The 288,358-nt window shown below is 46.6% G+C and overlaps 1 protein-coding gene across 5 annotated transcripts; it reads left to right on the plus strand.

The window, feature by feature from the left end:
• Positions 1-19,257: 19,257 nt before the first annotated feature.
• Positions 19,258-230,764, plus strand: LOC137375800 (fibroblast growth factor receptor-like 1). 5 transcript variants are annotated; one of them, XM_068043265.1, is made up of 7 exons: positions 19,258-19,706; positions 27,774-27,876; positions 134,340-134,612; positions 225,164-225,253; positions 226,030-226,299; positions 227,779-228,132; positions 229,091-230,764. In XM_068043265.1, the coding sequence occupies exons 2-7, from the start codon at positions 27,792-27,794 to the stop codon at positions 229,471-229,473; spliced, it is 1,455 nt and encodes a 484-aa protein (XP_067899366.1). In that variant the 5' UTR covers positions 19,258-19,706; positions 27,774-27,791; the 3' UTR covers positions 229,474-230,764. The 5 variants fall into 5 exon arrangements, with proteins under 5 accessions (XP_067899366.1, XP_067899370.1, XP_067899368.1 ...); XM_068043267.1 differs by lacking the exon at positions 19,258-19,706 and adding an exon at positions 19,893-20,012; XM_068043266.1 differs by lacking the exon at positions 19,258-19,706 and adding an exon at positions 20,049-20,149.
• Positions 230,765-288,358: the final 57,594 nt, after the last annotated feature.

A 288,358-nucleotide genomic window follows, 5' to 3' on the forward strand; every position in this document is an offset into this window, starting at 1 on the left:
TTAAATGAGACTGCAGCATATCCCATATTTAAATATTGCCTCTTGGTGTTGCCTTGTGCTTCAAACAAGAAAACCTTGTTTTCTTAAAACATGCTAAATTGATAACATCCTGTAATATATCCTACAGCTTTATGCTGCTTGCAAAATTATATGGTCTTCAAGAAGATTGGGAGGTTGGAAATTGAACAGTCATAGCATTTGAGCCAAGGTGTGTGTTTACTGGGAGTCAAAGAAGTAATTGTGCTTGAGCATTTCAGTGCCAACTATTTTTTTAGGATTGGAAATCAGACATACTAAAATTGCAGTAATTATATTCTTGGTAACATTGATACCCAGGCTAGTGTTTACAGTATTACTGCTGACAAGTGCCTGGTTTGGTGAGTGCTGACAGCACATAGTATCAACTGGAGTTAGATTTTGAGGCACTGGCAGAAAAAACAATTGACATCAGCCAGCATTTGTTTCTCTTACTTTGCCCTTCCATAGCCAGCTTAAACTAGCTTGGTGCAATGTACTTCCAACAATGTGAAAATTGCACTGAGAATGGGTAATGCACATTTCAAATACAATCGTGAGCATTATAATCCAAGCCAGTCAGATTCTACCCTATTTGGGGGATATAGCTTTTAAATACCCATTCAATTTTGTTGCCTTATTTGACAAGTGCAAGCAGGCGAAAGATCTTGCAGCATAAAAAGTACTATGCTGGAACTGGCACCTTGTGCAAGTTAAAGACAGACAATACCTCTTACTTCCTTGCCATCCAGCTGATATGGTGATTTACTTACAATTTAGCACATTTTTCACTTTACAATGTGGTCTTTATATTGTGGAAACCAACCTCCGACTGGGTGGTCACTTTGAACATCTCTCCAGTTGGCAAGTGTGAAGTTTCCAGTTACTTATTTTAATTCTCTGTTCCACTCTGCCTCAAAGCTCAGTGAACTTTTTTTCCATCTCTTGCTTTTAAGATGATTTAGAGTCTCCTTGACCAAACTTCTGGTCATTTGCCCTGTTCTCATTCTAAACACTAGTGAATATAGGCCTAGTCAACCCAATCTCTCCTCATGCATCAATCTTGCCATCCCAGGAAGCAACCGAGTGAATGTTTTTTGCACTCCTTCCTCAGATAAGGAGATGAAAACTGCACGCAATACTCCAGATGTGGTATCACCAAGGCCCTGTATAACTGCAGTAAGATATCCTTGCTCCTGTTTTTGTTTGTTCATTCATGGAATGTGGGTGATGCTGGACAGGCCAGCATTTACTGCCCATCCCTAATTGCCATTGAGAAGGTGGTGGTAAGCTGCCACAGTGCTGCTGGTTTAGAGATACAGCACTGAAACAGGCCCTTTGGCCCACCAAGTCTGTGCTGAGCATGAACCACCCATTTATACTAATCACATATTCCTACCACATCCCCGCCTGTCCCTATATTTCCCTACCACCTACCGATACTAGGGACAATTTATAATGGCCAATTTACCTACCAACCTGCAAGTCTTTTGGCTTGTGGGAGGAAACCCATGCAGACACAGGGAGAACTTGCAAACTCCACACAGGCAGTACCCAGAATTGAACGCGGGTCACTGAAGCTGTGAGGCTGCGTTGCTAACCACTGTGCCACCCCAGGATTTTGAACCGGCAACAGCGATATAGTTCCAAGTCAGGATGGTGTGTGACTTGGAGGGGAACTTGCAAGTGGTGTTCCTGTGTATTTGCTGCCCTTGTTTGAGTTGGTAGAGGTCATGAGTTTGGAAGGTGCTGCCTAAGGAGCCTTGGTGTATTGCTGCAGTGCATCTTATAGATGGTACATGCTGCTGCCACTGTGTTGGTGGTAGAGAGAGTGAATGGCACCCCATCTACAGACAATCAAGCGGGCTGCTTTGTCCTGGATGGTGTCGAGCTTCTTGAGTGTTGGAGTTGCACCCATTCAGGCAAGTGGAGAGTATTCAATCAAACTCCTGACTTGTACCTCATAGATGGTGGATAGGCTTTGGGGAGTCAGGAGGTGAGTTACTCACCTCAGGATTCCTAGCCTCTGACCTGCTCTTGTAGCCACGGTATTTATATGGCTACTCCAGTTCAGTTTCTGGTCAATGGTAACCCCTAGGATATTGATGATGGGGGATTCAGCGATGGTAATGCTGTTGAATGTCAAGGGGAGATGGTTAGATACTCTCTTGTTGGAGATGGTCATTGCCTGGCACTTGTGTGGCGTGAATGTTACTTGCCACTTGTCAGCCCAAGCCTGGATATTGTCCAGGTCTTGCTGCATTTCTACACGGACTGCTTCAGTATCTGAGGAGTCACGAATGGTGCTGAACATTGTGCAAACATCCCCACTTCTGACCTTATGATTGAAGAAAGGTCATTGATAAAGCAGCTGAAAATGGTTGGGCCTAGGACACTACCCTGAGGAACTCCTGCAGTGATGTCCTGGAGCTCAGATTATTGACCTCCAACAACCGCAACCATCTTCCTTTGTGCTAGGTATGATTCCAGCCAGTGGAGGGTTTTCCCCCTGATTCCCATTTACTTACGTTTTGCCAGGGCTCCTTGATGCCATACGGTCAACTGCTGCCTTGATGTCAAGGGCAGTCACTCTCAGCTCACCTCTTGAGTTCAGCCCTTTTGTCTATGTTTGAACCAAGGCAGGTGGGCAGGAGCTGAGTGGCGGAACCCAAACTGAGTGTCACTGAGCAGGTTATTGGTAAGCAAGTGCTGCTTGATGGCACTGTTGATGACACCTTCCATCACTTTACTGATGATTGAGAGTAGGCTGAAAGGGCGGTAATTGGCCGGGTTGGACTTGTCCTGCTTTTTGTGTACAGGACATACCTGGGCAATTTTCCTCATTGCAGGGTAGATGCCAGTGTTGTAGGTGTACTGGAACAGCTTGGCTAGGGGCGCGGCAAGTTCTGGAGCGCAGGTCTTCAGTACTATTGCCGGAATATTGTCAGGGTCCATTGCTTTTGCAGTGTCCAGTGCCTTCAGTCGTTTCTTGATATCACGTGGATTGAATCGAATTGGCTGAAGTCTGGCATCTGTGATGCTGGGGACTTCAGGAGGAGGCCAAGATGGATCATCAACTCAGCACTTCTGGCTGAAGATTGTTGCAAATGCTTCAGCCTTATCATTCGCAGTGATGTTCTGTTGACTTTTTTTTATTAAAATAAAACCACCCAGTTTGTATATTCTGTTCTGATATATTGATGTTCTGGGCTCCCCCATCATTGAGGATCTGGATATTTGTGGAGCCATCTCCTCCAGTTAGTTGTTTAATTGTCCACCACCATTCACGGCTGGATGTGGCAACACTGCAGAGCTTAGATCTGATCCGTTGGTTATGGGCTCGCTTAGCTCTGTCTATCGCATGCTGCTTACGCAGTTTGGCACGCAGATTGTCCTGGGTTGTAGCTTCACCAGGTTGACACCTCATTTTGAGGTATGCCTGGTGCTGCTTCTGGCATGCCATCCTGCACTCTTCATTGAACCAGGGTTGGTCTCCTGGCTTGATGGTAATGGTAGAGTGGGGGATATGCCGGGCCATGAGGTTACAGATTGTGGTTGAGTACAATTCTGCTGCTGTTCATGGACCACAGTGCCTCATGGATGCCCAGTTTTGCATTGCTAGATCTGTTCGAAATCTATCCCATTTAGCACGGTGATAGTGCCACACAACACGATGGACGGTATCCTCAATGTGAAGGCGGGACTTCGTCTCCTCAAGGACTGTGCGGTGGTCACTCCTGCCAATACATGCATCTGCAGTAGGCAGATTGGTGAGGATGAGGTCAAGTATTTTCCCTTGTGTTGGTTCCCCCACCACCTGCCGCAGACCCAGTCTAGCAGCTATGCCCTTTAGGACTTGGCCAGCTCGGTCAATAGTGGTGCTACCAAGCCACTCTTGGTGATGGACATTGAAGTCCCCCACCCAGAGTACATTTTGTGCCCTTGCCACCCTCAGTGCTTCCTCCAAGTGGTGTTCAACAGAATGGAGTACTGAGTCATCAGCTGAGGGAGGGCGGGAAGTGGTAATCAGTAGGAGGTTACCTTGCCCATGTTTGACCTGATGCCATGAGACTTCATAGGATCCGGAGTTGATGTTGAGGGCTCCCAGGGCAACTCCCTCCCTACTGTATACCACTGTGCCACCTCTGCTGGGTGTCTCCTGCAGGTGGGACAGGACATACCCAGGGATCGTGATTGCAGTGTCTGGGACATTGTAAGGTATGATTCCGTGAGTATGACTATGTCAGACTGTTGCTTGACTAGTCTGTGGGACAGCTCTTCCAACTTTGGCACAAGCCCCCAGATGTTAGTAAGGAGAACTTTGTAGGGTCGACAGGGCTGGGTTTGCCATTGTCGTTTCTGGTGCCTAGGTCAATGCCGGGTGGTCCGTCCGGTTTCATTCCTTATTATTAATTTCGTAGTGGTTAGGTACAACTGAGTGGCTTGCTAGCCATTTCAGAGGGCATGTAAGAGTTAACCACATTGCTGTGAGTCTGGAGTCACATGTAGGCTAGACCAGGTAAGGACAGTCGATTTCTTTCCCAAAAGGACATTAGTGAACCAGATGGGTTTTTACAACAATCGACAATGGTTTCATGGCCATCATTAGACTAGCTTTTAATTCCAGATTTATTAATTAAATTCAAATTCCACCTTCTGCTGTGGTGGGATTCGAACCCATGTCCCCAGAGAAATACCCTGGGTCTCTGGGTTACTAGTCTAGTGATAATACCACTAAGCCACCGCCTACCCTGTACTCAAATCCTCTTGCAATGAAGGTCAACATACCATTCACCTTCCTAACTGCTTGCTGCACCTGAATGCTTGCTTTCAGTGGCTGGTGTACAAGGGCACGCAGGTCTCTGCACCTTTCCCAATCTCACCATTTAGATAATCTGCCTTTGTTTTTACAACCAAAATGGATAACTTCACATTTATCTGCGTTATACTGCATTTGCCCACTTCACCCAACTTGTCCAAATCACATTGGAACCTCTTTGCATCCTCCTCACAGCTCACATTTCCCCCCAACTTTGTCATCTGCAAACTTAGAAATGTTACATTTAATTTCCTCACCCAAGTCATTAATGTATATTATGAATAGCTGGGGCCCAAGCACTGATCCTTGTGGTACTCCACTAGTCACTGCCTGCCACCTGGAAAAAGACCTGTTTATTCCTACTCCCTGTTTCCTGTCTGTCAACCAATTCTCAGTCCATGCCAGTATATTACCCCCAATCCCATGTGCTTTAATTTCGCACACTCTTATATGGGACCTTATCAAAAGCCTTTTGAAAATCCAAATACACCACATCCACTGGTTCTCCCTTATCTATTCTACTAGTTACATCCTCAAAAAAACTCCAGTAGATTTAAGTATGATTTCCCCTTTGTAAACCCATGCTGACTGCCCAATCCTGTTAATGCTTTAGAGGTGTTCTGCTATCACATCCTTTATAATAGACTCTAGCATTTTCCCCATTACTGATGTAAGGCTAACTGGTCTGTAATTCCCTGTTTTTTCTCTCCCTCCTTTTTTTTTAAATAGTGGGGTTACATTTGCCACCCTCCAATCTGTAGGAACTGCTCAAGAGTCTGTAGAATTTTGAAAGATGACCACCAATGCATCCACTATTTCCAGGGCCACTTCCTTTAGTACTCTGGGATGTAGACCATCAGGCCCCGGGGATTTGTCAGCCTTTAACCCCATTAATTTCCCTTCAGTTCCTCCCTCTCATTAGAACCTTGGTTCCCGAACATTTCTGGGAGGTTATTTGTGTCCTACTTTGTGAAGACAGAACCAAAGTATGTGTTTAATTGGTCTGCCATTTCTTTGTTCCCCATTATAATTTCCCCCGTTTCTGACTGTATGGGGCCTACATTTGTCTTCACTAATCTGTTTCTCATTTATAGTAGCTTTTACAGTCAGTTTTTATGTTCCTTGCAAGTTTACTCTCATACTCTATTTTCCCCCGCTTAATCAACCTCTTTGTCTTCCTTTGCTGAATTCTAAACTACTCCCAAACCTCAAACTTGCTTTTTCTGGCAATTTTATATGGCTCTTCTTTGGACCTAATACTATCCCTAATTTCTTTTGTAAGCCATGGTTGAGCCACCTTTCCGGTTTTATTTTTGCGCCAGACAGGATTCATGATTTTTGTTGTAATTCATGCACACATTTTTAAATATAATTCATTGCCTATCCACCATCAACCTTTTTAGTAAAGTTCCCCAATCTACCATAGCTAATTCACGCTTCATACCTTTGTAGTTTCCTTTATTTAGATTCCGGACCCTAGTTTCGGATTCAACTACTTCATTATCCATCTTAATGAAGAATTCTATCATGTTATGGTCACTCCTCCCCAAGGGACCCCGCACAACAAGATTGTTAATTAATCCTTTCTTATTGCACAATATCTAGTTCTAGGGTAGTCTGTTCTCTAGTTGGTTCCTTAACTTATTGGTCTAACCCATGCAAGCCAGCAGTGTTATTTTGGGACACTCAACGCTATCTGCAGGTGGACAGTTGATCATGCAATTTAAAATGGGTCACTATGATTAAGGGATGTTATTGGTTCTTCTAAATGTGGTATATCTGTTTTATTCTCTTTCCTCACGGCATTATAAATGTAAGGGACATGTGAACTTTTACTTTTTCTAAAGTAAATCTGTTCGCAATTGTTCCATGTTCTCTACACTTACTTTCATCATTTGTAAGAACAGATGGAAAATATTTCTGAATTGTACCTTCACGCTCAAAGTAGATGCTCTTCATTCATGACCAGTTCTATCCTTTTTACACTCCATTTTCTTTAATCCCTTCTGATTGCTGCTGCACTTTATGTACTTCCAGTTTGAAATGGTTATCTGAATCTTTTACTTTGAAAGAATAGTTATTTTGCACTGTATTGATTTTTAAAACTTCCCACTGAGTTGAATTGTGTGCTAGTTTTTCAATCTAGTGAATTTAGACAGATCCTTCATCTCTGAACTTTGCTTTTTCTATTTTCTAACATTTGTGTCATTGGTTACTATTTCATCAACTCTATCCCTTCATTTATTATCCCTATATATCTTCACCAAATGACCATCCAATTATTTATTGCATTCAGTAGCTTACCAGATTTGTGAAATGCAAGCTATTTTTTGTCAAACTTTGTTGCCCTCAACCTTTATGTTCCTTCAGAGAATGTTTGTACTGTGTAAAATGTTCTTCAGCGATTTCATGACTAAGTCTAGAAACCCATCTAGAATTTGCTCATTCATGTCTCCTTTTTGAATATCACACCAGTACTCTGGCACCTATTTTTGTTAAATCTCATATATTAAATAGTGTCCTCTGTTCTGTGGGGATTTTCGAGTGAGTGTATTTCAGCTTTTCCCAGAACAAACTGCATTGTTACAGTGCCTTTTACAACCTCTGTCCCAATTGTGACTTGTGTGGAGCTGGAAGAGCTTCAACACTTAACAGTAAGCATTGCAGTCAGGACAACAAATATTCATGTACTTGTTTCCAATGTCTGAGGATTGTGGTTCAAGCTTTCTTTATCTCTCAAGTCTGGGAAGATTGTAGTAAGCACCACAGTCCTGTTTGAGACTTGCTGAATTAGCACAGGCTATGGATTGTAATTTGGAAAAATAATGCAACTCCATTGCAATGTGGCGGGAAGTTCTTCGGAAGCCACTCTGCCAATTCCCTGCCGTTATCTCTGGGATTTTCAACTGGTCTTGACTACAGCTGCCCAATATGGACAAAAGTAAAGGCAAACAAATAAATGTCTTTCTTGGGAATCAGTGCTACTATGACAATGATGGGGATTTAACAATTGAATGAGGCCCTTCACCATTGGTCAATTCTGAGTCCTGCTCTTGGACAGGCTTCACAACTGCAGAGTCTTGAATTTATATATAAGAACCTTTCAAAATGTCACAGTGCTTTAGTCACTGATTTAATACAGGAAACAAGGCAGCCAATTTGCGTGCAGCCAGGGCCCACAAACAGCAATGAAATAATGACCAGATAATCTTTCAGTGAAATTGGTTGTGGGAAAATGTTGTTGCCCAAGCTCTTCAAAATAGTGTCAAGGGATCATGAATTCTACTGTTTACTCAATCCACATGTGCGCTACCCTATTGTCCAGGCTTGACTATTCCAATACTCTGCTTGTGGGTCTTCCATTCTGAAGTCAGTGTAAACTTAAGCTCATCCAAAACTGCTGATCTTAACTTGTCTCGCTACCCATCGCCCCTGTGCTCCCTGACATGCATTGGCTCACAGTTACCCCAACATCACAGATTTACAATTCTTGGGCTGAATTTTATTCGTGCTGTCTCACAGTCCTTGGGATATTACGTGTGGGGGCTGATTTAAATAGAGGGGGCAGAGTAGCTACCCCCGACGACATAGAGAGGCGGCCGCCAAGGCAACGGCGTCCAGTGCCATTGGGCAGACGCCGGCACCATTTCTAAAGAACTTCAAGCCCTGAGAGCTGATTTAAAATTTTAAAGGGACCAGTACTTTAAATGTCAATAAAAACAATAAGTGGAACATAAAAGCGCTACTTCCACTGCCCCCTGCCCAATGAACACAATAAATTTATCTCCCCCGCCCCCCACCGAAAAACCATTTTTGACAGTCCCGACCTTTAAACCCCAAACTTTGCACTCTTTGCCCTTCAACCCCTTCCCACCATCCCCACAGCCAATAAAAAATGTTTTCCCTGCTCCTCCACCCCTCCCACCCTGAAAATGTTATTCCTTCCTCCTCTCCACCAGGTTCTCGCCTCAAAACTCCATACAGAGTTCCGAAGGTGCACGAGCTGCAGTCGACAGCAAAATCGGTGTGGGACGGCCACCGCCCTCAGGTAGGTCAATTTATATCTAATTTATGTTAATTTGCATATTTAGATGAAGGCCCCGCGCACTGAGGTCACCCCGCCACTGGTAATGTGCAACGGGCCCTTCTCAACATCCTGGAGTTGAGGCGGGCCTCTCCCCACTGAATTTTATGGGCCCCCAGCCGCAACCCATGGCGTCGAGGGGCGAGAAAAATGCAGCCCCTTATCTTTGTGTTGCAATCCCTCTGTGATCTCATCTCCTCCCTACCTCTAATCTTCTCTTGCCCCTGCACCCCCCTCAAAACTCTTCATTTCTCTGACTGGCTTCTTAGGCCTTTGCCCTCTTCAACCCAACATAGATGGCTTCAACTGTTTCTTCAACCAGCCCTACGCTCTTGAATTCCCTCCCTATGCATCTCAGTCTCGCTACCTCCTCTTTTCAAGTCTTCCTTAAAACCCCTTCTTTGCCCAAGCTTTTGGTCACCCTTCCTAATCCTTGACTTTGTGAGGTGTCTTGGGAAATTTTTCTAATATTGTAATATTCCCTGATCCCTAAAGCTAATCAAGCAAAACCCCAAAATATAAAGTAGAAAATAAAAACTCAGAAATACTCAGGTCTAGCAGCATCTGTGGAGAGAAAAACAGAGTTCATGTTTCAGGTTTGTGACTATACATCCATCTCCAAGTCTCCAATATTCAATTCTGGCCTCCTGATCCCCACAGGCAATTTCCCCTTCCACCACTCACATCCCCCAGAGCTTCAGCAGCACAGGGTGCCTTCTGAAATAATCATCTCTGTCTTTATAGCCACAAACAGATGTTTTATTCAGTTCCTTTTTTGTAGGAGTTGATCAACTTAAACTCAAATGGTGAGAATTTGGCACACATTCCACTGCACTGTAGGGGAAATAGTTTCTTCGAAGTGAGAATCACTTGAAGTTTTTAAAATGCTCACATCTAAGTGAAACAGACTAACCACCTACATCTGTATCATCTATCCTCAGTATTTATAGTATTTGAATTGCATAGAATTTACAGCACACAAATAGGCCATTTGGCTTAACTGGTCAATGCTGGTGTTTATACTCCACTTGAATCTCCTCTTCTCCTTCATCTAACCCTACCAGCATATCCTTCTATTTCTTTCTAATGTGTTTATCTATCTTCTCCTTAAATGACTCTATGCTATTCGCCTCAATTGTGCTAGGCGGTAGCGAGTTCCCTATTGGATTTGTTCGTGGCTCATAGTTTTGGTATCCCCACAAGTGGAAACATCTCTGTCTATCCTATCAAACTCTTTCATAATCTTAAAGACCTTAAACAGGGAACTCCACCTCCAACATCCACCCCTCCTTCCCTCCAACAGCTTCTATTTTCAAGGGAAAAGAACCCCAGACTATGCAATCTTTCCAGATAACCTCTTCAAGCATTCTTGACCCTAATGAAATTTTCCAAGTTTTTTGCATAATTTAGAATCCTAAAACCTCGATTAATCTTGTGGCTCTTCTCTCAAACTTCTGCCAATACATGCATGCACTTTGTTATGAGAATTTCCATAATTTTATTAAAGCTTGGGGTTCTATATTTTTAAAAAACTGAAAAGGATTTCAGTGGACACTAGAACATCTGGAGATAGCTGAATTTTATGGATGTTTTGAAAGGAAGTTCAACAAAACTTGAACTGATAAACAAGGACTGGAAAGCAGGTCATTTCAAGGAAACTAGTAGGGGATTTGACCTCAGAGCTACCCTCTGCTGTGACAAGAGAGAATTTATGACTTGGCATGTGACTTGTTTCTGGAAGGTTTTGGTTTCATTTTTGAACTTTAAAAGCCAATGGGTTTGGACAAAAGCAGGCAACTGGAATTTTATTTTGACCTGCTTGGAGATCAGAAGAATAACCAAAAACGTATTACCTCTCTAGAAAGAATCCTTGCTCTTGAAAAGCAAAAGCTTGTATGAAGAGGTACTGTTGCCTCCTGCATTTTTGAAAAATCCCTGAATTTATAGAAATCTTGCATCTTCAAAAAAGGACTTTTGCATTGAATGTGAGAACTGACACCCGGTGAACTGGTTTTTGGATGTATGTGCGTGTGCATGAGGGCTAGGAAAAAATAAGGAGCTTTAATATCTCAATTCATATATAGATTTACTTCATTATTGGTTAAGACTTGGTTTTATAATAAACAGATAATTTTGTTGTTGATTAAAGAAACCTGGTTGGTGTGCTTTATTCTGGGGACAAATAGAGTATCTAATTGGCTGTTTTAGTAAGTGGGAAACTTTACTGATATCCTGTGACCTGTGGAGAAGTGGGACTGAATTATCAGTGCACTCCTCCTGCCTTGGTCGTAACAACTTCTAGAGGTAGGGTGCTCAAAGTTTTACAGGAAATTCCAAATTTGGATTTACCGCTGATTTGCACAAGGTTATAAGTTAAATATATATTATAAATAAGTTAGGCATGCATTGATGTACTAATCCAAGATATATTTTATTAAAATATTAGGGAAATCATCCTAATGCTGTCCAATGAAACTCCTTGAATAGATTGTATGGAGCTGTGTTTTGTTCATACAGGAGATGGACATAGTCGGTTTAGATTACTGGATGCATCTGTATGGTTACTATTATCCATATGGATTCATGATAAATACCAAATCCTCCAGCATCCAAAGAACCTTCCTGTTCCCCAAGAATTGTCAATTCTCCAAGTTCCAATATCACCATTCACTCTCCCCAATACCCCATTCCTTCTCTACAATAATTATTGTGACAGATAGGAGTTCTGCACATTTCAAATAATAGTCTATGACCTCAAAAATACACAGTTGTAGCCTGGTCAAGTTCCAGCATATGCCCACCTGCATCCAATGCTGCTAAAGAATCCAGCAAAGTCTGTGTTCAGTGGGGATGGGAGGTGGACAGGAGAAGCAAGCATACTTCGTGTGGGGGGGGGGTGGGGGGGGGGGGATGCGGGCGGTGATGGACAGACAGGAGAAATAAATCTTTGATACTGGGGGGGGGGGGGGGGGTGGGCAGGGCAGACAAATGGAAGAAGGAACCCTTGATATTTGGCAGAGGTGGGCGGTGGGGGGTTGGGGTTGGTGGTAGCAGACAGACAGGAGAAGCAAGTCTTTGAAATTTGGGTGGGTGGGAGGAAATCTGGTGCTTCCCCCAAAAAAAGGGCCAAGTACAGTGGCTGACTGGGCTGCTGTACCTACCCCAGTAACAATGTATGTTGCCCCTCCTAGTCGCCTTAGTAAGGGGGGTACTTTTAAATATTAAAATGATTTGATCTTCAGAGTCATGACCTTGACCCCGGTCTTGACTTCTACATTGGCCCATTATCACCAGGGTGAAGTGCCTTGGGATGCTTTTACTATGTTAAAGATGCTACATAAATGCAAGTTATCTTTAGATGGACAATATGGTGACAGGTTGTTCCAGTGGGACCACTTGCTTTGTCCTGAAATTAACCGACATCAGGTAAAGAGCTTAGTCACATATGCAAATACATTTGGTTCTACATTGGATGAAGTTCAGGAATCCATTGTCAACTGTTTTTAATTGGATGCAGGTGGTGGGCATTAACTGGGGATTCTCTTGTGTCCCTATAAAAAAAGAACAGACTGAAACTTTGGTGGTTGGGTTAGGAGGTATATGTTTGTAATGTGTAACTTTGTAAATAAATGCTCATAAAAATGTGTAAAGATTGACTTCAGTTCTATTCCTCACCACCAGACTTTCTGGAATATACCATGGTAGGAGAAGATGGTTGCCTAACAGTGAAGGTTGAAAATGTATTGTGTCCAATTCTGAGCATCACACTTTAGGAAGGATGAGAAGGCTTTAGAGAGGGTGCAGAAATGATTTACAAGAATGATTCCAGGATTACATGACTTCAGTTACAAGAATAAAGTATAGAATCTGGGGCTGTTCTCCTTAGATAAGAGAAGGCTGAGAGGAGATTTGATAGAGGTGTTCAAAATCATGAGGGATCTAGTCAGAGTAGATAGAGAGAAACTGTTCCCATTGGCAGAAGGGTTGGGAACCAGTGGACATTGATATAAGGTGAATGGCAAAAGAACCATGAGTGAAAACCTTGTTATGCAGCAAGTGGTTAGGATCTGGACTGCACTGCCTCGGAGTGTGATGGAAGCAGATTCAATCGTGGCTTTCAAAAAGAAATTGGATAAGCTCCTGAAGAGAAAACCATTTGCCAGGCTATGGGGAAAGGGCTGGGGAGTGGGACTAGTTGATTTGCTCTTGCAGGGAGCCAGCATAGACACGACAGGCTGAATGGCCCCTTTGTGTGTTGCAGCCATTCCATAATTCTATGAAACTTAGTAAAAGATGTTCAGGCAGAAACCTAAAATTCTAGTGGCTAGTGAGGAAAATGGCAGAAAGCAAAGGTAAATTGTTAGGGTATGATTACCTTCCAATGATTACCCTCTGAAGCATATGACCAGTGGAAGAATGAAGTGGATATGTAGACATGGGTTACATCCCTTCCAAAGAAAAAACAAGGTATGGCCTTGACATTATTGCTTTCTACAAGAAGTATAACCAGATGTAAAGTATTTTGTGAGATGAATAGTGATGAAGGATTGGACCTTAGTTCTTGGATGAAGTCTACAAGAAAAATGGTCTATTAACTGCCTATGAGGCATGGTCAGAACTTGATAGATTTCGGAAAATGATGAGCATTCCAGAGAATATATCATGGACTTTAACAGGGGGTTGTAAAAAAGATTGGCAAAATTCACTTTGGAGAGCCGTAGATCAGAACTAGCATTGAAATTACTGCATTGTGCCAATGTGGCTTACACGGACAGGCAACTGATTATAACTGGTGTTCTATTCTCGGAGAAGGAGACCCTATTGGAACAGATGTCCACTGCCTTAAAAAAATTCCTTTGGAAATAGTCATTTCCTTCAGCCTTCATGGAACAAATGAGACATTCCAGGATGACACAAAGAATTGAAGGCTCAGTGATTGCCACTTTTTGAAATAGTCCAGATACTGGACATAGGTGTCAATACAATGGAAGGATTAAAGGCAGGAAGCATGAGGATGAAAGCAGATTTGGCTATTACAGCAGAAGACAAAATTCGGACAGCAATAATAGGTGAATGAATCCCAGGAATGCCCAAGGAAGTATTAACATGTGCTTCAGGTGTGACTCGAAGTATCATTATGCAGTGAATTGCCTAAAGTGATGAGGCAGGGTCCTCGAAATGACACAAGACAGAGAATTCTGAGGTAGAGGGTGAAGATAATGATGAATCCGAACAAATTGTACTGGTCACAAAGAGCTTTAGTCCTCTAATGAATGGACTCTTTTAACTGTGCACTACTCGATTATGCTTGCAATTTGACAGTATGTGGAACAGATTGTTTAAAATGTTATCTTGATTCACTAAGTAGTGAGGATCAACGCAAGGTTAAGGATTATAAAAGTACTACTTGCTTTAGGTTTGGTGATGACAACACATCGAGGTCACGAAAGAGAGTTGTAATTCCATGTAAAATAGCTGGAGTAAGCCATTTTATAAGTACTGATATAGTTTCGAAGTGAGATACCTCTGCTGTTGGGTTAAACCTTCTATGAAAAAGGCAGAAATGAAGCATGACTAGAGCAGGGTAAAGCAATTATTTTAGAAGAGATTAATAAGAATTGTGAAATCTATAAAAAGTATTGGAGAATACCGCCTCATCCTTGTGACTTCGACAAGGAATTAAAGGTATAGGACAAAGACAGAAATATGTTCATCCTATATTTTATACCTGGTGACCAGATTGAGTCTTTCTACAATAATACATAGTAAGGACAAAAAGGTTTTATAAACAAAATTATGGAGAAATTGATAGGAAAACTGAACTTTCTGACTGAAATTAAGGGGAATTTCCCAATGAGGAGTTCAGATTCATGTGTGAAAATTTGAACATCATGGTCATGAATACCGCACCTGAAAGTTCTTTTAGCAATAGACTTTATGAAAGGAATCATGTGGTTATCAATGAAATGCTGCATAAAGTTTTAGCTGATGAACCAAACTACAAGTTGACAACTGTTCTTGCATGGGCGGCTCATTCAAAGAATTCACTCCAGATGGTTGGAGGTCTCGGAGAAAATTCGGACACCACTGAGGTATCATATAAGACCATCTGAGATGAATTTCAATTCAGAAGATTTAATATACTATACAGGAGAGGGTCATGGGTATGGAAAGGCCCTGGTAAGGTAATAGGTCACGTTGGTAAGACAGTATTTGTCAAACATGGTAATCAAACTATTAAAGTTCAATCATCATGATTAATCAAAATTTATTACAGAATCTTTGACTCTGAGCAGCTGATAGAAGTAAATGAGGCACCTTATACCTCAAAAGCTCATGTGTTTTGTGATAAAGGTCCAGAGGAACAGAATATGGTAGATCAAGGGCTGGATAGTGGTAATGTGAGTGATCATGGCTCACTGGACAGAGCTATCACATCCAAAGGCCAGTTGCTCAGAATGCATAATTGGGTGGCATATATTCCAGAGGGGTCTAGAGAATGAAGTGATGCAACAATTGTAGGATGTGCAGGTAAACCTACAGTCAAGTTTAAATTTTGGTTGAATGTTCAGGATGATGGCCAAGAAGTGAGATCCATGGACTGGCAGAATGGGGTGAAAGAGTGGAGCGTAAGAAAGCACATTGAGTCCGGACAGGACGCATGTGTCAAAAAACGATCACGTACCACAGAAAGAGCCTCCAATAGTGTGAGAGGGAGATCTTGCAGTAGTAATCCTGGCAGATATAAAGGTAGAAGTAGAGTTTGTAGCTTGAATAGATTACACATATGAAATAAAGACCACAGAACAGTCTCACAACAAAAGTAGAAGTCCTCATGACAATGAAGTTTTAGTGGCTGCCAATAAACTTGAGGATAAATTAATAAGAGAGGCAAAATAAAGGGAATTAGTTGGAGAGAATTAGGAATTTATTCTGCGGTACCAGATATCAGGCAACCAGCTTTGTAATATAGGCAAATTTGTACTGAAAATGAGACTTGTAAGGCTAACACGAGGTTAGTTGCTAGTGGTTTTCAAGAGTGACTGGATGATACAGATGTTAGAGTGGATTCTCCCACAGCACGAAAAGTAATCTTCAAAATCTTTTAAACTCTTTTGGCCACATATTCACGGGTGTGTAGGTCAATCAACATAAAAGCTACATTTCTGCAGGGTGATTCTTTTCAGAAAGAAGTGTTTCTGAAACCTCCCAAAGATGCAGAAGGAAAACTATGGAAACTAAACAAATGTATCTATGGCCTGAATGATGCCTACAGGATATGATATTTTTCATTGACATCTGTTTTTCTATAGAAAGATTGTATGTTCAAGTAAAAGCAGATCCCACAATGTTTCATTGGTATTATAAAGGGAAACTTTCTGGCATTGTCATGATGCATTTTGTTGATTTCTTATGGGGTGGTATTGTGGAATTTGAGAAAGGTGTTATGAATAAGATTAGAGTAGAATTTAAAATTAAGAGTTCGTCTTATGGGGCTTTTAAATATAATGGTTTAGCTATTAAGCAAAGTAGGTCTTGAATAACTTTAAATCAGCAATCCTATTTAGAGAGTGTTACTGTCATCCCAGTTAATCATACTAGGTCATCACAGAAGGATGATTTTATATCCAAAGAAAAGACAGAGCAATTGCAAAGCATAATCGGTCAATTGAACTGGTTGTGCATTCAGACTAGACCAGATGCTAGTTTTGGTGTGTTGGAGTTAAATACTATGATGAAACACCCTAAAGTAGAAAATGTTTTAAAGGAAACATTAAGAAAGTTAAATCTGGACAAATGTATACTTAAGTTCCCATTCTTATGTGACCCAAAGAACATGAAGCTAATCATTTTTAGTGATGCTTCACGTACTAATCTTCCTGATGGATATTCTAGCGCAGCTGGTTTCACAATATTTCTGATGGGTGAGAATGGGAAATGTTGTCCTTTAGCTTGGGAAGCTATTAATAAAAAGGGTACTTAAAAGTACTTTGGCTGCTGAAACACTGGCTCTCATGAAGATTTTATTTGTCAAATATTTTAAGTGAGATCCTGTACAATGGGCATACTGAAGATTGTATCTTGTGGGGTAATGTACACTCTACGAAAAAGTGTGAGTGAAAAAAGATTATGGATTGCCCTTGCTGGCTTGAAACAAATGCTGGAGAGAAAGGAAATCTCTAAAATTAAATGGTTGGATGCAAGTCATCAACAGTCAGATTGTTTAAAAAAATGCGTGTTTGAAGAAATTGTTAGGTCTTACAATGTAATGTTTTGTACAGAATATGGAGGTCTTTGATTTAATTTGTTCTGAAATTTTGGTTGTACATCTATTTTTTTTTTAGTACTTTTTTATTTAAAGAGGGAGAAGGGAATCTGTTCATTGTATATTCATTGCATGCAGGTGGTTGGCATTAACTGGGGATTCACTTGTGCCCCAATAAAAAGGAAAAGACTGAAGCTGTGGTTGTTGGGTGAGGAGGTGTTTGTTTATAGAGTCATAGAGTTGTTTACGGCACAGATAGAGGCCATTCGGTCCATTGAGTCCATGCTGGCTCTCCATGGAGCTATGCAGTCAGTCCCGCCCTTAACCTGCCGTGCATTTACTTAGTTACAAATGTCACTCGCTTGTATAAAACAGTACTTCGCATGCCCTCCCCCAACCACCCTTTCAAATCAAGGAAGAACAAGATTATGGACCACTGAAAGTATTAGTCACTTATTTTTCGCCTAACATTCCCTTCTCCCTTTCTTCATTGTTGCTGAAAGGAGGGGAGTGAGGGGAGGAATTAGCCAGGGATCATCATCCAGTGACTCTTCCTGGAAAGTGTTTGTCTGTGAGGATAGGACTGGCTTTGGTTATGATGCTTCATACTCGAATGGTCTGCTGACACACTGGGCCCGATTTTAACTCTGAATAGGTTTGGAGTGAGTTGCAATCGGGCTCACTAGTATTGTTTCTGGATTCCATCTGAAGATCAGTCAGTTGTGCCAAGAACTGGGCTCCTTGGAAATAATCCCCAGTAAGAGAGCCCTTGGGGAGAGGATTTTGCGAAGCGGTGGAGAATATGTATCTCTAAATAAAAGCATATAAAAGTGCAGAAAGATTGATTCTGTTTCTACCCTTCACCACCTGGCTTTCTGGAGTATAACATCCATTACTTAATTTTTCAAGCTTTCCAAAGACACATACTGAAGCCCAATTTTGAGCTTCAAAGAATTTGAGAGGTACATCACAAGGAGTGTGCTCCCCAGTTCTTTTCAGCCCATTATGATAGAGTCTGGAAACACTCTACTGGTAGGCAATACCTCACATACAAGTTATGTTATAACAGTGATCCACTTTTAATATTATTGAGAGAGTTAAATAATGTTGTACCTTGTATTTTCTATATCTGAGGAGGTGTACGTTAAAAATTCTGTCATTAAGTGAAACCTGATATATTGACTTTCTGCTACTGTCTACTTTTTACTTTTAATATGCCTCATTCGTAGTTTGTAGCTTATGTTGCACAGTCTGGGAGAGTGTTTGTTCTTCCACGACTTGACGCCTAGGAGAACATGAAAGTGCTTGTGTCAATTCATAGGCTAACTATAGTAACAAGGAACGCCACCATCCCGCTCTACAGTAACAAAACTTGCATTTATATAGTTCCGTTAATGTGGAAAAATGTCCCAAGGCACTTCAGAGTTAATCTGACAGAAGTCGACTCTGAGCTAAAGATATTATGAAGGATGATCAAAAGCTTAGTCAAGTGGTGGGTTTTGAGAAGCAGTCTAAAGGAGGAGATTGTAGTGGAAAAGTGAAGGGGGTTTAGGAGAGGAATTCCAGAGCATGTGGCCTAGGCATCTGAAGACACAGCCACCAATGTTGGAACGAAGGGAGGGAGGTTTACAGAAGAGGCTAGAGTCAGAACAACAGAATGTTTGGGAAAGCTCTGCTACTTACTATCCCCAACATCACTATTCCCACTTTCTCTTTAAAAAAATTGTCTTTTCCCCTCTTGACTGGAGGAGGTTACAGAGATAGGGTGGTTCAGAGAGGCTGGGTGAGTTTTCAGAGAGAGAGAGTGTTGTAGGAGCAATCTATGGTTGAATAGCAGCTGACAGTCATTGCCAGAAAGAATAAATGGCCAGTTTGACACAGTAACGATGCTAGTGTTACGGAATCTCAGCAATCGTTAGCATCTTTCAAAAAAAAGCTGGACGTTGAAAATTTGTTGCTTTATCGGTTCATCCTATTTCCAGTACATTGACAATGGCTCGAAACTTCCAGTAGAGGGCGCCGGACAGCAGAGCTTGCAATCTGATTGGTGAAAAGTTTGGAGCCGCTACGAAAGTTTGAGTCGAGGGGTTTGAGGCTCGTCCAACAGTGTGTCCGACACCGCCAACCTGACAGTGGGGGGTGGGGATCGGACGAGCTCGCAATCTCAGCGACAGAACCCTATGTATATATAGAAAAGAAAATCAGTCATGACTGGTGCCAGTGAACCCTTTAAAATTGGGACACTTTATGGGACCTTCCAAGAGATGTGAACGCCTAGGGATCTTACAGTGACATTTAAATCCTTCTCCTGCTTTTATCCCACCAACAGATTCTCGAAATTAACAACCCCTTTCATAAAATATATATGTACTGACAGTTACAAACGCTCCAGATTTTTTTGTGTGTTTTAGTATGGGAGCCTTACTTGTAAAGTTTGGACCAGCGCAGCGATGGTTTGTTTTATTGCAAGAGTGAAAGCTTTATGGAAAGCCGTTTGAACTGGTGGGTGCAGACATTGTGGGGTAAGTTGTTTTATTTTAAGATAATTGGTGTGTTCACGTCATGTAAGCAGAAGAGAATGTGTGTGTGAGAGTGAGAGAAAAACAGATGGCTAGGCAGACATAGTGAGAATAGATAGAACTGGACAGTGAGAAAAGCAGACTAAATCAAGGGTGGGGGATGAGAAAGAGAATAAAATAGAAGCAAAGAGGTGAGATAGAAGACGAGTGAGAATAGAGGGAAGCTAAAACAAGGAAACAGAGATACAGAGAGAGGAGACCAGAGACAGAAGCGGAAAGGAGAGTAGGATGAACACAGAGACTAAGAAGGTGAGAGGAAACAGATTAACAGAAATGAGAGAGACAGAAAGAGTGAGACATATCAGTGAAAGAACAGAGGGAGAGAAAGGAATACAGAAAGTGACAAGAGAAGGAACCCCAGAGCAAGGGGAAGATCAGGAGTTAAGGTAAAGTTTTCCAATCTCTTTGGCACCTCTGGATAATGTAAATTTATTGCAACTGGGTACAATCGAGTATAAAGGAGGTCCTTTGCCTAATGCCCTGGAAGTGGAAAGTTTTAAGCCCTGCACATAAAGTCACTATACTTGCAAGATGTATTTTAAATAATGCTGAAAAACACTCAGCAGCCAGGATTAGCTGTAATTTCTGCACTTCAGCTTTTGTTGTTCAACGTGTCTGTAAAAGAAAACCACCCAAATTTTCTTTTCTTTCTATTTGGTTAGGTACCAATACTAATGTTTAGAAAAATATGTTGGAAATCTAAGAAGTAGAGTTTCTATAAAGCTGCCTTTCAGTGATTCTAAGAGTTTGCCAGAGAGGAATAGGCTACAGACAGAATGTCAATTTAAATCTATGTTATATAAGAATGTGCTACACTGAAGGCAGTGGGGTATGTGAGAGTGTTATTATGAGGGGTGCAATACAGTTACAGTGAGGGATGTGGAGTATATGAGAGTTACAGTGAGGATTGTGGGGAATCTGAAAGATTGTTACTGTGAAGGATGTAGGGCATATTAGAGAGTGATATGTACATAATATATCAGAGGATTACAGTGAAGCTTTAAAGTATATCAGAATGCTACAGAATGTTGTGTGTTATATCAATGTTACAAGACCAAATGCAGGAGATTCTAGACAGTTACAGTGAAGCTGTGGTGTATATCTGGCAGTGTTACCGTACAAGGCATGGTTATGGCATAACAGACTTACAATTAGCACAATGGTTATATTAAAGAACGATACAGAGTGGGACCCAAGACATATCAAAAGGTTACAATGAGGGATATAAAGTATATCGGAGAGGTATAATGTTTAATATCATAAAATTCTCTACATGTTACCTAAATTGCTTGCAGTTTTTGTAATTAATAACACTTTGAATGTTACATATTATCGCACTATTATATAAATATATGCTAACACTCCATGTACATTTTATAAAAAGAAAGAAAAGCACTTTGGTACATCCTGAGGTCGTGAAAGACGTTATATAAATGTATGTCTTTCTTTCTTTGTAACACCTCTGTGATATACAAACATACCACTGTAAATTCTGTAATATTGCTGTATTATATAATGGCAACACTGTATATTGAAAAAGCTATTATAAACAGTAACACTTCTATATATTATATACAATAACACTTTTTTGCCTCTTGCATTTAGATGACAGTGTTGTGTTTATCATATAACACTGCTCTATGTAACATACAGTGGCATTGCTATTTTACTTGTATATGATACTGCTCTGTGTATTGTTTGCAGTCATACTATGTGTAATATATAATATTGCTTTGTATGCAATATACAGTAACATTTCTCTGTATTGTAGTCACCCCATTATATTTATATATCATGACACTGCTCTTTGTGTTATGTATAATACTGCTCATGTTTTATCTACAGTAATGCTATGCTGTGTTATAGCCAGATTGCTATGTGTAAAGAAAGAATAACAGCCATTTATAGAGTGGTTTTCATGACCTTGGGACTTCCCAAAGGGCTACACAGCCAATGAAGTACTTTTGAAGTGTAGTAATTGTTGTAATGTAGGAAATAGCAATCAATTTGTACACAGTAAGCTCTCCTAAACTCCAATGAGATAATTGACCAGATAATCTGTTTGAGGAATAAATATTGCCCAGGACACCAAGAGAACTCTCCTGCTCTTCAAATAGTGTGGTGGGGTCTTTTATATCCAGCTGCGAGGGCAGACAGGGCCTCGGTTTAACATTTCATCTGAAAGACGGTGCCTCTGATAGTGCAGCATTCCCTCAGTACTGCATTAAAACGTCAGCATAGATGTTGTGCTCAAGTCTCTGGAGTGGAGCTTGAACCCACAACCTTCTGAGTCAGAGGCAAGAGCGTGACCACTGAATAAAGGTTGATACCTTATGTATATTATATATAGTGTCACAGCTCTCTATATTATATATAATATCAGTGCACTGTGTATTGTATACAGTAACAAAGCTCTGTGTATAATAGTAATAATGCTGTATATATGATACATGGCTTTATGTATTATATATAACAACATAACTATTTTATATAATGTAACACAACCCTATGTTATATATAGAGAAACTGCTCTGTCTTATAGTAAAACTGCTCTGTGTAAAGAATGACAAAAAACAATTATATACTGCATCTCAGTGCCACCTCAGTGCATCCCAATTCACAGCCAGTGAAGTTACTGCTCTTTATTATATATGGAGACACTGCTCTGTATTAAATACAGTAATACTGCACTGGGTATTATATATAATATCACTGCTCTATGTGTTATGTAGAGTAACACATCGCATATATACAGTAGCACAGCACTGTATTGTATAGAGTATATACAGTAATATTACCCTGTTATATATAGTAATATGTTCTATTAAAGATAGGAACACAACTCTTATACAGTAATACTGTTTGGTTATATACAGCAATGCTGTTGTGAACATTATATACAGTAACTCTGTTCAGGGTCTTGTGTATTGTAACACTGCTCTGTTTATATATGGGAACACAGCTCTATTATATACAATAATGCAGTTCTTATGTACAGTACAACAGCTCTATTATATACAGTATCACTGCCCCTGTATTATATAGAATATCACTGCTCTGTTACATAATGTATCACTGCTCTATATTATGTATAATAATCACTACTCTATTTTATATACAGTATTACTTTTCTGTATTTACAGATTCACTGCTCCATATTATAAATATATCACAGCTCTATTATAGATTGCATCACTGCTCTATTATATACAGTAAAACAGCTGCATTATATAGAGTATCACTGCTCTATATTTTATACAATATCATTGCTCTATTATAGACAGTATCACTGCTCTGTATTTTATACAGTAAAACAGCTGCATTATATAGAGTATCACTGCTCTATATTTTATACAATATCATTGCTCTATTATAGACAGTATCACTGCTCTGTATTTTATACAGTAAAACAGCTGCATTATATAGAGTATCACTGCTCTATATTTTATACAATATCATTGCTCTATTATAGACAGTATCACTGCTCTGTATTATATACAGTAAAACAGCTACATTATATAGCGTATCACTGCTCTGTATTATATACAGTAAAACAGCTACATTATATAGCGTATCACTGCTCTGTATTATATACAGTAAAACAGCTGCATTATATAGAGTATCACTGCTCTATATTTTATACAATATCATTGCTCTATTATAGACAGTATCACTGCTCTATTATATACAGTAAAACAGCTGCATTATATAGAGTATCACTGCTCTATATTTTATATAATATCATTGCTCTATTACAGACAGTATCACTGCTCTGTATTTTATACAGTAAAACAGCTGCATTATATAGAGTATCACTGCTCTGTATTTTATACAATATCATTGCTCTATTATAGACAGTATCACTGCTCTGTATTTTATACAGTAAAACAGCTGCATTATATAGAGTATCACTGCTCTATATTTTATATAATATCATTGCTCTATTATAGACAGTATCACTGCTCTGTATTTTATACAGTAAAACAGCTGCATTATATAGAGTATCACTGCTCTGTATTTTATACAATATCATTGCTCTATTATAGACAGTATCACTGCTCTGTATTTTATACAGTAAAACAGCTGCATTATATAGAGTATCACTGCTCTGTATTTTATACAATATCATTGCTCTATTATAGACAGTATCACTGCTCTGTATTTTACACAGTAAAACAGCTGCATTATATAGAGTATCACTGCTCTGTATTTTATACAATATCATTGCTCTATTATAGACAGTATCACTGCTCTGTATTTTATACAGTAAAACAGCTGCATTATATAGAGTATCACTGCTCTGTATTTTATACAATATCATTGCTCTATTATAGACAGTATCACTGCTCTGTATTTTATACAGTAAAACAGCTGCATTATATAGAGTATCACTGCTCTGTATTTTATACAATATCATTGCTCTATTATAGACAGTATCACTGCTCTGTATTTTATACAATATCATTGCTCTATTATAGACAGTATCACTGCTCTGTATTTTATACAGTAAAACAGCTGCATTATATAGAGTATCACTGCTCTGTATTTTATATAGTATCACAGCTCCATATTTTTTACAATATCATTGCTCTTATATACAGCATTAATGCTTTATTATATACAGGGTCACTGCTCTATTATGTACAGTCTTCTTGCTACGCATATCGAGTATTACTGTTCTGTATTGTATACTGTATCACTGCTCCATTCTATCACTACTCTATCATAGATAGTATCGCTGCTCTGTATTATATATAATATCACTGCGCTAATATATACAATGTTATTCTGTATTTTATACAGTATCATTGCTCCATATCATTTAGAGTATCACTGCTCTGTATCATGTATACCTCACCATACAAAAGGTCCTTGGGTAATCAACTGTCTTCCATCCTGCGGACCTGTCTGTCCCACCAAAGCTGCCTCTGTTTTTGTATTTTATACAGTATAACTGCTCCATATCATATACAATATCACTGCTTTATTATAGACAGCAGCACTGCTCTATTATATACAATGAAACAGCTGTATTGTACACAATGACCACTGCTGTATTATGTGCAGTATCACTGCTCTGTATTTTAGACAGTAAAACAGCTCCATATTATATACAGTATCACTGCTCTGAGTTATATACAATAACACTGATCTATGTATTACTCTAAGACACAAAAACCCAACCGTGGCAAACAAAAGAAGTTAAAGATTGCATTAGGTCCAAGGCAGTGGCTTATAAGCTTGCCAGAAAAAGTGGTAAGCCCAAGGATTGGGAGCAATTTAGAGTCCAACAAAGGAGGACCAGAAAATTGATAAAGAAAGGGAAAAGGGATTATGAATACAAGCTAGCTAGAAACATAAAGGTGGTATGTGAAAAGGAAACAATTAGCAAGGACGAATGTGGGTCCATTGCAGGCAGCGACAGGGGGGTTTATGGTGAAGAATGAGGAAATGGCAGAGAGACTAAACAATTACTTTGTGTCTGTCTTCACAGAAGAAGACACAGAAAATCTCCCAGAAATACCAGGGAACAAAGGGACTTGTAAAAATGAGGAACTGAAAGTAATTAGTATCAATAAAGAGGTAGTACTTGGAAAAATTAATTGGATTGAAAGTTGATAAATCTCCTGGACCAGATAAGCTACATCCCAGAGTATTAAAGGAGGTGGCTATAGGGATAGTGGATGGTTATCTTTCAAAATTCTACAGATTCTGGAAAGGTCCTACAGAATGGGTAGTAGCAAATATAACCCCACTATTTAAGAAGGGAGCGAGAAAGAAAGAGAAATACAGACCTGTTAGTTTGACATCAGTAGTGGGGAAAATTTTAGAATCTATTATAAAGGATGAGATAACTGGACACTTGGAAAATAATGATACGATTGGGCAGAACCAACATTGATTTGTGAAAGGGAAATCATGTTTGACAAACCTGTTGGAGTTTTTTGAGGATGTTACTTGTAGCATAGATAAAGGAGAACCAGTGGATGTGGTGTATTTGGATTTTCAGAAGGCTTTTTACAAGGTCCCACACAGGAGATTAGTAAACAAGATCAGAGCACATGGGATTGGGGGTAATATATTGCAAAGGGTAGCTGTGGATAGGATGTTTCCTCTGGCTGGTGAGTATAGAACCAGGGGACACAGTCTCTGACAGAAATCAAAGAGTAGGAATAAATGGGTTATTCTCAGGATGGCAGGCTGTGACTAGTGGGATATTGCAAGGATCAATGCTTGTGCCATAGCTGTTCACAATCTATATAAATGATTTGGATATGGAGACCAATTGTAATATTTCCAAATTTGCGGATGACACAAAACTCAGGGAATGTAAGTTGTGAGGAGGATACAAGGAGGCTTCAAGGGGATTTGGACAGGTTAAGTGAATAAGCAAGAACATGGCAGATGGAATATAATGTGGATAAGTGTGAAGTGTTCCACTTTTGTGGAAAAAACAAAGGCAGAGTATTTCTTAAATGTTGAGAGGTTGGGAAATGTTGATGTCCAAAGAGACCTGGGTGTCCTTGTTCATGAGTTACTAAAAGCTAGTATGCCGGTGTAGCAAGCAATTAAGATGGCAAATGGTACGTTGGTCTTCATTGCAAAGGGATTTGAGTACAGGAGTAAAGATGTATTGCTCAATTGTATAAAGCCTTGGTGAGACCACACCTGGAGTATCGTGTACAGTTTTGGGCTCCTTATCTAAGGAAGGATATACTTGCCATAGAGGGAGTGCAACGGAGGTTCACCAGACTAATCTCTGGGATGGTGGGATTGTCTTATGAGGAGAGATTGCAAAAACTGGGCCAGTATTCTCTAGAGTTTTGAAGAATGAGACGTGATCTCATTGAAACTTACAAAATTCTTACAGGGTGTGACAGGGTAGCTATGGATAGGATGTTTCCTCAGGCTGGTGAGTCTAGAACCAGGGGACACAGTCTCAGAATACGGGGCAGGCCATTTAAGGCAGAGATGAGGAGGAATTTCTTCATTCAGAAGGTGGTGAATCTGTGGAATTCTCTACCCCAGAGAGCTGTGGAAGCTCAATCATTGAGCATGTTCAAGACAGAAATCAATAGATTTCTGTATACTAATGACATCAAGAGAAATGGGGATAGTGGGAAAAATGGCGTAGAGGTAGATGATCTGTTTGAATGGCGGAGGAGGTTCGATGGGCCGAATGGCCTACTCCTATTCCTATTTCGTATGATCCTACTTCTTAATGAATGCAGAACAGGCATGAGGGGCTAAATGCCCTACTCCTTTTCCGATACCCCTATATATACACCATCATTGCTCTGTATTAAAATCAGTAAAATAGCTCTGTATTATATACAGTTAAACAGCTCTATTGTATACAGTATCACTGCTCCATATATACAGTACAATAACTATTATGTGCAGTAATGCTTTATTATATACACTAATGCTGCTCTGTATACTATACAGTACCACTGCTCTATTAAAACCATTAAAATAGCTCTATTATATACAGTAAAACAGCTCTATTATATACAGTATCACTGCTCTGTAATATATACAATATCACTGCTTTATTATTTACAGTATCACTGCTCCATATTATATACAGTACAATAGCCCTATTATGTGCAGTAATGATGCTCTATTATATACACTAATGTTGCTCTGTATAATATACAGTATCACTGCTCTATTATACAGTAAAATAGCTCTATTATACACAGTAATGTTGCTCTGTATATAACTGCGTGATAACTTCCCTTCACTGGTTTGATAGAGGGATCCTCTCAATATGCATATGGCCTGGACCAGTGTCTGAATTCAGCCATTATCTTGGCTATAAAGGCCATGAGTCACTATACTGACACCGCGCTGACATCCATGATTCTTGTCTGTTTAGTGGATGTTTGAGTGCCTGAGCTGCCACCCTCTGAAGCCCACAGAGTGTCTGCTGGAGCTACTCATGTAGACCCACATAAGAAAAAGGCAAGCTGACTAAATCTTTTTCTTTTTCTTCACTTTCTCTAGCCTTGAGCAATCGGGTTGATGCTGGGAGGCAGTGCACTTAGGATGGATTTCCTGTATCTCCTTGCCTTCACGATGGTGTTTGGACTGTGCAGTAGTGTGAGGGGTAAGTAGCAATAGCACTCGTACTGCCATCTTTTTTGTTAAACATTCAGCAGCTGAAGTGAAGGGCTGAGGCCCATAAGCTGGACACCAGTGAGGTTCCAAAGCGTAGGAGTGTAGACAAGGTAGATCATGGATTAGGAATTAGTGGATGCCAAGCTTTGGATTTAAAAGCCTTTAGATTGTAGGAAGAAGGAAATGTCAAAAGGTTTCAGGAGTTCTTGGAGCAGGTTTAGGTGATAGGAGTTTCAGAGCAAGTTCAGGGAGCAGGTTTAGGGGTCAGGAGTTGATGGGGTGGGATTTCCTTTTAAAGGCTTGGATGTAAGATGGAGGACTTGGAGGAAAATTGGGCAGGTGGAAGCACACACACACATGGCTGAACCTAATTCCACTCTAATTTAAGTGGACAAAAAAATCAGGTGGGATCTGTCTGGAGTATCCTACCCAATTTTCCCCTCTCTGTTCTGCCCAGTAAAGAAGAGGGGAGACAATTTAGAGGAGGAGTGACCACTGTAGTAAGAGAAAAAAGAGCTCATGTTTGCATAGCACCTTTCACAACCCTTGAATGCCTTAAAGCACTTTATAGACAATGAATTACTTTTTAAAAGTGTGTAATGTAGGAAATGTCCACAGCATGCTGCCACAAGCAGCGATGTGATAATGACGAGGTAATTTGTTTGAAGTGTTAGTTAAGGGATGAATGTTGGCCAGGACACTGGGGAGAACTCCCCTGCTCTTCTTCAAAATTGTGCCATGGGATCTTTTACATCGGCATAAGAAAGTAGACGGGGCCTCGGTTTAATGTTTCATCCGAAAGACGGCACCTCTGACTGTGCAGCACTCCCTTAGTACTACATTGGAGTGTGAGCCTCAATTAAGTGCTGATATGCTGACACCTCTGTGTGTGTGTGTGTAGAAGAGGGGACAGTGAGCAGCCAACCTCACTACAGAAGCAAGAGAATCTGCATTATGCCTACGTCTTCTCGAGCCCAGAAAATTCACTGCAGCAGTCACATGGACAGCAAATCATCTGGTTGAGAAGAACAAATAACTTCTTAAAGCAGAAAGCTGACTAATAAAAGCTCAGAACCACTGCTTCCCTTGTATGTATCAGGTTTTTTTTAAATAGCAAAATCCCCTCTCCATTTTAATTTTAAAATCAGCTCTCCATGATGACCTAAACTGCAAGCCATTCATTTCGATGTACTTTTTTTCTAGTGAATCTCTGTTTTCTGCCCTGTACCTCTGGTTTTCTTGCGCCACTAACTACTCTTGACTAATAAGGCTTGTGGGTGGCCTGCTCCTAGGTTTCTGTCACCGCTGCCCTGTGTGCCCAACTGGCACAATGTGTGCTGCTAGCCCGGTACTGACTGTTTCTGATCTTTTTTTTGTATTTCCGGGATGTGGATGTCACTGGCAAGGCCAGCATTTATTGTCCATCCATAGTTGCCCTTGAGAAGATGGTGGTGAGCCACCTCCCTGAGCTGCTGCAGTCAGTGTAAATACTTCCACAGTGCTGTTAGGTAGGGATTTCCAGGATTTTGACTCAACAGCAGTGAGGGAATGGTAATATATTTCCAAGCCATGATGGTGTGTGACGTTGGGGACTTGAAAGTAATGGTCATCCCATGCACCTGCTGCCCTTGTCTTTCCAGATGGTGGAGGTCACGGGCTTGGGAGGTGTTCTGATTTTCCCTCTACTGTATGGGAGAATCACCCTGGCTGAGATCAGTGACTGAGAGCAAGAGTTCAGTGATGTGGGAAAACAAATGCAGGAGCCCCATTCTCTCTGGAAACCGTACAAATTATTTTTGGTTTAGTGAGACAGATTTGCACTCGCCCAGTAGCATAGTGGTTAATAAATGCACTGCCTGATGTGATACTGGCCATACATAGCAAAAGAAAAACAAAATACTGCAGATGATGGAAATCTGTAATAAAAAGAGAAAATGCTGGAAACACTCAGTAGATCAGGCAATATCTGTGGCAAGAGAAACAGAGTTAATGATGCAGGTCAATGATCTTTCATCAGAACTGGAAGAGATTAGAGATTTAACAGTTTTTAAGCAAATACCAAGCCAGGGAAAAGGTGGTGGGTGGGGTGGGGAGGGATTAGTGAGGAGCAAAAAGGGTAGTTTGTGATGGGTTGGAAGGCAAGACTGATTAAATAACAAAAGGGATGACAGTGCAAGGCAAAAAGGGGTAGTGGTGGGACAAGATAAGAAATAGCCTTTACAAGGTTTGTGCCATTAGCTGATCTCAGTCAGTGCAGTCGTTGCCTTCTGTCTTCCTGTATTGTGGGGAACAGAAATTCCAGGGTCCACTTGCTAGTTCAGTGATCTCAGCTGGAATATGTATGCCCCCATGTATGGGTGTGGAAGGAATCAAAGTGCTCTTGATGATTTGAATGAATTGCAGGAGCTCACTGTCGAGGCTCACAGTGCCATCAGGAGCAGAGGGTGAAATAACTTTTTTTTGACGCTGAGTGGGCTGTTTCAAAATGAAAGATGGTGGAATTCATAAGGCATGAAGACAGTGAGTGAAAGGGTCCATACAAGATCCCACAATACACTACCATTTTGTTGAGGTCCGTTAAAAAAACAAAGATATCAAGGAGACTTTACATTGAAGTAATGGCTCATCACATCCTCAAATTGCCCAGAAGTGCTTTATGATTGTTGATAATGTTCTGTCAGTCAAATGTTAGTCAATTTGCTCACAGCAAAACTCGATAAACAGCAATAAGATGAATCATTAGATAATCTGTTTGTGGTGGCGTTGCTTGAGGGAGGAATGTTGGCCTGGACACTGGGAGCCTTTCCTGCTCTTCTTGAAAAAGTACCACAAGAGATTTTTTAGGTCTGTGCAGATATTATCATCCTAAAGATGGCACTTTCAACAATGTCGCCCTCGTCCCATGCCGCTCTGATACAACACCAGTGATGCAGGTAAACCTTTAGGAGAACATTCATAATGATCTGTGGCACTGGAAACAACAGTCTTTGTGCACATTAGAGAGCAGCAGACCAATCGCTTGGCTCCCTTCCTTTTGTCCACCCCTTCCACCAGCCATCCATTGAGATATCAGCCATTGATCCCCAGCATCACTTTAGGAAATGCTAATCTGTTGATTGATTGTTTGATGACCAATTCATTGCACCGTCCCAGTCTGGGCAGCAGAACTGTCTCGCCTCCAAGCAGCAAACTGCATCACCATGAGCAGCTTTAGTACTCTAGACAGCGAAGAAACATTCCAGGGCAATGGCCTTGTCCTCCTTATCAAAATAGGTTCCCGTGTTAAGAAATGCCCTGTGGGGTGCAAGGCCTCCAGATCCCATTCTCCGATTTCAACGAGAGCAGTAGTGCTACAATTGGCCTCCACACCATGGATTAGAACAGATTCTGCACCTGATCACTATCCAGTGATCTCCGCTGTGGGCAGCAGGGTCAGGATCAGGTACAATTGTTACCCCTTCCATGGTCAAGTAGCCTGTCAACAGTGAGGCCTGTGAATGAAGAGCAGCTATTTGAACAAAGGTACCAGAGCAGCTGACTGGTAGAGTGATCTTGCATTTATACAGTAACCCCTCAGGACTGCACCAAAGGACCACTCAAAATTATATACTCGAGTCCTAGAGTGGGGCATGAACCAGAGGCATGAGTGCTACCAACTGAACCACACTGCCATTACATTGGTAGATGCACCTGCATTTAAGTGACCTCTGGTAAGACAGACCATTGGAAGCAGGATCTATAGAAATAAATTATGAGTCTGACGTCTGGTGGCCTTTTCCTGAAGTAGTGTGAATATAAGTGGTTGGTCATGGTCCTCTGGCAAATTCTGTGAAGTCTCCCTCATTTGAAGTTACAGTGATTGTTGGATCTCACTCTTATCAAATTGGAAGTATGTTTATTTTTAAGTAGGTTTACAATCTTCCACACTTTAATCTCATACCTGGATATTTCTCCTAAGGTTGGTAGATCTGGTCTTAGTAACCATAATTAGGGTTAGCACACATTCTCCGGAGAAAGGAAAATGACTGACTGTTAAAAGAGCCGCAGCCACATTAGACCCAGGAGTACCATTCCCTTCAGATTTAGGCAATGATGGGGGAGGGGAGAGGAGGGGTTCCTTGTGCATTCTGTTAATACTGTGAAAGAATAAATAAACAAACTGCACATTCCAACTTCCTACCCACCTACTGTTAGCTCTGTTTATTCATGTAATAGATTTGAAGTAGGGCTGTCCGTTCTTGGTAAAAGCTGTATGAAGCTCCTCTATAAACTCTCAGCATAAACGATGCACATCTGAATGGTGTTTGCAGAATCCTGGAATCAAAATAGTGATAACAAGGTAGAAAACTCCAATCCGCAGTAATGTCTTAGCAGCACTTCCTCATTCTTTTCTTTGTTGCTTTTGCCCTTTTTATCTTGTCCCTTGCTTCCTTTCACACTTGAACTTTCCTCTCACACTTTCAGGCCTGGATTTTGCGGTCAGTGGTGAAGGAATGGCACTCGCTGTTCATTACGCTTATAGCTGGCCACAGACTTTTTGCAGGCTTTTAAGGCGGCAACTCATGGTATTTAGAGATCCTTTTCAGTGTGGCGCCTCTACAGGGGATGTGTGGCAATTGTGAGCAGGACAAGCATCAGCGTATCTCCCAACCAATCACAAGAACAATTAGTTTGAAGACTCCTCACTGAAACACACTGGGTCTAAACCGGGAAATGTGAATTAGAATATTTAATTCAATGTAAAATAATGTACAGAAGGCAAAATAAAAAGAGGGAAAGAAAGATGGGATTGGAAGAGAGAGATAAAAGAGACAGAGAATTTTTAAAATTGATTTTTAAAATTTTTTATATCTCCAACAAGAAATAAATTCTGAAGGAATGAGACTCCAAACTTGTAAATTATTGCTATCACAGAGACATGGTTGAGGGAGAGGCAGGACTGGCAGCTCAACATTTCAGGGTATAGAATCTTCAGGCGTGACAGGGGAAGGGGTAAAAGAGGAGGTGGCATTGCACTGTTGATCAAGGAGTCAATTACTGCGGTAAGGAGGGATGATATCTTAGAAGGTTCCTCAAATGAGGCCATATGAATAGAACTTAAAAACAAACTTGGCTGGGAGTGTATTACAGGCCTCCAAACAGTCAAGGAGAGATAGAGGAGCAGATATGTAGGCAAATCTCAGAGAGGTGTAAAAATAATAGGTTAATAATAGTAGGGGATTTCAACTTCCCCAATATCAACTGGGATAGTCTTAGTGCAAAAGGCTTAAAGGGGGTGGAATTCTTAAAATGCACACAGGAGAGCTTTTTGAGCCAGCACGTAGAAAATTCTGCAAGAGAAGGGGCAGTACTGGACCTGATCCTAGGGAATGAAGCCAGACAAGTGGTAGAAGTGTCAGTGGGGGAACATTTCGGGGATAGTGACCATAACTCTGTAAGATTTATGGTAGTTATGGAAAAGGAAAAAGATGGACCAGAAATAAGGGTGCTGAATTGGGGGAAGGCTGATTTCAATATGATAAAACAGGATCCGGCCAAAGTGGACTGGGAGCAGCTACTTGTAGGAAGGTCTACATCAGACCAGTGGGAGTCATTCAAAGGGCCAACATGTCCCCGTTAAGGTGAAGGGTAGGACCAACAAGTCCAGGGAACTCTGGATGTCAAGGGATATAGAGGACTGGATAAGGACAAAAAAGGAGGCTTATGGCAGATTCAGAGAGCTGAAAACAGCAGAGGCACTAGAGGAGTATAGAAAGTGTAGGGGTACTTAAAAAAAGTAACTAGGAGAACGAAGAGGGGACATGCAAAAACACTGGCGGGCAAGATAAAGGAAAATCCCAAGATGTTTTATAAGTATATTAAGGGCAAGAGGTTAACCAGGGTAAGATTAGGGCCCATTAAGGAATAAATTGGCAATCTGTGTGTGGAGCCGGAGGACATAAGTCAGGTTTTAAATGATTACTTTTCATTTGTATTCACTATGGAGAAGGACGATGTAGGTGTAGAGATCAGGGAGGGGAATTGTGATATACTTGAACATAGTAGCATTAAAAAGGAGGAAGTATTAGCAATTTTAGCAGGCTTAAAGGTGGATAAATCCCCAGGCCCAGATGAGATGTATCCCAGGCTGCTATGTGAGGCAAGGGAGGAGATAGCAGGGGTTTTGACACAAATTTTCAAATCCTCTCTGGCCACAGGAAAGGTACCAGAGGACTGAAGGATAGCGAATGTGGTACCATCATTCATGAAGGGTAGCAGGGATAAACCAGGTAATTACAGGCTGGTGAGTCTAACATCAGTGGTAGGGAAATTATTGGAAAAAATTCTGAGGGACGGGATTAATTTCCACTTGGAGAGGCAGGGATTAATCAGGGATAGTCAGCATGGCTTTGTCAGGGGGAGATCGTGTCTAACTAACTTGATTGAATTTTTCGAGGCGGTGACTAGATGTGTAGATGATGGTAAAGCAGTTGATGTAGTCTACATGGACTTCAGTAAGGCTTTGATAAGGTCCCGCATGGGAGATTGATCAAGAAAGTAAGAGCCCATGGGATCCAGGGCAAATTGGATCCAAAACTGGCTTAGTGGCAGGAGGCAGAAAGTGATGGTCGAGGGTTGTTTTTGAAAATGGTAATCTGTGACCAGTGGTCTACCACAGGGATCGGTGCTGGGACCCTTGCTGTTTGTAGGGTACACTAATGATTTAGACGTGAATATAGGAGGTGTGGTCAGTAAGTTTGCGGATGACACGAAAATTGGTGGTGTCATAAATAGTGAGGAGGAAAGCCTTAGATTACAGGATGATATAGATGGGCGGGTAAGATGGGCGGAGCAGTGGGAAATGGAATTTAATCCTCAGAAGTGTGAAGTGATGCATTTTGGGAGGACTAACAAGGCAAGGGAATATACAATGGATGGTAGGACCCTAGGAAGTACAAAGGGTCAGACGGACCTTGGCGTACTTGTCCATAGATCACTGAAGGCAGAAGCACAGGTAGATAAGGTGGTTAGGAAGGCATATGGGAAACTTGCCTTTATTAGCCGAGGCATAGAATATAAGAGCAGGGAGGTTATGATGGAGCTGTATAAAATGCTAGTTAGGCCACAGCTGGAGTACTGCATACAGTTCTGGGCACCACAGTATAGGAAGGATGTGATTGCACTGGAGAGGGTGCAGAGGAGATTCACCAGGATGTTGCCTGGGCTGGAGCATTTCAGCTATGAAGAGAGACAGGAAAGGCTAGGGTTTTTTCCTTAGAGCAGAGAAGGCTGAAGTGAGACCTGATTGAGGTATACAAAATTATGAGGGGCATTGATAGGTTAGATAGGAAGAAACATATTTCCTTAGCGGAGGTGTCAATAACCAGGGGACATAGATTTAAGGTAAGGGACAGGAGGTTTAGAGGGAATTTAAGGAAAAATAATTTCACCCAGAGGGTGGTTGGAATCTGGAACGCACTGCCTGATGGGGTGGTAGAGGCAGGAACCCTCACAACATTTAAGAAGTGTTTAGGTGAGCACTTGAAACGCTATAGCATACAAGACTATGGGCCAAGTGCTGGAAAATGGGATTAGAATTGTTAGGTGCTTCATGGTCGGCACAGACACGATGGGCCGAAGGGCCTGTTTCTGTGCTGTATAACTCTATGACTCTAAAATTAAATTTTCAGTGTCAGAGAGGTTGTTTGACAGTAATTACTTCTTGTCAAGCTATTATAAATGCACCAGCCCAAACTTTTTCTGGCATGTTTAATGGTTATCTAATGGGTAAGTACAGCAACTTCATGCCATTCATTTATTTCAATGCCTAGTCTCTCAGTGAGACACCAGTGTAGTGAAGCTTGTGAAGGAGCAGGTCAAATCGGACATCAACTTTCGAATTTCCATGTTAACTGCATATGTGCAGATGCAGCAGTTGCTGTCTGATTTACTCCTTAATAATGATGAGCATTACCATTATTTCTATTGCAAAATCTGGGTCTATGTCTAACCCTTGCACTCTCTAATTTTCTCCCACTCTCTCTTCACCCATATTGTTGTCTCACACACTGCGTCTCACTTGCTTTTCTTAGTTCTCACCACTCTCTCTCAACACCCTATTGCTATCTCTCACACTTTCTCACTCTTGTTCTGTCTAGTTCTCTGCCCCTCTCTGTCTCCATTGTTATCTGTTTACACTGTGCTGCACACTTACCCTCTCTATCTCTATCCCAAACTCTTTCTCTCATTTTAAAATGCCTGTGCGGAGTTTGCAAGTTCTCCCTGTGTCTGCGTGGGTTTTCGCCGGGTGCTCCGGTTTCCTCCCACATCCAAAAGATTTGTAGGTGATAGGTAAATATGCCATTGTAAATTGCCCCTAGTATAGGTAGGTGGTAGGGAAATACAGGGACAGGTGGGGATGCGGTAGGAATATGGGATTAGTGTAGGATTAGTATAAAATGGGTGGTTGATGGTCGGCACAGACTCGGTGGGCCGAAGGGCCTGTTTCAGTGCTGTATCTCTAAACATAAACATAAACAAGCATCTCTGCAAAGCTGAGAGCATTTCTGTCATCACTGCGGCTGTCAGGCATATTTTAAACAAAGCGACTCCTGACAACGCAGCCTAGTGCTGAGCACTCCCAGATTCTTTTAAAATTTGCTACCTATTGGTTGATGTTTCAGACCGAAATGAATGGTTTGAAAATTTGAAAGAGATTTGTTATATTTGAGTTCTCCCTTTCCAGCATTTTACAAAAGTCCACATTTCTCAAGTCTCACTTATTTTCAATAGCAGATTCTTGTGGGGGAAAAGAGATGTCACAGCTCTGTATTGTGACCATTGGTTCAGTGAAAGGCACAGTCAGGGATTAACAACAGGGATGAGGAACTTCAGTTACACGAAGAGACTAGAGAAGCTGAAATTGTTCTTCTTAGAACAAAGATTAAGGGGAAATTTACAGAGGTATTCAAAATTATGAAAGTAAATAAGGAGAAACTGTTTCCACAATAGGAAGATCAGTAAATAGAGGAGACAGATTAGAGATAATTAGCAAAAGAACCAGAGTGGAGATGAGACATTTTTTTATGACATGAGTTGTTATGATCTGGAATGCACTACCCGAACGGCTGTGAAAGCAGATTTAATGTTAACTTTCAAAATGGATTTAAATATATTGAATATATAAGAAAATATACCAGGCTCTGGAAAAAAAAGTACAGGGATGGGATTAATTGCCGAGCAATTCTGAGCGCCATACTTTAGGAAGGATGTGAAGGCTTTAGAGAGGTTGCAGGAAAGACTTATGAGAATGGTTTCAGAGATGAGGAACTTAATGGATAGATTTGAGAAGCTGGGGTTGTTCTCTTGACAGAGGTTTTAAAGGAGATTTGATGAAGGAATTCAAGATTATGAGAGGTCTAGGCAGAGTAGATAGGAAGAAACTGTTTCCTTTGGCAGAGGGGTCGAGAACCAGCAGACACTGATTTAAGGTGATTGGAAAAAGAATCAGAGGTGATGAGAATAAAACTTTTTTTTACGCAGCAAGTGGTTAGGATCTGGAATGCACTGCTTGAGAGTGTGATGGAGACAGATTCAATCGTGGATTTCAAAAGAGAATTGGATAAGTATTTGAAGATAAGAAATGTTCAAAGTTATGGGGAAAAGGGAGTGGAACTAGCTGAATTGCTGTTGCAGAGAGCTGACGGGCCAAATAGCCTCCTTCTGTACTGTAACCATCCTATGATTCTAGGATTCAAAGAGCCAGCACAGGCATGCTGAACCAAATGGCCTCCTCTGTGCTGTACAATCTTTGATTCTAACTGTTTGTCTTTATGTTGTACCTTTAACACTTCAAAGCACTTTTACTAAAGGCAAAATAGGAATGGACACCCAGCCATGATGGGAGAGCAAGGAGAGGGGACTGAATTCTTTATCAAAGAGGTGTTTTAAGAAGACATTTAAAGGTGGAGAGAGACCGTGTGGGATTTATGGAATCAGTACCAGATAATCAAAAACCAAGCTTTTAAAGACTGAAATCAGTTTTAATCAACAAGTTTTCAGAATAAGGTGATGACTGTTTCTTTGAGATCCAATACTGGGTAAAAAATTTTTTAATTCATTCCTGGGATGTGGGCGACGCTGACCAGGCCAGCATTTATTGCCCATCCCTAATTAACCTTAGAAAATGGGTAATGACTATACTTAAAAATCCCCAGTAAACCAAACAGTCCAGAAGGTTCCAGGCCTGTGGTGGGTTAGTTCTCGGACCCTAAAGTTAACTCAGCACTTCTGTGTTAGAGAGGTACAACATTTCTGTGAGGGTTGCCACTTGTAAGTGCTGCTATCCCTGATGCAAAGTGGGTGTGAGTGTGAATGGCAGTCAGAGCAGGATCAGCCCAAGCGTGACACCTCCACAACTAAATGTTCTTTGACTAGCAGACAGGTGAAGAATGACCGTTCAGCCTAGTCACTGGGAGTGCTGGCACTCGTGGAGCTTTCCTCCTGTGAGAGTCAGTGCCGGCAGCAGATAACTGGGCAACGAGCAGTGGAAATTATCTGAGTCAGGAATGGGAACAGAAATAATTAGGAAAAAGCTGACCTTGGGTGAGGGGAATGGAAAAAGAAAATGATAGGAAATTGATTTTCAAAAGCAATGTTCTTTTATATGAATCAGTGGACTTTTTCTTCAAATGATTTATGAGGAGGTGGACTGCAGCTCCCTAAAGAATGAAACTGCTGGAATGCTCTTCACTCTTCAGATCAGAGAGGCCTGGTTTTGTTGAGTGACAAGGTAAGCTGACATTTCATTTAGCCATGAAGGCTAAAGTGTGCCAGATAGTGACAACTGTGACCATTTATTGAGGTCTCCTGCAGAATTAGCACTTTGATGTTGTTATCGGTTAGGAAACACAGCTTTTACATTAAGCAATACCCTTCTACTGTAAGTCAGGAGAGTGACCTAGGGTAAATTGTACTGTATGACATTAGCACATGGAATTATATGGGACCTCTCTGCCTACTATTTTAACAAAGGCTTTAATCTGTTTATTTTTAAATGAAATAGCAGATGGAGGAATTGCATACGATTGTCTTAACATGCTGTTATGTGACAGGAAACAAAGGGTCCTGCTTGGTTGGAAGTGTTGTACTCCAGGGGTCAGTGCTGGGTCAATTTACGACCTCAGTGTATAGAGAGATGACTTGGACTTAGGTAGAGGGGACACAATCCTAAAATTTGCTGACAACACAAAAGTGTGGAGGAGGCAGTGGAGGGGGGCAGGGGGATGGGTGGTGGTGGGGGGAAGTGACGAGGATTGTAAAGGACCCCAGGAGGACATTGCTGAAAAAACGTAATCAGATTGGGCTCTGGCACTCTGCATACCAAAGGGTTAAAAGTAGGAACACTTCTCCTGGAGGGACAATGAATATGCACCAGCCAGCAGTGCATGCTGCAGTGTTAATTGGTCATTTGTACCTTGCTGATATTTAAACACTTCCCTGTTGTGAAACTGTTTAATTAATCTCAGTTATACAATGCGGTAATTAGTGGAAAACAGACAGTAAGAACAAAAGGGCAGCAGTTGGAGACCCTGTATCTGTGTTTAAAGAAACATTCATCTACAGTTCCCATCAGAGGGGGCCTGCTGTATGTAAAGGCCATTTAATTCCCATCTTTATCATCACCTGGAATTTCAACAGTACCCTCCCAGTCTCATACTTTACCTTTGGTAGAAGGTGGTGAAGTTACTCGAGAGAAATGGGTGTTTACACTGCTTGGGAGTCAATGTAAGTTTCAGCGGGTGTCTAAATCTAACTATGCAGATTATCCGCCTGTTATCCACCCCACTCAATTTTCCTTCCCACTGCTTTCCAGAGGAAAATAAAATCTGGCCAGGTGTATAGCAGCAGCCTGATCTGATAGCGCCCATTTTACCACCTGGCTGTAAGTTACTCCCAGGTTTTCGTTGATCTTCCAGTGATGTTACAGCAGAGAATGGGGAAAACTCCATAGGTATTCTAGCCCATGTTTGTTTAATTGGGTCTGAGACACACAGTGCAAATTTGCACATTCATACATAAATGCATGCTGCTATAAACTAGGAAATCCCTGCTGCCAAATAAACATTGCTGCACTGGTGCAATTAACTTGACTGCTGCCTCCCAACATTGAGGACCTGGTGCTCCTGACCTGTCATGAGTGGCCCCATATCAACTGCACGTCGTACTCACACAAACAAGCACACAGTGCTCACACACACACAGGACATGCTGTGCTCGCTCATGCACACAATGCACATGCTGTGCTCACACACACAGTGTATGCAGTGCTCACACACACACACACGCACATACAGAGTACATGCAACGTTCACACATGCACACACATAGTGCTCACACACAAGCACATACAGCGCTCACACACTACACACAGTGCTCACACATGCACACACATATTACGCACAGTGCTCATACACACAGTACACTCAGTACGCACACACGTAGTACACTCAGTGCTCACACATATTATACACAGTGCTCATACACATACACACAGTATGCAAGGTTATAGTGTTGTCACAACATGGTCTGACTTCCTGCTGTCTATGTGAGCAAACAGCATTTTATCTGAGATAGTCATAGAGTTATACAGCACAGAAACAGGCCCTTCGGCCCATCGTGTCTGTGCCGGCCATCAGGTACCTAGCTATTCTAATCCCATTTGCCAGCACTTGGCCCGTAGCCTTTTATGCTATGGCGCTTCAAGTGTTCATCTAAATGCTTCTTAAATGTTGTGAGGGTTCCTGCCTTTACCACCCCTTCAGGCAGTGCGTTCCAGATTCCAACCACCCTCTGGGTGAAATTTTTTTTCCTCAAATCCCCTCTAAACCTCCTGCACCTTACCTTAAATCTATGCTTCCTGGTTATTGAACCCTCCACTAATGGAAAAAGTTTATTCCTATCTAACCTATCAATATCCCTCATAATTTTGTATATTCATATTTATATTTATATTTTATATAGATTGTATCAAAGTGTTCCGATATGGTCATTGAAGCATCACCACTCAATTAAAATTGATCATTACCCAGTCTGGTTTTGTTTGTGAGTGAGGTGAGTGAGCCCCAGTGTTATGTTAGCAACTCTACATAGCTAGTAAGATAAATAGATGGGACAGGGCAGCGGTGTTATGTATTCATGCCTGACAATACAGGGTTACTAAAGCACAGATCCTGGTAATAGTTTAATGAGCAGCCCTGGTGCGTAGTTGTGTTCACACCTGGTGGAAGCAATAGAGATTTCTGTCTGAGTTCACAATTAGAACTGGCAAACTAACAACCATTTTGAACTCACTTCTTTCCTGTACGTGGGGCTTGTGTTAGTGATTGTGTAGGGAGTGGGGGGGGTGGGGATTCCAGTTCAAAAGGTCAGGTCCACTTCTACTTGTCAGGTTTAAGAGTTCTTGTAAAATGGCGGAAACTCTGTGTTGATCAGGAAATCCTGAGCGAGATTAATGGAAAATGGGAGATGAGCCAAGCATTCGCTGGGACAGCCAGTCCCTGTTCTCTCAATAACCCGGCTGCCATTTTACCTTCAGAGTGGGATGTCAGCTGAGCTTTGCAGACTTTCAGCTGCAGTAGAATATTTCTAAAAAGAATAAATGCTTTGAGGTTATTATTGCCTTTACCTATCTGTACTTTAACAAATCATTGGAGTAATTGTCTCAGTTCAAGCAGAAAATGAGACTGGGCTGAGAGGAGATGGTTCTAGCACTTAGGAAAAACTTCAGAAGCAATGTGTCCCTGTCACAGGCTGTTTGACTCTCCTCTCCTCTCCAAACCTGCTCCTCTCATTCTTCCCCCAGATCTCCACTATTTCTAAACCTCTTTCCCTCTATATACCTTTTTACGTTCATCCCCCATGTTTGTAACCACCACCCCCATACCCTATACTCTACTCGCCCACCAACCACTATTCTCCTTGTCCACCTAATCATCTGCTCCACTGGTCATTTTTCAACTTTACTTCAACTGGAATTTTTTTCTAAATTATCTTGTGTGCTCCCTGTCCCTCTACCCAACCACCTCTCATTTTCTCTGGTAACCTTTTCTCTTCTTGTATCTGAACCAGTTTTATAGTTTTCCAATTTAGATTCCTCAATTACTCAATAGGTAAATGCACTACATGGAATGAAAGAAAGAACTTACACTTATTCAGCACTTTTCACATCCTCGGAATCACTTTTTAAGTGTAGTTGCTATTGTTCTGTAGGCAAGCACAACAGACAAATTGTGCACAATTGTGCCCAGTTACGGTGATTCCACTACACTTAGAGTAAGGTCAAGGCAGTGGAGCGGGTGCAACTCGGAGGCATTTACAGGCTCGGTGTTTTTCTAACCTGTCCTCATTACTCAGTCCTCTGGCATTAAAGATTAGTCTTATGGTCTGTCTCATCCTAAAAGTTTCTTTTGTGCTTCAGCACTAAGAACAAAATACAATATTCAAGGTGCTGCCTCAGCAGATCCCTATAGACTTTTACACTGTACAGTTTGGGCAACATAACTCAGCATTCTGTTTGCTTTGTTTGTTGCTGCATGTAAAGAGTGATCATGGTCAGAGTTGTGCCCAGTATCACTCCCAGATCATTTTTAGGCTCTCCCTCAGCTAATTTGATACTATTCCTTTCGTATATAACCATCCTTTGCATTTTATCTGTTTTGCATTTCATTTGCAATTATGTCTGACCATTTGCAAAATGGTGTCTATATCCTTCTGTAACTCACTGGCAGCTTGGTCAGGTTCCATTATCCTCTCCAGTTTAGCAACATCTGGGCAACTTGCATTACACTTCTCAATCCAGATAATTTATGTTGCACCAATTCTTGGGGTGCTCCATTCGGTATATTTCCCTGCCCAACATCACTCCTCCAAATAACACCTACCTGCTGTGCCTTCTCTTTTAGCCAATTCTTTATTCCAAGTTTAACCTAGAATACCCACTGCCTTCATATTGTGTAGAGCCTTTCATGTGGAACTTTGTCAATATGGGGAAGTCTAGGTAGTTTAATATTTGGCTTTCTATCTTCCACTTGGAATATTATTTTGTCTGAAAAGCCAAAGAGATTAGTGAGGCAGAATCTGATGATGGTGATGGCAGATTCTTTGCAAGCAAAGATCACGGGAAGACTTGGCTGGAATTTAATGTCCCCTTCCCCCACCCAGCCCGAGAGCGGGCTGGGAGGTGAGGGGGAATTAAAATCGCATGGGAGGCGCAGGATGCTGTACCCGTTGCTTACCCGCCCCCACTGCTATTTTATCAACGGTGGGCAGGTGGCAAACCGCCCGCCCACCCCAGGCAAATTGGGGCCATTAAGTGGCCAATTAATTGCCACGTAAGGGCCTTCTCCCATCACTGTTGATATTTTACCATCAGTGAATGGGCACTTTAGCACCTGAGGATAGCTGCCCAGTAATACCTGGCAGCCTCCTTGCGGGCTGGGAGGAGTCCTTCTGATCGGGTACCCTGTGCCCCATGGGGAGGGCGCCCCAGCAGCACAGGCTTCCCCTGCTAAAACTGCCCCCCCCCACCCCACCCTGCTCTCCTACCCAGGGCCTAGCCAATTTTCCCCAATACTGCAACCCCACTTACCTCCACTGGAACTGAGGAGCCTTCTGATTGGCCTGCAGCTCTTGGAGGCGGGAATTCCTGCCTCAGAGGGGCGGAATTCCCAACCGAGGCCAATTAAGGGTCTTGGCCACGCAAAATATCGGCGTGGCTTCCAGGCCCGGCGGAGGTGGGCTCTCCCCTGACCTTTCAGCCAGTGGGCGGGGCCACCACCTCAACATCAAATTCCAGCCCTTGTCTCTGTGATAACTGGCCTGATTGTTGGTGATTGAAGAGGCCAATTCTTGATCTGTAATCCTTTGAGCAATAAGGGCACAAGAACGCCGGGTTTGGAGAGGCTCCAGTATAAGCAGACTCCTTCTGTTGTCTGCGCAGTGAGGCAGTATCTAACCCTGTCAGAACCATGTTGAGTGCCAGCTATAGATTATTTTCATATAGATACTCTTTCAGATGAGACCTTAAACTGAGGCTCCATCTGCCTCTTAGGTGGATGTAAAAGATCCCATGGCACTATTTTGAAGAAGAGCAGGGGAGTTATCCCCAATGTCCTGGCTAATATTTCTTGCTCAATCAACATCAAAAAACAGATTCTCCTCTTCTTCTTTGGTGTTCTGTCTTTCGGCAGGTTCTTGCCCTATTCTTACATCTGCCTGTCTATGGCCCTTTTCTTTAGACACTCACATCGTACTTCCATCACCATCATTGCTCGTTGTCTTTTACCCTCCATTCTGCCTTCAGTCACCATTTTCAGCAGGCCTTCATGTCTGATGACGTGACCAATCCAATTCTTTTTCCTCCTTCTGATGGTGTCGATGATGGAACGACTCTCCTTGACATTTCTGAGCACTTTGTCGTTTGTCACCCTCCCCAACCAGCTGATCTTTAACATTCATCTCCAGAACCACATCTTACAAGCTTCTAACTTCTTGATGTCTGCCTTGCACAGGGTTCATCCCTCTGCTCCATATAGGAGCACACTCCATATAACAGTTTTGATGATTCTCACTAACAGATTATCTGGTCGTTATCACATTGCTGTTTATGGGAGCTTGTTGTGCGCAAATTGGCTGCCATGTTTCCTACATTGCAACAGTGACTACACTTCAAAAGTTCTTCAATGACTGTAAATGATCAAATTGGTTTGTTTTGTTACTGACCTGAGACGAATGGGTTTGTAGTTACCTGATCTTGTTTTATTATCTTCCTTGTTTCCAATCCAATTGTGTCCTGTCCACGTTTATTGACTCTCTTTTTATGACTGTCAACACTTTGTAGATTTCATTCTTAGTCTCACTCACCACCTCCATCTATAAAACAATCATACCTGAGGATTTCTTGGTGTTTACCCCTTGAAAACTGTTCAGGACATCAATGATATAAAGTCATTGGACCCACTTATGATGAGTGGCAGACTAATAGTGTCTTCTCTCGTAATACTTCCAGGAAATAATCATTTTGTATAACAACTATTTTTTACTCCAGTTTAGTTTTAAGCCTGTTTGCAGAGATCTCAATTCTTCTTCAATAACTCTCTCATCATACTGGAAGAATTTCTAACCATTGCATTTGGTTCCTCATTTCTAGTTTTCTTTGACCGTCTGTTTGACTGTCTATTTTACCTTGTTTTGGAGGATTTTGCATTCTCCTACTGATTTACAGTCTTTACAGTCTTTGTAAAGTTTGTTTTCTTACTTATTTATGTCTTATTATTCAGCTTAGGCCTGCACTTCCAAACCCTTGATGTATATTTCTCCTGCATGCTCAGTGGTAGATCTTTAAAGGTATTCCATTTGACCTCAACTGCAATTTTCTTGAGTGATCTCCCCGTTCATCTCTTTAAGCTCTTTCATTGCCTTAAAACCTATCCTTTCAAAGTTGAAATAATTTGGCATATTGATTGCCCCAGATCATGTCAAATGTAATCATGTTATGGTCATTGTTGACCAAGGATGCCAGTGCTTCTATCCCCCGTATGCACTCTGGGTCACTTACAATAGTACGGCCAAGATACAAATTAACAACACAGTGTCGGAGAACAGTCATGCATTACATTCACTAGCACAGATTTTATACTATTTCGGCATTTCTGGTTAATATTTGTTTCATTAGCAACCAATAGCAGCTTGCTGTCAAAAACTGTATGCACTTCCAGGTCACCATCTTTATAATTAGGGTTGGCCCCATTCTCTGTACAGCTGTTTGTGCAAATATTGGTGATCTTTCTTTGGTTTGCATTCATTCCCACAATGCAGCACCATAGCTGCTTTTATATTGGCCTTGTTTTAGCTTGGATTCTGGGTGAGCAGCTCCCAATGTTTCCACTAAATCTAGCTCCCATATCCGATGAGAAACTATAAGCCTGCTGTGAGGACAAGCAGAAAAGCTGGAAGTAAGCCCAAGGACGTCTGGCTCCCCGGAATCCAAATGAAATGAAGCCAATATAAAAGGAGCTTATGAATCTTAGCAGTTCAGACAACTGGGGCCTTCACACCCGGGCCTCTCCGAAAGAACACGCTTTGGAAAGTTTCATTAACACTGAGAAGTTGGGGGAGAGATTCTACAAAGATTTATTTGCTCAAAAGTTTTATTGAAAGTTAAGGATAACATTTAAATGTAAAGATCTCACTCTGAGGGGCTTGTGTGATACAGAGGTTTAGTACAATCATCTGTGACATGGATTTGAGCTTCAGCCTGCAAGGAGGGATGACATTCTCTCTCTAGGTGCATTTACATTTTGCATTTCTGCACTTTGGGTGACCAATGTCCTTGAGCTGGCTCCCAATGTTTTCATGACAAAAATTAAATGTGGCTCTATGATTCTCCTGTCAGGATAAGTCTCAGCACTGGAAAAGCAGTGAGCCAGCACATACAAGTTGTTTTCCCACAAATCACACGGCTGAAGTGCTAAACACAAAGTACCTTCAGGTAGCTTTAAGGACTTCATACGAATTGGATTTGGATGGCCACAACCCAGGACTGAACCCAAAGTGCAGAACTGCTTATAATTCAGAGAATGACTGTTATTGTGAGAAAGGTATTATGACTCTAAAGGAAGAAAGCCTTGCATTTATATAGCACCTTTTACAACCTCAGGGAAAGCACGTTGCACCCACTGAAGTACTTTTGAACTGTTGTAATATAGTAGGAGATTGAGGATTAACAGTTTAACGACAGAATAAATATGAGCTTTACTCTGCACTTGTGGCACTTCGACTTGGTGAGGCATCACCATCACAGTTTCTATGCCCCCTTGAAGTCTTTCTTTGTCTGTGCAGGTTCCTGTAAATGTTATTAGCAACTTTTGGGGCGGGGGGGTGCTTCTAGTGTCTAAATTTACATTGGAGGATGTAGGGTCTAACTTTTCAAATTTTTCAGGTTTGGCTGACCGGACAGAAGGGGTTTTCATCCAGGATTCCTCCCAAACTTCCTTTAACCTGTCCTCTTGGTCACTTTTTCTCCTTATCTTTCTAACCTTTTGCCAGCCTTGTGCCTGTCTGTCCCTTTTTGTTCTCGACGGGTGTCCCTCACCAGCCCTCTGCTGGAGGGTCCTCCTAACACTGGTACAGGACTTAGGGGTGCAGATTTCACTGTAGGCTGGGGTTTCCCCTCAACCTGGCATATGTGGCAACTCCTGCAATACTCCACCACATCTTTGTGGAGCTCTGGCCAGTCAAACTGCTGTCTTATGTGGGCTTTGGTCTTTTGTATACTGGCATGTACAGCCACTGTAGTCTCATGGGCCCTTCTTAATATTTCTCCCCGGTACCTCTGCGTCACCACTAACTGGTGAACTACTGTCCACTCCTTGCTCTCAGGTCTGTGAGGAGAACTCTATTTCCTCATTGGATCTCATTCTTTAAATAGTAGCAATCAGGGACTCCCTCTGCTTCACTTTCAGACTGGACAGCCCGTGTTAACTCTTGCAATACTGGGTCAGCTTGCTGAGCCTCAGCTAGGGAAGCTCCATTTAATTCATTCCCTGGTCTCCTAACTTTCCAAAGAAAGTCTCAGACAGACAGAACTCATGGTCCCTGTGTCCCTGAGAATTACTGTGGGCTTGCTTGTCCCACACGAAGGGTATGGGGTTACTTTCCCTTCAGACACAAAACCCTGATAGCCTTCAGGAATCCTATTAACTTTTCCTGCAACTGTAGTAGTAAGCCTCCTGGAACTCACTCTAACTGCAGTTAAAGCCACAGCTTGTTCTGCTGTGTTTTCCATCAGGGTCCTGTTTTCACTGAGCGGGTGTACCCTGACTAACCCTGCAGGTTTTCCCTTCAGTTTCCAGCAGTCAGCTTTTAAATGCCCTGTTTTACTACAATGGAAGCACACAGGTCTCCCGATCTCACTCTTGCTCACCGCACCTGCCTTTTTGGCTGGAGGAGGGCCCCCTGTGTCTCCTGCTTTTCTTTCTCTCCCAGGACTGCTTGGGTTCCTATCACCTTCCCACCCTTTGTGCTTTTCAGATTTGTGGGGGTGACTAGGAAAGGTTGTCCCCTGGGAGACCGACTTGTAAATTAAAGTAAACCCACTGGCCAGAGCGGCCGTTTGCCGGGCTCTCTGAACCCGCTGCTCCTCCACATGGATCTTTATGGAGAGTGGGAGAGAGTTTTTAAATTCCTCTAATGGAATTACTTCTCTGAGATTTTCATAGCTGAGCTGTACTTTAAAAACCTTCAGCTACTGGTCAAAAGCCAGCTGCTTAATTCTTTCAAACTCTAGATAAGTTTGATTAGCTTGCTTCTTGAGGGTTCTAAACTTTTGGTGATAGGCTTCTGGTACTAATTCATGTGCCCCGAGGATACCATTTTCTGTCAGTTCATAATTTGATGAACTGTCATCTGGCAACAGGGAATAAACCTCATGCGCTTTTCATGTTAGCTTGCTTTGTAATAAGAGAGGCCAGGTCTCAGCTGGCCATTTAGCTGCCTTACCAGTTTCTCAAAGGACACAAAAAATACTTCTACATCTTCCTCACTGAATTTTGGGATTAGTTGAGCTAGTTTTAACAATTCTGTACCCAGCCCTGAATTATGCTCCTCCATATTGGCCATGCTTTCACTGGGGTTACTCTGTCGCCCCCTAGTTAATTCAAACCGCTTCAGCTCTCTCTCTCTTCTCATTCCTTCCAGAATGTTCTCTCGCTCTCACTCCCTCTCTCCTCTCTTTCTTATTCCTTCTCCTGTCTTTCTTTTTCTTCACATTTCTTCTGGAAGGCTCTCTCTTTCTTCCTCTCCTGCCTCTCTCTCTCACTTTCTCTTTCTCTGTCTTCTAATTCAAGTTTCCTCTGTTCCAATAGTATCTTTGCTAACAATACCCTGTCAGATTCTGCTTCTAACCCTTTTTCTGCTTCTTCAGATTCAAGGGAAAAATGGTTGGCCACTAGTCTTAGCAGTTCAGACTTCCTAGCCTTGCCACGTACAGTGATCCCACACTGCTCAGCCATTTTTCTCAACTCCTCCATAGACAGTGCTTTTAACTTATCCCAAGTTACTTCACCCTGGCTTGGAAAGCTACTAGCTTCAGTTCCAGATATGTTAGTATTCAAGCACACACAACCCACAAGAAAACCTGTACTGAAATCTTGCTCTTTTTTGATTGGAACAATTTGGCTACCCACTTCCAATTTCTCTCATTTGTCTGTGGGTCAGTCCCGGGCAGTAGCACCCAAATTTCTGTTATGACCCAGTGAGAAATAGGTCTAGGGCTCCCTTTCAGCCTTCACCTGGTCTTACTGTAACAGGGTTTAATTTTAAACACACCGTGTTTTTAGCTCTCCCTTGGTGAATCCTTGTTCACCACTTTCCAATTAAAAGGCAAAGAAACCAGCACAAACAGGATTTCTTAGGTTTAAAGAAGAAAGGTTGAAATTTATGAAACTTAAACTCTAATTCGTTTAATGCCTACGAATACACGACTAGCATGCAAATGCGATACACGCATGCAGATCAAGAGCAGAAGAAAATAAAGTGGAAAAGTTTGAGGGATTCTCTGAAGAGGGTTTTCGTTTTGGTTTTTCGAGCTCACTGTAGAGTCCTTGATTGTAGGTAGATCTTGCTCTTCGTTGGGGTCCAGTATTCTTCTTAAACCTTGTTCGCTGTAGGAAATCTTTCTCTCTTGAGGTTCATAAGTCATCAGTGGATTTGGAGTTCTGTGAGAAAGAGAGGGAGAGGCAGACTGGAGAGGTCTTCTTCAGTCCAGGAGCATATGGCAGTCTCTCTGTTCAGAACTCTTTGTAGAATTCAGAAAAAAAACAGGTTGCCAAGCAGGCTAGTCATGTCACCAGCTGGTCAAACCACATCTGTTTGTATATTCGGCCGTCCCAGCAGTCATCCTGAAATTTGAGCTCCCTCACCTTTAATATCTGGTGCTCAAAGTCCATTGTGGGTTAAATTGGATAAGGGAAGTAACCCCTTTGTCTCCACAAGCACTGTCTATTAATATGCAAGTGTATTTCCAGCCAAGGGCCAGGTGATTTATTTTTTAAACAAGTCCTTTCTTCACTTCAGCTACAGTTTACAAATCAATGTTCATATGAGAACATTAATGTGCCTCATTCTTGGCAGATGGGGGGTCTGCACTGACAGTATCAAGAGGAGTAGAATACAAGGGAGTAGAAATCATGTTCATAGAAAGCATTGGTCAGACCACACCTGGAGTACTGTGAGCAATTCTGGGCACCAAACCTTAGGAAGGATATATTGGCCTTGGAGGGGAGCACAGCTTAGATTTGCCAAAATGATATCTGGACTCCAAGGGTTAAACTACGAGGAGAGATGAAGCAAACTTGGGGGGTTGTATTCCTTGGAATTTAGAAGATTCAGGGGTGATTTGATGGAAGTTTTCAAGATTTTAAAGGGGAACAGATAGGGTAGATAGAGAAATTATTTCCACTGGTTGGCGAGTCTATGCCTAGGGAGCATAGTCGGAAAAATAATTTGAGCCAGGCCTTTCAGGAGTGAAATTAGAAATCACTTCTTCACACAAAGGGTGGTAGAAGTTTCGAACTCTCATCCATAAATGGCAATTGATGCTAGATCATTGTTAATTTTAAAACTGAGATTGATAATTTTTTGTTATCCAAAGGTATTAAGGGATATGGGGCAAAGGTGGGTACATGGATTTAGGTCATGAATCAGCTATGATCTCATTGAATGACAGAACAGGCTTGAGGGGTTAAATGGTCTCCTCCCATTCCCATGTTCCAAGTCATGCACGAGCTACTCTCACACAGCATCAGGTACAAATCAGCACTGAGAAACCAGGAAATGGCCTGTGACAAGGGGTAGGGAGTTGAAAGATTTATAAATCCTGCCAAAACTGGGGAGAGGGATTTCCCCAGCACAGGAAAGGGAAAAAAATGCACCCCTTCTTCCAACCTTTTCCTTTACTTCTGTGAGGGTCCTGTCAGCTTGCCATGAAAATCACTCTATGATACTGAGCTGTCCACACCATGAAGGCCCCAGCTTGATCCTCAGAATGTGCTGATTTTGCTAATCTCAGCCTGTACCACCCTCCGTGCACTATACATGGCCTTGTTTTTCCAATAGGCTGATAATAGCCAGCTCACCACAAACCAAGTCAAACCTGAGCCTTCCTGGTCTGTGTAGCCTTTTGGGTTACTTGTGGGATAAAGGTGGGGTGGTAGTGGGAGCAAAATCAGCCAGGGTTCCAATCCCATTACTATCCAGTGACTGGGATGTTTGCAGAGGATGGGACCAGGCTTGGCTCTGATGCAGCCCCACTGTTGAATGACCTGCCAAATCTCACCGCCTAGGCCAAGACGGGATAATTGGTCACTCAAGTGAGATGCAGCACACTGCTGGTGCCCTTGGCACTATAACCCTGCACAGACTAGTACCATCAGAAGAGGATAAGATTGACAAATACAAAATTCCTTTAAAACTGAGCCCAAGGTTTTAATGACAGTCTGGAAACTCTTGGATCGGCTGCATCTATCCAGTGCGGTTAACAATAGACAGACAGGATAGCCATTGAAGCTTCGTTCTGTCTGCGAAGACTTTTGGGAACTGAGCTAACTTTTACATAAAGCCAACACAGACCATCTTGAGTGACACTGTCCCTTTCGGAAAGGGTGCGTGATTTCTCACTGAAATTCCGAGCCTGCCAGAGACAGGTGTCCGGATCCCGGGACAGCTGTGACTGTTGACAGACTTGCTGATAATATTGTGCTCCACATTCCAAAACAACACTCTCTCTGAAAATGACTCAAGATGTAGCTGCAAGGCTCTGAAGGAGTCTGAACTGACAGCGTGTCAGCTTGTGATGATTTTAACACCAGAATAAATAAGTTGTTTGAGTTAACGGTCAGGGGGCAGTTGCTCCTTCCCTCAAAGGGACTGAAGTGGTGGTCAAGAATCCTAGGTGAAAAGTTATTGGCCAAAAGCCACATTGCAGGACTGCACCAAGTTTGGAAAGAGGAAAAGAGATGAGGTAAACCAGGGAATGGTAATTAGTTATAAAAAAACAAAAATACTGGAAATGCTCAGCAGGTTTGGCAGTATCTACGAAGAGAGAAACAGTTAATGTTTCAGGTCAATGACCTTTCATCAAAACGGGAAGAAGTTAGAGATGAGCATAGTGGCGCAGTGGTTAGCACCGCAGCCTCACAGCTCCAGGGACCCAGGTTCAATTCTGGGTACTGCCTGTGTGGAGTTTGCAAGTTCTCCCTGTGTCTGCGTGGGTTTTCTCCGGGTGCTCCGGTTTCCTCCCACAAGCCAAAAGACTTGCAGGTTGATAGGTAAATTGGCCATTATAAATTGTCACTAGTATAGGTAGGTGGTAGGGACAGGTGGGGATGTTTGGTAGGAATATGGGATTAGTGTAGGATTACTATAAATGGGTGGTTGATGTTCGGCACAGACTCGGTGGGCCGAAGGGCCTGTTTCAGTGCTGTATCTCTAATCTAATCTAATCTAAATCATGAACAGCTTTAAAGGAAATAAAGAGTCAGAAAAAGTGTGGGGAAGGAGGGGACAGGAAAAGATCTAAAGAGTCTATGATAGGGTGGAATGCAGGAATGATTAAACAAGAGAGATTAGATGGTGCCGATTATGCTTTTTCAAAACCTGTATACTGCGGGAGGAAGAAAGGCGAAAAGGGGCAAATGTTTTGAGGTCTTGTACAGCAAAGGGTTAGAATGAGATTCTGGGTTTGAACACAGACTGGGAAGCGGAGGGGTAGGTTGCCATGCCCATCGCCGACCCTCCCCTGATGCTCTTTTACAGTGGTACAGGAGGTGGCAAACCACCACCCACCCCAGGCCAATTGAGGCCCTTAAGTAACCAATCTCCTGGTGTATCCTAACCTTTCTACACTGCCAGGGATCTCCTGGTGTATCCTCATCTCTGTACATTGTCAGGAATCTCCTGGTGTATCCTCACCTCTCTACACTGTCTTCAGTTTTAGTTTTTAGAGATACAGCACTGAAACAGGCCCTTCGGCCCACCGAGTCTGTGCCGACCATCAACCACCCATTTATACTAATGCTACACTAATCCCATATTCCTACCACATCCCCACCTGTCCCTATATTTCCCTACCACCTACCTACACTCGGGGCAATTGCTAATGGCCAATTTACCTATCAACCTGCAAGTCTTTGGCATGTGGGAGGAAACCAGAGCACCCGGAGGAAACCCACGCAAACACAGGGAGAACTTGCAAACTCCACACAGGCAGTACCCAGAATTGAACCCGGGTCGCCGAAGCTGTGAGGCTGCAATGCTAACCACTGCGCCACTGTGCCACCCAAACAGGGATCTCCTGGTGTATCCTCACCTCTCTACACTGCCAGGATCTCCTGGTGTATCCTCACCTCTCTACATTGCCAGGGATCTCCTGGTGTATCCTCACCTCTCTACACTGCCAGGGATCGCCTGGTGTATCCTCACCTCTCTACACTGTCAGGGATCTCCTGGTGTATCCTCACCTCTCTACACTGCCAGGGATCGCCTGGTGTATCCTCACCTCTCCACACTGTCAGGGATCTCCTGGTGTATCCTCACCTCTCTACACTGTCAGGGATCTCCTGGTGTATCCTCACCTCTCTAAACAGTCAGGGATCTCCTGGTGTATCCTCACCTCTCTACACTGTCAGGGATTTCCTGGTGTATCCTCACCTCTCCACACTGTCAGGGATCTCCTGGTGTATCCTCACCTCTCTGCACTGCCAGGGATCTCCTGGTGTATCCTCACCTCTCTACACTGTCAGGGAGCTCCTGGTGTATCCTCACCTTTCTACACTGTCAGGGATCTCCTGGTGTATCCTCACCTCTCTGACATTGTCAGGGATCTCCTGGTGTATCCTCACCTCTCTACACTGTCAGGGATCTCCTGGTGTATCCTCACCTCTCCACACTGTCAGGGATCTCCTGGTGTATCCTCACCTCTCTGCACTGCCAGGGATCTCCTGGTGTATCCTCACCTCTCTACACTGTCAGGGAGCTCCTGGTGTATCCTCACCTTTCTACACTGTCAGGGATCTCCTGGTGTATCCTCACCTCTCTGACATTGTCAGGGATCTCCTGGTGTATCCTCACCTCTCTACACTGTCAGGGAGCTCCTGGTGTATCCTCACCTTTCTACACTGTCAGGGATCTCCTGGTGTATCCTCACCCCTCTACACTGCCAGGGATCTCCTGGTGTATCCTCACCTCTCTGACATTGTCAGGGATCTCCTGGTGTATCCTCACCTCTCTACATTGTCAGGGATCTCCTGGTGTATCCTCACCTCTCTGACATTGCCAGGGATCTCCTGGTGCATCCTCACCTCTCTGACATTGTCAGGGATCTCCTGGTGTATCCTCACCTCTCTACACTGTCAGGGATCTCCTGGTGTATCCTCACCTTTCTACACTGTCAGGGATCTCCTGGTGTATCCTCACCTCTCTGACATTGTCAGGGATCTCCTGGTGTATCCTCACCTCTCTGACATTGTCAGGGATCTCCTGGTGTATCCTCACCTCTCTACACTGTCAGGGAGCTCCTGGTGTATCCTCACCTTTCTACACTGTCAGGGATCTCCTGGTGTATCCTCACCTCTCTACACTGCCAGGGATCTCCTGGTGTATCCTCACCTCTCTACACTGCCAGGGATCTCCTGGTGTATCCTCACCTCTCTACATTGCCAGGGATCTCCTAGTGTATCCTCACCTCTCTACACTGTCAGGGATCTCCTGGTGTATACTCACCTCTCTACACTGTCAGGGATCTCCTGGTGTATCCTCACCTCTCTACATTGCCAGGGATCTCCTAGTGTATCCTCACCTCTCTACACTGCCAGGGATCTCCTGGTGTATCCTAACCTCTCTACACTGTCAGGGATCTCCTGGTGTATACTCACCTCTCTACACTGCCAGGGATCTCCTGGTGTATCCTAACCTCTCTACACTGCCAGGGATCTCCTGGTGTATCCTCACCTCTCCACACTGTCAGGGATCTCCTGGTGTATCCTCACCTCTCTACACTGTCAGGGATCTCCTGGTGTATCCTCACCTCTCCACACTGTCAGGGATCTCCTGGTGTATCCTCACCTCTCCACACTGTCAGGGATCTCCTGGTGTATCCTCACCTCTCCACACTGTCAGGGATCTCCTGGTGTATCCTCACCTCTCTACACTGTCAGGGATCTCCTGGTGTATCCTCACCTCTCCACATTGTCAAGGATCTCCTGGTGTATCCTCACCTCTCTACACTGCCAGGGATCTCCTGGTGTATCCTCACCTCTCTGACATTGCCAGGGATCTCCTAGTGTATCCTAACCTCTCTGCATTGTCAGGGATCTCCTGGTGTATCCTCACCTTTCTACACTGTCAGGGATCTCCTGGTGTATCCTCACCTTTCTACACTGTCAGGGATCTCCTGGTGTATCCTCACCTCTCTACACTGTCAGGGATCTCCTGGTGTATCCTCACCTCTCTACACTGCCAGGGATCTCCTGGTGTATCCTAACCTCTCTACACTGTCAGGGATCTCCTGGTGTATCCTCACCTCTCTACACTGTCAGGGATCTCCTGGTGTATCCTCACCTCTCGACACTGTCAGGGATCTCCTGGTGTATCCTCACCTCTCTGACATTGCCAGGGATCTCCTGGTGTATCCTCACCTCTCTGACATTGTCAGGGATCTCCTGGTGTATCCTCACCTCTCTACACTGTCAGGGATCTCCTGGTGTATACTCACCTCTCTACACTGCCAGGGATCTCCTGGTGTATCCTAACCTCTCTACACTGTCAGGGATCTCCTGGTGTATCCTCACCTCTCTACACTGTCAGGGATCTCCTGGTGTATCCTCACCTCTCTACATTGCCAGGGATCTCCTGGTGTATCCTCACCTCTCTACACTGCCAGGGATCTCCTGGTGTATCCTCACCTCTCTACACTGTCAGGGATCTCCTGGTGTATCCTCACCTCTCTACACTGTCAGGGATCTCCTGGTGTATCCTCACCTCTCTACACTGCCAGGGATCTCCTGGTGTATCCTAACCTCTCTACACTGTCAGGGATCTCCTGGTGTATCCTCACCTCTCTACACTGCCAGGGATCTCCTGGTGTATCCTCACCTCTCCACACTGTCAGGGATCTCCTGGTGTATCCTCACCTTTCTACACTGTCAGGGATCTCCTAGTGTATCCTCACCTCTCCACACTGTCAGGGATCTCCTGGTGTATCCTCACCTTTCTACACTGTCAGGGATCTCCTAGTGTATCCTCACCTCTCCACACTGTCAGGGATCTCCTGGTGTATCCTCACCTTTCTACACTGTCAGGGATCTCCTAGTGTATCCTCACCTTTCTACACTGTCAGGGATCTCCTAGTGTATCCTCACCTCTCCACACTGTCAGGGATCTCCTGGTGTATCCTCACCTTTCTACACTGTCAGGGATCTCCTGGTGTATCCTAACCTCTCTACACTGTCAGGGATCTCCTGGTGTATCCTCACCTCTCTACACTGCCAGGGATCTCCTGGTGTATCCTCACCTCTCTGACATTGTCAGGGATCTCCTGGTGTATCCTCACCTCTCTACATTGCCAGGGATCTCCTAGTGTATCCTAACCTCTCTACACTGTCAGGGATCTCCTGGTGTATACTCACCTCTCTACACTGCCAGGGATCTCCTGGTGTATCCTAACCTCTCTACACTGCCAGGGATCTCCTGGTGTATCCTCACCTCTCCACACTGTCAGGGATCTCCTGGTGTATACTCACCTCTCTACACTGTCAGAGATCTCCTGGTGTATCCTCACCTCTCTACACTGCCAGGGATCTCCTGGTGTATCCTCACCTCTCTACACTGTCAGAGATCTCCTGGTGTATCCTCACCTCTCTACACTGCCAGGGATCTCCTGGTGTATCCTCACCTCTCTACACTGTCAGGGATCTCCTGGTGTATCCTCACCTCTCCACACTGTCAGGGATCTCCTGGTGTATCCTCACCTTTCTACACTGTCAGGGATCTCCTGGTGTATCCTCACCTCTCTACACTGCCAGGGATCTCCTGGTGTATCCTCACCTCTCTACACTGTCAGGGAGCTCCTGGTGTATCCTCACCTTTCTACACTGTCAGGGATCTCCTGGTGTATCCTCACCTTTCTACACTGTCAGTGATCTCCTGGTGTATCCTCACCTCTCTACACTGCCAGGGATCTCCTGGTGTATCCTCACCTCTCTACACTGCCAGGGATCTCCTGGTGTATCCTCACCTCTCTACACTGCCAGGGATCTCCTGGTGTATCCTCACCTCTCTACACTGCCAGGGATCTCCTGGTGTATCCTCACCTCTCTACACTGTCAGGGATCTCCTGGTGTATCCTCACCTCTCTACATTGCCAGGGATCACCTAGTGTATCCTCACCTCTCTACATTGCCAGGGATCTCCTGGTGTATCCTCACCTCTCTACACTGTCAGGGATCTCCTGGTGTATCCTCACCTCTCTACATTGCCAGGGATCTCCTGGTGTATCCTCACCTCTCTACACTGCCAGGGATCTCCTGGTGTATCCTCACCTCTCTACACTGCAAGGGATCTCCTGGTGTATCCTCACCTCTCTACACTGCAAGGGATCTCCTGGTGTATCCTCACCTCTCTGACATTGTCAGGGATCTCCTGGTGTATCCTCACCTCTCTACACTGCCAGGGATCTCCTGGTGTATCCTCACCTCTCTGACATTGTCAGGGATCTCCTGGTGTATCCTCACCTCTCTGACATTGTCAGGGATCTCCTGGTGTATCCTCACCTCTCTACACTGCAAGGGATCTCCTGGTGTATCCTCACCTCTCTGACATTGTCAGGGATCTCCTGGTGTATCCTCACCTCTCTACACTGCCAGGGATCTCCTGGTGTATCCTCACCTCTCTACACTGTCAGGGATCTCCTGGTGTATCCTCACCTCTCTACATTGCCAGGGATCAGCTAGTGTATCCTCACCTCTCTACATTGCCAGGGATCTCCTGGTGTATCCTCACCTCTCTACACTGTCAGGGATCTCCTCGTGTATCCTCACCTCTCTACATTGCCAGGGATCTCCTGGTGTATCCTCACCTCTCTACACTGCCAGGGATCTCCTGGTGCATCCTCACCTCTCTACACTGTCAGGGATCTCCTGGTGTATCCTCACCTCTCTAACTGCCAGGGATCTCCTGGTGTATCCTCACCTCTCTACACTGTCAGGGATCTCCTGGTGTATCCTCACCTCTCTACATTGCCAGGGATCTCCTGGTGTATCCTCACCTCTCTGACATTGTCAGGGATCTCCTGGTGTATCCTCACCTCTCTGACATTGCCAGGGATCTCCTGGTGTATCCTCACCTCTCTACATTGTCAGGGATCTCCTGGTGTATCCTCACCTCTCTACACTGCCAGGGATCGCCTGGTGTATCCTCACCTCTGTACATTGTCAGGAATCTCCTGGTGTATCCTAACCTCCCTACACTGCCAGGGATCGCCTGGTGTATCCTCACCTCTCTACATTGTCAGGGATCTCCTGGTGTATCCTCACCTCTCTGCACTGTCAGGGATCTCCTGGTGTATCCTCACCTCTCTACACTGTCAGGGATCTCCTGGTGTATCCTCACCTCTCTGACATTGTCAGGGATCTCCTGGTGTATCCTCACCTCTCTACACTGCCAGGGATCTCCTGGTGTATCCTCACCTTTCTACACTGTCAGGGATCTCCTGGTGTATCCTCACCTTTCTACACTGTTAGGGATCTCCTGGTGTATCCTCACCTCTCTACACTGCCAGGGATCTCCTGGTGTATCCTCACCTCTCTACACTGCCAGGGATCTCCTGGTGTATCCTCACCTCTCTACACTGCCAGGGATCTCCGGGTGTATCCTCACCTCTCTGACATTGTCAGGGATCTCCTGGTGTATCCTCACCTCTCTACACTGCCAGGGATCTCCTGGTGTATCCTCACCTCTCTACACTGCCAGGGATCTCCTGGTGTATCCTCACCTCTCTACATTGCCAGGGATCTCCTGCTGTATCCTAACCTCTCTACACTGCCAGGGATCTCCTGGTGTATCCTCACCTCTCTACATTGCCAGGGATCTCCTGCTGTATCCTAACCTCTCTACACTGCCAGGGATCTCCTGGTGTATCCTCACCTCTCTACATTGCCAGGGATCTCCTGCTGTATCCTAACCTCTCTACATTGTCAGGGATCTCCTGGTGTATCCTCACCTCTCTACACTGCCAGGGATCTCCTGGTGTATCCTCACCTCTCTACATTGCCAGGGATCTCCTGCTGTATCCTCACCTCTCTACATTGTCAGGGATCTCCTGGTGTATCCTCACCTCTCTGACATTGCCAGGGATCTCCTGGTGTATCCTCACCTCTCTACACTGCCAGGGATCGCCTGGTGTATCCTCACCTCTGTACATTGTCAGGAATCTCCTGGTGTATCCTAACCTCCCAACACTGCCAGGGATCGCCTGGTGTATCCTCACCTCTCTACATTGTCAGGGATCTCCTGGTGTATCCTCACCTCTGTACATTGTCAGGAATCTCCTGGTGTATCCTCACCTCTCTGACATTGTCAGGGATCTCTTGGTGTATCCTCACCTCTCTACATTGTCAGGAATCTCCTGGTGTATCCTAACCTCCCTACACTGCCAGGGATCGCCTGGTGTATCCTCACCTCTGTACATTGTCAGGGATCTCCTGGTGTATCCTCACCTCTCTGACATTGTCAGGGATCTCCTGGTGTATCCTCACCTCTCTACATTGTCAGGAATCTACTGGTGTATCCTCACCTCTGTACATTGTCAGGAATCTCCTGGTGTATCCTCACCTCTCTGACATTGTCAGGGATCTCTTGGTGTATCCTCACCTCTCTACAATGTCAGGAATCTCCTGGTGTATCCTAACCTCTCTGACATTGTCAGGGATCGCCTGGTGTATCCTCACCTCTCTACATTGTCAGGGATCTCCTGGTGTATCCTCACCTCTGTACATTGTCAGGAATCTCCTGGTGTATCCTCACCTCTCTGACATTGTCAGGAATCTCCTGGTGTATCCTAACCTCCCTACACTGTCAGGGATCGCCTGGTGTATCCTCACCTCTGTACATTGTCAGGGATCTCCTGGTGTATCCTAACCTCTCTGACATTGCCAGGGATCTCTTGGTGTATCCTCACCTCTCTACATTGTCAGGAATCTCCTGGTGTATCCTAACCTCCCTACACTGCCAGGGATCGCCTGGTGTATCCTCACCTCTGTACATTGTCAGGGATCTCCTGGTGTATCCTCACCTCTCTGACATTGTCAGGGATCTCCTGGTGTATCCTCACCTCTCTGACATTGTCAGGGATCTCCTGGTGTATCCTCACCTCTCTACATTGTCAGGACTCTCCTGGTGTATCCTCACCTCTCTGACATTGTTAGGGATCGCCTGGTGTATCCTCACCTCTCTAAATTGTCAGGGATCTCCTGGTGTATCCTCACCTCTCTACACTGCCAGGGATCGCCTGGTGTATCCTCACCTCTCTACACTGTCAGGGATCTCCTGGTGTATCCGAACCTCTCTACACTGCCAGGGATCGCTTGGTGTATCCTCACCTCTCTACATTGTCAGGGATCTCCTGGTGTATCCTAACCTCTCTACATTGTCAGGGATCTCCTGGTGTATCCTCACCTCTCTGACATTGTTAGGGATCGCCTGGTGTATCCTCACCTCTCTGACATTGTCAGGACTCTCCTGGTGTATCCTCACCTCTCTGACATTGTTAGGGATCTCCTGGTGTATCCTCACCTCTCTAAATTGTCAGGGATCGCCTGGTGTATCCTCACCTCTCTAAATTGTCAGGGATCTCCTGGTGTATCCTCACCTCTCTACACTGCCAGGGATCGCCTGGTGTATCCGAACCTCTCTACACTGCCAGGGATCGCCTGGTGTATCCTCACCTCTCTACATTGTCAGGGATCTCCTGGTGTATCCTCACCTCTCTGACATTGTTAGGGATCGCCTGGTGTATCCTCACCTCTCTACACTGCCAGGGATCGCCTGGTGTATCCTCACCTCTCTGACATTGTTAGGGATCGCCTGGTGTATCCTCACCTCTCTGACATTGTCAGGACTCTCCTGGTGTATCCTCACCTCTCTGACATTGTTAGGGATCTCCTGGTGTATCCTCACCTCTCTACATTGTCAGGACTCTCCTGGTGTATCCTCACCTCTCTGACATTGTTAGGGATCGCCTGGTGTATCCTCACCTCTCTAAATTGTCAGGGATCTCCTGGTGTATCCTCACCTCTCTACACTGCCAGGGATCGCCTGGTGTATCCGAACCTCTCTACACTGCCAGGGATCGCCTGGTGTATCCTCACCTCTCTACATTGTCAGGGATCTCCTGGTGTATCCTCACCTCTCTGACATTGTTAGGGATCGCCTGGTGTATCCTCACCTCTCTACACTGCCAGGGATCGCCTGGTGTATCCTCACCTCTCTACACTGTCAGGGATCTCCTGGTGTATCCTCACCTCTCTACACTGCCAGGGATCGCCTGGTGTATCCGAACCTCTCTACACTGCCAGGGATCGCCTGGTGTATCCTCACCTCTCTACACTGCCAGGGATCGCCTGGTGTATCCTCACCTCTCTACACTGTCAGGGATCTCCTGGTGTATCCTCACCTCTCTACACTGCCAGGGATCGCCTGGTGTATCCGAACCTCTCTACACTGCCAGGGATCGCCTGGTGTATCCTCACCTCTCTACATTGTCAGGGATCTCCTGGTGTATCCTCACCTCTCTACACTGCCAGGGATCGCCTGGTGTATCCGAACCTCTCTACACTGCCAGGGATCGCCTGGTGTATCCTCACCTCTCTACACTGCCAGGGATCGCCTGGTGTATCCTCACCTCTCTACACTGTCAGGGATCTCCTGGTGTATCCTCACCTCTCTACACTGCCAGGGATCGCCTGGTGTATCCGAACCTCTCTACACTGCCAGGGATCGCCTGGTGTATCCTCACCTCTCTACACTGCCAGGGATCGCCTGGTGTATCCGAACCTCTCTACACTGCCAGGGATCGCCTGGTGTATCCTCACCTCTCTACACTGTCAGGGATCTCCTGGTGTATCCTCACCTCTCTACACTGCCAGGGATCGCCTGGTGTATCCGAACCTCTCTACACTGCCAGGGATCGCCTGGTGTATCCTCACCTCTCTACATTGTCAGGGATCTCCTGGTGTATCCGAACCTCTCTACATTGTCAGGGATCTCCTGGTGTATCCTCATCTCTCTACATTGTCAGGGATCTCCTGGTGTATCCTCATCTCTCTACATTGTCAGGAATCTCCTGGTGTATCCTCACCTCTCTACATTGTCAGGAATCTCCTGGTGTATCCTCATCTCTCTACATTGTCAGGGATCTCCTGGTGTATCCTAACCTCTCTACATTGTCAGGGATCTCCTGGTGTATCCTCACCTCTCTACATTGTCAGGGATCTCCTGGTGTATCCTAACCTCTCTACATTGTCAGGGATCTCCTGGTGTATCCTCACCTCTCTACATTGTCAGGGATCTCCTGGTGTATCCTAACCTCTCTACATTGTCAGGGATCTCCTGGTGTATCCTCACCTCTCTACATTGTCAGGGATCTCCTGGTGTATCCTCACCTCTCTACACTGCCAGGGATCTCCTGGTGTATCCTCACCTCTCTACATTGCCAGGGATCTCCTGCTGTATCCTAACCTCTCTACATTGTCAGGGATCTCCTGGTGTATCCTCACCTCTCTACATTGTCAGGGATCTCCTGGTGTATCCTAACCTCTCTACATTGTCAGGGATCTCCTGGTGTATCCTCACCTCTCTACATTGTCAGGGATCTCCTGGTGTATCCTAACCTCTCTACATTGTCAGGGATCTCCTGGTGTATCCTCACCTCTCTACATTGTCAGGGATCTCCTGGTGTATCCTCACCTCTCTACACTGTCAGGGATCTCCTGGTGTATCCTCACCTCTCTACACTGTCAGGGATCTCCTGGTGTATCCTCACCTCTCTACATTGCCAGGGATCACCTAGTGTATCCTCACCTCTCTACATTGCCAGGGATCTCCTGGTGTATCCTCACCTCTCTACACTGCCAGGGATCTCCTGGTGTATCCTCACCTCTCTACATTGTCAGGGATCTCCTGGTGTATCCTCACCTCTCTACATTGCCAGGGATCACCTAGTGTATCCTCACCTCTCTGACATTGTCAGGGATCTCCTGGTGTATCCTCACCTCTCTACATTGTCAGGGATCTCCTGGTGTATCCTCACCTCTCTACATTGCCAGGGATCGCCTGGTGTATCCTCACCTCTCTACACTGCCAGGGATCGCCTGGTGTATCCTCACCTCTGTACGTTGTCAGGAATCTCCTGGTGTATCCTAACCTCTCTACATTGTCAGGGATCTCCTGGTGTATCCTCACCTCTCTACATTGCCAGGGATCACCTAGTGTATCCTCACCTCTCTACATTGCCAGGGATCTCCTGGTGTATCCTCACCTCTCTACACTGCCAGGGATCTCCTGGTGCATCCTCACCTCTCTGACATTGTCAGGGATCTCCTGGTGTATCCTCACCTCTCTACATTGTCAGGGATCTCCTGGTGTATCCTCACCTCTCTACATTGCCAGGGATCGCCTGGTGTATCCTCACCTCTGTACATTGTCAGGAATCTCCTGGTGTATCCTAACCTCCCTACACTGCCAGGGATCGCCTGGTGTATCCTCACCTCTCTACATTGTCAGGGATCTCCTGGTGTATCCTCACTTCTCTGCACTGCTAGTGATCTCCTGGTGTATCCTCACCTCTGTACATTGTCAGGGATCTCCTGGTGTATCCTCACCTCTCTGACATTGTCAGGGATCTCCTGGTGTATCCTCACCTCTCTGACATTGTCAGGGATCTCCTGGTGTATCCTCACCTCTCTGACATTGTCAGGGATCTCCTGGTGTATCCTCACCTCTCTGACATTGTCAGGGATCTCCTGGTGTATCCTCACCTCTCTGACATTGTCAGGGATCTCCTGGTGTATCCTCACCTCTCTACATTGTCAGGGATCTCCTGGTGTATCCTCACCTCTCTGACATTGTCAGGGATCTCCTGGTGTATCCTCACCTCTCTGACATTGTCAGGGATCTCCTGGTGTATCCTCACCTCTCTGACATTGTCAGGGATCTCCTGGTGTATCCTCACCTCTCTACATTGTCAGGGATCTCCTGGTGTATCCTCACCTCTCTACATTGTCAGGGATCTCCTGGTGTATCCTCACCTCTCTACATTGTCAGGGATCTCCTGGTGTATCCTCACCTCTCTACATTGTCAGGGATCTCCTGGTGTATCCTCACCTCTCTACATTGTCAGGGATCTCCTGGTGTATCCTCACCTCTCTACATTGTCAGGAATCTCCTGGTGTATCCTAACCTCCCTACACTGCCAGGGATCTCCTGGTGTATCCTCACCTCTCTACATTGTCAGGAATCTCCTGGTGTATCCTAACCTCTCTACACTGCCAGGGATCGCCTGGTGTATCCTCACCTCTGTACATTGTCAGGGATCTCCTGGTGTATCCTCACCTCTCTACATTGTTAGGGATCTCCTGGTGTATCCTCACCTCTCTACATTGTCAGGACTCTCCTGGTGTATCCTCAGCTCTCTGACATTGTTAGGGATCGCCTGGTGTATCCTCACCTCTCTAAATTGTCAGGGATCTCCTGGTGTATCCTAACCTCTCTACATTGTCAGGGATCGCCTGGTGTATCCTCACCTCTCTACACTGCCAGGGATCTCCTGGTGTATCCTAACCTCTCTACATTGTTAGGGATCGCCTGGTGTATCCGAACCTCTCTACACTGCCAGGGAGCTCCTGGTGTATCCGAACCTCTCTACACTGCCAGGGATCGCCTGGTGTATCCGAACCTCTCTACACTGCCAGGGATCTCCTGGTGTATCCTAACCTCTCTACATTGTTAGGGATCGCCTGGTGTATCCGAACCTCTCTACACTGCCAGGGAGCTCCTGGTGTATCCGAACCTCTCTACACTGCCAGGGATCGCCTGGTGTATCCGAACCTCTCTACACTGCCAGGGATCTCCTGGTGTATCCGAACCTCTCTACACTGCCAGGGAGCTCCTGGTGTATCCGAACCTCTCTACACTGCCAGGGATCGCCTGGTGTATCCGAACCTCTCTACACTGCCAGGGATCTCCTGGTGTATCCTAACCTCTCTACATTGTTAGGGATCGCCTGGTGTATCCTCACCTCTCTAAATTGTCAGGGATCTCCTGGTGTATCCTCACCTCTCTACACTGCCAGGGATCGCCTGGTGTATCCGAACCTCTCTACACTGCCAGGGATCGCCTGGTGTATCCTCACCTCTCTACATTGTCAGGGATCTCCTGGTGTATCCTAACCTCTCTACATTGTCAGGGATCGCCTGGTGTATCCTCACCTCTCTACACTGCCAGGGATCGCCTGGTGGATCCGAACCTCTCTACACTGCCAGGGATCGCCTGGTGTATCCTCACCTCTCTACATTGTCAGGGATCTCCTGGTGTATCCTAACCTCTCTACATTGTTAGGGATCGCCTGGTGTATCCTCACCTCTCTACATTGTCAGGGATCTCCTGGTGTATCCTCACCTCTCTACATTGTCAGGGATCTCCTGGTGTATCCTCACCTCTCTAAATTGTCAGGGATCTCCTGGTGTATCCTCACCTCTCTACATTGTCAGGGATCTCCTGGTGTATCCTAACCTCTCTACATTGTCAGGGATCTCCTGGTGTATCCTAACCTCTCTACATTGTCAGGGATCTCCTGGTGTATCCTCACCTCTCTACATTGTCAGGGATCTCCTGGTGTATCCTAACCTCTCTACATTGTCAAGGATCTCCTGGTGTATCCTCACCTCTCTAAATTGTCAGGGATCTCCTGGTGTATCCTCACCTCTCTACATTGTCAGGGATCTCCTGGTGTATCCTAACCTCTCTACATTGTCAGGGATCTCCTGGTGTATCCTAACCTCTCTACATTGTCAGGAATCTACTGGTGTATCCTCACCTCTCTACATTGTCAGGGATCTCCTGGTGTATCCTAACCTCTCTACACTGCCAGGGATCGCCTGGTGTATCCGAACCTCTCTACACTGCCAGGGATCGCCTGGTGTATCCTCACCTCTCTACATTGTCAGGGATCTCCTGGTGTATCCTAACCTCTCTACATTGTTAGGGATCGCCTGGTGTATCCTCACCTCTCTACATTGTCAGGGATCTCCTGGTGTATCCTCACCTCTCTACATTGTCAGGGATCTCCTGGTGTATCCTCACCTCTCTAAATTGTCAGGGATCTCCTGGTGTATCCTCACCTCTCTACATTGTCAGGGATCTCCTGGTGTATCCTAACCTCTCTACATTGTCAAGGATCTCCTGGTGTATCCTCACCTCTCTACATTGTCAGGGATCTCCTGGTGTATCCTAACCTCTCTACATTGTCAGGGATCTCCTGGTGTATCCTCACCTCTCTACATTGTCAGGAATCTCCTGGTGTATCCTAACCTCTCTACATTGTCAAGGATCTCCTGGTGTATCCTCATCTCTCTACATTGTCAGGGATCTCCTGGTGTATCCTCACCTCTCTACATTGTCAGGGATCTCCTGGTGTATCCTAACCTCTCTACATTGTCAAGGATCTCCTGGTGTATCCTCACCTCTCTACATTGTCAGGGATCTCCTGGTGTATCCTAACCTCTCTACATTGTCAGGAATCTACTGGTGTATCCTCACCTCTCTACATTGTCAGGAATCTCCTGGTGTATCCTAACCTCTCTACATTGTCAAGGATCTCCTGGTGTATCCTAACCTCTCTACATTGTCAGGGATCTCCTGGTGTATCCTCACCTCTCTACATTGTCAGGGATCTCCTGGTGTATCCTAACCTCTCTACATTGTCAAGGATCTCCTGGTGTATCCTAACCTCTCTACATTGTCAGGAATCTACTGGTGTATCCTCACCTCTCTACATTGTCAAGGATCTCCTGGTGTATCCTAACCTCCCTACATTGTCAGGAATCTACTGGTGTATCCTCACCTCTCTACATTGTCAGGGATCTCCTGGTGTATCCTCATCTCTCTACATTGTGAGGGATCTCCTGGTGTATCCTAACCTCTCCACACTGCCAGGGATCTCCTGGTGTATCCTCACCTGTCTACACTGCCAGGGATCTCCTGGTGTATCCTCACCTCTCTGACATTGTCAGGGATCTCCTGGTGTATCCTCACCTCTCTACATTGTCAGGGATCTCCTGGTGTATCCTCATCTCTCTACATTGTGAGGGATCTCCTGGTGTATCCTAACCTCTCCACACTGCCAGGGATCTCCTGGTGTATCCTCACCTGTCTACACTGCCAGGGATCTCCTGGTGTATCCTCACCTCTCTACATTGTCAGGGATCTCCTGGTGTATCCTCATCTCTCTACATTGTGAGGGATCTCCTGGTGTATCCTAACCTCTCCACACTGCCAGGGATCTCCTGGTGTATCCTCACCTGTCTACACTGCCAGGGATCTCCTGGTGTATCCTCACCTGTCTACACTGCCAGGGATCTCCTGGTGTATCCTCACCTCTCTGACATTGTCAGGGATCTCCTGGTGTATCCTCACCTCTCTACATTGTCAGGGATCTCCTGGTGTATCCTCACCTCTCTACACTGCCAGGGATCGCCTGGTGTATCCTCACCTCTCTACATTGTCAGGGATCTCCTGGTGTATCCTCACCTCTCAACACTGCCGGGGATCTCCTGGTGTATCCTCACCTCTCTACACTGTCAGGGATCTCCTGGTGTATCCTCACCTCTCTACATTGTCAGGGATCTCCTGGTGTATCCTCACCTCTCTACACTGTCAGGGATCTCCTGGTGTATCCTCACCTCTCTACACTGTCAGGGATCTCCTGGTGTATCCTCACCTCTGTACATTGTCAGGGATCTCCTGGTGTATCCTCACCTCTCAACACTGCCGGGGATCTCCTGGTGTATCCTCACCTCTCTACACTGCCAGGGATCTCCTGGTGTATCCTCACCTCTGTACATTGTCAGGAATCTCCTGGTGTATCCTCACCTCCCTACACTGCCAGGGATCTCCTGGTGTATCCTCACCTCTCTGCACTGCCAGGGATCTCCTGGTGTATCCTCACCTCTGTACATTGTCAGGAATCTCCTGGTGTATCCTCACCTCCCTACACTGCCAGGGATCTCCTGGTGTATCCTCACCTCTCAACACTGCCGGGGATCTCCTGGTGTATCCTCACCTCTCTACACTGCCAGGGATCTCCTGGTGTATCCTCACCTCTGTACATTGTCAGGGATCTCCTGGTGTATCCTCACCTCTCTACATTGTCAGGGATCTCCTGGTGTATCCTCACCTCTGTACATTGTCAGGAATCTCCTGGTGTATCCTCACCTCTCAACACTGCCGGGGATCTCCTGGTGTATCCTCACCTCTCTACACTGCCAGGGATCTCCTGGTGTATCCTCACCTCTGTACATTGTCAGGAATCTCCTGGTGTATCCTCACCTCTCAACACTGCCGGGGATCTCCTGGTGTATCCTCACCTCTCTACATTGTCAGGAATCTCCTGGTGTATCCTCACCTCTCAACACTGCCGGGGATCTCCTGGTGTATCCTCACCTCTCTACATTGTCAGGGATCTCCTGGTGTATCCTCACCTCTCAACACTGCCGGGGATCTCCTGGTGTATCCTCACCTCTCTACACTGCCAGGGATCGCCTGGTGTATCCTCACCTCTCTACATTGTCAGGGATCTCCTGGTGTATCCTCACCTCTCTACACTGCCAGGGATCGCCTGGTGTATCCTCACCTCTGTACATTGTCAGGAATCTCCTGGTGTATCCTAACCTCCCTACACTGCCAGGGATCGCCTGGTGTATCCTCACCTCTCTACATTGTCAGGGATCTCCTGGTGTATCCTCACCTCTCTGACATTGTCAGGGATCTCTTGGTGTATCCTCACCTCTCTACATTGTCAGGAATCTCCTGGTGTATCCTAACCTCCCTACACTGCCAGGGATCGTCTGGTGTATCCTCACCTCTGTACATTGTCAGGGATCTCCTGGTGTATCCTCACCTCTCTGACATTGTCAGGGATCTCTTGGTGTATCCTCACCTCTCTACATTGTCAGGAATCTCCTGGTGTATCCTAACCTCCCTACACTGCCAGGGATCGTCTGGTGTATCCTCACCTCTGTACATTGTCAGGACTCTCCTGGTGTATCCTCACCTCTCTACATTGTCAGTAATCTACTGGTGTATCCTCACCTCTCTGACATTGTTAGGGATCGCCTGGTGTATCCTCACCTCTCTACATTGTCAGGACTCTCCTGGTGTATCCTCACCTCTCTGACATTGTCAGGGATCTCCTGGTGTATCCTCACCTCTCTACATTGCCAGGAATCTACTGGTGTATCCTCACCTCTCTACATTGTCAAGGATCTCCTGGTGTATCCTAACCTCTCTACACTGCCAGGGATCTCCTGGTGTATCCTAACCTCTCTACACTGCCAGGGATCTCCTGGTGTATCCTCACCTCTCTACACTGCCAGGGATCTCCTGGTGTATCCTCACCTCTCTACATTGTCAAGGATCTCCTGGTGTATCCTCACCTCTCTACACTGCCAGGGATCTCCTGGTGTATCCTCACCTCTCTACATTGTCAAGGATCTCCTGGTGTATCCTCACCTCTCTACACTGCCAGGGATCTCCTGGTGTATCCTCACCTCTCTACACTGCCAGGGATCTCCTGGTGTTTCCTAACCTCTCTACATTGCCAGGGATCTCCTGGTGTATCCTCACCTCTCCACACTGCCAGGGATCTCCTGGTGTATCCTCACCTCTCCACACTGCCAGGGATCTCCTGGTGTATCCTCACCTCTCCACACTGCCAGGGATCGCCTGGTGTATCCTCACCTCTCTACATTGTCAGGAATCTACTGGTGTATCCTCACCTCTCTACACTGCCAGGGATCTCCTGGTGTATCCTCACCTCTCTACACTGCCAGGGATCGCCTGGTGTATCCTCACCTCTCTACATTGTCAGGAATCTCCTGGTGTATCCTCACCTCTCTACACTGCCAGGGATCGCCTGGTGTATCCTCACCTCTCTACACTGTCAGGGATCTCCTGGTGTATCCTCACCTCTCTACACTGCCAGGGATCTCCTGGTGTATCCTCACCTCTCTACACTGCCAGGGATCGCCTGGTGTATCCTCACCTCTCTACATTGTCAGGAATCTCCTGGTGTATCCTCACCTCTCTACATTGTCAGGGATCTCCTGGTGTATCCTCATCTCTCTACATTGTCAGGAATCTCCTGGTGTATCCTCACCTCTCTACATTGTCAGGAATCTCCTGGTGTATCCTCATCTCTCTACATTGTCAGGAATCTCCTGGTGTATCCTCACCTCTCTACATTGTCAGGAATCTCCTGGTGTATCCTCATCTCTCTACATTGTCAGGAATCTCCTGGTGTATCCTCATCTCTCTACATTGTCAGGAATCTCCTGGTGTATCCTCATCTCTCTACATTGTCAGGAATCTCCTGGTGTATCCTCACCTCTCTACATTGTCAGGGATCTGGTGTATCCTAACCTCTCTACATTGTCAAGGATCTCCTGGTGTATCCTCACCTCTCTACATTGTCAGGAATCTCCTGGTGTATCCTCATCTCTCTACATTGTCAGGAATCTCCTGGTGTATCCTCACCTCTCTACATTGTCAGGAATCTCCTGGTGTATCCTCACCTCTCTACATTGTCAGGAATCTCCTGGTGTATCCTCATCTCTCTACATTGTCAGGAATCTCCTGGTGTATCCTCACCTCTCTACATTGTCAGGAATCTCCTGGTGTATCCTCATCTCTCTACATTGTCAGGAATCTCCTGGTGTATCCTCATCTCTCTACATTGTCAGGAATCTCCTGGTGTATCCTCATCTCTCTACATTGTCAGGAATCTCCTGGTGTATCCTCATCTCTCTACATTGTCAGGAATCTCCTGGTGTATCCTCACCTCTCTACATTGTCAGGGATCTGGTGTATCCTAACCTCTCTACATTGTCAAGGATCTCCTGGTGTATCCTCACCTCTCTACATTGTCAGGAATCTCCTGGTGTATCCTCACCTCTCTACATTGTCAGGAATCTCCTGGTGTATCCTCATCTCTCTACATTGTCAGGAATCTCCTGGTGTATCCTCACCTCTCTACATTGTCAGGGATCTGGTGTATCCTAACCTCTCTACATTGTCAAGGATCTCCTGGTGTATCCTCATCTCTCTACATTGTCAGGAATCTCCTGGTGTATCCTCACCTCTCTACATTGTCAGGAATCTCCTGGTGTATCCTCACCTCTCTACATTGTCAGGAATCTCCTGGTGTATCCTCATCTCTCTACATTGTCAGGAATCTCCTGGTGTATCCTCATCTCTGTACATTGTCAGGAATCTCCTGGTGTATCCTCATCTCTCTACATTGTCAGGAATCTCCTGGTGTATCCTCATCTCTCTACATTGTCAGGAATCTCCTGGTGTATCCTCACCTCTCTACATTGTCAGAAATCTCCTGGTGTATCCTCATCTCTCTACATTGTCAGGAATCTCCTGGTGTATCCTCATCTCTCTACATTGTCAGGAATCTCCTGGTGTATCCTCACCTCTCTACATTGTCAGAAATCTCCTGGTGTATCCTCATCTCTCTACATTGTCAGAAATCTCCTGGTGTATCCTCAGCTCTCTACATTGTCAGAAATCTCCTGGTGTATCCTCATCTCTCTACATTGTCAGGAATCTCCTGGTGTATCCTCATCTCTCTACATTGTCAGAAATCTCCTGGTGTATCCTCATCTCTCTACATTGTCAGAAATCTCCTGGTGTATCCTCATCTCTCTACATTGTCAGAAATCTCCTGGTGTATCCTCACCTCTCTACATTGTCAGAAATCTCCTGGTGTATCCTCACCTCTCTACATTGCCAGGGATCTCCTGGTGTTTCCTAACCTCTCTACATTGTCAGGGATCTCCTGGTGTATCCTAACCTCTCTACATTGTCAGGGATCTCCTGGTGTATCCTAACCTCTCTACATTGCCAGGGATCTCCTGGTGTATCCTCACCTCTCCACACTGCCAGGGATCTCCTGGTGTATCCTCACCTCTCCACACTGCCAGGGATCGCCTGGTGTATCCTCACCTCTCTACACTGCCAGGGATCTCCTCATGTATCCTCACCTCTCTACATTGTCAGGAATCTACTGGTGTATCCTCACCTCTCTACACTGCCACGGATCTCCTCATGTATCCTCACCTCTCTACATTGCCAGGGATCTCCTGGTGTATCCTCACCTCTCTACACTGCCACGGATCTCCTCATGTATCCTCACCTCTCTACATTGCCAGGGATCGCCTGGTGTATCCTCACCTCTCTACACTGCCACGGATCTCCTCATGTATCCTCACCTCTCTACATTGCCAGGGATCTCCTGGTGTATCCTCACCTCTCTACACTGCCAGGGATCGCCTGGTGTATCCTCACCTCTCTACACTGCCAGGGATCGCCTGGTGTATCCTCACCTCTCTACACTGCCACGGATCTCCTCATGTATCCTCACCTCTCTACATTGCCAGGGATCTCCTGGTGTATCCTCACCTCTCTACACTGCCAGGGATCTCCTCATGTATCCTCACCTCTCTACATTGCCAGGGATCTCCTGGTGTATCCTCACCTCTCTACACTGCCAGGGATCTCCTCATGTATCCTCACCTCTCTACATTGCCAGGGATCTCCTGGTGTATCCTCACCTCTCTACACTGCCAGGGATCTCCTCATGTATCCTCACCTCTCTACATTGCCAGGGATCTCCTGGTGTATCCTCACCTCTCTACATTGCCAGGGATCTCCTGGTGTATCCTCACCTCTCTACACTGCCAGGGATCTCCTGGTGTATCCTCACCTCTCTACACTGCCAGGGATCTCCTGGTGTATCCTCACCTCTCTACACTGCCAGGGATCGCCTGGTGTATCCTAACCTCTCTACACTGCCAGGGATCGCCGGGTGTATCCTCACCTCTCTACACTGCCAGGGATCGCCTGGTGTATCCTCACCTCTCTACACTGCCAGGGATCGCCTGGTGTATCCTCACCTCTCTACATTGTCAGGGATCGCCTGGTGTATCCTAACCTCTCTACACTGCCAGGGATCGCCTGGTGTATCTTCACCTATCTACACTGCCAGGGATCGCCTGGTGTATCCTCACCTCTCTACATTGTCAGGGATCGCCTGGTGTATCCTCACCTCTCTACACTGCCAGGGATCGCCTGGTGTATCCTAACTTCTCTGCACTGCCAGGGATCGCCTGGTGTATCCTCACCTCTCTACATTGTCAGGGATCGCCTGGTGTATCCTAACTTCTCTGCACTGCCAGGGATCGCCTGGTGTATCCTCACCTCTCTACATTGTCAGGGATCGCCTGGTGTATCCTAACCTCTCTACACTGCCAGGGATCGCCTGGTGTATCCTCACCTCTCTACACTGCCAGGGATCGCCTGGTGTATCCTCACCTCTCTACACTGCCAGGGATCGCCTGGTGTATCCTCACCTCTCTACATTGTCAGGGATCGCCTGGTGTATCCTAACCTCTCTACACTGCCAGGGATCGCCTGGTGTATCTTCACCTATCTACACTGCCAGGGATCTCTTGGTGTATCCTCACCTCTCTACATTGTCAGGGATCGCCTGGTGTATCCTCACCTCTCTACACTGCCAGGGATCGCCTGGTGTATCCTAACTTCTCTGCACTGCCAGGGATCGCCTGGTGTATCCTCACCTCTCTACATTGTCAGGGATCGCCTGGTGTATCCTAACTTCTCTGCACTGCCAGGGATCGCCTGGTGTATCCTCACCTCTCTACATTGTCAGGGATCGCCTGGTGTATCCTAACTTCTCTGCACTGCCAGGGATCTCCTGGTGTATCCTAACCTCTCTACACTGCCAGGGATCGCCTGGTGTATCCTAACTTCTCTGCACTGCCAGGGATCGCCTGGTGTATCCTCACCTCTCTACATTGTCAGGGATCGCCTGGTGTATCCTAACCTCTCTACACTGCCAGGGATCGCCTGGTGTATCCTAACTTCTCTGCACTGCCAGGGATCGCCTGGTGTATCCTAACCTCTCTACATTGCCAGGGATCTCCTGGTGTATCCTAACCTCTCTACATTGCCAGGGATCTCCTGGTGTATCTTCACCTCTCTACATTGCCAGGGATCTCCTGGTGTATCCTCACCTCTCTACATTGCCAGGGATCTCCTGGTGTATCCTCACCTCTCTACATTGCCAGGGATCTCCTGGTGTATCCTAACCTCTCTACATTGCCAGGGATCTCCTGGTGTATCCTCACCTCTCTACATTGCCAGGGATCTCCTGGTGTATCCTAACCTCTCTACACTGTCAGGGATCTCCTGGTGTATCCTCACCTCTCTACATTGCCAGGGATCTCCTGGTGTATCCTAACCTCTCTACATTGCCAGGATCTCCTGGTGTATCCTAACCTCTCTACATTGCCAGGGATCTCCTGGTGTATCCTCACCTCTCTACATTGCCAGGGATCTCCTGGTGTATCCTAACCTCTCTACATTGCCAGGATCTCCTGGTGTATCCTAACCTCTCTACATTGCCAGGGATCTCCTGGTGTATCCTAACCTCTCTACACTGCCAGGGATCGCCTGGTGTATCCTAACTTCTCTGCACTGCCAGGGATCGCCTGGTGTATCCTAACTTCGCTACATTGCCAGGAATCTCCTAGTGTATCCTAACCTCTCTTCACTGCCGGGTATCTCCTGGTATCTCCTCGCCTCTCTGCACTGCCAAGAGAACTCCTGGGGCACCTCATTTTCTCAGAGACTTATGTCTCCCTTCAATAAGGTAGTGGGTTGAATAAAGAAGCACTGCTAATGTTTCCACATTCCTTATCAGGATCTTGCATTTGGAAAAGAGTTGTTGGTGTAGGTGCAGGAATTGGCAAGGGTTAGAGCTCCCGATAGCAGAAACCCTGTTCCACAGTGGGTAAATTGCACAGATCTGTTTTGTTAACATTATAATTCTCATTCAGTGTCTTCCGATATTGGAGAGCCTGGAGTTAAGAAAATAGCAGGCCGTGTATGGGTCACCTGCTTCAGAGGCCTGGTCTTGTAGCGAATACCTACTGCAACAAAGACTCTATTGACTCAGTTCAGCTGCCACATATGATTAAGTAGCCACTGTGTCCCGCATGAATAGAATAAGGTTCGGGTCGATTGGCTGTCAGTTAAAAAGTTATTGTTGCACCAATGACTTCTTTAACATTTATGTTCAATGTTGCTGACTGAGCTGGGAGGTTGTATCTTTACCAGCTCTTTCACTGCATTATGGACATGTTACCTTGTGACTGATTAACCTTACGACAGTGCTGTACTATCACGGTGAGACTCATTAAACTCCCCTCTGCCATCACTATGTGACTCAGTAATCTACCTCCCTGTCATTGTGTAACTAATGAACCCTGCACCACTGTATGACTGACTGACCCTGTAACAGAGCGGTCCTGTCACTGGCTGGGATTTTATCCGCGCGACGGGGGTCTCACCCACCGGCTAAAGCACCGGCGAGAGTCCTGCAATGCCTCCTCTGGGGAAGGCCCGCCACATTACGTTCCAATTAGGCACTTAAGTGTACAGTGGCCTTCTCCGGGATTAAGGACCGCCTGCTGAGAGCTGCCGGCCAATCAGAGGCCAGCAGCTCTTTAACTGAGCAGCGCCACTGCGGAGGTGGTGGCTGCTGCCGGTACTGGACTCACCAGAGGCACTAGACGCAGACCAAAGGTGAGCCAGATGGGAGGGGTTTCCCGGAGTGGGGGTCGCGGGGGAGGGGGTATGGGGGCCGGCAGCAAGGGCTATCAGTGGGCCCTTCCCTTCCCGATGCCAGGTCCGTCGATCATGCACGAAGTGTCTTTTAACGAGGGCAACCCTTCCACCCTGCCGAAGCCGGAAAGCAACCCGCATGGGTTTGCTTGGCATGCTGCCCGTGTGGCGACAGACCCTACCGCCACTGGACAAATACCGATGATGGCAGGATGTGACCCCTGATTGGGCATTAGTTGCCCACTTAAGGGCCTCAATTTGCAGTTGGGCGGGAAGACCATAAACCTTCACACCCCGGACTTAATTTGGGTGGAGGGGGGAAGGGGGCAGTGTCCCCACCTGCCACCATCCCCCCTGGTTATATGCTCTCCCCGTCTGCAAAGTTGCCACGGGAGTGCATAAAATTCCCCCTCCCCCACTGTGTGACCAACTGACCCTGTGACAGTGCAGCCCTTTTTTTAATTTCCAAAATATACTTTATTCATAAAAATCTGTAAAAAATACATTACAAAACAGTTCCAAACAGCACCAAGTCGACAATACAAAGAGTGCAAAGGAGATCAGTTTCCTTCACTACAGGAGTGAGTTGCCTCACAACCCTTCCGTTTCATTTTTCATGCTATATACATTTTACAGCAAACAAATATTTTCTGGATACAGTTCGAGGGGTTTTCCATGGATCCAGCCCCTCAGTTCACCTTGGTGGGGGGACCTTACACAGTGGTCTTTCCCCATTGAGCCTTTGCTGCGGCTGCCCCAAGCTTTAGTGCGTCCCTCAGCACGTAGTCCTGGACCTTGGAATGTGCCAGTCAGCAAAATACCGTCATGGACAACTCTTTGCGCTGGAAGACGAGCAAGTTTCGGGCAGACCAAAGGGCGTCTTTCACCGAATTGATAGTCCTCCAGCAGCAGTTGATGTTTGTCTCGGTGTGCGTCCCTGGGAACAGCCCGTATAGCACAGACTCCTGTGTTACAGAGCTGCTTGTGATGAACCTCGACAAAAACCACTGCATCTCTTTCCACACCTGCTTTGCAAAGACACATTCAAGAAGGAGGTGGGCAACCGTCTCTTCCCCACCACAGCCACCTTGAGGGCATCATGCGGAGGGGGTGAGACTTCGGGCGTGCAGGAAGGATCTGACGGGGAGGGCTCTTCTCACCACCAGCCAAGCTACATCTTGGTGCTTTTTTGAAAGTTCTGGTGATGAGGCATTCCGGCAAATGACTGGCGGTCTGCTCGGGGAACCATCCGACAGGATCCACCATCTCCTTTTCCCGTAGAGCCTTGAGGACATTCCGTGCGGACCACTGCCTGATGGATAGGTGATCAAAGGTGTTTTTCCGCAGAAACTGTTCCACGAAGGATATGTGGTATGGCACAGTCCAACTGGATGGAGCGTTCCGCGGCAATGTGACCAAGCCCATCCTTCGCAACACCGGGGACTGATAGAACATCACTGTGTGAGTAACTGACCCTGTGACAGTGCAGCCCTGTCACTGTGTGACCGACTGACCCTGTGACAGTGCAGTCCTGTCACTGTGTGAGTAACTGACCCTGTGACAGTGCAGCCCTGTCACTGTGTGACCGACTGACCCTGTGACAGTGCAGTCCTGTCACTGTGTGAGTAACTGACTCTGTGACAGTGCAGCCCTGTCACTGTGTGACCGACTGACCCTGTGACAGTGCAGTCCTGTCACTGTGTGAGTAACTGACCCTGTGACAGTGCAGTCCTGTCACTGTGTGAGTAACTGACCCTGTGACAGTGCAGTCCTGTCACTGTGTGAGTAACTGACCCTGTGACAGTGCAGTCCTGTCACTGTGTGAGTAACTGACCCTGTGACAGTGCAGCCCTGTCACTGTGTGAGTAACTGACTCTGACAGTGCAGCGCTGTCACTGTGTGAGTAACTGACTCTGTGACAGTGCAGCCCTGTCATTGTGTGACCGACTGACCCTGTGACAGTGCAGCCCTGTCACTGTGTGACCGACTGGCCCAGTGACAGTGCAGCCCTGTCACTGTGTGAGTAACTGACTCTGTGACAGTGCAGCCCTGTCACTGTGTGACCGACTGACCCTGTGACAGTGCAGCCCTGTCACTGTGTGACCGACAGGTCCAGTGACAGTGCAGTCCTGTCACTGTGTGAGTAACTGACCCTGTGACAGTGCAGTCCTATCACTGTGTGACCGACTGACCCTGTGACAGTGCAGTCCTGTCACTGTGTGAGTAACTGATCCTGTGACAGTGCAGCCCTGTCACTGTGTGACCGACTGGCCCAGTGACAGTGCAGTCCTGTCACTGTGTGAGTAACTGACCATGTGACAGTGCAGTCCTGTCACTGTGTGACCGACTGGCCAAGTGACAGTGCAGTCCTGTCACTGTGTGAGTAACTGACCCTGTGACAGTGCAGCCCTGTCACTGTGTGACCGACTGGCCCAGTGACAGTGCAGTCCTGTCACTGTGTGAGTAACTGACCCTGTGACAGTGCAGTCCTGTCACTGTGTGACCGACTGGCCCAGTGACAGTGCAGTCCTGTCACTGTGTGAGTAACTGACCCTGTGACAGTGCAGTCCTGTCACTGTGTGACCGACTGGCCCAGTGACAGTGCAGTCCTGTCACTGTGTGAGTAACTGACCCTGTGACAGTGCAGTCCTGTCACTGTGTGAGTAACTGAGCCTGTGACAGTGCAGTCCTGTCACTGTGTGAGTAACTGACTCTGTGACAGTGCAGTCCTGTCACTGTGTGAGTAACTGACCCTGTGACAGTACAGTCCTGTCACTGTGTGAGTAACTGACCCTGTGACAGTACAGCCCTGTCACTGTGTGAGTAACTGACCCTGTGACAGTGCAGTCCTGTCACTGTGTGACCGACTGGCCCAGTGACAGTGCAGTCCTGTCACTGTGTGAGTAACTGACCATGTGACAGTGCAGTCCTGTCACTGTGTGACCGACTGGCCCAGTGACAGTGCAGTCCTGTCACTGTGTGAGTAACTGACCCTGTGACAGTGCAGTCCTGTCACTGTGTGACCGACTGGCCCAGTGACAGTGCAGTCCTGTCACTGTGTGAGTAACTGACCCTGAGACAGTGCAGTCCTGTCACTGTGTGAGTAACTGACCATGTGACAGTGCAGTCCTGTCACTGTGTGACCGACTGGCCCAGTGACAGTGCAGTCCTGTCACTGTGTGAGTAACTGACCCTGTGACAGTGCAGTCCTGTCACTGTGTGACGACTGGCCCAGTGACAGTGCAGTCCTGTCACTGTGTGAGTAACTGACCCTGTGACAGTGCAGTCCTGTCACTGTGTGACCGACTGGCCCAGTGACAGTGCAGCGCTGTCACTGTGTAAGTAACTGACTCTGTGACAGTGCAGCCCTGTCATTGTGTGACCGACTGACCCTGTGACAGTGCAGCCCTGTCACTGTGTGACCGACTGGCCCAGTCACAGTGCAGCCCTGTCACTGTGTGAGTAACTGACTCTGTGACAGTGCAGCCCTGTCACTGTGTGACCGACTGACCCTGTGACAGTGCAGCCCTGTCACTGTGTGACCGACTGGCCCTGTGACAGTGCAGTCCTGTCACTGTGTGACCGACTGGCCCAGTGACAGTGCAGCCCTGTCACTGTGTGAGTAACTGACCCTGTGACAGTGCAGTCCTGTCACTGTGTGAGTAACTGACCCTGTGACAGTGCAGCCCTGTCACTGTGTGAGTAACTGACTCTGTGACAGTGCAGCCCTGTCACTGTGTGACCGACTGACCCTGTGACGGTGCAGCCCTGTCACTGTGTGAGTAGCTGACTCTGTGACCGTGCAGCCCTGTCACTGTGTGACCGACTGACCCTGTGACAGTGCAGCCCTGTCACTGTGTGACCGACTGGCCCAGTGACAGTGCAGTCCTGTCACTGTGTGACCGACTGGCCCAGTGACAGTGCAGCCCTGTCACTGTGTGAGTAACTGACCCTGTGACAGTGCAGTCCTGTCACTGTGTGACCGACTGACCCTGTGACAGTGCAGTCCTGTCACTGTGTGAGTAACTGACCCTGTGACAGTGCAGCCCTGTCACTGTGTGACCGACTGACCCTGTGACGGTGCAGCCCTGTCACTGTGTGAGTAACTGACCCTGTGACAGTGCAGCCCTGTCACTGTGTGTGTAACTGACTCTGTGACAGTGCAGCCCTGTCACTGTGTGACCGACTGACCCTGTGACAGTGCAGCCCTGTCACTGTGTGACCGACTGGCCCAGTGACAGTGCAGTCCTGTCACTGTGTGAGTAACTGACCCTGTGACAGTGCAGCCCTGTCACTGTGTGACCGACTGGCCCAGTGACAGTGCAGCCCTGTCACTGTGTGACCGACTGACCCTGTGACAGTGCAGTCCTGTCACTGTGTGAGTAACTGACCCTGTGACAGTGCAGCCCTGTCACTGTGTGACTGACTGGCCCTGTGACAGTGCAGCCCTGTCACTGTGTGACTGACTGGCCCAGTGACAGTGCAGTCCTGTCACTGTGTGAGTAACTGACCCTGTGACAGTGCAGTCCTGTCAAGGTGTGACCAACTTGCCCAGTGACAGTGCAGTCCTGACACTGTGTGACCGACTGGCCCAGTGACAGTGCAGTCCTGTCACTGTGTGACTGACTGACCCTGTGATGGTGCAGCCCTGTCACTGTGTGAGTAACTGACCCTGTGACAGTGCAGTCCTGTCACTGTGTGACCGACTGACCCTGTGACAGTGCAGCCCTGTCACTGTGTGAGTAACTGACTCTGTGACAGTGCAGCCCTGTCACTGTGTGAGTAACTGACCCTGTGATGGTGCAGTCCTGTCACTGTGTGACCGACTGACCCTGTGACGGTGCAGCCCTGTCACTGTGTGAGTAACTGACCCTGTGACGGTGCAGTCCTGTCACTGTGTGACCAACGGACCCTGTGACAGTGCAGCTCTGTCACTGTGTGACCAACTGACCCTGTGATGGTGAAGTCCTGTCACTGTGTGACCAACTGACCCTGTGACATTGCAGCCCTGTCACTGTTTGACCAACTGGCCCAGTGACAGTGCAGTCCTGTCACTGTGTGAGTAACTGACCCTGTGACAGTGCAGCCCTGTCACTGTGTGAGTAACTGACCCTGTGACAGTGCAGTCCTGTCACTGTGTGACCGACTGGCCCAGTGACAGTGCAGTCCTGTCACTGTGTGAGTAACTGACCCTGTGACAGTGCAGTCCTGTCACTGTGTGACTGACTGGCCCAGTGACAGTGCAGTCCTGTCACTGTGTGAGTAACTGACCCTGTGACAGTGCAGTCCTGTCACTGTGTGACCGACTGGCCCAGTGACAGTGCAGTCCTGTCACTGTGTGAGTAACTGACCCTGTGACAGTGCAGTCCTGTCACTGTGTGAGTAACTGAGCCTGTGACAGTGCAGTCCTGTCACTGTGTGAGTAACTGACTCTGTGACAGTGCAGTCCTGTCACTGTGTGAGTAACTGACCCTGTGACAGTACAGTCCTGTCACTGTGTGAGTAACTGACCCTGTGACAGTACAGCCCTGTCACTGTGTGAGTAACTGACCCTGTGACAGTGCAGTCCTGTCACTGTGTGACCGACTGGCCCAGTGACAGTGCAGTCCTGTCACTGTGTGAGTAACTGACCATGTGACAGTGCAGTCCTGTCACTGTGTGACCGACTGGCCCAGTGACAGTGCAGTCCTGTCACTGTGTGAGTAACTGACCCTGTGGCAGTGCAGTCCTGTCACTGTGTGACCGACTGGCCCAGTGACAGTGCAGTCCTGTCACTGTGTGAGTAACTGACCCTGTGACAGTGCAGTCCTGTCACTGTGTGACCGACTGGCCCAGTGACAGTGCAGTCCTGTCACTGTGTGAGTAACTGACCCTGTGACAGTGCAGTCCTGTCACTGTGTGAGTAACTGAGCCTGTGACAGTGCAGTCCTATCACTGTGTGAGTAACTGACTCTGTGACAGTGCAGTCCTGTCACTGTGTGATTAACTGACCCTGTGACAGTACAGTCCTGTCACTGTGTGAGTAACTGACCCTGTGACAGTACAGCCCTGTCACTGTGTGAGTAACTGACCCTGTGACAGTGCAGTCCTGTCACTGTGTGACCGACTGGCCCAGTGACAGTGCAGTCCTGTCACTGTGTGAGTAACTGACCATGTGACAGTGCAGTCCTGTCACTGTGTGACCGACTGGCCCAGTGACAGTGCAGTCCTGTCACTGTGTGCGTAACTGACCCTGTGACAGTGCAGTCCTGTCACTTTGTGACCGACTGGCCCAGTGACAGTGCAGTCCTGTCACTGTGTGAGTAACTGACCCTGTGACAGTGCAGTCCTGTCACTGTGTGAGTAACTGAGCCTGTGACAGTGCAGTCCTGTCACTGTGTGAGTAACTGACCATGTGACAGTGCAGTCCTGTCACTGTGTGACCGACTGGCCCAGTGACAGTGCATTCCTGTCACTGTGTGACCGACTGACCCTGTGATGGTGCAGTCCTGTCACTGTGTGAGTAACTGACCCTGTGACAGTGCAGCCCTGTCACTGTGTGAGTAACTGACTCTGTGACAGTGCAGCCCTGTCACTGTGTGAGTAACTGACTCTGTGACAGTGCAGCCCTGTCACTGTGTGACCGACTGACCCTGTGACAGTGCAGCCCTGTCACTGTGTGACCGACTGGCCCAGTGACAGTGCAGTCCTGTCACTGTGTGACCGACTGGCCCAGTGACAGTGCAGCCCTGTCACTGTGTGAGTAACTGACCCTGTGACAGTGCAGTCCTGTCACTGTGTGACCGACTGACCCTGTGACAGTGCAGTCCTGTCACTGTGTGAGTAACTGACCCTGTGACAGTGCAGCCCTGTCACTGTGTGAGTAACTGACTCTGTGACAGTGCAGCCCTGTCACTGTGTGACCGACTGACCCTGTGACGGTGCAGCCCTGTCACTGTGTGACCGACTGACCCTGTGACAGTGCAGCCCTGTCACTGTGTGACCGACTGGCCCAGTGACAGTGCAGTCCTGTCACTGTGTGACCGACTGACCCTGTGACAGTGCAGTTCTGTCACTGTGTGAGTAACTGACCCTGTGACAGTGCAGCCCTGTCACTGTGTGACCGACTGACCCTGTGACGGTGCAGCCCTGTCACTGTGTGAGTAACTGACCCTGTGACAGTGCAGCCCTGTCACTGTGTGTGTAACTGACTCTGTGACAGTGCAGCCCTGTCACTGTGTGACCGACTGACCCTGTGACAGTGCAGCCCTGTCACTGTGTGACTGACTGGCCCAGTGACAGTGCAGTCCTGTCACTGTGTGAGTAACTGACCCTGTGACAGTGCAGCCCTGTCACTGTGTAATCGACTGGCCCAGTGACAGTGCAGTCCTGTCACTATGTGACCGACTGACCCTGTGATGGTGCAGTCCTGTCACTGTGTGAGTAACTGACCCTGTGACAGTGCAGCCCTGTCACTGTGTGAGTAACTGACTCTGTGACAGTGCAGCCCTGTCACTGTGTGAGTAACTGACCCTGTGATGGTGCAGTCCTGTCACTGTGCGACCGACTGACCCTGTGACGGTGCAGCCCTGTCACTGTGTGAGTAACTGACCCTGTGACGGTGCAGTCCTGTCACTGTGTGACCAACGGACCCTGTGACAGTGCAGCTCTGTCACTGTGTGACCAACTGACCCTGTGATGGTGAAGTCCTGTCACTGTGTGACCAACTGACCCTGTGACATTGCAGCCCTGTCACTGTTTGACCAACTGGCCCAGTGACAGTGCAGTCCTGTCACTGTGTGAGTAACTGACCCTGTGACAGTGCAGCCCTGTCACTGTGTGAGTAACTGACCCTGTGACAGTGCAGTCCTGTCACTGTGTGACCGACTGGCCCAGTGACAGTGCAGTCCTGTCACTGTGTGAGTAACTGACCCTGTGACAGTGCAGTCCTGTCACTGTGTGACTGACTGGCCCAGTGACAGTGCAGTCCTGTCACTGTGTGAGTAACTGACCCTGTGACAGTGCAGTCCTGTCACTGTGTGACCGACTGGCCCAGTGACAGTGCAGTCCTGTCACTGTGTGAGTAACTGACCCTGTGACAGTGCAGTCCTGTCACTGTGTGAGTAACTGAGCCTGTGACAGTGCAGTCCTGTCACTGTGTGAGTAACTGACTCTGTGACAGTGCAGTCCTGTCACTGTGTGAGTAACTGACCCTGTGACAGTACAGTCCTGTCACTGTGTGAGTAACTGACCCTGTGACAGTACAGCCCTGTCACTGTGTGAGTAACTGACCCTGTGACAGTGCAGTCCTGTCACTGTGTGACCGACTGGCCCAGTGACAGTGCAGTCCTGTCACTGTGTGAGTAACTGACCATGTGACAGTGCAGTCCTGTCACTGTGTGACCGACTGGCCCAGTGACAGTGCAGTCCTGTCACTGTGTGAGTAACTGACCCTGTGGCAGTGCAGTCCTGTCACTGTGTGACCGACTGGCCCAGTGACAGTGCAGTCCTGTCACTGTGTGAGTAACTGACCCTGTGACAGTGCAGTCCTGTCACTGTGTGACCGACTGGCCCAGTGACAGTGCAGTCCTGTCACTGTGTGAGTAACTGACCCTGTGACAGTGCAGTCCTGTCACTGTGTGAGTAACTGAGCCTGTGACAGTGCAGTCCTATCACTGTGTGAGTAACTGACTCTGTGACAGTGCAGTCCTGTCACTGTGTGATTAACTGACCCTGTGACAGTACAGTCCTGTCACTGTGTGAGTAACTGACCCTGTGACAGTACAGCCCTGTCACTGTGTGAGTAACTGACCCTGTGACAGTGCAGTCCTGTCACTGTGTGACCGACTGGCCCAGTGACAGTGCAGTCCTGTCACTGTGTGAGTAACTGACCATGTGACAGTGCAGTCCTGTCACTGTGTGACCGACTGGCCCAGTGACAGTGCAGTCCTGTCACTGTGTGCGTAACTGACCCTGTGACAGTGCAGTCCTGTCACTTTGTGACCGACTGGCCCAGTGACAGTGCAGTCCTGTCACTGTGTGAGTAACTGACCCTGTGACAGTGCAGTCCTGTCACTGTGTGAGTAACTGAGCCTGTGACAGTGCAGTCCTGTCACTGTGTGAGTAACTGACCATGTGACAGTGCAGTCCTGTCACTGTGTGACCGACTGGCCCAGTGACAGTGCATTCCTGTCACTGTGTGACCGACTGACCCTGTGATGGTGCAGTCCTGTCACTGTGTGAGTAACTGACCCTGTGACAGTGCAGCCCTGTCACTGTGTGAGTAACTGACTCTGTGACAGTGCAGCCCTGTCACTGTGTGAGTAACTGACTCTGTGACAGTGCAGCCCTGTCACTGTGTGACCGACTGACCCTGTGACAGTGCAGCCCTGTCACTGTGTGACCGACTGGCCCAGTGACAGTGCAGTCCTGTCACTGTGTGACCGACTGGCCCAGTGACAGTGCAGCCCTGTCACTGTGTGAGTAACTGACCCTGTGACAGTGCAGTCCTGTCACTGTGTGACCGACTGACCCTGTGACAGTGCAGTCCTGTCACTGTGTGAGTAACTGACCCTGTGACAGTGCAGCCCTGTCACTGTGTGAGTAACTGACTCTGTGACAGTGCAGCCCTGTCACTGTGTGACCGACTGACCCTGTGACGGTGCAGCCCTGTCACTGTGTGACCGACTGACCCTGTGACAGTGCAGCCCTGTCACTGTGTGACCGACTGGCCCAGTGACAGTGCAGTCCTGTCACTGTGTGACCGACTGACCCTGTGACAGTGCAGTTCTGTCACTGTGTGAGTAACTGACCCTGTGACAGTGCAGCCCTGTCACTGTGTGACCGACTGACCCTGTGACGGTGCAGCCCTGTCACTGTGTGAGTAACTGACCCTGTGACAGTGCAGCCCTGTCACTGTGTGTGTAACTGACTCTGTGACAGTGCAGCCCTGTCACTGTGTGACCGACTGACCCTGTGACAGTGCAGCCCTGTCACTGTGTGACTGACTGGCCCAGTGACAGTGCAGTCCTGTCACTGTGTGAGTAACTGACCCTGTGACAGTGCAGCCCTGTCACTGTGTAATCGACTGGCCCAGTGACAGTGCAGTCCTGTCACTATGTGACCGACTGACCCTGTGATGGTGCAGTCCTGTCACTGTGTGAGTAACTGACCCTGTGACAGTGCAGCCCTGTCACTGTGTGAGTAACTGGCCCTGTGACAGTGCAGCCCTGTCACTGTGTGACTGACTGGCCCAGTGACAGTGCAGTCCTGTCACTGTGTGAGTAACTGACCCTGTGACAGTGCAGTCCTGTCAAGGTGTGACCAACTTGCCCAGTGACAGTGCAGTCCTGTCACTGTGTGACCGACTGGCCCAGTGACAGTGCAGTCCTGTCACTGTGTGACTGACTGACCCTGTGATGGTGCAGCCCTGTCACTGTGTGAGTAACTGACCCTGTGACAGTGCAGTCCTGTCACTGTGTGACCGACTGACCCTGTGACAGTGCAGTCCTGTCACTGTGTGAGTAACTGACCCTGTGACAGTGCAGCCCTGTCACTGTGTGAGTAACTGACTCTGTGACAGTACAGCCCTGTCACTGTGTGACCGACTGACCCTGTGACGGTGCAGCCCTGTCACTGTGTGAGTAACTGACTCTGTGACAGTGCAGCCCTGTCACTGTGTGAGTAACTGACCCTGTGACAGTGCAGTCCTGTCACTGTGTGACCGACTGACCCTGTGACAGTGCAGTCCTGTCACTGTGTGAGTAACTGACCCTGTGACAGTGCAGCCCTGTCACTGTGTGACCGACTGACCCTGTGACGGTGCAGTCCTGTCACTGTGTGAGTAACTGACCCTGTGACAGTGCAGCCCTGTCACTGTGTGAGTAACTGACTCTGTGACAGTGCAGCCCTGTCACTGTATGACCGACTGGCCCAGTGACAGTGCAGTCCTGTCACTGTGTGAGTAACTGACCCTGTGACAGTGCAGCCCTGTCACTGTGTGACCGACTGACCCTGTGACAGTGCAGTCCTGTCAAGGTGTGACCAACTGGCCCAGTGACAGTGCAGTCCTGTCACTGTGTGACCGACTGGCCCAGTGACAGTGCATTCCTGTCACTGTGTGACCGACTGACCCTGTGATGGTGCAGTCCTGTCACTGTGTGAGTAACTGACCCTGTGACAGTGCAGTCCTGTCACTGTGTGAGTAACTGACCCTGTGACAGTGCAGCCCTGTCACTGTGTGAGTAACTGACTCTGTGACAGTGCAGCCCTGTCACTGTATGACCGACTGGCCCAGTGACAGTGCAGTCCTGTCACTGTGTGAGTAACTGACCCTGTGACAGTGCAGCCCTGTCACTGTGTGACCGACTGACCCTGTGACAGTGCAGTCCTGTCAAGGTGTGACCAACTGGCCCAGTGACAGTGCAGTCCTGTCACTGTGTGACCGACTGGCCCAGTGACAGTGCATTCCTGTCACTGTGTGACCGACTGACCCTGTGATGGTGCAGTCCTGTCACTGTGTGAGTAACTGACCCTGTGACAGTGCAGCCCTGTCACTGTGTGAGTAACTGACTCTGTGACAGTGCAGCCCTGTCACTGTATGACCGACTGGCCCAGTGACAGTGCAGTCCTGTCACTGTGTGAGTAACTGACCCTGTGACAGTGCATTCCTGTCACTGTGTGAGTAACTGACCCTGTGACAGTGCAGTCCTGTCACTGTGTGACTGACTGACCCTGTGACAGTGCAGTCCTGTCACTGTGTGAGTAACTGACCCTGTGACAGTGCAGCCCTGTCACTGTGTGAGTAACTGACTCTGTGACAGTGCAGCCCTGTCACTGTGTGACCGACTGACCCTGTGACGGTGCAGCCCTGTCACTGTGTGAGTAACTGACTCTGTGACAGTGCAGCCCTGTCACTGTGTGAGTAACTGACCCTGTGACAGTGCAGTCCTGTCACTGTGTGACCGACTGACCCTGTGACAGTGCAGTCCTGTCACTGTGTGAGTAACTGACCCTGTGACAGTGCAGCCCTGTCACTGTGTGACCGACTGACCCTGTGACGGTGCAGTCCTGTCACTGTGTGAGTAACTGACCCTGTGACAGTGCAGCCCTGTCACTGTGTGAGTAACTGACTCTGTGACAGTGCAGCCCTGTCACTGTATGACCGACTGGCCCAGTGACAGTGCAGTCCTGTCACTGTGTGACCGACTGACCCTGTGACAGTGCAGCCCTGTCACTGTGTGAGTAACTGACTCTGTGACAGTGCAGCCCTGTCACTGTGTGACCGACTGACCCTGTGACAGTGCAGCCCTGTCACTGTGTGACCGACTGACCCTGTGACAGTGCAGTCCTGTCAAGGTGTGACCAACTGGCCCAGTGACAGTGCAGTCCTGTCACTGTGTGACCGACTGGCCCAGTGACAGTGCATTCCTGTCACTGTGTGACCGACTGACCCTGTGATGGTGCAGTCCTGTCACTGTGTGAGTAACTGACCCTGTGACAGTGCAGCCCTGTCACTGTGTGAGTAACTGACTCTGTGACAGTGCAGCCCTGTCACTGTATGACCGACTGGCCCAGTGACAGTGCAGTCCTGTCACTGTGTGAGTAACTGACCCTGTGACAGTGCATTCCTGTCACTGTGTGAGTAACTGACCCTGTGACAGTGCAGTCCTGTCACTGTGTGACCGACTGACCCTGTGACAGTGCAGTCCTGTCACTGTGTGAGTAACTGACCCTGTGACAGTGCAGCCCTGTCACTGTGTGAGTAACTGACTCTGTGACAGTGCAGCCCTGTCACTGTGTGACCGACTGACCCTGTGACGGTGCAGCCCTGTCACTGTGTGAGTAACTGACTCTGTGACAGTGCAGCCCTGTCACTGTGTGAGTAACTGACCCTGTGACAGTGCAGTCCTGTCACTGTGTGACCGACTGACCCTGTGACAGTGCAGTCCTGTCACTGTGTGAGTAACTGACCCTGTGACAGTGCAGCCCTGTCACTGTGTGACCGACTGACCCTGTGACAGTGCAGTCCTGTCACTGTGTGAGTAACTGACCCTGTGACAGTGCAGCCCTGTCACTGTGTGAGTAACTGACTCTGTGACAGTGCAGCCCTGTCACTGTATGACCGACTGGCCCAGTGACAGTGCAGTCCTGTCACTGTGTGAGTAACTGACCCTGTGACAGTGCAGCCCTGTCACTGTGTGACCGACTGACCCTGTGACAGTGCAGTCCTGTCAAGGTGTGACCAACTGGCCCAGTGACAGTGCAGTCCTGTCACTGTGTGACCGACTGGCCCAGTGACAGTGCATTCCTGTCACTGTGTGACCGACTGACCCTGTGATGGTGCAGTCCTGTCACTGTGTGAGTAACTGACCCTGTGACAGTGCAGTCCTGTCACTGTGTGAGTAACTGACCCTGTGACAGTGCAGCCCTGTCACTGTGTGAGTAACTGACTCTGTGACAGTGCAGCCCTGTCACTGTATGACCGACTGGCCCAGTGACAGTGCAGTCCTGTCACTGTGTGAGTAACTGACCCTGTGACAGTGCAGCCCTGTCACTGTGTGACCGACTGACCCTGTGACAGTGCAGTCCTGTCAAGGTGTGACCAACTGGCCCAGTGACAGTGCAGTCCTGTCACTGTGTGACCGACTGGCCCAGTGACAGTGCATTCCTGTCACTGTGTGACCGACTGACCCTGTGATGGTGCAGTCCTGTCACTGTGTGAGTAACTGACCCTGTGACAGTGCAGCCCTGTCACTGTGTGAGTAACTGACTCTGTGACTGTGCAGCCCTGTCACTGTATGACCGACTGGCCCAGTGACAGTGCAGTCCTTTTTTTTTTTATTTCCAAAATATACTTTATTCATAAAAATCTGTAAAAATTACATTGCCAAACAGTTTCCAAACAGCACCAAAAAATACAAACATTGCAAGGGAGATCAGTTTCCTTCAATACTGTCATGAGTTTCTTCCCAACCCTTCCGTTTCACAATTGTCATGTCAATTACAGTTTTACATTTACAGCAATTGAGAATATTAACGATACAGTTCGATGGGTTTCCCATTGATCCAGCCCCTCAGTCCAGCTTGGTGGGGGAACCTTACACTGTGCTCTTTCCCCATTGAGCCTTTGCTGCGGCTGCCCCGAGCTTTAGTGCGTCCCTCAGCACGTAGTCCTGGACCTTGGAATGTGCCAGTCTGCAACATTCGGTGGTGGACAACTCTTTGCGCTGGAAGACCAGCAAGTTTCGGGCAGTCCAAAGGGCGTCTTTCACCGAATTGATAGTCCTCCAGCAGCAGTTGATGTTTGTCTCGGTGGGAACAGCCCGTAGAGCACAGACTCCTGTGTTACAGAGCTGCTTGGGATGAACCTTGACAATACCCACTGCATCTCTTTCCACACCTGCTTTGCAAAGGCACATTCCAGGAGGAGGTGGGCGGCCGTCTCTTCCCCACCACAGCCAACGCGGGGGCACTGTGCGGAGGGGGCGAGACTTCGGGTGTGCATGAAGGATCTGACGGGGAGGGCCCTTCTCACCACCAGCCAAGCTACATATTGGTGCTTGTTTGAAAGTTCTGGTGATGAGGCATTCCGCCAAATGACTTTGACGGTCTGCTCGGGGAACCATCCGACAGGATCCACCGTTTCCTTTTCCCGTAGGGCCTTGAGGACATTCCGTGCAGACCACTGCCTGATGGACCGGTGGTCAAAGGTGTTTTCCCGCAGAAACTGCTCCACGAAGGATAGGTGGTACGGCACGGCCCAACTGCACGGAGCGTTCCGCGGCAATGTGACCAGGCCCATCCTTCGCAACACCGGGGACAGATAGAACCTCAGCACGTAGTGACACTTGGAGTTTGCGTACTGGGGATCTACACACAGCTTGATGCAGCCGCACACGAAGGTGGTCATCAGGATGAGGGCCACGTTGGGTACATTTTTCCCGCCCTTGTCCAGAGATTTGAACATCGTGTCCCTCCGGACCCGGTCCATTTTAGATCCCCAGACGAAGCGGAAAATGGCTCGGGTGACTGCCACGGCGCAGGAGTGGGGTATGGGCCAGACCTGCGCCACGTAGAGCAACAACGTGAGCGCCTCGCACCTGATGACCAGGTTCTTACCCACAATGGAGAGAGATCGCTGCCCCCACATGCCCAACTTTTGTCGTACCTTGGCTACTCGCTCCTCCCATGTTTTGGTGCACGCCCCGGCCCTTCCGAACCATATCCCCAGCACCTTCAGGTAATCTGACCTGACGGTGAAGGGGACAAAGGATCGGTCAGCCCAGTTCCCAAAGAACATGGCCTCGCTCTTGCCGTGGTTGACTTTGGCTCCCGAGGCCAGTTCGAACTGGTCGCAGATGATCATCAGTCTGCGCACGGACAGCGGATCCGAGCAGAAGACGGCGACGTCATCCATGCACAGGGAGGTTTTGACCTGAGTGCCTCCGCTGCCTGGGATTGTCACCCCTCTTATGCTCGCATCCTTCCTAATAGACTCAGCAAAGGGTTCAATACAGCAAACAAACAAGACCGGGGACAGAGGACAGCCCTGTCTGACTCCAGATTTGATCGGGAAAGACAGTGCAGTCCTGTCACTGTGTGAGTAACTGACCCTGTGACAGTGCAGTCCTGTCACTGTGTGACCAACTGGCCCAGTGACAGTGCAGTCCTGTCACTGTGTGACCGACTGGCCCAGTGACAGTACAGTCCTGTCACTGTGTGACCGACTGACCCTGTGACAGTGCAGTCCTGTCACTGTGTGAGTAACTGACCCTGTGACAGTGCAGCCCTGTCACTGTGTGACCGACTGGCCCAGTGACAGTGCAGTCCTGTCACTGTGTGACCAACTAACCCTGTGACAGTGCAGCCCTGTCACTGTGTGACTGACTGGCCCAGCGACAGTGCAGTCCTGTCACTGTGTGAGTAACTGACACTGTGACAGTGCAGCCCTGTCACTGTGTGACTGACTGACCCTGTGACGGTGCAGTCCTGTCAAGGTGTGACCAACTGGCCCAGTGACAGTGCAGTCCTGTCACTGTGTGACCGACTGGCCCAGTGACAGTGCAGTCCTGTCACTGTGTGACCGACTGGCCCAGTGACAGTGCAGTCCTGTCACTGTGTGACCGACTGGCCCAGTGACAGTGCAGTCCTGTCACTGTGTGACCGACTGACCCTGTGACAGTGCAGCCCTGTCACTGTGTGAGTAACTGACCCTGTGACAGTGCAGCCCTGTCACTGTGTGAGTAACTGACTCTGTGACAGTGCAGCCCTGTCACTGTGTGACCGACTGACCCTGTGATGGTGCAGTCCTGTCACTGTGTGACCGACTGGCGCAGTGACAGTGCAGCCCTGTCACTGTGTGAGTAAGTAACCCTGTGACAGTGCAGCCCTGTCACTGTGTGACCGACTGACCCTGTGATGGTGCAGTCCTGTCACTGTGTGACCGACTGGCGCAGTGACAGTGCAGCCCTGTCACTGTGTGAGTAACTGACTCTGTGACAGTGCAGCCCTGTCACTGTGTGACCGACTGACCCTGTGACAGTGCAGTCCTGTCACTGTGTGACCGACTGGCCCAGTGACAGTGCAGTCCTATCACTGTGTGACCGACTGGCCCAGTGATGGTGCAGTCCTGTCACTGTGTGACCGATTGGCCCAGTGATGGTGCAGTCCTGTCACTGTGTGACCGACTGGCCCAGTGACAGTGCAGTCTTGTCACTGTGTGACCGACTGACCCTGTGATGGTGCAGTCCTGTCACTGTGTGACCGACTGGCCCAGTGACAGTGCAGTCCTGTCACTGTGTGACCGACTGACCCTGTGACAGTGCAGCCTTGTCACTGTGTGACCGACTGACCCTGTGATGGTGCAGTCCTGTCACTGTGTGACCGACTGGCCCAGTGACAGTGCAGTCCTGTCACTGTGTGACCGACTGGTCCAGTGACAGTGCAGTCTTGTCACTGTGTGACCGACTGACCTTGTGATGGTGCAGTCCTGTCACTGTGTGACCGACTGACCCTGTGACAGTGCAGTCCTGTCACTGTGTGACCAACTGGCCCTATGACAGTGCAGTCCTGTCACTGTGTGAGTAACTGACCCTCTGACGGTGCAGTCCTGTCACTGTGTGACCGACTGACCCTGTGACGGTGCAGCCCTGTCACTGTGTGAGTAACTGACCCTGTGACGGTGCAGTCCTGTCACTGTGTGACCAACGGACCCTGTGACAGTGCAGCCCTGTCACTGTGTGACCAACTGACCCAGTGACAGTGCAGTCCTGTCACTGTGTGAGCAACTGACCCTGTGACATTGCAGCCCTGTCACTGTTTGACCGACTGACCCTGTGACAGTGCAGTCCTGTCACTGTGTGAGTAACTGACCCTGTGACAGTGCAGCCCTGTTACTGTGTGACCGACTGACCCAGTGACAGTGCAGCCCTGTCACTGTGTGACCGACTGGCCCAGTGACAGTGCAGTCCTGTCACTGTGTGAGTAACTGACCCTGTGACAGTGCAGCCCTGTCACTGTGTGAGTAACTGACCCTGTGACAGTGCAGTCCTGTCACTGTGTGACCGACTGGCCCAGTGACAGTGCAGTCCTGTCACTGTGTGAGTAACTGACCCTGTGACAGTGCAGTCCTGTCACTGTGTGACCGACTGGCCCAGTGACAGTGCAGTCCTGTCACTGTGTGAGTAACTGACCCTGTGACAGTGCAGTCCTGTCACTGTGTGAGTAACTGAGCCTGTGACAGTGCAGTCCTGTCACTGTGTGAGTAACTGACTCTGTGACAGTGCAGTCCTGTCACTGTGTGAGTAACTGACCCTGTGACAGTACAGTCCTGTCACTGTGTGAGTAACTGACCCTGTGACAGTACAGCCCTGTCACTGTGTGAGTAACTGACCCTGTGACAGTGCAGTCCTGTCACTGTGTGACCGACTGGCCCAGTGACAGTGCAGTCCTGTCACTGTGTGAGTAACTGACCATGTGACAGTGCAGTCCTGTCACTGTGTGACCGACTGGCCCAGTGACAGTGCAGTCCTGTCACTGTGTGACCGACTGGCCCAGTGACAGTGCAGTCCTGTCACTGTGTGAGTAACTGACCCTGTGACAGTGCAGTCCTGTCACTGTGTGACCGACTGGCCCAGTGACAGTGCAGTCCTGTCACTGTGTGAGTAACTGACCCTGTGACAGTGCAGTCCTGTCACTGTGTGAGAAACTGAGCCTGTGACAGTGCAGTCCTGTCACTGTGTGAGTAACTGACCCTGTGACAGTGCAGTCCTGTCACTGTGTGAGTAACTGACCCTGTGACAGTGCAGTTCTGTCACTGTGTGACGACTGGCCCAGTGACAGTGCAGTCCTGTCACTGTGTGAGTAACTGACCCTGTGACAGTGCAGTCCTGTCACTGTGTGAGTAACTGACCCTGTGACAGTGCAGTCCTGTCACTGTGTGACCGACTGGCCCAGTGACAGTGCAGTCCTGTCACTGTGTGAGTAACTGGCCCAGTGACAGTGCAGTCCTGTCACTGTGTGACCGACTGGCCCAGTGACAGTGCAGTCCTGTCACTGTGTGAGTAACTGGCCCAGTGACAGTGCAGTCCTGTCACTGTGTGTGTAACTGACCCTGTGACAGTGCAGTCCTGTCACTGTGTGAGTAACTGGCCCAGTGACAGTGCAGTCCTGTCACTGTGTGACCGACTGGCCCAGTGACAGTGCAGTCCTGTCACTGTGTGAGTAACTGGCCCAGTGACAGTGCAGTCCTGTCACTGTGTGAGTAACTGACCCTGTGACAGTGCAGTCCTGTCACTGTGTGAGTAACTGAGCCTGTGACAGTGCAGTCCTGTCACTGTGTGAGTAACTGACCCTGTGACAGTGCAGCCCTGTCACTGTGTGAGTAACTGACCCTGTGACAGTGCAGTCCTGTCACTGTGTGACCGACTGGCCCAGTGACAGTGCAGTCCTGTCACTGTGTGAGTAACTGGCCCAGTGACAGTGCAGTCCTGTCACTGTGTGACCGACTGGCCCAGTGACAGTGCAGTCCTGTCACTGTGTGAGTAACTGGCCCAGTGACAGTGCAGTCCTGTCACTGTGTGTGTAACTGACCCTGTGACAGTGCAGTCCTGTCACTGTGTGAGTAACTGGCCCAGTGACAGTGCAGTCCTGTCACTGTGTGACCGACTGGCCCAGTGACAGTGCAGTCCTGTCACTGTGTGAGTAACTGGCCCAGTGACAGTGCAGTCCTGTCACTGTGTGAGTAACTGACCCTGTGACAGTGCAGTCCTGTCACTGTGTGAGTAACTGAGCCTGTGACAGTGCAGTCCTGTCACTGTGTGAGTAACTGACCCTGTGACAGTGCAGTCCTGTCACTGTGTGAGTAACTGACCCTGTGACAGTGCAGTTCTGTCACTGTGTGACGACTGGCCCAGTGACAGTGCAGTCCTGTCACTGTGTGAGTAACTGACCCTGTGACAGTGCAGTCCTGTCACTGTGTGAGTAACTGACCCTGTGACAGTGCAGTCCTGTCACTGTGTGACCGACTGGCCCAGTGACAGTGCAGTCCTGTCACTGTGTGAGTAACTGGCCCAGTGACAGTGCAGTCCTGTCACTGTGTGACCGACTGGCCCAGTGACAGTGCAGTCCTGTCACTGTGTGAGTAACTGGCCCAGTGACAGTGCAGTCCTGTCACTGTGTGTGTAACTGACCCTGTGACAGTGCAGTCCTGTCACTGTGTGAGTAACTGGCCCAGTGACAGTGCAGTCCTGTCACTGTGTGTCCGACTGGCCCAGTGACAGTGCAGTCCTGTCACTGTGTGAGTAACTGACTCTGTGACAGTGCAGTCCTGTCACTGTGTGAGTAACTGGCCCAGTGACAGTGCAGTCCTGTCACTGTGTGTCCGACTGGCCCAGTGACAGTGCAGTCCTGTCACGGTGTGAGTAACTGACTCTGTGACAGTGCAGTCCTTTTTTTTCCAAAATATACTTTATCCATAAAAATCTGTAAAAAATACATTACTAAAGAGTTCAAAACAGCACCAAGTTGACATTCCAAAAAGTGCTAAGGAAATCAGTTTTCTTCAAAACAGGAATGAGTTGCTTCACAACCCTTCCATTCCATTTTGCCTGCCATGTACATTTTACAGCAAAACCATATTTGGTGTATACAGTCCGAGGGGTTTCCCATGGGTCCAGCCCCTCAGTTCGCTATGGCGGGAGGACCTTACATGGTGGTCTTTCCCAGTGGCTGCCCGAAGCTTTAGTGTATCCCTTTGCATGTAGTCCTGGACCTTGGAATGTGCCAGGCTGCAATACCCGGTCATGGACAACTCTTTGCGCTGGAAGACCAGCAAGTTTCCGGCAGACCAAAGAGTGTTTTTCACCGAATTGATGGCCCTCCAGCAGCAGTTGATGTTTATCTTGGTGTGCGTTCCTGGGAACATTTCGTAGAGCACAGAGTCCTGTGTTACAGAGCTGCTTGGGATGAACCTCGACAAAAACCACTGCATCTCTTTCCACACCTGCTTTGCAACAACACATTCCAGAAGGAGGTGGGCAACTGTCTCTTCCCCACAACAGCCACCTCGAGGGCAGCGTGTGGAGGGGCGAGACTCCGGGCATGCAGGAAGGATCTGGCGGGGAGGGCCTTTCTCACCACCAGTCACTCTGTGACTGACTGACCCTGTGACGGTGCAGTCCTGTCACCGAATAACTGACTGACCAACTGACCCAGTAATAATGATCCTGTACAGGCCAGGCTTTTACTCTGAGATTGATGTCCACCGTCGGCATCACTATATGCAGTGGCTGTTCCCTGGGAGAGCTGATGCCCTTTAATTTTTGATCTGCTTCCTCCACATGAGCTGGTGTCCGAGAGTGGCCCCTTTCCAATTTGCCTGACATCAGAGAAATTAGTTTCAAGTAACAAGGCTGAGGCCAGCTGTTGCTTGGCAATAACCTGTTTCCTACTTCCTTTTTTTCATTTCTCTTTGTCGTCCTCTCATTTACATTTAATTACTCTGGTAGTGGACCAGCAAAATGTGTTCCTGTAAAATTCTTCAGTGCATTATTTGGATTCAGTCATTAACTTGCAAAAAGTAAAATGGGTCAAAGACAGTGTTAGACTCGTCCACAAAGGTATTTCATATGAATACATTTAGCAGTTTGCTGTCAGAAAAAAATGAAAGTCCTTTCTTGCTTCCTCTTTGTTTCTCTTCCAAGCTTCAATGAGTGGACTTTCCTGTACACCATAAGAATGAAGTTACTTTCTGATAGCAAAAACCTTTTAACTCAGGGACAAGAGTGCTACTAACTAGTGACTGTTGCCAGGAATGTTGTCTCTGAGTCAGAAGGTCGTGCGTTCAAACATACAAACACACAAACATATGAATTAGAAGCAGGAGTAGGCCACTCGGCCCCTCGAGCCTGCTCCACCATTCAATAAGATCATGGCTGGTCTGATTGTAACCTCAACTCCATATTCCTGCCTAGCCCAGATAACCTTTCACCTCCTCTCTTATCAAGAATCTATCTACCTCTGCCTTAAAAATATTCAAAGACTCTGCTTCCGCCACCTTTTGAGGAAGAGAATTCCAAAGACTCACGACTCTCTGTGAAAAGGAATTTTTCCTCATCTCTGTCTTAAATGGGCGACCCCATATTTTTAACCAGTGACCCCTAGGTCTAGATTCTCCCACAAGGGGAAACATCCTTTCCACATCCACCCTGTCAAGACCACTCAGGATCTTATATGTTTCAATCAAGTCGCTTCTTACTCTTCTAAATTTCAGTGGATAGCCTGTCCAACCTTTCCTCATAAGACAACCCGCTCATTCCAGGTATTAGTCTAGTAAACCTTCTCTGAACTGCTTCCAACCCAACTCCAGAGACTTGAGCACATAATCTAGATTGAGATGTCGCTGCAATACTGAGGGAGTGCCACACTGTCAGAAACAGCATCTATCAGATGAGATGGTAAACCTGTTCAGATGGACATATGACATAATTCAAAGACAAAAAGGGAGTTCTCCCATTGTCCTGGTCAACATTCCTCTCTGAACCAATGCCACCAAAGAACAAATTGTTCATTTGCTACTGTTTGTGGAAATTTGCTATGTCCTGTTGTGGCTGTTCTGTCTGTTTCCCTCCATAACAACTGTGATTGCAAAACACCTGGTGGTGCCCTGAGGACGTAACAAGGTGCTGCGTAAATGCAAGTTCCTCCATTATTTCCTTTCTCTCTTGCTCTCTTTCCTTTGCACTAATACAAGGAGTCCCTCACAGGGTATCTATGTTGCACAGTTTCCATACACTGCGGGGAAGATTCAGCATCACGATAAAAACTGCAACTTTACTGTCGTGATCATGGACCCTCCCAGTATCTAGGGAGGGCCTGCAGCAGCATTAACCTCTCAGTGTCGGCAGGGAGACTAGGAGATCAGCTTGCCCACAACCTGAGTCAAAGTAACACACCTGATGCCAAGTATTGACAGCAGCAGGTATTAATCAGAGGCAGGAATCAAAAGCACCTCCTGGGATTGGTCTCTGTAATCCATAGACAAATATGCTCTTCACTTACATTGCAGTCTCCCTGCCTTTAATCACAACAACAATCTGCATTTACATAGCATATCTAACATAGGAAAACATCCCAACATGCGTCACAGGAGTACTATCAATCAAAATTTAGGACCGAGCCACATAAGGAGATATCAGGGCAGGTGACCAAAACCTTGGTCAAAGAGGTAGGTTTTAGGGACTGTCTTATAGGAGGAGGGAGGTTTAGGGAGGGAATTCCAGAGCTTAGGGCCCAGACAGCTGAAGGCACAGCTGCCAATGGTGCAGTGATGAAAATCAGGGATACGCAAGAGGCCAGAATTGGAGGAGTGCAGAGATCTCAGAGATGGTACGGCTGGAGGAGGTTATGGATACATGTTTCAGAGGCACATATGCGGCTCAGTTATATTGCTGCCCCATTCCCTTCAGACACACAAATATTCTGATTTATGTTGCAGCTTCTGGAGGTAGAGATGTAATACAAATAGTGCGTGAGAGTATTTTGTCTATAATTGCGGGAGGCGAGACTAATTGTTCACAATCTAAAGACTGGGTGAGATTTTATGTCTGATCCTTACATTCAGACAGAATTCTCCCTGATGGAATTGCTACAATCAAAGATTGGTGGAGCTGACTGATGTTTAATTTATGCTGGTTTGTTTACGTTCTGAAAGAAACTTCCTCTGCTTGAGGCAAGTTGCTCGTGCCACGGTGTGAAGTTTGCAGCATTGAAGCAACATCTCATTCAAGGTTAACCAGCAGAATCAGGTAACCCCAGTTAAATTTCTCCTCGCTAAACCAGGGCAGCTGAAGCCAGTTAGAGCACCATGACCACCATTACCCAATAGCTGAGATTAGTTAACTCTGCACACGCCAGGGGGTTGGAACCTGGGACATTCTAGTCTGCATGTCACTCATTGTATTGTTATGGTCTGCATGTATTATTAGCTGAGCTCTCACAGGACCCAACTTCCAACAAGTTGCTTTCTAATGTGTGCACCACGAGGCCTCCAGCCAAAAGATGGATCAGATTTAGTAATGCACATGTTGTGTTATTGATCTTTTCATCTGGGCTGTCTTGGTTGTCTAAATCTGAGAAGAATTCGGAGATCCCCCAGCCTGAGGGTTGCCAACCCTCCAGGAATTAAAGGTTAAACTCCAAGGCATTGCTGCAAGCAATCTAGGAAAGAAATTGTAGGGAAATGCGAATTGTTTTTCATTTTTTTGAATACTTGCATTTCATTAGTTTTAAAAACATTGGAGATGGCAAAAAAATTGACTGACTGGCAGTCTAGAATCATCCAGTTGAGTAATGAGTCTCTCCATTTCCCAGTAGGCGCGGGAGGCGTTCCCCATGAGGGTGGACGTATTTGGGATGGGGCAGTTGGAGGCAGGAGGTCCAATGTTGAAACCTCCAGGAATGCGTCCAACCAAAGTTGGCAACCCTCACCAGCCTGGACTCAGTACGCAGGAGTAACGGGCTAGAATTAGACCTCCTTGCTGATCACTCCCACTGTTCACTGCCCAATGATGCCAACTCACATACACAGTGCCCCCTTTTGCCCTCATTTTTGTAGAAAGCCAATTGTCTAAACAATTCAGCTGTATGAAGCCTTTGGATCTGAATACAAAACCTGAATTAAGATGGGAGAGTTTTCAATTTGACTAGAAATGGTGATCACAGCCAGCCTCCAGAGGAGAGGGGATGTAAGGGGTGGTGTTGATGGGGATTAGGAGAGGCATGTGCAGTGATTTGGCTCAATTTAGGAATTCTGATCACTTGTCTCAGCCCTCTCTTTGCTTGAATCTCACAAGTTAACAGAAACAGTGCTGTAGTAACCATTCAGATCTTCATTGTTCAGTGCAAGTCAGCCTTAACCAGAGCACCCTGAGCTTGGCTGAACTCTTGTTTGTACAGCTGTTGAATTGATGGTACTTGTTGCATGACTGTCGTGAATAAGGCAGAGAGAATGCCTGTCAGCTGGAATCACTTCTCAAAGGTTCTGTTTGCAGAACTTGATGGTGGCCTGTTGTGAGGAAGGAGGGTGAGGGTCTCTGAATGTGCCGGAGATTGCATGCGTGCATGGTGACAGACGATACACAGGGCGCTGAATGCCTTTCATACTTGAAAGGAGCTCTCGGCTCTTTTTAAAGAAGCACCTGTGGATTGTTTGGATGGTCTTGATTTCTACCTGGAATCAGTGGATACTTCAGTAAATGATCTTTAGTCCAGAAGATTATACGGGATTGGATTAAACCTTCACCGCACGGAAATGGAACCGTACTTGTCAGTGTAGAAATTGGTCCAGCATTTCGAGACCCTTACTCACTGATACAGAACAGATCAGGGCCAGGGCTGGGAGATCCTTACTGACTGATACAGAACAGATCAGGGCCAGGGCTGGGAGATCCTTACTGACTGATACAGAACAGATCAGGGCCAGGGCTGGGAGACCCTTACTGACTGATACAGAACAGATCAGGGCCAGGGCTGGGAGACCCTTACTCACTGATACAGTAATGATCAGGGCCAGGGCTGGGAATTCCTTACTCACTGATACAGAACAGATCAGGGCCAGGGCTGGGAGACCCTTACTCACTGATACAGTAATGATCAGGGCCAGGGCTGGGAGATCCTTACTCACTGATACAGTAATGATCAGGGCCAGGGCTGGGAGTTCCTTACTGACTGATACAGAACAGATCAGGGCCAGGGCTGGGAGACCCTTACTCACTGATACAGTAATGATCAGGGCCAGGGCTGGGAGACCCTTACTGACTGATACAGAACAGATCAGGGCCAGGGCTGGGAGTTCCTTACTCACTGATTCAGTAATGATCAGGGCGAGGACTGGGAGACCCTTACTCTGATACAGTAATGATCAGGGCCAGGACTGGGAGACCCCTTGTTGCTGATACAGAACAGTTCAGGGCCAGGGCTGGGAGACCCTTACTCACTGATACAGTAAGGGTCAGGGCTGGGAGACCCTTACTCACTGATACAGTACAGTTCAGGGCCAGGGCTGGAAGATCCCTACTCGCTGATACAATAAAGATCAGGGCCAGGATTGGGAGATCCCTACTCACTGATACAATAAAGATCAGGGCCAGGACTGGGAGATCCCTACTCGCTGATACAATAAAGATCAGGGCCAGGACTGGGAGATCCCTACTCGCTGATACAATAAAGATCAGGGCCAGGACTGGAAGATCCTTACTCACTGATACAGTAAGGTTCACTGTCAGGGCTGGGAGACCCTTACTCACTGATACAGTACAGTTCAGGGCCAGGACTGGAAGATCCCTACTCGCTGATACAATAAAGATCAGGGCCAGGACTGGGAGATCCCTACTCACTGATACAGTAATGATCAGGGCCAGGACTGGGAGACCCCTTGTTGCTGATACAGAACAGTTCAGGGCCAGGGCTGGGAGACCCTTACTGACTGATACAGAACAGATCAGGGCCAGGGCTGGGAGACCCTTACTGACTGATACAGAACAGATCAGGGCCAGGGCTGGGAGACCCTTACTCACTGATACAGTAATGATCAGGGCCAGGACTGGGAGACCCCTTGTTGCTGATACAGAACAGTTCAGGGCCAGGGCTGGGAGACCCTTACTCACTGATACAGTACAGTTCAGGGCCAGGGCTGGAAGATCCCTACTCGCTGATACAATAAAGATCATGGCCAGGACTGGACGATCCTTACTCACTGATACAGTAAGGTTCACTGTCAGGGCCAGGAGACCCTTACTCGCTGATACAGTACAGATCAGGGCCAGAGCTGGGAGACCCTTACTCGCTGATACAGTAAAGTTCACTGTCAGGGCTGGGAGCCCCTTACTCACTGAAACAGTACAGATCAGGGCCAGGACTGGGAGATCCTTACTCGCTGATACAGTACAGATCAGAGCCAGGGCTTGGAGTGGCTCTACCTGAACCTGTGAACTGGATGTAACTGGTGAATCACTGCCATATTAGAGGGACACGCGAGTGAACAAGCTGTGTGGGTGATGGATCAGCTGGGTTGTGCCAATTGCATAGCAGCCTTGTAAATCATGTTCTCACATTGCACCTACACAGTGTTGTCTTTGTTTACTGCTAGGCTGATTGGTGAATTTAAATTTCAATAAATATACATGTTTTCACTGATGTCTCAGTTGGTAACCACAGCATTCCTTCCATGTCTGATACAGTTAGAGTGCTTCAATTAGCTGCTGATCTCCTGATACTGACCAATATCCAGTAACCCCTGCTGAGAATCCCATGTGCAGGAGTATGGATATCTGCAATTGACTGCTAACAGCCACCATTATTCCCAATGCAGGGTGGGTGCAGAACTGGAGGGTGCTGTAGTTCAGTGAGAGCCAGGATAGATAGGAAAGGAAGAGAAACAAAAGTACCCCTGACAAATGGCAAATGTCTTTATGAAAAAGTGAAAATAATTACAGGCACTTTTGGAAAGCTCCCAGTCATATCCTCCCATCATTGCTCTTCCCTACCCCTCCCCTCCGCATTCTTCCCCAACCCTCCGCAGCCAAAATAAAGAATTTAGTTAGAAAGGCTTTCCTGATAACATAAGGGTAAATTCAGTGCACCCAGCAGAGAGCCGTGCAGGAGATTCAGTATTGTAGCCCCATATCTGGCCCTGCATGGCTCTCAGCTGAATTTAACCTGATATCTCTGTGTATTTGTGGCGTGTCTTATATGTTGGATCTGTTACGACCGACATGCACGAGAAATGCACGATCAATTCAGTCCCGTCACTCCACAGGTCACAGCATATTATTAAAGTTCTCCCACCCAACTGGAAAACAGCCAAATTAAACACTCTAGTAAACCCCAGAATAAAACAGACCAAACCAGGTATCTTTAGATAACATCAGATTAACAATTTACTTTTAAAAAAACTAAATCTTAAACACTATTAAGATAAACCTATGTGTAAAGACCTTATAACTTCTTATTTTACTCTAACTCCCCCATTCACACTCATACATTCAAAAATCACAGTTAACCAGTTTTAAAAGTGGTGTTTTTAAAAATTAGCTATTTCTTTAGGATAAATAAATAAGTAAATCTTTGTGGGTTACATTCCTGATGGGCGAGGTATTCTAAAGTGAAAATAATCAAATGCTTCTCGAAGTCTTCACACGGATTTGATGAAATAGTCCTTCAATAGATAGGCATTCAAAACACTTCGGCTGCAGCAGGCATCAAGACCACTGATGAATTCAAGAAAATACAGTCAAGAGAGATTCAAGATTGAAGCAAATATTTCCTGGCTTGGAAGTAAAGAAAAGAAGTTTTGCTACCTTCAGCAATACAAATGGTCTCTTTAGAAAAAAAGGCTTTTTTTTTTCTTAAGCAATTAGATTGGCCTGTAGCTCCTTAAGAATTTCTGTTGAGAGAGAATAGACAGCTCTTTTCTTCAGTAGCACGCCTCTCTGAAGAGTCTTTCAAAAACTGGTTTCAGCCGGTTTTTGCCAGTTTTACACACAGTCAAATCAAAACATTATACCATGTGACCTCTCTCCTGCTATGGCCTAGGGACAGGTGTAGCTGGCACCCTGTGCTCAGTCTTAAAAGCAAGCTGATTTCAAACAGAGTCTTAAAGGCACACACTGTTTTTAATCCGAGGAGAAAAATAATTACAGTTCCGTGACAGGAACATGAACTTTATTCACGCTAACCCGAGACTAGAGAGCCAAATGTTCATTCAGTCGAGACAAACATTTGCCTTTGCACAAACCTGCTAAACACCATATTTAGTAATGATGTTGTTACGACCATGTGAGAAAGGTATCTAGGTGTCTTTTGCTGTCTTCACCTAGTCTTATTTTTATTTTTATTATTTTATTTTTTAACACTGTGTTTTGAGCTCCCCCTTTGTGAATCCTTGTTCACAGCTTTCCAATTGTAAGACAAAGAAATGAGCATAAACAGGCTTTCTTCAGTTTAAAGGAGAAAAGTGAAATTTATTAAACCTTAAACTTAAACTCTAACATGGTTAATGCCTATGGATATACAACGCACCCACGCTAGCATACACACATGATACACAAATGCAAATAGGGACAGAAAAAAGCAGAAGAAAAATTAAAATGGAGAGGTTTGAGGCAGTCTCTAAAGGGGGTTTCTGGTTACTGTTTCTGTGGTTCCAGCTCACTGTAGAGTCTTTGATTGTAGGCAGCTCTTACTTTTCATTGGGCCCAGTGTTCTTCTTAAACCTTGTTCAACGTAGGAGACTTTTCTCTCTTTGAGGTTCATGTGTCTTCAATGGTTTCCGAAGCTGGTGAGAGCGAGATGAGAGCAGACAGGATGGATGTCTTCTTAGTCCAGGAGAAAAGTGCTTTCTGATTTATTTCCCTGTTGGAAGTTCAAATTCAAAAAACTCCAACAGTCAGTCAATCATGTGACTAAAACTGGTCTGACCACTTCTTCTGTGTATTGGGGAAGGCAACGACTGGTTCTGTTGCTATGCAAATGTCTCTCCAGTCAGGGGCTTGCAATTTTAAGTTTTAATGTTCCTGTGGTGAAATAATGTGTGCCTCAGTCTTGGCAGGTGGGGGGTTTGCCTGACAATGTACAATAGGGATCTTCATAACGTGTTGTCCACAGGGTCCTTTATTATAGGAGGCTTGCTGAATATATCAAAGAAACTTGACAGCAGCAGCTCATGTTGGGAACAAGCCTGTTCTAAATCTCTTTGAATTGCTAATGTGGCGTTGCATTCTCATTCTCATTCTGTTTTTAACCCGCATTCATGTCCCATAACAGTTACTGACATAATTTACCACCAGGTTAAATGGACTGTGATTTCCAAGGAAGTGTTTAGTGAAGAGAGGGGAACAGACAGAGCTCGGCTGCAGCCTTGATAGACATTAGTTGTAAAAGAGAAAGCCATTTGGTACTGCAAGCCTCAATGGCGATGACATGGTCACACATAGTTCAGGACACTGAGCAGCAGAATTGTGTTTTTGATTGAATGACTGATCTTAAAATGTTTAAGGAGGGCAGGGGTCTCCCCTTCTTGAACATTTTTGATAAATTGCTGCTTGCAATCCATCATCGACTAACCAGGTTTCAATTATGCGTAACAAGCAGCAGTATTGAAAATCAAGTAATGGGGATTATTGCAAGGCCTGGTTTCAATTTGGCTCCGTGTAAGGCGAGGCTGGGTCGTCCCTAATAGCAGCAACTTTGCAAAAGGGATTTTTGCCCTCCTATCTTCTGCCAATTCCCAGCACAGCTTAGAAGAGATTTCCCAGCGCAGTATGGAAACTGAAGATGAGAAGAACATTGAGGGCAGGTTTCTGAGCATTCTTTTAAGTGTGACTGGGTTACACAAGGAATAGCTTCAAGGCTGTGAAATTTTCATCCAAAAGCTTAGTGCACTGGTATGTTCAGAGGAGGCACAATGGATTCATACTCCCTGATCTGATAAATGTGTTTTATTTGATGCATATTTGAACAGTCTCAACATCCGGCAGGCCTGTGGTTGCATGCCACTTGAAGGTTATCCCACAAGCATCAGCCCAGATTTCTTTCTTCTGGCAGCTTATATTATGTGATTTATTTAATTTCAAATTTCAAATGTACAGGAGAGCATAGTGGGTTCACACTGGCTTATAGTCACAGGGGAGGCACAGCACTTTCTTCATAAGTGCTACCTCTCTTTCCTGAGAGCACAATACTGATTCTCAGCTCTACCCATTTTATGGCCTTTCTATAATGCGATGCTAGAACAGCATGTAATGCTCCAACAGTGGTCTAATCAATACTGGATACAATTTTAACATCTCAGGGGCATCATTGGGTTCCATAGTACTCATGTTTTAGGTGCTACGAGGCCCCTTAACTGTTGAAAATGGCGTGATCAGTGCACGCGCACACTTCGGACAGGCACCATCAGGGGTCATTGTTTCGATTATTAGTAAGCTAAATTTTTAATGCCTTTAGCTTTCTGAAATTGTCTCAGTGGCCGCCTATGTAAGACAAAAATTGTAATGTGGCCCCTACGCAAAAAAGTTGGATACCTCTCTCTCTCCACCCCTCTCTCTCTCCCCTCCCCCACCCCTCGCTCTCCCCTCTTACCCTCTCTCTCTCTCTCTCTGTCCCTCTCTCTGTCCCCCACTCCCTAGCAGCTAGGTTTACTTTACAACACAAGTTTAAAGGCTTGTGTTATGTAAACTCATTTTACAATGGCAAGAGTGACCAGGAATATATCTATTTCTACACTCTGGCATACATTACTTTCATTTGGGACACAAGCTCAGTGACATGTTGAAAGTTGCTGGACTTTTACTTCTGTATAAATGTCACAATTTTGCTGCTATCCATTTGGAATCACATTGTTTCAGAACTTTTACTGAGGGAAAAACAGGCAAGAAAATCCAAGGAATCTCCAGAAATCAGCACTGTATGTTCCGCATCAATACAAGAGTACAGTGTAATGGGGCTGAGTGATATTGGCAAAAACAGGATGCTGCTGATGGTTAGTAACAGGTAGCTTTAATAAACCTTAATCTATGATGAACTGTCTACAATTCCTTAACAAAATCCATGCTGCAGTTTTAAAAACTGTTGGGAAGGCATACTAAAAATTTATTATGTTTCAATGACCATGTGTTTTTGCTGCAAATTGTATTAAAGAACAAATTTTACAAGTATGCCGAAGATCAGTAACTGCAATGTGCATCATTTACTATCCAGTTTGAGAGCAGATAACCTGACTGGTTATCTGGAAGTTGTCTGTATCATATGATTGCATTACGGTAAAAGTGCACCTTTGTTAACAGGTAAGAGATTTGGCTTGGACATAATTTGGTTAGTCTGGAGTGCAATCTTGCAGATAGTGACTAAACATTTTATAGCTGAATAATACATGCAGTAACAACCACTCAACCTTTTACAGAAAAGCTTTTTGTTAATAATTATCTTGTCAGATCTGAATTGGAATTGACAGTGACAGACTGAGATATAGACATAAGTGAATTTAAGAGAATCGCTTTATTGAAGGAACTGAAGGGCGCTCTTTATTTGTATTTGTGTTTATCTAATTTTGTCACTAGCTTTGGTAAGTAAATGACATTCTGTCCACGAGAGACGCTGTTGTTTCTACATTTTAGAATCCAGGACCTAGTTTAACAGCATGTCAAGATGAATAAACTGGTCTTGGCTACCTACCGTTAATCTCTCTGTCCCACTCTGCTTTTCTGTTTTACATAGAAACATAGAAAATAGGAGCAGGAGTATGCCATTCGGCCCTTCGGGCCTGCTCTGCCATTCAAAAAAGATCATGGCTGATCATCTAACTCAGTACCCTGTTCCTGCTTTCTCCCTACATCCCTTGATCCCTTTGGCATTCAGAAATATATCTCTCTCCTGCTTGAATATATTTATATTTAAATATATTATAATATATTTTTACATGACTCTTCTGAAGCACTATCTACTCAATCCTATAAAATTCTCCTGATTTGGAGATCACTGCCCTTTTGTTGACTGCCCTGTCTTCTTCAGACACATATTACAAGCAGGTGGAGAAGTTGCACAAACTTTGACCATCATGGGTTAAATTATCTTGTGACAACAGCAGTGTAAGAAATGGTCCATCTTCCTATTGCTGATTTTTCTACTGCCTCACCTCAATAACCACAATAACAATCCTATCCATGAGTTTCACGGTTTATTGGATGAATTAGCACTCCTGACAGTGAATCCACAGAGGTCATCCGATAAGGTCCATCTACCACCCTATGACATGGTGACATGTTGTATTCTGTTAACAAAAGTAATTTGCATTGGCATTGCATAGTATTTTGCTTGCTAGCTAGCTAATACAGTTGTGCTGCTCTCCACTGATGTTTGTATGCTTAGCTACTTTATTTATAGGGAGAAATATGTTTTAAATCAGAATTTGTTTTGATGGCACTTTATATACAGATTAATTGCCCCATGTCTGTGGCTGAGTCAATAATTTTGTCAAATGTCCATGGTGCAACATGTTGGTACCTATTCCTGGGCACCATATTTGTAAAAGTGTTAACACGCACACACCTATGGTCCATCAACAGCCTGCAGAGCAGGCAGATTATGATGTCAGTATGCATGCACATTTGAACACGATGTTAAGCAGCATGAAGGATCCCCACCGCACCACTCCGCCAGCAATATTTAAAGGGATCATCAGCTACTTACAAGTAAGTTGTTGGTTTATTTCTCCTGGCTGCTGCTGCAATTCTACACATTTTGCGTACTTTATTTGCTGGGCACTGCTCTCATCTGTGGGTCTTGCTGGCTCCACAACGTTGGCAAGGTTTTTGTATTTCATCTGCCTTCTCAACTATTTTTTTTTCTGTTCCTCAAAGTGTTTCCCTGGCTTTGGCTTAACCAGTTGGACAGGCATTGGATTCTTTCTCATCCATAGCTTGTCTTCAGCTCCGAGGACGTCCCTATTCTGTTTGCAAACTTCAATTTGAATGGCCTTTTCCAGTGTAAGGTCTTCTTTGGATTGCAACAGGTCTGACAATGATTCATCCGCTATGCTGATGACTATCCTGTCTCAGATTAGTTCTGCCTTTAATTCACTGTTATTTGCAACCTTCTGCCAATCTATAAAGGTCATTAATATAGGAGTCTACAGATTCACCAATCATCTGCGCCCGGTTATTAAATTTGGCTCTTTCCAAGAATTTGTTGGTACGGAGATTAAAATATTTATCAAAGGCTTGGAGTACCTCTTTGAATTTATCGGTAGCCTCGTAGATTCCTTGTCGGACAATTACGTCATCTGCTATCGCACCTATTGAATACAGGAGGGTGTTCACTTGCTCCACTTTAGATTTGGTCTGGAGTTGAGAAGCAATTCGGAATCTTAAGAACCATTTTCTCCATACTAGCCAATTTTGCACCTGATTGAGAATTCTTCATTCTGGAAACCCTCATGCATTCCCAATTTTGGATCCATATTGCTTCCTTTTGTTTGTTTGACTTTGCTAGGGTGTTTCCCTTAAATTTAAATTTTTCAGGCCTGGCTTGAGGTGTTTGCATTCTGTTCAAGGCTTTTCCGCACTCCCCGACTTTTCCTGCCCTTTCTGACGATTACTGTGCTTTTTCTCTTCGGCAAGGCTGAGCAATGGCTGCCGACTGTACTCACCTCCCTCGCCACCGATTTGACCAAGATCGTGTTCTGCACCCGATTTTTTCTCCCCAGTGTGCCATTTAAATAAATGGCCAGTTTCACTGTCTCACCGATTCTGGATCGTCACCCAACATGAAGATTTGGATCCGATCGCTGGATGTGCTGGCAGTACTGACCCAAAGCCCCATGCTGCTGTGTTGAGGTCTGAGAGGCTGCAGAGCTCTTCACAGTCTCTTGTCATGCAGGCCCCCACCTGCCAAGCATGGGGCATATTAATTTCCCCACATGGACATTAAATATCAAATTGTTGTTGAAGTGAAGAAAGGACTTAATTTAAAAAAAATTGCCAGATCTTGGCTGGAAAGACGTTTGTATATTAACAGACAGTGTTTGGAAGGACAAAGCAGCCATTCCCTGACATATTTAACCCACAATGGATCCTTGGCTGGAAAGACATTTCCATATTAACAGACATTGCTTGGAAAGGACAAAGGACCATTCCCTGACACATGCAACCCACTATAGACTTCTGATCATCAGACGTTGAAGGTGGGGGAGCTTGCATTCCAGGTTGACTGCTAAGATGGCTGAATACACAAGCGGACATGGTCAAACCAGCTAGTCACATGATTAACCTGCTGGGCAACCTAAGTTTTTTTTGAATTTGTACAAACAGTTTTGGCAGAAAGCAGAATGCTCTTGGACTGAGAAGATCTTTCCTGGCTGGGTCATCACAGCCTCTCCTGTCTGCCTGCTCCCATCTCTTTCTCACAAGCCTTTGAATCCACTGAAGACACATGTACCCCAAGAGAGAAAAGTCTCCTGCAGCGAACAAGGTTTAAGAAGAATACTGGGCCCCAACGAAAAGCAAGATCTACCTACAATCAAGAACTCTAGAGTGAGCTTGAAGAACCGTAACAAAAACTCTTCAGATATTCCCTCAAACTTTTCACTTTATTTTTCTTCTCTTTTCTGTCTCTATTTGCATGTGTGTATCATGTATGCATGCCACCATGAGCATGTTGTGTATCCATAGGTGTCAACTGAATTAGAGTTTAAGTTCAAGTTTAATAAATGTCAACTTTTCTTCTTTAAACCTAAGAAATCCTGTTTGTGCTGGTTCCTTTGCCTTATAATTGGAAAGTAGTGAACAAGGATTCACCAAAGGGGGAGCTAAAAACATGGTGTGTTTAAAATTAAACCCTGTTACGTTAAGACCAGGTGAAGGCTGAGAGGAACCCCTAAACACCTTTCTCACCTGGTCATAACACTCTTCTGCTGGTAAGTAGTTTTCTTGCTGTACTGGGACAGTATTTTTAAATTTCTCTGTTGTTCCCCTGGTGTTTCTTCCAAAGGTAAGGAGATCTTCAGATGCTCCTGGTTGCTTTCACTGTTGCCACCATGTTACGTTATTGGGTTTGTATTAGTAGCGTTGTAGGGTGTTCTAGAGAAAGTCTTCGACTCCAGTACAGGTTAACTAACAATTCTTAATTATTTATAGTTACTATATACACTCTCCACAAGCCACCTAAGCTGGCATCCTTTGTGGCACAGTGGCGCAGTGGTTAGCACCGCAGCCTCACAGCTCCAGGGACCCGGGTTCGATTCTGGGTACTGCCTGTGTGGAGTTTGCAAGTTCTCCCTGTGTCTGCGTGGGTTTCCTCTGGGTGCTCCGGTTTCCTCCCACATGCCAAAGACTTGCAGGTTGATAGGTTAATTGGCCATTATAAATTGCCCCTAGAAGAGGTAGGTGGTAGGGAAATATATAGGGACAGGTGGGGATGTGGTAGGAATATGGGATTAGTGTAGGATTAGTATAAATGGGTGGTTGATGGTCGGCACAGACTCGGTGGGCCGAAGGGCCTGTTTCAGTGCTGTATCTCTAAAACTAAAACTTTGTGTTGCTATACCTTCTTCTCAAGCCTATGTCATGTGAGTGTTACATTATCACTCGTGCAGTGAGAGGGTCTCTCACTGTCTTCGGTATTAACCCTTTATATCCTTATACCATATCTATAGTTTGCTAAAGTTACAATATTCTACAGGGAGTGGTGTGGCAGGTGCAAAAATACATTTTTGCTGACTTAGGCTTTGTTGTATGTTTGGTTTGTCTGCCTAGGAGAGATTTCTGAGTCTTCGGTAAGTTTTAACAATACCTAGTTTATTACATATTAGAGAAATACAAGTATTTCTGACTTCATTGATGACTTACTGCTTCTCCTTCAAGTCTCTCTCTCTCATGTGATTTCTTACATCATCATAGTGGGAGGTATTACTCGCACTGTCCCAAACATTAACCTTTTCAAACCCTTAAATGACATCTCCTCCCAAGTCTTTGTCCATATATTTTTTGTACATTAATTTTTACTTTTACATACTACCCCATCTCCTGCCATCACAGATTCAATCTGTCAGGAGGCTTCACAACTCTCCCCGATCGTGTTGTTGTCAGTCTCGGAAGATCTTTCTCTGAACTCTTGTTTCTTGACTTGGATGGCCTTCATTGAGGATTGTAGTATCTGGTGTTTTCTGAATTTCAGGATCAACATATGGTTCATCCAAATATATGACTGATTGACATCTTTGATGAATAAGATTCCTCCTGCTTCTTCTTACAGTACCTTCTGAATTATGTACTAAATAAGATCTCTGCCATGTTCTCCTACTCATACCTTTTCTCCTCCCATCAACTTGGGTAGGTTCCTTGTCTGTTATCTCCTATTATAATTAGAAGCTTGTTGCTTTCGATGAGACTTTTCTCGAACTCTCTGATAATCCTGGATTTCTAGCCTTGGAAGTCATTTTTTAGGTAGAATAGGAAGTTGTGTTTTAAGCTTCCTCCCCATCAACAGTTCTGATGGTGCTAATCCACATAGCAATGGAGGCGGTGGTGTGGTGATATCATCACTGGACTAGTAACCCAGAGACCCAGGGTATTTCTCTGGGGACATGGGTTCGAATCCCACCACAGCAGAAGGTGGAGTTTGAATTCAATTAATAAATCTGGAATTAAAAGCTAGTCTAATGATGGCCATGAAACCATTGTCGATTGTTGTAAAAACCCATCTGGTTCACTAATATCCTTTAGGGAAGGAAATCTGCTGTCCTTACCTGGTCTGGCCTACATGTGACTCCAGACCCACAGTAATGTGGTTGATTCTTAAATGCCCTCTGAAATGGCCAAGCAAGCCACTCAGTTGTATCTAACCGCTACGAAGTCAATAAAACAGAATGAAACCGGAAGGACCACCTGGCATCGACATTGGCACCGGAAATTACAACAGTAACCCCAGCCCTGTAGATCCTGCAAAGTCCTCCTTACTAACATCTGGGGGCTTGTGCCAAAGGTGGGAGAGCTGTCCCACAGACTAGTCAAGCAACAGCCTGACATACTCATGGAATTATACCTTACAGACAATGTCCCAGACACTGCCATCACCATCCCCGGGCATGTCCTGTCCCACCAGAAGAACAGACCCAGCAGAGGTGGCGGCACAGTGATATACATTCGGGAGGGATTTGCCCTGGGAGTTCTCAACATCGACTCCGGACCCCATGAAGTCTCATGATATCAGGTCAAACATGGGCAAGGAAACCTCCTGCTGATTATCACCTACCGCCCTCCCTCAGCTGATGAGTCAGTACTCCTCCATGTTGAACAGCACTTGGAGGAAGCACTGAGGGTGGCAAGGGCACAGAATGTACTCTGGGTGGGGAACTTCAATGTCCGTCACCAAGAGTGGCTCAGTAGCACTGACCGAGTCCTAAAGGACATAGCTGCTAGACTGGGTCTGCGGCAAGTGGTGAGGAAACCAACAAGAGGGAAAAATATGCTTGACTTCGTCCTCACCAATCTGTCTGCCGCAGATGCATCTGTCAATGACAGTATTGGCAGGAGTGACCACTGAATAGTGGAGACAAAGTCCCGCCTTCACATTGAGGATATCCTCCATCGTGTTGTGTGGCACTACCACCGTGCTAAATGGGATAGATTTCAAATAGATCTAGCAATGCAAAACTGGGCATCCATGAGGCACTGTGGGCCATCAGCAGCAGCAGAATTGTACTCAACCATAATCTGTAACCTCATGGCCCAGCATCTCCCCACTCTACCATTACCATCAAGCTGGGGGATCAGGCCTGGTTCAATGAAGAGTGCAGGAGGGTATGCCAGGAGCAGCACCAGGCATACCTCAAAATGAGGTGTCAACCTGGTGAAGCTACAACCCAGGACTACTTACGTGCCAAACTGCGTAAGCAGCATGTGATAGACAGAGCTAAGCGATCCCATAACCAACAGATCAGATCTAAGCTCTGCAGTCCTGTCACATCCAGCTATGAATGGTGGTGGATAATTAAACAACTAACTGGAGGAGGTGGCTCCAAAATATCCCCATCCTCAATGACAGGGGATCTCAGCACATCAGTGCGAAAGATAAGGATGAAGCATTTGCAACAATCTTCAGCCAGAAGTGCCGAGTTGATGATCCATCTCGGCCTCCTCCCGAAGTCTCCAGCATCACAGATGCCAAACTTCAGCCAATTCGATTCACTGCGCATGTTATCAAGAAATGACTGAAGGCAATGGATACTGCAAAGGCTTTGGGCCCTGACAACATTCTGGCAATAGTACTGAAGACCTGTACTCCAGAACTTGCCGCGCCCCCAGCCAAGCTGTTCCAGTACAGCTACAACACTGGCATCTACCCTGCAATGAGAAAAATAGCCCAGGTATCTCCTAGTACACAAAAAGCAGGACAAGTCAAACCCAGCCAATTACCGCCCCATCAGCCTACTCTCAATCATCAGTAAAGTGATGGATGGTGTCGTCAACAGTGCTATCAAGCGGCTCCTGCTTAGCAAAAACCTGCTCAGTGACACTCAGTTTGGGTTCCGCCAGGGCCACTCAGCTCCTGACCTCATTACAGCCTTGGTTCAAACATGGACAAAAGAGCTGAACTCAAGAGGTGAGGTGAGAGTTACTGCCCTTGACATCAAGGCAGCATTTGACCGAGTATGGCATCAAGGAGCCTTAGCAAAACTTGTCAATGGGAATCGGGTAAAACTCTCCACTGGTTGGAGTCATACCTAGCACAAAGGAAGTTGGTTGTGGTTGTTGGAGGTCAATCATCTCAGCCCCAGGACATCACTGCAGAAGTTCCTCATTGTAGTGTCCTTTGCCCAACCATCTTCAGCTGCTTCATCAATGACCTTCCTTCAATCATAAGGTCAGAAGTGGGGATGTTCGCTGATGATTGCACAGTGTTCATTACCATTCGTGACTCCTCAGATACTGAAGCAGTTTGTGTAGAAATGCAGCAAGACCTGGACAATATCCAGGCTTGGGCTGATAAGTGGCAAGTAACATTCGCGCCACACAAGTGCCAGGCAATGACCATCTCCAACAAGAGAGAATCTAACCATCTCCCCTTGATATTCAATGGCATTACGATTGCTGAATCCCCCACTATCAACATCCTAGGGGCTACCATTGACAAGAAACTGAACTGGAGTAGTCATATAAATACCGTGGCTACAAGAGCGGGTCAGAAGCTAGGAGTCCTGCGGCAAGTAACTCACCTCCTGATTCCCCAAAGCCTGTCCAACATTTACAAGGCACAAGTCAGGATTGTGATGGAATACTCTCCACTTGCCTGGATGGGTGCAGCTCCAACAACACTCAAGAAGCTCGACACCATCCAGGACAAAGCAGCCTGCCTGATTGTCACCCCATCCACAAACATTTACTCCCTCCACCACCGATGCACAGTGGCAGCAATGTGTACCATCTACAAGATGCACTGCAGCAACGCACCAAAGCTGCTTAGACAGCACCTTCCAAACCCACGATCTCTACCAACTAGAAGGACAAGGGCAGCAGATGCATGGGAACACCACCACCTGCAAGTTCCCCTCCAAGTCACACACCACCCTGACTTGGAACTATATCGTCGTTCCTTCACTATCGTTAGGTCAAAATCCTGGAACTCCCTTCCTAACAGCACAGTGGGTGTCCATGCCTCACATGGACTGCAGCGGTTCAAGAAGGCAGCTCACCACCACCACTTCAAGGACAATTAAGGATGGGCAATAAATGCTGGCCTAGCCAGCGATGCCCACATACCATGAATGAATATAAAAAAGATCTGTAGTTCAGGAGTGCCTTTTGAAAATCTTCATTTTTCTTTGACGGTGTTTTGATAGTTCTGACTTCTCGTTCAGCTTCACCATTAGATTGAGGATATCTGGGGGAACTTGTAAGATGTAGAAATCCACAGTTTTCCACAAAGTGCATGAAGTAATCATTTGCAAATTGTGGACCATTATCGGAAACAGTCTGGTCAGGAATGCCATGTGTTGCAAAGATCTCCGATAAAACTTGAATGACTAAGTCCATATTGGTTGTGTACAAACATTTGACTTGGATCCATCTTGAAAAATAATCAGTAACAATCAGGTAGGGTTTTCCATTAAACATGAATAGATCCATCCCCAGACATTCCCACAATCTGGTTGGAAATTGTGTTGAGATAAAAGGTTCCCTCTGGTCTGGTCTGTGCACTGCGCATGCCTGGCAATTAGAAATAATTTCTTCTATATCTCTCAATGTTTCTGGCCACCACACAGACAACTGAGCCTGTGCTCTGCATTTTGTGATAACCATGTGGCCCCAGTGTATTTTTTCCAAGATGTCTGTCCAGAGTGAGTCTGGAATCACCAGTCTCTCGTCATATACCAGCAAATCATCCACATTAGTAAAGTGCTTTCTGTTTTCAAAGAAGATTTTCATCATCTTACCACTGGGACGCTGTTGTGGCCAACTTTGCATGTAATATTGGTGGATACATCCATCCAAACATGATGAATTTCTTGGAGCTTTCCTGAGCTTGCCGGCCATTGTGATGTAGTGAACTGAGAATACAAAGTTAACATCCTGTTGTGTAGGATTGTCAACAGTAGCTCTGGACAATGCATCTGTTGTCATTTGCAGCTTGCGCTGTACATATACCATTTCATATGTGTATCTCATTAACCTCAACAGAATCTCTTGATTCTCGCAGGCATTCTAGTGAGTTCCTTTTAATCAAGTACACAAACTAGGGGTTTGTGATCTGTCTTTATGACAACCTTTAAGCCGATTATATAATTTGAGAACTTTTCACAAGCCCATGTGACTGCGAGAGCTTCTTTCTCTATGACGGTGTACCTCTTCTCAATCTCAGACAATGCTCAAGATGCATAATAAACTGGTTCACGACATCCATCTGACTGTTCTTGTAAAAGGACTGCCCCTAACTCTGTAGATGAGGTGTCTGCTGCATTTGTGGTCAGTAGTGAGGGGTTATAATGCACTAAGATATCACACGAAATCAGCATTTCCTTGATCCTTTGCAATGCCTGCTCCTGATGTGCATTCCAACACCATGCTTGAGCTTTCCTTAATAGTTGTCTTAAGGGTTCAGTAATTTGCACTAGATTGAGCAGAAATTTTGCCAACTGATGAACCATTCCAAGGTATCATTGAAGATCTTGGACATAAGTAGGAATTGGGAATTCACTAATGGCTCTCGTCCTTTGCAGTCTGCCACTATGCCCTTGCTATTAACAATGTGCCCTAGGAAACAAATAGACATTTTCGAGAATTCACATTTTTCATTAAGTGTCAGACCTCCTTCTTATAGATGATTCAAAACTGCTCTAACCCTCAGGTTACGTTCTTCAACAGATTCCATACAGACTAAGATGTCGTCCATATGGCATATTACTCGTTTAAGGCCCTGTAGAATGTTCAACATAGTTCTTTGGAATATTTCCGGTGCTGATATTATACCCAATGGTAAACGATTAAAACTAAAACTTCCAAACAGAGTAATGAAGGTTGTCAATAACCTTGACTTTTCATTCAACGGGACTTGCCAAAAGCTACTGTTCACGTCGAGCTTTGTGAACAGGGTACTCTTGGATAACTTTGCCAAGCTTTCGTCTACTGAGGACATCAGGTGGATTTCTCTGGCTACCCCCTTATTAAGCCTACACAACTGTGAAGAGTATCATTAGGTTTAGGAACTGGAGCCATTCCCAAACATAACTCTGTAAGTTCAGTGACAGACGCAATTACTCCCATCCTGGTCATCTCTTCTAGCTGAAGATGGACTTGTTTCATTAGTGGCTGTGGTATCTTCCTAGGCATGAAAAGACATATAGTTCAGCATCTTTTCGCAAAGTAATACTGTATTCAGTCTTCAGACTTCGTAGACCTGTCAATAATTTCGGAAAGTCTTTTCGGAAGTGACTCCTGAAATCTTGCAGCTTAACTTCTTCCACTTTCCTGTTAAAATTAAGCTCTATACAAGCTCTTCTACTTAAGAGAAACTTCTTGATTCTGTAGAACATACAGTATTTTCAATATCTACTTTCCCTTGTACTGGAGTGTTGCCTGTCGCTTTCCCTTGACTTTCAGTTCAGTCCCTCCTGGACCACAGAACTGAGTTTCTGTTGGTTGCAGGTAATGCATTGATAACCACAGTTCGTTGTCTGGTAGTCAGCGAATGCACAGTTAGGGTCATTGATCTCACCAAGGAAGTTTTCTGGTTTTTCTTCTGATGGCGATTATTGAAATTCATGAATAGCTCTATGTGTGGAGACTTTTCCTTTAGAACCTGTGAAAGTAGAGATTTTACTTTGGCATATCTTCCCAAAATGGCCAACTTGCTTGCATTGAAAGCATTGTACTTTGTTTGTAGGATACCGTTTGTGCCTGTGGGTCTTTTTGGCGCCACAGCACTGGCAGTGTTTCATGTCATCTTGTACTTTCCCTCCCAAGTGTATGTTCATTTCTGGTGCTTCTTTGACAGTCCTGTGCTGAAGGAACAGTATAGTCACTGGAAGTTTCCTGAACCAAGGATTTTCTTCACCTCTCAGGATTGCTCTGTTCTGCTTACAGAACTCTGCTTGTCTCACTGTATTACTTTGTCTAGGGTGAGGGCTTCCTCAGACTGCAAGAAATCTGATCGGGATTCATAAGCAATACCTACTACAATGTGGTTTCGTAATAATTCTGCTTTTAGGTCTCCATATTCGCATCCTTCAACGAGCCTGTAAAGGTCATTAATAAAAGCATCTAGCGGTTCACCTGGTTTCTGGACCCTTCTATTAAATTTGGCCATTTCTAGAATCTTGCTGCTCCTCAGGTTGAAATAATTATCAAAATCATTTAAGACTTATTCAAATTTATCTGATGTCTCATTAATGCCTTGTCTTGCAATATCATTGTTTGCCGTTGCTCCAATGGAGTAAAGTAACATATTGACTTGTTCTGCTACAGACTTGCTGTCTAATTTTGTAACAATTCTGTACCTCAAAAACCTTTTTCTCCAAAGTGACCAGTTTTGAGTTTGATTTGGTCCTTCCATGTATCCAACCCTCCCTGGTAGCGTAACTTTAAGATCCATGACTTTTCTAAACTTTTTAGGTAGTTTTCTTTCTATTTTACATTTTCCTTCTCGCACTGAAAGTTTTCCTGTGCTTTTTGGAAGTTTTTCAGCCCTTTTCAGCCTCATGGTCGCCTGGTGTAATGGCACTGACCTCGGATCTGGTCTTGTTAAGGATTTTTGGCTTTTCCTGGTGCTACCTGCCTAGTGCCATTAGAAACAATTTTATACCTGCTTTAAGGGTTGCTCACCAGATTCCTGACCGTTGCTTGGTTCGCCAACTCGAAGCCTGCAGTCACTGGACCAGGATTTTTTTCACTGACCACCATGCCTTTGTGGTTCAGCCTGAATGCCTCTGCAAGCCGATTACCCGACTCTCTGCGCCTCACTCGTCCACAGTCAGCTCTGGAGCTTTTCACAGCCTCTTCTTAAGTTGGACCAATAGGCCAATAGGCCTTCCTCTTTGCATTGAGAAGATGCATAGAAGTTCAGAGCCACAGTCATCTTGACAGCCACAGGCAATACTGTCCTTGCCCTCCTCTGAGAATGGGAGAATGAGCAGAGGCCACACAGAGCAGGACAAGCTGCTGGAAGAGGGAGCAGGAGGAGAGTGTGACGGGCTCACAGCAGGAAACCATACCCACTGATGGTGTTTAGAGAGAAATTCTTGTACCTGAATTTCAGCAACAAACAATGTTTGAGATATCTGTGCTTCAATAACAGGGTTATCACTGAAATCTGCCAACTGGTGCATCTGCAACTCTAACCTCAGAGAAGAGCAAGGATCACATTTTCTGTGGCTGTCAGGTGACTGTCGCTGTGAACATTTATCTGTCCGGCTTCTGCCAAGTTGCTACTGGAGGTATAAGCAATATCTCTCAGTTGACAGTGCATTGCATATGGGAGGTTACTGATGCAAAGAGAGACAGCTTCACCTCATTGCTTCTTACCAGACACAAGCAGGTGGAGCAAGCACGAGGGTTTGCAAGGATTGCAGGCATTCCCATGATACAGGATGCCATTTACTGCATGCGCATTAGTTTGCAGGCATCGCATATCAAGTCTGCCCTATACCAGAACCGAAAGCTGGTGTGTGATCACAGGCATTGCCTCATGCAGTTTAATTCCTAGTATCCTAGTAGCAATCACAACACATTCATTCTGAGTCAGCTCTCTGTGCCGGCTGAATTTCAACCACCACGGCAAGCCAAAGGGCAGCTACTGGGGCATAATGAGCCATACAGTGGGAGCCAAGCTTCCACAAAAATCTGATACAGCCGACTATTGGCGTCCGAAAAGGGTAATTCCACTGCCTGAATGCTCTGGAGGAGCCCTGCAGTAGTTGGCTGATCAGGACTCAAGATTTGTCGTAGTCTGCTTTATGTTGCACAGCTTTGCCATCATGAGGGAACGGCCCTTGCTACCACTTATCAGGTGAAGCTGAGGAGGAGGAGGACGAGGTGGAGGAACAGGAAGAGGAAGGAAGGCTGCAACCTACATAGCCCCTTTCTGCCCATACTGTATGGCGAAGTACTCTGAGTGAGATACCAGTAACCGCAACCCCAATTCCCCATTCATCAATAATCCCACACTCCTTACCTTTCCTCTGTCACTGGCCATCATTTTGTCCTCTTTCCCACAATGCAAAAATAAAAATCAACACAAAATACACACTTCAATCCAAAATTATAAATTGATTCATGCCATAGACCCACAAAAATAAACAAATCACCCATGTTCCTTAGTGCCTATTCTTCATGTCTTTGTCTGGCCTAGTGCTGCTACACAGTGCTACTCCAGTGGCTGCAGAATGGGTGGTGGAAGGCTGCTAAATGTCAGTAGAGGAGATGGCCTTGCAAGATGACCTCAAGCAGCTCTGGGCCTAGAAGGCTCAGCTACAGACTGCACCATCTTGCCCTGGGCTGGCTGGCTGGCTGCAGTGGAAGGGATGGGAGCACGAATGCTATCATCCTCACAGGAAAGCAGGTACATACTCCATGGAGCCACTCGCATTCATCCAGCACAGCACCTCAGCAATCCTTGTGATTTGTTGGAGAGCAGATTTCTGCAGGTCTGTGACGCCCTTGAACCCCCAATAGTATCTGCAGCCATGATGCCAGAGGTCTGAGCTTGCATGACAACAGTGTGAGCTTCCAATGCCGCACTCAGACATTGGATAGTTGCTGCTTGTGCTGCAATGGAAGCTGGGACATTGTCCATCAGACACTGCATCATGGCTGGGTCTGCAAGTTGTTGATGAAGGTGACCACCCGCTCAATATTCGAAAGGCTTCAAGCTCTGTGCAAAGCCAGGTGCCAAGTTGCTGCTGGACTCTTCCATGTTCCTTGACATTGAGTGCAGGCTTTCTGACAGGGTTTCCAGTGTACCAAGCACTTGGGTGTGTACACCCTTCAGCCTCCTTCTGTATAAGCTGGCCCATCAAAGTCATCATCTTAATCCTCTGCAGCAGAACTAGTTTGTGATCTCGTCCTCCTGCGAGCTGGCACCTGCGCTGTCCTTTCCCCTTGCCCTGGCCGCAGCACACTTGGACCAGGTTTTTCACCATGTTCAGATCCCACCACTATGCTATTCTCTAAATTATGCTCAGTGGCAGTATCTGAGCTGAGAAAGGTCATCGACCTGAAACGTTAATTCTGTTTCTGTCTCCACAGATGCTGCCAGACCTGCTGAATATTTCCAGCATTTTCTGATTTTACTTCAGATTTCCAGCATCCGCAGTATTTTGCTTATGTAACCCTTTCAGAAGTGCAGGCCAGCTTTAAGTAGTGCTGGACACTAATGCTATTGGGCCCCCTGCTGCTGCTCGCAGCCAATAAACAATGTGGGGAGCACTGACTGCATGCAGCAATCATGATTATGTGCAAGCAGCACAAATGCGGCATCCTGCTCACATTTTAATCAACAGGCGCCGGATAATAGTGTTAAATGCCAGAAAGCTTATTGTGGAAGGATAATGCTGGAGCCTATCTTTACTCAGTTTCACATTTATTGTACAGTGTAAAAGGATTACAAACATGTAGCTCCTCACTAAAACCCTCTACCAGTCTCAGTAAGAGTCTCCTTATAAGTGCTCAAGTAAGATCCCAGTTAACACCCTCCACCTGCATATAATTAAACAATTGATACACAATTAACAAATCGCACATCTCGATCCCTGCACCTCTTTTCAGGGATTATCTAATGTAACCCACTTCTTCTTTATTCTTATATTCAGCAGCCCTGTGCATAAAGCTAGAATCTCACCTGTTCACTGCCTCATTGGTCAGATAAAGAACAGCCACTAGGGTAAAGAAAGCAACAGGCTATGCTCTGCCTGGGAGACTGTACCACAACAGGTATCACCACTATGGGTGGCTGCTGGGATAGATTTGAATAGTTTTTTTTTAAAGACTATGGGATAATTTTGACTTTGATAGTGTAAAATAGGTGATAGCAAATTAGCAACCCATTTTACGTCTTTACCAATTTATATTTCCATTGCTCTTTTACACTATCCAACAAGGCCCAAATTACCACCGAATGGGTCCAAAGTTCAGCCTTAGGCCAGAGCATATCTCCCGTGGAATTGACCGGGGCGAAATCAGGAGAACAGGGCGAGGAGGCCGGGAAATTCCAGAGAGAGCCCTGAAGGTGCTTATCTTCTGCCTGCCCTCTCCAAAACTCCTAAATTGAGGGGAATATCTGAGGCAGTTCCTGGACTTTCCTGGGAGATTCTGCCCACTATACCACCTGATAGGCCCAACAAAATCCACTCCTGTGGAGAGCAGGAATATGTTTCATTATGGGCATAGTAAAGGCACTAAAGTACCCCAGGAAAAGTTATTCAATCCTGAAGAAATTAGTTGCTGATAGCAATTTTGAGAGCTGAAGCATTCTGCTGTTCTGTTTCTGCAAGGCCCAACCCTGGCCTCCTTTGCGACCTTGGAAAGGCACAGCATCTTTTCTGCTTTCTGGGACTCCATTATGGCAGGCACCACTGATCCACCCTTGAAGACACCATTAGTCCACCCCAACTATGCTAATGAGTCCACCACAAAATTTGGTGAGAGGATCTGCATCTTTGTGGGACGTTGTACTCAAGCACATAAATTTGAGCTGATGAGCCGTTAATACCAGAGGGGAAGAAAGCACCTTGGCCTGTCCAGTCAAGGTTAAATCTTTGATCATAGAATCATACAGCAGAGAAGGAGGCTATCAGACCTATCATACCCTAACACTTGTCATGTCATCATCTGTGAGTTACAAGGATAATTCCTTTGAAAGTGCAATTATAGAGAGCGATTTGTATATATGTATATTAGTATTTAAACTAGTTGCCTGTCCCTTTTTAACAAATCTCTGTCGTTTGATCATTGGTAGAACAGTCTAACCATTCTGATGTTTTCCACTGACAGCAGTCCTGTCGGTCTGATGGGAACAAGCCATGTGACATTACATCTCACAGGAACACTCTGGAAATGGGGCCCTTTGTTCAAGAGGAGCCAATTGACTCTTTCCTCTTCCAGTGTTACCTGTTGGGAGAAAGTACCCAAATCCCTGGGCCATTCCAGCACCCCACAACAAGCACAGTTGTTTTTCCAGCATTGATCTAGCATAGACCTGAGTCAAGCCTAGCCAGCTGGCCCAGTTCCAAATCCCCTTCTGGAACTTCTTATCTGTCAGTGCTTCAGGCCTGTGGAGAATGCTCAGTTCAAAGATTCATGAGGGAACTTCAAAGTGTTGCAGAGGTCAGACAGGCGATGGAGAAATAACATTGGCTTCACTCTCTGATTTATAAAATCTGTTAAAAGATTGTGGGTTGGGTAACATAACATTTCACACATAAAGGACTCCTTTATTTATTTCATCTGTACCTTTCACTTTTTATATTATTTTCTCACAGTGGTATGCCTTTGTGTTTACATTTTAAACCTAGTTTGGTATCTGTATAGTGCCCTCACACAATGTTCCTGCTTCAATCCATTTCTCTTAGCTGCTGCTCACCACCCAATTAACTCGAGGGTATAGCAGGAGGGTGTCGAGGATTTGAAAGGTTAATTCTTTTCTTTAATTCCAGTGAGAGTAGGTTGGCACACTAATTGAACTTCCACCTCGGGTCCCTGGGTTTCAGGTGGGCCTCAATTTTTGTCTCCGTTACAGCCCGTGTGTACAAGTTTATAGGTTGTAATTTATTGAGAACATTTGCAGCGATCTTTTCTATGGGATTTGTGCCCAGTGTGAGAAAAATCAGGGTCAGGAAGTTTTGCCTGAAACATTCCAGTATGTATTACCCTGAAGGGTCATCATGCCTATATATAACGAGCATCCAGAGTTGGTCAGTGCCGAGATGTTGATGCAAGTCAATTAAAGGACCTGGTGAAGAAGCACATTCAACAGTTTTAAACCATTTCTGCAATGCTTTTTTTTAAAGTACTGCTGTTACTTAGGTTTTTGTAGGCCTTTGTACCAATTATTATGAGGACATTTCTCTTCCATCACCACCATTAATGCCACCAATGGGTTTCCCAATGGGAAATCCCCTTCCTAAACTTTTGGAGGAAGACCAAAGGAGAAACAACAAGCCGATCAAGTCGCACCAGAGATGTTCTGTGCCCGTCAGCTGGTACTCACATCTATAGATAAACGTAGCTGCTTTCACAAAGAATGAGTGTATTTTATTTATTTATTGATACAGCACTGAAACAGGCCCTTCGGCCCACCAAGTCTGTGCCGACCATCAACCACCCATTTATACTAATCCTACATTCCTACCTGTCCCTATATTCCCCTACCACCTACCTATACTAGGGGCAATTTATAATGGCCAATTTACCTATCAACCTGCAAGTCTTTGGCTGTGGGAGGAAACCGGAGCACCCGGAGGAAACCCACGCAGACACAGGGAGAACTTGCAAACTTCACACAGGCAGTACCCAGAATTGAACTCGGGTTGCTGGAGCTGTGAGGCTGCGGTGCTAACCACTGCGCTGCCCTAAATGGAGACTCTAATTTCCAATGGGCAGTATCAGCATACTCAATGACACAGACATGTGAAGTGACACCTACCGGCAATTTTCTGGACCCATCACCAACAGTGTCTCCCTGCACCCATCCAATTCTGCACTTGAAGTTTTGAATAATTATGCAAATTAGTTGTCCATGAGAAAATCTATACTGGCGAAGTTTGAACTTGCATTTAAATTATGCCTTTCATGTCCTTAGAATGTCTGAAAGTGCTTCACAGCCAAAGAATTGTAGTCAATCTTATTTGTAGGCAAACACAGCAGCTAATGTGTGCACAGCAGGATCCCACAAACAGCAATAAGATAAACAACCAGTTAATTTGTTTTTCTTGGTGTAGGTTGAGAGATAAATGTTGGTCAGGACACCAGGAGAACATTCATGCTCTTCAAATAGTTCCATGGCATCTTTTACATCCACCTGAACATACATTTGGGTCTTGGTTTAACATTTCACCCAAAGATAGCACTTCTGACAATATGGCACTCCCTCACTACTGTACAGAAATGTCAGTCTTCATTATAACTGACATTCGCTGCCGCTCCACTAATGCCTTGATTTTAACATTTTCATCATCTTCTTCTAAGCCCTCCACAGGCTCGCCTGTCCCTATCTCAGAACCTCCTCCAGCCCTACAACTCTCCGAGAACACAGTATTCCTCCAGCTCTAGCCTCTTGTCCATCCCCAGTTGCTTCACCCCACCATTAGGGAGCCGTGCCTTCAGCAGTCAAGGACCTAATCTCATGAATTTGCTCTCTAAACCTCTTCATCTCTCAACCTCTCTCTGCTCCTTTAAGATGCACCTTAAAACCTACCTCTTTGACCAAGCTTATGGTCACCAGTCCTAATGTCCTTTGCCTTGTTGTCAGTTTTTGCCTGATTATGCTCCTGTGAAGAGACTTGGGATGCTTTACTAGTTTAAAGGCACTATGTAACCACCAGTTGTTGTTGGATTTCCTCAGAGCATCTCCAGAGATCGATCCAGGGGTCTGCCAAAGGTACGCAGTGGCCTCTGGTGTTAGCAATGTATGCCAGCAGATATGGTGAGCAAGAAAAGTGAGGAGCAGTGTAAGTGAAATCCAAGGACCGAGAGCAGTGAAACCCAGGGAGCCAGAGGAGGGTGAATGGTAACTCCATGGGATCAGCGCAGAGGAGGGAGCTGGTCTGAGGAACAGTGAAGAGCACTGAATTGTGGATGACACAAAATTGAGGGGTTTGGTTAACACTAAGCAAGACTGTGACAAAATACAAGTAGACATTAATAAACTTGCACAATGAGCATGTAACTGTGAAATTAGCATCAATATGGGCAAGTGTCAGGTAGGGCATTTTGGTAGGAAGAATAGAGAGGCGACACACTCCTTGGAAATTAAGAGTCTAAATTGGGTAGAGAAACAAAGCAGTCTAGGGGTACGGATGCACAAATCATTAAAAGTAGCAACACGGGTTAATAAGGCCATTTTAAAAGCAAACCAAGTACTAGGGTTTGTTTCTAGAGAGACAGAATTGAAAAGCAAAGAAGTTATGTTGAACTTGTATTGAACATTGTTTAGACCACACTTGGATACTGTACACAGTTCTGGTCTCTATATTATAGCCAGTGGATATAGAGACACCGGAGAAGGTGCAAAAAAGCATTTACAAGGATGATAGCAGAACTGAGACTTTATAACTATCAGGAAGGATTGAACAGGCTGCAGCTCTTTTAGAAAGAAAAGACTGAGAGGTGACCTGATAGATGCCTTTATCATTATGAAACAGTTTGATAGGATAGATACAGAGAAGATACTTCCACTTGCAGTGCAGACCAGAACTAGGGTCCATAAAATATAAGATAGTAATAACAAATCCAATAGGGAATTCGGGAGAAACTTCTTAACCCAAAGAGAATGTGGAACTCGCTATCACAGCGAGTGGTTGAGGAAAATCGCATAGATACATTTAAGGAGAAGTCATTAGGCATTAGGGAGAAAGGAATAGATGGATCTACTAAGAGGGTTACGTGAAGAGAACTGGGAGGAAACTCGTGAGTGGCATAAATACTGGTTTAGACCAGTTGGGCTGAATGGCCTGTTTTTGTGCTGTACATTCTACATAATTCAAGATCAGGAGCAGCAGAGACACTGGAGCTTTCTTCACTGCAACTGAAATTGTTAAGTAGGATTTGATACAGGTCTTCAAAATTCTGAAAGGTTTTGAGAAGGTGAGCAGTGAAAGGTTATTTGTGTTCACCATGATATAAGTGGTAGCATTCTCTCCTCCACTCCAAAGACTTGATCACAAAATCGAGGCTGATACTCCAGTGCAGTACTGAGGGTTTGCTGCACTGTTGGAAGGCATTAAACTGAGAGTCTATCTGCTCTCTCAGGTGAACTATTCTATAGAAGAGCAGGAGAGTTATCCCCAGTGTCCAAGCCAATATTTATCCCTCAAGCAACATCACAAAAACAGTTTATCTGGTCATTTTCATATTGCTGTTTGTAGGAGCTTGCTATGTGCAAATTGGGTGCATTACAACTGTGACTACACATCAAAAGGACTTCATTAGCTGTAAAGCGCTTTGAAGCGTCCTGAGGTCATGAAAGGAGCTATATAAATGCAAGTTCTTTCTTTCTACCTTGCTTCTACTGGTTGGTAAAGCAGTAACAAGGGAGTATAGACTGAGAGTTATCATTAGAAGAGCAAAAGGAATTTTATAAAAAGTAATTAGAACATGCATCATTTACTAGTGAGGCAGAAGTTGTCCTTTACACGATGCAAAAGAGAATTAAATAAGTATTTGAAAAACATGAATAAATGGCGCAAAAATAGGATCAATGTAGTAACTTGCAGGTAAGGAGTTACCATCCGCTTTTTTAGAGACATTGGCACGTTGCTTACATCAGGTAATTTAATGCCTCAATGCCCCCTCGTGCTCAAATTCCTGATAAATGCTTGCAGTGAGCAAAATTGCACACCAGGTGCCTGAATTCATTAAATTACCCTTTGTTACAATAATTATTGCATTCCCCTGCAAAAAGAAAAGTGAGAGAGATTCGAATACAATCACTGCTGCCTTCAGCTGTTTTATCCATCTGATCCCTTCAATGACAGAGGCTGGAGACTGAGAGGATTTGTACGCAAACCAGTGGTGAGGGAGGTCAGGGAGAGGGGAAGTACCAGTCTCTGTGAGCTTGACCCACTGGCCTTTTCTAAATGGTTGTGAGTGAGGTGAGAAGCTGTGCAGGGGTGGAGGTGGGTGGGGGAGTACAGCGCACCAGATTAACTAACTATACTACATTCTGATTAAAGGAATTTTTTTGAAACACAGTTCATATCCTGTCTCAAAAGAAACTCACAGTGTTCCTATTTATGTCTGCTCCCAATCTAACAATATCCTTGGTGTTTCTCACTCTGGGGTTCAGGACTACAGTTGTAATGTTTAGCTGCCAAAATGGAGCTGTGTTTATCCAACCATCTCCCTTTCAGGCTGCAGTTTTGGTATTCCTGTGAGGAAGTAGCTTTTAGACAGTATTCCAGGATTTTATGTTAGATATATTGTGCTGAAGTTCAGTATTACTGACCACTCCCTACGAACTGCAGTGTGCTCTCATATCTAGGGCTCAAGCAGAGAACCCTCGTTACTCTTCACTTGCTTCCTAGAACTTTCTGGAGCATAATCACATGTCATCATATGATTCTGCTTGTCTTCAGTAGGTAGGTTGAATATGCACTCTATCAGACTGTAAATTTAGCATACAACAGGTAAATGAACAGCACACAGCGCAAACATTATTACTATATTTATAGATTTTATCATTCACTCAATATGTTCAAAATAACAAGGATCATGAAAAACAGCCTGCTCACTTCTTATGTGGTGAAACACTGCCATGGAGTTGAAGTATTTCAGTCCCTCTGTTGTTCTCTGCCTGACTGTTAGAGGTTTCTGGCCACAGACCTGTCCATCAAGGCGGGGATGGGGAGGGGGTTCTCTTTCTCTCTGCCATCCTTCTTCATTGGTTTCTCTTCCTTTGTCATCGCTCCATAGCCATTTCCATGCTTCTTCATTGTCTATGGTCATGTGTCTACTCTCCTTTCCTCTCTACTGTCTTTCTTGGACTGTCTATCTCTTTCTCGTTAGCATCTATCTTGGTTTCTCTTTCCTATTTCCATGGTTTATCCTGTGAATATGCTCATGTCCCTGCTCCTTTTCTTTCTCTGCTGTCAGTTTGCTTTCCTGTCTCTCTCTCACACACACACACACACTCTCACTCTTCCCAGTGCCTGTCAGTCTATATTGGAGAATTCTAACTCTCAGGTGGGAAGCTCGCTGTCAAACAGCTGCCGCGGGAGGCTCGATCCATTTTAATAGCCTTTTTAACATTCCATTGGCCAACTGTCCACTTGAAATGGGAGTCCAGAGGCAGCTCAAAGGTTTTAGGCCTGCGCAGTTCGAGCAGCCCAGAGGCAGCCAGGTATGGAGGGAGAGAGAATTTTGGGAGGGTTTTGTGGATCAAGCAGGCTTAAACACAGGGTGGCAGTGATGCAAACTTTCTCAGTGGGGCCCACTCCTGCTCCTCTGGGCCCCACAAAAATGAGTTTTAAATTCTTCCAACAGGGCTTCCGCTGCAGTGTCGGGTTTTACTGAGCAGAGCATCTGTGGCCCAGTAGGCAGCTAAAATCACATTGCAATCTGAATTACATCACAGCACCCTGATTTGCATATATCCCGGAGGTCTCTGCCTGGGTCAAGTGGGTATCTGAACTGCTCAAGAAAACAGCGGCGTTAAACTGGCCACAGGTTGAGAGAGGTGCTTGGATTTTAACTCCTGTTCCACTCAGCTGGTGACAGTTAAAATTCCCCTTTATGCATCTGACTTTTTTCCTCAGCTGTGCCTTTCTTTCTTTGCCTGCCTTCTCTTATCTCACTGAAACTCTATCCTGGTTTTCTTTCCTTTTCTTTGACTTCACTTCACTCTTTGCCTTTTGCACCAAACTTTTTCTCACTCTCACGGTTCAGGTCCTCATTGCAATGACAATGATATAATGACAGTGCCACCCTACGCGTCCCTCCGCAACAAAAGAGACAAGAACGAAACACAGTCTCGAAAGGATGTAATTGTTCAAGTGCATCCCAAATGAGACGAAGGGTTTAATAACAAGTTGCAGTTGTGTAGCACCTTTAACAAGGTCAAAACATCCCAAGGTGCTTCACAGGAATGTTATCAGCCAAAAATGATCAGACTTGAGATATTAGGACAAGCTTGATGAAAGTGGTCGGAGCATCTTAGAGGAGGAGGGAGGTGCAGCGATGTGGAATGGTTTAGAGAGGGAATTCTAGAACGTAGGGCCTAGGCAGCTGAAGTCATGACTGCCAATGCTGGAGCAATGATAATCAGGGATGCCAAGAGACCGGAATTGGAGGAGTCAGGGATCTTGGAGGGTTGGAGGGCTGGAGGGGGTTTAAGGCAGTGTTTTGTTCTCGCTGCCTGTATGGGATTTGAGGAGGGTGAGAGTGAAGCTGGTGACTTGGTTTTCCCTATAGGCAGCGAGGTCCCAATATTCAGCCTGCGGGAGAATCTGAAAACATAAAGAATTAGGAGAAATATTATCGTTGGATCAAGATGATGGATGCAAGTGTTATGCCTGGCTTGGGAATTCTAAATCATATGAGGAAAGTGGAAATGATTTGATATATCGGAATTCCATTCTGGGATTATGTAGGAATTATACTTGGATCAGATCTGTAATTATCAGGCATGGCCTGAAGAAATAAATAATGTTGAACAAGGAGTTGGCACAAGAAAGAATTCTAAATAAAATCTTTGTTTTTTATTATTAGTTATTTTACTCATTTTCCTTCCTGCATATTTTTTCTCTCTTTTTTTCCATTTCTAAAACAGCCCTGTTCATGTTAGGAAGGAGAAAGAAACCTTTTTGTTTAGAAAGGTTTTTTGGTTCCCTTGATGGCTCAGTTGGGGGGGATGCATTTTCTGGTGTAGTAGTGTGGTAGAGTGCACAGGTCGCCAGGTTGGCCAGCCATTATGTCCCTGCTGTCTGAAACTCCATCTCGAAATTCCTTCACCTTGTCACCTCCCTTCCTGTTTCCAAAAGCTACTAAAAAAAACTTTTCTTTGACTGACTGTGATTTCAGTTCCATCCCCCCCTGCCCACCGCCCGCTTCTTTTCACTTCTACCCTCTGGCTCAGTGTTGCTGTATTTCTGCATTCTGTACAGCACTTTTGAGAGTCCGTTCTGTACACAGGGGGTGTTATAGAAATGTAAATGGTCACTCTGGACTGCGCTGAGTCTCCCAATCACAGTTGAACTGACAGTAAAATTGGCCTCGGTGCTGCTGGGGTGGGAAGGACGGTGATTGGTAATGGGTTGAGGGAGGTGGGTAGCAGGGGTAATGTCATTTGGGGGAGAGGTTCCCAGACCTGACTGCTATCCACTGATCTCTGATGGAAAGGTGAACATTGACTGATTTAAGGTGAGGGACACAATTGGCCTCAACTATGACGCTCACCTTTGTTGAATAGCACACTATCTGATCTCATACATGGCTGCTTGGACAAAGTAACATAGAGCTATCAACACTTATGAAAGCGTAGAACAGGCGCTGGTTGGGGAAAGGAGGAAAAATGTGAAGTAACATTTAAAGAAAAGCAATCAACTACAGTGGTTTGGGCCTATTGTCAAACAAGTCCTGGTAGTTATTTTAATCTGAATTTCACCATCCCCCTGCAATATAAAGGATTGTCCATTAACAAGCTATGTTCACAAATGATTCATTCACATCTTAAGTGAAAAAGAGAGGTTGCTGTTTGGAATAAGCTGGTAATGCAACAGGAAATGATTTGAATAGATGTGATGGTGCAGAAGCTTCCAAGGTACACACTTGCCAGGTCTCTGGCATAGAAACATTCCAACATAAACCCAGAAAAGGAACCTCCAGGGAAGGAAAGTCAGAACTGGGAAGGCAAAGAATGAAGCGCGAGGGAGGACGAGTACGGCCATCGCCACTTCCAAGAAACACAGACTTGAAGCTGAAATTCATTTCAGTAAAACATCACATGATGTTTTCACTTTCCGTTAACCTTTGCCCTGCTGAATAAATAAGGATTGTGTATGGATGGTTGGCACAGCAAATGCTGGGAGAAGCACTTTATGATCAAGGATAATGTATCACTGTTGTATGCAAAAAATGTCTTTTTTTAAAAGAAAAAGGAATTGGGTGGGTGGTCATATTCAAGTGTGAATGATGACCTTTCACCTCCAGTAGCTGCATTTAAATCCAAAGCAGACAGAGTGGGTTGTCTCTGACTGAAACTAGGCACAGCAGTCTATTAGAACTGTAAACATCACCAATCCCAGCAGGGAGTTGAACTCAGAATTAGGCCTACAGTGTTGTCATCATCTTGCTGACAAATGCTCCCTTCTAGTACAGCTCCCTACTGGGAGCACAGTTTTGAGAAGGTAAACGGTGAAAGATTTTTTTACCCTGCTGGACAAATTGATAAATCTATCGTCCTTTCACATGTACACTCGTCATTTGAGGTATGGAACCTCTGGTTGTTTTGACGTCGTTCGTTAGGGCACCAGGAAAGTGCTGCTAAGTAAAAACCCAAAACAGAAATTGCAGCACAGACATTCAACCCACGTGTACAACATAAATATGCAAATACATTAGCATATGCACATACACACACACAAGCACACATACACATGCATTCACACACACACACCTGTTCACACACACAATCTCACAATTACCAAATCACACAAACAAGTAGGCACGGGCATCCACTCACATGTCTACTCATGCATGCACAAAGCCTCAAGTCTCTCTCCTATTTTGCGGCTGGCTGGTACTGTATGCTGCTGTGTGCTTTTGCATTTAAGAGCTAGGCTCAAATCAAGCTTAGATAGAGGGAAAGATAAACTCTTACACACTAATTCAAAGTGGCTGGTATGTGTATTAGGACAGTATGGTTGGTGTTGGTAGATGTATTCTTTGATTGCTGTTGTCTGATGTGGAGTTGAGGCACATGATCAAACAAGGGCAATTCATAACAGTAACTGTTCTTTAGTAACAGCAGAGTGTCACACATTAGATTAATGTTGTACAGGGTACAATGTGGTGCTGGGTGAGTTTTACTTGTGGACTACCCTGGAAGCTGATTCCAGGGAATAGGAATGGATTCACTGATTTTCCTGCCGTTTCTGGGTTTCAATTCTGGCACAAGAGTTTAGGAGCTTCCATATGGAGTGGAGTGTGCAGCAGATGCTTAGTGTATAAATTATGTGTGAGGAGTGGTAGAACTTTGGAACTGTCTTCCGCAAATGGCAATTGATGATTGATCAGTTGCTAATTTTAAAGCTGAGATTGATAGATGTTTGTTAACCAAGGGTATTAAGGGATAGGGACAAAAGCTTGAATATGGAGATTGGTTGCAGATCAGCCATGATCTCATTGAATGGCAGAACAGGTTTGAGGAGTGAATTGACCTAATCCTGTTCCTATGTTCCTATGAGTGGGGAGTCCAGTTGATATGTTGACCACGCATGGGACACTTGGCAAATTTCAAAGAATTTCTGGTTTGGGTGAAAGATGTAATTTTCTTAAACTTGTCTATTTCCTATTGTGTCTCAATCCACATTAAGTAATCACCTCAATGAAGTGGACCGATCATCTGCAATTAGGCCTTTACCGATCAGCCTGTTGGGATGACACTTAGTTGCCCCAGTGAGACCAGCCTGAAGGATTAAAATATTATGGCAAGTGCCCAAAGGCACCACTAACTAATAATAACAAAACAATAACCATGATCAATACAGCAACAAAACATAAATAACAATTAAACTGTAACGTTCTTATGAATATCAATAAGACAGTCTAAGGTACCCAGCGGTTGCAAAGGGCCTCAAGTGTGCCAGTCAACGGTATATGTTCCCTGCCCAGAGCCACCCGGGTATGAACAATTCCATGGAAGAGAGGCAAGAAGCAAAGCGACTACACCCCGGTTCCCCCCTGCCCCTCCACTCCCCCACCAACCCCCCACCTCCCGCCCCCCATAATGGATCCTGCCTGTCCTGGACCTGTAAATTTCTAGTTTGGCAAGGCCCAGAGCAATCTGCAGTTAGGAAGAAACTCAAGAGCTGAGCTATTTGAAAGTAATGAGCTGACATAATTTTATGGTCTTCCCTTTCATTTTACACCAGCTCCCATTTGTACTATTACTGACTGCTGACTTTTTAATGTCTGCGTCCAGGTCCTCCAAGGATTGCTAAGAAAGTGATAAGCCGGCAGGCAGTGAAGCTCGGCCGCACAATCAGGTTGGCCTGTCCGGTGGAGGGCGATCCTCCGCCGCTGACCATGTGGATCAAAGATGGACGGACCATCCACAGCGGCTGGACAAGGTTCCGAGTCCTTCAACACGGTCTCAAAATCAAGGAGGTGGAAGTGGAAGACGCAGGAGTCTATGTCTGCAGAGCAACTAACGGGTTTGGCAGCATCCATCTCAACTATACCCTCATCATCATCAGTAAGTATACGGATGGCCTTTGACCCCAGCTTTATTGGAACAGCTCATTCTTTTTTCAGTTGTATAAATGTTCATAAACCTTGTCAGGTCCTGGGACAACCTCTTACGTAATGCCTGACTGGTTTCATGATACTTGCAAATACTTGTACTGAAGGGCCTGCAAAAGAAAGAACTTGCATCTAAACAGCGTCCCTGTTATCCTCGGGACATCCCAAAGTGCTTCACAGCCAATGGATTACATTTGTAGTGTAGCCACTGTTGTACTTGTTGGAGACCTGTAACTGTCAGGAGGTTGGTAAAACATATCAACTTACAAAGTGGCCACCTTTTCTCTTGTATAAGTCTGTCACTCTAGAATTGGCCTTGATAGCCACTCCAGGCGCTGCTTCACAAACCACTGACCACCTCCAGGCGCTTACCCATTGTCTCTCGAGACAAGGAGGCCAAAGAGAGAGAGAAAGAGAAACTCCACATAACCAGAACATTTTCCCAATGAACATTACAAGGAAGCAGATCACCAGTCCTTTCATTAGAGCTGGGGGAACGTTTTATTGGCACAAGGAGACTGAACAGTATAAATCAGTGGTTCTCAAATATTTTGGTTGCAGGACCCCTTTTCAAATGGATTAGTAATCACTGACCCTCCACCATCTAAATTATAATACGATATAATACTTAGAATATAAAAGTGCTGCATGAAGAAAACTGGTATTTACTTGCAGATATCAGTGAGATGGGTGTGCCTGCTTGTCACTGCAGAGTCTAACCTTGGGAGGAGCTGGGAGAAGGCAGGAACCCAGAGAGGCAGGAACCAGGAGAGCAGAGCTCGGCAAGAGCAAGAGCACAGCGAGAGTCGGAGCCTGAGGAGAGCAGAGCTCGGAGAGAGCAGGAGCCCGGGGAGAGCAGAGCCCGGGGAGAGCAGAGCACAGAGAGAGCAGGAGCACAGGGAGAGCAAGCTCAGAGAGAGCAGGGGTTCGGGCAGAGCAGGAACCTGAGGAGAGCAGGAGCCTGGGGAGAACAGGAGCCCAGGGAGAGCGGAGCCCAGGGAGAGCGGAGCCCAGGGAGAGCGGAGCCCAGGGAGAGCGGAACCCAGGGAGAGCGGAGCCCAGGGAGAGCAGGAGCCCAGGGACAGCAGAGCTCAGAGAGAGCAGGAGCCCAGGGAGAGCAGAGCTCGGAGAGAGCAGGAGCCCAGGGAGAGCAAGAGCACGGAGAGAGCAGGAGCCCGGGGAGAGCAAGCTCAGAGAGAGCAAGGGTTCGGGCAGAGCAGGAGCCTGAGGAGAGCAGAGCTCGGAGAGAGCAGGAGCCCAGGGAGAGCGGAGCCCGGGGAGAGCAGGAGCCCGGGGACAGCAGAGCTCAGAGAAAGCAGGAGCCCAGGGAGAGCAGAGCTCGGAGAGAGCAGGAGCCCAGGGAGAGCAGAGCTCGGAGAGAGCAGGAGCCCAGGGAGAGCAGGAGCCCAGGGAGAGCAGAGCTCGGAGAGAGCAGGAGCCCAGGGAGAGCAGAGCTCGGAGAGAGCAGGAGCCCAGGGAGAGCAGGAGCATGGAGAGAGCAGGAGCCCAGGGAGAGCAGAGCTCGGAGAGAGCAGGAGCCCAGGGACAGCAGAGCTCGGAGAGAGCAGGAGCCCAGGGAGAGCAGGAGCCCAGGGAGAGCAGGAGCCCAGGGAGAGCAGAGCTCGGAGAGAGCAGGAGCCCAGAGAGAGCAGAGCACAGGGAGAGCAGAGCACAGAGAGAGCAGGAGCCCAGGGAGAGCAAGCTCGGAGAGAGCAGGAGCCCAGGGAGAGCAGGAGCCCAGGGAGAGCAGGAGCATGGAGAGAGCAGAGCACAGAGAGAGCATGAGCCCAGGGAGAGCAGAGCTCGGAGAGAGCAGGAGCCTGAGGAGAGCAGGAGCACGGAGAGAGGAGGAATATGGAGAGGGGAGGAGCATGGGGAGATCAGGAACATGCAGAGAGCAGAGGTCAGAGAGAGCAGAGCTCGGAGAGAACAGGAGTCCAGGGAGAGCAGAGACCGGGTCGAGCAGGAGCCTGGGGAGAGCAGAAGCCGGAGCCCAGGGAGAGCAGAGCTCGGAGAGAGCAGAACTCAAGAGAGGGCAGGAGCCTGGGGAGAGCAGAAGCTGGAGAGAGCAGAGCTCGGTGAGCAGGAGCCTGAGGAGAGCAGGAGCACGGAGAGAGGAGGAGCATGGAGAGGGGAGGAGCAAGGGGAGAGCAGGAGCCTGGGGAGAGCAGAGCTTAGAGAGCAGGAGCACGGAGAGAGAAGAACTCAAGAGAGGGCAGGAGCCTGGGGAGAGCAGAAGCCGGAGAGAGCAGAAGCCCAGGGAGAGCAGAAGCTGGAGAGAGAGGGAGCCCAAGGAGAGCAGAACTCAGAGAGAGCAGGAGCCCAGGGAGAGCAGAGCTTGGAGGGAGCAGGAGCACGGAGAGAGCAGAGCTCAAAGAGAGCGGGACCACTGTGTGAGCAGAATACAGAGAGAGCAGCAGCCCAGAAAAAACAGGAACCCAAAGAGAACATAAGCACAGGGAGAGCAGGAAACCAGAGAGAGCAGAGCATGGGGGGGATGCAGGAGCCCATACGGAACACGAGAGGAACAGGGGTGAGTACATAAGAACATAAGAACTAGGAGCAGGAGTAGACAATTCAGCCCCTTTGAGCCTGCTCCGCCATTCAATACGATCATGGCTGATCTCATCTCGGCCTCAACTCCACTTTCCTGCCCGTTCTCCATAACCCTTCAACCCATTTCTAATTAAAAATCTGTCTAACTCCTCCTTAAATTTATTCAATGTCCCGGCATCCATCGCACTCTGGGGTAGTGAATTCCACAGATTCACGACCCTTTGGGAGAAGTAATTTTTCCTCATCTCTGTTTTAAATCTGCTACCCCTTATCCTAAAACTATGACCTCTAGTTCTAGGTTGCCCCACCAGAGGAAACATCCTCTCTACGTCTACTTTGTCAATCTACTTAATCATCTTATATACCTCAGTTAGATCTCCTCTCATTTTTCTAAACTCTAGAGAGTAAAGGCCTAAACTGCTCAATCTCTCTTCATAAGACAAGACCTCCATCTCTGGAATCAATCTAGTGAACCTCCTCTGAACTGCCTTCAATGCAACTACATCCTTTCTCAAGTAAGGGGACCAAAACTGTAGGCAATACTCCAGGTGCGGTCTCACTAATGCCTTGTACAGTTGCAGCAATGCTTCCCTACTTTTATACTCTATTCTTTTAGCAATAAATGCCAAAATTCCATTTGTCTTCCTTATTACCTGCTGTACCTGCAAACTAGTTTTCTGCGATTCATGCACGAAGACACCCAGATCCCTCTGCACCGAAGCACTCTGAAGTTTCTTTCCATTTAGATAATAATTTGCCTTCTATTCTTCCGACCAAAATGGATAACCTCACACTTATCCACGTTAAACTCCATCTACCAAATTTTGGCCCATTTATCTAATCTATCCATATCCATTTGTAGATTTCTTATTTCTTTATTGCAACTTACTGTACCACCTATTTTAGTGTCATCTGCAAATTTGGCTATAGTACCTTCTATCCCTGCATCCAAGTAATTAATATAGATTGTAAATAGTTGGGGCCCGAGGACCGAACCCTGTGGCACCCCACTAGTTATATCTTGCCAACCAGAAAAAGACCCATTTATCCCGACTCTCTGTTTTCTGTTGGTTAGCCAATCCTCTATCCAAGCTAATAAATTGTTCCTAACCCCATGTGATCTTACCTTGTGTATTAACCTTTTGTGCGGCACCTTATCAAATGCCTTCTGGAAGTCCAGATGTACTACATCTACAGGATCCCCATTATCCACTTTACTTGTTACATCTTCGAAGAACTCCAGCAAATTAGTCAAACACATTTTACCCTTCATAAAACCATGCTGACTCTGATGGATTGCATTTTGACTTTCTAAATGTCCTGTTATTACTTCCTTAATAATGGATTCTAACAATTTCCCAACGACAGATGTTAAACTAACCAGTCTATAGTTTCCTACTTTCTGCCTTCCTCCTTTTTTGAATAAGGGCATTATATTAGCTTTTTACCAATCCACTGGAACTTTTCCCATATCCAGAGAATTATGGAATATTATAACCAATGGATCCACTATCTCCACTGCCACTTCCTTTAAGACACTAGGATGTAGGCCATCAGGCCCTGGGGACTTGTCTGCCTTCAATCCCAATAGTTTGCTCAGTACTTTTTCCCTAGTGATGATGATTGTTCTAAGTTCCTCCCTTTCTATAACCTCTGCATTACCTGGTACTATTGGGATTGTATTAGTGTCCTCCACCGTGAAAACTGAAGCAAAATACTGATTTAGTGTCTCTGCCATTTTTGTGTTCCCTTCTATTAACTCCCCAGTCTCACCCTCCAAAGGACCAACATTCACTTTAGTTACTGTCTTCCCTTTTATATACTTATAGAAGCTTTTGCTATCCGTTTTTATGTTTTGCGCTAATTTTCTTTCATAATTTACTTTTACTCTTTTTACTACTTTTTTAGTAACCCTTTGTTGATCTTTAAAAGTTTCCCAATCTTCCAGCCTGCCACTGGCCTTTGCAATGTGGTATGCCTTAGATTTTGTCTTTATGTTATCCTTAACTTGCTTGCTTAGCCATGGATGTTTTCTCCCCCTCCTAGAATCTTTCTTCCTCTCTGGAATATATTTTAGTTGGGATAAATTGAATATCTCCTTAAACATCTGCCACTGCTCGTCAACTGTCCTACCTTGTAGTCTTCCTGCCCAGTCCACTAGGGCCAAATCTGTCCTCGGGTCTATATAATTACCTTTGTTGAACTCCAAAACACTCGTGTGGGACTCCAGTTTCTCGCCTCAAACTGAATTTGAAATTCTCGCATGCTATGATCACTTTTCCCTCGAGGATCCTTAACAATGAGATCATTAATCAATCCCACCTCATTACACAACACGAAATCTAGAATAGCCTGCTCCCTGGTTGGTTCCACAACATATTGCTCCAAAAACAATCTCTAATACATTCAATGAACTCTGTCTCGAGGCTACCCTTGCCAATTTGACTAATCCAGTCTATATGCATATTAAAATCACCCATGATTATTGCCGTACCTTTCTTACATGCCCCAGTATTTCCTGGTTTATATTGTGCCCCACTGCGGAACTGCTGTTTGGGGACCTATAGATTACTCCCACCAGGGACTTCTTTCCCTTGCTATTTCTTATTTCTACCCAGACTGATTCTATGCCTTGATCTCCAGTGCCTATATCATTTCTTACTACAGCACTGATCTCTTCCTTCACTAACAAAGCTACTCCACCTCCTTTTCCTTCCTGTTTATCCTTCTGAAATACTGAGTACCCTTGTATATTCAATTCCCAAACCTAGTTTCCCTGCAACCACGTCTCAGTAATCGCCACTAAATCATACCCATTTGTCTCTATTTGCGCTTTTAACTCATTTATTTTATTCCGAATGCTTCTTGCATTCAGATACAAAGCCTTTAAGTTTGTTCTATTATTAAATTTTCCTACTCTTGTACGATTCCTTGGTGCAATATGATGTTCACACGTTCTGTCCCTTCCTTTTATTTTCTAGTAACAATCAGCCTCACCACTAACCCGCACTCCTACCTTCTCCTTTAACTTCCTATTTTTCCATGCAACTGAACCCTCCCCCCACTATTTAGTTTCAAGCCCTATCTACAGTGCTAGTTATCCTTGTTCTGAATTCCATCATCATAGGTGTTACGATCAGGTGATAAAGAGGTCTTGGGTTCCCTTTCAGCCTTCACCTGGTCTCACTGTAACAGGGTTTAATTTTGAACACACCATTTTTTTTTTTAGCTCCCCCTTGATGAATCCTTGTTCACTGCTTTCCAATTATAAGGTAAAGAAACCAGCACAAACAGGCTTTCTCAGGTTTGAAGAAGAAAAGTTGAAATTTATTAAACTTAAACTCTAATTCGGTTAATGCCTACAGATACATGATGCGCCCATGCTAGCATGCATACGTGATACACACAAGCAGATAGAGACAGAAAGAGGACAGAAGAAATAAAGTGGAAAGGTTTGAGGCAATATCTGAAGAATTATTGTTACAGTTTTTCAAGCTCACTGTTGAGCCCTTGCTTTTCGTTGGGGCCCAGTATTCTTCTTAAACCTTGTCCGCTGTAGGAGACTTTTCTCTCTTGGGGTTCATGTGTCCTCAGTGGATTCAGAGGCTTGTGAGAAAGAGATGGGAGCAGGCAGGAGAGAGATCTTCTCAATCCAAGAGCAAATAGACACTCTGCCCAAACTGTTCATACAAATTCAAAAACCTCAGGTTGCCCAGCAGGTTAGTCATGTGACTGGCTGGTTTGACCATGTCAGTTTGTGTATTCGGCCATCTTAGTGGGCAACCTGAAATGCAAGCTCCCCCACCTTCAACATCTGGTGATCAAAAGTCTATTGTGGGTTGAATGTCAGGAAATGGCTGCTTTGTCCTTCCAAACGCCGTCTGCCAATATGCAAATGTCCCTTCCAGCCATGGCTGATCTGTTCAACAAGTACTCCCTTCACTCCAGTAACAGTTTAAAATCAATGTTCATGACAAAATTAATGTGCCTCATTCTTGGCAGGTGGGGGCCTCGCATGACAGAGGAATTAACTTCTTTGTATCTACCCTAACAAAATATTTTATTCATTTTAAGCATAAATTATTAACATTTAAAATTTTGAAAAACAAAGCAATGCGACATTTGGGGTATCAGCCGACCAACCAGGCCATCACTTTCCAAAAGTTCCCTCTGCAGGCGTCAGCCCACTAATTTTCACCCATCTAAAGGAACGGGTGGAAGATCACATAGCAGCACGTAAAGGAAAATAGGAGCAGGAGTAGGCCATTCAGCAGATCGAGCCTGCCCCGCCATTCAATACGATCATGACTGATCATCCACTTCAATGCCTTTTTCCCACACTATCCTCATATCCCCTTACATCATTGCTATTTAGAAATCTGTCAATCTCTACTTTAAACATACTCAATGACTGAGCTTCCACAGTCCTCTGGGGTAGAGAATTCCAAGATTCACAATCCTCTGAGTAAAGAAATTTCTCCTCATCTCTGTCCGAAGTGGCTTCCCCCTTATTTTGAAATTGTGTCCCCTGGTTCTAGACTCTCCAACTAGGGTAAACATGTTAGCTGCATTTACCCTGTCTATTCCTTTAAGTATTTTGTAGGTTTCAATGAGATCACCTCTCATTCTTCGAAACTCTAGAGAATACAGGCCCAGTTTCAACAATCTGTCTTCATAGGACAGTCCCGCCATCAAGGGAACAGGTCTGGTGAACCTTTGTTGCACTCCCTATGGCTATGGCAATAATATCCTTCCTAAGGTAAGGCGACCAAAACTGCATACAGTGCTCCAAGTGTGGTCTAACCAAGGTTGTATACAATTGAAGCAAGACTTCACTACTCCTGTACTCAAATCCTCTTGTGATAAAGGCTGACATACCATTAGCCTTCCTAATTGCTTGCTGCACCTGCATGTTAGCTTTCAGTGACTTATTGACAAGGACATCCAGGTCCCTTTGTACATCTACACTTTCTAATCTCTTACCATTCAAAAAATACTCTGCACATCTGTTCCTCCTACCAAAGTGGATAACCTCACATTTTTCCACATTATATTCCATTTGCCACGTTCTTGCCGACTCACTAAGTCTGTCCAAATCCCCTTGAAGCAGCTTTGCATCTTCCTCACAACACACATTCCCACTTAGTTTTGTGTCATCCGCAAACTTGGAAATACTGCATTTGGTCCCCACATCCAAATCATTGATAGATATTGTGAACAGCTGGGGCCCAAGCACTGATCCCTGCGGTACCCCACTAGTCACAGCCTGCCAACACACGAATGACCCGTTTATTCCTACTCTTTGCTTTCTGCCTGTTAACTATTCCTTAATCCATGCCAGTATATTACCTCCTATTCCATTTGCTTTAATTTTGCTAACCAATCTCCTGTGGGGGACTTTATCAAAAACCTTCTGAAAATCCAAGTATACCACATCCACCAACTCCCCTTTATCAATTCTGTTAGTAACATCCTCAAAAAACTCCAACAGGTGCATCAAACACGATTTCCCATTTATAAATCCATGTTGACATTGCCCAATCAGATCATTATTATCCAAGTGTCCAGTGGCGCAGTGGTTAGCACCGCAGCCTCGCAGCTCCAAGGACCCGGGTTCGATTCCGGGTGCTGCCTGTGTGGAGTTTGCAAGTTCTCCCTGTGTCTGTGTGGGTTTTCTCCGGGTGCTCCGGTTTCCTCCCACAAGCCAAAAGACTTGCAGGTTGATAGGTAAATTGGCCATTATAAAAATTGTCACTAGTATAGGTAGGTGGTAGGGAAATATAGGAACAGGTGGGGGTGTTTGGTAGTAATATGGGACTAGTGTAGGATTAGTATAAATGGGTGGTTGATGTTCGGCACAGACTCGGTGGGCCGAAGGGCCTGTTTCAGTGCTGCATCTCTAATCTAATCTAATTTATCACATCCTTTAGAATAGATTCTAGCTTTTCCCAATGACTGATGTAAGGCTAACAGGTCTGTAAGTCCCTGTTTTCCCTCTCCCTCCCTTCTTAAATAGTGGGGTGACATTTGCGACCTTCCAATCAACAGGAACCACTCCAGAATCTATAGAATTTTGGAAGATGATCACCAATGCATCCATTATCTCCATAGCTACCTCTTTCAATACACTGGAATGTAGAATATCAGGCCCTGGGGACTTATCAACCTTCAGCCCCATTAATTTCTCCAATACAACCTTCTTACTAATACTAATTTCCTTCAATTCCTCATTCCCCCTCATCCCTTGGATCTCTAATTCTGGGAGATTTCTTGTTTCTTCCTCAGTGAAGATAGACACAAAGTAATCATTTAGCTTCTCTGCCATTTCTCTATTCCCCATTATAAATTCTCCTGACTCTGCCTGTAATGGACCCAATTTGCCTTAGCCAAACATTTCCTTTTTACATACCTATAGAAGCTTTTACAGTCCTTTTTTATATTTTTTGCTAGCTTACTTCCATATTCTATTCTGCCTTTCTTTATCAGTTTCTTCATCCTCCTTTGCTGTATTCTCAAGTCCTCCCAATGCTTAGGTTTACGACTATTTCTGGCAACTTTATAGGCCTTTTCTTTTAATCCTGTACAATCCTTAACTTCCTTTGTTATCTACGCTTGACTGCCTTTACTTTTGGGGGTTTTGTGCCTGGAAGGAATGTATAGTTGCTGTAAACTATGTAATATTTCTTTAAAGACTCTCCATTGCCTATGTACTGTCATACCTTTTAATGTATTTTCCCAATCCACCTCAGCCAATTTGCCCCTCATACATTCATAATTTCCTTTGTTCAAATTTAACACCCTGGCTTCAGATTGAACTACCTCACTTTCAAACATAATGTAAAATTCTATCATATTATGGCCACTCATTCCTAAAGGTTCTTTTACAAGATTATTAATTAGCCCTTTCACATTACATAAAACTAGATCTAAAATAGCCTGTTTTCCAGTCGGTTCCTTAACATACTGCTCTAGAAAACCATCCCTAACACACTCCAGAAACTCGTCCTCCACAGCATTACTGCTCATTAGGCTTACCCGGTCTATATGCAGATTGAAGTCACCCATGATTACTGTATTACCCATGCCACATGCTTCTCTAATCTCCTGATTAATGCCATGCCCCATGCTACCACTACCGTTTGGTGGCCTATAAACAACTCCTACCAATGTTTGATGCCCCTTGCTGTTTCTTAGCTCCACCCAAACAGATTCCACATTTTGTTCTACTGATCTGAGATCCTCCCTTACTAATGTACTGATCCCATCCCTTAATAGCAGTGCAACACCACCTCCTTTTCCTTTTTGCCTGTCCTTCCTAAATGTCAATATCCTTGAATATTCAGTTCCCAGTCTTGGTCACCCTATAGCCATGTTTCCGTTATGGCAATTAGATCATACTCATTTACCTTGATTTGGGCCTTTAAATCATCTACCTTGTTGCGATTGCTGCATGCATTTAGGTAGAGTGCCCTTAACCTTGTCTTCTTGACATTATTCTGCATTCTAAGCCTGGTTGATGCTCGCTTTTGTTTTGCCTGCCTTCTAATATCACTTGCTACTTTAATATAAAAGTGGGGAATTCCAGCCCACCTGTTTAGTGTTGCTGAGATAATGTCATCTGTTATACAACCAAATCTTCACTTACCACCAAATTTTTTTGTCTTCAAAAATAGTATACTTGATGCTGAACTATTTAATAAGCATTGTTAGAGTACCAATCTGTTCTGACTCTGCAATTGTAAGCATGAATTTTATGGTTCCTTGAGAGATGGACTGGAAGGCATAGGGATCCATGAAGTAGTGAGGGAAAGGGGGTGGAATGCCCATCACCTTCCCAGCACCATGCAATTTTGTCAGGAGTGGGGAAGGCCGAACTGCCCAGAGGTCAATTAAGGCCCTTAAGTGGCCAATTAATAGCCACTTAAGTGCCTCTTCCGCCGCCGCTGGTATTTTACCAGCGGCTGGTGGGAGCCCCACCACATGGAGATATTGCCCAGTAAAACAAGGGTGCCACCCTGTGGACTGGTGGTGGGGTGGGGGGACAGGTGAGTGGGCCTCTTCCATGGGAAAACTGTGGCCCACAGGGAGCTTCCGGCGGCAAAGGCCTTCCCTCCGCAAGCAACCCCTCACTCAGCCCTCAACGACCACCCTCCACCTACCCCACCCCCACCTTGCCAGAGCTTGCCCAAGTGGTCCCGCGAGCTCGCCATGCTCACCTCAGGTCTTGGCTCCAGCGCTGGTTCTGGTCCCAGACCTCCTGCAGTACCAGCAGTAGCCATCCTCCCAGTGGCGCTGCCAGTCCTACAGAGCTGTTGGCCCTCTGATTGGCGGCAGCTCTTGGGGGTGGGATTCCCATCCTTAAAGCGATGGGGTCCATGAGAGTGGGCAGTTATTTGACTGCCTGCTGTGAAATTCGGCCAAAGTTCCAAAACAGGACCAAGGCAGGGTGGCCCCCTGCCTTCTGGCTCTTCTCCGGGACCCCTGCCATCAAGATAAAATTCAGCCTGTAGTGTGCAATAGGTGCAACATACAAAGTATTTGCTTTTGTAAAGATCCAGTTATAATCACCATAAACCTGCTGGATTGATGAGTAACACAGACACTGGGATTGAAAAGGATCCACAGCTACAACACAGGCCAAGGTAAGACAGAGAGAGAGAGAACCTCAGATGTACACCGAGGGCTTAGAGAGATAAAACACAGATGCAGAGAGACAAGGAGGACATTACAGATACCAATAGGGGAGAGAGGGAGAACAGCGCAGGAAAAAATGTCATGGTAAAGGAGGATACAGAGTAAAAGAAAAAGAGAAAAAGTAAGATACATGGAGGGAAGGAAGGAGAAAAACACAGAGCTTGTGGGAAAGAAAGAACCATTACAGAGAGAAAGAGTACAGACAGAGCATGAGGAGAAAAAAGAAAACAAATACAGAGAGAAGCTACAGATAGAGAGGAAAAGCAAAAGGATACTGCATATGCTGAGAGAGTGAGATAATAGCACATGGGTAGAGAGAGAAAGTAAAGTACAGATGCACATAGGGGAGAACAAACAGAAAAAAATCACAGATGCACAGAGAGTGCAAATACTCTTTGTCCGGCATTAATATTTCACCTGCCAAGCCACCCATGAAAGCACAGTTGTTAAATATGGAAGCAAGTTAATTTTGCTGTCGAGTATTGGGCTGCCCCATTCTGGCTCTGCACTGATTTTCATCCATGGACACAGACTATCCTCCCACAAATGTGCACCATCCACGTCAGTCTCTGATAGTTGGCAGATTTACTTTCGATCAGTAGGATTGAAGTGGATTCATGCTAGGTGTGTCACTGTGGTGCTTGCATCCCTCAAAGAATTAATGGGGCTGGAATAAGTGAAGAATGTATGTTATTTTTCAGTGACTGGGGGTGGCCGGGGGGAGTTTTATTCAGGGAGAACCGCCTGGTAAACACAGTATAAGAAAATGGAAAATGCAGCAAGGTTTTAAACCAATTTTGAAGTAACAAACTTCTTATGTTTGTGAATTTATCTTCTCCTGTTGGGAGCAGCTCTGCAGTGATTCGTTCAACTTTGACTGACAGCCAAGGGAAGGAAATGGGCCCACATGGTCCTCAACCTTTCCATTTTTAAATTGTCCCCAGAGCCAAATTTAGGGGGAAATGGGCTGAAAGTCTCAGCACATTTACTGAAAGTGAAGCAAGACGTTTTTTAAGGCATGCTCATGGAGTGGGGAAGGATCACAGATAGTGTGCCTGTGTGTCTTTTTCATTTTGTCTTTTTGTCAGCTCTTCGAATAAAACTGCATTTATAGTACATTATCTTTAGTGCTGTGGCATCCCATGGTCTGGCTTTTCGATCATCAGGCTTTTAAAATCATCTTCCCTCTCTTTTTAACCTTGGTGGGATATCCTTGGCCCTTCAATCCAGGGTTTGCAATAAAACTAATTCCAGTGCATTTTATTTAATATGATAATTTTGTGTATATATACACAGTAGGAAATAAAGAGAAAGTTTGACCTTAACTCAGTGAATCAGGGAGATATGTTTGAAGGTCAGGAACAGTGAGAGAATACCTGCAGTCTGGATTTGATTTGGATCCAAATCATTAATCGAAATTTTACAAATCCTGCAGAATATAGGCACATCGGAACAGGAGTAGACTGTTCAGCCTGTTAATCATTCAATTAGATCATGGCTGATCTGTGTTTGAACTCCATTTACCAGCTTTGGCTCCATTATCATTAATACCCTTGTCCAACAAAAGTCGATCAATCTCAGTTTAGAAATGTTCAACTAATTTCCCTCAACAGCTTTTTGCGGGAGGAAGTTCCAGATTTCCAGTACCCTTTGCATGGACGAGTTCTTCTTGTCATCACTCCTGAACAGCCTAGCTCTAATTGTAAGGTTATGCACCCTTGTTCTGGGCTCCTGCACCCGATCAAATCCTTTAATCATCTGGAACATCTCAATTAGATCACCCCTTAATCTTCTATACTCAAGGGAATACAAGCCTAATCTATTCAATCTATCCTTATAATTTAATCCTTTTAGTTCAGTATCATTCTGGTGAATCTGCGCTGACCCCCCTCCAAGGTCAATATATCCTTTCTGAGGTGCAGTGCCCAGAACCAAACACATTGCTGTAAAGGGGTCTAACCGGAGCCTTATATGATTGTAATTCACTGATTTCCGACCCCATATCAGGGCCACTGCAGGCAAAATCTCTCTGCACTCATTTTGAAGAATACTACATGTGCTTGAAAATGGTACCTCACAATGCTAAATCCTCATCTTCCCTCATTTAATGGCAAGTATAGAGGTGCTGCCTATATTATCTTTGCTGGTATTGTGGCATGGTCCTTAAGTCAGGCATTTGTGTATTCAGCATTACCCATGCCACCTTATGCAAGATTTAAATGTTGTAGAGCTCTAACAAGGAAAGAAAAAACGCGGCAAGGTAGCAATCATGTTGAAGAGTATTCTATCATCTTGCTCTATTCATTGGCTCTAATTCTCCCCCACTCCCAACCCTTCTCACTCCCCTCATCCGCTACTCCTCTCTTGTCGATGCAAGAGTCTTGCAACTGGATGGGCACTGCCAAGTCTCTGGTAATGCTAGGTTAGTGTTCACAGACTATTCAACTGTGAATGCCATCACAGCCGAGCCTTGTCCTGTCCTTATTTGGCATCCTTAAACATGGACTGGTATAAAAATCAGGAGCGGTAATGCTGGCCAACGCTCCCCACCCCAGGGACACTGAACCAGTTATAATGCCCTAACTACTTCCCCAACTGAGGTTACTCCCTTAGACCAGGGATGAATCTGGACCATTTGGTCTGTATAGTTCAATTCGGAAAGACAAAGTATGAGCAATCAGGGAATTTTCAGTTTAGCAGTTTAACAAGCGGGTTTCAGCTTTGATCCAGTTCAGTCCGAGAAAGTCAGTATTAACAAGTTCCTTTAACAGAGAAAAGTGCTCAGTCGAGTGGTGAAAAAAACAAAGTAAATCTCTTAAATGATTCCTGTCATTCCCCAGTGCTTCAGGCAATGGATAATAAACAGAAAGTTTGGCATTAACTCTGGTTCGGAAGGAAATATTTGAAGGTCGGGGTGAAAAAGAAACAAAGGACCAGAGTCTAGATTTGGATAAAGGTCCGTTGCTTGTGCATCGTTGATCAGAGTGGAATAGATAATGCTGCCTGGGAATCCAGTATTACAAAGGCAAAAAACTGAGGGTTGGAATAGGCTGGCAATGTGTCATGCACAGCTTGTAATGCAGATGTGAGCCCCACACACCATGAGGAGTCTGTCCTTGCAAGTCACTTGTGCCCTGGGGGTAGTGCCTGTAACTTGTGGCTCCTTTTAGGCCCAGCGTAACGCATGTACACCTGTCTTCTGGAGCAAGTCAGCTGATGGAAAAGACCATGACTTCAAATAGGGCCCTCTGGCAATACGGAGGGAGCTTGTCCTCGTGGTCCTAGTGTCTGCTAGCTTGGCCAGCTTCAAGTAGGGAACTTGGGCGACCTCTTATTTATACCGGAATGGGGATGAGCAGTTGGCATGGATGAAACTCACTGAAATCGTTAAATCATTACCAACCAATCAGAAGGAGTGTTTTGGCGTGAGAGGAGACATCGTCAAAATGTTTGAACAACACCCCACTATTATGTTTCTTTTTAAATGTTTCCCCTTTCTCCTTTTTTGCTGGGCCTTGGGCTATTACACGATGAGGAAGGCAGGCAGATGATCTGCCCATTGGCCCTTATCACCAGGCATTGCCTCACCTTGGCATCCAAACTCCTCATTACACTGGCTACATTGCTGAGATAATAACAGCAATTTCCCCAGGCAGATTCTAATCATGGGATGAGGGACATTTCAGATGAAATTTTAAAATAAAATTGTATTTTATTCATAATTTCTTAACATTTAGACAGACTTATTACAATTAGCTGTGTTCAGAATTGAATGTTCAACAGTATAGAGTACAGTCTTGCATATAACAGTGATATGCTGCACAGTATTATCACACGGACAGGGTAATTCCATGATCCTGTGTTCCCAAAAAACAGAACACATGTCAGAGATAGGGCTGCAATATTGCAGCTGAATTCTTTGATCCATGCTCTCTGCATGGGTCTACATTGGAAATACAGAATTACCCTCACAATGCACCATATATTTATAGTGCTCTCTATCACACATACTCCATTGTACATAGTGTGTACTGTATGTAGTGTACAGTAGTATGCATTGCATATTAACACATACAGTGCACTGTAAATTATCACAGGATATATATAGCATTCAGTGCTATATATTATATGTTAACACATTACTGTATATTACTCTATTATACACAGTACACTGTCACAAAGTGTGCTACACATCACATGTGCTCTACTACAGTACATATATTATGTGCTGGCTAACTTTTATGACATTGTGCTTCTAACAGAGTATGTTTTATATTGTTGCAATAATATAGAGCAGACAATATTGTATACAGTGTACAGTAGTATATATAATGTTCAGCAATCATAGCATAATAGAAATTTCAGCCTATTGTAGCTATTCCTATTCTGGTGTCTGTTCCTATTCCGGGCCCTGTTTCTATCCCGGTGCCTGTTTCTATCCCGGTGCCTGTTTCTATCCCGGTGCCTGTTTCTATTCTGGCGCCTGCTTCTATTCCAGTGCCTGTTTCTGTTCCAGCACCTGTTTCTGTTCTGGTGTCTGTTTCTGTTCTGGTGCCCATTTCTATTCCAGTGCCTGTGCCTATTCCGATGCCCATTTTTATTCTGGTGCCTGTGTCTATTCTGGTGCCAGTGCTACTGCCTGTTTCTGTTCTGCTTCCTGATCCTATTCCGGTGCCTGAGCTGTTACCTGTGCCTATTCCGGTGCCTGTTTCTGTTCTGGTATCTGTTTCTATTCTGGTGCCTGTTTCTATTCCAGTGCCTGTTTCTAAGCTAGTGGCTGATCCTATTCCGGTGCCTGAGCTGTTGTCTGTTCCTATTTTGGTGCCTGTGCTGCTGCCTGTGCTTATTCTGATGCATGTGCCTATTCTGGTGCCTGTTTCTATTCCAGTGCCTGTGCCTATTCTGGTGCCTGTACTGTTGCTGTTTCTATTCCAGTGTCATTTTCTATTCCAGTGTCTGTTCCTATTCTGCCTGTTTCTATTCCAGTGCCTGTTTCTAAGCTAATGGCTGATCCTATTCCGGTGCCTGAGCTGTCGCCTGTTCCTATTCTGGTGCCTGTGCTGCTGCCTGTGCTTATTCTGATGTGTGTGCCTATTCTGGTGCCTGTTTCTATTCCGGTGCCTGTGCCTATTCTGGTGCCTGTACTGTTGCTGTTTCTATTCCAGTGCCATTTTCTATTCCAGTGTCTGTTCCTATTCTGCCTGTTTCTATTCCAGTGCCTGTTTCTAAGCTAATGGCTGATCCTATTCCGGTGCCTGAGCTGTTGCCTGTTCCTATTCTGGTGCCTGTGCTGCTGCCTGTGCTTATTCTGATGTGTGTGCCTATTCTGGTGCCTGTTTCTATTCCGGTGCCTGTGCCTATTCTGGTGCCTGTACTGTTGCTGTTTCTATTCCATTACCATTTTCTATTCCAGTGTCTGTTCCTATTCTGCCTGTTTCTGTTCCAGTGCATGTTCCTACTCTGATGCCTGTGCTGCTGCCTGTTTCTATTCCAGTGCCTGTTTATATTTTGCTGCCTGTTCCTATTCCAATGCCTGTTCCTATTCTGGTGCCTGTGCTGCTGCCTGTTCCTATTCTGCTGCCTGTTCCTATTCTGCCTGTTTCTATTCTGCTGCCTGATTCTGTTCTGCTGCCTGTGCCTATTCCAGGACCTGTTCCTATTCTGCTGCCTGTTCCTATTCTGCTGCCTGTGCCTATTCTGCTGCCTGTGCCTATTCCAGGGCCTGTTCCTATTCTGCTTGTTCCTATTCTGCTTGTTCCTATTCTGCTGCCTGTTTCTATTCTGCTGCCTATGCCTATTCCAGGGCCTGTTTCTATTCTGCTGCCTGTTTCTATTCTGCTGCCTGTTTCTATTCTGCTGCCTGTTCCTATTCTGCTGCCTGTGCCTATTCCAGGGCCTGTTCCTATTCTGCTGCCTGTTCCTATTCTGCTGCCTGTGCCTATTCCAGGGCCTGTGCTGCTGCCTGTTTCTATTCTGATGCCTGTGCCTATTCCAGGGCCTGTTCCTAATCTGCTGCCTGTTCCTATTCTGATGCCTGTGCCTATTCCAGGGCCTGTGCTGCTGCCTGTTTCTATTCCAGTGCCTCTGCTGCTGTCTATGCCTACTCCTGTATTCGTGTGAGCTCCACCTCAGTTTACCTCTCTTTACCTATTCCTTTTAGTGTTTTTCTCTTTAAATATTTGTTTAATTCCTGTGATTTGGCTCCAGTAGTTGTTTGAGGGAATGCATTCCATATTCTAATTTCCTTGAAAAAATGCCTTTTAAGCTTCCCTGATCCAGATTCTCACACGGCCCTCATGAAGCAGCTGGAAGCTATGGGAGCAGATGGCCAAATCTCACAATTTTTCCACAGTCTGTATTCCAGCTCCAAGTTCCTTGTAAGGGAGATTCACAGAACCGATGTCTCTCTCAAAAGTGAAATGAGGCAAATTCCTCCACTATCACCCATCTTACTAAATGCCTTCATTAATGATGTGTTAGGAGGGCATGATAAGGGATGACCTCATCGTGTTTTATTTGGGCATCTCTAAAAGAATTGCAGGGCTTCTTTTCACGGATGATGTAGTTTCTTGATCCCTCACCTCAGGGTCTAATGTACTTTACCCACCATCTTCAGCAATGGGCAAACTAGTGGAATGTAATATTTGGTGCTACTGAAAAGCAGCATTGTGGCTTTGCATAGCACAAGAGGGGATCACTAAGCTACTAACTGAAAGATACGAGAAGCATCCGTTGCAATTAATGATTCATATCAACATGTGGAATCTAGGTGGTGCCAACTTCAGTCCTTCAGAGCCGGACTGAGAAAGGGTGAATTGTACTTCAGTGACACAGAAGTCCCAATGCAGGTTAGGTTTGTGGCATATGATACATGTTCAAACCATTTCTCCTTTCTGGTTCAGGGCTCTGTATTGCTGATCTGAAAATCTACCCTTGAATACTGTGCACCTTAATCTTTGTGGGAATCTGACAAGTTGCGACTACCCAAAGGTACCATGTACCAGGATTGCATGCCACAAATTGTTGCCAGTCAACCTGTTCCCCACTTATCGTTCACCCATGCCAAGGCTTCCCATAACCTTACACTTCTTTCATTGCATCCTGACGCATTCCCGTATTCCAGTAAGACATACATTCAAGCTGCACTTTACAATTAAAAGCCTTGACACACTTGCAATTTCCAAGGGCTTCATGCATGAAGTTATTGTATCACAACCCTAGGTGCACGATGCCTGGTTACTTATTGGTGCCCACAATAGTTGGGCACACACCTGCCACCATGCATGGTCTCCTCCAACTTCCAATATCTCAACAATACTTCTCTGCTTGCAAGACAAGGAGGCACATAATTCAAGGAACATAGTTAACCTCAAGCCCTGCTCGGTTAATGGGTCAGCTCAACCAGAAAAATAAATCTAACAATAAGCCCTTTAATACTGTGCACCTTAGCTTTGCTGTAAATCAGCTGTCTCTTGATGAAATGCTTTAACATATACGTGCAGCATCTTATTTATAGGCTGTAGTACTATAGTGTATCCTCATTATACAATCATGGCTGACATTTTCTTCATCCCACATAGTAGCCATTAGGCTGCACACAATTAATATGTACTTACAGCGATGAGGATGCAAAAAATCGTAGAATCATACACAACAGCAAGAGGCCATTCAGCCCATCATGCCTGTGCCGACTCTTTGAAGGAGCTATCAAATTAGTTCTTCCACCCCGTTTTTTCCCCCTTTAGCCTTGCAAATTTCTCCTTTTCACATTAATTTAATTCTCTTTTGAAAGCTATTATTGAGTCTGCTTCCACCAGTCTTTTAGGTAGTGCATTACAGATCATAACATAGAAAGAATTCTCCTCCTCCCTCCCTTGGTTCTTTTGCCAATTATCTTGCATCTGAGTCCATTAGCTCCTGATCATCCAACCAGTGCAAACAGTTGCTTCCTATCTATTCTATCAAAACACCATTTCATTTTGAACACCTCTACTAAATCTCCCCTCAACTTTCTCTGTTCAAAGGAGGTCAATTCCAGCTTCTCTAATTACTCCAATATCATACAGATTCCTGGCCTCAGCCCTATTTGCCTAACTGGCTTTGTAATGGATGGGTTGAGGCCAAACAGGAACTCCCTGTGTAGGCTGCGACCCAGCATATCAGGTCCTGACCTATTTCTCGGCCATTCCAGCCAAGTTAGAGTGGGAGTCGACCAGAAAGGCCAAGTAAATTCAGCACCCTCAATTAAAACTAGAATCCTGTGCAACTTAACTGCCTCCCCCCCCGCCACCCCCGCCACCACCCGCCCACCGCTCCTCTTCATTGTTCACAGATTTCCTGCTGGGTTTTGTTTCCAGAATCACCAGCAACTGCCTTCTCCAAATGTCCATTTATGTGCAGGCATGGATAGTGTGTTTGCATGCTACTCGACCTTCTAGAGGCATCGCAGCCCTCAGCCATCCTCCATACATGCAATTTACAGCAGCAATCACCAGGTAGTGATCAGGAGTTGGAACTCTGGTTCATTTTTCCACTCGAGAGGTAGGCATTGAGATCAATTGTAGCAGCCAAAGATTGTGTCAGCTGTGGCTCAGCACTCTTACCTCTGAGTCAGATGCTTGTGGGTTCAAATCCCACTCCAGAGACTTGAGCACAAAGATCAATCTAAGCTGACACCTCAGTGCAGTACTGAGGGAGTGCTGCACTGTCAGAAATGCCATCTTTCAGGTGAGACATTAAGTCAAAGCTCGAGCTGTCCTCTTCAGTAAATGCAAGGGATGCCACAACACTATTCAAAGAGAGCAGACAAGTTCTCCAAGTGTCCTGACAAATATTTATCCTTTAGACAACAGATTATCTGATCATTAGTTCATTACTGTTTGTGGGAGCTTGTAAATTGGCTGCTACATTTCCTGCATTAAGGGCAGAATCTTTCCAACTTAGTTGCTGCTGAAACAGTGGGATCATTTTCAGGTCTGGAACCCAATTCCAGACACAGGCTGCCCAGCAGTTGCTCTTTATCAAAGCAAACCAATTGACATCCCATCTCCATGCTCCCAGAACAATTAGAGAGGAAGGGTGGGATGGTATGTCTATTCTGTCAAATGAAGGATTTATAATTAAAGGGACCACAGCATGTGTCAGGAAAGCTTCCCAGCACTTGGATTGTGAAGGCTGCAGCAACCACAGGCATATAGAGGAGACCTGGCAAGGTGGCTCCCTGCTTTCCCACTCTTACCTGGCGGCCCTGCTGTGGGATCTGAGGTGCTGCAGTGAGGTGAGCTCTCCCAAGGATGAGAAGAAGAGAACAGTCTCTCCAATCAATCAGGCATGGATGGAAGTGATTGAGGAAGTCAGCAGCAGGCGTGTTCCCCCTCTAACCTGGAGACAGTGCAGCAAGAGGATCCAGGACCTTAGGAAGGCATGACAGGTGAGTGGCATAACACTTTCCGGTGCCAAGCCACACACTCTGACTTGCCCAGCATTCTCCTGTACAGCACTCCTCAGGGCAACACACCTTGGAGCTGCACTCGCTCTCTCTCTCTCTCCAGGCACCCCACATCCCCATTTGAGCAGCCACCACTCGAACTCATCCTCAGCCTGTTGCCCACTCGCACCCATGCCTCATAGTCACCTTCTACAAATGGTGTCCTTCCCTCTTCTGCACACAAGCCATTACACAGTCACACCTCTCTGCTTTCTCTCCTTGCAGGAGAAGATAACACACAACTTGGCAACAGGCAGAGAATGGGGGCTGGGGGCGGGGAGGTTGGCCCTCCAGTGACTGGTACCTTGTCGTCCATTGACAATGTGTGCTCACCTGCTCCACTGGAAAGGAGGTCTTGTTCCATGAGGATACAGATGCCAGCAATGACTTGCATTGAGAGCCTGAACCTCCTGAGGCCCTGGTGCTCATGCATGTTGATAGAGCTGATCCTCCGCCTGTAGACCCTGTGATAAGGGTCTCACCTATTTCCAGCTGCAACTCAATGTCCATCCCATGTGCTCTGTGTAGGGGCAAATGGCTCAGGAGAAGGCAGCTGGTGCTGCTGCTGGAGCTATTGGTGATGGTGTGGTCCCTGCTCTTTCTCCTCAGCAGAGGTGGAAAGTGGAGCTGCATAAGCTGCTCCCATGCCATGGAGAAGGCTGGCAGCAGGGGAGTGCAGCTGAAGGTGAGTGAAGTGCTGGACAGGTGAAGTGACTTCCAACTAGTCGACAATCACCTGTCAAGCAGTGAAAGCACTTTCTGAGAAAAGAAATGCTTTGGACAGCAGTTTTGCAATGGCCATGGCTGGAACTCTTCAGTGTAACTGATTAAAGGCTTCCCAGGTTGTCAGTGTCACTGAAGCTCTTCCCGTTGTGCACTCACCTCAATGATCCTGGCGAGTTGCTGACAGGCCAGGAAACATGTTCCATGGCTAGGAAATCCAGGATTCAGGGCCTTTTAACAAGGTCAATAAGCTGTTAATTACTTAATCGACAGATCTGTCCACCAATGTGGAAAATTGCCCAGGTATGTCCTGTCCACAAAAAGCAGGACAAATTCAATCCAGCCAATTATCGCCCCATCAGTCTTCTCTCAAACATCAGCAAAGTGATGGAAGGTGTCATTGGCAGTGTTATCAAGTGACACTTACTCAGCAATAACCTCCTTACCGATATTCAGTTTGGATTCTGCCAGGGCCACTCAGCTCCTGACCTCATTACAGCCTTGGTCCAAACATGGACAAAAGTGCTGAATTCAAGAGGTAAGGTGAGAGTGACTGACCTTGGCATCAAGGCAACATTTAACTAAGTGCGTTATCAAGGAGCCCTAGCAAAATTGAAGTCAATGAGAATCAGGAGAAAACTCTCCAACGTTTTGAATCATACCTCACACAAAAGAAGATGATTGCAGTTGTTGGAGGCCAATCATCTCAACCTTGGGTCATCACCACAGGAGTTCCTCAGTGTGGTATCCTAGGCCCAATGATCTTCAGTTGCTTCATCAATGACCTTCCCTCTATCATGAGGTCAGAAGTTGGGATGTGCACTGGTGGTTGCAGTGTTCAGAACCAGTCCATGCCTGCATGCAGCAGGACGTGGACAGCATTCAGGCTTGGGCTGATAAGTGGCAAGTAACATTTACGCCACACAATTGCCAGGTGATGACCATCTCCAACAAGAGAGAATCTAACTATCTCTCCTTAATGCTCAAGAGCTTTACCATCACTGAATCCTCTACCATTAACATCCTGGGGGTTACCATTACCAGAAACTTAACTGTACCAGCCACATATATACTATAGCTACAAAAGCAGGTCAAAGGTTGAGTATTCTGCAGCAAGTAACTCACCTCCTGTCTCCCCAGAGCCAGTCCACCATTTACAAGGCACAAGTCAGGAGTGTGATGGAATACTTTTCACTTGCCTGGATGGGTGCAGCTCCATCAACACTCAAGAAGCTCAACAGCATCCAGGACAAAGCAGTCCATTTGAGCGGCACACTATCCATCACCTTAAACATTCACTCCCATCACCACTGGCACACAATGGCAGCAGTGTATACCATCTACAAGATGCACTACAGCAACTCACCAAGCCTTTTTCAACAGCACGTTCTGTTGTAAGAGTGATGTCCCTTTAAGATCTTAGAATGCTCATGAGCTAAGTACCAAGATATAGTCATGTGACTTGAAGCCAGAGTCACTCTGCAACTCTAACACATAGAGTAAGGTTCTGTAAATAGTTTGCTCAGTACTGTGCATAATAGTTTAGCTGTAATAAACCTATTTGAGATCTTCAACCAACTGGACTCCATGTATCTCATTTATGTTGTATTGGACAACATAAATAACTCATTATATGGTGGCAGCAGTGGTGAGAAGACAAAATCTACAGCCATTAGAAAGCAAGTTCAAAAGAGATATTGGTTCAAACAGTGAAAAAAAAGAACTTACCTCAAGCTGTAGAAGACAAAACACAGAACAAGAGGCTGCAAGTAAATAGGGTGAATTATTGTGCCAATGGTTAAGGGATCTCCATTTAAAAAAACAAGCCTTGAAGTCCTGAGAAAGTTGATTTATTTTTCAAATACTCTAATAAAAAAAGGGAAGACCCACCTCCTCTGCCAGATCGAGGTCGGCGCCATTACAGGAGGCGTCCGTTTGGAAAAAGCATGGGAAAACTCCAATCACTGCAGAGCCTTCATCCACGCAGCCAAAGTTTTAAAAAATCATTAAATCACTTGAGCGTGAAGAAGAGCTTTCATTCGTGCAGCCACAGCTATAAAAACTCCATTAAACCACTTGACCATGAAGAGCATAAACAAACTGTAAAAAAAGCAATTGAACTGCCTAGCGAACAGCTGTGTAAACAGACCAGCTTAAGTGCTGCAAAAACAAAGTCTAAAAAAAAGCAATTGAACTGCCTAGTGAACAGCTATGTAAACTGACAGACTTAAGTGCTGCAAGCAAGATAACCACAGAGCACTGTCAAATACCTGCTTCTCTCAATCCAAGCAGCTTGTAAAAACAAGAGAATTTCTTAAATGGGAAACAGCACAGAGTCATAGAACAAGTCTTAAAGCAAGTTTTAAGCAAAAAACAGCAGGAAAATGGATACCCAATTTCCCACCATGAACTGGAAGCTCATTGATATCCTATCTGAGTTTCAAACTTTTCAAACAAAGAATACAGTTATGCTTCACAGACCAAGTAATTGTAGAACCAGAAACACAGGCTGTAAAAATAGTGATAGCAGTTGGAAATGAAATGATCTGAAGAGGACCAGAAGGATCCCATAAAGATATGGAAAGTGCTGGAAGATCAGCTCTGATTAAGAGTGAATTTTAGAATTCATTGTCTGGAATTAATATCCTACAGGCAACAGCCACAGGAATCAATAGACCAGTACATCAGTAGATGTCATAGTAAGGGCAACAAATGTGATTTCCCAGAAACTGAGATGTCGGAGCAACTAATGGAGGTAGTGATTGTGTCAACACCTATTGAAGAGTTTCAGAAAGACCTCTTAGGGATAAAGAACGGTCACAGCATTGGTGCGCTGCTAGAAGATGGCAGGAAGTACAAAGCCATTGTAGCTGGACAACAGCATCTGCAAGCACTAGGTGCGGCCAACAGTATTGACGATGACCAGGTTGAAAAGAGCAAATAAGCTGTGTGGTAAGTGTGGTTGGTCCCACTCACTGTGAAGTTGTCCTGCATTTCAAGACCTGTGCAAGGCGTGGGGTGCAAAAGGACATTGGACCTGCCTATGCATGAAATCTGGCTCCAAAAATGCAGCCAGAAGTCACAGTAGGGTGCAAACAAACAGAAGACAGGCACAGCAACAGGGCAACAACAGCAAGGAAAGTGCCAGAGACCTGTGTACACGCAAGCCAATCCACAGTGAAACAGACCTGAAACAAGACTCAGAGAGAAGCAATTCTCAGTCAGTAGTGGAAGGGCTATCAGTGATCAAGGACCATCCACAACGTCACCAAGGTACCCATTACAGCAGAAGAGACCAAGGGGACCCGCATTGAGTCACAGTTCATCCAGGATCTCAATGGTTCTGGTTTGGAAAGTATCAGCCACTTCTCAGGGATGTTGCACAAAGAGAATGAAGATCCAAACTCAAATGGTGAAAGTTCAATGTCAACAGGCAGTGTTTCCTCATGCTCTAGCGACTCAGATTAAGAGCTTGACGTTGTCACCAATCAGAAGCAAAGGCTGGCAATGGTGAGCATTGCCAAGGGGAACTCTCCAAGGACCGGAACCCTCTCGCAGACTCTGGCCAGCATCAAACAGTGCAGTCTGGAAACCCAGCAACAACACAACTATGGTGCGCCTTCACTTCTCTATAGAGAACTGCCAGCACCACAACAAGCCAGAACAGGCAGGTACCTCCACCAAGTCCTCCTCCCCCAACAAGTCCTTGACCTTGAGCCCAAGATCTTCAGACGCGAAAGATAAGGGGAGGCAAAGGACATGTAATGTCCTGAAAAGGCAGTGGAGGAATGAGTTGAAGCATTGTCTGTTAGCCCTTCAAGATGAGATGCTGAACTCTCCAAGAATGACAAAGCCTCAAAAGCGGTCATCCTTACAAAAGCAACAGAATATATTAGCAGGCGGAGAAACAGAAACTGAATGCAGAGAGGGAGAAATTTCAGAAAAAACAACAACAAATGAGACACAGATTCCCCAAGCAACACAAAACGATCAATGGACTTTTAAGCCTCTGCACATGTAAAGTTCATAATTTCTATACCTGTTCAAATAATTTTGATGTCATCTAATGTTATGTGTTTTTTTACTTGTAGAATATGTGACTTATCTTTGAAAAGAAAGGGTATGTTGTATGATTGCCTTTAAGAGTGATATCCCTTTAAGATCTTACTATGCTGATGAGCTAAGTACCAGGACATAGACATGTGATTCGAAGCCAGAGTCACTCTGCAACTGTAATACCCAGAGTAAAGTTCTGTAAATAGTTTGCTCTGTACTGTACATAATAGTTTAACTGTAATAAACCTGTTTGAGATCTTTAACCAACTGGACTCCACACATCTCATATATGTTGCATCAGACAAAATAAATAACTCATTACACCTTCTAAACCCACGACTTCTACCACGTAGAAGGTTAAGGGCAGCAGATGCATGGAAACACCACCATCTGCAAGTTCCCCTCCAAGTCACACACCATCCTGACTGAGAACTATAGCACCGTTCCTTCTCTGTCACTGGCCAAAAGCCTGGTACTTCCGAACAGCACTGTGGGTGTACCTATATCCCAGGGATTGCAGCAGTTCAAGAAGTCAGCTCACCATCACCTTCCCAAGGTCAATTAGGGATGGGCAATAAATGCTGGCCTTGCTAGCGATGCCCACCTCCCATGAATGAATAAAAGGGAATCCGGAAGAGAGTGAGATCCTGATCCGACATCACTTTCCGGGACTTTCCCACTCAGCTCGCAGTCAAACCCAGCTCCGACGGCCTGGGAAATCTTTACCCTAAGCTTCAAAAGTGTTTCATTGGCTATAAAATGTTTTGGGATATCTTTGGAATATCTCTGTTGCTTTTGTAAGGATGACCGCTTTTGAGGCCTTGTTATTCTTAGAGAGTTCCAGCACCTCATCTTGAAGAGCCAACAGACAATGCTTCAACTCATTCCTCCTCTGCCTCTTCAGGACATTGAGTGTCCTTCGCCTCTCCTCATATTCCACGTCTGAAGGTCTATATGAATGCACATCTTTCTTTTCTTTCAACAGTTGCCTCGAGGTTTTTTGAGAAAGTGTTTGTTTTATTTACTTGGCCTCATGAGCATCACTGGGCAGGTAGAATCCCAGTGTCCCATATGCACAATTTCGACCAGCTGTATGATGGCAAATATTCAACAAGAAGGGCAGGGTTCTCATTTCACTAACAAGCTCTGCAATCTAAATCTGTAAAAGTCCCTGGAAGGTTACAGCTGTTGCAGGTTTAGCTGGATATTTCTTTATTTTAATTCAAGGCACGGTCGTCCTCAAGGTCTTGTGCCAGACGCAGCCGTTTGGGATGAATGATTATTTTATCAGCAGCTTCAGGCCTAGACACTGCTGGACACCAGTCTCGGGTTACTAACACGTGGCAGGTGTCTTTTTTTTTGCAATTTGTTGGGGCCTAATAGAGGTCAAGGCCTGAAGGGTCACGGTTGTTCTGTCGAGAGGAATGCTTGCCTTCGAATGTCAAGGTTAACTGGCCTCCTAGGGCTGGTAATCAACAGAAGAGGCTTCTCACTCCTCAGCGATGAAAGGCCTCGGGCCTGTTATTCATTGTTAGATTTATGTTTTGGAACTATTAAGGCTGCATGTCTTCTTCATCCATTAAATTAGAAGATAAATAATTAAACTGATAGAGTTTGCAAGAAAGGTTTTTTTTGTTACAAGATTTGGTGTGTAGTCTGTGGTTGTATCGTAGGGAGATAAAATGCAAGCAAAAACATGTCAAAAATGATCAAATGATTTTTAAAGGCATCAGGCACCTCTTAAATAGACGCTTAAATAGACCTAGTGAAAAGATGGGGAGATGAGGTGACTTCACTGGATAAATTAGAGTGGTTAAATTCAACTTTATTGACAGGAGGGGCCATCTGCTATCTTCCTGCCCCTCCAGTAGACCCTGCTTCTGGTCCATTGTCAAAGCTGGTTCTGTGAAGTCTCCCTTCATACACTTTTCCCTCCCCATGCTGCAGTTCCCCTGTTTCTCAATCAGATAAAGCTAACCCTTTTTTGCCTCACTTCTTTCTCCTCCAATTCTAACCTCTCTCCAAGTCTTTGTTCTGTTTGACCATCACCACAAAGGGCAGCAAGCTTGTGGTTACTTTAAGTACTTTAAAAAAAATCCCAATTGTGCAATTCCAATCAGTTAATTTTAATTTTTCCAACATTTGTATGCTTTTTTGGATTATGTTACAGGTTACACAGTACAGGCATACATTGGGGATCTTGGATAGTTCTGTACATTGTTGCAGCACATGTCAATAAGGCCAGTGTTATTTGTTGACCCTGGAGGCGTAGGTCAAACAGGGCAGGTAGTCTGTGAATTATTAGGCAAATGGGGTCATTGGCCATTGTGTGTGTACATGGACTTGGTTGTGGTGCATTTCCCTAGGGCACATATTAGTCACGTGTAAGATTGCTGGAAGGATCACTGTGGCAATGTTCAAAGACGCTTGACGGTCTGGTGGTAGAACTTGCTGGTGCTACTGTGTTCTAGATTCCAGGTTCACATTTCAGACTTCCACAACATGGCCAAGTTTCCTTCACTCTTCTGGAACAGCCACAGAATTCTAGGTGTTTTCCCACAAGGAATACCCAAAAGTCAGAGGGAAGAATTTGCCTTGATGTCACTGTCATTATCTCCTAATAACTAGTTAAGGAAAAGGTTAGCTGTCTGATAGATTTTGTGGGGAATGATGCACGGTGTGGGAAGAAAAAGTAAAAGTGCATAACAGCTTTCACCTCCCTCATCCACTCTCCTCTTGCCCACCAATTAAAAGCTGTACCATGTGGAGCCACTGACAATATTTGGGTGCCTTACTTTAGGAAGGATGTCAAGTTCATAGAGAGGACACAGAACAGACTTACTCAGGTGAGAGGCTTTAGTTATGAGAGAGTAGAGAAACGTGGCCCTCTCTGGACTAGCTGCATTGATCTTGCAGACAGCCAGTGCAGACTCGATGGGCCAAATGGCCTCCTTCTGTGCAGTAACCATTCTATGATTAAATAATTTATATGAGAGCAAAATAGGTTAAAAGGAGATCTTGTACAGATGTTAAAATTCTGAGGAGGTTTCAAGGAGGTAAGTAGGGAAAAATTATTTCTATTGGTCGGTCAGTCAGTAACTGGAGGGCATAAATTCTATGATCATCACCAAAGGAACGAAGGGAGTGATTGGAGATTCTTTTTGATGCAGGGGGTCATTAGGAAATGGAATATCCTCCCAGAAATAGTAGTGGAAGCAGAAACCATGGTAGCTTTTAGCAAGAAAGTCGTAAAATATTTGAAAGATAAACATTTAAAAGGATTTGTGCAGCGAGCAGGAGACTGTAACTAAGTGAATAGACTGTTCAGAGCTGGTATGGGCACAATGGATTACATGGTTCCATCATGACTGCATAGTACTGAGGGTGGGGAAGGGGAGAGGCACCAAAGTTAATTTAGAAAAAGAAAAAATATATATTGAGCACCTCATCATGCTTGCCCAGTACAGCAGTGGTACATTTGACCCTGCCAGGAGGTCATGTGATGTCACAGAGAACCATCTCTTAAACATAAGGCCTTGCAGAAACCAACAAAAGGTGTTTTGTCCATTGGACCCTGGCCCCAACTTTGCACACAGCCATTTCTGTTTAGGAATGAAGAAAGATTTCCTCTTCTTGTGTGTCTTGGCTGACTGTGCACTGTTTGTGCTATGTACAGTTTCTGGAATTCAGAAACACTTTCCCTCAGTTTTCTTTACTGAGGTATCTGTGAGGGGAAAAATGAACAAGAAGGGGCTCTAGTATTCCCTGCTGTGCTGACGAGAGCTCGCCGTGTAGGTTAGAGTCTGCAAGGGCCAGCCAGTCTGTAACACAATAATTTCCTGTTTTACACGCTGAAAAAATTCTAGAGAGGAAAACACTTGCAGGCTAGCCAAATGTAAGAGTCATGGTTTAAAACTCTGTGAGGAGGGGAAGATGCTTTTATTTCACGTTTGCAGCATCTGCAGCATTTTGCTTTGGTGTAGGGGATTATTAGCTGTTGCAAGCAGGAGTACATACATTTTAGATTTTCATTCTGAATGCTGATTCTTTATGAGTCGATGTCATCATCTCTGAAGCAATTTTCACTCTTTCAGTTCTCTTCTTTCTTTCTCCCAAAGTTGCTGCCTGTTTCTGCAAGTGCTGGTAGCTCTTCAGTACCTCTGGCGAGCAGCCTTGTTGATGGGTGAACCTATACAATAAGCGTCAGGCTAGCTGTTTACCACCTTTTGCGAGGCATCCTCCCCTCATTAGATCTCTACACAGATATTTGCCATTGGGGGTGGGATGTGGGGGGGTGGGCGCGGGGTGTCATTGGAAAGCCTCAGAGCAGGAATCTGGACTTTTTCTTTCCACTCCCTAACCTGAGCAATGGCAGAGCCTCCACAACTGAGATCAGCTAACTCTGCACAAACTGGGGGCCATTCTTATCTGTATGGCTCCTTTCCACACTGGGCAATGGATTAATCAGTTCCAATTTCAGTGGGTTTCTACAAATCATGAAACATAAGCAGTGCTACTGTGGGATTATATAGCAAGTATCCCCGCTGGTTCACAGATTTGTACCATTGTGTGAGGCATTTGAATCCAGCCATGATGGAGGAAGATTATCAAACATAAGGAGACTTTACCAATCCTACGCTCACCAGCATTCAAAGCGAGCACAGGCTGGAAAATTATAACTGTAGTGATGTTGTCCTATTACCAACATCATGCTTCCTTCCAGCACAATTCTCTGCTGAGAGTTCAGGGTTGGTGTATTTACCCTACAAATTTGTAGTGTTCTGGTCCTGAGAGTTTGGGGGTTAGGGGAGGGAATTTTTAAAAAACAATTAATTTGCTTATTCATGGGATGTTAGCATCTCTGGCAAGGCCTGTAATTATTGTCTGTCCTTAGTTGTCCTTGGGAAGGTAGTTGTGAGCAGCCTTCTTGAACCGCTGCAATTCGTGTGATGTAGGTACTTGCACAGTGCTGTTAGGGAGGGATTTCCAAGCTTTTGACCCAACGACAATGAAAGAACAGCAATATATGCCCAAGTCAGCATGCTGTGTGACTTGGATGGGAGCTTGGATGGGTGGTGCTCCCATGCGTCGGCTGCCCTTGTCCTTCCAGGTGGCAGAGGTCACAGGTTTGGAAGGGGCTTTCGAAAAAGGCTTGGCAAGTTGCTGCAGTGCATCTTGTAGATGGCACATAGTGGTGGAGGGAGTGATTGTTTAAGGTGGTGGATGGGGTGTCAATCAAACGGGCTGCTTTGTCCTGGATGGTGTTGAACTTCTTGAGTGTTGTTGGAACTGCACCCATCCAGGCAGGTGGAGAGTATTCCATCACACTCCTGACTTGTGCCTTGTAGATGGTGAAAGTCTTTGGGGAGTCGGGAAGTGGGTCACTCGCTGCAGAATACACAGCCTCTGACCTGAGCTTGTAGCCACGGTATTTATGTGGTTGGTTCAGTTAAATCTCTGGTCAATGGTAACCCCCAGGATTTTGATGGTGGGGAATTCAGCAATGGTAATGCCATTGAATGTCAAGGGGAGGTGAATCGAGTCTCTCTTCCTGAAGATGGTCATTGCCTGGCACTTGTGCGGCACAAATGTTACAAAATCTTTTGAAAGGATTGGCAGGAGGGAAGGATAGACTGCACAAGAGCACAAACTTTGTTCTTAAAATGAGAGTAAGAATTTGAGTTGCTTTCTGTAGTATAAGTTTGAAAGGGTTAATATTTGAGACAGTGTGAGGAATACTTCCCACCATGATGTAAGAGATCATATTTGAGACAGACTGATGGGAGAAACAGCATGGCTTCAGAGGAGTTACACAGACTTAAGAAAAGCTGTGTATAGTTAAAATGTAATAAATGAGTTAATGTTAAAATTACTGAAGACTCAGTCATCTCTCCTAGCTAGATTAACCAAATATACAAACGGTGGCAGACTAACCAAATATACAACACTTTCAGGACTCGACTTGAGGGTTGTTGGTGGAATCTGAATGGGGTAAATATTATAAGCAACATATAAAGAATATGAAAGAAACCTTGACTGATGAAGGAAAAAAATGTATAAAAGAAAATATATTTTCCCCATGAAGGTCAAGTCAGAAAAAGTAGACGAGCAGGCATTTTGTGTTCTCCACTCGCATTTTTTAAGGGATAGTCAACCAGAAGCAAACAACAATCAAAAATTGACACAATACATTTAGTCATCAACTAAACTGAATGGCCCAGCTCCAATCAATTTGGATTTGCAACTCAGTTCAGATATTATTTGCTCCACATTTGCAAACTATTAACCAACACACATCTTCCTTCAACAGGAAATGTGGCATAGTCTGGGCTACTAGGGAGGGATAGAGTCCAGTGTTCTCAGTTACCATGGTGGGAGAGGATGCCCTGTTCTCAGTTACTGTTACAGGGGAGGTTCATTTTTCAGTTACTGTTACAGAGGAGACTCATTTCTCAGTTACCATTACAGAGGAGGCTCATTTCTCAGTTACTGTTACAGAAGAGGCTCCTCATTTCTCAGTTACTGTTACAGAAGAGGCTCCTCATTTCTCAGTTGCTGTTACAGGGGAGGCTTTTCATTTCTCAGTTACTGTTACAGAGGAGGCTCATTTCTCAGTTACTGTTACAGGGGAGGCTCCTCATTTCTCAGTTACTGTTACAGAGGAGGCTCTTCATTTCTCAGTTCCTGTTACAGAGGAGGCTCATTTCTCAGTTACTGTTACAGAGGAGGCTCCTCATTTCTCAGTTCCTGTTACAGAGGAGGCTCATTTCTCAGTTACTATTACAGAGGAGGCGCATTTCTCAGCTACTGTTACAGAGGAGGCTCATTTCTCAGTTACTGTTGCAGGGGAGGCTCCACATTTCTCAGTTATTGTTACAGGGGAGGCTCCTCATTTCTCAGTTATTGTTACAGAGGAGGCTCCTCATTTCTCAGTTACTGTTACAGAGGAGGCTCGTTTCTCAGTTATTGTTACAGAGGAGGCTCCTCATTTCTCAGTTACTGTTACAGAGGAGGCTCATTTCTCAGTTACTGTTACATGGAAGGCTCATTTCTCAGTTACTGTTACAGAGGAGGCTCATTTCTCAGTTACTGTTACAGGGGAGGCTCCACATTTCTCAGTTACTGTTACAGGGGAGGCTCATTTCTCAGTTACTGTTACAGAGGAGGCTCATTTCTCAGTTACTGTTACATGGAAGGCTCATTTCTCAGTTACTGTTACAGAGGAGGCTCATTTCTCAGTTACTGTTACATGGAAGGCTCATTTCTCAGTTACTGTTACAGAGGAGGCTCATTTCTCAGTTACTGTTACAGGGGAGGCTCCACATTTCTCAGTTACTGTTACAGGGGAGGCTCATTTCTCAGTTACTGTTACAGGGGAGGCTCCTCATTTCTCAGTTACTGTTACAGGGGAGGCTCCTCATTTCTCAGTTACTGTTACAGAGGAGGCTCCTCATTTCTCAGTTACTGTTACAGGGGAGGCTCCTCATTTCTCAGTTACTGTTACAGCGGAGGCTCATTTCTGTTACTGTTACAGAGGAGGCTCCTCATTTCTCAGTTACTGTTACAGGGGAGGCTCCTCATTTCTCAGTTACTGTTACAGAGGAGGCTCCTCATTTCTGTTACTGTTACAGAGGAGGCTCCTCATTTCTCAGTTACTGTTACAGAGGAGGCTCCTCATTTCTCAGTTACTGTTACAGGGGAGGCTCCTCATTTCTCAGTTACCGTTACAGAGGAGGCTCATTTCTCAGTTACCGTTATAGGGAAGGCTCATTTCTCAGTTACTGTTACAGAGGAGGCTCATTTCTCAGTTACTGTTACAGAGGAGGCTCCACATTTCTCAGTTACTGTTACAGGGGAGGCTCCACATTTCTCAGTTACTGTTACAGAAGAGGCTCCTCATTTCTCAGTTACTGTTACAGGGGAGGCTCCTCATTTCTCAGTTACTGTTACAGGGGAGGTTCCTCATTTCTCAGTTACTTTTACAGGAGAGGCTCCTCATTTCTCAGTTACTGTTACAGGAGAGGCTGCACATTTTTCAGTTGCTGTTACAGGAGTGGGTCCGCGGTTTTCAGCTGCCACTGAAGGCAACTTTGGCATTCGGTGGATATCATTAATGCTGTTCTGGGTTTAATTTGGAAGTTATCCGATTTGAATATGATCATTGGCTCAGGCTTCCTTCTGCCCATTCATCTCGTTGAATAAAAAGTGGTGGAGGAAACATTCCATGTATAGTCAAGGCTGCAAATGTATTCTGAAGAAAGAGATCTACTCAGCGACTGTCTCTTCCTCACCCTAATTTTCATGAATTCCTTCTCCTGTAGGTGCTGGCTTTTCTCTAGAAAAGAAAAGGCTGATGGAAAATCTGGTAGAGATCTTTAAAATATGAAAGAGTTTGATAATGTAGACTAGAGAAGATGTTTCCACTTGTCAGGGAGTCTAAAACTAAGACTCATAGCAATAAAACAGCCACTAATACATCGAATAAGGAATTCAGGAACAACCTCTTCAAGCAGAGAGTGGATATATTTGGAACTCACTGCCATATGAAGTAGTTAAGGCAATTAGTATTTAAGGAGAAGCTGGTTAAGTACATGAGGGAGAAAGACATTAAAGGATGGGATGATGGAATGAAATGAACTAGGGTGGGAGGAGCCTTATTCGGAGCTTAAATACTGGCATAGACAAGTTGGGGGGAATGAGCTGGTTCTGTACTGGACATTTTATATAATTCTATGTCAAAAAGTATGAGAACTTTAATTATTGGATACTTTGTTTAAAACGAAAAAAGACGTGCATTTATATAACACCTTTCACAACCGCCAGACATCTCAAAGCACTTTACAGCCAATGAAGTACTCTTTGTAATGTAGTCACTGTTGTAATGTAGGAAATGCAGCAGCCAGTATACACACAGCAAAATCCTACAAACAGCAATGTAATAATGAGCAGATAATCTGTTTCAAAGTGACTCCTGACAACAAAGCGGCCCGCCAACATCATCAGAGCGTTTCAAGCTGCGCACATGTGCCAACGGTCTCTTGCTCTCAGTGAGATGCTGCGCATGTGCAGTCTACGTTTTGCCAGGACTAATTGGCGCAGGCGCGGGAAAACGTCATTGCGTAACGCCAATGTCATCACTCGGCTGAATGAGGGGCTTTGAGGGTGGAACTCGATCCCCGCTACTCCCTTCCCCCTACTCAGCTACTCTCTGCCGCCCCACTGGCCGCTCTCCCCCCTCGGCCACTCGCTCCAGGCCTCGACGCATTCTCCCCCTCCCCACTCCTCCCCACCAGCCACTGCCCCCCCCCTCAGTCACTCTCTCCTGACCTCACCACTGCTCCCCCCCCACTCCCCTCGGCCGATTGTTCCCCACTCCTCACTTCCCGCCAGCCCCCCGGCCACCCCGCTCTCCAGTCGTTCTCTCCCCGCTTCCGCGCGCCCCCCCCAACCACCCCCCCCCGCCCCCCCAGCCACTAGCTCTAGACCATGCTGCTTTCCTTCTCTCAGCCATTGGCTCCTACGTTGCCCCATCACCCCTCATGGCCCGCCTTGCTTCTTTGGGCGGCGCGCAGAGAACAATCGAATTTGGGAGCAAGTGACTGAGAGGAGGGAAGTGGTGTGGCCTAGCGCTAACGTCTGGAGGAGGTGAGGGGTGGGAGAGTGGGGGGGGCGGGTTGTGGCGGGAAGCGAGGAACAGGGAACAATTGGTCGAGGAGAGCTGGGGGAGAGGAAACAGTGGTGAGGTCTGGGGTGAGCAGCTGAGGGAGGGGGGGGGGGAAATGGCAAGGCTGTAGCAATTGCTTAAGGGAAGCCAGCGGGGAGCCAGCGGTGAGAAGACGGGCGCAGGAGAGACCGATAGAGGGGATTTTTGGATTGAAGTTCTTTTTCTGTGATAAATTGAGCAGCGCCATCTTTAATGCTGGCAGCTGCCTGAACGTTGCAGACAGTGATGTTTCAGTGGAAGAGGCTGCATTTGTACATGTGCTAGCACTGCACCACCTAGTGGCTGTGGGCACCCAATCTGTTTTTGTGATGTTGATTGAGGGACAAAAATATTGGCCAGGACACTGTGGATTACACCCCTGCTCTTCTTCAAAATAGTGCCATGAAATCTTTTACATCCATCCAAGCAAGCAAATGGGACTTTGGTTTAACATCCATCTGAAGGATGTCACTTCCACCCTATAGCATCAGCCTTGATTTTTATGCTTAAGCCCTGGAGTGGGACTTGAACCTCATAACTCAGAGGCAAACATTCTACCAACTGAGCCACAATGAGTTCTGATATGAGTCAGTGTACTTACTGACTTGCAAGAGTTATTTTGAATCCAAGAGAGCTAAAATACTATTGGACATACAATTACAAACCTAGACAGGGCTCAACATCAACAGTGTGTCAATGCAGCTCCCTCACCACTCTCAGCTCAGGTCATTTTTAGCAAGTGCTCAGTCAGCGAGACTCATTTTCTTTTAATATCGGGATTCTGACAATTCTGAAAAATAACTTCTGCTAAAAGAAAGATTAAAAACTTCTGCTAAAGCATGTAACTCAGACAATTCTGCTTGTCCCTGTGCCAATTCTGCCATGTTGGAGAGGAGCCAGTTTAAGGAGCTGGAGCTGACTGTGACTAATCCCCTGCTGCCTGATATCATTTCCATGGAAGCTTACTGTAGTAGTTTATGTTACTGTACCTGACCCTCTGTAGGCCTTAATTAGGAAGATGGAGTTCAAGTATTTTGATTCTTTTGCCTGCTCCCCCCACTCCCCCGCAACATCCCCTGACCTCTCTTGAAAGGAAGACTGGGAGACTTGCATTTATGTAGTGCCTTTCATGACCACAGGGAGCCCCAAAGCGCTTTACAGCCAAAAAATAACTTTTGAAGTGTAGTTACTATTGTGAAGTAGGAAACACAACAGACAACTTGCACAAAGCAAGTTCCCACAAACAGCAGCATGATAATGACCAGTAATCTGTTTGTGCAGTTGGTTGAGAGATAAATATTTACAGGGTCACTTGGGATAACTCCCCTTCTCTTTGAAATAGTGCCATGGGATCTTTCCCATCCACCTGAAACAGCAGGTTTAACTTCTTATCTGAAAAACAGCAACTCCCTCAGTATTGCACTGGAGTGTTAGTCTTGACTTTTTGTGCTTAAGGCCTGGGTTGGGGCTTAGAAGCCATAACCTACTGATTCAGAGACAAGAGTGCTAGCAACAAAGCCACAGTGACACACACTAGGGGTCTAGCTTCATGCATCCTCCAGTACCACCCCCGAGTGGCCGACGCTCTGTCGTAATCCCTGACATCTGTTTCTCCTGCTTACTTCCTATGAATGACTTGACACACCCCCAGGAACTTGCAGCATGAATGAACTGATTTTCTGTTGCTTGTTAATCACACCACAAACCCAATTCGATGGAGGCTTTAAGAAAATAAACATGTTAGTGCATGAAGAGATCAGCATGCACACATTCAAAGAGGCAGAGTTTTGCTAAGTTATCTACTTATGCCATAAATGGATTCAGATCGCTATGTAAATACAGTGGGTCCTTTGTACAGCTGTCTTTGGGAGTCTTATGGATGGCTTGTTATGTGCTTTACTTAAGGGCAGTCCATAAATGTCATCATTGTCAGTCGAGTGTAAAGAGTAGACAGGGAAAGGACAAGGTCAAAGCTCCACGTGCATTCCTGTTCACTCCATGGAGGGGGTGCACCGCAGATTCACCAGAATGACTGGGACTTAAAGAGTTAATTTATGAGGACAGGGTGCACAGATTAGGCTTGTATTTCCTTGAGTCTAGAAGATTAAGGGGTGATCTAATTGAGCTATTTAAGATAATTAAAGGAGTTGATAGAGTAGATGGAGATAAACTATTTCCTCTGGTGGGGGAGTCCAGAACAAGTGGGCATGATCTTAAAATTACAGCTGGGGCATTCAGGCGTGATGTCAGGAAGCACTTCTTCATACAAGGTTGGTGGAAATCTGGAACTCTCACTCTCAAAAAGCTGCTGAGACTGGGTTAATTGAAAATTTCAAATTTAAGAGTGATAAATTTTTGCTAGGTAAAGGTATTAAGAGATATGGAACCAAGGTGCGTAGATGGAGTTAAGATAGATTAGCCACAATTGAATGGTGGAACAGGCTTGAGGGGCTGAATGGCCTATTCAGTTCCTATGTTTCTTTTCCCCACAAACTCACCCAATATTTTCCTCTCCTGTCAATGAAAACACTGACTTGCATTAGGGTTCCACAGTCATCAGCCAGCTACATTGTACATCACTCCAGTGGCCATTCTCCATGAGTTAGTCAGCACAAGCTGTTCAACAAAAAGGAGCAGTGCAGCTGAACCCCATCCCATTCTCAACCAGCATCCAACAAAGGTACGTTTTCTCTGGGGGATGTCAGCAGGGAAGGATTCCTGGCAGATTTCCACCCCCCACCCCCCTCCTCCTCCACAGCCAGAGGTGAGGAAGCCAATTGTAGCCCTCCCTCCCAGCCCCTGGTAGCACACTTCAGGAGAGTGGTTAACTTGGCACAGTCTGGGAACTGAACCTGGGACTGTACGACTGTACAGTTACCAACTGAACCACTGGGGGGAAGCTCTTTGGCTCTTTATGTATATGTGGTGAGGTTTCATTTCTTTTTTTTAAAACAGTGAACTATTGGCAGCAGAGTGCTAACAAAGAAGTATTCTTTCTGCTGTTATGAAAAGGAAGTTAGCACGCAAGAATGTGAAAAGTCTCACTTGGATTTTCATGTTCCTCACTGGTGTTATGAAAGCTAGCAGACAGGTACAAATAATAATCAAAAAGGCGAATGGAATATTGGCCTTTAACTCAAGGGGGCGGCATTACAAAGAGGGGGAAGCAATGCTCCAGTTGTATAGGGTATTGGCCAGACTTCATCTGGAATACTGAGTTCAGTTTTGGACACTGCACCTCAAGAAGGATATGTTAGCCTTGGATGGGTTACAGTGCAGATTCACAAGAATGATGCCAGCGCTTAAAGACATAAATAGTGAGGATAGGTTGCGTAGCCTTGAGTATAGAAGATTGAGGGGAGATGTGATCGAGGTGCTTAAAAGGTTAAAAGGATTTCATAGGTTGGACATAGAGAAACTATTTTCACTGGTATGGGCATCAGGAATGAGGGGATATAATCTTAAAATTAGAGCTAGGCTATTCAGTAGGGAAATCAAGAAGCACATTTTTCACATGAAGGGTAGTAGAAATCTGAAATTCACTCCCAAAAAAGGCTATGGATGCTGGAAAATTGGAGCTTTCAAGACAGATCGATAGATATTTTTGTTGGGCAAAGTATTAAGCAATAGGGAGCAAAGGCTGGTAAATGGAGTTGGGGGTACAGATCTAATTGAATAGCGGAGTAGGCCCAAGGGGCTGACAGGCCTTTCTCCTGTTCCTAATGTGCCTATGTCCCAGTGCGTATCAGCTGGTGCGGATGCATACACAGTTGGAGGTGTGTTAGAGGAACCCAAGTGATTTTTCTACTGACTTTTATTGGGCTGAATCTTTTGGCCCCCTCAAAGTTGGGAATAGAGGTGGAGGTCCAAAAATACTGGTGCCGGGCAGCGTGACAGTTACAGGACGCTGTTCCCAGTGCCAGTAATGTTCACCAGGGCGGGGGGAGGGCAGGACAGTGATCCCCCTCTCCTCTATATTGAGGCCAATATTGAAAGGGGAGGGTGGAATATTTAAAGGGTCACATGGGTTTCAGGAGCTTCTTGTTTCTGATCAGCTAAAGGGAGGTGGATACAAACTGATGATTCAGTCAAGGCTGCCCCAGGGCATCACCACAGAACCATAAGTAGGTCAGTGAGGCAAAGTGGGACTCGGCACTTGGAAAGGAGGTGCCCTTGGCACTGCAAAGGTGGCAGAGGGAGTGGTCACTCAGCGCCCAGATATTGAACGGGGTCAGCAACCCTTCCCCCCACCTCCCCCACCATCGCAGGGGCAGAAGAGTACGGACAGGTTGCCACTCTCATTTGGGAGGCCACCTGCCCAGAAGGAAGGCGGCAGCTGGAAATGAGGGCACATCCTCCAAAGGAAAGGTGGACCCCTGAGCAACAGGAGGGCACATGAGGGGAAAGAGGGCAGGAAGACAATGGAAGCCATACCCTCAACATTGGATCTACCTCCGAAGATAGAGCTACCTGGAGATGACCGAGACCCAGTGCCGCAGGAGATTGCGATTCACCAGGCAGATGGTCACAGCCATCTATGTCCTTGTCGCTGAAGACCTCATACCTCACAGCACCGCTCGCCATGCTCTCCCAGTAGCCATCAAAGTCACTGTAGCCTTGAACTTCACTTCTAGTTCATTCTAAGGATCAGCTGCGGACGATAGTGGCATCTCGCAAATGGCAGCACACCGTTAGATCTCTCTGGTCACTGATGCCCTCTTTGCCAGAGCTGGACTGTGCATCCAGTTCACGACAGATGCGGCCTCGCATGCAAGAGGGCATTGGTTTTCGTTTCCATCGCTGGATTCCCTCAGGTTGTGCCATGTGGCCATCAGGCACCAGTGACTGCCCACACAGATTTATCAAGAGGAAGGACTTCCATTCCCTCAATGTTCAATTGGTCTGCAACCATCAAGAGCTTCCACCATGTGTGCGCTTGCTTTCCTGGGAGCTGCCAGGACTCCTTCAATCTCCTGCTGTTCAGGCTGCCACAAATCTGCACTCCAACCCCCCAAGTGTGTGGATGGATCCTAGGGGAATAGGGAAATCCCTTGAGGATATGGCTACTCACCCTCTACAGGAGCCCCAGACAGAGGCACAGAAACAATACAACCAATGCCACCTGCTCACTAGGAAAACACTTGAACAGACCATCGGGTTTCTGGTGCCAAGACCAGTCAGGTGGCACCATCAAATATCCTCCTGCAAGGGTCTCGATCATTGTGGTGGTCTGCTGCGCAGTCCATAACATGGCCCTGCAGGGAGGTGTGGACCTTGAGGACTGTGAGGCCATGGAAGGAGACAGCTCATCGGGGGGGGGTGGGAGGGAGCAGGAGGGAAGAGAGGAGGAGGAGGAAGAGGAGGTGGAGGGAGTTGATGCTGAACAGAGAGGTGCCCCTGCTGCAAGATGCGATGGCCTCCTCCTGCCACCCTCCGGGAAGAGAATCTCCCTCCTCTCCCTCACAGCCTCCAGTATTAGATCTAGGTCGGCATCGATGAAGTGAGGGACAGCCCTGCCCCGGGTGCCAGGCCTCCAGTTCTCCTGTGACATCTCGCTTCCCTCTGGTGTTGTGGAAAACTTTGGCACAATCAGCAGATTTCTCCCTTAAGACAGCCAGCAGCCTCAGTGGTGTCTGCCCTAGGGAGTCTAAACTTCACTTCGTATGATCTGCCTCCTTTCCCACCCCCACTGGCTCTAAGCAGACAGGAAACCCATCTCCATATCGAATATGGGTCACCCATTCGAAAATCTTAACTTTAATCAGCTTCCCACCAGAGGCGGGTTCCTAACCTGAAAACAAACCCGGCTCCTGTTTTCCGTCTCTGTGGCAAAAATTCAGCCCATTGTTTCCTTCCTCTCTCTCTGAACAAAAGAGTCACTACAATTCACTAAATATTTCCCTCTCTCCCCATTACGTAGCCTTTGCGCTATCCAATTATCACAACCTGTACCAGGCTACTGGGATTACTGCTGCAAATCCACATCCAATTGCTTACTGGCTCATTGCTTCATTGCACTGACGGGCAACATCTCTGCATCATCCCAGGGGTGAATTATCCTCAACCAATATTTCCAAAAGGACACACAATCAACTTTTAGAAAGTCTCCCCCATAGTTCAACAGATGAGTCACTAAATAATCGAAAAGGCAGCTGAAAGCTGAGAGAAAATTTTATAATTGACTGAAAAGTAAAATATGACTTAGCAACAATAATCCTGTTATGGTGTATGATTTTAGGTTTCCATGGCAACTGAGGTAAACTAGTTGCAAACTAAGTATGATGGAGTTGCATTGATTACTGTCATGTTCCCTGATTCATACAAGGCCTGTCACAATACGCGACAATAAGGACCTCATCAATCTAAAGCCTCTCAAGTGGAGCTGATCCTTCTCCACACCCACAAAGCAGCCTTTGCCGAGCCTATTTTTTATCTGAATGGTGTTGTAGGTTCTGGGTTGCCTCAAGTAGGATTAAAGCAGAGATGAAGAGGTGGTTTTACTTTTGACAAAGGAGCTTTGAGAGGAGGCAGCAATCTGTACAAATCTGATGGGGTGGTAGGGGGAGGGTGGTCTTGTATAGTTTTCATAGGGCCTATTTTATTTTGTCAGGCACCATTACTAGGCCCTTGGATGCTCTGTGCGAGTTGATTAACCAAATATGGCAGCAGTGGTGGGGGATTGGAGTCAGACCATGCAGCCAGGTTAGAGGTGGCTGCTCAGATTTCAGATAGGATTCTGAGCTATTTTCATTGGAGGTAGCCTGTCTTTGTTTGGAGCCCTCAGTGATGTGAGCTGGTCACTGCTGAATAAAACGGCTGTTCTGGATGGAGAGGGTGGGGGTTCTCTCACTGCTTTATCTGATGCCGGGTTTAGAATTAAGAAAGGTAAAGATGGAGAGATTGCCCAGGATTAGGAATGAATTGTGGTTCATATGGTAACACTCATCTCCGAGTCAGTAAGTTGTGGGTTCAAGTGCCACTCCAGAGACTTGAGCACAAAAGTCTAGGCTGTCACTCTAGTGCAGTGTTAAGGGAGTGCTGCACTGCTGGCGGTGCTGTCTTTTGAATACGATGTTAAACCGAGGCTCTCTCTGTCCTCAAAAGGTGGATGGAAAACATCTCCTCGCACTATTTTGAAAAAGAGCAGGGGAGTTATCCTTAGCTTCCTGGCCAATATTTATTGCTCAATCAACATCGCAGTATTATCTGGTCATTATCACATTGGTGTTTGTGGGAGCTTGCTGTGCGCAAATCGGCTGCCACATTTCCTACATTTTAACAGTAGGTATTTTGTTGGCTGTAAAGGACTTGGGGACATCCTAAGGTCATGAAAGGTGCCACTGAAATGCAAGTCTTTCCGTCTCAAACTCTAAAGTTTGTTTGAGGCTCAGGAGGGTTGATTAATTTTGGGCCGAGATCATGGATTCAAGTGAGCTTAGCATAGATGCAAGTGTGTGTGACATAGAGGGCAACAGAAAGCTGAGAATGCACTGTACAGAGTGTAAACCAGACCCTAGAGTCTATTGTGGGAGGGTGTAAAATGCAGGGAGTGCACCATACGGTATATAACACAGAACCCAGAGCCATTGTTAGAGAGGGATTAAGCATATAACAAAGCAATGACATCTTCAAGGACTTCAGACAGCATAAACTGCAAACAAATGGTTTATTGATTCAGTCTGAGCACTGAGATCTTTTGCTGGTCTAAACACATTTCGCAGAAAGAAACAGGGGAGACTATAGAAGTGTACATTGCCATTCAAATTGAGGAAGTATGTAATTTTCATTGCCTGTCTTGACTAGGGAACACACCGTCTCATGTACATTGCAGCAGTATAAATCTCAGGTCCACATTTATTGCTGTAGATTGTAGAATGGCTCATTAAACTAAACATAATTACAGACTCGGGTTCTGCGCTGATTGGCTAATTGACCTGTGGAAGTGAAGCCCATGTGGCGCGTATAAGTTGCCTTGATGCGGGTTCAGTATGTTACACAAAGCTGCAGTGTGCCAGTCATAGAGGGCTTTGTGCATTGCCCTACATTTTATTTTAACCTTTCATGAGCATGCAAAGCTTGCTGTTTCATAAAGAAGGCCGGGTGGAGGGGGGGAGGCAGCAGGGGGAAGAGGGAAAGGAACCAAAGCATTCTAGTGACACCCTGCAGTATAGTACTGTTGACCAAATAATGCTCCAGTTTCCCCTTTGACACTTTTAATTGCCAGTTTGCCCTGTGTTCTTGGCACCAAAACCACTCCGTTTTGTAAAGGGTGCACACTATTGCACTTGCACTGCTGCCCTACATGTATCCTGGGAGCTGCTGCCAACTGCCAAGCAAAATTGAGGCCTACCTCCAACAGGCCTCCAACAGATCTATCTCACTACCGAAGGGACGCTACAAGAAATTAGAAGAATGATGCTTGGAGATCGCAGGTCTCTGCTTGAAACCACTTTCCAGGTTTCCCCGACCATTACATCAAAATTTCGTCAAAATTGCTCCCGGAGTGCAGTCTGACCATTTCTTTGTGTGCAATGGTGCTAACGGTAGTGGTGGTTGGGAAGCCAGGGGTGGGGGGTTAGATTACATCAAGTAAGAATGTCTCTTGAATAATTCCCTAAGTATTGAATTTCTGCAACAGGGAGCTTTAATGATGACACTTCACCGTCTGTGACTGCTAAGTGATACAGAATCCAAGACACTCTTCAAGCTTTTATTTTTGTTGTTTTCTTTGAGCAAAACTGAACAAAAGTCCAACAGAGCTGAGCTAGTAAGCGAAAGCAAGAGTGTGAGCAATCAAACTGATGGAGGGGTGCATGCTTTTTCAGAATCCAAGGCTCGTGGGACTGCACCAATTAAGAAAGGCCTCAAAGTGTGTCCAGGCTCTTGTTAATACCAGATCATATTTATCAAAGGGCACAGCTAAAGGGCTGGGGTCACAGCAGAGGGGCAGTGGAAGTACTAATGAGAAGAGAGAGGAGATTGAGAAAGGGACGAAGTAAAACAGCAGGAGGCAAAATGGATGGCCCAGAGTTCAAAGGCTGTTCTATTTTGGCCTTCTTTGCAGGAAGGATTAGCGTAATTTGTTCACGTTTAGAAAGGGGAGTGGTTGTGGGTCACAGTTGAAGAGAAAGGAGATTGAAATGGGGAAGGCTAAGCAGGGGTATGAGGGAGGAATGCTCTTGATGTGTAGGAGCAGAAGTGTGGTTGTCTTTCAAACCAGCAACAACAAAGGCAGAAATGTGTCAGTGGAATTTACTCTCCACTGCACTTGTACTGAAGCGGTAAATAGACAGAGATCTGAGAGGGCTAAGGAAAGCCAGTAACTCCCCACCATGTGTCTCACATTAATCCAAAGAGGAGAAAGTGTTTCTCATGACAAGACATCTCTGTTTTGTCAGGCTCATTCACCGGAAAAATGTTTTCTTCATATTTATTCTTTATCCTCTTGCTTTACACGGCTGCTCTGTGACTTGGGCGAGCAGCTTGTATTCCTGGTTTTACTCTCCTGAAGAGCACCCTTCTCTTTTGATCACTGCTTCTTCACTCCCCATTTCTTAGTCCTGCTTCCCTCATTGCTGCCATTCAGTGAGTGCTACTCACAACATGTAACAGCTTCAGGTGGTTTTTGAGACCCTCCCCCTTTTAGCTCCCAGATAACCAATCAAACAAATAGTTTTTTTTGGATTTGCAGTTCAACGTGATGACCAGATTTTTACATGTGCATCACCTGGTTAAGTTTTTATGCAGTGGTGGATTAACATTGAGCAAGAGGTCATCGCTGCTCAGTATTGATTTAGGGCACATGAATTTTGAACCCTAGGGGTTCCTCTGCAGCCAATGAGGACAAAGCACAGAACAAACCTGCTCACTTAGTATCATGGTCAGTGCTACCAATGGTAGGGAAACTTTATTTATGATCAGCCATGGAAGCCCATCGGCATGTTAGGAGTCTCCAAAGCAAGCTACTGAAAAGTCTGCACTGGTGTTTTTGTTTGTTTGGTATGGAGTACACACTCTTCCCAAGCCCCCACTTAGGGATATACCTCACTTCCCTCAGTCCAGTATGCTTGGGTGTTGATCGCTAAAACCCTAAGCGTAGGGATTCCTGAGAGAATGCCAGGACACTGTTAAAGTATTACAAAGTAATGACAGCACAGAAACTGGCCATTCAGCCCAACAGGTCCATGCCAGTGTTTATGCCCCACATGAGCCTCCACCCATCCTTCTTCATCTAACCCCATCAACACATCCTTCCATTCCTTTCTCCCTCATCTGCTTATCTAGCTTCCCCTTGAATACTGATGTTACTTCAAGAATGATGAAAATGTCAAATTATAGAGAAGGTCGAGAAAGCACAGTTATTCCACTAAGTAATGAAATAGCTTCCCCCACAAAGGCATCTCCTCCAAGGCCATGAGCATCACAAACTCATTTGTGAATGATGTGTTCGAGCCCATCGCAGGCAAAGCTTCCCATCTGACCTATTACAAGAAAGCCTTGACCATATATAAAAATAAATTGCTTTTGTTGTTGACCATCAGCTCCTGGGAGAACAAGACTCTTGTACCTCTGCTGCTGCCTGAGGGAGCCAGTAGGTGAAAAGATGGCATCCTATTGCTCTAAACCAAACTCTAGGAGGGCTGGTTCTCCAAATGCCCACCGCCAGTGGGGGACCTTGCCCACAAGCAGCACACCCATCAGAAAATTGGTCCCTTGATGTCTGATTTGCATTCTCAAAATTTCCAGACAGCCTGTTCAAAGTCACACCAAAGGTGGATGGGTTTCATCTCTAGTTGTGCCTCACAGTTACTGTGTCGATGTCCTGTGGATTTCTCTACCATCACCTTCCTCCTCACACGGACATGTGGTTTTCAACAGCTGCCAACCATACTTTGTCCAGCGTTCTTCAGTGTGCCCTGTTTGAGGAGTCGAGAAGGGGAACGTTTCAGTTAATCCCTCAACATCACACATATGCTTTCCAATACAGAAAGAAAGGCAAGTCAGACAAGCAGACCTGCATTTATATAGTGCCTTTCACAAACTCAGGATGTCCTAAAACAGCCAATGAAGTATCGTTTGAAGTGTAGTCACTCTTGTAATGTAGGAAACATAGCAGCCAATTTGTGCACAGCAAGCTCCCACAAACAGACTGACCGACTGTAGCACCTCCAACACTGCTTGAGATCAGTTTAGGCCATGGATTAAACCTGGGCCTTCCCTTGTCCGAAACCCTCAGCAGCAGCACACACATATTGCTCTTGGCAATGGAGTCAGCAGGACCCAGCACAGCTGCACTCCAGTAATGGACAGAGCAGTGTTACCTACAAGTACAGTCTGCCCACTGACAGTCATTTGTAGTCTGGTGAAGCTGACATAGACGCGCATCAAGTTAGGCTGGTGACACTATTACCCAGTAATTGTTGCCTTATTAAATCTGAGAATATGATCAAAATTAAATTGAAACAAGTAGAGAAGCTGGAGGGGGAAATGGACTCCTCCCAGCCTCCCTCGTTTAATACATGAAAAGGTAGATTGTCGGATCAAATTGTTCCCATCTGTCTTCGGTTAATGCTCCCATTTTCCTCTCATTACATGAAGTACAGGAATTGACGAGCTACAGAAAGTGCCAGCTATTTGTTTAACCTTTCAGCAAAATGTTCATTTTGTTCAAGAGAAAACAGCAATTAAAGACGGAGCCTCTCGGCATTTCTGAATGAGAATTTAAAAAAATATATTAAACTGGCAAATAAACCCTTCTCTATTCTCACACACTGGTCTGTCTAAAATCACTAATACTGTAACAGTGGAGTGTTGTGTTCGAGCTTCAAACAGAAGAACATCGGCTGAGAGGTAACACAGAGACCACCCGGCCGTATGTGCTGCAGTAGGTGATGGATTTACCCAATAGGCCAACATGGGAAGCAACAGAGGAAGCCTCAGACAGTGTGTGACACTTGGGACTAGGGTTGCTACCCCTCCAAGATTTCCTTGGATTCTCCAGAAATTAAAAATAAATTTCCCGGACACTGCTGTGAGCGAGAGAAAAATCATAGGGACATTAAAACAAAACGTGTATTTGTTCTTAGTTTCGTTAACTTGTTTAGTTTATAGAATGGAGCCATAGAATGATTACAGCACAGAAGGAGGTCATTCGGCCTGTTGTGTCTGTGCTGGCTCTCCACCTCATCCCACTCCCCTGCCTTTTCCCCAAAGCCACAAGAATACAAGAACACAAGAATTGGGAGCAGGAGTCGACCATTCGGCCCTTCGCGCCTGCTCCGCCATTCGATAAGATCATGGCTGATCTAATTGTAGCCTCAACTCCACTCTTCTGTTTCCCGCCCCCCCCCCCCTTCCCCCGACCATAACCCTTGATGATCTAAAATCTATCTAACTCAGCCTTGAATATATTCAATGGCCCAGCCTCCACTGCTCCACTGATCTCTGGGGAAGAGAATTCCACAGACTAACAACCCTCTGAGAGAAACGGTTTCTCCTCATCTCCATCTTAAATGGGAGACCCCTAATTTTTATCTGCGTCCCCTAGTTCTAGTCTCCCCCACAAGGGGAAACATCCTCTCAGTCTCCACCCTGTCAAATACCCTCAGGATCTTATATATTTCAATAGTATCACCCCTCATTCTTCTAACTTGCTCGACCTTTCCTCATAAGATAACCCCTTCATCCCAGGAATCAGTTAAGTGAACCTTCTCTGAACTGCTTCTAATGCAATTATATCCTTTCTTAAATAAGGAAACCAAAGCTGTACACAGTACTCGAGTTGTGGTCCAACTAAGGCCCTGTACAGCTGTAGCAACACTTCCCTAATTTTATATTCTATTCCCCTTGCAACAAATGACAACATCCCATTTGCCTTCCTAATCACTTGCTGTACCTGCTTGCTAACTGTTTGTGATTCCTGTACCAAGCCACCCAGATCCCTCTATACCATAGAGTTCTGCAATCTTTCTCTATTTAAATAATATTTTTTATTCTTCCTGCCAAAGTGGACAAGCTCAAGTTTTCCCACATTATACTCCATCTGCCAAATTTTTGCCCACTCATTTATCCTATCTAAATCCCTTTTGTAGATTTTTTATGTCCTCTTGACAACTTACTTTCCTCCCTATCTTTGTGTTATCAGCAAATTTAGCAACCATACATTCGATCCCTTCATCCAAATCATTGATGTAGATTTTAAATAGTTGAGGCCCCAGCACTGATCACTGTGGCACTCTACTAGTTACAGCTTGCCAACCAGAAAATGATCCATGTATCCTTACTCTCTGCTTCCTGTTAGCCAACCAATCCTCTATCCAGGCTAATATGTTACCTCCTACACTATGAACTCTTATTTTGTGTAGTAACCTTTGATGTGACGCCTTTTGGAAAGCCAAGTACACCACATTTACTGGTTCCCCTTTATCCACATTGCTTGTTACTTCCTCAAAGTACTCTAATAAATCGGTCAAACTTGCTGCATAAAACGATTTTTCTTCATATCTCCTTTTGTTCTTTTGCCAATCACCTTAAATTGGTGTCCTCTGTTTCTCGACCCTTCCACCAACAGGAGCAGTTTCTCTCTATCTGCTCATTCTAGACCCCTCATACTTACTGCAGGGATCAGTGCTTGGGCTCCAGCTATTCACAATATATATTAATGACTTGGGTGAGAGAACTAAATGTAACATTTCCAAGTTTGCAGATGACACAAAGCTGGGAAGGAAAATGAGCTGTGAGAAGGATGCAAAGAGGCTCCAATGTGATTTGGACAAGTTGGGTGAGTGGGCAAATGCATGGCAGATGCAGTATAACGTGAATAAATGTGAGGTTATCCACTTTGGTTGTAAAAACAGAAACGCAAATTATTATCTGAACGGTGATAGATTGGGAAAGGGGGAGGTGCAATGAGACCTGGATGTCCTTGTACACCAGTCACTGAAAGCAAGCATTCAGGTGCAGCAAGCAGTTAGGAAGGCGAATGGTATGTTGGCCTTCATTGCAAGAGGATTTGAGTACAGGAGCAGGGATGTCTTACTGTAGTTATATGGGGCCTTGGTGAGTCCACATCTGGAGTATTCTGTGCAGTTCTGGTCTCCTTATCTGAGGAAGGATGTTCTTGCCATGGAGGGAGTACAAAAAAGATTTAGGTAGGCTGATTCCTGGGATGGCAGGATTGACGTATGAGGAGAGATTGGGTTGACTAGGCCTATATCCACTAGAGTTTAGAAGAATGAGAGGGGATCTCATAGAAACCTGTAAAATTCTAACAGGACTAGACAGGCTAGATGCAGGGAGGATGTTCCCGATGGCTGGGGAATCCAGAGCCAGGGGTCACAGTGTCAGGATATGGGGTATGCCATTTAGAACCGAGATGAGGAGAAATGGCTTCACTCAGAGGGTGGTGAACCTGTGGAATTCTCTACCGCAGAAAGCAGTGGAGGCCAAGTCATTAAATATATTCAAGAAGGAGATAGATATATTTCTTAATGCCAAAGGGATCAAGGAATATGGAGAGAAAGCGGGAACAGACAATCAATAGAAGATCAGCCATGATCTTTTTTGAATGGTGGAGCAGCCCCGAAGGGCCGAATGGCCTACTCCTGCTCCTATTTTTCTATGTTTCTCATGATTTTGAATACCTCTATCAAATTACCTCTCAAGCTTCTCTTCTCTAAGGAGAACAGCCCCAGCTTCTCCAATCATCCACCTAACTGAAGTCCCTCATTCCTGGAACCATTCTCATAAATGCTTTCTGCACCCTCTCTAGTGCCTTCACATCCTTCTGAAGGTGTGGTGCCCAGAATTGGACACGATGCTCCAGTTGAGGCTGAACCAATGTTTTATAAAGGTTCACCATAACTTGTTAGATAGGAGGGGGCGGTGGGAGGTGGGACATCATGCAATGAAACTCCTAGGAATATGTCCAACCAGAATTGGCATCCCTACTTGTGACATTCCAATATTTGGTCACATGTACATTAAATGAATCACAGAAACAAGGAGCAAATCTTGCCGCTTCCCCAGGCCTGCCATTCAGAGGTGGCATAGAAAATTGGCTCACGAAGGTTATTATCTTCAGGGCTGCAAGGTGAATTCTGTACCACCATAGCAATATTCACACATCCACCCAGCAATGGCATCACGCCGCAACACAGGAAAGGATTACTGAATGTCGAGCAGACTTAAAGTGTCTGCCCGCTGAGCTCAGATCATCTCCAATGGCTCAATAAGGTGATAAGCAAATGACACAAAAGGCATCAACTATTCAATTCAATTTGGGCAGGATAGTGGGAACATGGAGCAATGAGGACTATAGCGCTGAAATGGATTTTCCTACCCCATAACTCAGCGTATTATAATGACAATAGGAGGTAATGTTTAACTTAACAGCCCGGGCAGTAATCTGCCAAAACAGATTGCCCACCTATGGAACAGCCCATCCCATTTTTGTCCCGTTGAAATCAACGGGATGAAAATCGGGTGAGTGTTCAACAAGCGGGTGAGTCCCACAACCAGCAGCCTACCCAATCTGCCAGTCACCCTGTAGGTGGTCAAGTTGAAAATGACCTCAAATGTCAGCTGATGTTTGAAAACCACCTGCTAAGGCCCCATTTGCTTCTGCTTTTGGATTTAGCAGTAAGGTGAGGGTGATAGAATGCAGGCGATAAATACATTTATTCAGGTACCATTTCCTTTCTTTTCACTGAGTTCCATCACTAATTGCTAGTCCATTTGTCAACTTCTATCTTCTAAATTGAGGGTACGAAACAGGCAATATCAGATTGGCCAATATCAATGCAAATGAAAATTGGGTGGGGTGTATAACTGGTGGGGAGTGTAACAGGTGGGCGCACAGCAGGCGGAAAGTATAAATGGCAGAGTGTTTAACAGGTTGGTTGTATAATTGGTGGCATGTATAAAGGGCAGGGTTTATAACAGGTAGTGTGTATAATGGACGAAGTGTATAAGGGGCTGGGTATATAATGGGCAGGGTATATAACGGGTGAGGTGTCTAACAAGCAGAGTGTCTAACAGATCAAGTGTATAACAGATAGGGTGTATAATAGATGGGGTGATTAACGGACGGGGTGTATAATAGGCGGAATGCCTAACAGGCAGCAAATATGATGTGCGTGGTGTCTAACAGGCAGAGTTTATAACAGTGTGTATAAAGGGCGGAGTGTACAACGGATGAAGCGTATAATAGGAAGGGTGTATAACAGGCAGTGTGTATAACAGGCAGTGTGTATTATGGGTGGGAAGTATTATGGGCAGGGAGTATAATGAATGGAGTGTTTAACGGATGGGGCGTGTAATAGGCAGTGTGTATAACGGGCGGGGTGTCTGACAGTGTGTATAACAGATGGTGTGTATTATACGTGGAGAGTATAATGGATGGAGTGTATAATGGGTCGGGTGTCTAGCAGGCACCTGTTTCAATATTCCATGGGAGTCACTGCATTATGGAGATACAAATCATGTCCTATACAATCATCCTATTACAGAGATACTGTCACTGTTATGGAGATATCATCCCTATTATAGAGATATCATCAGTGCATTACAGAGATACAATCACTATTCACTGTATTATAGAAAGGAAAAGAAAGACTCGAATTTACACAGTGCCTTTCATGACCTCAGGTCATCCTAAAGCATTTTACAGCCAATGAAATACTTTAGAAGTATAGTCACTGTTGTAATGTAGTGTATTGCAGTGATACAATTACCCTTCTATTCCCTTTTCCCTCATGTGCTTATCTGGCCTCTCCTTAAGTGCATATGTGCTATTCGCCTCAACTACTTCATGTGATAGCAAATTCCACAGTCTTTCCACTCTGGGTTTCCCCTGAGTCCCTACTAGATTCATTAGTGATTATCTTATATTTTTGCTCGCTAGTTTTTGAATCTCCTATAAACAGAAACATTTTCTCTACATTTATCCTATCAAACCCCTTCATTATTGTGAAGACCTCTATCAAGTCACCTCTCAATTTTTTCTTCTTTTCCAGAGAAAGCAACCATAGCCTGTTCAATCTTTTCTGACAGTTATAACCTCTCAGTTCTGGTATCATCTTGTAAATCATTTTTGCACCCTCTCCGGTGCCACTATCTCCTTTTTATAATATGGAGACCCAAACAGTACTGAAGTATGGTCTAACCAAGTTTCTATATAAGTTGAACATAACTTCCCTGCTTTTCAATTCTATCCCCAGTGCTTGGTTTGCTTTTTTTAATTGCCTTATTAACCTGCATCTCTACTTTTAGTCATCGGAGTATCTGTACCTCATATTCCTCTGTTCCTCTACCTCATTTAGATACTTATTATCAAGCAGTATGCGACCTTATTGTGCCTACCGAAATGCACCACCTCACATTTATCTACATTGGAATTCATTTGCCAAATAAACAAGTTTATTCTGCAAGTTTATTCATGTCTTCTTGTATTTTGTCCCAATCTTCATTTGTACCAACTACACCACGCCCCCCCCCCACCCCCTCAATTTGGTGTCATCTGCAAATTTAGAAATTGTACTTCTGAATCCTGAGTCCAAATTATTAATGTAAATTGGAAAGAACAGTGGTCCCATCACCAATCCCTGTGGAACACCACTTCTCACCATTTGCCAGTCTGACTAGCTGCCCTTAACCCCTACTCTTTGTTTTCTGTTTTCTAGCCAACTGGTTATCCATTCTGCTACCTGTCCCTTGACCCTTCATGCTCTGACCTTAATCATGAGTCTGTTCATGAGGCCTTATTGAAAGTCTTTTGAAAATCCAAATATCTTACATCTACCACTTTACCCTTTTTTTTTAATTCAGTAAGGTTGGTCAAGCATGACCTTTCCTTTTGAAATCCATGCTATTATATTTTCAGTTTCTAGATGTTTTACTAATCCATATGTTTGTGAAGATCCCATTATTTTTCTTGCCACAGATGTTAAGCTAATTTATCTATCATTCCTTCAACTTGTTTTGTCTTTTTAAATATAAAAATAACATTAGTTGTCCAACAATCTTCTAGCCTATTGCCTTTTCTAATGGATTATTATATATGTGTAATAGTACCTCTGTTATTCTTTAACTTTTAATATGCGCAGAGACACAATCACTGTGTCATTGAGATACAATTACTATTTCAGAGATGACAATTACTGGAGTAACAGAAAGTGTTGATGAGAGTAATGCAGTGATGTTGGGTACATGCACTTTCAAAATCCATATCATAAAGTACTACATGATAGAGTTGTTAGCAAAATTTAAGCCGATGGGTTATAGGGGCAGTGGCAGCATGGATACAAATTGGCTAAGAGACAGAATGGAGAGTAGAGGTGAGTGTTTGCATTTCAGACTGGAGGAAAGTATACAGTGGTGCTCCCAGGGGTCAGTATTAGGACCCTGCTCTTTTTGACATTTATTAATGACCTAGACTTGGGTATACATGGAATAATTTCACAATTTGCAGATAATATGAAATGCAAAAATGTAATAAACAATGTGGAGGATAGTAACAGACCTCAGGAGGAATTAAACAGACTGTGAAATGGGCAGACAAATGGCAGATGTAATTTAATGCAGAGAAGTGTGAAGAGATGCATTTTGGTAAGAAGAATGAAGAAAGGCAATATGGATTAAATGGCATTATCTCAAAGGGGGTTCATGATCACAGGGACCTGGGTGTGTTTGTACACAAATCCTTGAAGGCTGCAGGACAAGTTGAGAAGACTGCAAATAAAGAATAGCGATCCTTGACTTTATTAATAGAGTACAAAAACAAGGAAGTTAGGTTAACATGTTATAAAATATTGGTTACGTTTCAGCTGGAGCACCACGCTTTCAGAAGGATGTCAAAGGCTTAGAGAGGGTGTTAAAACTTTAAAAGCTGCAGATGCAATTCAGCACAGGAAGGGTTAATGGGAATTCTCACTTATTCCAGGCACTGTTCCTGAGGTATGTATCTTTACAATGCAGGAGTTTGACATCTGTCTGCTGTTAATTAGAGATCTTTCATTATTTTGTTCTAAAGTATCACCCCCTCACTTGATCCGAGCACTTGTGTCATGCTGCACCTGCTGACTATAAATACCACGTAGGTCCCTTTCATCTTCTGGAGGCTTCAATGCCAGCCCATGTGACGTCAACCTACATGTCTGTCAACTGGCATCATTCCCCCCTCCCCCTTCTCAAGGCCACCTGCTCCTGGAATCCAAGCGGCTCGCTCCATCTGCGAGGGAGCTGCTTTTGTCTGGTAACCCTGCAGGTTCAGTTCCTAGATAGCTCGCCCCTGTTCTTGTTTTCTCTGTTTCCCTTGAACAGACAAAAATGGTGACCTGTGAGCATGGGTGCTTTTGTGGTCGACGCACTACAAATAACTTGATGGCCATTCCAGTCTGAACATTGCACCAATGTTTCATCAATCCCTGGGCCTAGCAGTTGATGAGCAAAATTTTGCATTGGAGGGGAAGATAGAGACAGAGGAGGAGACCGAAGACTGAAACAGTCACAATGGATGATGAGAGAAGAATAGGTGAGGTCCAAACAGGAGGCGAAGCTTGGGAGAATAAGTGGGGAAGAAGCCTGGAAGGGTCACCTAGAGTGAGGCACAGCAGAAAGGGGCTTATTTACACACGGATCTGAGAGACAGGGGTATTTACAGTTAGAATACACACAGGGTCTGAGAGACAGGGTATTTACAGTTAGAATACACACAGGGTCTGAGAGAGGGGTAGTTATTGTTAGAATACACACAGGGTCTGAGAGACAGGGGTATTTACAGTTAGAATACACACAGGGTCTGAGAGAGGGGTATTTACTGTTAGAATACACACAGGGTCTGAGAGACAGGGGTATTTACAGTTAGAATACACACAGGGTCTGAGAGACAGGGTATTTACAGTTAGAATACACACAAGGTCTGAGAGACAGGGCTATTTACAGTTAGAATACACACAGGGTCTGAGAGACAGGGTATTTACAGTTAGAATACACACAGGGTCTGAGAGACAGGGGTATTTACTGTTAGAATACACACAGGGTCTGAGAGACAGGGTATTTACAGTTAGAATACACACAAGGTCTGAGAGACAGGGTATTTACAGTTAGAATACACACAAGGTCTGAGAGACAGGGCTATTTACAGTTAGAATACACACAGGGTCTGAGAGACAGGGTATTTACAGTTAGAATACACACAGGGTCTGAGAGACAGGGGTATTTACTGTTAGAATACACACAGGGTCTGAGAGACAGGGCTATTTACAGTTAGAATACACACAGGGTCTGAGAGACAGGGGTATTTACTGTTAGAATACACACAGGGTCTGAGAGACAGGGCTATTTACTGTTAGAATACACACAGGGTCTGAGAGACAGGGTATTTACAGTTAGAATACACACACGGTCTGAGAGACAGGGGTATTTACAGTTAGAATACACACACGGTCTGAGAGACAGGGGTACTTACAGTTAGAATACACACAGGGTCTGAGAGACAGGGGTATTTACAGTTAGAATATACACAGGGTCTGAGAGACAGGGGTATTTACTGTTAGAATACACACAAGGTCTGAGAGACAGGGGTATTTACAGTTAGAATACACACAAGGTCTGAGAGACAGGGGTATTTACAGTTAGAATACACACACGGTCTGAGAGACAGGGGTACTTACAGTTAGAATACACACAGGGTCTGAGAGACAGGGGTACTTACAGTTAGAATACACACAGGGTCTGAGAGACAGGGTATTTACAGTTAGAATATACACAGGGTCTGAGAGACAGGGGTATTTACTGTTATAATACACACAGGGTCTGAGAGACAGGGCTATTTACTGTTAGAATACACACACGGTCTGAGAGACAGGGTATTTACAGTTAGAATACACACAAGGTCTGAGAGACAGGGGTATTTACAGTTAGAATACACACACGGTCTGAGAGACAGGGGTACTTACAGTTAGAATACACACAGGGTCTGAGAGACAGGGGTATTTACAGTTAGAATACACACAAGGTCTGAGAGACAGGGATATTTACAGTTAGAATACACACAGGGTCTGAGAGACAGGGGTATTTACAGTTAGAATACACACAAGGTCTGAGAGACAGGGCTATTTACAGGAATTAACACAGGGTCTGAGAGAAAGGGGTATTTACAGTTAGAATACACACAGGGTCTGAGAGAAAGGGGTATTTACAGTTAGAATACACACAGGGTCTGAGAGAAAGGGGTATTTACAGTTAGAATACACACAAGGTCTGAGAGACAGGGGTATTTACAGTTAGAATACACACAGGGTCTGAGAGACAGGGGTATTTACAGTTAGAATACACACAAGGTCTGAGAGACAATGTATTTACAGTTAGAATACACACAAGGTCTGAGAGACAGGGCTATTTACAGTTAGAATACACACAGGGTCTGAGGGACAGGGGTATTTACAGTTAGAATACACACAGTGTCTGAGCGACAGGGGTATTTACAGTTAGAATACACACAAGGTCTGAGAGACAGGGGTATTTACAGTTAGAATACACACAGGGTCTGAGAGACAGGGGTATTTACAGTTAGAATACACACAGGGTCTGAGACGGGTATTTACAGTTAGAATACACACAGGGTCTGAGAGACAGGGGTATTTACAGTTAGAATACACACAGGGTCTAAGAGACAGGGTATTTACAGTTAGAATACACACAGGGTCTGAGAGACAAGGCATTTACAGTTAGAATACACACAGGATCTGCGAGACAGGGGTATTTACAGTTAGAATACACACAGGGTCTAAGAGACAGGGTATTTACAGTTAGAATACACACAGGGTCTAAGAGACAAGGCATTTACAGTTAGAATACACACAGGATCTGCGAGACAGGGGTATTTACAGTTAGAATACACACAGGGTCTGAGAGACAGGGGTATTTACAGTTAGAATACACACACGGTCTGAGAGACAGGGTATTTACAGTTAGAATACACACAGGGTCTGAGAGACAGGGTATTTACAGTTAGAATACAAACAGGGTCTGAGAGAAAGGGGTATTTACAGTTAGAATACACACAGGGTCTGAGAGACAGGGCTATTTACAGTTAGAATACACACAGGGTCTGAGAGACAGGGCTATTTACAGTTAGAATACACACAGGGTCTGAGAGACAGGGTATTTACAGTTAGAATACACACAGGGTCTGAGAGAAAGGGGTATTTACAGTTAGAATACACACAGGGTCTGAGAGAAAGGGGTATTTACAGTTAGAATACGCACAGGGTCTGAGAGACAGGGCTATTTACAGTTAGAATACACACAGGGTCTGAGAGACAGGGTATTTACAGTTAGAATACACACAGGGTCTGAGAGAAAGGGGTATTTACAGTTAGAATACACACAGGGTCTGAGAGACAGGGCTATTTACAGTTAGAATACACACAGGGTCTGAGAGACAGGGCTATTTACAGTTAGAATACACACAGGGTCTGAGAGACAAGGCATTTACAGTTGGAATACACACAGGATCTGCGAGACAGGGGTATTTACAGTTAGAATACACAGGGTCTAAGAGACAGGGTATTTACAGTTAGAATACACACAGGGTCTGAGAGACAGGGGTATTTACAGTTAGAATACAAACAGGGTCTGAGAGACAGGGTATTTACAGTTAGAATACACACAGGGTCGAAGAGACAGGGTATTTACAGTTAGAATACACACAGGGTCTGAGAGACAGGGTATTTACAGTTAGAATACACACAGGGTCTGAGAGACAGGGGTATGTACAGTTAGAATACACACAGGGTCTGAGAGACAGGGTATTTACAGTTAGAATACACACAGGGTCTAAGAGACAGGGTATTTACAGTTAGAATACACACAGGGTCTAAGAGACAGGGTATTTACAGTTAGAATACACACAGGGTCTGAGAGACAGGGTATTTACAGTTAGAATACACACAGGGTCGAAGAGACAGGGTATTTACAGTTAGAATACACACAGGGTCTGAGAGACAGGGTATTTACAGTTAGAATACACACAGGGTCTGAGAGACAGGGGTATGTACAGTTAGAATACACACAGGGTCTGAGAGACAGGGTATTTACAGTTAGAATACACACAGGGTCTAAGAGACAGGGTATTTACAGTTAGAATACACACAGGGTCTAAGAGACAGGGTATTTACAGTTAGAATACACACAGGGTCTGAGAGACAATGTATTTACAGTTAGAATACACACTGGGTCTGAGAGACAGGGGTTTTTACAGTTATACCACAGATAGGTATGATTTAGGGGCATCACAGTTGATAAGCAACCAACAATAGGTTTATGAAATAGATTCACAAGCTGATTTTGTCCTTTGAATTACTGATCCTTTAATATTACATAAGCTTGTGAATGTTGTCTGATAGTTTAATGCTCCTGTATCCCTGAAACTTTTCCTGTACTCTGCAGAATTCCCAATATTTGTTTTTGTCTCTTCAATTTTTCTTATGATTTCTCCGCTTTTCGTTTTCTTGGCTGTTTCTCTAGTTTTCCATTTCTCCCTCCTATTTCTTGTATCTCTCTTCCACTCTTTTAAATTTTTATTCTTAAATCCATCCCTTTTTCACCTTCGGTCCACCCTGTTCCATCATCAAAAGCCATGGAGGATCTCAAAGAAAGTCGACAATCTCACACATCAGCTCCCACTTGTATGCCCCAATGACTGGTGGAAATCAGGAATTGGTGGTATTATCGGGAATGCCTTGTGTAAGTATGTTTTACGCTTGGGAACCCTGTGGACAAATGAGCTTTGAGTCACATGAGATCATTGACTGCCATTGTGCTTGAAATTGTATATTTATTTTGTTACTGTACCTCACAAATGTATGCCATCAATAGGTATGCTGTCAAGGCAGAGGGTAATTTTCTTGTGACATTAGGAAGCGTGCGGCCTACTCACTCTTCTGGTGAGTGAGTTATGTCTTCCAGCTGTCACTGTATGAATTATTTCTCACATCCTACACTGCTTTCCGGTAAGCTGTCCAACAGTTAGGAAGGCATTGCGTTTTCTATTATAAATTCCCAGGCTTAGAAATATTTCAACAGGGAATTGTTGGCTGTGTTTGGACATCTCCAACGTCATGGGTCTTTTTGGCGCTGCAGGTCGCCAGTGGTCTCAGGAAACACAGGTAGAGTGGAGGGAAGAGAAGTGACTTGGTTAGGGAATACAATGCATTGCACAAATCCTTGATGGTGTGTTTGGGATACAACATCAATTTGCATTTGTATAGCACCTTTAACATAGTAAAAAGTCCCAAGGAGCTCCACAGGAGCAATATCAATAAAATTTAACACTGAGTTACTTAAGGAGATATTAGGACAGGTGGCCAATAGCTCAGTCAAAGAGGTAGGTTTTAAGGAGGAGAGAGAGGTAGAGAGGCAGAGAGGTCTAGGAAGGGAATTCCAGAGCTTAGTGCCTTGACAGCGGAAGGCATGACCACCAATGGTGGAATGATTAACATCGGAAACAAGCAAGAAGCCAGAATTGAAGAAGCACAAAGATCTCGGAGGTTTGTAAATCAAAGCGGGAGCTAATGTAGATCAGTGCGCACAGGTGTGATGCATGAATGAGACTTGTTGTGAGTTAAGATACAGCAGCAGAGTTTTGGATGAAGTCAAGTTTGTGGAGGGTGCAAGGTGGGATGCCAGCCAGGAGAGCAGTCCAATAGTCAAGTCTAGAGGTAACAAAGGCATGGATGAGTGTTTAAGTAGCAGATAGGATGAGGAAGGGTGAAGGCAGGTGATGTGATGGAGGTGGAGGTGGCGAAGGGGAATTGGGGTCAGAAACTCAGCTCGGAGTCAAATAGGATGCTAAGGTTCTGAACAGTCCAGTTCAGCATCAGACAGTGATGAGGGGGAGGGATAGTCAGTAGTTAGGGATGAGAGATTGAGTTAGGGACTGAAGACCATGGCTTCAGTCTTCCAAATATTTAATTGGAGGAAATTTATGCTCATCTAATACTGTTGGACAAGCAGCATCACATCAGAAGCAGTGGAGGGGTCAAGAGAGGTGGTGGTGAGGTAGAGCTGAGTTAGTGTACATGTGAAACCTGTCATGTTTTTGGATGCTGTCGGCAAGGGGCAGCCTATAAATAGGAAATAGAAAGGTTCCGAGAATAGATCTGTGAGAAATTCCAGAGATACAGGGGCAGAAAGAGAAACCATTGCAGTGCTGTGGCAGGGGCAGAAACCTGACTGGAGTCATTCAAACATAGAGTTAGTTGCAAAAAATTTGTGCCCGGATTTGGGAGGCAACAAAATGTTCAAGGACTTTGGAGAAGAAAAGGAAGTTGGAGATGAAAGGGTCATTTACAAGAACAGAGGTGTCAGGGGTCGGTTTTTTGAGGAGGTGGGTGATGACTACAGATTTAAAGGGCAAGGGGACAGTACTTGATGAGAAGGAACCGTTAACAATATCTGCTAACATGGAGGCCAGGAGGGGAAGTTTGGTCGTCACCAGTTTGGTGAGAATAGGGCCAAGCAAGCTGGAGGTGGGTCATATGGAGACGATGAGCTCAGGGAGATAGGAAAGAAACTAGAGAAATATGTGAATTCAGGGCTAGGGCAGGGGGGTAATTTTGGTGGAAGTTTGGCTTTGTGTGCCAGGGGAAGGGAGGGAAGAGGCAGAGGCATCTGACAGATGGTCACACTTTTAGGGATTAAGAAGTCCATGAGCTCCTCACAGTTGTTGGAGGTGAGAGTGAGGAGTGGCAGGGGAGGGGGATTTAAGAAAACAGTTTGTAGTGGAGAAGTCAGGGTTTATCTTTGCATTCCAAATTGGTCCTTGAATAATAAACTGTTTTTGCAGAGGAAACCAGGACTCGATAGTACTTTATCCGGTCCAGCAGATCTGGCGATGAATAGTTAAATGAAGCAGTTTACAACCAATGGAAGTACTTTTTGAAGTGTAGTCACTGTTATAATGTAGGAAATGTGGCAGCCAATTTGCACTTGGCAAGCTCCCACAGCATCAATGAAACAAAGTTCAGATAATCTGTTTCAGTAATGTTGGTTGAGTGATCAGTATTGGCCAGAACATCAATCAGAATTCCCCTGCTCTTTTAAAGTGTGCCACAGGATCTTTTACATCCACCTGAGAGGGCAGACGGGGCTGTGATTTAATTCTTATCTGAAAGGCAGCATCTCAGACAGTGCAGCACCCCTCAGCATTGCTCTAGAGTGTCAGCCTGGGTTACATGCGCAAGTCTCTGGAGTGGAGCTTGAACCCATGACCTTCTAACTCAAAGGCAAGAGGGCTACCACTAGAGTCATTTATTTATTTTTTTGTTTATTTACAGCACTGAAGGAGGCCATTCAGCCTATCAAGTCCATGCCAGCTTTCCTCTGAGCAATCCAGTCAGTCCCACTCCCCCGTTCGATCCCCATAGCACTGCAAGTCCATTTCCTTCAAATGCCCATCCTATTTCCATTTGAAATCATTACTAGATCCGCATCCATCACCTTCATAAGCGGTGAGTTCCAGGTCATTACCACTCGCTGCGTAAAATAGTTCTTTCTCACATTCCTCCTGCATCTCCTGCCCAAAACCTTAAATCTGTGTCTCCCCAGTCCTTGTACATCAGTTTTATTTTGTTTAGAGATACAGCACTGAAACAGGCCCTTCGGCCCACCGAGTCTGTGCCGACCAACAACCACCCATTTATACTAACCCTACAGTAATCCCATATTCCCTACCACCTACCTACACTCGGGGCAATTTACAATGGCCAGTTTACCTATCACCTGCAAGTCCTTGGCTGTGGGAGGAAACCGGAGCACCCGGCGAAAACCCACGCGGTCACAGGGAGAACTTGCAAACTCCGCACAGGCAGTATCCAGAATTGAACCTGGGTCCCTGGAGCTGTGAGGCTGCGGTGCTAACCACTGCGCCACCCTAGTTTAATGGGAGCATTTCTTCCTCGCCTACCTTATCTAAACCAGTTATTATCTTGTACACCTTTATTAACTCTCCCCTCAATCTCCAAGGAAAACAACACCTGCTTCTTCAGCCTAACCTTGTAGCTAAAATCCCTCATCCCTGGAACCATTCTGGTAAATATCCTCTGCACCCTCTCAAGGACCCTCAAATCCTTCCTGAAGTGTGGAGACCAAAATTGGATACAATACTCTAGTTGTGTCCTACTCGGAGCTTTATAAAGGTTCAGTATAACTTCCCTGCTTTTGTGCTCAATACCTCTAATTATGAAGCTCAAGATCCCATATGTTTTGTTAACCACTCTCTCAATATGTTGTGCCATTTTCAAAGACCTATGCACAGACAACTCAGGTCCCTCTGTTCCTGCACACTCTTTAGAAATGTGCCATCCAGTCTATACAGCCTCTTCCTAGCCCTTCTGCCAAAATGCATCACCGCACACTTGTCTGTATTAAATTCCATCTGTCATTTGTCTGCCCATTCTGCTAGCCTGTCTATGTCTTTTTGCAGTTGATTTGTATCATCCTCACTGTTTGCTACTCCTCCAAGTTTATCATCAGCAAACGTAGAAATTTTACTCTGTATTCCAAGATCCAATTCATTTATATATATCATAGCAGTGGTCCTAGCACTGACCCTCAGGGAACACCACTGTCTACCTTCCTCCAGTTTAAAAAATAAGATTTACCACGACTTGCTGTTTTCTGTCCATAAGCCAATTTTTTATCCAAGCTGAACCCTCCTATTCCATGAGCCTCAATTTTGTTAACCAGCCTTTTTTGAGGTACTTTGTCAAATGCTTTCTTAAAGTCCATATAGACAACATCTACCATATTCCCTTCATCATTCTTCTCTGTTACTTCATCAAAAATTTCAATTAGATTAGTCAAGCATTATCTGCCTTTTACAACTCTGTGCTGGCTATCCTTAATTAACTCAAACCTTTCCAAGTGCCTGTTGATCTTTTCCCTGATTATTGTTTCGAAAACCTTACCCACCACTGACGTGAAACTGACTCACCTGTAGTTACTAGGTCTGTCCTTTTTTCACATTTGTCACATTTACCAGTCTCCAGTCCTCTGACACCTCCCCAGTATCTAGGGAATATTGGAAGATTATGGCAAGCCCTTCTGCTATCTCAACCCCCGCTTCCTTTAGCAACCTGGGATGCAAACCAACTGGACCAAGTGACTTAACTACTCTAAGGTTAGCCAGCCTTTCCAGTACCTCCAGTCTCTCTATGGCTCTCTTGGCTCCCCTCAGCCAAGACAAGAGAAGAACAGTTTGTGAAGAGAATTGCAGAGGAAAATAGTCAGAAGTTGCACTGGGGGCCCTTCTGAAATCTGTTTTAGTCTGTTTGAGTAAGGGCAGCGGCAGCACTGTGTTAAAGGGAAAGAGGAAGGAGGGGTGGGAAAACAGATGCAACCATTATAAAGTAGGTTTAGACATATCACATATTATCTGTACACCATCACCACCGAATATAAGCCATAGGGATGCTGCACAGGTGGTGATGAAACAATGAAAGCGTTCAGATATAAAACACAACCTAGTCTTGGCAAGGTGCAAACACAGAAACCTGGCAATCTTGGGAGGCTGGACTGGTGCCAATTAGGATGGCGTTCGAAGGGGAAACAGTGTTGGCAAACATACAGTCCATTCCTCCTCCCTCAATCAGTGAAATTCCTGAGCTGTTATTAGAACAGAATAAACATTTGGAGACTTTGGAAAGTCTACACCAAAGGTTAACATCTATATAGCACCTTATCCACTTCTCTCTCACAGCAGTTGAAATAATGTAACTCACTTTGAGATGCAGTGGATGCTATTATGTACGCAAACACCACAGCCAATTTTCCTCACCCACCAGCAATGCATTGAATGGCCTGCGAGTCTCTTTTTAATTGAGGAAGGGATGCTGGGCAGGACATCAGACAAACGCCCTGTCTTCAAACAGTGTTATGATATCTTTAACATCTGACTGAATAGATGGACAGGACCCCAGTTTGAAGTCTCATCTGAAAGGCGGCACCTCCGGCAATACAGCATTCCCTCGGTACTGCACTGGAGTGTCAGCATAGATTATGTGCTCAGATCTCTGGAGTGGGGCCTGAATCCACAACCGTCTGAGTCAGAGGCCTAACAACTGAGCTGAATTCACGCAGATATAACCTGAAATCAAATCACAGGCAGAAAGAGCCTTCGTATTTTCAAGAGTGCCTCTGCCAGATGGAGCTCGATTGAAATGTGCATTTTTTGGCTTTTTTAGTTGCTGATCAAAGAGCCGTTCACGCTCTTGAGGTGTCGACATTTAGTTGTAATGCTGGTTGAAAGCCTTTAAACTGTCGCTCATCTTGGCCAACTCTGATGGGAAGGGGTGGAGAGACAGTGGTTCAGTGAATGGAGTGTGTGTGGTTGATGTACAACCTAAAGAGGGCTGGATGTACAACGTGTAATTACCGTCAGCTGGCTTTGCTGATCAAATAAAATGTTAAGATAAATAATTCAATCAAAGAGCTTCATTTTTCTTTCCTGAGCTGCCTCCGTAGCTGCTAGCTTCCTATTTAGCTCACAAAAAGAAGCTTGTGAGGATCTTGGAATGTTATGCTGGAATCCGTGGTCATCACTTGCATTGCTTCAAATCATCCCACCTTCTCAGTTTGTCTTTCCCTATCATATACTGTTGCCCCTTTTGCACCAATGCTGCAAGGCATTGCTCACTGAGCATGACTTGCATGTGGCTATCTTTAGCCATGTGCCATAAACTTGAAAAGGGATGTGTATAAACAGCTATCTTGTGCAAACATGTTATGATGGCAATCATTACATTGGCCTGTAAGATATATTGTGTGACTAGATTGATCAAAGCACTGCTTGGGCTTAAAAGGCTTCCGGGCCTTTTAGTCTGTTAGTCCACTTTCGTATTGGTATTTAACCAAACTGGCACCTTTGCATACAGTGTAAAGAAACTCTTGCATTTACATATTGCCCTTCAAAGTCCTCAGGACACCCCAAAATACTTCATAGACAATTGGTTATTAGTTTTGAAATGCCGTTGTTATTTAGGCGAATGTAGTGGACAATTTTCACTCACCCAATCAGATGAATGAGCAGTTTGTTTTGTAGTGGTGTTGGTTGAGGGAAGATGTTGGTCAGGCCACCAGAAGAACCCCTCGTTCTTCTTCAAATTGTGTCATGGAATCATGGACATCCACCTTAAAAAGCAGACGTGGCCTCAGTTTAACATCTCTTTTGAAAGATGGCACCATTGGCAATGCAGCACTCCCTCAGTACTGCACTATAGCGTCAATCTAAAATAAAAACAAGAACATGCATTTATATAGCACCTTTCATGACCTCAGGACAATCCAAAGTGCTTTATAGCCACTGAAGTATACTTTTTGAAGTATTGTCATTGTTGTGATGTAAGAAATGCAGCAGCCAATGTATGCACAGCAAGCTCCCACAGTTAGAAATTGAACAACTTTAATGCACTGGTTGAAGGATAAATATTGGCCAGAACACCAGGGAGAGCCCCCACATTCTTTGAATAGTGTCATGGGATCTTTTCAATCCACAAGAAGGCAGATAGTGTTTCAGTTTAACATCACATCTGAAAGACAGCACCTCTGAGAGTGTAGCACTCACTCACTACTGCACTGGCACTCTACATTATGTACTCATGTCTCTAAAGTGGGACCTGAACCCACAGCTTTCTGACTTAGAGGCAAGGGTGTTATTACCACTGAGCTAAGGCTGACACCTTAAAAACTATTTGCCAGGTCTGTAGTTGGGGACAACCTTCTGACTCTGGAATGAGTCTTACAAACTGAACCAGGCTGACACTTACCAACCTTAAAGGTACCAACCTCAAACAACCTTAAATTTCCCACAAACAAGGTGTATGTTCTAATTGGAGGGTATATTGTGCCATGTGCTGTAAAACCAGGGAGTAGAGTACCATGTGTGTATAATATCTTGTATTATAATTAAGGAAACTAGTTCCTCCACTCGCTCCCTAGATTAATGCTGCTGTACACACTCAAATAGTCTGTTAGCATTCAATATGCAGTCTCAGACTTGAAGAATTGCCATTAGGTGAGGTGCCAGAGAGCACTGTGACTCAGTGCCCTTAAGTGGGGAGGGACTACAAGGGGAGAAAGTTGTGATGGGGTGGGGTGTGCAGTGTTGAAAAGGGACTCATCGACATTGGGGAGAAGTTGTTACCTCATCTGGGGAGAGGTGGGAGCTGGGGAGGAAATCTGCCCTCCTACCCAGAGAATAAACTTATTTTTGTTCTTCAGAACTAGCTTCCATCTGTCCGATACTCTGGTGAGACCCAAGTCTTTCACAGGCCGCGAGCGAAACCCAGCACCTTGGCATTACCAGCGTGATACCCTATATTTAGTCTCAGCACATTAACTTGATCCTTCGTTCCATGTTCACTTGGATGCAATGCCTGGGAGCATTCACTTTGCCAGCGGCAAGGTCCTTTCATCCAGCCTGCAGCTCAACTCCTCCCAGCAGCTAAGCCCCCGCCCCAGCTCTGAAGTGGCTGAATTTGTTTCCGATTCAGTAGAAAATGTGGGGTGTGTAGTTGCAGATTAAGCTGCTTTTTCCAAGCAGGGCTTCAAAGGCCCCGATTGGGCCCCATGAAGGCCTGTCAGCAAGTGTAGAGTTTCTGAGTAACTGGGTGAGTTCCGGAGAGCAGAGCTGCTGCCAGCTTTTTGTTATTACTAATTTTATTGTTTTTCAACAAATAAGCTTTTGCACCACAAAACATAAGTGGATTTTCAGAAAAAAACAAAACACACTGCAACACATTATGGAACAAAATCTCCAGCTTCACAGGAAAACGACTCCACTGTGTTCTGTACACACTGATACCAACCGGCACTGTGTGAAAATCAGAAGTCTGATGTTACATGTACATCATATTGCAGAGAACGTACACCACAGGAACAGGCCATTCAGCTCATTGCCAGAGTTTATGCTGCACACAAGATTCCACCCACTGCAAGAGCTCAGCCCAGTCATTTTTAAAGAGTGTTGGGCTAAAAGGACAGGCCCTCACATCCACACAACCTCCCCCAGACTTGTTCTTTTTCCCTCCAATTTCCTATCCTTTTTCCCTGCCTCTGTGTGAAGTGTTGACTCCTGCCAGCTCCCACTGACACTGGCCTCCCTCTACCATCTCGGTATCCCTCCTCTCGGTGCCAGCCTGGACGCTTAGCCTGAAGTGCCAACGCTAAAGTTGGTATGTGAATCTGACCTAACTCTGGAGCGAAGCAAAGTGAGACTCCCTGGAGGAAACTCGACTCCAGATCTCCACCACAAATTCTTATTGCCAGCCGAGGCCTCGATTTAACATTTTATCTGAAAGACGGCTCCACTGACACTGCTGCATTCCTTCAATATTGCATTGGAGTGTCAGCCTAGATTATGTGTTCAAGTCTCTGAAGTGGGACTTTAATCCACAATCTTCTGACTCAGTGGTGAGAGTGTTATCAATTGAGCCATAGCTGACACCATAATAGGGCACTGAGAATTACAGTGAGGGTAATAGACCAGGGGGTGGGGAGCAGGGAGAGTTACTCAGATTGTAATAAGTGTGATACTTAGAGTATAAGTGATACTTGGAGGGTAGTAGGTTATTCTGCTGATAGAGGTTTGGTGAGACAGGTTATTAATTCAGACACTGTTTGTGACTTTAACCATTGCTATGAACTTTTATGATGTTGAAGGGCGTGGTGTTGGTAATGGAGCAATCCGGTAGTTGGAAGTTTGATTCCAGAAGTGCACAGTATCTAAAGAATAGGAACTCGTAGATTCCTGGCTACACTGTGAGTGATAAAGTATGAATAATACCATGCCTGAGATGTTAGAAAAAGTGCAAGCCATCCAAATGAGCTGGGAAGGTTCGTGCACATTCCCGTAGCAGCTATGGAGCCTGGGCTCAAAATAAATGGAGCGACAGGGGAGGAGACATATATATAGAGAGAGAGCGTTAGCAATTTTACATGATCGCTGCACTGCACTGAAAAGTCTAATTCAAAGCTCGAGCTCAGATTAGAGTTTGAAGCAGTTTGGGTTTAATTATGTTCTGTTGGCTTCCTGTGCAGGGTTATGTCAACATGGTTCCATGCTAAGTTTACAACAGTGACCTTTCTCCATGGAAAATAAGCAAGAGGTGTTACAAAGAAGTACTGTCCTATAACCTCCCCTCCAGCACCCATTCCCCCTCCCCACACACACACACACACATGCACAGAGGCTGAAAACCCGAGGAAATGGAATTTTTTTGTGCTTTAAATAACTCTTTCTTCCCACTTTTAATAACTCTGTTTTTCAGCGATACACTGTAAAGACTGGGCAAGTTCAACGTTTTCCATAAACCTCCCCCCCACCCCGCCCACCCCCCACCACTCCCCAGCCTCTGGGCGGACATCAGTTGGAGCTGACTGGCTCTCGAACTGTGGAAGAAGCAGACGGTTTTTTCAATGCTTTCCTTTCAGGAAAATTTTTAAACACCCTGGCTCGAATTTTACGTCCCCCCAAAAAGCAGGCTGGTGGCAGGGGTTGGTGGGGGGGGGTGGGGGGAGGGGATTGTAAAATGGATTGGGAGGCGTGGAGGGGGCCGTTCCTGACCTGCTCCTGCCTCCACTGAAATTTTACGCGGGGCAGCAGTAGTGAGAAATGGCCCGCCTGCCCCAGGCCTATCAAAGCCCTTAAGTGGCCAATTAGTTGGCACTTAAACACCTCCGCCCACCACCATGGGTATTTTACCCTTGGCTGGTGGATGGCTGAGGCCTCAGGAAGCCCACCTGATGAAACTAGGCAGCCTTTTGGCGGGCTAGGGGCGGTCCTCCTGACCGGGCATCCTGTGCCCCACACCGGGCCGCCCCCTAAGTCCCAACTGCCCCCAATGCACAACACATCCCCTGCCCCCGTAACCTTACCCTGCCAGGACCCGACCAATTGTCCCTGGCGAAGCCCTAAAAACAACTTTTTTCTGGGGCTGTCCGTCATCTTCCTCCTGCCGGCCTGCTGATTGGCTGGCAGCTCCATTAGGCGGGACCTCCTGCCTCAATGAGGTGGAAGTCCCGCCCAAGACCAATTAAGAGTCTGGGGAATGTAAAATCTGGTCTGGATCCCCAGGCCCGGCGGAGGCGGGCTTGCCATCGACTTTTCGGCTGGTGGATGGGGCCCCACGCCAAATGAAAAATTCCGGCCCTAGTCTCCATTTTGAGGCAGCGAAGCAGCATCTTCAGAATATTATTGATTAGTATCCATATTATAAATGGGCTATAGAAACAGTGGAGTTCATTTCTAGAGGAATACAATGCAAAAGCAGAGAGGTTATGGTAAACTTATGCAGGACCTTGGTTAGACTGCACTGGGAGTACTGGGTGCATTTCTGGTCTCCAGATTATCAAAGGATATAGAAACCCAAGAGAAAGTGCAGAAATGATCTATCAGGATGATACCAGATTTGAGAGGGTACAATTATCAAGAAAAACTGACAAGTTGGGCTGCTTTCTTTAGAATCGAGAAGACTGAGAAGTGACCTGATGGCGATCTTTAAATTTTGAAGGGATTCAATATGATAGATGCAGAGAAGCTGTTTCAACTTGTGCAGAGTCCAAAACCATAAATATAAGTTAATCACTAATTAATCCAATAGGGAATTCAGGAGAAATCTCTTTGCCCAGAGAGTGGTGAGAATGTTGAACCTGCTGCCATATGAAGTGGTTAAGGTGAATCGATAGATGCAGTTACAGGAAAGCTACGTAACAAATGAGGAAGTGAGGGATAGAGGATATGTTGATTGGGCAGGATGAAGTGAGATGACAGGAGCATCAATACTGATATAGACCTGTTGAGCCTAATGGCCTGTTTATGTGATATAAAACTCTGTGTAATTCAGTGGAATGAGGTACAAAGTTTTAGTGTAGTCCAGATTTTTAACAAGTCATGCAACATTTGATGAATGGGGCATTTGGACCAAATTCAAATAAATTACAAAGCTACCTGAACCTTAAGAAAGCACTACAGCTGATGGGGGAGAGGAAGGGGATTGAGGTTGCAGTGGGTTTGCATACTAATGCCTATCTTTGCAGTAAAGGGGCCTACTAGCAGATTTATGTGACTTTATAATGCCCTTTAGAGAAGGAAATCTACCACCCTTACCTGGTTTCTGGCCTACATGTGACTCCAGACTCACAGCAATGTGGTTGACTTTTAACTTCCCTCTAAAAAGGCCTAGCAAGCCACTCAGTTCAAGGGCAATTAAGGATGGGAAACAAATGCTGTCCTTGCCAGTGATGTCCACATCCCAAGAAAGAATTTTTTAAAACTTCGATATTAAATTGCTCCTAATTCAGTGCAATTTAGCACTAACTCTTCTTCAGATTGGGGAAGGCTGGACTGCTTAGACCCAACACTCTGGAATTCCCCTGTAAACCCTTCCACCTCCCTCCTCTTCTTTTAAGATCCTCCCTAAAGTCCACTTTGTTCTGTGATTGCCTTTAAGAGTAATGTACCTTTAAGATCATAGTATGCTAATGAACTAAGTGCCTGGATGTAGTCATCTGACTACATGCCCATCTCACTCTGCTACTGTAACACCAAGAGGCAAGTGCTGTAATAGTTAGCTCTGTACTGTATATATTAGTTAGCTGTTCATAGAGAGATATAGCACTGAAACAGGCCCTTCGGCCCACCAACAACCACCCATTTATTCTAATCCTACATTAATCCCATATTCCCTACCACATCCCCACCACCTACCTACACTAGGGGCAATTTACAATGGCCAATTTACCTATCAACCTGCAAGTCTTTGGCTGTGGGAGGAAACCAGAGCACCCAGCGAAAACCCACGCAGTCACAGGGAAAACTTGCAAACTCTGCACAGGCAGTACCCAGAACCGAACCCGGGTCGCTGGAGCTGTGAGGCTGCGGTGCTAACCACTGCGCCACTGTGCTGCCAAATAACCTGTTAATAAACCTGTTTGAGATGTTCAATCAACCTGAGCTCCATGCATCTCCTTTATGTTGGCTCAGACAACATAAAAAAGCTTCTCAGTGCACATTTCTTTGACCAAGCTTTTGAGCGCCCTTCCTCTTATCTCCTTCTTAGACTTGGCATCCATTTTGTTTTTTGACTTCACCTCTGTGAAGAGTTTTCTGCATTGTATAAATGAAAGTTGTTGTTAAATTGGAAATATTCACACTGGTCCAGTACGGGGGATACTGTTCCAAGATTGAAGCTTTTTATTCGGGCACAATTAGCGAGAGCTTTATTCCATTCAAACTAGCCTGGTAGTGCACACGACAAGTGTCATTGCCCCAGTACGGAGGTGCTTTCTTCAATGAGAAAAAATTTGCTTCAACAAGAGATGCATTTCATCCATCCTCAAGCAGGTTAGAACCAAGAACAAAGGTTATACACATGGTTGGACAAGGAAATCTAACTTCTTGCGTCATTTCTAATCTATCAGGTGTCAGCTGTGGCTCAGTAGTAGCACTCTTGCCTCTGAGTTCCAGGGCAGACTGAGGGAGGGTAATACAGTCTTTCAGATGAGATGAGATGTTGAACTGAGGTCCCATCTGCCCTCTCAGGTGAATGGAAAAGATCCAACAGGACTGTTTGAAGGAGAGCAGGGAAGCTCTCCCTAATATTCCAGTCAGAGAGGCTGATTATCCTGTTGCTGTTTGTGGGAGCTTGCTGTGTGCAAATTGGCTGCTGCATTTCCTACATTACAACAGAGTCTGCATTTCAAAAGTATTTTGCTCACTATAAAGCACTTTGAGACATTCTGAAGTCAGGAAAGGCACCTCTATAAAAATACAAATGTGTTCTTTCATGTTTCTCAGAGGTAAGGTTAGTAAAATCCATCTACTGTTTGAAAGAGCCTGTTAGTCAGCCCTTCACGTAATTGAAATCAGTCTGGTGTGCTCATGATGGTTGAAATGTTGTTGGCTGATTTAGTTCTTGCTGTGCTTTCACCATGTTGGTGATGGAAACAGGCAAGTGTATCTGGCAGGTCAAAGTGTGGAAAAACGCTCTGTGGGGAACAATCTTCCTCATTCAGCCCTGGCGCAGCACAAGTTAGGCCAGGAAAAATAGTCAGCAACCTCTCTTTTTTTACAGTGTGAGCATTTAAAAAGCAAATGTCTGGCACCTCATCCCAGGGTGTTACAGGCTTGTATCACTTTTTTGCTTTTCTTTCTTTTGACCCAGGATGGCAGACTGGTCTGTGCTTTTGGGCTTTTGCACTCCAACCAAATTCGGGACCATTTTCTGTGAGGAAGCAAGTGAGATTCCTTTAAATTCTTTGAGGCTGCTATATAGGGGTATCTTGGTTTTAGGAGAGGAGTTGCTAACTTATGACTGCTATGGACATGGGAAAGTTGAACCCTCTCCATTGTGCTGGTTGCTAAGGGTACCAGGAGTTAGGAAACTCTTAAGCTGTTGGTGACTTTACTGCCCCGATTTTTAACAACCAAACTGGTGGGATCAGGAGGATTTAGGTCGGACGCCCATTTTATATTCATGAAGTCATTGGAGAGTAAACTCGGGCAGGGGATAAATCAGGTACCTGACCCAGACCCAAATAATTCCGAGCAGGTAATTTAAGTAAAAATCGGTGCTTAATGGTCTCTCGAATCTGTCAATTCTGTTTGCTAAGGATCTCAGGAAGCAGGAGTCTATTAGTTCTGTAAGTAGAAGACATGGGTACTGTGTTAACTGGCATTGTTAACAGTTCCCTCTCCTCAGGCACCTTTCACAATCACTGTCATCAACACTAATACAACTGACTTACACTGGCTTCCTATTCTCCATTGAAGCAATGTAAAATCATTGTTCTCATTTACGAGCCTTCCATGGTCTCACCCTGACCTACCTTACAGCCCCAGATGCACCCCATCCATTTTTCTCTCTGGCCTCCCCCATCAGCAGTTTCATCATTAGTTGTAGATCTTCCTTCAATCTTGGGTCCACTCAATCTTGATACAAAAGCAAAATACTGTGGCAGCATCTATGCAGAGAGAAACAGAGTTAACATTTCAGATCTGTGATCTTCATCGACCTGAAAAGTTAATTCTGTTTCTCTCTCCACAGATGCTGCCAGACCTGCTGAGTATTTCCAACACTTTCTGTTTTTTATTCCACTCAATCTTGACCCTGCTCAGGTTGGTGAAGGCTCTGCACCCTCCTAAAACTCTTCGTAAACCCTTTTCCCTATTTCTCTCCTCACCTTCAGAAAAACCTCTTGAAATCTCTTCTCTCTCCAACCAAGTCTTCACTCCCCTCTCCTAACTCAACCACAAGTGCTCAGCATCCATTCCTTCCTGTGTGAAGCAGATTGGGACATTTGTCTATGTTGAAGGCTTGATATAGATGCAAGCTGACGTTGCTTTTTCGAGCCACCTCTGCTGAGAAATGAGCAGGGCCTGCACCCACTTAACAGGCTGCTGCCAGGCTGCACATGAAACTGCTAGGCCTGACTCCCCTCTAATTTCCCCTCCCACCACAATCTCTGCTTAGCCCAACCTAACTCAAAGCAGTTTCTAAACAGAGCTTGTTGAAATGCAAGTTGTTGAACTTAAGTTCATCCTATACCTTTTTGTTCCTGAGTGTTAACATCCTAATATACCATCCCACCAGTTGAAACCCCTCTGCCTCTCTAATGTAGTCTGAAAGGGGAGATTCTGACACTGGGGGAGGAGAGGTTTCGGATGGCTCCAGTAGTATGCGTGAATGCACTTGGTCAGATTCCCATGAAGCCATGGTATTTGTTAAAAGCAACCTAATCCTAGGGGAATTCTAGAATGCCATGTACCCATCAGGCAGTCAGTGCTTGCCTTGTCTATTCCTATCGAATACCAGCACTTAGGAGCCCGCTGTTTGTTCTATGTCAAATGGAGCAAGGCCATTAACCCTTTAGAGGCTGCTGGGCAACTTTGGTACAGGAGGAAAGTAAAGATACTTGAAAGCATCCATAACATTCAATGACAGTGGACCTACATTATGTGTGGAATTAATTGTTTGCAGCAGAGTCACTGCTATTGTGATATTATGAGCATTCTGTTGCATATGAATATGTACTAAACAGCTATAGTATGTACAGTTATAGTATGTTCCTATGCAAGCCATGTATAGATGTGAACTATTCAGCAATTTGAATAGGAATGCATTAAAGCTGAATGCAATTCTATCTTCACCTAGTGTCACACACAAACATTCGCAGTATTAACGAGCATTAAAGATTAAACACTGATTAAAAAACATTGTAAAAATTCATTGCAGCTAATATGGTACCTGGGGGGATTATGGTTTGTGCAAGGAGTTAAAAGGAACGTAATAGTAGTAGTAGGGGAGATAGATACTGTTCTGTGCAGCCGAGAGTGTGAGTCCCGAAGGCTGTGTTGCCTGCCCGATGCCAGGATTAAGGACATCTCCCTTGGTCTGGAGAAGAACTTGGAGTGGGAAGGGAAGGATCCAGTTGTCATGGTCCATGTGGGTACCAACAACATAGGTAGGTCTAAGAAAGAAGTTCTGCTGAGCAGCTAGGAGCTATATTAAAAGGCAGAGCCGCAAAGGTAATAATCTCTGGAATACTACCTGAGCTACGAGCAAATTGGCATAAGGTAAATAAGATCAGAGAGTTGAACATGTGGCTGAAAGATTGGTGTGGGAGAAATGGTTTCAATTAATGGGACAATGGCACCAGTACGGGGGAAAGATGGAGCTGTACCACTGGGGCAGTCTTCACCTGAACCGCGCTGGGACCAGTGTCCTGGCGAATCATATATATAGGGCTATAGAGCGGGCTTTAAACGAAATAAAAGGAGGGAGGTGAGGTGAAATTTAGAAAGATAAAGAGAAAGGACAAGGTAATAGTGCATGGTAGCAATACAGGTAATGATAACCGGAGTGTGACAGTAAGGAACAGAGTGTACAAACATAACAGTACGCCAACAAATGAGGTCAGAGTAGGGAAAAATGGTAAAAAGACCCAATTATAGGCTTTTCATCTGAATGCATACAGCACTCATAACAAGATGGATGAATTGATAGCACAAATAGAAATAAATGGGTATGATATGATAGGCATTACAGCAACATGGTTGCAAGGTGACCAAGGCTTGGAATTAATTATTCAAGGGTATTTGACATTTCGGAAGAATAGGAAGAAAGGAAACTGAGGTGGGGTAGCTCTGTTAATAAAGGATGAGATCAGTACAGGAGTGAGAAATGATCTTGGCTCAGACGATCACATGTAGAATCAGTTTGGATGGAAATAAGAAATAGAAAAGGAAAGCAGCCACTGGTGGGAGTAGTTTATAGGCCACCTAGCAGTAGAACATAGAACAAAATACAGAACAGAAGGAGGACATTCACCCCATCATGTCCACGCCAGCTGAATAAGCTATTCACCCAAACTAATCCCACCTTCCAGCACCTAGTCCATAGCCCCACAGGTTACAGCACCTTAGGTGCATGTCCAGGTACCTTTTAAAAGAATTGAGGTTCTCTGACTCCACCACCAATCCTGGCAGTGAATTCCAGACATCCTCCACCCTCTGGGTGAAAAAGTTTCTCCTCATGTCCCCTCTAATCCTTCTACCAATCACCTTAAATCTGTGTCCCCTGGTAACTGACCTCCCTGCCAGGGGAAACAGGTCCTTTTCATCTATCCTCATAATTCTGTACACCCTAGCCTCCTCAATTCCAGGGGAAAAAACCCCAATCTATCCAATCTTTCTTCATAGCTGTAACCCTCAAGTCCTGGCAACATTCTTGTAAATCTCCTCTGCACTCTCTCCAGAGCAATTATGTCCTTTCTGTAATGTGGTGACCAGAACTGCATGCAATACTCCAGCTGCGGCCTAACCAGCGCTCTATACATCTCCAGCATTGCATCCCTATTTTTGTACTCTATACCTCGGCCAATAAAGGAAAGCAATCCATATGCCTTCTTCACCACTCTATCTACCTGTCCTGCCACCTTCAGGGACCTGTGGACATGCAGTCCAATGTCTTTCACTTCTTCTACCCCTCTCAATATCCTCCCGTTTATTGTATATTCCCTTGCTTTATTTGCCCTCCCCAAATGCATCATCTCACACGTCTCAGGATTGAATTCCATTTGCCACTTTTCCGCCCACTCAACCAAAACATTGATATAATTCTGGAGCCCACGACTCTCCTCCTCATTATTAACTACACAGCCAATTTTTGTGTCATCAGCAAATTTCCCAATCATGCCTCCCACATTTAAGTCCAAATCATTAATATATACCACAAACAGCAAGGGACCCAACACTGATCCCTGTGGAACACCACTGGAAACTGCTTTCCATTCACAAAAACATCCATTGACTACTACCCTTTGTTTCCTGTCACTGAGCCAATTCTGGATCCAACCTGCCACCTTCCCTGTACTGACCAGTCTGCCGTGCGGGACCTTGTCAAATGCCTTACTAAAATCCATGTCGACCACATCCACTTCACCACCCTCATCAATCCTCCTTGTTACTTCCTCAAAAAACTCAATCAAGTTAGTAAGACACGACCTTCCCTTAACAAATCCATGCTGACTATCCCAGATTAATCCGTGCCTTTCTAAGTGACAGTTTATCCTGTCCCTCAGAATAGATTCTAACAATTTACCCACCACCGAGGCCAGACTGACTGGCCTATAATTACCTGGCTTATCCCTCGCACCCTTTTTAAACAATGGTACAACGTTCACAGACCTCCAATCATCTGGCACCTCGCCTGTATCTAGTGAGGATTTGAAGATGATCCCCAGCACATCCGCTATTTCCTCCCTGGCTTCCTTTAACAGCCTGGGATGCAAAACATCCAGTCCTGGCAATTTATCCACTTTTAAGGATGTCAGACGCACTAGCACTTCCTCTGTCATTATGTTTATCTTATCTAATATTTCACACTCCTCCTCTTTAATTAAAATGTCTGCATCAACCCTCTTCTTTGTGAAGACAGAGACAAAAAACTTCTGCATCCACACGTAAGTTCCCCTGTACATCTCTGATAGGCCCTACCCTTTCCTTAGTTATCCTCTTACTCTTAGTGTACTGATAAAACATTTTCGGGTTTTCCTTGATTTCACCTGCCAATAATTTTTCATGTCCTGTCTTTGCTTTTCTAATTTCCTTTTTTACTTCACCCCTGCACTTTCTATACTCCTCTAGGCTTTCTAAAGTATTAAGATATTTGTGATCATAAGCTTTCTTTTTTTGCTTTACCCTGTAAGCTTTTAGGTAACCAGGGAGCTCTAGATTTGGCAGTACCACCCTTTATCTTTGTGGGGACATGCCTACACTGTGCCTGGAGTATCTTGCTCTTGAACACCTCCAAGGTACCTCTGACCTTCTGTACTTCCTCGGGTCCTACCATCCATTGTATATTCCCTTGCCTTGTTAGTCCTCCCAAAATGCATCACCTCACACTTCTCAGGATTAAATTCCATTTGCCATTGCTTCACCCATCTTACCAGCCCATCTACATCCTCCATTAATCTAAGGCTTTCTTCCTCACTATTTACGACACCACCAATTTTTGTGTCATCTGCGAACTTACTGATCATACCTCCTATAGTTATCTCTAAATCATTAATGTACACAGCTGTATAACTCTATGACACTCTATGACCTCCCACTGGTTTGCCACTGATTTTCCTTCAAGAAGCTTTATCCAGTTCACTTTTGCCAGGTCACCTCTCAGTTTCTTAAAATTTGCCTTCCCCCAATTTAGAACCTTTGCTCCTGTTTTATCTTTGTCCTTTTCCATGATTATGATAAAACTAACTGTATTATGCTCACTATCTCCAAAATGGTCATCCACTGTTACTTCATCCACTTGCCCAGCTTCATTACCGAAAACTAAATCTAGAATTGCAGCCCCTCTCGTTGGGCTTGTTATGGGCTAGCTTAAAAAGTTCTCTTGAATGCAGTTCAAGACTTTTATCCTCTCTCTGTCCTTCACACTGTTTGTATCCCAGTCGATATTGGGGTAGTAGAAATCCCCTACCATCAACGCCATAAGGTTTTTGCACTCAGAAATGATGCCTACATATTTGTTCCTCTATCTCCCTCTCACTATTTGGTGGTCTATAGTACACTCCCAGTAATGTGGCTGCCCTCTTTTTATTTCTGAGCTCCACCCATATGGCCTCATTTGATGATTCATTTAGCAAAAATAAAAAATATCATCCCTCCACAAAGCTGTTATCGATTCCTTAACTAATAATGATACACCCCACCCCCCTTTTTTTTATCTCTCTCTCTATCACGCCTGAATACTCTAAATCCAGGGATGTTGTGCTGCCATTCTTGCCCCTCCTTAAGCCTCGTTTCCATTATAGCAACAATATCGTGTTGCCATGTGTCTATCTGTGATCTCAACTCATCTGCTTTATTTACTCTTCTCCTTGCATTTAAATAAATACCCTTTAACACTGCCAAATTCCTGTGTTGCATACTTTTTAACCTTTTCTTCTTCTGTCTTTGAGAGCCACTCACCAATTCTGCTAATTTTCTTCATCCTGTTCCCTGCCTTGAAATTGTCTTATCTAAGACTATGCTCAGGTTCCCATCCCCCTGCCAATCCAGTTTAAACCATCCCCAATAGCACTAGCAAACCTTCCTGCAAGGATATTTGTTCCAGTCCCGTTCAGGTGCAGGCTTATACAGGTCCCACCAGTAGCTACACTGTAGGACAGAATATAAATCAAGAAATAATGGGGCCTTGTAGGAGAGGGACTTCAATAATCATGGGCGATTTTAATCTTTATATAGATTGGACTAATCAAATTGGCAAAGGTAACCTGGTGGATGAGTTCATAGAATGTATTAGGGACAGTTTCTTAGAACAATACATTCTGGAACCAACACGGGAGCAGGCTACTTTAGACCTGGTAATGTGATGAGACAGGAGTAATAAATGACCTCATAGTAAAGGATCCTCTAACCAAGAGTGATCATAGCATGATAGAATTTCATATTCAGTGTGAGGGTGAGAAGTGTCTTAAATTTAAATAAAGGTAATTACAAGGGTGTGAAGACAGAGTTGGCTAAAGTGGACTTGGAAAATAAGTTAAAAGGTAAGACAATACAGAAGCAATAGCAGACATTTAAGGAGATATTTCATAACTCTCAACAAAGATATATTCCATTGAGAAAGGAAGACTGTATGAGAAGGATACACCATCCATGGCTAACTAAGGAAGTTAAGGATAGTATCAAATTGAAAGAAAAGGCATACAATTCTGCAAAGATTAGTGGCAGGCCAAAAGATTGGGAACATTTTAGGAACTAGCAGAGGATAGCTAAAAAAATAAAGAGGGAGAAATTAGAGTATGAGAGTAAAATTAGCAAGAAATATAGAAACAGACAGTAAGAGCTTCTGCAAATATATAAAAAGGAAGAGAGTGGCTAAAGTAAGTATTTGTCCCTTAGAGGATGAGACTGGGGAATTAATAATGGGAAACAAGGAAATGGCAGAGACTTTGAACAAGTATTTTGTACCTGTCTTCACAGTAGAAGACACAAAAAGCATCCCAAGAATAGTGGAAAATCAAGAGGCAAAAGGGAGGGAGGAATTTTTTAAAAACTACTATCACCAGAGAAAAAGTATTAGGAAAACTAATGGGACTAAAGACTGCCAAGATCTGATGGCCTGAATCCTAGAATCTTAAGAGAAGTGGCTGCACAGATTGTGGATGCGTTGTTGTAATCTTCCAAATTCCCTAGATTCTGGAAAGTTCCCAGTGGATTGGAAAACTGCAAGTGTAACACCTCTATTTAGGAAAGGGGGAGGAGGACAACAAAAAGCAGGAAACTATAGGCCAGTTAGCCTAACATCTGTCATTGGGAAAATGCTAGAATTTTATTAAGGAAGTAGTAGCAGGACATTTAGAAAATCATAATGCAATCAGGCAGAGTCAGCATGGTTTTATGTAAGTGAAATCATGTTTCACAAACCTATTAGAGTTCTTTGAGGTTGTAACACGCAGGGTGGATAAAGGAGAACCAGTAGATATAGTGTATTTGGATTTCCAAAAAGGCATTCAGTAAGGTACCACATAAAAGGTTACTACACACGATAAGAGCTGATGGTGTGGGGGGTGATATATTAGCATGGATAGAGGATTGGCTAACTAACAGGAAACAGAGTGTCGGAATAAATGGGTCATTTTTAGGTTGGCAAACTGTAACTAGTGGGGTGTCACAGGGATCAGTGCTGGGGCCTTAACTATTTATGATATATTAATGACTTGGATAAAGGGACCGAGTGTATTGTAGCCACATTTGCAGGTGATGCATAGATAGGTAGGAAAGCAAATTGTAAGGAGGACACAAAGTGTCTGCAAAGATATATATATAGGTAAAGTGAAGAGGCAAAAATTTGACAGATGGAGTATAATGTGGGAAAATGTAAGGTTGTCCACTTTGGCAGGAAGAATAGAAAACCAGAATATTATTCATGTGGAGAGGGACTGCAGAGTGCTGCAGTACAGAGGGATCTGGGTGTCCTTGTACATGAATCACAAAGAGTTAGCATGCAGGTACAGCAAGTAATTAGCAAGGTAAATGGAATGTTGGCCTTTATTGCAAAGGGGATGGACTATAAAGTAGGGTAGTTTTGCTACAACTGTACAGGGCATTGGAGAGACTGGACCTAGAGTACTGCATACAGTTTTGGTCTGTTTACTTAAGGACAGATATACTTGCATTGGAGATAGTTGAGAGAAGGTTCATTAGGCTGATTCCTGGGATGAAGGGGTTGTCTTATGAGGAAAGGTTGAGAAGGCTGGGCCTATATTCATTGGAGTTTGGAAGAATGAGCGGTAATCTTATTGAAGCATATAAGATTCTGAGCCGGCTTGACAGGGTAGATGCTGAGAGGATATTTCCCCTCCTGGGGGAATTTAGAACTAGGAGGCACCGTTTCAAAATAAGGGAGATGTCTTTTAAGACAGAGATGAGGAGGAATTTCTTCTCTCAGAGGGTCGTTAATTTTTGAATCTTTGAAATTCTCTTCTACAGAGAGCAGTGGAGGCTGAGTCGTTGAATATTTTCAAGGCTGTGTTGGACAGATTTTTGATCTACAAGGGAGTCAAGGGTTATGGGGACAGGCAGGAAAGTGGAGTTAAGGCCACAATCAGATCTTATTGAATGGCGGAGCAAGCTCGAGAGGCTGAATGGCCTAATCCTGCTCCTATTTCTTACATTCTTATGTTCTTATCTACCATGATGCAGACTTGTCACGTAAGCTAATGCAGCAGGCAGTAAACTGAGATAAGCAAGGTGGTAATTCATGCTCCAAGCAATCAGCCAATGGGATACACTGGCGAAGACATCTTTGGCAACAAAGATGTGAACCCAAACAGAGTCAAGGATAGAAACAACTTAACTTGGAAATGTTCAACTAATAATTCACAGTCCCAGAAGTATGGGATGGCCCCGCATAGGATAAACCCTCACAGGACAGTCTCAGAGGAGGATCCCTCATTGGAAGAACCCTCATTGGAGAAGCCACCATGGGTGGATGTCTACAGGTCTCCTGATAGTAGCACTGGAATTACAGAATGTTTTCATTCAGAGGCTAGTAGCAAATACAGTGTTTTTTCTAATGGAAAACTTTAATTTTCTTATAATTGGGAAGAGCAGAATAGCTCATATCAGAAAGGTAGTGAATTTCTTGAGTGCATTCATGATAGTTTTTTACAATATATTGTAGAGCCAACAAGGGAACAGGCCATACTAGATTCAGTAATGAGCCAGACTGAGTTAATAATACAACAGAAAGGGAACAATTATCTAACAGTGATCATACTATGATTGAATTCAATGTTAGGTTTGAAAAAGAAAATTATAACACAGTTACTAAGATTCTAGATGTTTATACATTTAACTTTGACAGGATGAGACAGAGACTGAGGACAGTAAACTGATTAAAACAGTTATCAGATAAAACTACAGATAAACAGTGTTCAAAAAGAGAATTTAGCTTAATATAGGACCAGTATATACCCCTAAAAAGAAAGTGATCTACTTACCAAATAAAACAGCCATGGTCAACAAAAAAAGGTGAGAGATAACATTAAACTTAAGAAAAGTGCATACAAAAGTGCATTACGACAGAAATGTGGAGGTTGTTTAGGGAGCACTTGCTGCGACTGCTGGATAGGTTTGTCCCGATGAGGCAGGGAAGGGATGGTAGGGTGAAGGAACCTTGGATGACAAGAGATGTGGAACAGCTAGTCAAGAGGAAGAAGGAAGCTTACTTAAGGTTGAGGAAGCAAGGATCAGACAGGGCTCTAGAGGGTTACAAGGTAGCCAGGAAGGAACTGAAGAATGGACTTAGGAGAGCTAGAAGGGGACATGAAAAAGTCTTGGCGGGGAGGATTAAGGAAAATCCCAAGGCGTTCTACACTTATGTGAGGAACAAGAGGATGGCCAGAGTGAGGGTAGGGCCGATCAGGGATAGTGGAGGGAACTTGTGCCTGGAGTCGGAGGAGGTAGGGGAGGTCCTAAATTAATACTTTGCTTCAGTATTCACTAGTGAGAGGGACCTGGTCGTTTGTGAGGACAGCGTGGAACAGGCTGATATGCTCGAACAGGTTGAGGTTAAGAGGGAGGATGTGCTGGAAATTTTGAATGATATGAGGACAGATAAGTCCCCGGGGCCAGACGGGATATACCCAAGGATATTACGGGAAGCGAGGGAAGAGATTGCCGCGCCTTTGGCGATGATCTTTGCGTCTTCACTGTCCACTGGAGTAGTACCGGATGATTGGAGGGTGGCAAATGTTGTTCCCTTGTTCAAGAAAGGGAATAGGGATAACCCTGGGAATTATAGACCAGTCAGTCTTACGTCGGTAGTGGGCAAATTATTGGAGAGGATTCTGAGAGACAGGATTTATGATTATTTGGAAAAGCATAGTTTGATTAGAGACAGTCAGCATGGCTTTGTGAGGGGCAGGTCATGCCTCACAAGCCTTACTGAATTCTTTGAAGATGTGACAAAACACATTGATGAAGGAAGAGCAGTGGATGTGGTGTATATGGATTTTAGCAAGGCGTTTGATAAGGTTCCCCATGGTAGGCTCATTCAGAAAGTAAGGAGACATGGGATTCAGGGAAAGTTGGCTGCCTGGATACAAAATTGGCTGGCCCATAGAAGTCAGAGGGTGGTAGTAGATGGAAAGTATTCAGCATGGAGCTCGGTGACCAGTGGTGTTCCACAAGGATCTGTTCTGGGACCTCTGCTCTTTGTGATTTTTATAAATGACTTGGATGAGTAAGTGGAAGGCTGGGTTAGCAAGTTTGCCGATGACACGAAGGTTGCTGGAGTTGTGGATAGTGTGGAAGGCTGTTGTAGGTTGCAATGGGACATTGACAGGATGAAGAGCTGGGCCGAGAAGTGGCAGATGGAGTTCAACCTGGAAAAGTGTGAAGTGATTCATTTTGGAAGGTCGAATTTGAATGCGGAATACAGGCTTAAAGACAGGATTCTTGGTAGTGTGGAGGAACAGAGGGATCTTGGGGTCCATGTCCATAGATCGCTCAAAGTTGCCACCCAAGTTGATAGGGTTGTTAAGAAGGCGTATGGTGTGTTGGCTTTCATTAACAGGGGGATTGAGTTTAAGAGCTGCGAGGTTATGCTGCAGCTCTATAAGGCCCTGGTTCGACCACACTTGGAATATTGTGTTCAGTTCTGGTCGCCTCATTATAGGAAGGATGTGGAAGCTTTTGAGAGGGTGCAGAGGAGATTTACCAGGATGCTGCCTGGACTGGAGGGCATGTCTTACGAAGAAAGGTTGAGGGAGCTAGGGCTTTTCTCATTGGAGCGAAGAAGGATGAGAGGTGACTTGATAGAGGGGTACAAGATGATGAGAGGCATAGATAGAGTGGATAGCCAGAGACTTTTTCCCAGGGTGGAAAGGGCTATCACCAGGGGGCATAATTTTAAGGTGATTGGAGGAAGGTTTCGGGGAGATGTCAGAGGTAGGTTCTTTACACAGAGAGTGGTGGGTGTGTGGAATGCGCTGCCAGCGGTGGTAGTAGAAGCAGATACATTAGGGGCATTTAAGCGACTCTTGGATAGGTACATGGATGACAGTAGAATGAAGGGTAGGTAGTTAGTTTGATCTTAGAGTAGGTTAAAGGTTCGGCACAACATCGTGGGCCGAAGGGCCTGTACTGTGCTGTACTGTTCTATGTTCTATGTTCTAAAAGTGCAAAGAATAGTATAGAACCATGGGACTGAAAAAGATATAAACGGCAAAGGAAGACAAAAAAGATAATAACAGCTGCAAAAAGGCAATATGAGAAGAAACTTGCAAGGGCATCAAGGTTAACACAAATAAAAACAAAAAATGCTGGAAATACTCAGCAGGTCTGGCAGCATCTGTGGAGTGAGAAGCAGAGTTAACGTTTCAGGTCAGTGACCCTTCATCAGAACTGGCAAAGGTTAGAAATGTAATAGGTTTTAAGCAAATAAAGCGGAGGTGGGGCAAAAGATAACAAAAGGGAAGGTGTTGGTAGAACAGAGGGTCACAGAGAATACCTGACCAGAAGGTCATGGAGCAAAGGCAAAGGGTATGTTAATGGTGTGCTGAAAGACAAAGCTTTAGTGCAGAGAGGGTGTTAAATGACAGAATAATGAACAGCCCTGGCCAAAAGCACAAACATGAAAAAAAAAGTGGGCAGGCACATGGTAAAAAACATGATGAAACAAACTAAAATAAAATAAAAATAAAAATAAAAAATGGGTGGCCTGTCATGCTCTGAAATTATTGAACTCAATGTTCAGTCCAGCAGGCTGTAGTGTGCCTAATCAGTAAATGAGATGTTGTTCCTCGAGCTTGCAATGATGTTCACTGGAGCAGCAAGCCCAGGACAGAGATGTGGTCATGAGAGCAGGGGGGAGTGTTGAAATGGCAAGCGGCAGGAAGCTCGGGGTCATGTTTTCGGACTGAGTGAAGGTGTTCCACAAAGCAGTCACCCAATCTGCGTTTGGTTTCCCCATTGTAGAGGAGACCACATTGTGAGCAGCGAATACAGGATACTATATTGAAAGAAGTACAAGTAAATTACTGCTTCACCTGAAAGGAGTGTTTGGGGCCTTGGATAGTGAGGAGAGAGGAGGTAAAAGGGCAGGTATTACACCTCCTGTGGGTTAACACAAAATGTTTTCACAATTATACAGTGTTTTTAAGGATACTCAAGGGTAATGTGAGCCCTTTAAGAACACATGCAGGTAATATTGCAAATGAAAATAGCAAATGGCAGACTTGTTGAATAATTACTTTGTGTCAATCTTCACATTAAAGGAAGAAGATGATATACCTGATATTCCAGGGAAGCTAATAATGAATTAAGGACTGGAACTCACTAAAGTTAACGTAAACAAGAAAATGGTATTAGAAAAAATACTAGCAGTAAAAACTAACCCCAGGATCTGATGATTTCCACCCCAGGGTTTTAAAGGAAGTAGGTGAGGAAATTGCAGATGCTTTAGCCATAATCTTCCAAATCTCTCTCAATTCAGGAATTGTTGCATTAAATTGGAAAATTGCAAATGTATTGCCATTATTTAAGAGGGAATAGAAAGAAAAAACAGGCAATTATAGATCTATTAGCCTAACATCTGTTATGGGGATGTTATTGGAATCTATAATTAGGCACAGAGTGACAGAGCGCTTAGAGAAATTTGAGCGAGCCAACATTGATTTGTAAAGGGCAGGTCATATCTAACGAAATTAATTAAATTTTTTGAGGAAATAACTAAATTAGTAGACAGAAGAAGTCTATTGGTGTAGCTTATATGGACTTCCAAAAGGCATTTGATAAGGTTCCATGTAAAGGACTTTACCTAAAGTTAAGGCTCATGGAATTGAAGGCTAATTATTGATTTAGGAGATTGGTTAGGCGTGAGAAGACAGATAGTAGGGATAATTGGTATGTACTCAAATTGAAGGACTAGTGACATCCAACAAGGATCTGTGCTGAGGCCTCAACTATTCATTATATTTATTCTTCTTTTATATTCTAAGTATTATGTAGTATTATAATTTAGATGGTGGAGAGTCAGTGATTACTAATCCATTTGAAAAGGGGTCCTGCAACCAAAAAAGTTGAGAACCACTGATTTATACTGTTCAGTCTCTTTGTGCCAATAAAACATTCCCCCAGCTATAATGAAAGCACTGGTGATCTGCTTCCTTGTAATGTTCATTGGGAAAATGTTCTGGTTATGTGGAGTTTCTCTTTCTCTCTCTCTTTGGCCTCCTTGTCTCGAGAGACAATGGGTAAGCGCCTGGAAGTGGTCAGTGGTTTGTGAAGCAGCGCCTGGAGTGGCTATAAAGGCCAATTCCAGAGTGACAGGTTCTTCCACAGGTGCTGCAGATAAAATTGGTTTGTCGGGGCTGTTACACAGTTGGCTCTCCCCTTGCACTTCTGTCTTTTTTCCTGCCAACTGCTAAGTCTCTTCGACTTGCCACTCTTTAGCCCCGCCTTCATGGTTGTCTGCCAGCTCTGGCGATCACTGGCAACTGACTCCTACAACTTGTGATCAATGTCACAGACATCTTTAAAGTGGAGACATGGACGGCCGATGGGTCTGATACCAGTGACGAGCTCGCTGTACAATGTGCCTTTGGGGATCCTGCCATCTTCCATGCGGCTCACATGGCCAAGCCATCTCAAGCACCACTGGCTCAGTAGTGTGTATAAGCTGGGGATGTTGGCTGCCTCAAGAACTTCTGCATTGGAGATGCGGTCCTGCCACCTGATGCCAAGGATTCTCCGGAGGCAGTGAAGATGGAATGAATTGAGACATCGCTCTTGGCTGACATATGTTGTCCAGGTCTCGCTGCCATAGAGCAAGGTACTGAGGACACAGGCTTGATACACTCGGATTTTTGTGTTCTGTGTCAGTGCGCCATTTTCCCACACTTTCTTGGCCAGTCTGGACATAGCAGTGGACGCCTTTCCCATGCGCTTGTTGATTTCTGCATCGAGAGAAAGGTTACTGGTGATAGTTGAGCCTAGGTAGGTGAACTCTTGAACCACTTCCAGAGCGTGGTCGCTGATATTGATGGATGGAGCATTTCTGACGTCCTGTCCCATGATGTTCGTTTTCTTGAGGCTGATGGTTAGGCCAAATTCGTTGCAGGCAGCCCAATCCTGTCGATGAGTCTCTGCAGACACTCTTCTGTGTGGGATGTTAATGCAGCATCGTCAGCAAAGAGGAGTTCCCTGATGAGGACTTTCTGTACTTTGGTCTTCGCTCTAAGATGGACAAGGTTGAACAACCTGCCATCTGATTTTCTGTGGAGAAAAATTCCTTCTTCTGAAGACTTGAACACATGTGAGAGCAGCAGTGAGAAGAAGATCCTAAACAGTGTAGGTGCGAGAACACAGCCCTGTTTCACACCACTCAGGATAGGAAAGGGGTCTGATGAGGCGCCGCTATGCTGAATTGTGCCTTTCATATTGTCATGGAATGAGGCGATGATTCTTAGTAGCTTTGGTGGACATCCGATTGTTTCTAGTAGTCTGAAGAGACCACGTCTGCTGACGAGGTCAAAGGCTTTGGTGAGATCAATGAAAGCAACTTAGAGGGGCATCTGTTGTTCGCGGCATTTCTCCTGTAGCTGGCGAAGGGAGAACAGCATGTCAATGGTGGATCTCTCTGCTCGAAAGCCACACTGAGCCTCAGGATAGACACGCTCAGCCAGCTTCTGGAGCCTGTTTAAAAGGACTCGAGCGAAGACTTTCCCCACTATGCTGAGCAGGGAGATTCCATGGTAGTTGTTGCAGTCACCGCGGTCACCCTTGTTCTTATAGAGGGTGATGATATTGGCATCGCGCATGTCCCGTGGTACTGCTCCCTCGTCCCAGCACAGGCAAAGCAGAGCTGGAACCTGTCATAGCCGCTAAGCGCATTGCACTGTTGAATTACAAGAAAGCCCCCAGCGAGTTAACATCTGTAGCACTTAAAGTAGCCAGAAGCACTGCACAAAGAACAGCCAGGTGCTGCGCAAATGACTACTGGCAACACCAACACCGGAAACATCAGAGGAACGTATGATGGCATTAAGAGAGCTTTTGGGCCAACCATCAGGAAGATCGCCCCTCCCCCAAAGTCTAAATCAGGGGACACGATCACTGACCAGCGCAAGCAAATGGACTGCTGGATTGAACACTACCTAGAACTGTACTCCAGGGAGAATGTTGTCACTGAGACCACCCTCAATGCAGCCCAGTCTCTACCAGTCATGGATGAGCTGGACGAACAGCCAACAAAATCGGAACTCAGTGATGCCATTGATTCTCTAGCCAGTGGAAAAGCCCCTGGGAAGGACAGCATTACCCCTGAAATAATCAAGAGTGCCAAGCCTGCTATACTTTCAGCACTCCATGAACTACTATATTTATTAATGATTTAGATTATACAATAGAGAGCCATTTGTCCAAGTTTGCTGATGACAGAAAGATTGGTGGCATATTAAGTATTGTAGACAGAAGCGTAGATTAAGTAAGTGGGCAAAACTGTGACAGGTACATTTCAAATGTGGTAAACAGGTAAATATGAGGTCATCTATTATAGACCAGAAAAGGATAGATCTGAGAATTGTTTAAATGGTGAAAAGTTAGGAACAGTGGGCGTTCAGAGATTTAGGGGTCCATGTACTCAGATCACTAAAATGTTGTAGTAAGGTATATTAAAAAAAATCAAAAAGATTAATGGAATATTAGTCTTTATAACTAGAGGGCCAGAATATAAAGGGGAGGTAGTTTCCCTATAGATATGCAAAGGCTCGGTTCGACCACATTTGGAGTACTGTGTACAGTTCTGGGCACCCGCAACTTAGAAAGGGTATATTGGCCTTGAAAAGAGTGCAGCACAGATTCACCAGAATGTTACTAGGGCTCTAAGGGTTAAATTATGAGAAGAAATTACATTAACTAGTGTTGTATTCCCTGGATTATAGAAGGTTAAGGAGTGATTTGAATGAGGTTATAAGGATTTTGAAAGGAATTGCTAAGGTAGATAGAGAGAAACATTTTCTGCTGGTGGAGGAGTTTAGGACAAGGGGACATAATCATAAAATCAAAGCCAGATCATTCAGGCAAAAAGTTGGGAAAGACTTCTTCACACACAGGATGGTAGAAGAGTGGAAATCTCTCCCACAAGAAGAAATAGAAGCTAGTTCACTTAGTAATTTAAAACCTGAGATTGATAGATTTTTGCTTGCAAAGGTTATGAAGGGAAGGGAGCCAACGCGGGTAAATGAAGTTAGGATACAAATAAGCTATGATCTCATTGAATGTTGGAACAGGCTCGAGGGGCTGAATGGCCAACTCCACTTCCAAGTTCCTTATTAAGTGAATGCTTTTGTACCTTTGTGGTATTACCACAGAGAGTTTAAAAAGTAAACAGCTCTGGTTTTGAAGAGAATTTTCTTGAGCTGCATGGGATGTTAAAGGTTACCTGTAAACTTATCATCAGATGATATCTATAGAATAGACCATATTGGAGAAAGATAGAAAACTGTGATAAAATCAGAGGGAAACAGTGTTAGAGTTAACAAAAGACATCATACTGTCTAAAAATAGCTTATTTTTTCTTAATCAGACCTCATATTTCAACATTGTTTTCCTGAAATGGGAAAAATCCAAGAATAATATTCACCAAATTAAAATCAGCAAAAAAACTGACTTCAGTTTCAAGAACAGCTAAGAATTGGAGAAGAAATAGTTTTTTTTTTAAAAAGTGAAAATAAATCTTCTTTGGATGAGTTACAAGAAATCTTGGGGCAACAGGCTTTTGCAATCTCCAAATTAAAGTGCTGCATTTGCCAGCAATACAGTTCCACAGGCACAGGACTCCCATCTATTGGATGTGCGATTTTTATAATTCAATATTAAGTTGTGGTACAGTAGGTAAGTTGTATCAAATTATATTGGGTCTGGATTCTCATAGTCAATGACCCACCTGGAGTTAGGCCAAACTAAGTACATCACGGCAACCGGGATTGGCAGTTCTCTGCTGAACTCCATTTAGAGGGCTAGGATTGGACAAACAGAATGGGCAAAGAGACTGGATCATGCAAAGCTGTGTTGCTAATGGCTGCTTGAATTACACGTGGACTTTCAGCTTAAATCATTGTATAAAACAACACAAAAGCTTCTTTACAGGGGCAGCTCCTTAGTGGAAAGATGCACTCCATTCAATTTAAGTCTGTTTTTTTTTTACAGATGACAGCAGCACAGTAAGCAGTGGCCAGCCCCTTCCTGAAGGGCCCCAATCTGAATTTGCAAGTGAGGAGCCCACTGGAAAGCAGCTGGGTAGGTAGCCACTGAAAACTTGGCAAAACCCATTCATATGCATGATGTGGCTTTTCACATGGTGCAGGCTGACAGATTGAAGGTTTGCCAGCCTGAAGTGTCCAAAGCTGAATGGATTTAGGATGGCCTCAATGCTGTTCCATGTTGTTACCTGTTGGGCCAAAGTCCACAGCAGCAAATTGTTTCCAACTCAGTATACAATTGGCACGGAATTGTCTCTCACACGGGAGAGGGAAGAAAATGTCTTGCTGTTGAAAAGCTAACAGTCACAAAGCTGCAATAGGTGCACCTTCTGAAGTTAACCTTAAAGCACATTGTTAGGGTAATAGTGGGGGGAGCTTAATTTTGTGTGTTCGTCATGGTATATCTAGCCTAGGAGTACTTGACAAAGTAGAATCCAGGAAGATTTACTCTGCATGTATCCCAAGCTTTCCTGACCTAAGGGTACATGATGAGACACAGTACAGTACCTACTCTCATAGCTCACCACACTCATGGGTTGACCTGCTGAGTATTTCAAGCCTTTTTTTGTCTTGTGTTTGTTACATTTTCAGCATCGACAGTATTTTTAGTCTTTGTTCTTGTTCAGATTTGACAAGGTGGCTTGCTGCTACTCATGATGCCAAACCCTGGGCGTTGGGGGTGGGGTTGGTTGGGGAGGAGGGGGGAGAAAAGTGAGTAGGTTGCCCAGCTCCCAGTTTTAATCTGTGCTAAACGATGATCTTGACAAGTGCCAGTGTTTTGACGCTTCATTTCTCTGCTTCCCCCTCACACAGTTAAACCGAGGTTTACGCAGCCCAGTAAGATGCGCCAGCGAGTGATAGCGCGGCCTGTCGGCAGTTCAGTGCGCTTGAAGTGCACTGCGAGTGGGAACCCTCGCCCTGACATTGTGTGGTGGAAGGATGATCAGCGGCTGTCAGAGAACAAGAGGAACAGGTGGACACTCAGCCTGAGAAATCTGAAGCCCGAGAGCAGCGGGAAGTATACATGTCGTGTCTTCAACACAGCGGGTGAGATCAACGCCACCTATAAACTCGATGTTGTTGGTAAGTTGCTGCTGTCACAAGAGCTGACATCAAAAAAGGAAGGACTTGAATTTATATAGCACCTTTTCACAACTTCAGGATATCTCAAAGCGTTTTGCAGCCAATGAAGTACTTTTTGAAGTGTAGTCACTGTTGTCATATAGGAAATATGGCAGCCAATTTACATACAGCAAGCTCCCACAAATAGCTAGGCTATAATGACCAGATAATATGTTTCAATGATGATAATTGAGGGAGAAACATTGATCAGGACAAGAAGAAGAACTCCCTTTACTTCTTCGAAAGAGCTGCATGGGATCTTCAGCCTTCACCCAAAAGGGCATATGGTGCCTCAGTTTAATCCTCATCCAAATGATGGCACCTCTGACAGTGCAGTGCTCCCTCAGTACTGCACTAGTGTGTCAACCTAAGTTGTGTATGCAATTCTATGCAGTGGGACTTGAACCCACAACCTTCTGACTCGGAAATGAGAGTACAGAGCCGGAGCAGTTTATGGAGGGAGCTCCGGGGGGGTAGGACTGAGGTGACTGAAAGCCCCGCCATCGTTGAATAGGTGACGGGAGAAGGGATGCACAGAAGGTTGAAATCAGAAGAACTGCGTGTTTGGGAGGTTCTTTTAGGTTGGAGAAGATTGCAAAGTTAGAGTGGAGGGAGATTTATAGACCAGAATGTGGATTTTAAATTTTAACGTGTGGGGGCTGGGGAGTCAGAGTATTCAACAAGGGACATGTAAACATATAAAACCGACAAGCTTGAAAAAAAACAGCTGATGTATCAAGCCAGCACCACGCTCATGATAGCTGGAGCATCATGACTAGATACTTACCAGCCATTCCTCTCCACCCTACAGCCATATAATGCCTTGGTAGAGGACAGAGAGACTGTCACCAGGAGGCAGCTGCCATGGACCTTCAGGTGGCTGGTCATAGAGTTAATATCGACGGAGGTTGAGCTTTCATCTCAGCAAGAGGATTGTTCTCAGGATTGAGCAGCTGGAAGGAGGGTTACAGAGAGGAGGGTATAAAGAATAAAACTAAAATAATTAAAGCTGGAACTATCAGTAATGTTATCGTACAACCACCACCTAACCATCTTGTCTCAAATTCCTCCCTCTACTTCATTAAAGTTCGTCTGCTTATTATGACGCTGCAGTTAACATAACAGAAAGAGGAATTACACACCAGCCTGTTAACATTGTCAACTATGGCACCGAATTGGCAGGCAGGAAAAGACCAGTTGATCCATCAAGCCTGCCCCATTCTTCATGATGGGTGTAGTAGAATGACTAGAAACTTATCACATCTCCACTTCCCCCACCCCCTGCTACCCTCCAAAAGTATGTAATCTCCTGGGAGAGACAAAAAAAGCATAGAAAAAACCCAGGGCCACTAATGGGGAAAACAAAACACTCTGGAAAGTTTCTCTCATTCCAATCATTTCTAGCCTTTAATCAGTTTATTTCATTTTCTTTTCTTGCAGAGAGGACACGATCCAAGCCCGTTTTAACTGGCACTCATCCAGTTAACACAACAGTAGAATACGGAGGCACAACATCCTTCCAATGTAAGGTGCGGAGTGATGTGAAGCCTGTTGTCCAGTGGCTAAAACGCGTAGAGTACGGAACTGAGAACAAGTACAACTCCACTATTGAGGTCGGGGGGCAGAAGTTTGTGGTCCTACCAGCAGGTGACGTCTGGTTCCGTCCAGATGGTTCATACCTCAACAAGCTGCTGATAGCACGAGCGACAGAAGACCACTCCGGAATGTACATCTGCCTGGGCGCTAACACGATGGGCTACAGCTTTCGTAGTGCCTTTCTCACCGTGCTTCCAGGTGGGTCAACAATCAACTGCTCTTGCTTTGGGTTGCGGAATCTTCTTGGAAATGGTGTGACTCAGGAACCTCTCCAAATGTTGAGATAGAGGGACTTGTTCAACGCTCATCAGTATGGCAACCATCGTGAATAATAAATCCCAAAATAGCTGTTTCCAACCTGTTTGTGAGGGTCTTTTAAATGCATCTCAGTCTGCAAAAAGAGGTGCCAATGTCTTCCTCAAGTAGTTTTTTTTTAGATTTTTCCCATTACCAATGTTTTAACAACAAATGAAAGAAGAAGTTGTCAGGCCGCCCAGTAGCTTAGCACATTGGCCACTGTCTTCAGAGGCCTGAATTTAATGAAAGCTCGCTATCCTTGCTGGCTTTACAAACCCTATGCAAGGTGAGTTTGGGCAGACTCAAGCAGGCACCACCTCAGAACTTACTGGGCACAAGCCCACAGCATCAAAATTGGCCCCCATTTTAGCATTTGTTAGTATGAAATTGTCAAACTCAGTCCAAGAGGCCATGAGGATGGTGGGTATGACAAATGGAAATGTAAGCAGCTGGTGTGCTTCAGAAGTAAAAGTACATTACTGGGGCAGAGTAGAAGGAAGTTTACTTGATCTGGAAGCATTTGATAGGAGGTAGCATAAAGGGAGCTCTACTCTGCATTCGAATTAAGCTGCACCTGGACAGGGAGCACTTGAGACTGGCACAGCTGGATGCTATTTGGCACTGATAGCTCTCACCCTGATGCCATGAATTTGTCCAAGAGTATGAGAAATTCATGCTAAACCTGTGTGAATGTTGGGAGATATAACATCTCTCTGCCAAAACATTGCCACCAACCCCTCACCTCTGGCCCCCTCACCCACTACCTCAGTAAATACTGACTTCTGTTTTGTGAACACTGTGGTAATTGCTTTCCTTTCTCTTTTGTTGCATGTTATTCCTGGACTGTTGCTTGCCACAGATCCCAAGATTGAAAAGACAACTACCTCTTCGCGTGCCGCCAGCGGCTTACCGTGGCCGGTAATCATCGGAATCCCAGCTGGCGCCATCTTCATCTCCGGCATGATTCTGCTTTGGTTTTGCCAGACCAGGAGGCACGGGTCAGCACCACCCCCGCACCGACACCAGCGGGACTGTGTGGTCCTGGACAAAGACTGCGTGCCCATCGGAAACCCAGAATTCACCGTGGCAGCCCAGCCCCACCTGCTGGTTCAAGCCTCTGCCATGGTGCCCACTGTCACCCCCAAAATGTACCCCAAAATCTACACAGACTTCCACACCCACACCCACGCGCACACGGAGGGGAAGATCCACCAGCATCAACACTTCCACTATCAATGCTAGCTGTGAAGGCCTCGATCCTGGCATTGCACCATGCCATCCTGGGACTCTCGCGAAAGAACACCAAATATTAAATGGCACGTTGACTCCTAAGCTCACCACCACCTTCTCAAGGGCAATTAAGGATGGGAAATAAATGCTGGCCTTGCCAGCAATGCCCATATCCCATGAAACAAAAAAATTACATATTTGAAAAAAAAGTGAACACTGCCTGCAGTCTAGTTTTCAGAAATCTCTTCGAGCAAGCTGGCACCTCTGCCTCAAGTGGCATCCCTCAGGCCATCCACCATCTGCCTCACCCTTCAGCAGTTGGTGGCAGAAACCCTGCTTGGCTTCAGATGGTACAAGTGAGCACTTAAGAGACCCTGGTCTAGTGCTGCTGGAGGACCCAGCTGCTATCAGAGAGGTGGCTGCTGCAGGCGCCTGGACTGAAATATCTCAAAGAGATCCTGAATGGTGCCTTTGTTTGGTCTGGTTATCCTGTTTATCTGTGTTACTAATCTCTCTAAACTCATGGGCAGGATTGCTATCTGCCTGCTGTCCGTCTGCGCAGTCCAGTTTTTATTTGTTGAGTGAGGTGTCCAGAAATGTCTAACATGTAAACTAGGCTGTGTAAAGTCTGACTTTCAAAGGTAGTCTTGAGATATTTGCATCTCAAGAGTTTGGGCCCTTTTGCTCTTGAGCTTGCAGAGTTTTCAATGAACTGTCATCATCAGCAAAGCAAGGAGAAAAAAAATCACAACTCATGGCATAATCCCACTCATCCCTCCCTCTTAGACCCATCCCCACTCTTCTGTTTTACACTTGACAAAAGTAGCAACCCTAACAGTGTGCGTGATATTGGGCCCAATTGTTTGATGTCCGCCCAAATGATCCCTCTTCCCAGTGATTTACTCAGTTCAACTTTCTTGACAAACCTCAGGCTCATTAAGAATTGAAGATTCACAGCAATCAAAACCCGGGTATTGCTTTTACTTCGAAATTGTCTGGCTCCTGAAATTCAGTGATCCAGGTTGCAGGTAAATAAGTTGGGGATCAGCACCAAACCGAAATCTAAATTAAGGCTGGTTTGCTCAACCCCTTAGCCTAATCCATCATTTTCAGGCAACTATCTGGACACCTCTGCACTGAGGTATGCAAGTGCGTGTCTGTATATATACACAACAGTATGAGGTAAAAAGACAACATGATATGTACAAAGGATGTAATTGGATGATATTTTCTCATCAAAATATTTATGAGAATTCGAATAATTTTATTAAAAAAAAAGCAGAAACCTTTCATTTGTGTTGTAGCATTGCTGGCTCCCACACAGGCCAAATGTAAAACCCTGCGCATTCCAATGTGGGGTCCTCTAGCTCAGCGATCTCAGACATCTGCAGCTATGGTCCACAGGTGGGTTTGAAGAAATTCTTTTCTGAACCTTTCAAATCTATTCAATCAGCAAGCAGCTGGGGAGGGGCACGCACTGATCCCTAGAGCCCTCGTCATCCTCCAACTTCCAAGTTCCCTATCTCGTCCATGGCTTTGTGAGGTGGTAAATGGATCCTTGGCGCTCAAAGATCAGTCCTTCTCCACAGGGAAGACAGAGTCCTCCCTGGGCGGCTCACACACAATTCAACAGCGCTGGCTTGTGAGCATCATCTAATGGAGGCTCAGGGTGTAGCCCATCCACACTTCAAGCAGGACCGGTACACGGGAGAGACCCAGGAGAGGGGAAAGGAGCGAAAATAGCTCTAAGCCTCTCCCATCACCATATGTAATATGTACTCCAGAGTACCAGGAAGATTAGCAGGAGGTGGGAGACAGCAGTCCCAGACCAGCTCCGCCTTCAGCTTTTTCTCCCTAAGGTATAAACAGTTCTCCTCACTATATGGAATCTTACAGCATAGAAGGAGGATATTCAGTTCCTTGTGCCTGTGCCAGATCTTTGAAAGAACCATGCAATATGTAGTGATATTTGCGAATAATATTGTACCATATGGCTCACACCTTACCAATATGAACTCTCGCTGGATAACAGAGGGGAATAACACACCCAACGTACTCACACTTTTCTGCTGTTTTTATGGACAGGTGAGAGATGACAGGAATGGTTCTCCCTTTTCCACCTCTCGACTGGCCAAAGACAGCATGTTTTTATACACAAAGGTGTTTTTAAACCGAGTGCTTTAATTGTCAAGAACAGACAAATGACAGGTTTTCTCATAAGTTTAAAAGAAAGATAAATGTTTATTATACAACACCCAAAATATTAGCAACAACACCCACTCTTAGATTCATACAGATACACACACACTCAAGAAAAGATTGAGATTATAAAGATAACATGCATTAGGTCTGATGATTTGTAAAGAGTTCTCAGTTGCTTTTTCCTGGGGTGAAGACTTGAAACGGTGAAGGCCTGTAATCTTTTCCCTTGTTCACTGAAGAAAGACTTGGGAAATTCAGAAAGATGTTGCAGACTGTTCTTGTAATATTCCAGCCAAAGGTCAATGTTGAAGTCCTGGTACGATTTCTCAGGTAGGGAGTTCAAGGACAAACCCCAGTCATGGCCTACATGTAGTTCAAAAACTCGTAATCTTAGACAGGGTCCTTTCTCTTCGATAGCACAGATGGATGTCTTTTGTCTGTCCAGAATACACCTTTATTAAAGCCTATTATCATAGTTTCTTACATGTGACCATAGTTTCTTTCTCGATGGCCCTCATAAATGGTTTCTGATGGTGAGGCCATTGTTAGACAATGGAGTCCATGCATCATTCATCCTCATCTCACCTTGATAAAGTAGGATTTTCACACACATTCTTTGGAATTTGAGTTTGGAGTCCAATGGTCTGCGACAGTATTGTTAACCCGATCATTTGAAGAAAAGCAGCCATTACCACAGAAAGGGTTGTTTGTATTTTAATGATTTCTCAGGGATGTACCCAGAAAGATCGTTTGTATTTTAATGACTTTTCAAAGACTTGTCCAGACATGAAAATTAGCTCAGGGTTCTTGTAGTTCTATGTGTATTGGCAGGAAAGGAAAGGTCACCTGACCTCTCAACTCCATTTTGTTTTACAAGAAAAGTGTCTGTTTCAAGTTTACTTCATAAGGTCATTTTATAGTTCATTAGTTCAGATTGCATCAGTGTGACATGTACCCAGAGCCAATATGTGACTCCCCTGCATTAGATCTGGATAATAAAGGAGAGTAACACAGCCAGCAAACACAATATCCCTCTACTCTAACACTGGACATATGTGACTCCCCACCATTAAATCTCATTGACTACATTTTTGCCTTTACAATTATACTAGAACTAACGAGGATATCAGTAACACAGAGATCTTCACCTGTCCACACAGAAGATTTGTATTTATATGCATCTTTTATGACCTCGGAATGTTCCCAAGTGCTTTCCAGCCAATGAAATACTTTCCGAAATGTAGTCACTGTTGTAATGTAGGAAATATGGCAGTCTATTTGTGCACAGCAAGCTCCCACAAATAACAATATGATAAAGACCTGCAGATAATCTCTATTTTTAGTGATGCTGATTGAGGATAAATATTGGCAGGGACACCAGCAAAATCTCTACTTCCCTTCTTCAATATAATGCTGTGGGATCTTTTATGCCCACCTGAGAGGACAGACAGGACCTTGATTTATTGTCTCAACTGAAAGACTGCACCGCTGACATTGCAGCACTCCCTCAGTACTGCGCTGGAATGTCAGCCTAGATTTTGTGCTCAAGTCTCTAGGGTGGGATTTGAAGCCAAAACCCTCCGACTTAGATGCAAGGTATGGCTGACACAGCACTCTCAAAATGTTTTAGAGGTACATAATCTATGCACAGCAGCTCACATTGAAGTGTAAACGCCTGAATTTTGTTTACTATTTATTTTAAATGGAGACATACAACATGATTCAAAGATGTATAAAGGGTTTCCTCAGTCATTCTGTCAGATAGTGGCACCAATTGATGTGGAATTGAGCCACGTATACTGAGTATAATGGTCACATTCACATCCCTGATCATTGGGCAACAGATGAGGACTGGCAAGTAAAAACATCGGACTAAAGTTTCCACTTCGAGCCACCATTCATTTACCAGGACTGAAATATATGAGTAGGACATTGGTCAGGACAGAGCCAGATGTGGCACACGTGCCCACAGCAGGGGTGACTAACCTGATTTCCCTGGAAAAGCTTTGCCACAATGACCAGGTAATTCAGTTCGATTGGCACTGCTTTCGTATTTGCAGCTTTGTTATATGACATTTGTGGCCCGAGATGTTTGGAAAGATCTGTTCTTACTGCCGTTACCCTTTAGCTGAATCTTAAATCAGAAGATCACAATCAGACACTTAAGGTTCGGCACATTAATGGGAATGTAGATTTGAACAACAGGATCTGCACCTGAGGGCCAAAACTGGGAGACACACACTGCAGGAGCTGCATTGGGAGACACACACTGCAGGAGCTGCATTGGGAGACACACACTGCAGGAGCTCCACTGGGAGACACACACTGCAGGACTGGCACTGGGAGACACATACTGCAAGAGCTGCATTGGGAGACACACACTGCAGGAGCTCGACTGGGAGACACACACTGCAGGACTGGCACTGGGAGACACACACTGCAGGAGCTGCATTGGGAGACACACACTGCAGGAGCCCCACTGGGAGACACATACTGCAGGACCTGCACTGGGAGACACACACTGCAGGAGCTGCATTGGGAGACACACACTGCAGGAGCTCCACTGGGAGACACACACTGCAGGACTGGCACTGGGAGACACACACTGCAGGAGCTGCATTGGGAGACACACACTGCAGGAGCTCCACTGGGAGACACACACTGCAGGACCTGCACTGGGAGACACACACTGCAGGAGCTCCACTGGGAGACACACACTGCAGGAGCTCCACTAGGAGACACACACTGCAGGACCTACAGTGGGAGACACACACTGCAGGACCTACAGTGGGAGACACACACTGCAGGACCTACACTGGTAGACACACACTGCAGGACCTACACCGGGAGACACACACTGCAGGACCTGCACTGGGAGACACACACTGCAGGAGCTGCACTGGTAGACACACACTGCAGGACCTACACTGGGAGACACACACTGCAGGACCTACACTGGTCGACACACACTGCAGGACCTACACTGGGAGACACACACTGCAGGACCTACACTGGGAGAAACACACTGCAGGACCTACACTGGGAGACACACACTGCAGGACCTGCACTGGGATAAACACACTGCAGGAGCTCCACTGGTAGACACACACTGCAGGAGCTCCACTGGGAGACACACACTGCAGGACTTGCACAGGGAGACACACACTGCAGGAGCTCCACTGGGAGACACACACTGCAGGACCTGCACTGGGAGAAATACACTGCAGGAGCTACACCAAGAGACACACACTGCAGGCGCTCCACTGGGAGACACACACTGCAGGACCTGCACTGGGAGAAACACACTGCAGGAGCTCCACTGGGAGACACACACTGCAGGACCTGCACAGGGTGACACACACTGCAGGAGCTCCACTGGGAGACACACACTGCAGGACCTACACTGGGAGACACACACTGCAGGACTTGCACAGGGACACACACACTGCAGGACCTACACTGGGAGACACACACTGCAGGACCTGCACTGGAAGAAACACACTGCAGGACCTACACTGGTAGACACACACTGCAGGACCTACACTGGGAGACACACACTGCAGGACCTGCACTGGGAGACACACACTGCAGGACCTACACTGGGAGAGACACACTGCAGGACCTGCACTGGGAGAAACACACTGCAGGAGCTCCACTGGGAGACACACACTGCAGGACCTACACTGGTAGACACACACTGCAGGGCCTACACTGGGAGAGACACACTGCAGGACCTGCACTGAGAGAAACACACTGCAGGAGCTCCACTGGGAGACACACACTGCAGGAGCTGCACTGGGATACACACACTGCAGGAGCTCCACTGGGAGACACACACTGCAGGACCAACACTGGGAGACACACACTGCAGGACCTGCACTGGGAGAAACACACCGCAGGAGCTCCACTGGGAGACACACACTGCAGGACCTGCACTGGGAGACACACACTGCAGGAGCTCCACTGGGAGACACACACTGCAGCACCTACACTGGTAGACACACACTGCAGGACCTACACTGGGAGACACACATTGCAGGACCTGCACTGGGAGAAACACACTGCTGGAGCTCCACTGGGAGACACACACTGCAGGAGCTGCACTGGGAGAAACACACTGTAGGAGCTCCACTGGGAAACACACACTGCAGGAGCTCCACTGGGAGACACACACTGCAGGACTTGCACAGGGAGACACACACTGCAGGAACTACACTGGGAGACACTCACTGCAGGACCTGCACTGGAAGAAACACACTGCAGGACCTATACTGGTAGACACACACTGCAGGACCTACACTGGGAGACACACACTGCAGGACCTACACTGGGAGGCACACACTGCAGGACCTGCACTGGGAGACACACACTGCAGGACCTACACTGGTAGACACACACTGCAGGACCTGCACTGGGAGAAACACACTGCAGGAGCTCCACTGGGAGACACACACTGCAGGACCTACACTGGTAGACACAGACTGCAGGACCTACACTGGGAGACACAGACTGCAGGACCTGGAGAGACACACACTGCAGGACCTCACCCAGGAGACACACACTGCAGGACCTGTGTTGAGACACACTGCAGGCCCTGCGGAGGTAAACAGTGCAGGACGTGCACCAGGAGACACACACTGCAGGACCTCACCCAGGAGACACACACTGCAGGACCTGTGGAGACACACACTGCAGGACCTCACCCAGGAGACACACACTGCAGGACCTGTGGAGACACACACTGCAGGACCTCACCCAGGAGACACACACTGCAGGAACTGCGGAGACACACACTGCAGGAACTGCGGAGACACACACTGCAGGACCTCACCCAGGAGACATACACTGCAGGACCTGTGGAGACACACACTGCAGGACCTCACCCAGGAGACATACACTGCAGGACCTGTGGAGACACACACTGCAGGACCTCACCCAGGAGACACACACTGCAGGACCTGTGGAGACACAGACTGCAGGACCTCACCCAGGAGACACACACTGCAGGACCTGTGGAGACACACACTGCAGGACCTCACCCAGGAGACATACACTGCAGGACCTGTGGAGACACAGACTGCAGGACCTCACCCAGGAGACACACACTGCAGGACCTGTGGAGACACACACTGCAGAACCTGCACCAGGAGACACACACTGCAGGACCTGCACCAGGAGACACACACTGCAGGACCTGTGGAGACACACACTGCAGAACCTGCACCAGGAGACACACACTGCAGAACCTGCACCAGGAGACACACACTGCAGGACCTGTGGAGACACACACTGCAGGACCTGCACCAGGAGACACACACTGCAGGACCTGCACCAGGATAGGCATACTGCAGGAACTGTGGAGACACACACTGCAGGACCTGCGGAGACACACACTGCAGGACCTGCAGAGACACACACTGCAGGACATGCGGAGACACACACTGCAGAACCTGCACCAGGAGATACACAGAGCGGGAACTTGGAGAGACACACTGCAGGACCTGCACCAGGAGACACACACCGCAGGAACTGTGGAGACGCACCCTGCAGCAATTTTGGAGACACACACTGCAGGTGCTGTGGAGACACACACTGCACGACCTACACCAGGAGACACAAACTGCAGGACCTGCACAAGGAGATACACACTGCAGGACCAGCAACGTGAGACACACACTTCAAGACCTGCACCAGGAGACACACACACTGCAGGTGCTGCGGAGACACACACTGCAGGACCTCACCCATGAGACATACACTGCAGGACCTGTGGAGACACACACTGCAGAACCTGCACCAGGAGACACACACTGCAGGACCTGTGGAGACACACACTGCAGAACCTGCACCAGGAGACACACACTGCAGGACCTGCACCAGGATAGGCATACTGCAGGAACTGTGGAGACACACACTGCAGGACCTGCGGAGACACACACTGCAGGACCTCACCCAGGAGACACACACTGCAGGACCTTTGGAGACACACACTGCAGGACATGCGGAGACACACACTGCAGAACCTGCACCAGGAGATACACAGAGCGGGAACTTGGAGAGACACACTGCAGGATCTGCACCAGGAGACACACACCGCAGGAACTGTGGAGACACACCCTGCAGCAATTTTGGAGACACACACTGCAGGTGCTGTGGAGACACACACTGCACGACCTACACCAGGAGACACAAACTGCAGGACCTGCACAAGGAGATACACACTGCAGGACCAGCAACGTGAGACACACACTTCAAGACCTGCACCAGGAGACACACACACTGCAGGTGCTGCGGAGACACACACTGCAGGACCTCACCCAGGAGACATACACTGCAGGACCTGTGGAGACACACACTGCAGAACCTGCACCAGGAGACACACACTGCAGGACCTGTGGAGACACACACTGCAGAACCTGCACCAGGAGACACACACTGCAGGACCTGCACCAGGATAGGCATACTGCAGGAACTGTGGAGACACACACTGCAGGACCTGCGGAGACACACACTGCAGGACCTCACCCAGGAGACACACACTGCAGGACCTTTGGAGACACACACTGCAGGACATGCGGAGACACACACTGCAGAACCTGCACCAGGAGATACACAGAGCGGGAACTTGGAGAGACACACTGCAGGATCTGCACCAGGAGACACACACCGCAGGAACTGTGGAGACACACCCTGCAGCAATTTTGGAGACACACACTGCAGGTGCTGTGGAGACACACACTGCACGACCCACACCAGGAGACACAAACTGCAGGACCTGCACAAGGAGATACACACTGCAGGACCAGCAACGTGAGACACACACTTCAAGACCTGCACCAGGAGACACTCACTGCAGGAACTGTGGAGACGCACACTGCAGGACCTGCAGAGACACACACTATGAACCTGCACGGGGAGACATATACTGCAGTAACTGTGGAGACTCAGACTGCAGGACCTGTGGAGACACACACAGCAGGACCTGCACCTGGAGACACACACTGCAGGACCTGCACCTGGGGACACACACTGCAGGACCTGTGGAGACACGCACTGCAGAACTTGCGGAGACAGGCACTGCAGGACCTGCGGAGACACGCACTGCAGGAACTGTGGAGACACACTACAGGACCTGAGGAGACACACAATGCAGGACCTGTGGAGACACACACTGCAGGACCTGTGGAGACACACACTGCAGGACATGCGGAGACACACACTGCAGGACGTGTGGAGACACACACTGCAGGACCTGTGGAGACACACACTGCAGGACATGTGGAGACATACACTGCAGGACATGTGGAGACACACACTGCAGGACCTGTGGTGACACACACTGCAGGACATGCGGAGACACGCACTGCAGGACGTCTGGAGACACACACTGCAGGACCTGTGGAGACACGCACTGCAGGACGTGTGGTGACACACACTGCAGGACCTGTGGAGACACACACTGCAGGACGTGTGGAGACACACACTGCAGGACCTGTGGAGACACACACTGCAGGACCTGTGGAGACACACACTGCAGGACGTGTGGAGACACACACTGCAGGACCTGCACGAGGAGACACATACTGCAGAAAATGTGAAGACACACACTACAGAGCCTGCACCACAGGAGACACACTGCAGTGTGGAGGCGGTGTTGTCACTGGACTAGTAACCCAGAGACCCTGGGTATTGCTCTGGGGACATAGGTTCGAATCCCACCACAGCAGAAGAACAAAGAACAGTACAGCACAGGAACAGGCCATTCGGCCCTCCAAGCCTGCGCCGATCTTGATGCCTGCCTAAACTAAAACCTTCTGCACTTCTGGGGCCCATATCCCTCTATTCCCTTCCTATTCATGTATTTGTCAAGATGTCTCTTAAACGTCGCTATCATATCTGCTTCCACCACCTCCCCTGGCAGCAAGTTCCAGGCACTCACCACCCTCTGTGTAAAAACTTGCTTTGCACATCCCCTCTAAACTTTGCCCCTCGCACCTTAAACCTATGTCCCTTAGTAACTGACTCTTCCACCCTGGCAAAAAGCTTCTGACTATCAACTCTGTCCATGCCGCTCATAAATTTGGAGCACTTGGAGTCACACACTACAGGACCTGTGGAGACACACACTGCAGGACCCAAACCTGGAGTCACACACTACTGGACCTGTGGAGGCACACACTGCAGGACCCACACCTGGAGTCACACACTACAGGACCTGTGGAGACACACACTGCAGGACCCACACCTGGAGTCACACACTACAGGACCTGTGGAGACACACACTACAGGACCCACACCTGGAGTCACACACTACAGGACCTGTGGAGACACACACTACAGGACCTGTGGAGACACACACCTGGAGTCACACACTACAGGACCTGTGGAGACACACACCTGGAGTCACACACTACAGGACCTGTGGAGACACACACCTGGAGTCACACACTACAGGACCTGTGGAGACACACACTACAGGACCTGTGGAGACACACACTGCAGGACCCACACCTGGAGTCACACACTACAGGACCTGTGGAGACACACACAGCAGGACCCACACCTGGAGTCACACTACAGGACCTGTGGAGACACACACAGCAGGACCCACACCTGGAGACACACACTACAGGACCTGTGGAGACACACACTACAGGACCTGTGGAGACACACACTGCAGGACCCACACCTGGAGTCACACACTACAGGACCTGTGGAGACACACACTGCAGGACCCACACCTGGAGTCACACACTACAGGACCTGTGGAGACACACACTACAGGACCTGTGGAGGCACACACAGCAGGACCCACACCTGGAGTCACACACTGCAGGACCTGTGGCGATTCCTGCTGCAAATTGCCTGTGTGTGCATGTTGCTGTGAACAGGATTTAGTCCTGGTATAATGGAACGCCTGGAAATAGTTTAGGCTCGCATATCAAGAATTGCCATTTGGGAAATGTACTGTCTGGAGGTGGCTGACACCAATGAAAGCCCTTTGATGCAAGTATCAGCATCTTCGGTTTAGAATGAGTGGAAATTAGGGGAAAATTGAGGGACAGGCAGTCATCCCTTCAGCAACAGCTCAGGGTAGAAAATAGGAAGTCACTGTGGCCCAGCACTGGGAATGTGCTGAGATGACTCCATTGTATAAATATTCACTGTACAGCAATTTTAAGATGGACAGGAAGGACTGCAACAAGTAGTCAGTAGAAAATTTTAACATTCACAAGTTAGTTTGCTTAAAGAGGCATTTGGCTGGACCACAGCAGGGAGTTTATAGATCCTAGAACAGCCAAGAATGGGGCTCTGCGAAACCTCAGCTCAAACTCGGACACACTGGCACAAGAGGTGTATACGGCCTGTACCACACAGTGTACATGGCCTGTACCACAGGGTATACATGGGCTGTACCAAAAATCCTGTCATAATTTAGTGTCAGCATTTATAGTTGTTCCCTTATTTCTAGTCTTCTCAAAGGATTTAATTTGGCAGAACCAATTAGCACTGGTTGAGAAGCCAGATGGTCTGCAAACTGGAATTTGTAAACTAACAGGAGCTTCTGCATGTAAGTTTAATAAAACTATTTCTTCATCACTTAATGTAGGATTTTAATAAACCCAAAAGTAGGTTTAACATAAGAACTCTCTTTTTGGGAGAGTGGGAGTGGTGTTGTTTCCAATTAGAAATTTGTCAAAACAGACGTAACTTAATCACTGAACTTGCTATCAGGTCAGAGCATGTTGCTTTATTTAAGACATAGGTCCTATGTCATATGTTGGATATCAGACAGCGTTGATCCTTTAACAGAAATTCTCACCCATCGGACACTTGTCAATGTGGAATGAATTGGGTCTGAACAGACCTTTCTTACAGTTCTGCATTGCTCCCCTATCTCCCAGCTACACATAACTCTTGTGGCACAGTCCCATGAGTGTCATGTGCAGTGAAACACCTTGACCCCAACTGGGCCTTTTGCACCTGTAAGGCTGGATTGTACGTGCTGGTGAGCTATTCAACCATAATGGGCATCACACATGAGCCTGGTTCTATTGCCACCCAACATTTCTATATCAAGTTGTGCATTTTCCACTGAGTCATTGGAGGAGTTCCGTTGGGAATTTTTACCCTTACCTGGAATTCTGCCAGATATCTTGCGAAAAGGAATGAGGGACTTCAATTATGTGGAGAGACTGGAGAAGCTCTGATTGTTCTGCTTACAGCAGAGAAGGTTAAGGGGCGATTTAATAGAGGTGTTCAAAATCATGAAGAGTTTTGATAGAGTAAAAAAGGAGAAACTGTTTCAGGGGCTGAAGAGCCAGAGGGGAAATGAGGAGAATTATTTTATGTAGCGAGTTGTTATGATCTGGAATGCACTGCCTGAAAGGGTGCTGGAAACAGATTCAATAATAACTTTCAAAAAGGAATTGGATAAATACTTGAAGGGGATGTGGAGGGAAATTGTAGGGTGACAAGGAAAGAGCAGGGGAATGGGACTAAGTGAATCACTCATTCAAATAGTTGGCACAGGCATGATGGGCTGTGTTTTCCCATTCTGTTCTGTAAGATTCTGTGATTCTATGGAAGTGCGGTGAAGGACACCAAATCAACCAGTGAAGCAGGTCACTTAGCCATTGACCTGACAGACAGCAGTCATTGGTCAGCACACTTTACAACAGATAGATCATTGCTGGCATAAGCTTAGTACTCACTTGTCAAACACACAGGTGCATGAACAGTGTAGTGTACAAGGACTGAACGGATGACTGTGTCATGGCTACCAATCTCCAGAATTCACCTACCATAGTCAGATTGTTAGCAGGTGGTGTTTGTCTCCCTCTGGTGGTATATTCAAGTCAGTGCAACCTTTACAATCCCAAATTCATAATTCATGGTCCATGGTGCAGCAGAATTCCATCACATCATTTGTGATTCCACCTCTGATTGAAATATATAGAACAACTTTGACTGGTACCAATTTAGCAACAACAGAGATACAAATCAAGTCTTTATCATCTGTGGTATATGTTGGAACTGTCAACCTGCTACATTATTTTCTTTCTCATTATTTAAGTATTTTTATCTCTGTACTTTTCTCCTTTCTGATTGGTTATTTTTCACTGTTTCTAATTCCTTAATTACCCAAAGGCTTTCTCCCTTATTTTAACTTCCTTACTCTATTTCATTCCTGTGAAGAATATTCTCTGAAATATTGCTGCCACAACAGTTCCTCATCCATTCCATTGTAACTTCCACAAATGATGGCACTCTGAAAGTCTTGGATCTGAGTGTACCCTGTTCCAGAAACAATGTTTGTCTTGACAGGACCCCATGCAAGGATTTGGTTTTGTTCCCTACATTTTACTCAATAGCTACTCAATAGTTATGGTTGGATCCACACGGAACTCTTATCTGGCTCAAGGCCCTCTGTAATTGCACAGCTTTGCACGATCCTAGGGCTGGATTTTCAAAACTGGGCTGGGTACCCAGTGGCTGGATGATGTCCTGGCCTCAGCTGCATCACTAATACAATACAATCTTTAAATGTTGATGCCCTAATTCGGAAGAAGGCGAGCTCAGTGACTGCAGGAGGTGGGAGCTGCCTGCAGAGTGAGACCGGCAAAGGCAGGCGGAAGCCATGTCGGGACCTGCTGCTGCCTTGCCGATGAGAAGAGATGAGATGGACCGCCAGCAGAATAAAGAGATGAGGCAGCACTTCCAAAATAAAAATAAGTCCTGCACCTGGCCCAGCGCAAGATCCCCATGGGCCCAAACCATGTTGTCTTCCAATGATAAAATTTGCCCTCTGCCCTCTGTGAGCCTGACAGATGTGCACTATTGTGCACTAGACTGGTTGGGGTTGCCAGAATCCTAATTGAAAATTACAGTATGGATCTTCCCCCCCCCCACCACCCCCCACCCCACCCCCACCTGCACCTCGCCACACCACCTCCCCCCCCCCCCCCCCCCCCGCCCCCAGGCCTCTTAAAGAGCTGCTCCATGAGCTTAAAGGGCCTTTAATTGGAGGTGCATGGGTTCCCCATTCCCTCCCCACTGCCCTCACATTGAAAATTGTGGACTGTTCCAGAGGCATCGAGCTCCTGCGACGACCTCAGGGACTGCGATTTTCAAATTGTGTCCATACCCAGTCCCAAACCAGCCAGCATTTGAAAATCCAGCCCCTAATGTCCTCCATTCAACACTCCAAGGTGTCCACCCAATCAGATGCATAGGCCTTGTATCAGCCTTTATGGAAGCAAACAAGATGTCTTTGCACAGGAGTATGTCTCCATCGTAAATGACTCCAATTCCTTGGACCTGAATAGCACTCTCCTAACCCCCAGTCCTGAGGATTTTCAGCTCATTGTGGTGGGGTGGGGTGGAATCAGGGGGAGGAGGGGAGGCAGAGGTGGTCACAGGGAGAAGTGGAAACAACTAAACTGAAGAGAGAAAAATAAAGGAGCGTTTTACCAACGTTGAACTGAAGGAAACTTCGACTTGTCGACAGGTAATCATAAAGTGCATTGACTTTCCTGTAGTTGATGATTGTGGGGTAGAGATGGAGTAAGCACTTGAAGTGATTTATAACTTTAACCCCTTGTAGGGACTAAACCAAATCAGGAGCACATCCCCACGAATTTCCTTTAATCATTTTCAAACCAGACAAATTCTCAGACACTTATTTGGGTCCAAAGAATTGCACTAGCTTTCCTCAAAGAAAGAAAACCAACAGAGAATTTTACCATCTTCCGGATAGCCAACTTTTAATATTATGGCTAATTCATAAATATCCCATATTTATAAGGGTCTAGGAAACTCTCTTCAATATGTATCGCTCCACTTAAAGAGTCACAGAGAGCGGGTTCTTGTATTTGTATATAGAATACTACATGAGATGATTTATTAGCTTTTATATGTTTATTAAAGAATTTAACATGCAACAAACTTCTTAAGTGGATAAGTATATCACAATATCAAATATTACTGAGAGATGTAACACATATTCTTATTTCTAACATAGAATCCAAATGTTTAAGCTTGCTAAAGTTGCAGCAAAATTATCTTAGAATATCCATCAAAATTTAAAGTAAACTTGTCCCTTAAATCCCTGAATAAGGCATGAAATGAGAAGCGTTGTTGAGGATTTTCTTTTTATTCATTCATGGAATGTGGGCATCGCTGGCCAGACCAGCATTTATTGCCCATCCCTAATTGCCCTTGAGAAGGTGGTGGTGAGCTGCCTTCTTGAACCGCTGCAGTCCATGTGGGGTAGGTACACCCACAGTGGTGTTAGGAAGGGAGTTCCAGAATTTTGGCCCATCGACAGTGAAGGAACAGCGATATAGTTCCAAGTCAGGATGGTGTGTGATTTGGAGGGGATCTTGCAGGTGGTGGTGTTCCCATGTATTTGCTGCCCTTGTCCTTCTAGTTGGTAGAGGTTGTGGGTTTGGAAGGTGCTGTCTAAGGAGCCTTGATGTGTTGCTGCAGTACATCTTGTAGGTGGTACACACTGCTGCCACTGTGTGTCAGTGGTGGAGGGAGTGAAGATTTGTAGATGGGGTGCCAATCAAGTGGGCTGCTTTGTTGAGCTTCTTGAGTGTTGTTGGAGCTGCACCCATCCAGGCAAGTGGAGAGTATTCCATCACACTTCTGACTTGTGCCTTGTAGATGGTGGACAGGCTTTGGGGAGTTAGGAGGTGAGTTACTCACTGCAGGATTCCTAGCCTCTGACCTGCTCTTGTAGTCATGGTATAGAGAGAGCTACAGCACTGAAACAGGCCCTTCAGCCCACTGAGTCTGTGCTGACCATCAACAACCCATTTATACTAATCGTACGTTAATCCCACAATCCCTACCACATCCCCACAATTCTCCTACCACCTACCTTCACTAGGGGCAATTTACAATGGCCAATTTACCTATCAATCTGCAAGTCTTTGGCTGTGGAAGGAAACCGGAGCACCTGGCGGAAACCCACGTGTGCAAATTCCGCACAGGCAGCACCCAGAACCAAACCGGGGTCGCTGGATCTGTGAGGCTGCGGTGCTAACCACTGCGCCACTGTGCCACCCCACTTAGTATTGATATTGCTACTCCAGTTCAGGTTCTGGTCAATGGTAGCCCCTAGGATGTTGATAGTGGGGGATTCAGTGATGGTAATGCCATTGAATGTCAAGGGGAGATGGTTAGATTCACTCTTGTTGGAGATGGTCATTGCCTGGCACTTGTGTGGCACGAATGTTACTTGCCACTTATCAGCCCAAGCCTGAATATTATCCAAATCTTGCTGCATTTCTCCATGGATTGCTTCAGAATCTGAGGAGTCACGAATGGTGCTGAACATTGTGCAATCATCAGCGAACATCCCCGCTTCTGACCTTATGATTGAAGGAAGGTCATTGATGAAGCAGCTGAAGATGGTTGGGCAAAGGACACTACCCTGAGGAACTCCTGCAGTGATGTCCTGGAGCTCAGATGATTGACCTCCAACAACCACAACCATCTTCCTCTGCGCTAGGTATGACTCCAACCAGCAGAGAGTTTTCCCCCGATTCCCATTCACTCCTATTTTGTTAGGGCTCCTTGATGCCATACACGGTCAAATGCTGCCTTGATGTCAAAGGCAGTCACTCTCACCTCACCTCTTGAGTTCAGCTCTTTTGCCCATGTTTGAACCAAGGCTGTAATGAGGTCAGGAGCTGAGTGGCTCTGGCGGAACCCAAACTGAGCATCACTGAGCAGGTTATTGCTAAGCAAGTGCCGCTTGATGGCACTGTTGATGACACCTTCCATCACTTTACTGATGATTGAGAGTAGGCTGATGGGGCAGTAATTGGCCGGGTTGGGGACTTGTCCTGCTTTTTGCATGCAGGACATACTTGGGCAATTTTCCACATTGCAGGGTAGATGCCAGTGTTGCAGCTGTACTGGAACAGCTTGGCTAGGGGCGCAGCAAGTTCTGGAGCACAGGTCTTCAGTACTATTGCCGGAATATTGTCAGGGCCCATAGCCTTTGCAGTATCCAGTGCCTTCAGTCATTTCTTGATGTCACGCGGAGTGAATCGAATTGGCTGAAGTCTGGCATCTGTGATGCTGGGGACTTCAGGAGGAGGCCGAGATGGATCATCCACTCGGCACTTCTGGCTGAAGATTGTTGCAAATGTTTCAGCCTTATCTTTCGCATTGATGTGCTGGGCTCCCCGATCATTGAAGATGGGGATATTTGTGGAGCCGACTCCTCCAGTTTGTTGTTTAATTGTCCACCACCATTCATTGCTGGATGTGGCAGGACTGCAGAGCTTAGATCTGATCCATTGGTTATGGGATGGCTTAGCTCTGTCTATCGCATGCTGCTTACGCAGTTTGGCACGCAGATAGTCCTGTGTTGTAGCTTCACCAGGTTGACACGTTATTTTGAGGTATGCCTGGTGCTGCTCCTGCCATGTCCTCCTGCACTCTTCATTGAACCAGGGTTGGTCTCCTGGCTTGATGGTAATGGTAAAGTGGGGGATATGCCGAGCCATGAGGTTACAGATTGTGGTTGAGTACAATTCTGCTGCTGCTGATGGCCAACAGCGCCTCATGGATGCCCAGATTTGCATTGCTAGATCTGTTCGAAATCTATCCCATTTAGCACGGTGGTAGTGCCACACAACACGAAGGAGGGTACCCTCAATGTGAAGGTGGGACTTCGTCTCCACAACGACTGTGCGGTGGTCACTCCTACCAATACTGTCATGGACAGATGCATCTGTGGCAGGCAGATTGGTGAGGACAAGTTCAAGTATGTTTTCCCCTCTTGTTGGTTCCCTTACCACCTGCCACATACCCAGTCTAGCAGCTATGTCCTTTAGGACTCGGCCAGCAGTGGTGCTACCGAGCCACTCTTGGTGATGGACATTGAAGTCCCCCACCCAGAGTACATTCTGTGCACTTGTAACCCTTCGTGCTTCCTCCAAGTGCTGTTCAACATGGAGGAGTACTGAGTCATCAGCTGAGGGAGGGCGGTAGGTGGTAATCAGCAGGAGGTTTCCTTGTCCATGTTTGACCTGATGCCATGAAGACTTCATGGGGTCCAGAGTCGATGTTGAGGACGCCCAGGGCAACTCCCTCCAGGTCATTTCAGAGGGCATGTAAGAGTCAACCACATTGCTGTGGGTCTGGAGTCACATGTAGGCCAGACCAGGTAAGGACAGTAGATTTCCTTCCCTAAAGGACATTAGTGAACTAGATGGGTTTTTACAACAATCGACAATGGTTTCATTTTCTGGTCAATGGTAACCCCCAGGATGTTGATCCTGACTTCCTCTGATTTATATTCTACTGCTTTGACTATGTACATCAACATTCTCTTAACTTTGTTGCACTGCATTAGTTGGATGTTTTGAGCTTTGAGTCTATTAAGACTCCTAGGTCTTTCTCAACATTATCCACCACCTTTTTTTGGGAAGTCCAAAACTCGGACACAATAAATATAAGACAGTCACTAATAAATCCAATAAAGAATTCTTTACCCAAAAAATGGAACTTGCTACCACATGCAGTAGGCAAGGTGAATTGCATGGTGGGAGTACGACAAGCGAACATGGTTTCAAACAAGTGAAAAGTAATTTATCAGAGAATGACAAGCAGATAAAGTGGTAGAGGATATTTCTGGATGGATGAGATGAGTTGGATCAAGCGGCCTTTCTTATTTGTAAGTGTTGCTCCGCGATCTTGTGATCTCAAAGAACTTCTGTTCACATGATTGTTTTAGATTGGACTTAGGTCAACATTGATGTGTATGGGGTTTGCTTATCACAATAGAAGTAACTTGTATTTTTTCAGACCACGGTTAGGAGAATATCAAGGAATTTGCTCACCTGCCAACCTTGCCCCCAACCCTTCTGTCACTCAACAATCACATGCATTAAAAAATACTGAAAAATCAGTCAGTCTCATGGCATTGATTTTGATTTGCTCCAGCAAGGAGCCAGCAATGATACGATGGGTCAAATGGCCTCCTTCTGTGCTGTAAACTTCTCTGATTCTCAATCATTTGTGAAAGTATAGTGCACAGGGACAGCCAGGGTGCTTAGCCTGGCTCAGTGATGAGCTGGGCTAACCTTCTCAATTTTCCTCTCTTACAATTGTAGGATCTTTGGACACAGCCGGATCAGGATTTCCTTTCTATAACCTCTCCACCACTTTCTCACAACTTTCACTTCCATTTGTCCATTGCCAATTGTAGGCAAACTCTTAGAATCCATAATGCAAGATAAAATTAGTTAGCATTTCTAAATGCATGCATTAATCAAGGACAGCTAGCATGGATCTGTTAAAGGAAGGTCCTTTTGCCAAATTTCAGAGAATCAAATGAATCATATAGCATTGAAGGAGATTATTCAGCCCATCATGCCTGTGATGACTCTTTGAAAGAGCTATCCTGTTCCCCTGCTCTTTTCCCATAGTCCTGGAAAAGTTTTTTGCCTTTTTAAGTACATTTCCAATTCCCTTTTGCAGGTTACTATTGAATCTGCTTCCACCATTCTTTCAAGCTGTGCATTCCAGATTATACGAACTTGTTGCATACAAAAAAATTCTCCATATCTTCACATTGTTTCTTTTGCCAATTATCCTAAATCTATGTAATAAAAACAAGAAATGCTGGAACCACTCAGCAGGTCTGGCAGCATCTGTGGAAAGAGAAGCAGAGTTAACGTTTCGGGTCAGTGACCCTTCTTCGGAACTAGCAAATATTAGAAATGTCAAAGGTTATAAGCAAGTGAGCCGGGGGTGGGGCAAGAGATAACAAAGGAGAAGGTATAGATTGGACAAGGCCACATAGCTGACCAAAAGTTCATGGAGCAAAGGCAAACAATATGTTGATGGTGTGTTGAAAGACAAAGCATTAGTACAGATAGGGTGTTAACGGACTGAAGGTTGAACAGCAGCAAGTCCAAACATGAAAAAGAACAGTGGGTAAGCAAACTGAACAAACTAAGATGAAATGAAATAAACATGAAAAAAAAAGTTGTAAAAAATGTTAAAAAGAAAAAAAGAAAAAAGAACTAAAAATAAAAATAAAATGGGGGGCCCGTCATGCTCTGAAATGATTGAACTCAATGTTCAGTCCAGCAGGCTGTAGTGTGCCTAATCGGTAAATGAGATGCTGTTCCTCGAGCTTGCATTGCACGACGGGCCCCCCATTTTACTTTTATTTTTAGTTTTTTTTTCTTTTTTTCTTTTTTACACTTTCTACAACTTTTTTTTAATGTTTATTTCATTTCATCTTAGTTTGTTCAGTTTGCTTACCTACTGTTTTTTTTTCATGTTTGCACTTGCTGCTGTTCAATAGTTAACACCCTATTTGTACTAATGCTTTGTCTTTCAACACACCATTAACACATTGTTTGCCTTTGCTCCATGACCTTTTGGTGAGCTATGTGGCCTTGTCCAATCTACACCTCCTTTGTTATCTCTTGCCCCACCCCCGCCTCACTTGCTTATAACCTTTGACATTTCTAATATTTGCTAGTTCCGAAGAAGGGTCACTGACCCGAAACGTTAACTCTGCTTCTCTTTCCACAGATGTTGTCAGACCTGCTGAGTGGTTCCAGCATTTCTTGTTTTTATTTCAGATTTCCAGCATCCGCAGTATTTTGCTTTTATCCTAAATCTATGTCTTTGATTACCAAGCCCCTTGCCCCATGGAAAAAGTTTCTTTTCATCTACTCTATCAAGACCCATTATAATTTTGAACACGTCTAATAAATCTCTCCTTAACCTTCTTTACTCTAAGGAGATGAACAATCCCAGCTTCTCTAGTTTCTCCACATAACTGAAGTCCCTCATCCCTTGCACCCAATTCTAGTAAATTTCCTCTGCACCCTCTCTAGGACCAATTGGAGAGATAAAGGAGTCGTAATTGACATAATGTACACAGATTTTCAGAAAGTATTCAGTGTCTCACAAAAGGCTAGTTAGGCAAATTCAGGGGTATGTATAGAGGAATGTAGTAGCACAGATAGAAAATTGTTGATGGTAAATAGGTGCTGCTCAGATTACACAAGAGTTGGAAGTGATGTATTATAGGGGTCAGTGCTGAATCCACTCTTCGTCTCACCATATAGATAGATGGCTTGGACTTGGCTATCGGGATCATAATCTAGGGGGCTTGGCAAACAGCATGAAGGAACATAAGAACATAGCAGCATAAGAAAGCCTGCTCAGCTTTTTAATAAGACCATGACTGATCTGATTGGGTTCTTAACTCCACTTTCCTGCCTGCCCCCAAAACCCTTGACTCCCCCGTAGATCAAAAATCTGTCTAACTCAGCCTTGAATATATTCAATGATCCAGCCTCCACTGCTCTCTGGGGTAGAGAATTCCAAAAATTAATGACCCTCTGACAGAAGAAATTCCTCCTCATCTCAGTCTTAAATGAGAGACCACTTATTTTGAAACTGTGCCCCTTAGTTCTAGATTCCCCCATGAGGGAAAACATCCTCTCAGCATCAATCGTGTCAAGCCCACTCAGAATCTTATATGTTTCAAGAAGATCACCTCTCATTCTTCTAAACTCCAATGAGTATAGACCCAACCTGCTCAACCTTTCCTCGTACGACAAACCATCATCCCAGGAATCAACCTACTGAACCTTCTGTGAACTGCTTTCAATGCAAGTATATCCCTCCTTAAATAAGGAGATCAAAACTGTACACAGTATCCTATTTGTGGTCTCATCAATGCCCTGTACAGTTGTAGCAAGAATTCCCTACCTTAATATTCCATCCTCCTTGCAACATTCCATTTGCCTTCCTAATTACTTGCTGTACCTGCTTACTAACCTTTTGTGATTCATGTACGAGGACGCCCTAATCTCTCTGTACTGTGGGATTCTGTAACCTCTCTCCATTTAAATAATATTCTGCTTTTCTATTCTTCCCAACAAAGTGGACAATCTCACATTTTCTCACATTATATTCTATCTGCCAATTTTTTCCCACTCATTTAACCTATATATATCTCGTTGCAGACTCTTTGTATCCTCTTCACAACTTGCTTTCCTGCTATCTTTGTATCGTTAGCAAATTTGGCTACAATAAACTCTGTCCCTTCATCCAAATCATTAATATAGATTGTAAATAGATGAGGCCCCAATACTGATCCCTGTGGCACCCCATTAGTCACAGTTTGCCAACCTGAAAATGAGCTATTTATCCCGACTCTCTGTTTCCTGTTAGTTAGCCAATCCTCTATCCATGCTCATATGGAGGTCAATCATCTCTGTCCCAGGATATCTCTGCAGGAGTTCCGCAGAGTAGTGTCTTAGGCCCAACCAGCTTCAGCTGCTTCATCAATGACCTTTCCTCCATCATAAGGTCAGCAGTGGTGATAATCGCTGATGATTGCACAATGTTCAGCACCATTCACAGTTCTCAGATACTGAAGCAGTTCATGTCCATATGCAGCAAGACCTGGACAACGTCCAGGCTTGGGCTGATATGTAACAAGTTACATTCGTGCCACACAAGTGCCAGGCAATGCTCATCTCTAACCAGAGAGAATCCAACCATCTCTCCTTGACATTCAATGGCATTACCATCATTGAATCCCCCACTATCAAAATCCTGGGGGTTACCATTGACCAGCCATATAAATACTGTGGCTTCAAAAGCAAGTCAGAGGCTGGCAATTCTGTGGTGAGTAACACACCTCCTGACTCCCAAAGCCTGTCCACCATCTACAAGACACAAGTCAGGAGAATGATGAAATACTCTCCACTTGCCAGGATGGGTGCAGCTCCAACAACACTCAGGAAGCTCAATAGCATCCAGGACAAAGCAGCCCACTTGATTGGCACCCCCCTCCACTACCTTCAACATTCAATTCCTCCACCATTGACACACAGTGCAGCAGCGTGTACCATCTACAAGATGCATTGCAGCAATGCACCAAGGCTCCTTCGACAGCACCTTTCAAACCTGCGATCTCTACCACCTAGAAGGACAAGGGCAGCAGATGCATGGGAACACCACCACCTGCAAGTTCTCCTCCAATCCACACACCATCCTGACTTGGAACTATATCGCCATTCCTTCACTGTTGCTGGGTTAAAATCCTGGAATTCCCTTCCAAACAGTACTTTGGGTGTACCTACTCCATATGGACTGCAGCGGTTCAAGAAGGCAGCTCACCCCCACCTTCCAAAGGGCAATTAGGGATGGGCAATAAATGCTGGCCTAATCAGTGACACCTATATTTCGTGAAAGAATTTAAAAAATCACCATCAACTCTTATCTTGTGTAGTAACCTTTTATGTGACACCTTCACGAATGCCTTTTGGAAATCCAAATATACTATATCTACTGGTTCCCCTTTATCCACCCTGCTAGTTACATCCTCAAAGAACTCGAATAAATTTGTCAAACACGATTTCCCTTTCACAAATGCAGGGGGAATATAAGGGAGAATTTTTTATGCAGCGGGCAGTAATGACCTGGAACCTGCTGCTCATAAGGGTGGTGGAAGTGGAGACAAGCACTGACTTCAAAAGAACATTGGATGGCCACTTGAAAGAACTAAACTTGCAGGGCTACAGAGATGGAGAAGGGATTGAGAAGGGAATGGGACTGACTGGATTGCTCTGTGGAGAGCCGGCATGGACTCGATGGGCCGAATGGCTTCCTTCTGTGCCATGAATAACTCCGTAAATAAAACCATGTTGACTCTGCTTAATTGTATTATGATTTTCTAAAAGTCCCGCGACTATTTCCTTAATAATGGATTCCAGCATTTTCCCAATGACAGATGTTAGACTAACTGGCTTATAGTTTCCTGCTTTCTGTCTCCCTCCTTTTTTGAACAGAGGTGTAACATTTGCACTTTTCTAATCTGCTGGGACCTTTCCAGAATCTAGGGAATTTTAGAAGATTACAACAATGCATCCACTGTATCTGCAGCCACTTCTTTTAAGACGCTAGGATGCAGGCCATCAGGTGTGGGGGACTTGTCAGCCTTTAGTCCCAGTAGTTTTCCTAGTCTTTTTTCTCTAGTGATAGTGATTGTTTTAAGAGGACTGTAGAATACTTCATTAAGATGAGACAGACACTAGGCAGGCACAATGCAAATGCTACTTAATGTGGAAAAGTGTCTGGTTTTACATTTTAGGAAGTGAAACAAGGAGTAAAAGGTGCTGAAGGGTTTAGATGAACAGAGAGACCTAGGAATTCAAGTATATAATTCATTGAAAGTTCTTGTACTGGTAAACAAAACCATAAAGACCAACCGAATTTGGGGTTTTATAAATGAGTGCTTAGAGTACAAGAGTGAAGAAATAATTTGCACAAAACAATAAAGTCACAGTTAGAGTGCTTTGTGTAATTGTGAGTGCCACATTATAGAAAGGACATTAAAGGCATGGACAGCTTACAGCTTAAATCCACCAAATATACTACAATGCAAAAGTGGGAAATTTAGTTATGAAAAGAGTTATGAGATACCAAGACTATTTCAACTGGAGCACAGAAGGCCAAGAAGAATTGTAATATTGTGAAGGGTTTTGATAGAGTGCTTGGGGAGTCAGTGATGAGGGGACATCAATTTGAAATTGTCACTAGAAGAGGGAGGCGAGATGTTTAGGAAAACAATCTTTACCGAAAGTGTTGTTGGAGTGTGGAATGCTTTGCCACTGCAAGCTACTGAGATAAGGACCATTGCATTTTGTTAAAGGAAAATTGGATAAATATTTGAAACAGAGGGTGATACAAGGCTATAGGGAGAGAGCAGAGCAGTGGTATTAGTTTTGCATTGCTCTGGTGAATAGCTGGCACAGACATGATGGGTCAAAGGTCCCTTTCCATGTTGTAAACTCTTATTTCCTATATCACAACAGTGGCTACACTTCATTGGCTGTAAAGCAATTTGGGACTTCCTGAGGTTGTGAAAGGAGTTATATAAATGCAAGTCTTTCTTTCTCTGATTATACAGGATGGGAGAGGCCAATTTAAGTACAGTGCCTTCTCTTCATCAGTCCCTCTTTTAGTTTGTTTCTATAGGAGTCTGACAGCCTAGGAAAAGTTTCTTTCCAAACTCTTTTGGCTGTTTGTTTTTGCAGGTCTCAGTGCATACCCGAAGAACCATTTTATTTAAACTCTTGCTATTTTCCCTGCTTTCAAATGTTATTTGAAAAAACAGGTAAAAATCTGGATTTCAAAATACACTTTGAAATTTGAATTAAATATATTATTACATTGTTGAAACCAGGATTGAAATATTTCAAATTAAATGTACTGAAAATATCGTGGAAAATAGGACTTTGATGAGAGTGAGAGCCCCTTAAATATTTACAGATGTGTTATTTAAATCCAGTTATTACACCTGGGTGCAAGTATTCTAAACATCAAATTTAAACATTAACAGGAAACTGGAAATAAACCAGGAAAATTCCAGGGAATTTTTTTTCAACTAAGTGTAAAGAGCCCAATACATAAGAGGGCGGAATCACAAACTCAAGATCCCTTCCTGTTATGATTACAAACATAATCCAAAGTCAAGTCCCCAATAATTTCATTGGCACCAAGGTCTTACAGCCCAGAATGTCTAGGTTCAATCCCTGATCCCTGATCCATGTGTGGGGAGCTGAATTCAACTGGAGAAGCACTTGGACCAGAACAGTTAGCCTCTGTCTTATGCCATGATTTAGAGAGGGTTAAAATCAGCCAATATTATCACTAGATTGCACGCATGCTGGACATTGAGTGAGGACAGGGTCAGACTTGGCAGTGATGATTCCTGTTCCCCATTGTAAAATAGCCTGTAAACAATTAAAGAAAGAAAGAACATGCATTTATCTAGCACCTTTCACGACCTCAGGATGTCTCAAAGGGCTTTACAGCCAATGAAGGACTTTTGAAATCTAATCACTGCTATAATGTTGGAAATGTCTCAGCCAAAAAGCTCCAACAGACAACAATGTGATAATGACCACATAATCTGTTTTTAGTGATATCAGTTGAGGAATAAATATAGGGCAGTGCACAGGGAGAACTCCCTTGCTCTTTAAAACAGCATCATGGGATCTTTTGTACCAACCCAAGAGGGCAGATTGGGCCTTCATCCAGGCAACAGCACAGCATCAGTACTTGGCGTGGGATTTGAAACCATAACCTTATGATTCAGTGGCAAGATCACTATCCATTCAGTCACCACTGACCAGGGTATATTGATGTTGACTGATCACATGGTTTTGATACCAGAGGGCTGCTGCAGCCCTGTGGGAAATTTCGCCAGCTAAAGTCAGCATCTTCGGGAGAGGAGGGCAAGAAACCTGAGAAGCAAAAGATCTGAATCTGCCTAATGTTGGAGTGTAGATCAAGTTTAACTAAGCAGGGTGAATCTCAAAATACAGAAGTGCTATAAACAGTAATAGTAAAGCCCTTGTACCTTTAATCAATTCTCAAAAAGCCTCACAGCATACTCCCTGCCACTGGGAGTTCCCGCTTTAGTAGCAGATTCAGTAACTTGGCTGACTCAAGCCCGCATTCCCAGGGTTCTGGAATTCAGGAATACTTTTCCTTCGTGGCTTCTCTACCTGTCAGGCAAGTGTCCCCTTTGATGTGCCAGGACAGAGAATGGCCCTGCCAGAATTCCAGAACTTTATCACATTGTGTGGCAGGAGGAGGGTTAAAAGGTGCACTGTGACAAAAGCCACGAGCCTTCAATCACACGGCATTGACACAGCATGTGACAAAGTTAATGTCTTGAATTTATTGTTACCAAGAGATACAAAGGCAGATAAATAATCAATTGAGTGGAATCTTCTGACCAGCAAATGCCGCACAGCTCCCTGATGATTTAATGGGTAACTGCACAGTGTAGAACAAATCATACAGGCCCAAGTTGGACTTTAGTCCACCCCAGTTGGTTAAACGCAGCCAGGCAACAGCAGTAGGGAAACTACAACTGAAACTACAAATGTGATGCCCCGCCTGGCCAACCCTCAAAATTCAGTGCTGCAGTCTAACTTGAATTTCTATCTCCAAGCCCTTGGCTCAATCACCAAAGGATGGCAGAGGATCAATTCCAGGCTTTTGCTAATTCTCCTCCAGGATAAATGGATGGTGCCCTGGTGATTCTCTTCGAGGGTTGTGCAGATGGTGCCCTGGTGATTCTCCTCCAGTGGGTGCAGATGGTGCCCTGGTGAGTCTCCTCTAATGGGTGCAGATGGTGCCCTGGTGATTCTCCTCTAGCGGGTGCAGATGGTGCCCTGGTGATTCTCCTCTAGTGAGTGCAGATGGTGCCCTGGTGAGTCTCCTCTATTGGGTGCAGATGGTGCCCTGGTGAGTCTCCTCTAGTGGGTGCAGATGGTGCCCTGGTGAGTCTCCTCTATTGGGTGCAGATGGTGCCCTGGTGAGTCTCCTCTATTGGGTGCAGATGGTGCCCTGGTGAGTCTCCTCTAGTGGGTGCAGATGGTGCCCTGGTGATTCTCCCCTAGTGGGTGCAGATGCTGCCCTGGTGATTCTCCTCTAGTGGGTGCAGATAGTGCCCTGGTGATTCTCCCCTAGTGGGTGCAGATGCTGCCCTGGTGATTCTCCTCTAGTGGGTGCAGATGCTGCCCTGGTGATTCTCCTCTACTGGGTGCAGATGCTGCCCTGGTGATTCACCTCCAGGTTGTGCAGATGCTGCGCTGGTGATTCACCTCTTGTGGGTGCAGATGCTGCCCTGGTGATTCTCCTCTAGGTTGTGCAGATGGTGCCCTGGTGATTCTCCTCTAGTGGGAGCAGATGCTGCCCTGGTGATTCTCCTCTAGTGGGTGCAGATGCTGCCCTGGTGATTCTCCTCCAGGTTGTGCAGATGGTGCCCTGGTGATTCTCCTCCAGTGAGTGCAGATGGTGCCCTGGTGATTCTCCTCCAGGTTGTGCAGATGGTGCACTGGTGATTCTCCTCCAGGTTGTGCAGATGGTGCCCTGGTGATTCTCCTCCAGTGAGTGCAGATGGTGCCCTGGTGATTCTCCTCCAGGTTGTGCAGATGGTGCCCTGGTGATTCTCCTCTAGTGAGTGCAGATGGTGTCCTGGTGACACTCCTCTAGTGAGTGCAGATGCTGACCTGGTGATTCCCCTCCAGTGAGTGCAGATGGTGCCCTGGTGAGTCTCCTTTAGGTTGTGCAGATGGTGCCCTGGTGATTCACCTCTAGTGAGTGCAGATGGTGCCCTGGTGATTCTCCTTTAGTGAGTGAAGATGGTGCCCTGGTGATTCTCCTCCAGGTTGTGCAGATGGTGCCCTGGTGATTCTCCTCCAGTGAGTGCAGATGGTGCCCTGGTGATTCTCCTCCAGGTTGTGCAGATGGTGCCCTGGTGATTCTCCTCTGGTGAGTGCAGATGCTGCCCTGCTGATGCTCCTCTAGTGAGTGCAGATGGTGCCCTGGTGAGTCTCCTTTAGGTTGTGCAGATGGTGCCCTGGTGATTCACCTCTAGTGAGTGCAGATGGTGCCCTGGTGATTCTCCTTTAGTGAGTGAAGATGGTGCCCTGGTGATTCTCCTCCAGGTTGTGCAGATGGTGCCCTGGTGATTCTCCTCCAGTGAGTGCAGATGGTGCCCTGGTGATTCTCCTCCAGGTTGTGCAGATGGTGCCCTGGTGATTCTCCTCTAGGTTGTGCAGATGGTGCCCTGGTGATTCTCCTCTAGTGAGTGCAGATGGTGCCCTGGTGATTCTCCTCCAGGTTGTGCAGATGGTGCCCTGGTGATTCTCCTCCAGTGAGTGCAGATGGTGCCTGGTGATTCTCCTCCAGGTTGTGCAGATGGTGCCCTGGTGATTCTCCTCAAGTGAGTGCAGATGGTGCCCTGGTGATTCTCCTCCAGGTTGTGCAGATGGTGCCCTGGTGATTCTCCTCTAGTGAGTGCAGATGGTGCCCTGGTGATTCTCCTTTAGTGAGTGCAGATGGTGCCCTGGTTATTCTCCTCTAATGAGTGCAGATGGTGCCCTGGTGATTCTCCTCTAGTGGGTGCAGATGGTGCCCTGGTGATTCTCCTCCAGTGAGTGCAGATGCTGCCCTGGTGATTCTCCTCTAGAGAGTGCAGATGGTGCCCTGGTGATGCTCCTCTAGTGAGTGCAGATGCTGCCCTGGTGATTCTCCTCTAGTGGGTGCAGATGGTGCCCTGGTGATTCTCCTCCAATGAGTGCAGATGGTGCCCTGGTGATTCTCCTCCAGGCTGTGCTGATGGTGCCCTGGTGATTCTCCTCTGGTGAGTGCAGATGCTGCCCTGCTGATGCTCCTCTAGTGAGTGCAGATGGTGCCCTGGTGATTCTCCTCTAGAGTTGTGCAGATGGTGCCCTGGTGATTCTCCTCTCGTCAGTGCAGATGGTGCCAAGGTGATTCTCCTCTAGAGTTGTGCAGATGCTGCCCTGGTGATTCTCCTCAAGGTTGTGCAGATGGTGCCCTGGTGATTCTCCTCTCGTCAGTGCAGATGGTGCCCTGGTGATTCTCCTCGAGTGGGCGCAGATGGTGCCCTGGTGATTCTCCTCTAGTGAGTGCAGATGGTGCCCTGGTGATTCTGCTCTAGTGAGTGCAGATGGTGCCCTGGTGATTCTCCTCTAGGTTGTGCAGATGCTGCCCTGGTGATACTCCTCTAGTGGGTGCAGATGGTGCCTTGGTGACTCTCCTCGAGTGGGTGCAGATGGTGCCTCGGAGACTCTCCTCGAGTGGGTGCAGATGGTGCCCTGGTGATTCTCCACTAGTGAGTGCAGATGGTGCCCTGGTGATTCTCCTCGACAGAGTGCAGATGGTGCCCTGGTGATTCTCTTCTACAGAGTGCAGATGCTGCCCTGGTGATTCTCCTCCAGGGTGTGCAGATGGTGCCCTGGTGATTCTCCTCCAGTGAGTGCAGATGTTGCCCTGCTGATGCTCCTCTCGTGAGTGCAGAAGGTGCCCTGGTGATTCTCCTCTAGTGAGTGCAGATGGTGGCCTGGTGATTCTCCACTAGTGAGTGCAGATGCTGCCCTGGTGATTCTCCTCCAGGTTGTGCAGATGGTGCCCTGGTGATTCTCCTCCAGTGAGTGCAGATGCTGCCCTGGTGATTCTCCTCTAAAGTTGTGCAGATGGTGCCCTGGTGATTCTCCTCTAGTGAGTACAGATGCTGCCCTGGTGATTCTCCTCCAGGTTGTGCAGATGGTGCCCTGGTGATTCTCCTCCAGTGAGTGCAGATGGTGCCTGGTGATTCTCCTCCAGGTTGTGCAGATGGTGCCCTGGTGATTCTCCTCAAGTGAGTGCAGATGGTGCCCTGGTGATTCTCCTCCAGGTTGTGCAGATGGTGCCCTGGTGATTCTCCTCTAGTGAGTGCAGATGGTGCCCTGGTGATTCTCCTTTAGTGAGTGCAGATGGTGCCCTGGTTATTCTCCTCTAATGAGTGCAGATGGTGCCCTGGTGATTCTCCTCTAGTGGGTGCAGATGGTGCCCTGGTGATTCTCCTCCAGTGAGTGCAGATGCTGCCCTGGTGATTCTCCTCTAGAGAGTGCAGATGGTGCCCTGGTGATGCTCCTCTAGTGAGTGCAGATGCTGCCCTGGTGATTCTCCTCTAGTGGGTGCAGATGGTGCCCTGGTGATTCTCCTCCAATGAGTGCAGATGGTGCCCTGGTGATTTTCCTCCAGGCTGTGCTGATGGTGCCCTGGTGATTCTCCTCTCGTCAGTGCAGATGGTGCCAAGGTGATTCTCCTCTAGAGTTGTGCAGATGCTGCCCTGGTGATTCTCCTCTGGGTTGGGCAGATGGTGCCCTGGTGATTCTCCTCTAGTGAGTGCAGATGCTGCACTGGTGATTCTCCTCTAGAGTTGTGCAGAAGGTGCCCTGGTGATTCTCCTCTAGAGGGTGCAGATGGTGCCTTGGTGAGTCTCCTCTAGTGGGTGCAGATGGTGCCCTGGTGATTCTCCTCTAGTGGGTGCAGATGGTGCCCTGGTGATTCTCCTCCAGTGGGTGTAGCTGGTGCCCTGGTGATTCTCCTCCAGTGAGTGCAGATGGTGCCCTGGTGCTTCTCCTCTAGTGAGTGCAGATGGTGCCCTGGTGATTCTCCTCTAGTGGGTGCAGATGGTGCCTTGGTGAGTCTCCTCTTGTGAGTGCAGATGGTGCCCTGGTGATTCTCCTCTAGTGAGTGCAGATGGTGCCCTGGTGATTCTCCTCAAGGTTGTGCAGATGGTGCCCTGGTGATTCTCCTCTCGTCAGTGCAGATGGTGCCCTGGTGATTCTCCTCGAGTGGGCGCAGATGGTGCCCTGGTGATTCTCCTCTAGTGAGTGCAGATGGTGCCCTGGTGATTCTGCTCTAGTGAGTGCAGATGGTGCCCTGGTGATTCTCCTCTAGGTTGTGCAGATGCTGCCCTGGTGATACTCCTCTAGTGGGTGCAGATGGTGCCTTGGTGACTCTCCTCGAGTGGGTGCAGATGGTGCCTCGGAGACTCTCCTCGAGTGGGTGCAGATGGTGCCCTGGTGATTCTCCACTAGTGAGTGCAGATGGTGCCCTGGTGATTCTCCTCGACAGAGTGCAGATGGTGCCCTGGTGATTCTCTTCTACAGAGTGCAGATGCTGCCCTGGTGATTCTCCTCCAGGGTGTGCAGATGGTGCCCTGGTGATTCTCCTCCAGTGAGTGCAGATGTTGCCCTGCTGATGCTCCTCTCGTGAGTGCAGAAGGTGCCCTGGTGATTCTCCTCTAGTGAGTGCAGATGGTGGCCTGGTGATTCTCCACTAGTGAGTGCAGATGCTGCCCTGGTGATTCTCCTCCAGGTTGTGCAGATGGTGCCCTGGTGATTCTCCTCCAGTGAGTGCAGATGCTGCCCTGGTGATTCTCCTCTAAAGTTGTGCAGATGGTGCCCTGGTGATTCTCCTCTAGTGAGTACAGATGCTGCCCTGGTGATTCTACTCTAGATTTGTGCAGAAGGTGCCCTGGTGATTCTCCTCGAGTGAGTACAGATGCTGCCCTGGTGATTCTACTCTAGATTTGTGCAGAAGGTGCCCTGGTGATTCTCCTCTAGTGGGTGTAGATGGTGCCTTGGTGAATCTCCTCCAGTGGGTGCAGATGGTGCCCTGCTGATTCTCCTCCAGTGGGTGCAGATGGTGCCTTGGTGATTCTCCTCTGGTGGGAGCGGATGGTGCCCTGGTGATTCTCCTCCAGTGGGAGCAGATGGTGCCTTGGTGATTCTCCTCTAGTGGGTGCAGATGGTGCCCTGGTGAGTCTCCTCTGGTGGGTACAGATGGTGCCCTGGTGATTCTCCCCTAGTGGGTGCAGATGCTGCCCTGGTGATTCTCCTCTAGTGGGTGCAGATGCTGCCCTGGTGATTCTCCTCTACTGGGTGCAGATGCTGCCCTGGTGATTCACCTCCAGGTTGTGCAGATGCTGCGCTGGTGATTCACCTCTTGTGGGTGCAGATGCTGCCCTGGTGATTCTCCTCTAGGTTGTGCAGATGGTGCCCTGGTGATTCTCCTCTAGTGGGAGCAGATGCTGCCCTGGTGATTCTCCTCTAGTGGGTGCAGATGCTGCCCTGGTGATTCTCCTCCAGGTTGTGCAGATGGTGCCCTGGTGATTCTCCTCCAGTGAGTGCAGATGGTGCCCTGGTGATTCTCCTCCAGGTTGTGCAGATGGTGCACTGGTGATTCTCCTCCAGGTTGTGCAGATGGTGCCCTGGTGATTCTCCTCCAGTGAGTGCAGATGGTGCCCTGGTGATTCTCCTCCAGGTTGTGCAGATGGTGCCCTGGTGATTCTCCTCTAGTGAGTGCAGATGGTGTCCTGGTGACACTCCTCTAGTGTGTGCAGATGCTGACCTGGTGATTCCCCTCCAGTGAGTGCAGATGGTGCCCTGGTGAGTCTCCTTTAGGTTGTGCAGGTGGTGCCCTGGTGATTCACCTCTAGTGAGTGCAGATGGTGCCCTGGTGATTCTCCTCTAGTGAGTGCAGCTGGTGCCCTGGTGATTCTCCTTTAGTGAGTGCAGATGGTGCCCTGGTGATTCTCCTCCAGGTTGTGCAGATGGTGCCCTGGTGATTCTCCTCCAGGTTGTGCAGATGGTGCCCTGGTGATTCTCCTCCAGGTTGTGCAGATGGTGCCCTGGTGATTCTCCTCTAGGTTGTGCAGATGGTGCCCTGGTGATTCTCCTCCAGTGAGTGCAGATGGTGCCCTGGTGATTCTCCTCCAGGTTGTGCAGATGGTGCCCTGGTGATTCTCCTCCAGTGAGTGCAGATGGTGCCTGGTGATTCTCCTCCAGGTTGTGCAGATGGTGCCCTGGTGATTCTCCTCAAGTGAGTGCAGATGGTGCCCTGGTGATTCTCCTCCAGGTTGTGCAGATGGTGCCCTGGTGATTCTCCTCTAGCGAGTGCAGATGGTGCCCTGGTGATTCTCCTTTAGTGAGTGCAGATGGTGCCCTGGTTATTCTCCTCTAATGAGTGCAGATGGTGCCCTGGTGATTCTCCTCTAGTGGGTGCAGATGGTGCCCTGGTGATTCTCCTCCAGAGCGTGCAGATGCTGCCCTGGTGATTCTCCTCTAGAGAGTGCAGATGGTGCCCTGGTGATGCTCCTCTAGTGAGTGCAGATGCTGCCCTGGTGATTCTCCTCTAGTGGGTGCAGATGGTGCCCTGGTGATTCTCCTCCAATGAGTGCAGATGGTGCCCTGGTGATTCTCCTCCAGGCTGTGCTGATGGTGCCCTGGTGATTCTCCTCTGGTGAGTGCAGATGCTGCCCTGCTGATGCTCCTCTAGTGAGTGCAGATGGTGCCCTGGTGATTCTCCTCTAGAGTTGTGCAGATGGTGCCCTGGTGATTCTCCTCTCGTCAGTGCAGATGGTGCCAAGGTGATTCTCCTCTAGAGTTGTGCAGATGCTGCCCTGGTGATTCTCCTCTGGGTTGGGCAGATGTTGCCCTGGTGATTCTCCTCTAGTGAGTGCAGATGCTGCACTGGTGATTCTCCTCTAGAGTTGTGCAGAAGGTGCCCTGGTGATTCTCCTCTAGAGGGTGCAGATGGTGCCTTGGTGAGTCTCCTCTAGTGGGTGCAGATGGTGCCCTGGTGATTCTCCTCTAGTGGGTGCAGATGGTGCCCTGGTGATTCTCCTCCAGTGGGTGTAGCTGGTGCCCTGGTGATTCTCCTCTAGTGAGTGCAGATGGTGCCCTGGTGATTCTCCTCTAGTGAGTGCAGATGGTGCCCTGGTGATTCTCCTCTAGTGGGTGCAGATGGTGCCTTGGTGAGTCTCCTCTTGTGAGTGCAGATGGTGCCCTGGTGATTCTCCTCTAGTGAGTGCAGATGGTGCCCTGGTGATTCTCCTCAGGGTTGTGCAGATGGTGCCCTGGTGATTCTCCTCTCGTCAGTGCAGATGGTGCCCTGGTGATTCTCCTCGAGTGGGCGCAGATGGTGCCCTGGTGATTCTCCTCTAGTGAGTGCAGATGGTGCCCTGGTGATTCTGCTCTAGTGAGTGCAGATGGTGCCCTGGTGATTCTCCTCTAGGTTGTGCAGATGCTGCCCTGGTGATACTCCTCTAGTGGGTGCAGATGGTGCCTTGGTGACTCTCCTCGAGTGGGTGCAGATGGTGCCTCGGAGACTCTCCTGGAGTGGGTGCAGATGGTGCCCTGGTGATTCTCCACTAGTGAGTGCAGATGGTGCCCTGGTGATTCTCCTCGACAGAGTGCAGATGGTGCCCTGGTGATTCTCTTCTACAGAGTGCAGATGCTGCCCTGGTGATTCTTCTCCAGGGTGTGCAGATGGTGCCCTGGTGATTCTCCTCCAGTGAGTGCAGATGTTGCCCTGCTGATGCTCCTCTCGTGAGTGCAGAAGGTGCCCTGGTGATTCTCCTCTAGTGAGTGCAGATGGTGGCCTGGTGATTCTCCACTAGTGAGTGCAGATGCTGCCCTGGTGATTCTCCTCCAGGTTGTGCAGATGGTGCCCTGGTGATTCTCCTCCAGTGAGTGCAGATGCTGCCCTGGTGATTCTCCTCTAAAGTTGTGCAGATGGTGCCCTGGTGATTCTCCTCTAGTGAGTACAGATGCTGCCCTGGTGATTCTCCTCCAGGTTGTGCAGATGGTGCCCTGGTGATTCTCCTCCAGTGAGTGCAGATGGTGCCTGGTGATTCTCCTCCAGGTTGTGCAGATGGTGCCCTGGTGATTCTCCTCAAGTGAGTGCAGATGGTGCCCTGGTGATTCTCCTCCAGGTTGTGCAGATGGTGCCCTGGTGATTCTCCTCTAGTGAGTGCAGATGGTGCCCTGGTGATTCTCCTTTAGTGAGTGCAGATGGTGCCCTGGTTATTCTCCTCTAATGAGTGCAGATGGTGCCCTGGTGATTCTCCTCTAGTGGGTGCAGATGGTGCCCTGGTGATTCTCCTCCAGTGAGTGCAGATGCTGCCCTGGTGATTCTCCTCTAGAGAGTGCAGATGGTGCCCTGGTGATGCTCCTCTAGTGAGTGCAGATGCTGCCCTGGTGATTCTCCTCTAGTGGGTGCAGATGGTGCCCTGGTGATTCTCCTCCAATGAGTGCAGATGGTGCCCTGGTGATTCTCCTCCAGGCTGTGCTGATGGTGCCCTGGTGATTCTCCTCTCGTCAGTGCAGATGGTGCCAAGGTGATTCTCCTCTAGAGTTGTGCAGATGCTGCCCTGGTGATTCTCCTCTGGGTTGGGCAGATGGTGCCCTGGTGATTCTCCTCTAGTGAGTGCAGATGCTGCACTGGTGATTCTCCTCTAGAGTTGTGCAGAAGGTGCCCTGGTGATTCTCCTCTAGAGGGTGCAGATGGTGCCTTGGTGAGTCTCCTCTAGTGGGTGCAGATGGTGCCCTGGTGATTCTCCTCTAGTGGGTGCAGATGGTGCCCTGGTGATTCTCCTCCAGTGGGTGTAGCTGGTGCCCTGGTGATTCTCCTCCAGTGAGTGCAGATGGTGCCCTGGTGATTCTCCTCTAGTGAGTGCAGATGGTGCCCTGGTGATTCTCCTCTAGTGGGTGCAGATGGTGCCTTGGTGAGTCTCCTCTTGTGAGTGCAGATGGTGCCCTGGTGATTCTCCTCTAGTGAGTGCAGATGGTGCCCTGGTGATTCTCCTCAAGGTTGTGCAGATGGTGCCCTGGTGATTCTCCTCTCGTCAGTGCAGATGGTGCCCTGGTGATTCTCCTCGAGTGGGCGCAGATGGTGCCCTGGTGATTCTCCTCTAGTGAGTGCAGATGGTGCCCTGGTGATTCTGCTCTAGTGAGTGCAGATGGTGCCCTGGTGATTCTCCTCTAGGTTGTGCAGATGCTGCCCTGGTGATACTCCTCTAGTGGGTGCAGATGGTGCCTTGGTGACTCTCCTCGAGTGGGTGCAGATGGTGCCTCGGAGACTCTCCTCGAGTGGGTGCAGATGGTGCCCTGGTGATTCTCCACTAGTGAGTGCAGATGGTGCCCTGGTGATTCTCCTCGACAGAGTGCAGATGGTGCCCTGGTGATTCTCTTCTACAGAGTGCAGATGCTGCCCTGGTGATTCTCCTCCAGGGTGTGCAGATGGTGCCCTGGTGATTCTCCTCCAGTGAGTGCAGATGTTGCCCTGCTGATGCTCCTCTCGTGAGTGCAGAAGGTGCCCTGGTGATTCTCCTCTAGTGAGTGCAGATGGTGGCCTGGTGATTCTCCACTAGTGAGTGCAGATGCTGCCCTGGTGATTCTCCTCCAGGTTGTGCAGATGGTGCCCTGGTGATTCTCCTCCAGTGAGTGCAGATGCTGCCCTGGTGATTCTCCTCTAAAGTTGTGCAGATGGTGCCCTGGTGATTCTCCTCTAGTGAGTACAGATGCTGCCCTGGTGATTCTACTCTAGATTTGTGCAGAAGGTGCCCTGGTGATTCTCCTCGAGTGAGTACAGATGCTGCCCTGGTGATTCTACTCTAGATTTGTGCAGAAGGTGCCCTGGTGATTCTCCTCTAGTGGGTGTAGATGGTGCCTTGGTGAATCTCCTCCAGTGGGTGCAGATGGTGCCCTGCTGATTCTCCTCCAGTGGGTGCAGATGGTGCCTTGGTGATTCTCCTCTGGTGGGTGCGGATGGTGCCCTGGTGATTCTCCTCCAGTGGGAGCAGATGGTGCCTTGGTGATTCTCCTCTAGTGGGTGCAGATGGTGCCCTGGTGAGTCTCCTCTGGTGGGTACAGATGGTGCCCTGGTGATTCTCCCCTAGTGGGTGCAGATGCTGCCCTGGTGATTCTCCTCTAGTGGGTGCAGATGCTGCCCTGGTGATTCTCCTCTACTGGGTGCAGATGCTGCCCTGGTGATTCACCTCCAGGTTGTGCAGATGCTGCGCTGGTGATTCACCTCATGTGGGTGCAGATGCTGCCCTGGTGATTCTCCTCTAGGTTGTGCAGATGGTGCCCTGGTGATTCTCCTCTAGTGGGAGCAGATGCTGCCCTGGTGATTCTCCTCTAGTGGGTGCAGATGCTGCCCTGGTGATTCTCCTCCAGGTTGTGCAGATGGTGCCCTGGTGATTCTCCTCCAGTGAGTGCAGATGGTGCCCTGGTGATTCTCCTCCAGGTTGTGCAGATGGTGCACTGGTGATTCTCCTCCAGGTTGTGCAGATGGTGCCCTGGTGATTCTCCTCCAGTGAGTGCAGATGGTGCCCTGGTGATTCTCCTCCAGGTTGTGCAGATGGTGCCCTGGTGATTCTCCTCTAGTGAGTGCAGATGGTGTCCTGGTGACACTCCTCTAGTGTGTGCAGATGCTGACCTGGTGATTCCCCTCCAGTGAGTGCAGATGGTGCCCTGGTGAGTCTCCTTTAGGTTGTGCAGATGGTGCCCTGGTGATTCACCTCTAGTGAGTGCAGATGGTGCCCTGGTGATTCTCCTCTAGTGAGTGCAGCTGGTGCCCTGGTGATTCTCCTTTAGTGAGTGCAGATGGTGCCCTGGTGATTCTCCTCCAGGTTGTGCAGATGGTGCCCTGGTGATTCTCCTCCAGTGAGTGCAGATGGTGCCCTGGTGATTCTCCTCCAGGTTGTGCAGATGGTGCCCTGGTGATTCTCCTCTAGGTTGTGCAGATGGTGCCCTGGTGATTCTCCTCCAGTGAGTGCAGATGGTGCCCTGGTGATTCTCCTCCAGGTTGTGCAGATGGTGCCCTGGTGATTCTCCTCCAGTGAGTGCAGATGGTGCCTGGTGATTCTCCTCCAGGTTGTGCAGATGGTGCCCTGGTGATTCTCCTCAAGTGAGTGCAGATGGTGCCCTGGTGATTCTCCTCCAGGTTGTGCAGATGGTGCCCTGGTGATTCTCCTCTAGCGAGTGCAGATGGTGCCCTGGTGATTCTCCTTTAGTGAGTGCAGATGGTGCCCTGGTTATTCTCCTCTAATGAGTGCAGATGGTGCCCTGGTGATTCTCCTCTAGTGGGTGCAGATGGTGCCCTGGTGATTCTCCTCCAGTGAGTGCAGATGCTGCCCTGGTGATTCTCCTCTAGAGAGTGCAGATGGTGCCCTGGTGATGCTCCTCTAGTGAGTGCAGATGCTGCCCTGGTGATTCTCCTCTAGTGGGTGCAGATGGTGCCCTGGTGATTCTCCTCCAATGAGTGCAGATGGTGCCCTGGTGATTCTCCTCCAGGCTGTGCTGATGGTGCCCTGGTGATTCTCCTCTGGTGAGTGCAGATGCTGCCCTGCTGATGCTCCTCTAGTGAGTGCAGATGGTGCCCTGGTGATTCTCCTCTAGAGTTGTGCAGATGGTGCCCTGGTGATTCTCCTCTCGTCAGTGCAGATGGTGCCAAGGTGATTCTCCTCTAGAGTTGTGCAGATGCTGCCCTGGTGATTCTCCTCTGGGTTGGGCAGATGGTGCCCTGGTGATTCTCCTCTAGTGAGTGCAGATGCTGCACTGGTGATTCTCCTCTAGAGTTGTGCAGAAGGTGCCCTGGTGATTCTCCTCTAGAGGGTGCAGATGGTGCCTTGGTGAGTCTCCTCTAGTGGGTGCAGATGGTGCCCTGGTGATTCTCCACTAGTGGGTGCAGATGGTGCCCTGGTGATTCTCCTCCAGTGGGTGTAGCTGGTGCCCTGGTGATTCTCCTCTAGTGAGTGCAGATGGTGCCCTGGTGATTCTCCTCTAGTGAGTGCAGATGGTGCCCTGGTGATTCTCCTCTAGTGGGTGCAGATGGTGCCTTGGTGAGTCTCCTCTTGTGAGTGCAGATGGTGCCCTGGTGATTCTCCTCTAGTGAGTGCAGATGGTGCCCTGGTGATTCTCCTCAAGGTTGTGCAGATGGTGCCCTGGTGATTCTCCTCTCGTCAGTGCAGATGGTGCCCTGGTGATTCTCCTCAAGTGGGCGCAGATGGTGCCCTGGTGATTCTCCTCTAGTGAGTGCAGATGGTGCCCTGGTGATTCTGCTCTAGTGAGTGCAGATGGTGCCCTGGTGATTCTCCTCTAGGTTGTGCAGATGCTGCCCTGGTGATACTCCTCTAGTGGGTGCAGATGGTGCCTTGGTGACTCTCCTCGAGTGGGTGCAGATGGTGCCTCGGAGACTCTCCTCGAGTGGGTGCAGATGGTGCCCTGGTGATTCTCCACTAGTGAGTGCAGATGGTGCCCTGGTGATTCTCCTCGACAGAGTGCAGATGGTGCCCTGGTGATTCTCTTCTACAGAGTGCAGATGCTGCCCTGGTGATTCTTCTCCAGGGTGTGCAGATGGTGCCCTGGTGATTCTCCTCCAGTGAGTGCAGATGTTGCCCTGCTGATGCTCCTCTCGTGAGTGCAGATGGTGCCCTGGTGATTCTCCTCTAGTGAGTGCAGATGGTGGCCTGGTGATTCTCCACTAGTGAGTGCAGATGCTGCCCTGGTGATTCTCCTCCAGGTTGTGCAGATGGTGCCCTGGTGATTCTCCTCCAGTGAGTGCAGATGCTGCCCTGGTGATTCTCCTCTAAAGTTGTGCAGATGGTGCCCTGGTGATTCTCCTCTCGTGAGTACAGATGCTGCCCTGGTGATTCTCCTCCAGGTTGTGCAGATGGTGCCCTGGTGATTCTCCTCCAGTGAGTGCAGATGGTGCCTGGTGATTCTCCTCCAGGTTGTGCAGATGGTGCCCTGGTGATTCTCCTCCAGGTTGTGCAGATGGTGCCCTGGTGATTCTCCTCTAGTGAGTGCAGATGGTGCCCTGGTGATTCCCCTTTAGTGAGTGCAGATGGTGCCCTGGTTATTCTCCTCTAATGAGTGCAGATGGTGCCCTGGTGATTCTCCTCTAGTGGGTGCAGATGGTGCCCTGGTGATTCTCCTCGACAGAGTGCAGATGGTGCCCTGGTGATTCTCTTCTACAGAGTGCAGATGCTGCCCTGGTGATTCTTCTCCAGGGTGTGCAGATGGTGCCCTGGTGATTCTCCTCCAGTGAGTGCAGATGTTGCCCTGCTGATGCTCCTCTCGTGAGTGCAGAAGGTGCCCTGGTGATTCTCCTCTAGTGAGTGCAGATGGTGGCCTGGTGATTCTCCACTAGTGAGTGCAGATGCTGCCCTGGTGATTCTCCTCCAGGTTGAGCAGATGGTGCCCTGGTGATTCTCCTCCAGTGAGTGCAGATGCTGCCCTGGTGATTCTCCTCTAAAGTTGTGCAGATGGTGCCCTGGTGATTCTCCTCTAGTGAGTACAGATGCTGCCCTGGTGATTCTCCTCCAGGTTGTGCAGATGGTGCCCTGGTGATTCTCCTCCAGTGAGTGCAGATGGTGCCTGGTGATTCTCCTCCAGGTTGTGCAGATGGTGCCCTGGTGATTCTCCTCAAGTGAGTGCAGATGGTGCCCTGGTGATTCTCCTCCAGGTTGTGCAGATGGTGCCCTGGTGATTCTCCTCTAGTGAGTGCAGATGGTGCCCTGGTGATTCCCCTTTAGTGAGTGCAGATGGTGCCCTGGTTATTCTCCTCTAATGAGTGCAGATGGTGCCCTGGTGATTCTCCTCTAGTGGGTGCAGATGGTGCCCTGGTGATTCTCCTCCAGTGAGTGCAGATGCTGCCCTGGTGATTCTCCTCTAGAGAGTGCAGATGGTGCCCTGGTGATGCTCCTCTAGTGAGTGCAGATGCTGCCCTGGTGATTCTCCTCTAGTGGGTGCAGATGGTGCCCTGGTGATTCTCCTCCAATGAGTGCAGATGGTGCCCTGGTGATTCTCCTCCAGGCTGTGCTGATGGTGCCCTGGTGATTCTCCTCTCGTCAGTGCAGATGGTGCCAAGGTGATTCTCCTCTAGAGTTGTGCAGATGCTGCCCTGGTGATTCTCCTCTGGGTTGGGCAGATGGTGCCCTGGTGATTCTCCTCTAGTGAGTGCAGATGCTGCACTGGTGATTCTCCTCTAGAGTTGTGCAGAAGGTGCCCTGGTGATTCTCCTCTAGAGGGTGCAGATGGTGCCCTGGTGAGTCTCCTCTAGTGGGTGCAGATGGTGCCCTGGTGATTCTCCTCTAGTGGGTGCAGATGGTGCCCTGGTGATTCTCCTCTAGTGAGTGCAGATGGTGCCCTGGTGATTCTCCTCTAGTGGGTGCAGATGGTGCCTTGGTGAGTCTCCTCTTGTGAGTGCAGATGGTGCCCTGGTGATTCTCCTCTAGTGAGTGCAGATGGTGCCCTGGTGATTCTCCTCAAGGTTGTGCAGATGGTGCCCTGGTGATTCTCCTCTCGTCAGTGCAGATGGTGCCCTGGTGATTCTCCTCGAGTGGGCGCAGATGGTGCCCTGGTGATTCTCCTCTAGTGAGTGCAGATGGTGCCCTGGTGATTCTGCTCTAGTGAGTGCAGATGGTGCCCTGGTGATTCTCCTCTAGGTTGTGCAGATGCTGCCCTGGTGATACTCCTCTAGTGGGTGCAGATGGTGCCTTGGTGACTCTCCTCGAGTGGGTGCAGATGGTGCCTCGGAGACTCTCCTGGAGTGGGTGCAGATGGTGCCCTGGTGATTCTCCACTAGTGAGTGCAGATGGTGCCCTGGTGATTCTCCTCGACAGAGTGCAGATGGTGCCCTGGTGATTCTCTTCTACAGAGTGCAGATGCTGCCCTGGTGATTCTCCTCCAGGGTGTGCAGATGGTGCCCTGGTGATTCTCCTCCAGTGAGTGCAGATGTTGCCCTGCTGATGCTCCTCTCGTGAGTGCAGAAGGTGCCCTGGTGATTCTCCTCTAGTGAGTGCAGATGGTGGCCTGGTGATTCTCCACTAGTGAGTGCAGATGCTGCCCTGGTGATTCTCCTCCAGGTTGTGCAGATGGTGCCCTGGTGATTCTCCTCCAGTGAGTGCAGATGCTGCCCTGGTGATTCTCCTCTAAAGTTGTGCAGATGGTGCCCTGGTGATTCTCCTCTAGTGGGTGTAGATGGTGCCTTGGTGAATCTCCTCCAGTGGGTGCAGATGGTGCCCTGCTGATTCTCCTCCAGTGGGTGCAGATGGTGCCTTGGTGATTCTCCTCTGGTGGGTGCGGATGGTGCCCTGGTGATTCTCCTCCAGTGGGAGCAGATGGTGCCTTGTTGATTCTCCTCTAGTGGGTGCAGATGGTGCCCTGGTGAGTCTCCTCTGGTGGGTACAGATGGTGCCCTGGTGATTCTCCTCTCGTGGGTGCAGATGGTGCCCTGGTGATTCTCCTCTAGTGGCTGCAGATGGTGCCTTGGTGAGTCTCCTCTAGTGAGTGCAGATGGTGACCTGGTGATTCCCCTCTAGTGAGTGCAGATGGTGCCATGGTGAGCCTCCACTCGTGGGTGCAGATAGTGCCCTGGGGATTCTCCTCTAGTGGGCGCAGATGGTGCCCTGGTGATTCTCCTCTAGGTTGTGCAGATGGTGCCCTGGTGATTCTCCTCTAGTGAGTGCAGATGCTGCCCTGGTGATTCTGCTCTAGTGAGTGCAGATGGTGCCCTGGTGATTCTCCTCCAGGTTGTGCAGATGGTGCCCTGGTGATTCTCCTCCAGGTTGTGCAGATGCTGCCCTGGTGATTCTCCTCTAGTGGGTGCAGATGGTGCCTTGGTGACTCTCCTCGAGTGAGTGCAGAGGGTGCCCTGGTGATTCTCCACTCGTGAGTGCAGGTGGTGCCCTGGTGATTCTCCTCCACAGAGTGCAGATGCTGCCCTGGTGATTCTCCTCTAGTGAGTGCAAATGCTGCCCTGATGATTCTCCTCCAGAGAGTGCAGATGGTGCCCTGGTGATTCTCCTCTACAGAGTGCAGATGGTGCCCTGGCAATTCTCCTCCAGGTTGTGCAGATGGTTCCCTGGTGATTCTCCTCCAGTGAGTGCAGATGCTGCCCTGCTGATGCTCCTCTCGTGAGTGCAGATGGTGCCCTAGTGATTCTCCTCTAGTGAGTGCAGATGGTGGCCTGGTGATTCTCCTCTAGTGAGTGCAGATGCTGCCCTGGTGATTCTCCTCTAAAGTTGTGCAGATGGTGGCCTGGTGATTCTCCTCTAGTGAGTGCAGATGGTGCCCTGGTGAGTCTCCTCTAGTGAGTGCAAATGCTGCCCTGGTGATTCTCCTCCAGTGAGTGCAGATGCTGCCCTGGTGATTCTCCTCTAGTGAGTGCAAATGCTGCCCTGGTGATTCTCCTCTAGTGAGTGCAAATGCTGCCCTGGTGATTCTCCTCTAGTGAGTGCAGATGCTGCCCTGGTGATTCTCCTCCAGAGAGTGCAGATGGTGCCCTGGTGATTCTCCTCTAGTGAGTGCAGATGCTGCCCTGGTGATTCTCCTCTGGAGAGTGCAGATGCTGCCCTGGTGATTCTCCTCTAGTGGGTGCAGATGGTGCCCTGGTGAGTCTCCTCTAGTGGGTGCAGATGGTGCCCTGGTGATTCTCCTCTAGTGAGTGCAGATGCTGCCCTGCTGATGCTCCTCCAGTGAGTGCAAATGCTGCCCTGGTGATTCTCCTCTCGAGTTGTGCAGATGGTGCCCTGGTGATTCTCCTCTGGTGAGTGCTGATGGTGCACTGGTGAGTCTCCTTTAGTGGCTGAAGATGGTGCCCTGGTGATTCACCTCTAGCGAGTGCAGATGCTGCCCTGGTGATTCTCCTCTAGTGAGGGCAGATGCTGCCCGGGTGAGTCTGCTCTGGGTTGTGCAGATGGTGCCCGGTGATTCTCCTCTAGTGAGTGCAGATGCTGCCCTGGTGATTCTCCTCTAGAGTTGTGCAGAAGGTGCCCTGGTGATTCTCCTCTAGTGGGTGCACATGGTGCCTTGGTGAGTCTCCTCTCGTGGGTGCAGATGGTGCCCTGGTGATTCTCCTCTAGTGGGTGCAGATGGTGCCTTGGTGAGTCTCCTCTGGTGGGTGCAGATGGTGCCCTGGTGATTCTCCTCCAGTGGGTGCAGATGGTGCCCTGGTGATTCTCCTCTCGTGAGTGCAGATGGTGCCCTGGTGATTCTCCTCTAGTGGGTGCAGATGGTGCCTTGGTGAGTCTCCTCCAGTGAGTGCAGATGGTGCCCTGGTGATTCTCCTCCAGTGGGTGCAGATGGTGCCTTGGTGAGTCTCCTCTAGTGGGTGCAGATGGTGCCCTGGTGAGTCTCCTCTATTGGGTGCAGATGGTGCCCTGGTGAGTCTCCTCTAGTGGGTGCAGATGGTGCCCTGGTGAGTCTCCTCTAGTGGGTGCAGATGGTGCCCTGCTGATTCTCCTCCAGTGAGTGCAGATGGTGCCCTGGGGATTCTCCTCGAGTGAGTGCAGATGCTGCCCTGGTGATTCTCCTCTAGTGAGTGCAAATGCTGCCCTGATGATTCTCCTCTAGAGAGTGCAGATGGTGCCCTGGTAATTCTCCTCCAGGTTGAGCAGATGGTGCCCTGGTGATTCTCCTCCAGTGAGTGCAGATGCTGCCCTGCTGATGCTCCTCTCGTGAGTGCAGATGGTGCCCTGGTGATTCTCCTCTAGTGAGTGCAGATGGTGGCCTGGTGATTCTCCTCTAGTGAGTGCAGATGCTGCCCTGGTGATTCTCCTCTAAAGTTGTTCAGATGGTGCCCTGGTGATTCTCCTCTAGTGAGTGCAGATGGTGCCCTGGTGAGTCTCCTCTAGTGAGTGCAAATGCTGCCCTGGTGATTCTCCTCCAGTGAGTGCAGATGCTGCCCTGGTGATTCTCCTCTAGTGAGTGCAAATGCTGCCCTGGTGATTCTCCTCTAGTGAGTGCAAATGCTGCCCTGGTGATTCTCCTCTAGTGAGTGCAGATGCTGCCCTGGTGATTCTCCTCCAGAGAGTGCAGATGGTGCCCTGGTGATTCTCCTCTAGTGAGTGCAGATGCTGCCCTGGTGATTCTCCTCTGGAGAGTGCAGATGCTGCCCTGGTGATTCTCCTCGAGTGGGTGCAGATGGTGCCCTGGTGAGTCTCCTCTAGTGGGTGCAGATGGTGCCCTGGTGATTCTCCTCTAGTGAGTGCAGATGCTGCCCTGCTGATGCTCCTCCAGTGAGTGCAAATGCTGCCCTGGTGATTCTCCTCTAGAGTTGTGCAGATGGTGCCCTGGTGATTCTCCTCTGGTGAGTGCTGATGGTGCACTGGTGAGTCTCCTTTAGTGGCTGAAGATGGTGCCCTGGTGATTCACCTCTAGCGAGTGCAGATGCTGCCCTGGTGATTCTCCTCTCGTGAGGGCAGATGCTGCCCGGGTGCGTCTGCTCTGGGTTGTGCAGATGGTGCCCGGTGATTCTCCTCTGGTGAGTGCAGATGCTGCCCTGGTGATTCTCCTCTAGAGTTGTGCAGAAGGTGCCCTGGTGATTCTCCTCTAGTGGGTGCACATGGTGCCTTGGTGATTCTCCTCTCGTGGGTGCAGATGGTACCCTGGTGATTCTCCTCTAGTGGGTGCAGATGGTGCCTTGGTGAGTCTCCTCTGGTGGGTGCAGATGGTGCCCTGGTGATTCTCCTCCAGTGGGTGCAGATGGTGCCCTGGTGATTCTCCTCTAGTGAGTGCAGATGGTGCCCTGGTGATTCTCCTCTAGTGGGTGCAGATGGTGCCTTGGTGAGTCTCCTCCAGTGAGTGCAGATGGTGCCCTGGTGATTCTCCTCCAGTGGGTGCAGATGGTGCCTTGGTGAGTCTCCTCTAGTGGGTGCAGATGGTGCCCTGGTGATTCTCCTCTACAGAGTGCAGATGGTGCCCTGGCAATTCTCCTCCAGGTTGTGCAGATGGTTCCCTGGTGATTCTCCTCCAGTGAGTGCAGATGCTGCCCTGCTGATGCTCCTCTCGTGAGTGCAGATGGTGCCCTAGTGATTCTCCTCTAGTGAGTGCAGATGGTGGCCTGGTGATTCTCCTCTAGTGAGTGCAGATGCTGCCCTGGTGATTCTCCTCTAAAGTTGTGCAGATGGTGGCCTGGTGATTCTCCTCTAGTGAGTGCAGATGGTGCCCTGGTGAGTCTCCTCTAGTGAGTGCAAATGCTGCCCTGGTGATTCTCCTCCAGTGAGTGCAGATGCTGCCCTGGTGATTCTCCTCTAGTGAGTGCAAATGCTGCCCTGGTGATTCTCCTCTAGTGAGTGCAAATGCTGCCCTGGTGATTCTCCTCTAGTGAGTGCAGATGCTGCCCTGGTGATTCTCCTCCAGAGAGTGCAGATGGTGCCCTGGTGATTCTCCTCCAGTGAGTGCAGATGCTGCCCTGGTGATTCTCCTCTGGAGAGTGCAGATGCTGCCCTGGTGATTCTCCTCTAGTGGGTGCAGATGGTGCCCTGGTGAGTCTCCTCTAGTGGGTGCAGATGGTGCCCTGGTGATTCTCCTCTAGTGAGTGCAGATGCTGCCCTGCTGATGCTCCTCCAGTGAGTGCAAATGCTGCCCTGGTGATTCTCCTCTCGAGTTGTGCAGATGGTGCCCTGGTGATTCTCCTCTGGTGAGTGCTGATGGTGCACTGGTGAGTCTCCTTTAGTGGCTGAAGATGGTGCCCTGGTGATTCACCTCTAGCGAGTGCAGATGCTGCCCTGGTGATTCTCCTCTAGTGAGGGCAGATGCTGCCCGGGTGAGTCTGCTCTGGGTTGTGCAGATGGTGCCCGGTGATTCTCCTCTAGTGAGTGCAGATGCTGCCCTGGTGATTCTCCTCTAGAGTTGTGCAGAAGGTGCCCTGGTGATTCTCCTCTAGTGGGTGCACATGGTGCCTTGGTGAGTCTCCTCTCGTGGGTGCAGATGGTGCCCTGGTGATTCTCCTCTAGTGGGTGCAGATGGTGCCTTGGTGAGTCTCCTCTGGTGGGTGCAGATGGTGCCCTGGTGATTCTCCTCCAGTGGGTGCAGATGGTGCCCTGGTGATTCTCCTCTCGTGAGTGCAGATGGTGCCCTGGTGATTCTCCTCTAGTGGGTGCAGATGGTGCCTTGGTGAGTCTCCTCCAGTGAGTGCAGATGGTGCCCTGGTGATTCTCCTCCAGTGGGTGCAGATGGTGCCTTGGTGAGTCTCCTCTAGTGGGTGCAGATGGTGCCCTGGTGAGTCTCCTCTATTGGGTGCAGATGGTGCCCTGGTGAGTCTCCTCTAGTGGGTGCAGATGGTGCCCTGGTGAGTCTCCTCTAGTGGGTGCAGATGGTGCCCTGCTGATTCTCCTCCAGTGAGTGCAGATGGTGCCCTGGGGATTCTCCTCGAGTGAGTGCAGATGCTGCCCTGGTGATTCTCCTCTAGTGAGTGCAAATGCTGCCCTGATGATTCTCCTCTAGAGAGTGCAGATGGTGCCCTGGTAATTCTCCTCCAGGTTGAGCAGATGGTGCCCTGGTGATTCTCCTCCAGTGAGTGCAGATGCTGCCCTGCTGATGCTCCTCTCGTGAGTGCAGATGGTGCCCTGGTGATTCTCCTCTAGTGAGTGCAGATGGTGGCCTGGTGATTCTCCTCTAGTGAGTGCAGATGCTGCCCTGGTGATTCTCCTCTAAAGTTGTTCAGATGGTGCCCTGGTGATTCTCCTCTAGTGAGTGCAGATGGTGCCCTGGTGAGTCTCCTCTAGTGAGTGCAAATGCTGCCCTGGTGATTCTCCTCCAGTGAGTGCAGATGCTGCCCTGGTGATTCTCCTCTAGTGAGTGCAAATGCTGCCCTGGTGATTCTCCTCTAGTGAGTGCAAATGCTGCCCTGGTGATTCTCCTCTAGTGAGTGCAGATGCTGCCCTGGTGATTCTCCTCCAGAGAGTGCAGATGGTGCCCTGGTGATTCTCCTCTAGTGAGTGCAGATGCTGCCCTGGTGATTCTCCTCTGGAGAGTGCAGATGCTGCCCTGGTGATTCTCCTCGAGTGGGTGCAGATGGTGCCCTGGTGAGTCTCCTCTAGTGGGTGCAGATGGTGCCCTGGTGATTCTCCTCTAGTGAGTGCAGATGCTGCCCTGCTGATGCTCCTCCAGTGAGTGCAAATGCTGCCCTGGTGATTCTCCTCTAGAGTTGTGCAGATGGTGCCCTGGTGATTCTCCTCTGGTGAGTGCTGATGGTGCACTGGTGAGTCTCCTTTAGTGGCTGAAGATGGTGCCCTGGTGATTCACCTCTAGCGAGTGCAGATGCTGCCCTGGTGATTCTCCTCTCGTGAGGGCAGATGCTGCCCGGGTGCGTCTGCTCTGGGTTGTGCAGATGGTGCCCGGTGATTCTCCTCTGGTGAGTGCAGATGCTGCCCTGGTGATTCTCCTCTAGAGTTGTGCAGAAGGTGCCCTGGTGATTCTCCTCTAGTGGGTGCACATGGTGCCTTGGTGATTCTCCTCTCGTGGGTGCAGATGGTACCCTGGTGATTCTCCTCTAGTGGGTGCAGATGGTGCCTTGGTGAGTCTCCTCTGGTGGGTGCAGATGGTGCCCTGGTGATTCTCCTCCAGTGGGTGCAGATGGTGCCCTGGTGATTCTCCTCTAGTGAGTGCAGATGGTGCCCTGGTGATTCTCCTCTAGTGGGTGCAGATGGTGCCTTGGTGAGTCTCCTCCAGTGAGTGCAGATGGTGCCCTGGTGATTCTCCTCCAGTGGGTGCAGATGGTGCCTTGGTGAGTCTCCTCTAGTGGGTGCAGATGGTGCCCTGGTGAGTCTCCTCTATTGGGTGCAGATGGTGCCCTGGTGAGTCTCCTCTAGTGGGTGCAGATGGTGCCCTGGTGAGTCTCCTCTAGTGGGTGCAGATGGTGCCCTGCTGATTCTCCTCCAGTGAGTGCAGATGGTGCCCTGGGGATTCTCCTCTAGTGAGTGCAGATGCTGCCCTGGTGATTCTCCTCTAAAGTTGTGCAGATGGTGCCCTGGTGATTCTCCTCTAGTGAGTGCAGATCGTGCCCTGGTGAGTCTCCTCTAGTGAGTGCAAATGCTGCCCTGGTGATTCTCCTCCAGTGAGTGCAGATGCTGCCCTGGTGATTCTCCTCTAGTGAGTGCAAATGCTGCCCTGGTGATTCTCCTCTAGTGAGTGCAAATGCTGCCCTGGTGATTCTCCTCTAGTGAGTGCAGATGCTGCCCTGGTGATTCTCCTCCAGAGAGTGCAGATGGTGCCCTGGTGATTCTCCTCTCGTGAGTGCAGATGCTGCCCTGGTGATTCTCCTCTGGAGAGTGCAGATGCTGCCCTGGTGATTCTCCTCTAGTGGGTGCAGATGGTGCCCTGGTGAGTCTCCTCTAGTGGGTGCAGATGGTGCCCTGGTGATTCTCCTCTAGTGAGTGCAGATGCTGCCCTGCTGATGCTCCTCCAGTGAGTGCAAATGCTGCCCTGGTGATTCTCCTCTCGAGTTGTGCAGATGGTGCCCTGGTGATTCTCCTCTGGTGAGTGCTGATGGTGCACTGGTGATTCTCCTCGAGTGAGGGCAGATGCTGCCCGGGTGAGTCTGCTCTGGGTTGTGCAGATGCTGCCCTGGTGATTCTCCTCTAGTGGGTGCAAATGGTGCCCTGGTGAATCTCCTCTCGTGAGTGCAGATGCTGCCCTGCTGATGCTCCTCCAGTGAGTGCAAATGGTGCCCTGCTGATTCTCCTCCAGTGGGTGCAGATGGTGCGCTGGTGATTCTCCTCTAGTCGGTGCAGATGGTGCCCGGGTGAGTCTCCTCTAGTGGGTGCAGATGGTGCCCTGGTGATTCTCCTCTCGTGAGTGCAGATGCTGCCCTGCTGATGCTCCTCCAGTGAGTGCAAATGCTGCCCTGGTGATTCTCCTCTAGAATTGTGCAGATGGTGCCCTGGTGATTCTCCTCTGGTGAGTGCTGATGGTGCACTGGTGAGTCTCCTTTAGTGGCTGAAGATGGTGCCCTGGTGATTCCCCTCTAGTGAGTGCAGATGCTGCCCTGGTGATTCTCCTCTAGTGAGGGCAGATGCTGCCCGGGTGAGTCTGCTCTGGGTTGTGCAGATGGTGCCCGGTGATTCTCCTCTAGTGAGTGCAGATGCTGCCCTGGTGATTCTCCTCTAGAGTTGTGCAGAAGGTGCCCTGGTGATTCTCCTCTAGTGGGTGCACATGATGCCTTGGTGAGTCTCCTCTCGTGGGTGCAGATGGTGCCCTGGTGATTCTCCTCTAGTGGGTGCAGATGGTGCCCTGGTGATTCTCCTCTAGTGAGTGCAGATGGTGCCCTGGTGATTCTCCTCGAGTGGGTGCAGATGGTGCCTTGGTGAGTCTCCTCCAGTGAGTGCAGATGGTGCCCTGGTGATTCTCCTCCAGTGGGTGCAGATGGTGCCTTGGTGAGTCTCCTCTAGTGGGTGCAGATGGTGCCCTGGTGAGTCTCCTCTAGTGGGTGCAGATGGTGCCCTGCTGATTCTCCTCCAGTGAGTGCAGATGGTGCCCTGGGGATTCTCCTCTAGTGAGTGCAGATGCTGCCCTGGTGATTCTGCTCTAGTGAGTGCAGATGGTGCCCTGGTGATTCTCCTCTAGGTTGTGCAGATGGTGCCCTGGTGATTCTGCTCTAGTGAGTGCAGATGGTGCCCTGGTGATTCTCCTCCAGGTTGTGCAGATGCTGCCCTGGTGATTCTCCTCTAGTGGGTGCAGATGGTGCCTTGGTGACTCTCCTCGCGTGGGTGCAGATGGTGCCTCGGTGACTCTCCTCGAGTGGGTGCAGATGGTGCCCTGGTGATTATCCTCTACAGAGTGCAGATGCTGCCCTGGTGATTCTCCTCCAGGTTGTGCAGATGGTGCCCTGGTGATTCTCCTCCAGTGAGTGCAGATGCTGCCCTGCTGATGCTCCTCACGTGAGTGCAGAAGGTGCCCTGGTGATTCTCCTCCAGTGAGTGCAGATGGTGGCCTGGTGATTCTCCACTAGTGAGTGCAGATGCTGCCCTGGTGATTCTCCTCTAGGTTGTGCAGATGGTGCCCTAGTGATTCTCCTCTAGTGAGTGCAGATGCTGGCCTGGTGATTCTCCTCTAAAGTTGTGCAGATGGTGCCCTGGTGATTCTCCTCTGGTGAGTGCTGATGGTGCACTGGTGAGTCTCCTTTAGTGGCTGAAGATGGTGCCCTGGTGATTCACCTCTAGCGAGTGCAGATGCTGCCCTGGTGATTCTCCTCTAGTGAGGGCAGATGCTGCCCGGGTGAGTCTGCTCTGGGTTGTGCAGATGCTGCCCTGGTGATTCTCCTCTAGTGGGTGCAAATGGTGCCCTGGTGAATCTCCTCTCGTGAGTGCAGATGCTGCCCTGCTGATGCTCCTCCAGTGAGTGCAAATGGTGCCCTGCTGATTCTCCTCCAGTGGGTGCAGATGGTGCGCTGGTGATTCTCCTCTAGTGGGTGCAGATGGTGCCCTGGTGATTCTCCTCTGGTGAGTGCTGATGGTGCACTGGTGAGTCTCCTTTAGTGGCTGAAGATGGTGCCCTGGTGATTCTCCTCTAGTGAGTGCAGATGCTGCCCTGCTGATGCTCCTCCAGTGAGTGCAAATGCTGCCCTGGTGATTCTCCTCTAGAATTGTGCAGATGGTGCCCTGGTGATTCTCCTCTGGTGAGTGCTGATGGTGCACTGGTGAGTCTCCTTTAGTGGCTGAAGATGGTGCCCTGGTGATTCACCTCTAGCGAGTGCAGATGCTGCCCTGGTGATTCTCCTCTAGTGAGGGCAGATGCTGCCCGGGTGAGTCTGCTCTGGGTTGTGCAGATGGTGCCCGGTGATTCTCCTCTAGTGAGTGCAGATGCTGCCCTGGTGATTCTCCTCTAGAGTTGTGCAGAAGGTACCCTGGTGATTCTCCTCTAGTGGGTGCACATGATGCCTTGGTGAGTCTCCTCTCGTGGGTGCAGATGGTGCCCTGGTGATTCTCCTCTAGTGGGTGCAGATGGTGCCTTGGTGAATCTCCTCTGGTGGGTGCAGATGGTGCCCTGGTGATTCTCCTCCAGTGGGTGCAGATGGTGCCCTGGTGATTCTCCTCTAGTGAGTGCAGATGGTGCCCTGGTGATTCTCCTCGAGTGGGTGCAGATGGTGCCTTGGTGAGTCTCCTCCAGTGAGTGCAGATGGTGCCCTGGTGATTGTCCTCCAGTGGGTGCAGATGGTGCCTTGGTGAGTCTCCTCTAGTGGGTGCAGATGGTGCCCTGGTGATTCTCCTCCAGAGGGTGCAGATGGTGCCTTGGTGAGTCTCCTCTAGTGGGTGCAGATGGTGCCCTGGTGATTCTCCTCCAGTGAGTGCAGATGGTGCCCTGGGGATTCTCCTCTAGTGAGTGCAGATGCTGCCCTGGTGATTCTGCTCTAGTGAGTGCAGATGGTGCCCTGGTGATTCTCCTCTAGGTTGTGCAGATGGTGCCCTGGTGATTCTGCTCTAGTGAGTGCAGATGGTGCCCTGGTGATTCTCCTCCACGTTGTGCAGATGCTGTGCTGGTGATTCTCCTCTAGTGGGTGCAGATGGTGCCTTGGTGACTCTCGTCGCGTGGGTGCAGATGGTGCCTCGGTGACTCTCCTCGAGTGGGTGCAGATGGTGCCCTGGTGATTATCCTCTACAGAGTGCAGATGCTGCCCTGGTGATTCTCCTCCAGGTTGTGCAGATGGTGCCCTGGTGATTCTCCTCCAGTGAGTGCAGATGCTGCCCTGCTGATGCTCCTCACGTGAGTGCAGAAGGTGCCCTGGTGATTCTCCTCCAGTGAGTGCAGATGGTGGCCTGGTGATTCTCCACTAGTGAGTGCAGATGCTGCCCTGGTGATTCTCCGCCAGGTTGTGCAGATGGTGCCCTAGTGATTCTCCTCTAGTGAGTGCAGATGCTGGCCTGGTGATTCTCCTCTAAAGTTGTGCAGATGGTGCCCTGGTGATTCTCCTCTAGTGAGTGCAGATACTGCCCTGGTGATTCTCCTCTAAAGTTGTGCAGATGGTGCCTTGGTGATTCACCTCTAGTGAGTACAGATGCTGCCCTGGTGATTCTGCTCTAGATTTGTGCAGAAGGTGCCCTGGTGATTCTCCTCTAGTGGGTGCAGATGGTGCCTTGGTGAATCTCCTCCAGTGGGTGCAGATGGTGCCCTGGTGATTCTCCTCCAGTGGGTGCAGATGGTGCATTGGTGATTCTCCTCTGGTGGGTGCGGATGGTGCCCTGGTGATTCTCCTCCAGTGGGTGCAGATGGTGCCTTGGTGATTTTCCTCTAGTGGGTGCAGATGGTGCCCTGGTGAGTCTCCTCTAGTGGGTGCAGATGGTGCCCTGGTGATTCTCCTCTCGTGGGTGCAGATGGCGCCCTGGTGATTCTCCTCTAGTGGCTGCAGATGGTGCCTTGGTGAGTCTCCTCTAGTGAGTGCAGATGGTGCCCTAGTGATTCCCCTCTAGTGAGTGCAGATGGTGCCATGGTGAGTCTCCACTAGTGGGTGCAGATGGTGCCCTGGTGATTCTCCTCTAGTGGCGCAGATGGTGCCCTGGTGATTCTCCTCTAGGTTGTGCAGATGGTGCCCTGGTGATTCTCCTCGAGTGGGCGCAGATGGTGCCCTAGTGATTCCCCTCTAGTGAGTGCAGATGGTGCCCTGGTGATTCTGCTCTAGTGAGTGCAGATGGTGCTCTGGTGATTCTCCTCCAGGTTGTGCAGATGCTGCCCTGTTGATTCTCCTCTAGTGGGTGCAGATGGTGCCTTGGTGAATCTCCTCCAGTGGGTGCAGATGGTGCCCTGGTGATTCTCCTCCAGTGGGTGCAGATGGTGCATTGGTGATTCTCCTCTGGTGGGTGCGGATGGTGCCCTGGTGATTCTCCTCCAGTGGGTGCAGATGGTGCCTTGGTGATTTTCCTCTAGTGAGTGCAGATGGTGCCCTGGTGATTCTCCTCTAGTGGGTGCAGATGGTGCCTTGGTGAGTCTCCTCTTGTGAGTGCAGATGGTGCCCTGGTGATTCTCCTCTAGTGAGTGCAGATGGTGCCCTGGTGATTCTCCTCTAGGTTGTGCAGATGGTGCCCTGGTGATTCTCCTCTCGTCAGTGCAGATGTTGCCCTGGTGAGTCTCCTTTAGGTTGTGCAGATGCTGCCCTGGTGATTCTCCTCCAGTGAGTGCAGATGCTGCCCTGGTGATTCTCCTCTGGGTTGTGCAGATGGTGCCCTGGTGATTCTCCTCTAGTGAGTGCAGATGCTGCCCTGGTGATTCTCCTCTAGAGTTGTGCAGAAGGTGCCCTGGTGATTCTCCTCCAGTGGGTGCAGATGGTGCCTTGGTGAGTCTACTCTAGTGGGTGCAGATGGTGCCCTGGTGTCTCCTCTAGTGGGTGCAGCTGGTGCCGTGGTGATTCTCCTCTAGTGAGTGCAGATGGTGCCCTGGTGATTCTCCTCTAGTGAGTGCAGATGGTGCCCTGGTGATTCTCCTCTAGTGGGTGCAGATGGTGCCTTGGTGAGTCTCCTCTTGTGAGTGCAGATGGTGCCCTGGTGATTCTCCTCCAGTGGGCGCAGATGGTGCCTTGGTGAGTCTCCTCTAGTGGGTGCAGATGGTGCCCTGGTGATTCTCCACTAGTGGGCGCAGATGGTGCCCTGGTGATTCTCCTCTAGTGAGTGCAGATGGTGCCCTGGTGATTCTCCTCCAGTGAGTGCAAATGCTGCCCTGGTGATTCTCCTCTAGAGTTGTGCAGATGGTGCCCTGGTGATTCTCCAATGGTGAGTGCTGATGGTGCACTGGTGAGTCTCCTTTAGTGGCTGAAGATGGTGCCCTGGTGATTCACCTCTAGCGAGTGCAGATGCTGCCCTGGTGATTCTCCTCTCGTGAGGGCAGATGCTGCCCGGGTGAGTCTGCTCTGGGTTGTGCGGATGGTGCCCGGTGATTCTCCTCTAGTGAGTGCAGATGCTGCCCTGGTGATTCTCCTCTAGAGTTGTGCAGAAGGTGCCCTGGTGATTCTCCTCTAGTGGGTGCACATGGTGCCTTGGTGAGTCTCCTCTCGTGGGTGCAGATGGTACCCTGGTGATTCTCCTCAAGTGGGTGCAGATGGTGCCTTGGTGAGTCTCCTCTGGTGGGTGCAGATGGTGCCCTGGTGATTCTCCTCCAGTGGGTGCAGATGGTGCCCTGGTGATTCTCCTCTAGTGAGTGCAAATGCTGCCCTGGTGATTCTCCTCTAGAGTTGTGCAGAAGGTGCCCTGGTGATTCTCCTCCAGTGAGTGCAAATGCTGCCCTGGTGATTCTCCTCTAGAGTTGTGCAGAAGGTGCCCTGGTGATTCTCCTCTAGTGGGTGCACATGGTGCCTTGGTGAGTCTCCTCTCGTGGGTGCAGATGGTGCCCTGGTGATTCTCCTCTAGTGGGTGCAGATGGTGCCTTGGTGAGTCTCCTCCAGTGAGTGCAGATGGTGCCCTGGTGATTCTCCTCCAGTGGGTGCAGATGGTGCCTTGGTGAGTCTCCTCTAGTGGGTGCAGATGGTGCCCTGGTGAGTCTCCTCTATTGGGTGCAGATGGTGCCCTGGTGAGTCTCCTCTAGTGGGTGCAGATGGTGCCCTGGTGAGTCTCCTCTAGTGGGTGCAGATGGTGCCCTGCTGATTCTCCTCCAGTGAGTGCAGATGGTGCCCTGGGGATTCTCCTCTAGTGAGTGCAGATGCTGCCCTGGTGATTCTCCTCTAAAGTTGTGCAGATGGTGCCCTGGTGATTCTCCTCTAGTGAGTGCAGATCGTGCCCTGGTGAGTCTCCTCTATTGAGTGCAAATGCTGCCCTGGTGATTCTCCTCCAGTGAGTGCAGATGCTGCCCTGGTGATTCTCCTCTAGTGAGTGCAAATGCTGCCCTGGTGATTCTCCTCTAGTGAGTGCAAATGCTGCCCTGGTGATTCTCCTCTAGTGAGTGCAGATGCTGCCCTGGTGATTCTCCTCCAGAGAGTGCAGATGGTGCCCTGGTGATTCTCCTCTAGTGAGTGCAGATGCTGCCCTGGTGATTCTCCTCTGGAGAGTGCAGATGCTGCCCTGGTGATTCTCCTCTAGTGGGTGCAGATGGTGCCCTGGTGAGTCTCCTCTAGTGGGTGCAGATGGTGCCCTGGTGATTCTCCTCTAGTGAGTGCAGATGGTGCACTGGTGATTCTCCTCTCGAGTTGTGCAGATGGTGCCCTGGTGATTCTCCTCTGGTGAGTGCTGATGGTGCATTGGTGAGTCTCCTTTAGTGGCTGAAGATGGTGCCCTGGTGATTCACCTCTAGCGAGTGCAGATGCTGCCCTGGTGATTCTCCTCTAGTGAGGGCAGATGCTGCCCGGGTGAGTCTGCTCTGGGTTGTGCAGATGCTGCCCTGGTGATTCTCCTCTAGTGAGTGCAGATGCTGCCCTGCTGATGCTCCTCCAGTGAGTGCAAATGGTGCCCTGCTGATTCTCCTCCAGTGGGTGCAGATGGTGCGCTGGTGATTCTCCTCTAGTGGGTGCAGATGGTGCCCTGGTGAGTCTCCTCTAGTGGGTGCAGATGGTGCCCTGGTGATTCTCCTCTAGTGAGTGCAGATGCTGCCCTGCTGATGCTCCTCCAGAGAGTGCAAATGCTGCCCTGGTGATTCTCCTCTAGAATTGTGCAGATGGTGCCCTGGTGATTCTCCTCTGGTGAGTGCTGATGGTGCACTGGTGAGTCTCCTTTAGTGGCTGAAGATGGTGCCCTGGTGATTCACCTCTAGCGAGTGCAGATGCTGCCCTGGTGATTCTCCTCTAGTGAGGGCAGATGCTGCCCGGGTGAGTCTGCTCTGGGTTGTGCAGATGCTGCCCTGGTGATTCTCCTCTAGTGGGTGCAAATGGTGCCCTGGTGAATCTCCTCTCGTGAGTGCAGATGCTGCCCTGCTGATGCTCCTCCAGTGAGTGCAAATGGTGCCCTGCTGATTCTCCTCCAGTGGGTGCAGATGGTGCGCTGGTGATTCTCCTCTAGTGGGTGCAGATGGTGCCCTGGTGATTCTCCTCTGGTGAGTGCTGATGGTGCACTGGTGAGTCTCCTTTAGTGGCTGAAGATGGTGCCCTGGTGATTCTCCTCTAGTGAGTGCAGATGCTGCCCTGCTGATGCTCCTCCAGTGAGTGCAAATGCTGCCCTGGTGATTCTCCTCTAGAATTGTGCAGATGGTGCCCTGGTGATTCTCCTCTGGTGAGTGCTGATGGTGCACTGGTGAGTCTCCTTTAGTGGCTGAAGATGGTGCCCTGGTGATTCACCTCTAGCGAGTGCAGATGCTGCCCTGGTGATTCTCCTCTAGTGAGGGCAGATGCTGCCCGGGTGAGTCTGCTCTGGGTTGTGCAGATGGTGCCCGGTGATTCTCCTCTAGTGAGTGCAGATGCTGCCCTGGTGATTCTCCTCTAGAGTTGTGCAGAAGGTGCCCTGGTGATTCTCCTCTAGTGAGTGCAGATTCTGCCCTGGTGATTCTCCTCTAGAGTTGTGCAGAAGGTGCCTTGGTGAGTCTCCTCTGGTGGGTGCAGATGGTGCCCTGGTGATTCTCCTCTAGTGGGTGCAGATGGTGCCTTGGTGAATCTCCTCCAGTGAGTGCAGATGGTGCCCTGGTGATTCTCCTCCAGTGGGTGCAGATGGTGCCTTGGTGAGTCTCCTCTAGTGGGTGCAGATGGTGCCCTGGTGAGTCTCCTCTAGTGGGTGCAGATGGTGCCCTGCTGATTCTCCTCCAGTGAGTGCAGATGGTGCCCTGGGGATTCTCCTCTAGTGAGTGCAGATGCTGCCCTGGTGATTCTGCTCTAGTGAGTGCAGATGGTGCCCTGGTGATTCTCCTCTAGGTTGTGCAGATGGTGCCCTGGTGATTCTGCTCTAGTGAGTGCAGATGGTGCCCTGGTGATTCTCCTCCAGGTTGTGCAGATGCTGCCCTGGTGATTCTCCTCTAGTGGGTGCAGATGGTGCCTTGGTGACTCTCCTCGCGTGGGTGCAGATGGTGCCTCGGTGACTCTCCTCGAGTGGGTGCAGATGGTGCCCTGGTGATTATCCTCTACAGAGTGCAGATGCTGCCCTGGTGATTCTCCTCCAGGTTGTGCAGATGGTGCCCTGGTGATTCTCCTCCAGTGAGTGCAGATGCTGCCCTGCTGATGCTCCTCACGTGAGTGCAGATGGTGGCCTGGTGATTCTCCACTAGTGAGTGCAGATGCTGCCCTGGTGATTCTCCTCCAGGTTGTGCAGATGGTGCCCTGGTGATTCTCCTCTAGTGAGTGCAGATGCTGGCCTGGTGATTCTCCTCTAAAGTTGTGCAGATGGTGCCCTGGTGATTCTCCTCTAGTGAGTGCAGATACTGCCCTGGTGATTCTCCTCTAAAGTTGTGCAGATGGTGCCTTGGTGATTCTCCTCTAGTGAGTACAGATGCTGCCCTGGTGATTCTACTCTAGATTTGTGCAGAAGGTGCCCTGGTGATTCTCCTCGAGTGAGTACAGATGCTGCCCTGGTGATTCTGCTCTAGATTTGTGCAGAAGGTGCCCTGGTGATTCTCCTCTAGTGGGTGCAGATGGTGCCTTGGTGAATCTCCTCCAGTGGGTGCAGATGGTGCCCTGGTGATTCTCCTCCAGTGGGTGCAGATGGTGCCTTGGTGATTCTCCTCTGGTGGGTGCGGATGGTGCCCTGGTGATTCTCCTCCAGTGGGTGCAGATGGTGCCTTGGTGATTCTCCTCTAGTGGGTGCAGATGGTGCCCTGGTGAGTCTCCTCTAGTGGGTGCAGATGGTGCCCTG

This window comes from Heterodontus francisci, chromosome 12 (genome assembly GCF_036365525.1).
Source record: "Heterodontus francisci isolate sHetFra1 chromosome 12, sHetFra1.hap1, whole genome shotgun sequence".
Taxonomy (NCBI): Eukaryota; Metazoa; Chordata; class Chondrichthyes; order Heterodontiformes; family Heterodontidae; genus Heterodontus; species Heterodontus francisci.

What these genes read in the sequence shown, in the direction of transcription:
- LOC137375800 (XM_068043265.1), top strand. Translation starts at nt 27,792, where the DNA reads ATGCTGGGAGGCAGTGCACTTAGGATGGATTTCCTGTATCTCCTTGCC. An exon ending in GCCCACTGGAAAGCAGCTGG is followed by an intron (nt 225,254 to 226,029) that starts GTAGGTAGCCAC and finishes CCCCTCACACAG; the next exon opens with TTAAACCGAGGTTTACGCAG. An exon ending in CTTTCTCACCGTGCTTCCAG is followed by an intron (nt 228,133 to 229,090) that starts GTGGGTCAACAA and finishes TGCTTGCCACAG; the next exon opens with ATCCCAAGATTGAAAAGACA.